The sequence below is a fragment of the Pecten maximus genome, chromosome 1 (assembly GCF_902652985.1).
Source record: "Pecten maximus chromosome 1, xPecMax1.1, whole genome shotgun sequence".
Taxonomy (NCBI): Eukaryota; Metazoa; Mollusca; class Bivalvia; order Pectinida; family Pectinidae; genus Pecten; species Pecten maximus.
In genome coordinates, this window is record NC_047015.1 from 21,464,950 (window position 1) to 21,688,903 (window position 223,954).

At 36.0% G+C, this 223,954-nt stretch overlaps 6 protein-coding genes and 1 long non-coding RNA gene across 11 annotated transcripts; 3 read left to right on the plus strand and 4 right to left on the minus strand.

Annotated features, from left to right (window-relative positions):
- Positions 1-5,063: 5,063 nt before the first annotated feature.
- Positions 5,064-6,327, minus strand: LOC117333886. The gene is made up of 2 exons (XM_033893338.1): positions 6,306-6,327; positions 5,064-5,890 (listed from the first exon to the last, which is right to left on the minus strand). Exons 1-2 carry the CDS (start codon positions 6,325-6,327, stop codon positions 5,064-5,066), a joined length of 849 nt encoding a protein of 282 aa, XP_033749229.1.
- Positions 6,328-16,029: 9,702 nt separating this feature from the next.
- LOC117333981 (transient receptor potential cation channel subfamily M member 6-like) lies at positions 16,030-45,898 on the minus strand. The gene is made up of 22 exons (XM_033893435.1): positions 45,743-45,898; positions 44,940-45,160; positions 43,524-43,710; positions 43,155-43,299; positions 42,112-42,226; positions 41,717-41,873; positions 39,055-39,284; positions 35,198-35,353; positions 34,861-34,896; positions 33,858-33,892; positions 32,844-32,941; positions 32,565-32,687; positions 32,187-32,286; positions 31,801-32,044; positions 30,484-30,585; positions 27,156-27,323; positions 23,457-23,708; positions 23,109-23,289; positions 21,473-21,635; positions 20,894-21,069; positions 17,665-17,724; positions 16,030-16,907 (listed from the first exon to the last, which is right to left on the minus strand). The coding sequence occupies exons 1-22, from the start codon at positions 45,870-45,872 to the stop codon at positions 16,876-16,878; spliced, it is 3,111 nt and encodes a 1,036-aa protein (XP_033749326.1). The 5' UTR covers positions 45,873-45,898; the 3' UTR covers positions 16,030-16,875.
- A 9,204-nt stretch (positions 45,899-55,102) lies between these two features.
- LOC117327586 lies at positions 55,103-56,430 on the plus strand. The gene is made up of 2 exons (XR_004532688.1): positions 55,103-55,363; positions 55,717-56,430. It is a non-coding gene; the product is annotated as an uncharacterized LOC117327586 (long non-coding RNA).
- A 4,825-nt stretch (positions 56,431-61,255) lies between these two features.
- Positions 61,256-99,726, minus strand: LOC117334068 (transient receptor potential cation channel subfamily M member 1-like). Its single transcript, XM_033893546.1, has 24 exons — positions 99,591-99,726; positions 89,342-89,396; positions 88,996-89,127; positions 88,503-88,720; positions 87,457-87,643; positions 87,117-87,261; positions 85,935-86,049; positions 83,786-83,942; positions 83,181-83,391; positions 82,824-83,034; positions 82,421-82,456; positions 81,491-81,520; positions 81,212-81,287; positions 80,821-80,943; positions 78,957-79,056; positions 78,582-78,825; positions 75,281-75,385; positions 74,654-74,821; positions 69,549-69,800; positions 69,234-69,426; positions 67,142-67,304; positions 66,394-66,569; positions 66,000-66,065; positions 61,256-65,441 (listed from the first exon to the last, which is right to left on the minus strand). The coding sequence occupies exons 3-24, from the start codon at positions 89,123-89,125 to the stop codon at positions 65,410-65,412; spliced, it is 3,138 nt and encodes a 1,045-aa protein (XP_033749437.1). The 5' UTR covers positions 89,126-89,127; positions 89,342-89,396; positions 99,591-99,726; the 3' UTR covers positions 61,256-65,409.
- An 11,804-nt stretch (positions 99,727-111,530) lies between these two features.
- On the minus strand, positions 111,531-186,956 carry LOC117327593 (dynein heavy chain 3, axonemal-like). 3 transcript variants are annotated; one of them, XM_033884649.1, is made up of 73 exons: positions 186,719-186,945; positions 184,811-184,909; positions 184,099-184,282; positions 183,128-183,236; positions 182,527-182,686; positions 177,175-177,364; positions 176,876-176,951; positions 176,483-176,602; positions 176,120-176,245; positions 175,103-175,298; positions 174,626-174,805; positions 174,283-174,419; positions 173,343-173,448; positions 172,403-172,581; positions 170,539-170,632; positions 165,379-165,469; positions 164,903-165,093; positions 164,372-164,603; positions 162,439-162,650; positions 160,739-160,830; positions 160,388-160,502; positions 159,485-159,655; positions 158,172-158,434; positions 157,571-157,772; positions 156,782-156,988; positions 155,187-155,301; positions 153,656-153,854; positions 153,351-153,459; positions 152,929-153,219; positions 152,566-152,657; positions 151,854-152,055; positions 150,892-151,044; positions 148,356-148,578; positions 147,899-148,029; positions 147,327-147,743; positions 147,027-147,188; positions 146,785-146,910; positions 145,874-146,031; positions 145,506-145,586; positions 145,138-145,321; positions 144,786-144,971; positions 144,333-144,559; positions 143,142-143,345; positions 141,360-141,487; positions 140,690-140,814; positions 139,057-139,242; positions 138,673-138,840; positions 137,964-138,097; positions 135,991-136,276; positions 135,671-135,838; positions 135,079-135,296; positions 134,448-134,655; positions 134,048-134,308; positions 133,692-133,893; positions 133,221-133,528; positions 131,674-131,859; positions 131,206-131,448; positions 130,116-130,276; positions 128,661-128,675; positions 123,928-124,085; positions 123,262-123,629; positions 122,807-122,923; positions 122,387-122,477; positions 121,883-121,989; positions 121,503-121,646; positions 121,086-121,249; positions 120,337-120,490; positions 120,081-120,209; positions 119,592-119,857; positions 119,310-119,398; positions 114,677-114,798; positions 114,442-114,531; positions 111,531-113,459 (listed from the first exon to the last, which is right to left on the minus strand). In XM_033884649.1, exons 1-73 carry the CDS (start codon positions 186,737-186,739, stop codon positions 113,253-113,255), a joined length of 12,216 nt encoding a protein of 4,071 aa, XP_033740540.1. In that variant the 5' UTR covers positions 186,740-186,945; the 3' UTR covers positions 111,531-113,252. The 3 variants fall into 3 exon arrangements, with proteins under 3 accessions (XP_033740540.1, XP_033740548.1, XP_033740552.1); XM_033884657.1 differs by lacking the exon at positions 128,661-128,675; XM_033884661.1 differs by lacking the exons at positions 114,442-114,531; positions 114,677-114,798; positions 119,310-119,398; ... (6 more) ...; positions 122,387-122,477; positions 122,807-122,923 and adding an exon at positions 113,733-113,737 and having other exon boundaries at positions 111,531-111,935; positions 123,523-123,629; positions 186,719-186,956.
- A 6,455-nt stretch (positions 186,957-193,411) lies between these two features.
- LOC117327613 (prefoldin subunit 1-like) lies at positions 193,412-206,168 on the plus strand. Of its 2 annotated transcripts, none has more exons than XM_033884678.1 (4): positions 193,412-193,680; positions 202,713-202,879; positions 203,919-204,003; positions 205,860-206,168. In XM_033884678.1, exons 1-4 carry the CDS (start codon positions 193,639-193,641, stop codon positions 205,944-205,946), a joined length of 381 nt encoding a protein of 126 aa, XP_033740569.1. In that variant the 5' UTR covers positions 193,412-193,638; the 3' UTR covers positions 205,947-206,168. The 2 variants fall into 2 exon arrangements, with proteins under 2 accessions (XP_033740569.1, XP_033740562.1); XM_033884671.1 differs by lacking the exon at positions 193,412-193,680 and adding an exon at positions 198,382-198,429.
- A 2,883-nt stretch (positions 206,169-209,051) lies between these two features.
- LOC117327626 lies at positions 209,052-215,686 on the plus strand. 2 transcript variants are annotated; one of them, XM_033884698.1, is made up of 3 exons: positions 209,052-211,096; positions 215,311-215,436; positions 215,500-215,686. In XM_033884698.1, exons 1-3 carry the CDS (start codon positions 210,596-210,598, stop codon positions 215,593-215,595), a joined length of 723 nt encoding a protein of 240 aa, XP_033740589.1. In that variant the 5' UTR covers positions 209,052-210,595; the 3' UTR covers positions 215,596-215,686. The 2 variants fall into 2 exon arrangements, with proteins under 2 accessions (XP_033740589.1, XP_033740581.1); XM_033884690.1 differs by having other exon boundaries at positions 215,311-215,686.
- The last annotated feature ends 8,268 nt before the right edge of the window (positions 215,687-223,954 follow it).

A 223,954-nucleotide genomic window follows, 5' to 3' on the forward strand; every position in this document is an offset into this window, starting at 1 on the left:
ACACACAGTTATAAAGAGGAGACACATTCAGTTATAAAGAGGAGAGACACACAGTTATAAAGAGGAGACGCATACACTTATAAAGAGGAGACACATACAGTTATAAAAAGGAGACACATAGTCATAAAGAGGAGACACATACAGCTATAAAGAGGAGACACACACAGTTATAAAGAGGAGACACATACAGTTATAAAGAGGAGACACATACACTTATAAAGAGGAGACACATTCAGTTATAAAGAGGAGAGACACACAGTTATAAAGAGGAGACGCATACACTTATAAAGAGGAGACACACACAGTTATAAAGAGGAGAGACACACAGTTATAAAGAGGAGACACACACAGTTATAAAGAGGAGACACACACAGTTATAAAGAGGAGACACACACAGTTATAAAGAGGAGACACACACAGTTATAAAGAGGAGACACATTCAGTTATAAAGAGGAGACACATACACTTATAAAGAGGAGACACATTCAGTTATAAAGAGGAGAGACACACAGTTATAAAGAGGAGACGCATACACTTATAAAGAGGAGACACACACAGTTATAAAGAGGAGACACACACAGTTATAAAGAGGAGACACACACAGTTATAAAGAGGAGACACACACAGTTATAAAGAGGAGAGACACACAGTTATAAAGAGGAGACACACACAGTTATAAAGAGGAGACACATTCAGTTATCAAGAGGAGAGACACACAGTTATAAAGAGGAGACGCATACACTTATAAAGAGGAGACACATACAGTTATAAAAAGGAGACACATAGTCATAAAGAGAAGACACATACAGCTATAAAGAGGAGACACACACAGTTATAAAGAGGAGACACATACAGTTATAAAGAGGAGACACATACAGTTATAAAGAGGAGACACATACAGCTATAAAGAGGAGACACACACAGTTATAAAGAGGAGACACACACAGTTATAAAGAGGAGACACATACAGCTATAAAGAGGAGACACACACAGTTATAAAAAGGAGACACAAACAGTTATAAAGAGGAGACACAAACAGTTATAAAAAGGAGACACAAACAGTTATAAAGAGGAGACGCATACAGTTATAAAGAGGAGACACACACAGTTATAAAGAGGAGACACATACAGTTATAAAGAGGAGACACACACAGTTATAAAGAGGAGACACATACAGTTATAAAGAGGAGACACACACAGTTATAAAGAGGAGACACACACAGTTATGAAGAGGAAACACATACAGTTATGAAGAGGAGACACACACAGTTATAAAGAGGAGACACACACAGTTATGAAGAGGAGACGCATACAGTTATAAAGAGGAGACACACACAGTAATAAAGAGGAGACACACACAGTTATAAAGAGGAGACACACACAGTTATAAAGAGGAGAGACACACAGTTATAAAGAGGAGACACACACAGTTATAAAGAGGAGACACATTCAGTTATAAAGAGGAGAGACACACAGTTATAAAGAGGAGACGCATACACTTATAAAGAGGAGACACATACAGTTATAAAAAGGAGACACATAGTCATAAAGAGGAGACACATACAGCTATAAAGAGGAGACACACACAGTTATAAAGAGGAGACACATACAGTTATAAAGAGGAGACACATACACTTATAAAGAGGAGACACATTCAGTTATAAAGAGGAGACACATACACTTATAAAGAGGAGACACATTCAGTTATAAAGAGGAGAGACACACAGTTATAAAGAGGAGACGCATACACTTATAAAGAGGAGACACACACAGTTATAAAGAGGAGAGACACACAGTTATAAAGAGGAGACACACACAGTTATAAAGAGGAGACACACACAGTTATAAAGAGGAGAGACACACAGTTATAAAGAGGAGACACACACAGTTATAAAGAGGAGACACATTCAGTTATAAAGAGGAGACACATACACTTATAAAGAGGAGACACATTCAGTTATAAAGAGGAGAGACACACAGTTATAAAGAGGAGACGCATACACTTATAAAGAGGAGACACACACAGTTATAAAGAGGAGAGACACACAGTTATAAAGAGGAGACACACACAGTTATAAAGAGGAGACACACACAGTTATAAAGAGGAGAGACACACAGTTATAAAGAGGAGACACACACAGTTATAAAGAGGAGACACATTCAGTTATAAAGAGGAGAGACACACAGTTATAAAGAGGAGACGCATACACTTATAAAGAGGAGACACATACAGTTATAAAAAGGAGACACATAGTCATAAAGAGAAGACACATACAGCTATAAAGAGGAGACACACACAGTTATAAAGAGGAGACACATACAGTTATAAAGAGGAGACACATACAGTTATAAAGAGGAGACACATACAGCTATAAAGAGGAGACACACACAGTTATAAAGAGGAGACACACACAGTTATAAAGAGGAGACACATACAGCTATAAAGAGGAGACACACACAGTTATAAAAAGGAGACACAAACAGTTATAAAGAGGAGACACAAACAGTTATAAAGAGGAGACACAAACAGTTATAAAGAGGAGACGCATACAGTTATAAAGAGGAGACACACACAGTTATAAAGAGGAGACACATACAGTTATAAAGAGGAGACACACACAGTTATAAAGAGGAGACACATACAGTTATAAAGAGGAGACACACACAGTTATAAAGAGGAGACACACACAGTTATGAAGAGGAAACACATACAGTTATGAAGAGGAGACACACACAGTTATAAAGAGGAGACACACACAGTTATGAAGAGGAGACGCATACAGTTATAAAGAGGAGACACATACAGTTATAAAGAGGAGACACACACAGTTATAAAGAGGAGACACACACAGTTATAAAGGAGACACGAACAGTTATAAAGAGGAGACACACACAGTTATAAAGAGGAGACACATACAGTTATAAAGAGGAGACACACACAGCTATAAAGATAAGACACACACAGTTATAAAGGAGACACGAACAGTTATAAAGAGGAGACACACACAGTTATAAAGAGGAGACATATACAGTTATAAAGACACAAACAGCTATCTCCTTTGACAGTTTAGACGGTACATCTATCTCCCTTGACAGTTTAGACGTTTATCTATCTCCCTTGACAGTTTAGACGGTATATCTATCTCCCTTGCTAATTTAGACGATATATATCTCCCTTGACAGTTTAGACTGTATATCTATCTCCCTTGACAGTTTAGACTGTATATCTAACTCCCTTGACAGTTTAAACGGTATATCTATCTCCCTTGACAGTTTAGACTGTATATCTATCTCCCTTGACGGTTTAGACGGTATATCTATCTCCCTTGACAGTTTAGACGGTATATCTATCTCCCTTGACAGTTGAGACGGTATATCTATCTCCCTTGACAGTTTAGACGGTATATCTATCTCCCTTGACAGTTTAGACGGTATATCTATCTCCCTTGCAGATTTAGACGATATATATCTCCCTTGACAGTTTAGACGGTATATCTATCTCCCTTGACAGTTTAGACGGTATATCTATCTCCCTTGACAGTTTAGACGGTAGATCTATCTCCCTTGACAGTTTAGACGGTTATCTACCTCCCTTGCCAGTTTAGAAGGTATATCTATCTCCCTTGACAGTTTAGACGATATATCTGTCTCCCTTGACAGTTTAGACGATATATCTATCTCCCTTGACAGTTTAGACGGTATATCTATCTCCCTTGACAGTTTAGACGATATATCTATCTCCCTTGACAGTTTAGACGGTATATCTATCTCCCTTGACAGTTTAGACGGTATATCTATCTCCCTTGCCAGTTTAGACGTTATATCTATCTCCCTTGACAGTTTAGACTGTATATCTATCTCCCTTGACAGTTTAGACGATGTATCTATCTCCCTTGACAGTTTAGACGGTATATCTAACTCCCTTGACAGTTTAGACTGTATATCTATCTCCCTTGACAGTTTAGACTGTATATCTATCTCCCATGACAGTTTAGACTGTATATCTATCTCCCTTGACAGTTTAGACGATATATCTAACTCCCTTGACAGTTTAGACGGTTATCTACCTCCCTTGACAGTTTAGACGATATATCTATCTCCCTTGACAGTTTAGACGGTTATCTACCTCCCTTGACAGTTTAGACGGTATATCTATCTCCCTTGACAGTTTAAACGGTATATCTATCTCCCTTGACAGTTTAGACTGTATATCTATCTCCCATGACAGTTTAGACTGTATATCTATCTCCCTTGACAGTTTAGACGATATATCTATCTCCCTTGACAGTTTAGACGGTTATCTACCTCCCTTGACAGTTTAGACGGTATATCTATCTCCCTTGACAGTTTAGACGATATATCTATCTCCCTTGACAGTTTAGACGGTTATCTATCTCCCTTGACAGTTTAGACGATATATCTATCTCCCTTGACAGTTTAGACGATATATATCTCCCTTGACAGTTTAGACGATATATCTATCTCCCTTAACAGTTTAGACGGTATATCTATCTCCCTTGCCAGTTTAGAAGGTATATCTATCTCCCTTGACAGTTTAGACGATATATCTATCTCCCTTGACAGTTTAGACGATATATCTATCTCCCTTGACAGTTTAGACGGTATATCTATCTCCCTTGCCAGTTTAGAAGGTATATCTATCTCCCTTGACAGTTTAGACGATATATCTATCTCCCTTGACAGTTTAGACGGTATATCTATCTCCCTTGCCAGTTTAGAAGGTATATCTATCTCCCTTGACAGTTTAGACGATATATATCTCCCTTGACAGTTTAGACGATATATCTATCTCCCTTGACAGTTTAGACGGTATATCTATCTCCCTTGCCAGTTTAGAAGGTATATCTATCTCCCTTGACAGTTTAGACGATATATCTATCTCCCTTGACAGTTTAGACGATATATCTATCTCCATTGACAGTTTAGACGGTATATCTATCTCCCTTGACAGTTTAGACGGTACATATATCTCCTTTGCCAGTTTAGACGGTATAGCTATCTCCCTTGCCAGTTTAGACGGTATATCTATCTCCCTTGCCAGTTTAGACGATATATATCTCCCATGACAGTTTAGACTGTATATCTAACTCCCTTGACAGTTTAGACGGTACATCTATCTCCCATGACAGTTTAGACTGTATATCTATCCCTCTTGACAGTTTAGACGGTATATCTATCTCCCTTGCCAGTTTAGACGATATATCTAACTCCCTTGACAGTTTAGACTGTATATCTATCTCCCTTGCCAGTTTAGACGGTACATCTATCTCCCATGACAGTTTAGACTGTATATCTATCCCTCTTGACAGTTTAGACGGTATATCTATCTCCCTTGCCAGTTTAGACGATATATCTAACTCCCTTGACAGTTTAGACTGTATATCTATCTCCTTTGCCAGTTTAGACGGTACATCTATCTCCCATGACAGTTTAGACTGTATATCTATCCCTCTTGACAGTTTAGACGGTATATCTATCTCCCTTGCCAGTTTAGACGATATATCTATCTCCATTGACAGTTTAGACTGTATATATATCTCCCTTGACAGTTTAGACGGTATATCTATCTCCCTTGACAGTTTAGACGTTATATCTATCTCCCTTGCCAGTTTAGACGGTATATCTATCTCCCTTGACAGTTTAGACGGTATATCTATCTCCCTTGACAGTTTAGACGATATATCTATCTCCCTTGACAGTTTAGACGGTATATCTATCTCCCTTGACAGTTTAGACGATATATGTATCTCCCTTGACAGTTTAGACGGTATATCTATCTCCCTTGACAGTTTCGACGGTATATCTATCTCCCTTGCCAGTTTAGACGGTATATCTATCTCCCTTGACAGCTCTCCATTTCCATTTAACCCTGTAAATGATAGTATTTATTCTTGTAAAAGAGGCATGCAATGTATGCAATGTCACCATATTTCAGAAGGAAGATACAATTAATTCAGTTCGTGATACAGCTGATATCAATAAAAAGAATATCTATATTATGATTGAGTTTAAGAATATGGGCATTTGTTGTCATATACATTATCATAGTTAAAGGTTTCAGATTGACTTTTAATATTTCACAGCAATTTTCTTTTAAATATAATTTTTTTTTAAATATTAATAAACTGTAAAAATATAAAGGTTGAATACCAAAAAATGAGACAGACAATTTAGGTCTAGCGTATGACCGTATATATTGTATTGATCTATATAGGTAACGTAATAGAAATGGTGTGCGCCATTTACCTGGGATTTCCTATCAGGCCACACAATGGCTTAATTACTTCCACGGGGTCCTTTTAACATGGAGGAAGAATTAAAAAACAAAATAACAACAGATTGATCCGATAACGGTTCAGACAGCACAAATAGGTATGAGTGTGCATCATAATATCTATAGCAATCATTAAAGTAGACGCATCTGTAAATACAGGCGCGGATCCAGGATTTTCGAAAGGGGGGAAGGGGCTTCAGTAAGTTAGTGATAATGCGAGCGCCGTGGGCGCGAGCCGATTTTTTTTTTGGCGAGGGGTCTGGGGCCGTCAAGGCATTTTATGGATATAAATGGAATGACCAACCGATGTTTATTTTGATAAATATAGGTCCCCCATTATAGACATTTGCTTAGACAGTTCGTCACACTTGAGTCAACTGTTTCCGGTAGCCTAAATGGCTTCTCTCATACTACACGTGTGTTCGTTTTGGCATCATTTTCGCTAGTAATAGGAAAGTCGAACATGTTTTTTTCGTTCTGTTCTGATCCCTTTCCAATTTGTTTCAAGAACAACAGTGATATTTTATTTTCCGACCTGTACACTTATCCCAACATCACAGCACGGCGTGTTAACAAATGATCTTTTTTACTCCGACCTTTGGCACAGCAGGTGAATTCACGGTATAAATATTTCAACAGTAAACAATGACAAAATTTTATTCTCATAAACACATAAAATGTAGAGAATTACATGTACATGTATATACATACAAAATTGTACAGGACATATGATATAATACATGGATACATTTGTTAAGCAAGAGATTATCTTAAATATTGTTGAGTCGTATACTTATTTGTTTAAGTAATTTCACAAGTGATTTCAATTCATCGTCTACTACAAAATTAAAAAGGGTATTAAATTTGAATGTACTAGGCCTTTCATAATAGTATCTAGATATATATTTTTCTGTTTAATGCTACATGTATACACCACAAAATTCTCACATCTGTAAACAGAACCGTTATATAATTGTAGATATACTATAGTTTATCGGCGGCTTACCGATAGAATCGTACAGGCAGTAATCAGTCTGAGTCTGTATTTTAAAAAGAAGTCACACTTTGAGTATGAACTAGATTTATATATATATGTGTGTTACACGGTAGTGACGCTACTACATTATAATTAATCAATAATATAATCGATATTTTAATACTATGCCGTTAATACAAAAGACCGGTTAAGAATACAAGATTTTTTCTTTTCCTTTTCGTTCTATCATTACTATTATTTTAGTCCATTTCTTTTTCAATCATATAAAGCGTTATCAAGACTCCGCGAGCTTGAATGAGTATCTGTCTTGTGTTTTGGTGCACAAAGGGGATTAACTCTAACAGTTCCTTGTCACGAATTTGAGATACACACATCTGACGCCATCCTCCGAGACGGAAAGAAACAAGTGCAGTGTGTGGTTGCGTATTTAAGAATTAATAGTGATTAAAAGGAGGGACGAATAAGTTGAAAAAAAAGTTACCAGAGACAATCAGTGAGCCAGTTTAAATAATAAAACTAATCACATCGAATATCTGAATTGGCAAGAAAACTGAATTTCAAATGTCTTCGTCTGTAATACACGTAGTCCTCCTGTCGGCAGGTCGTAGTAACCGTTTTGACCTTTAGTTAAGCGTTTGCCCCTGTTATGTCCCCGGACAGAAAGAAGCCCAAGTCCATCTATCGCGGTAACCCGTTATACAGCATTTGAAGTCCCTGGGACTTTCTTGGAGTAAGTATTGAGATTTCTTACTGGGTCGTCTAGATATATGTGTGTATATTTATAGCAGGCTAAGCCTGAATTATCCTAATGATATTCAATTGATACACTATATAGTAGTAAGTTACATTTAAGAGCACCACGCGAAGATTTCTCAACTAGATGATTATAAATACGTTAGATAATCAATTTTATCACAGTACTATTCTGTTTTGTCATATTCAATTATTGTAAGACACGTGTGTAACAACACCTTTATGACGTCACCATTACTTCATGACGTCACAATGAAACCGAGACGTTGCATGATTTTCTCCAGAGAGAAAAATGCACCGCTCGAGTCGAGATTTGCCTGTTCTATTAGAAATACATTTGACTTTGCTTTTTACTTCTATTCTTTTAAATACAAGTTATGTGATAAAAAGAATCTACACGTGTGGCTATATTGTATGGAGTGTATTAAACTCGATATATTATACCTGCACAATTTTAAAATCACTATAATTAACCCTTAAACCTAATCATCCACGCTTAAGTCGTTCTCTGATGATGTAAAGATAAAACCACTCATGTGAAATCCTCTCTATGTATCGTTATAGGCTTGTGTTCTTTACCGTCCTCGTTATATAACATTTTAAGTTTTCATCTCTGCCGCCTCTATTCCAACACTTATTTATATTTATCTACATGCATTTCCCGTTCTTTCCTCTCCGGTCGTTTCGCGCTTTCATTTATTCAAAGATTTTAATTTAACATACATACGATTTAAATCGCAATTACAGACGGTATTACAGTAGCCTAATAAACATCTAAAACATAGTGGCTTTAGGTGAGCCCTAAAAAACAGTACAATTAATAACAATTAAATAATATCTAAAATATACTGCTTTTAGGTGAGTTATAAAAGAAAACACAGTACAATCAAATAATATCTAAAACAAACTACCATTAGGTGAGACACAGAATAAGCGATACAATTAAATATCATCTAAAAAGACATTTTTCGAACATTAATCTTACTACACTCTAGGTGGAGAACTAAATTGTCACAGATGAACTGATAGAAGAAAGTAGGCATTTGCCATTAAACTACTAATTCATTTCTACAATAAGCAACCACTTTTTACTTTGATTTTTCTAAGAAGGACATCAATATCCAGATTGTGTCGTTTCCTTTCCAATGAAAGCAGATAAAAAAAAGTTTACACATAACAGAATGTAAATGACTATGAAAGTTAAAATTTGTCTTCAACCACAAACATTTAAAAACTGAACTGATCCTACCTGTTGTACCAATGTACTTATGAGCGGTGACCAGCTATCATTGCAGGACTCCCACTACCGTATCACAGATGCTTTTAAACAAATACAGGTACATTTTAAAATCCAAACAGAAGTAAAGATTGGTAGTCCATACTCCTCGCCTGACAACTCGGAAGTGTGTTTCCTATTTCCACTCTGGGTGTTCCTTTGACACCTGTCATCATAACACCAATGCTACAGGGACGTGGAACCCCGTAAAACTAAGTAAGCTGCGTAAACTATTCTAAACCATACAGCATAATGCAAATTAAATGTGTAAAATGATTTTAAAATCAAACTATTATAGAATAATCATCTAATTACACGTGCGTACTAACAGTAGACATACGAAAATCCCACTTGATCTTGTATTGAACAGACATTACAAATCTTTATAGGGTAAAAAACATTGAGCTGACAGATTTTATTGATTATACACGTACATAGCACAGACAGACATTTTATTTATGATACAGGTAACAGTGGACGGACAAAGCCTGGTTTTTTTTATCTTATTTAGGACAGACACATTTTATACCATTATACATGTACAGGTAATAGTCACGGCGATAATGAGCAAATGTTTTTTTATCCTATATTGGATAGACATGATTTTTATACCATTGTACAGATAGCAGCACACGGACAAACTATTTAGATTCTACATATGACTGTCAGATTTTTCGGCATAGCCGTCTAATTTTGTTTTGGCCCCGGATATGACGCGACAGGTGGCGTTACTGGTCAAGATGAAGTATGTGATTGATCAATGGTAGCGGTCAATGCAAAATGCAGATATGCAGTTAAAAACGAAACAAAATTAAGATTGAATGCAAGATAAATAAGTGGATGTATCTTTTCAAATGACACATTAATAAAATCATATTCCTGATTCAAATGCAGTCTTATTATTACCAAAAATGATTCAAACTGATATAATTTTGTTATCGGTGCTGAAACGCATTTGTTCGTTGATTTATTTCACCAGCAGTATTACATTATAACCACCAGCATTAAAACTATGCCGTTTATCTTTTTTAAAGATATTTCTTGTTTAATTGGTCTGACAAAATCTTTTGGTCCTACATTGATCAGACAGTTTTTATGTCATTATACAGATAACAGGGAGCGAACAAAGCTAACCTTTTAGGAGCGTAAACTTTCCCTTTGTTTGATTATATAAAGTTGGCCATGTTTAACTTTGCTACGTATTTAGTTAACACGTATTGATAGTTGTAGGAGACCAATTTGACAACGATATAAGGGTTCCATATACGACGTCCACATTAACACACTATAGTACAATACCCTATACATGTATATGAATTGGTAAAAACAATAGTTTTGAAAAAGGTATTATAAAAACTATTACAAATGCATAGATTTCAAAACATTGAAAAGCACTTTCTAATTTCCTAGTCTGTGTTTTCTATTTTATGATCTGTTTTACGGTCTGTGAACCAAAACCTTTGAATACATAACACTATGATGTGTCGTGAAATATAACGTGGTTGTTGATGTACATGACGTAACGCATCTGTGACGTCATATCCGACGGATTGGTCAGATTAAAAGATGGACTGAACGAAGCAGCCGTGTTTTAGTTTCCTTACGTTACATAATTCAGTTTATACCGTAATTTCTTAATTTTCTATCATTAACCATTATTCTATACCATTTCGTGCCCCGGAGAATGTCGCCAGATATAACGTGATTGTCGATGTACATGGCGTAACGTATCTGTAACGTCATATCCGACGGATTTGGTCGGATTAAAAGATGGACTGAATGAAGCAGCCGTCACGTCCGTTTAAATGTTCTCGTAGGAACTCATTCTTTCTGGTCCTATTGTTTGTCGTAGTGCATCAGAGCGTCGCTTTTTGTTTATGAAAGTGAGGAGCAGAATTTTTTTTGTATATATAAATCAAGTTATTGACGTGTGTATATGGTCTTAATTTCATCTGCATTATTGAGTTACTTTAAACTATTGCAGACTTTATGAAGGGATGATCGACGATTGTGAGGACAATAGGCAGTGCATTGTTTCGTGAGCTGTGATACTTTATGCATACATGTATCAATAAACACATCTGAACAATGGCGTGTCCATCAAAGATAATGGCTTCTGATGAGTCAATGGACGTCGACTACTTTCTTGGAAGTAGTTCCTATAGCTTATGCATGAACTGAGATTTCACTGCGCCAGGTCACACCATACTGACACCTCTACCGGTCCCATCGTACTGACACCTCACTCGGTCACATCATACTGACACCTCACCAGGTCACACCATACTGACACCTCACCCGGTCCCATCATACTGACACCTCACTCGGTCACATCATACTGACACCTCACCCGGTCACATCATACTGACACCTCGCCCGGTCACATCATACTGACATATCACCTGGTCTCATCATACTGACACCTCGCCCGGTCACATCATACTGACACCTCACACGGTCACATCATACTGACACCTCACCCGGTCACATCATACTGACACCTCACCCTGTCACATCATACCTACACATCACCCAGTCACATCATACTGACACCTCGCCCGGTCACATCATACTGACACCTCACCCGTTCACATCATACTGACACTACATCCGGCCATACTAATTCTAACACTCCACCCGGTCACATCATACTGACACACCACCCGGTCACATCATACTGACACACCACCTGGTCACATCATACTGACACCTCACCCGGTCACATCATACTGACACATCACCCAGTCACATCATACTGACACCTCACCCGGTCACATCATACTGACACCTCACCTGGTCACATCATACTGACACCTTACCCGGTCACATCATACTGACACCTCACCCGGTCACATCATACTGACACCTCACCCGGTCACATCATACTGACACCTCACCTACGGGGTCACATCATACTGACACCTCACCCGGTCACATCATACTGATACCTCACCCGGTCACGTCATACTGACACACCACCTGGTCAAGTTTTACTGACATATCACCTGGTCACATCATACTGACACTCCACCCGGTCACATCATACTGAAACCTCATCCGGTCACATCATACTGACACTCCACCCGCTCACATCATACTGACACCTCACCTGGTCACATCATACTGACACCTCGCCCGGTCACATCATACTGACACCTCACCTGGTCACATCATACTGACACTCCACCCGGTCACATCATACTGACACTCCACCCGGTCACATCATACTGATACCTCACCCGGTCACATCATACTGATACCTCACCCGGTCACGTCATACTGACACACCACCAGGTTTAAGTTTTACTGACATAACACCTGGTCACATTATTGTGACACTCTGCCCAGTCACATTATACTTATAGTCAACCCGGTCACATTGTAGTGACACATCAACCAGTGACATTACACTGGCATTTCACCTGGTCACATTATACAGATGATCCACCCGGTCACATTAGAGTGATAACGAGTTAAGCAGTCTTTATCTTCACCTTTTTATCGCTTATCTATGCATATTAATAGCCGTCCTCATATGGCAGTATCTAGACATCCGCCAGCCGCGTCACTGGTTGACATGGTCATTGAATTACCTTGTATTATAGAATATAAACTATAATAAACCAAAACAAACAAAATGAAAACGGAAACCGATACTATAAATGTGTTTATTTTGAAATCTTACGAGATGTAATAATCTCATGATGTTTGTTTTCCAATGCATAGAATATATCAACAAACTTGTTACAATTGTATCACAGTATTACTTCATTACATAGATATCGGACTATAATGTATTATAGGATTACATCATTATCTACATGTAGATATCGGTCTGTAATGTATAACAAGATTTCGTCATTATCTAGATATCAGCATGTAATGTATGACAGATTTACGTTATTATCTAGATATCGGCCTGTTATGTATAACACGATTACGTCATTATCTAGATATCGGCCTGTAATGTATAACACGATTACGTCATTATCTAGATATCGGCCTGTAATGTATAACACGATTACGTCATTATCTAGATATCGGCCTGTAATGTATAACACGATTACGTCATTATCTAGATATCGGCCTGTAATGTATAACACGATTACGTCATTATCTAGATATCGGCCTGTAATGTATAACACGATTACGTCATTATCTAGATATCGGCCTGTAATGTATAACACGATTACGTCATTATCTAGATATCGGCCTATTATATATTATAGGATTACGTCATTATCTAGATATCGGTTTATATTTACATTTGCCTGGCAATGCCACTAAATAAACTAACCAAAACAAAGTGTTGTCTATGAGAGTATAACTGACACCCAAAGCATGCCATGATTCCAGTGCGTAAGAATACATGTACAATGTAAAAAAAAAAATGGCGGCCAATGTGAATCGAACTCTGAACTCCTGAGTGACCAAACACAAGAAATTTGAAACAACTAAACTAAATGGTATGATATCAACAAAAACACATCAAATAAGGAAAATATGATAATAAATAAAACATTGTGAAAACCAATATCATTATTTTTATCGTTTATGTATGCACTATTTTGTGTGGCAATCTGCACGTGAGAAGAAAGGCTGTTCCAGTTTTGAAACGGTGATTTCGCGATTGACGATAAGGCGGGAAATTTAAATTATAAGTCGAAACCAACATATATTTTAAATAAAAACAATTCATCAAACGTAAATATAAGCATTAAACTGTCTTGATATGGCATCGCTGTTCGATATAAATGACAGAGCTTTGCAGACAAACATGTCATAATGCAGTTTGTCTGCAAAGCTCTGTCATTTATATCGAACATTTATATCAACATGTCATCATGCGCTAGCGCGCATTATGCAGTTTGTCTGCAAAGCTCTGTCATTTATATCGAACAGAGATGCCATATCAAGACAGTTTAATGCTTAAATAATATATTATATGATAACGTCATTATCTAGATATCGGGCTGTAATGTAGTACAGGATTACGTCATTATCTAGATATCGGTTTATAATATATTATATGATAACGTCATTATCTAGATATCGGCTGTAATGTAGTACAGGATTACGTCATTATCTAGATATCGGTTTATAACATATTATATGATAACGTCATTATCTAGATATCTGTTTATAATATATTATATGATAACGTCATTATCTAGATATCGGTTTATAATATATTATATGATAACGTCATTATCTAGATATCTGTTTATAATATATTATATGATAACGTCATTATCTAGATATCGGTTTATAATATATTATATGATAACGTCATTATCTAGATATCGGTTTATAATATATTATAAGATTAAGTCATTATCTAGATATCTGTTTATAATATATTATATGATAACGTCATTATCTAGATATCGGTTTATAATATATTATAAGATTAAGTCATTATCTAGATATCAAGATTTCTTACTGGGTCGTCTAGATATTAAGTACTCTGTGTATATGTATATTTATATCAGACTAAGTCTGAATAGTCATAATGGTATTAGTATATTTATCTGTAAACTGCATCAGAAGACTACAGGAAGATTTCTCAACTGGACGAATATGTATACGTTAAGTAATCAATTTTATCACATAACTGGCCTATGCCATTATATTTTAGGAAAATATAGTAAGACACATGTGAAGTTTCATTATTGTGACGTCACCATTTCTTTATGACCCCACGATGAATCTGTAACATTGCATGCGTTGTTTCTGCATGTCCTATTAAATTTATATTGGAAAGTTTTTACTTTTTTTCTAATAGATACAAGTTATGTGATCAATAGAATCGTTCACGTGTGACTATATGGAATTTATCAATACCGAACTGTATAAGCCACGTGCTCTCCTAAAGGCTCGTGGGATATCAAATAATTAAGTCCTTTTGATAAATTTCATATTATAATCTAGACAGTACTGCTACTAGTACAGATTTAGGTATCACACTACAACACAGCCCACAATATGAGTGTAACCATGGCCGAGCTAGACAGTGCAAGTGTGGTGTAGAATGAAACACAACACACTGTGGTTATACACACAACACACTGTGCTTATACACACAACACGCTGTGGTTATACACAAAACACGCTGTGGTTATACACACAACACACTGTGGTTATACACACAACACGCTGTGGTTATACACACAACACACTGTGCTTATACACACAACACACTGTGGTTATACACACAACACACTGTGGTTATACACACAACACACTGTGGTTATACACACAACACGCTGTGGTTATACACACAACACACTGTGGTTATACACACAACACGCTGTGGTTATACACACAACACACTGTGGTTATACACACAACACACTGTGGTTATACACACAACACACTGTGGTTATACACACAACACACTGTGCTTATACACACAATACACTGTGGTTATACACACAACACACTGTGCTTATACACACAACACGCTGTGGTTATACACACAACACGCTGTGGTTATACACACAACACACTGTGGTTATACATACAACACACTGTGGTTATACACACAACACACTGTGCTTATACACACAACACACTGTGCTTATACACACAACACACTGTGCTTATACACACAACACGCTGTGGTTATACACACAACACACTGTGGTTATACACACAACACGCTGTGGTTATACACACAACACACTGTGGTTATACACACAACACACTGTGGTTATACACACAACACACTGTGGTTATACACACAACACACTGTGGTTATACACACAACACACTGTGGTTAACATGTCACAACATTACAGCAAATTCAAACGGATCATTAAACTTTCCTAAACGCATTCTTAAGATAGATTCTCAATATAAATTTAATTTTCATATTATTATACAGGTAACAGTGGAAGAACAAACTATTTTTGACAATACATTAGACAGTCAGAAGTTTTATATCATTATACAGGTAACAAGGACGATAATGACCTATAGTTACAGTACACAAGTATATCAACAAAAGTAACACATTTAAATCTACACATAAACATATATACATGTGGTTTCTCTCACACGAAGTCCGGATGATAGTCTTAAATACACATATTAATAGGTTAGTTTTTATCTCCTTTGAGAAGGATAAATCACAATTCACACTTGATTAAAGGGGTAATCTGAAAAAAAGTAGTGACGTATCCTACGAGTTCATTCGACTGTGTCAAATGATTACACTTGTATACATATTAGATATTAACACACCGAAGTACAATATTTCTACCCTGTCTATAATTTGATAAAAACAATACATGTAAATTAAAAATAGTATTACAGATACATGCAATGAAGAACCACACCATAAGAACGTTTAAACGACAAGATATATTTAAATATTTCTTATTTTGAAAGCGTCTCTTTTTCGATTGATTGATTGAATGGTATGTGATCTAATGTCCATGAATACATCAGAAAGTCTTGTTTTATTACGGCCTGTGACCTAATCCCTAAATCTCAAAAGTTGCTCTAAAACCTTTCTATTCCTGTACAATCGGCCCAATCTTTCTGGTCCCTTTATTTGTCGAAGTACACCTGAGCGGCACTTTCTGTATATGAAAGTGAAAAATAGAAACACAAAAATAATATATAACATCATGATTAAACTATCAAGCTGTGTATTGTCATAATTTAGTTTTTTTTATTGAATTACTTTTAAGTAATTGCAGAATTTATTAAGTGGGTGATCGACGATTATGAGGACATTAATCTTTACATTTTTAGTGAGCAGTAATAATTTATACATAAAAATAAACCAAGCCGATACCTCATTTAACATATATTTTATGCCCGTGATCATATCATCTTTACAGTGACATCAATCGGGAATATGATTTTTCTTTAAATACAAATGTCAAAGTACATAAAAACACATTTAGATCATGGTTGGGTTTCGTATATTCAATATTGGTGATATAACTAGAATGTACGTAAAAATAATAATGTTACATTAGTTCTTCATGATTACATGTACATACCCCAAAAATATGTTATTAAGTAGAAACATAATTAGCGCGTCAAACAAGAGCGTGTTACCGGTACATTGTTTATAAGGAACAGATTAAAAAGGCGTTGATTGATGTCTGATCCATTTGTCGTATTCAATGACAATGCAGTTTGTTAAAATTGAATGATGGTATTAAAGTTTAAGACAAGTTGAAGTGAACTTTCTATATGTCTTCGCGAATTTGTTGGTGTATTCTAATATTGATCATTTATTTATTCTCTCTCAGTGGGGTTTTGTGAAGAAAGATATTTCCTTTGTATGCGAATGGCAAGGTAAACACGGAAGCTTATTTGACTTACCCGATAATATCGTTCGACGTGCCAATATCTGTTGTTTTGTGTCTAGTTCATCTCTCAAATCTAAGGTTAAAATGAAACAAACATCAATGCATTGCATTGTTTGAAAATAGGAACATATCGAAAAGTGACTTTTATTTTGTCTTTGGTAAGACTAAATTTGATATCAAATTGCCAAGCCTGTGATAATCAATAACAAGAGGCCCATTGGGCCTGTATCGCTCACCTGGTTGGATTTGACCAAATGTCAAAATAATGTTCATGTTCAATTTGTTAATACATATACAAAAATGTACTCTCTGAAAGACCATACCGATTATTTTTACACCATAATGGTTTTTAAAGAAACTAAGTCCCTTCGGGTGGGAAAAACCCTTTGGCCTATTTTTACATAAGAATTGTGTTTATCCCTTAATGCCAGGCGAAACTATACATAGTTATGGGATTGAGGGTCACAGTAACCATTTATGCAAAATCTGTTCCCCATCACCACGGATGTTTCTGACCAAATTGGGTTCAAATCCATTAAAACTCAAATCTCTATTTCCCCTATTTGGCCCCTCCCTTCAGGCCCCTTGGGGGTCAGAGTCAATATTTATATAAACTCTCTTTCCCCCTTCCCCTAAGGATATTCCAGACCAAATTTGGTTCAAAACCATTCATAACTTTACGAAAAATAGCGATTTAAAGGATAAACTCATATTTCCCTATTTGGCCCCGCCCCTCAGGCCCCTGAGGGTACAGAGTAAAATTTATCCAAACTCGGTTCCCCTTCTCCCAAGGATGTTCTTGACCAAATTTGGTTAAAATCCATTGAAAACTTTACGGCAAATAGCAATTTAAAGACTAATCTCTATTTCCCCTATTTGGCCCGTCCCTCAGGCCCCTCAATATTTATACAAAATCTTTCCTCCCTTCCTTTCTGGATGTACCTGACCAAATTTAGTTAAAATCCATTCGTAACTTAATAATTAATAGCGATTTAAAGGATTAACCTCTATTTTCCCTATCAGTCCCCACTCCTCAGTCCCCTAGGGATTTAGAGTAAAAATGTTTACCAACTCGGTTCCCCTTCTCAAATGAATATTTCTGACCAAATTTGGTTCAAATTCATTAATAACTTTATGACTAGTAGCGATTTAAAGGATTTAACCATATTTCCCCTACTTGACCCCGCCCCTTATGCCCCTAGGGGTACAGAGTAAAACTTCATATAAACTCTGTTCCCCCTCCCCTCAAGGATGTTCCTGACCAAATTTGGTGAAAAGCTATTCAATACTTTAGGACTAGTAGCGATTTAAAGGATTAACCCTATTTCCCCTATTTGACCCGCCCCTCAGGCCCCTGGGGGTTCAAAGTAAAAATTTATACAAACTCTGTTCCTCTTCTCCCAAGGATTTTCCTGACCAAATTTGGTTCAAATTCATTCATAACTTTATGACTAGTAGCGATTTAAAGGAGTAACCCTATTTCCCTTATTTGGCCTCGCCCCTCAGGCCCCTGGGGGTTCATAGTAAAAATTTATACAAACTCTGTTCCTCTTCTCCCAAGGATGTTCCTGACCAAATTTGGTTCAAATTCATTCATAACTTTATGACTAGTAGCGATTTAAAGGAGTAACCCTATTTCCCTTATTTGGCCTCGCCCCTCAGGCCCCTGGGGGTTCATAGTAAAAATTTATACAAACACTGTTCTTCTTCTGCCAAGGATGTTCCTGATCAAATTTGGTGCAAATTCATTCATAACTTTATGACTAGTAGCGATTTAAAGGATTAACCCTATTTCCCCTATTTGGCCCCGCCGCTCTTGCCCCTGGGTGTTCAGAGTAAAAATGTATACAAACTCTGTTCCCCTTCCCCCAAGGATGTTCCTGACCAAATTTTGTGAAAATCCATTCAATACTTTAGGACTAGTAGCAATTTAAAGAAAAAGTTGACGGACACCGGACGACGGACGATGGACGGACGACGGATGACGGACGCTGCACCATGGCATAAGCTCACCGGCCGTTCGGGCCAGGTGAGCTAAAAACCCTACCAATACGATCTGTATCAATATAAAAAGGATATTGAATGGTTTCCCTTTTAACATAACATATATTTCACGAGTATGACAGAATATCGATATTTTTACGAGTGCGAAGCACAACTGCAAAAAAAATCGAAATATTCTGGCATACGAGTACTTAAAATCAAAATTAAAAGCATAAAAAAATAATGGTGTCAAAAAATGCGGGAATAAGTAACATAATTCATGACATCATCTCTTTGACGTTAGCTATTCATGCACTGATTCTCCGATAACGGCAAAAAATGCTTACATTGCGCTGATCACTCCTTTTAAAACGGCGCCGTCATGTTGACGTGGAGTAACATCACAAAGAGATGACGTCATTACTGATTCCCGCCCTTTTTGACTATCAATTTTTCGATGTTTTAATTTTTTTTTTAAGTTTATGAAATGCAATAAACAGAAAATTGAATGGTTTCCCGTTAAATATAACATACATTTCACTCGTATGACAGAATATTTCGATATTTTTCACTCGTGCTTCGCACTCATGAAAATATCAATATTCTGTCATACTCGTGAAAACTATGTTATATTAAACGGGAAACCATTCAATATCCTCTATTTATTTCTTTTTTGCTAGTGAAATATAGAAATGTATCAAATTAATAAAACTTAGTGAAAAAATAAGATTTTGCAGTGAAAAAATAAGATTTTGCAGTGAAAATATAAGATTTTGCAGTGAAAAAATAAGATTTTGCAGTGAAAATATAAGATTTTGCAGTGAAAAGATTATCCGATAACAGCAGTAAACGCTTAAACTGCGTTGATCAGTCCTTTCAAAATAGCGCCGTCATGTTGACGTCGGTTAACGTCACAAAGTGATTACGTCTTGGATTATGTTACTGATTCCCACACATTTGACACTTTTTATTTTTCGAAGATTTTAATTTGTTTTTAAGTAGATAAAATGCAATATAAAAAAATGAATGGTTTCCCGTTTAATATACATGTAACATACAATCCACTCGTATGACAGAATATTTCGATATTTTTCACTCGTGAAAATATCCATATTCTGTCATACTCGTGAAATATATCTTGTATTAAACGGGAAATCATTCAATATCCTCAATAAAGTTCACTGGCAAAATGCAATAAACGGTAATTCGAAACACTACAGCACCCAAGATTAAGAGTTTAGTATCCCTTGAGCATGTACCTTCGTCATTCTTTCTGTCTTCGTCTCCACATTTTATCAATGAACAGGCAGACACAAACGGTCGAAACAGCAAGTTAAATGGTACAGGGAGTCTCTTCCGGAACTCCAAGATCACTTGGCTCCTGTGGAACCGCCACAACTGGTCTGAGTTTTTATGTATTTCTTCAAATCGAAAACTGTTGAAAAAAATATATTTACATAACACACGTTATTCAGCACGTAGATAGCGTTTACCATTGTAGTTGAGAGCAAGGCAGTCCCATTGTTAGTGTATAATTGTAGACGAGAGAGCGAGTTAACTCCATTGTTAAAGTTACTATATTATTAAGATCATTTTAAATCTAGTAGATTACCATAAAGCACTAAAACGTCGAAAAAGCCTTTATTTGTAATTAGCAGTCATTTCAATCATCCTACACGAACCAAAAATTTACATTCTGAAGCATTGTTACATTAAAATTTAGTTAAGTAATATGTTCTTAATCTCTAGTACACATTTAAAATTACAGTAAACGAATGTCTATGGTCATCATTTCAAAAATACATCCTGATATGTCATTAATGTAGACTGTTACTCACCTAAACATAGCAATGATTAGATTCACCAGTAACAGGTTAAGTATCAGGACGAAGAATCCAGACATAAGGGAAACCATCCAGTCTTTTTCAGGACACCTCTCCACTTCCGGGTCATTCATGTACACAGTTTGACTGCAACTGCAATTACCCGTGGAGTCGCCACCTGAATTTAACATGTATAATGACGGTCTTATAAATTTCAAAATCGTAAGTTCCTCGGAAGATCGTAATTCAGTGGACATAAGATATATGAATAGCAAGACAAACAGAAAAGCACTATACCTACCTTCATCAATTATATTTACTAGGGATAGTAAAGTGCATCGCCTCCATAGGATGTAGAAATGTGATACTCAACTAATTTTAAGGGTTGTTGACGTCTATAAAGCGACTTTTTGGTTTTTGGTACAATTTATGTTGTTTTATACTGACAATAGAAATCCGAAACAATTAATACCCGTTCATTACAAAGACAGGCTGTCACAATCAAATAGACGTTTTTGGAAGAACATAAATACATAATTAACTAACAACCAGAAATCACATTTTCAGTAACGTTGTTGTGACCGTTTAAAAAAATCATTGGATAAATCATATGGATAAAACAGCCGCCCCATCTACAACAAACAAAATGACACAAGCGTCACCAGTAAACCTGCTGATTTGATGAACAAGCAGTTCCTCAAAAACATCAAGCTATGGCAATGTCCAACTGGAATATTTCCAGATTCACTTAAAACAGAACAATTCAGACCAAGACAAAATGAACAACACATTGGACAAAAGAAAACTACAGACCAACCTTCCCTAGTTCTTTGAGAGATCCATACACTCCAAACTGGTTACTTGAACATTATAGCGGGATGGAACACTACAACCTAAACACTAGTAAACTATATTCTTATAACACACATAACCACAACAAGAGTACCTCGGGATGGAACATTATAGCCTAACACCAGTAAACTATTTCCTTATAACACGCATAACCAGTCGTATGCCATATTAAGTTACATCTTATCTCAAAATAAGATTTCCTTCATTTTACACTGCGTAACAGAATTGATTGCATGCTTCAACCCCACCTTTCATTACAAAGTCAATATATCCCAATTATAACGCCTTCAAAACTTCAAAAATCATTTTCATCCATTTTTACTTATATAATATATATATTGAATGTATCGTTTGGTTTTATCAGAAACCAACGTAAAATAAAACTTAATTTGATTTCGTTTTTCTAAAAATTCCAACTTTTATAAATCAGAACTTTTTCACTAAAGAATAGTCTCTAAGCCTTGTCAGTACAATGTCATCATTATGGCTTCGCTCTATTTATAGACGTTGCAATTCTAAAATGTTGAAAGAAACAATATTCCATGCATATCAATAACCAATATATATTATTGATAGACAATAAAAGTCTTATGATAAAATACAAAACAAAACAGCAATATTCAGTTAAAAATAAGTTGTGCGTCTATGAAAAAAAATCTCTGATGTATGAAGGTGCGTTTACCACCATCATTTATAGGAATATATTTAATAAAATCATACTTGTTGTAGCAGGAATAACCCTATTCTATAAACGCTAAGGTTTACCGCCATTCTATTTGTACACACCATCGATTTCATCTTTGAACTCGCCATATATCGACCAGTACGGGAAGTATATGACTTTTCCAAACACTCCAATACCGAACACCAAAAGTCGAGAACATGTCGTAGTGGTTCGGATACAGATTGGCATGGTAGAACACTCCAGCACTGATGATAAATACAGCCATGATCACAACAAATCGCATCAACTCTTTCAGCTGGAAAAAATGTAAGAAATTACGATAGAGAATATCCTATTAATGATTTACACGGATTTATAAATAGATATCAAACTGAGCAATAATTTATCTCAATAATTTTATCATTTAGTCATAATAAGCTCTGACATTGACACTAAGTATGTACGACATTAAGAGAAACTTACCCCCTCCTTCAACATGATAACTGTTGGGCCGATTCTCCTATTTATCAGCAAAACATGGAGAAACCGCATGTACATGAGGAATAAACCAATGGAGTAAAATCGTCTGGATATTCCGAAATCTGTAGTTTCGTGAAGGAATCGAACACAAATCGCTGTGATCAGAACTACGTAGGATAGAAAGTCCATGGCGTTCCAAAAATTGTTCATATGATTCCAAGCTCTTCGTTTCCATTGTGACGAATGCAAGCGTTCCTGATAAAAACAAACAAATTTGATGTTTCATCTTTACGCATTATCAACTGATTGATTAAATTATACAATTTATATACTGCTATAATGACGTTTTATTATAAATTAACATTGACAAGTCCTCTTTTGCAATTGTAACATTACATACCTATTTTACTAATAGTTTAATATTTAGACACATCGTCTACTGATAAATTAACACGCAAATGTACACACATCTTCTACTGCAAATGTAACATTACACACACAGTTTACTGCAGTTGTAACAGGTAAAGCAGAAGAATTGTACATGATGACCTTCCTCGTCGTATGACCGTAAGACGCGAGTAAATTTTGGATCTGATTTGTTCTCTTCGTTCTAAACAACCCCTGTTTCTTAATGTCTATCTTCACACTGCCTCACTTATGGAATTTTAATCAAAGGGTCGCTCCTGATAGGAATGCTTAGGGTTCGGTATCCATCAGGAGACAAACATATCACAACCTCCCAAAATCCCACACCCATAAATCACTCACGCAAGGGAAAGTCCTTAAATGAACTGAGCTGTTGATATAACGATACTAAACCAAACTTAATATTCAAACAAATAACTAACTTATAGTATTACATTGACACATCGTCTACTGATAGTTTAACATTGACACATCGTCTACTGTTAGTTTAACATTGACACATCGTCTACTGATAGTTTAACATACACACATCGTCTACTGATAGTTTAACATTGACACATCGTCTACTGATAGTTTAACATTGACACATCGTCTACGGATAGTTTAACATTGACACATCGTCTACTGATAGTTTAACATTGACACATCGTCTACTGATAGTTTAACATTGACACATCGTCTACTGATAGTTTAACATTGACACATCGTCTACTGATAGTTTAACATTGACACATCGTCTACTGATAGTTTAACATTGACACATCGTCTACTGATAGTTTAACATTGACACGTCGTCTACTGATAGTTTAACATTGATACACCCTCCACTAATACTTTAAACATTTATACACATCGGTTAATGATACTTTCACTATTTAACCCGTTTTCGTTGTCTATTGATTTATGGAAATATATTTCAATATTAATGGGTTAAAATAAGCGACCTTTTGCTATCAAGGCAAACATCCTACCACTAGACGTAATGGGAATTCATGCTACTCTAAGCTAATAGGGCGACCTTTTACTCTCCATTATTTTTTCAATTTTACCATCAATTTACTTTTAATGAATCTTAAAATTCCATTGAACATAGAGAAAAGAGGCAGTGTTGCAACTCTTAATGTTAAAGCAGCGCTTTTAATAACTTGACGTATATTTGTGTGATTGGCCGGATCATCTCTGGAAAAGTGATGTTAATGTTGCGATTGGTCATTAAATGGGATCACATCAACTGAGTAGTCACCAAGTGGTAAAATAAAACTGAATGCGTTCAAATTGTTGGCACAATTTCTCGACTGACATCGGACAAGAATAACTTATCTGTCGACGTGCCATCTAGAAATATTTGTATAAAAAATGACCGTCCATTTCCTGGGGATTCGAAAACTACCTATTATGACTCAATGTCATTGGATAAACAAACTATATTTTAATTGCTGAACTCTAAAACATTAAACGGGGAAAATATTACTAATCAAAGATAATGGAACATCGAATATTCTATTATTGCGATGATAACACTCCTCGCGACAACGTATGACTTCATTATGTACCAAAAAGTTTGCCAAGGACATTTATTGTTTAAAACTTTTAGAATAGTTTTCGCCATTAAGTTAAATGGTTTGTTTCTCGCCTTAGACTAGTAATAATATTGCCACCTTCATGTCTCATTACTCAATGTCTCTGGGTACAATACCCACATACACTATTGTATCTGGGTACAATACCCACATACACTATTGTCTCTGGGTACAATACCCACATACACTATTGTCTCTCGGTACAATACTCACATACACTATTGTCTCTGGGTACAATACTCACATACACTATAGTCTCTCGGTACAATACCCACATACACTATTGTCTCTCGGTACAATACTCACATACACTATTGTCTCTCGGTACAATACCCACATACACTATTGTCTCTGGGTACAATACTCACATACACTATTGTCTCTGGGTACAATACTCACATACACTATAGTCTCTCGGTACAATACCCACATACACTATTGTCTCTGGGTACAATACTCACATACACTATTGTCTCTGGGTACAATACTCACATACACTATTGTCTCTGGGTACAATACCCACATACACTATAGTCTCTCGGTACAATACCCACATACACTATTGTCTCTTGGTACAATACCCACATACACTATTGTCTCTCGGTACAATACCCACATACACTATTGTCTCTCGGTACAATACCCACATACACTATTGTCTCTCGGTACAATACCCACATACACTATTGTCTCTCGGTACAATACCCACATACACTATTGTCTCTCGGTACAATACCCACATACACTATTGTCTCTCGGTACAATACCCACATACACTATTGTCTCTGGGTACAATACCCACATACACTATTGTCTCTCGGTACAATACCCACATACACTATTGTCTCTCGGTACAATACCAACATACACTATTGTTTTTGGGTACAATGCCCACATACATTATTGTCTCTCGGTACAATACCAACATACACTATTGTCTCTCGGTACAATACTCACATACACGATTGTCTCTGGGTACAATACTCACATACACGATTGTCTCTGGGTACAATACCCACATACACTATTGTCTCTGGGTACAATACCCACATACACTATTGTCTCTCGGTACAATACCCACATACACTATAGTCTCTCGGTACAATACTCACATACACTATTGTCTCTCGGTACAATACCCACATACACTATTGTCTCTGGGTACAATACCCACATACACTATTGTCTCTGGGTACAATACCCATATACACTATAGTCTCTCGGTACAATACTCACATACACTATTGTCTCTCGGTACAATACCCACATACACTATTGTCTCTTGGTACCATACCCACATACACGATTGTCTCTGGGTACAATACTCACATACACGATTGTCTCTGGGTACAATACCCACATACACGATTGTCTCTGGGTACAATACCCACATACACTATTGTCTCTCGGTACAATACCCACATACACTATAGTCTCTCGGTACAATACCCACATACACTATTGTCTCTCGGTACAATACCCACATATACTATTGTCTCTCGGTACAATACCCACATACACTATTGTCTCTCGGTACAATACCCACATACACTATTGTCTCTCGGTACAATACCCACATACACTATTGTCTCTCGGTAAAATTCCAATATAAACTATTGTCTCTGGGTACAATACCTACATACACTATTATATCTGGGTCATTTTGAAACTTGGTATTGGTATAGAAGGAGCTTACCTTGATTGTGTAGACTGTCGGAGGACCATATTCTTCCACTATGTCGGCAAACAGCCAGATGTACGTGCAATACTCATAAATTGACTTTTCGTCAATGGGCCATTTTTCAGACGTGATGTTCGTCATGACAAATGCACTTAGGCATACCAGGAATAAGCTAAAGAAAATCTGAAAAAAATAAACATTACACGATTCAGTACTATAAGAATGAATTACGGCCTATGTATACTCTATTCTTCTAACAATATACGCCATGCTATCTACTCTGATACCATGACATTGATTGATAACTGTTGGATAAACATATCTATATGTTTAGTTCATAAAATTAATTCATTCAAGTTTGAAAGACTTCTAATAACCATTGGTTTCTGATATACTTATCCTCCATTAAGTAAATTATAAGATAATTACCAACTAAAAATTGCATTTCGATAAGATATTTAACTACTTATCGAAATCTGTTGGTTTTTTTCTTCTTCTTTTTATATTAATCAATGACTTTTTTATGTAATGATGTTTTTACTACGTCTGATATTAATTTTCCAACAAACGCACGTGTACTCAAGATAGGACACAATCTGCCCGCTTTCGACTAAAGTCATTCTAGTAGAAAAAAAGGCATATCGCGACTTATGTCATTCTAGTAGAAAAAAAGTCACGTCACGACTTATGTCATTCTAGTAGAAAAAAGTCACGTCACGACTTATGTCATTCTAGTAGAAAAAAGGCACGTCACGACTTATGTCATTCTAGTAGAAAAAGGCATATCACGACTTATGTCATTCTAGTAGAAAAAAAGGCATATCACGACTTGTGTCATTCTAGTAGAAAAAGGCATATCACGACTTATGTCATTCTAGTAGAAAAAGGCATATCACGACTTATGTCATTCTAGTAGAAAAAAAGGCATATCACGACTTATGTCATTCTAGTAGAAAAAGGCATATCACGACTTATGTCATTCTAGTAGAAAAAGGCATATCACGACTTATGTCATTCTAGTAGAAAAAGGCATATCACGACTTATGTCATTCTAGTAGAAAAAAGGCACGTCACGACTTATGTCATTCTAGTAGAAAAAAAGGCATATCACGACTTATGTCATTCTAGTAGAAAAAGGCATATCACGACTTATGTCATTCTAGTAGAAAAAGGCATATTTAACAAATATTGCATGGCACTGAGGGCAATATGGGAGTTTATGGACTGGTCAGTCACCCAAATATATGTATATGGACCGAAGCGAAGCTGAGGTCCATATACATATATTTGGGTGAATGACCAGTCCATAAACTCCCATATTGCCCGAAGTGACATGCAATATTTGTTATATTATACCGAATATGACCAACAAATCTATCACTGCCAGACGCCATTTCGCTCAGTGTCTGAAATGATGACGTCATAATATGACGACGTCAACTTGGTATTATGACGTCATTTTCATATAGCGTCGGCCCGGAGTCAAGGACTTCGGCCCTTGACTCCGGGCCATATACTATATATGGACCGGAGCAACTACTAGACTCAAATAGGCACTTAAATGAATGAGGTATAATATCACGACTTATGTCATTCTAGTAGAAAAAGGCATATCACGACTTATGTCATTCTAGTAGAAAAAGGCATATCACGACTTATGTCATTCTGGTAGAAAAAAGTCACGTCACAACTTATGTCATTCTAGTAGAAAAAGGCATATCACGACTTATGTCATTCTAGTAGAAAAAGGCATATCACGACTTATGTCATTCTAGTAGAAAAAAGTCACGTCACGACTTATGTCATTGTAGTAGAAATGCGGCACGTCACGACTTATGTCATTGTAGTAGAAATGCGGCACGTCACGACTTATGTCATTCTAGTAGAAAAAAGGCACGTCACGACTTATGTCATTCTAGTAGAAAAAGGCATATCACGACTTATGTCATTCTAGTAGAAAAAGGCATATCACGACTTATGTCATTCTAGTAGAAAAAAGGCACGTCACGACTTATGTCATTCTAGTAGAAAAAAAGGCATATCACGACTTATGTCATTCTAGTAGAAAAAGGCATATCACGACTTATGTCATTCTAGTAGAAAAAGGCATATTTAACAAATATTGCATGGCACTGAGGGCAATATGGGAGTTTATGGACTGGTCAGTCACCCAAATATATGTATATGGACCGAAGCGAAGCTGAGGTCCATATACATATATTTGGGTGAATGACCAGTCCATAAACTCCCATATTGCCCGAAGTGACATGCAATATTTGTTATATTATACCGAATATGACCAACAAATCTATCACTGCCAGACGCCATTTCGCTCAGTGTCTGAAATGATGACGTCATAATATGACGACGTCAACTTGGTATTATGACGTCATTTTCATATAGCGTCGGCCCGGAGTCAAGGACTTCGGCCCTTGACTCCGGGCCATATACTATATATGGACCGGAGCAACTACTAGACTCAAATAGGCACTTAAATGAATGAGGTATAATATCACGACTTATGTCATTCTAGTAGAAAAAGGCATATCACGACTTATGTCATTCTAGTAGAAAAAGGCATATCACGACTTATGTCATTCTGGTAGAAAAAAGTCACGTCACAACTTATGTCATTCTAGTAGAAAAAGGCATATCACGACTTATGTCATTCTAGTAGAAAAAGGCATATCACGACTTATGTCATTCTAGTAGAAAAAAGTCACGTCACGACTTATGTCATTGTAGTAGAAATGCGGCACGTCACGACTTATGTCATTGTAGTAGAAATGCGGCACGTCACGACTTATGTCATTCTAGTAGAAAAAAGTCACGTCACGACTTATGTCATTCTAGTAGAAAAAAGTCACGTCACGACTTATGTCATTCTAGTAGAAATGAGGCACGTCACGACTTATGTCATTCTAGTAGAAAAAAGGCACGTCACGACTTATGTCATTCTAGTAGAAAAAAGTCACGTCACGACTTATGTCATTCTAGTAGAAATGAGGCACGTCACGACTTATGTCATTCTAGTAGAAAAAAAGGCATGTCACGACTTATGTCATTCTAGTAGAAAAAAGGCACGTCACGACTTATGTCATTCTAGTAAAAAAAAAAAAGGAACGTCACTCGACTCCTGTATGGGATATGGGATCTATTTTTCTTTTATTAGAAAATGCTCTCTCAAAATTTATCGCAAAAAAATGGTGTCTTTAGTTACTTTGAAAAATGAGCTTGTCCGATAAAAATGAAACAAATTACGTGATCAAATAGAAATGCTTGATGCATTTAACTTAAAACGTTGTAAACACAGGGGAAATGGGATTTCGTAAGAAATACTTACATAGTGGATAGTGAATTTCGAAATCGGAGCGCACACTAAAGTAGCTAACAATGCTGCCGTATGAGGATACCGAAACTTCCAACAGGTATCCAACTTCTTATGCTATTGAAATCAACAGTAAGATATATCATTTTATCATATTTTCAGTTCTGTATCCAATGTTGATTGACTTACATCCGAACAACTTTATCATACAATTTAACATCGAATTCCACTCTGCGACAGTGATAAGATATCGCATTGCACACTCCTATGCTCTGTTACGTCGCATTATTTCAGCCAATCAGATTTAACAGACACATTACCCCTAAGAAAGTGTTCTACGTTGTTGTTTCAGGTACAGATTTTATGAAAAGGTAATGAATATAATGCAATGAGATATAAATAGCACGGGATCATACCTATAACATTCTATGCTCTGGTTTTGATACCAAAATGTAATAAAAGAAAATACTTCGTATTGATCGACACGACGATTTATTACATTATAAAGCTCAAGATAACGAGTATCAACCTCTACCTCAGAAATCGGCAGATATCTGTCATTATATGTATGGTCTGATTTTCTTTAGTTTTCATTAAGATAAAATTAAAATACATTAGTGTAAATTTCGTGTAAGAAAGATATAAGTAATGAAAATCTAGCCTACTGCAAATTAAGGACCTTTGATTCGATTAATATCTTGTTATACGGACCTGGCAGAATCTGAAATAAAGACTTCGATCTTGATATGATCTTTGGTTGTTCCGGTTCATTTATAAGTTGATGTTGATACATATCATTTTGGCGTGACTTTACGATTATCTGCCATATATAAAATAAGGGCGCTTGAAAGTGAAGTTTAATTGTTGACTTTTGAAACGTAAATTTTTGTAAATGATAACTGACACCGTGGCATCTCCATTTCATCTTCATAAGAGATTGTTGAACCAAGTAAGAGAAAGCAACCTAAACAAGTATGACATTTTAGATAGAATGTAGGGCGCATATGACAACTGACAAGTCAGAACTGTCCTCATACAGGATACTGGCAATGACTATTGGTCAAAGTTAACTGATAAATAACAACCCGAGATCCCAGACCAAACTTGTTGAGATATTTCAACGTTTTTTACATGTAAATGTTTATTGATGAAATAACGTAACAAAATATTCTACTCGTGTGAGTCAATGCTTGATCATTAACAGTAAAATCCAGAAGATGATCAAGAGGAAAGTGGTTTCAAAGCTTTATATGCCGTTTGAAGAAATAACATAATAATACGCATTTAAACATACATGTATATCTAAAAACAAATGTGAAATCACCAACTAACCTCATCCTTTTGTAAATCACGATGATGGAGGAAATCCCCGCCATAGAATATCCTGTCAAAGCTTCTTTGAGGAACGTGATGAGCAGCAAAAGCAAAAATGTTGTGTGTTTGGGAAAATTCAAGGGCGTTGTCCCGAATACCCCACACAGACTTCTTGTTTTCTAGTTCTAACGTAAAGATAGCTTCTTGCTCGTTTGCTTCGTAAAACCTTTGAGTGACATCGATGGCTCGCTGACAAAACACCCTGATGATTAACAATACAAATATTATATTGAACATACAAATGTAGGTATTAGCCGGCCATTCATGAAAAACATGTTTTAATCGACAATTTCATATAAATGCAGAGACTTGACCGCCTGTATTAATATAGTTTAATTAGTTACCGTGAGTGTAACAGCATTTTGTCTTCGATTTCCCTTTCCTTTAAATGATGTGCTTTCCTTGACATCTTCTTTAGTATAGCACACGCAACGAGAGCTGTGACTAAAAGAATTTAAAAATCGATAACAATGATGTGAGGCAAATATGTTTTGTCGTATTTGCGAGGTAATTCGCCCCTTTATAAAGACACAAGTAAATTACAAACGATGACATACAGTCTTAAAATTTGGAAACAGTTACAAATGTTTAGTAGATAAACAAAAGACACTTTGTCTGTGATAATATATGTATTGTGATAATTAATTTCCCCAAACTTCCAATGTTATACTTGTTTTATTTAATATACAATTAAACCCATAAAGACTAGAGTAGATTATCACGGATAGGCTCGTGGGAACGCTTCCAAAATATCTCCGCCATCTTCATATTGTTGGTCAAGACTGCCCACAAGAGTAAATCAGATGGCGTCATGATGTTAGTCTCCTTGGATTCTGGCTCGGTGCCTGAACGAAAAGGAATCTTGAGAAAGGGGCAAGTTTTAAAAAGGTAAATGTTGAGAGAAATTACTGTTTGTTTTGTACTTTGTGGAATACAAAAATGTATTCTTGTAATGAATTATACAATTGGAGTAAACAAAATCGAATCAAGAAAATAGTTACCGATTTCGTAGGATATCATCCTGCAGCCGACCTTCCATGCATCTTTTTTTTTTGAAAAGATATGGGTTTTTTTAAGCTGTAAAATAATATAGACATTACTAGAAGGTTTCGTAAAAACCATTGTTATATCAGCATCAGACGGTAGAATCACTGATGCAGTTTTAGTACAGGACAGATATAACGTTGTTTTTATCAAATTAAATTGGAGAGATTTTGTTTTGATAATTACAACGAATATAATTCCAAAAGATAACTAGAAACTGTTGGCTAACAATTTGACGGGCTTTTCACCTGCTTACCATCAATGACCTAAAGGCGTGGTTTTTCAAACTTAAAACACTATTTTAGAACACTTGACACTTTTAACAAAGGAGTTAGACGAGGGGAAGAAACTCGTACAGCACATTGTACGAGTTATCTCCCCTTGTCCAACTCCTTTGTTGAAACGTTATATCTCAGATGCCAGATTAATTCAAAATGGCATACCGCGTTAATGGCAAATGGTACCGAAACACAAAATTTTCTAAAAATACACTAATTTGTCGCCTTAGCGCGCTTTTTTATTTGACCTCTGACCTAAAACATTTTGTAAAAAAAAAAAGTTAGCCCAAGACATTATCTACAAATAATATAATTACATGACCTCTGTATAATCAAAACTTTTTGAGTTATGGACACATTTTAAATTTTTTACGTATGACGTCATGGCGGCCATATTGGATCTTCGAGCTACTTAATAATAGATCTACACCCCTTTGACATATGCTATGTAATGTAAGAGAAATGCCATTGTCCTAACCCTTACTTTTTTGGCCCAGATGTGTGGACAAAATAAAGTGTAGAATAATAATAATAAACAGAACAAAAACAATAGGTCTTTTCACCGTTTGGTGAAAACCCCTAATAAACAGAACAAAAACAATAGGTCTTTTCACCATTTGGTGAAAAGCCCTAATTAAAATAGCATCATTATCCATCCTTTACCTATTTATTGTCTTACACTATTAAAATCACCGTACCTGTATAATATCTGCAATACACGCACTCGCCTGCAAGAGAATGGATCTATAGATGAGCTTGTTTTCAGTTCAATCAATACATGTTCTACTTTTTTAACATTATTTTTCACTACGAAACCGGATAAAAAATAGAACTACAATAGTTTTTTTTTTACAATATTTGCAGTTAGAGGCTTAGATCTTAGATCTTACTTACAATACATCCTTCTTTATGTTAATACTTGACAGGTTAAATACCTGTTGAGTAGGTGCAATCAACCACGAAGTCGAAGGCTATTTGTACAATATATGAGAGTTGTGCAATCTAGCATACGTTAAATTGTGAATTAGAGCAGAATTTAGTCTCGTTTAAAAAAATGTCGCCTAATAGTGAAGGTATGTTCCCAACACATTCTATGTAAAATATAGCTTTCAGCATTCAGTATTGAAATGGAATAAGTAATGTGATCAATCTATTGAAGAGAATTATTACATTATATATCTGGGATTATATCTGTAAGAGAAATTACATAAACCGTACAATTACAATGTGTTACAGTTGTATTTCTGGGAGTATGCACAAATATCTGAAGGGATGATACGAAAGAATGTATGCCTCCAACTCAACAGTGTTATTGTTAAACTACGAATTCAAAGGAAATTAAATTAATGCAGGAAATGTATCTCTTAGTAAAGTTTTGGATATGTATACATCTATGTGAAATGTGTACCGTGGTTCAAACTTTCTTTAAGGGGAAAATGTTTTCTTTTTTATAATGCTAACTAATTAGTTACCCGTAGCTGTCCAATATGTACATTAGTTGTTGTATTTATTGGACGTCTACAGGTAACGTATTAGACGACTAAATGAAATGCATATCAATTATTTTTGATATAGCCCGTAAATAACAATTGATGACATCACAGCTGTGATCGAACTTAATCTATGTTACAAAGATTGAAAAATGATGAATAATACAGCGTTTATTTCATGTTTAAATAGATCAATTATGGTTTACCTGTTTTTTCGTACATCTCTCTTGTTCGTTGAGCATCTAAATAAAAAGATAAAGAGGTTCAACATGAACATAATAATATTGAAATATCAAAACTTGTTTACCAAAAACAAAAAGCGACATTGTTGACATTATTGCAGACTTGTAACAATGCAACATGGACATTTTGATTATAAGATTAGACATAAGAGATGATGACCACGTACGACCATTTCACGGATTTATCAGTTAAACGTCTGTAATAATTTCCTCTGCTATATTATATAGTATTACACAAATATGCATACTAATTATTGAATTAACAAAATTACTTCAATACACAAATGTAAACACAAGTTACCTCTATATATAGAGACTTCCCATCTTCATAGAGAGACTTGCTATTTTTGTTTCTTTTAGCCTCCTCCCATTCAAGTGTGATTCCCTTGTCAATGAGTAGCTCCGTTATATCGCTCAGGTCTTCTTTGAGCGCATATACAAAGAGACTTTTCCCAAGCTTAAATGATGAATTACAACGTGAAAGCCTACATTTTAAGACATCGACAACAGGAGTAGGCTATACTCTATCGTCCTTTGTCAACTGTTTGTAAATGATAAGACAACGACAATTAAACAATTAGTATATACGAAAAGGTTAAATATTATTAGTAACTGAGCAATGTATATAAAATCAAAGAAATAATTCAAGGAATGAATGAAACTCTATTGTTATAAAAACAAGAATGTTTACATAAATGATAATGTATACCCTTGAGGCTCTGGGCCACACTATAAAATGTAGTTAAAAGGTTTATGTGTACACAAGTACAAATTAAAGTGTTTACCTAAGAGGACGTTGAATGGGTATCTGTTGTAGTAGTGGTGAGTTTGTTTTTTGTTGTTGTTGTTGGGGTCTTTTTATGTTCGTACTCCCACGTTAGTATGAGAATACGTCGCAACATATGTACGTATATGTATGGTGTTTATTTTGTCGTTCATCAATCTGTCTGTGTTAATTTGTGGGTTTGTAAGTATATTTGCATCTTAACGTAGAAATGCATCCGTGTGTCTGCAGGTGGTTCTGTAAATGAGGTATAGTGTAAAGATTTCTGAGTACAAAAAGGGCGACTTTAGACAATATGAAGACGTTTTGAGTCAATACTGGATACATAAATAGAGGGTATGGAGAAGCCCTGATTGATCTTAAGATCGATATAGTGAAAGATACACAAAGCCGGACTGAAAACTGGAAGAGTACCTTGTGTGGTAACCTTTCATCCCGGCATGCCAGCACTTTCAACAACCTTCCAGAATGTCAGTGTTTCTGGAAGGTCGTTGTTGTTGTCCAGCAAACTCATGGTTGTTTTCACGGAACCCCCTATACTAGCTTACCGCAGACCAAACAACATCAAAGATTTTGTAGTCAGTGGTAAGCTACCTTCACCCTTTCATGCTACCTCCACTGGCTGTTTCGGGACATGTAACAGTAAGAGGTGTAAACTCTGTCCGTATAGTCACAGCACCAATTCATTCAATTGTGAGACTAATGGACATAAATACCACATCCTCCAATCGGTCTCCTACACATCGGCCAATGTAATAAACCTGATTACGTGTGTCAAGTGTAGCATTCAGTACTGTATGTTGAGGAGACAAAACACCACTCAACCTGAGGATCAACAACACCGTTGTTCCATCAAACAGAATTGCAAGGACTTGCCAGCAGCGAAACATTTCAACATGCCGAGCCATACATGGAATGGCATGTAGGTGGTCCCCATGGACCACTGCAGGAGTCGGGATGATCATCAGCAACGCCTGAATAGGGAACGACATAGAAACAACCAACTCCGAACCGGCTATCCAGTCGGCATGAATGATAGATAATCCTCCTCATGTTACATAGTTGAGGAACTGTCATCACGCATATATAGGAAGTACCCACTCCATATGTTTACTAATCAGACCAACCCCTCCAGACCACAGAAACACACTTTCTTTAGGGACTTGGTTCGTATGAAACAGCAGCTGATTGGCTGCAGCTGATTGGCTGAATGAGTTGTGTGAGTACATGTTGTCGGTTTGTGACGAGTCGTCCTGATACAGCCAACCGGTTATCATTACCCAAATAGGATTTTTCGACCACCATTCTGTTTGATTTTCAATCTGATTAAAATACAGATCCTAATACTATCGTGTTGAGGCTCAACACGATAGTATTAGGATCTGTATTTTAATCAGATTATTTGATTTTTTATGTTTAAATTATACATTTCTACATAAATACATTTATAGTATTTAGATATTTACTGAATTTCGTAAAAATAATATATTTTAGTCAGTAATATGGGCTTGTCCATTGCAACACTGCAATTGTCACTGGTGCCGCTGTGGGCCGAGTTTTCGGGACGAAATGAACCTACCGTCAAACAAAAACATCACTTCATATAGAACATGCTATCACATCGATTCAACTCGCGATGTTGTTTTGTTAACCTTTTAGCGATAATTATGTATTTATCTCTTTACTTTTACCATCAGTACACTACCTAAAATGTTTTCTAATCAATCATAATAGGCCCTCGGCGAATTCATTATCAACCGAGAAGATCGTTTTTACAACATTATATCATTACCAACTGTATTTGTGTAACTGTTCCATGTTCTATATAACCTATGGAAACTTAGAAATCAGTTTGTATAACATTAATGGATACATGTATTTGGGGTCTACTTTCCTTCTCCTTGGAATTGCTCAAAGTCTAAGGTATATGTTTAATAAGTTGTTATTGTGCATATACATTATGTATGTATATTTTCTCAAGGTCAAGAAGCATGCTACATTGTATGAGTATTAATATGATGAACGGATCTCTGAAAACAAACCACAAACACTTCTGCATATTACACTTAATAACGATGCTAAGATGCTTGAAAGTTGTTTCCCGACCATGGTTAACGAAAATTAATAGACTTGTCCAAAAATTAGAAACATTCAGTGTATCTCACAGATAAAAATACTGCTAAGTAGAAATCTATATGTAAAGTGCAAACCAACTGATGTTTTTAAATATTGTGGTAAATGTGATACAGATATTATATTATGACAGTTAGAAATACTACTAGTAATATAAACTATGATTTAATTGAATCTCCAATGGATGATTGCGACCGGTCTTTTGAAACTGCTTCAATTATATTTTAGAATGTAAAAGGAAATGATAATATTAACCAGACCTTTATACACTTTGAATCAATATTCTCAAAATCATTCAAGTATGAATGTTATATAACATAGTTGTGATAGTTGTAAAAATATAAACAATACATGTATCTTAAAGCATGCATTAAGCTTTATATTGAGATAGATATATTTGATTGATATCAGAATAAAGATATCAAAGATTCTTATTGATTCTTATCCATGTTAAACATATTAGTTATAAGTTAATGCTTTGCTACCTACCGAGTTAAGTCTCCTGGTGGGTTACAATGAAATACATGTAGCAGTATACATTAGACCTGATGTTATGTAATATGGAATTATTTAATGGATAGATACTTTTACTCTAGTAATTAAATACTTTCCTTGTTTTATACTTACTGAATGGAATTAGCTTTTAGTAGCTTAGATAATTGTCCCCTTTTCTCTTTTTCTCTTATATTATAACCCTTACTATGTTTTCTGATATTGGATTTTTATTCTCATCAGTGTATGGCAAAAGTGTCATGCACTGTATGGCCTGTATCTGTTAGGGGAATGAATCAAATACCACACAAAGTATGCTCAACTGTTTTGTCTATATGAATATCAATAGGTTGTTGTCTAGTATTATTCACTGATAATACAATACTCTTATAAGTATTTCAAAGTAAGTACATTTATTGGAAGGGTTACTATTTTATAGAGCATTCGTGGAGTTACTTTCCCTTAGCACAATCAAGCGTACCAATGTATATATACATGTATCTGTATTTCATGTGACGGTATCAAGGAGAAGACTGAGATAGGCTATGCCTGATTTCTAATCCTATTGATTTTTCAGTTCTTCTCAGTATGTCGATAATTTGCTGAAATTGGAATTGATAAATTAATTATTGTTCTTGTGAGATCCCTAGATATTATCCTACAAAAGATCTCTCTCTCTCTCTCTCTCTCTCTCTCTCTCTCTCTCTCTCTCTCTCTCTCTCCGATATAATCTATAAATGCTTACTTACTCCGTTATCATCGGCTACAGCAAAAAATGGGTTTTTAGTCTGAATTATCTGGTAGAGCATGTAGCGTGCAACTGGTGACGGCTTCATTTCTCTTTTGATATCTGATGATGAAGATGGCGATGAATGTGGTCCACTGGATTTAAGGCGAACAGCGTGTTCGGATATTGACTTGGTCGGCATGTGTTGATTGTGTCCACCGATATACGTTGCGGGTACTGGGACATTGGCAACTAAGTATCAAAAGTACATTAAGCACACACCAGTTAATAAAGGTTATCAAATTATAGATTAAAACTGATCTGGATTTTTTTGAAAGGATGTAAATTTTGCCATTGGATTTGCATAAATTGGGCAATGTATAGGTGAAATATACAGATAGTATGTCCTTGGATTGTAAAAGTGTAAGGTAACCTGGGGTCCATTGCGGGAACAGTATACATTTTCAATGGAATCTTAGTGTTTCAGTTGCGTTAAATTTCCAATGCAGTACCTCACCAGCAAACCTTCCTGTTTGGAAGTCGGAAAGGTGTCTGCGGTCAAGCATGACGGTGTTACAATAGGATTCACTGAGAGTGTTGTATCAATAGCACTGGGCATATACGACCAGGTGTGATTACCGTAGTCGCTTCGGAAGAAGCCCTGTGTTTACAGGTAAAATAAATCTGAACGGAGATTTTATGTCAGAAGTGTAGACATGTACCTTAATGTAATATCTCGATGACGAGAGCTTTGGCCCACCCTCCATCCCCAGCATTGTCCAATATGAAAAGAATGTTGCTGATGTTATTTGTCTAATTTAGGAGCAACGGGGTGTCGTATCCACTTTTATCAACAGTCTTGGTTCAGCTAAGGGAGTAGTCTCCCTTGGAAAGAAGATACAGGCCAGTTAGTGTTCAAGGTGATCCCGCACACTTCACAATCGATGTGGTAACTTATATGTAGGTAAAGTATGCCTGTTATGTGCCGATTTGGTGATTTTAGTAATGAATCATATGGACCATGTTTATTAAATATTAAATAAATTGTGTCAATGGGTGGAATACTCCCAATAGCTTCCGTACGAGATGTTCTGTCCTGGCCAAGGGCATTACTACTTTGTTGTCGAAAAGGACTGAACTGTTCAAGATACTGATACCTAAGTGAGGAAATGTGGATGCCTAAATGTGAATGACTCAATATGGACATTAAGTCACAATTGACAATTTGGAAAGTTTAATGAATGGAAAATCTGCTTGACTTGTTACATTGTTTGTAATATACGTTATGAGCTCAAGTTTGTTAATAAATGTGTCGTAGTTACTCATTACCTGGATTTAAGAATTTAGAACAAAGAAAATGTATGGGTGGAGGATTTCTGACAGGCTAATTTCATCCTCGGGGGGGGGGGGGGGGGGGGGTGGGAGGGGAGGCTGAATTGATACCGGAAACCAGACCAGGTGCTGGCGCTTAGGGATTGATCATGGTCATGTCGGTATAGGTTAACTCTATTACCAGAGTAACCGGCTCCCGTACTGGTACCCGTTTGGAGTTATCGCTCCCACATAAACCCTTGGTATGGCCGGACTGGTATGAATTAATGTGTTGATGACAATCTAGGTGGTATTGGACGGGCACTCGAACGTGGTTTCTCAATGGTTACCGTGTGAAACCAGGGGACTATGGTACCGTAGTTTCTGCTAGCAGGCCAGTCATTAGTGACATTATTCGGCGGCTAGTTATTAGTTTGTCGGATTCCATTTTCTGAGTACGATATCAATTATAATTGTGAAATTTTAAGAATTTGTCAAAAAGTAATTTCGGCCGTTGAACTCCAGATCTGTCTTTGCGTTATTTTTTCAAAAGATGAATCTTCAACTAATTGCTGCAGACCTAGAATATTTAATAAACCATTCATTAGCATTAACCATAACGGTTAAAAGTATGTTTTATGAATATCTGTATCAATAAACTTCCGATTAGACAACAAAAGTGGTGATTATATTTGAATTTTCAAAAGACAGAATGCCCAATTGAGTGACAAAGACCAAATTGTAGCTCCATACACTGATGACTGCATTGGGGGTTAGTAAATGTAAAATATTTGAAACAGAAAAAAAAAATAATGAAATAAATGTACATCGTGATTCCAACATTAATGCAATTGATCTGGCATACAGAGAGTTATATGTCCCCTTTACAAGTTTAAAAAGGAACTTAACATACAAAAATGAACAGCGTTAATACAGATACAGTTAAATATTTAGTGAACTAGGAAATAGACAAGTTTTTATGTAATTTGTTACCTAGATTAGAAAGCCTATGTTTGAGTTGCTTCCCTTAGATTAGTAGTTAATTAACCCGTTTAAGGTTAACGGCCTTCATTCGTTGTCAACGTAAATTATAACTAAACGGTAGCACCTGAAAGTTAGTTGTTATATGTAGCACACGTTCCGTGGGACCAGTGATCAGTGTGTGTGAAATGTTACGTGTGAATGTGCCGGCGATAGTATGGAAGATAGATGAAACTTCATAGAATTAGATTGAACCTTTGGGAGGATAAATAAATATAAGTAAATTTATATCCTGCGTTGAATTATATTTATCGCACCACAGCCACCCCAAAAAGAACTTTCACGTCCCGTGTTTATGGAGAGCGGATGTTACAAATAGATGTAGTAGTTACCATCGACATCAGCAGTAGGATTTGTTGGATTGTACCCGAAGTCGGCGGCCGTATCCTCTCCTTTAACATGAGCCAGGGCCCAGACCCGAATGACGCTTTCGGTTACTTTGTCCTTCAATGACGTCACACTATCAGTCAAAATGTTGAATTCAGTGACCTAGAAAAGAACGAGAAAACCAAGTATGTAACTAGCCTATGTCACTCAAAATAGATATCCAATATTAAGTGTACTGATGAGTAGAACATAATACATGTACACATGCTCTAAATCTAAGGGTACTTGTGTAAGTTGGCCCTTATGTTGCACTGTGTCATAATTATTTGCCTTTTTTTAAAGCCCATCTACAGAATAATCATTGAAACAATGAACAGAGCAGCACACCAAACAAACCTACCTTGCTTTTATGTTTTATAATAGTCTTTATATTTGTATCCAGCAATTCGAAGTCTTGTTTTGAGAAACATATTCCAAACAGCAATGGTGCACGAGTTTCTAGGGCGTCTTCCTCTCTATCAAATAAAATCCAAATGTGCGGAAACTCACATAGATCGCATGCCTTATTAATAAAATAACAGCAAAGCGAGCGTGGCTCACATAGATATACCGCCTCCTCATCAATAAAATAAACATCTCTTATAGATATACGCCGCCTCCTTATTAAAGAAATAAACGGCTCACTTAGATACACCCCACCCCCTTATCAATAAAGTAAAAGCGCGGCCCACATAGCCATACCCCAAATTCCTCATCAATGAAATTAATTTGTCTTGGATATCTTAATATTCTCTTGTACAACTTCGAACTTTACTTATATCTGATGATAACCAATATCTAATCAGATTGATGATGTGATGTAATATACTGATATACTGGTGCCTTTCACAATTGTCAATGTCCGCCATTGCCTAATTAGTTTTAGAAAGACTTGAGGCTAAGCTGATTTAGTGTTTCTTGCCATACGTTCATGTACATAAGTTTATCACGGATGGGCGCCATAAGGACCGACGTACGGACTCACACATATATTACTATACGATGTTTAACCAACTTCTTTACTAACTTTGAGTATAATCACCAGGAAACTTATTAACGATGAAACACTTACCATTACAACAGAGGGACCTGAACAGTTAGTAAACAACCGTTAGCGTTACTACATAACGTTAATACGTAATGTTGCCTGCGCCAATGCAGCCAATTATAATCACTATTATTATTACGTGATATTGTTAAAAGTAAACAGGAACGCCCTTTTCAAGTACCGACATAGCCGTCAGCTATGCCATCATCATGTCTTAAGCTTTCGTATTATAAATTTACTAATTTATACTAAAAAAAAGATACCGGCTTCAATTTTACTCCCCTTGCTGGAAAAATTCTCATTAATGTAAAATTAATATCCTACATGATTATTTTTAGAACAGGTAAAAATCTTACTTCAGGCAGTATCCAATCAGGTCAGCTGCCATGCCCGATCCACGTACCAATAGAACAGGAATGTCTTTCTGAACAGCTTCAGCCACATGTCTGATTGTGGCAAGGTCGCCCTCCACCACGATGACAAGTGTTGGTATTTTCATTTCTGATGGAATCGGGAAGAAATATATGGAAGGAAATTTTATAGATCATATTTCAACTATTAACATTATGCTTGTTTCTATGTTACAAAGTCGTGTACATGTATATTACTTGTTTATATTTCCGATTCATCCATACATCCATCCAAATATATCTTCATATAAGTAGTTATATGGAATGAAAAGCCATTCTTATTGTAATTACGCAGACATGGTCGTTTATACTTACTAAATTCTCTGCCTGCGTTTTCATTTAATTTCAGTGACGTCACCATTGTTTTCGATATCTTCTCCTCTAAGAACAACATTGTGTCATGTACTCCATGAAAACCTATCTTCTTCACTTCATCAGACAACTGATTAAACTGGTCTGGTAAGCCTCTTTCATTTGACAACACAGTCAGACATTTTTCTTCCTATACAATAAAACAAACATTGAACATTTAATTCAGGAAGTTGCTGTATATTAGTATATTTTCTAGGTTTGGGGTGATGGAATATAATTACATTTACTCCAATGACAATATGCTCTTACTCTACTCTCAACGGTCTTTGGTTTTTTATCGAATTCACCATGCTTGTATTTACGGTGATGATGTTAAATTACACAACTTATAGTAGTTATAATAGGGATCAATGAGATCAGTCTGAATGTGAGTAATATTCAAAGACTTACAGTTTACTTCCCTTTTTTAAATATAAAATTTTTTTTTTTTTTTTGTTATGCATTGATATATTTCCTATAAAAGCGAACATCAAACATATAGTAACCGGTGAGAAATACCCCTCTCACATTTACTTGCATTTTGTAAGGCCGACAAATTTCAACCTCCGCGCCTTCCCAATTGGTTTGTCTAATATCGTCTCTATAGCAATCTTTAAAAATACATGAATAAATGATGTGTATCACACTGCAGGTGATCGTCATCTTTAAAACAGGAATCTTTGCTATATATAACGTCTAAGGACATTGAAGGCTTCTACTTTAATGCAACCATGTATTCCTGTACGCCCGTCCTCATATAACCCTACCTGTGGAAGTCTAAAAACAGCCGACTTTATATGATTACGAATATTGATGTCCCCTAGACACCCGATATAGCCCTAACTGTTGATGTCCCCGAGATACCCGCCTTTTTTATCATGGCTGATGATTCACTCGTCTTCATATGACACTGGATGTCCTAACCACAATCCTCATTTGACCTTGGATGTTAATGTCCACTAGAAATCCGTCCTCATATAATCCTGTCTGTTGATGGCAGCCCCATAACACCCGCCCTTATTTGACCCTGGATGGATGTCCCCTAGACATACCCCTTTAGTTAATCCTGATTGTTGGTTGATGCTCCGATAGATACCTGACCTGTCCTTATATCGCCGTTCCTTCTGGTTTCAGTGTCAATTTCAACAAATTTTAACTCAAGAAAAAAAAAGAACCAAACAACATAGCCTATATAAGTTCTCCCCTAGATGTAACAACTAGTATATGAATAAATATATGTATGCATAAAATATAATGGGATTTAATTAGAAAATTAAGCATAAAGCATAAACCGATCAAACATGAAATAAGTGTTCGATAATATTGACAATATTTGACAATTCTGCTGGTTCAGCTATATACATCCTCGTACATCCTTACTGTGATTCCTATCAAGCAAAATGTTTCATTGATGTCTTCAGCTTTTGCCTTTTCCAACAAAATAGAATGGACGTCTTGAGGCCTTGTATCTCCATTTGGATTGGAACTTCTTGGTTTGCTGCATACCATTGTAATGTATTCACGTCTGGACTCCATGGCAATTTTAGTGACAGTGAGCCAGTCTTGTCCATGTTGTGTACATTCGCATATCACCCAGGGCTCTAATGGAAAGTCATTGAATATAAAAATGCTAAAATACTTAAATACTTTTTTCTTCCAGATAGCAATTAACAATTTACATTTGTTGAAAAATCCTTTGTTAAATAGTAATGGAAATCAGCTCTTTCGGTACCATTTGGCATTTTTTAATGTGAAATAATATCACAGAATGTGGACATAAGTATTCAACAGCTTTTTGAATACCAGCTCATGTATATTGTACGTAATTATCCTTCGTATACAGGTCGATTTACATGTAACTTGCCGATTTTTAGACATGTGCTGCCATCCATTACTTTTTATCTGATTAACATATTTGAAATTTAGAATATTTCTCTATCAAGACACGTTATAAAGTGTGTAAACGTGTAAGTATATAGTAGGCTGTGTTATACAAACACATTACGGTCCAGTGACATCATATCATGTTTGGACACTAGCAAGTAGCAACGAGGTAAATACTTTATAATACATAGATCAAAATAAAATAATTCCAGGTAAATTTTTCATTTAATCGTGATACATATGTAATGCATTTTTAAAATTTCAATAAAATTAAATGGTCTTATTGACTTGTAAAATACCTCCAAAAGCCTCGAGAGTGTCGACAAGGGCCTCCTTGAACTTATCTCTTGGCCATGGATTTGGAATGAATCTTATAGAATCTCCCACTAGAAAGGCAGCCAGGGTTGGGGGCCGATTGTCGCTCGTCATGGCGACAGTAAATATCACCGATTGATTAAACTCTGAAATGTTCACATATTTGTTAGAAACATATTTTATCAACATTATCTAATTGAAAAGCTTCCTTTTGATAATAGCTTAAATCTTAATCTGCAAATGAAATTTAAAAGTTCAAATTGAATTTTTTATGCAAAAAAGTTTAGGCTGGCATATCGATCATATTGATAATTTTATCATTCTCTGGTTACAATAATGTCATATTAAAATCAATTTGATTGCCTGCCAGTGATAAACCTTTAAAGGATACAACATTTCCTAACCTCACATAACACTAGAAATAATTATTCGACCATTAAACAGCTTGAATCTGAAACAAAGAAACACACTTTCATTAAGAGGAAAGTCCCATATTTATTCAATATTATTATATACCTGTTATTCTTATAGCATACACTATATCAAATAATGACAACGGAAGCAAGGTCTTTGTTCATTCTGAACCCTTTTTAAAACCGAGTAGAAATCATTCAATATTTTTTCTGATATGATAAGAATGTTCAATGCATAACAGCATTTGTGATACGAATGTATACAATATTGGTTATCACGGGAAGCCTAAAGCATTCGAATCAGTCGTAAGTGATTACCTAGGATCCAAACGTCATTTTCTACTGATACAGCCCTGCAGGTAGGGCATGAATTGTACCTGCTGCCCCCATTACATGATCGTAAGAGGCGACTAAACTTGGGATCTTATCTTTTCTCTTCTTTCTGAACAACTTTCTTCTTCCTAATGTCTCCCTTGACAATGCCTCACTTTTGGCCTTTATTTGAGCGTTCGCCCCTGTGAGGAAGGCTTTGGGTTCTGTCCCCCTGGTCGGGACATACCAGAGTCTTTAAAAATGGTAGTTGCTCCTCCTGCTTAGCGCTCAGGAAATAAGGAGTGGGACGACTGGTTCGCCCGTTGTCAGTATAATGTGACCGGGTGGGGTGTGCTGCTGGGTGTCTTCGGCAGTATACTTCAGTGAGGTAGCACTCTAAATCGGCAAAAGATCCGGCCTATCACAAGGAGACTTAACACGAACATACCGCAGCCTCCCAAAACACACATACGCACTCGCTACACGCATACATTTCGCACGCACGGGAGGCCGTCCTTAAATGACCTTAGCTCTTAATAGGACGTTCAACAAAATAAACCATAAACCATTCTACTGATAAATACATTGGCTTACAGAATATAAGCAGTGACAAGGTATATACAATAACAAACGTTGTATCTAAATAATCAGATGACAAAGAATGTTTGTAGATGCAACTTTTGTCTCGTGCACAAATGTCTTATTTTCCATCGCCATTTCTAAAATCCTTATCATTTTAGACTACTTCCACATGTTAATTAGAGAGGTTTTTTATTATTATTATTACTCCGATTAAATGTCTCATCAAAACTTAGACAGCTAGGGTTTGATTATCTGATCAGATATCTCCTCCAAATAAGACGGTCATGGTCATATTCCCTATTACGGGAATCCTCCAAACTTGACGGTCAGGGTCATATTCCCTATTACGGGAATCCTCCAAACTTGACGGTCAGGGTCATATTCCCTAATACGGGAATCCTCCAAACTTGACGGTCAGGGTCATATTCCCTATTACGGGAATCCTCCAAACTTGACGGCTAGGGTTTGACTATCCGATCAGATATCTCTTCCAAACTAGACGGCCAGTGTACGATTCTCTTATTAGTTCTGAACTCGGTATGCCTTTGTTATCCTGTCACGTATAATACCTGACTGACAGTGTACCACCTCTTTTAGTTAGACCCGTACAATATTTGTATCGTTCTGAAAAAATCTTATGTCAATATAAACTGATTATTTAAACTTAAGGAGTGATTTAAACAAAACCACCTGTCATGTATGGTCTATTCAAGTTTAAAACTAGTCGGAACTAGTCGAATCAGTCTGTATCGAACAAGGGACTCTATATTCTCCACAGGCTCAAGTGCTAAAAGATTTTTTATAGATATGAAAAATGAAACATAATTATAGATGGAATTCTTTTATCCTGAAAAATTTAAGATAAAGTACCTTTTCCCTGCAGTACTGACTTGTCTCTTTGTTTTAGCGTGTATGTACAGTGAGTATGATAATTCTACCACTGGAAAATAAATTATGATGTGTCATTAGACACTAACTAATCCTGACTCCGTCCACATCGGCGTTTTTAAAGAGAACGTTTCAATGGCGCAGTGATAGTTGGCCCTATATTCTGACATGATCATTGTTGAAGTCGTAAAGAAGATAACTTTATGACTCTAAAATATACAACACAGACATATGGACAACAATGTGTTTTACAGGTAACTACAACAAAAGAACATTGTAAATATTACATGATAAACAATTCAAAAACAATATCTAAATCGTTTCACGTCTCAGTTATTGGAAAACAGTAGAAACGAGAAACAGATAGCGACTAAACCAGTCACTCTACATAGGCAGTATTCCCAGAAAATGCAGGGAGCTCGATGTCCCAATAGTTTGTCCCGTCTTTTCGTCCCTTGCAAGTTTGCTCTTTCGTTACGAGCTCATTCGCTGTATGTTGCTAAGATGTGATTTATTTGTAACTCCGCTCCCCTATCCATTCCTATCCTCTCCCACCCAAAACACTTGTCAAGCTTTTGAACGTTGGCAGTTATAAACAAATAGACAACCATCTAGTACCTTCAACATAACAGTGATAGAAGCAATGCAAACAAATATATCCAATGGAAATAATATGACATCAACAGTTAACTTCAAATTAGATATGAAAAAGTATTTAGATGTATACAGTCGTCATAAAAAGCCACTATTCTCAATACTACGATGGCCGATATCGGACGGACAAAACAGTGTTACTAGTAGTACGTTTTTGTCAACGAAAAATGTACGTACATATTGTGTGTCAAAAATATCTACTGCTAGTAGTAGATAAATTTGTACACAAAAAGTGTACGTACAAATCCTGTGTCAAAAACCTGTTACTAGTAACACATTTTTGACACAAAATTTGTACGTACATATTTTGTGTACAAATTTATCTACTACTATAGCAGTAGATATTTTTGACACACAATATGTACGTACATTTTTCGTTGACAAAAACGTACTACTAGTAACACTGTTTTGCCCGTCCGATATCGGCCATCGTACAATACGCCTGTAAAATTATCCGAAAAAAGCAGATCTTGATTGAAAGAAACAAGTCAATGTTATATAACCAGAAATGTATTAATACTGATACAGACATTAACAAAGTATATGTACTTACAATGTATTTCTAATCAATGTTCTTTCTTTAAGTACAGAGTGAATACTTCAGGATTTGTGGTAGTTCATTCATTCTTGTATATATTCGATAGAAGTGCAGTCGACGTACATGCTGTACAGTCGCGTGGTTTTGTTAGTAACACATGATATATACCTGTTCAGCTATGTTTTCTGCTTAACTACATTCTGACGGTCACATGATTCTTAGAAGACTTTGCAAACGTTTGCATGTTATGCAAAATCAAAGCTTTAGTCCATAAATCACAACAAGTCTATGCACGTTTGTGTACCACTGAGATATCGTGTATAGTAGTCACACTCAGATTGAAAACGGGTATTTCCGGTTTGTTTTCTCGGAAGACGCTACTGAACAACCACATACGTAGTTCAGAAATCAGACGGCGGGTAATGAGTATGTACTTGGATTTACCTCAATGGATTCCAGTGACCTTGAATGTATTCAAGAACATTCATGAGAATAAACGTGGTAGTCCTGAACCCCAGCATGGTACGGACCAAATATCGGATAGCTAGGTATCTTGGTTGTCGAGGGAAGTCATTAAAATAATTTAGTCTATTTTACCCCTGTGACCGTGAATGTAGCATTAAACAAGCATGGCAGCTTTTCACCCCGGCGTGCTACAGGGCTCAATATTAGATATCTGAGCCTCTTGGTTATAGAGAATACGTTTACATAAAGAGTGGACGGTGGTCCTGAAGTTTTTCTGGCTGAGCCTGTTGTCTGATTCTTTTAACAATGCTGTATTTGCATGCATAAATATTTGTATGTATTACATATGTATGGTTAATTAAATATTTTGGAATTAAATTAAAACGATTTTAGCACTCGCTACACGCATACATTTCGCACGCACGGGAGGCCGTCCTTAAATGACCTTAGCTCTTAATAGGACGTTCAACAAAATAAACCATAAACCATTCTACTGATAAATACATTGGCTTACAGAATATAAGCAGTGACAAGGTATATACAATAACAAACGTTGTATCTAAATAATCAGATGACAAAGAATGTTTGTAGATGCAACTTTTGTCTCGTGCACAAATGTCTTATTTTCCATCGCCATTTCTAAAATCCTTATCATTTTAGACTACTTCCACATGTTAATTAGAGAGGTTTTTTATTATTATTATTACTCCGATTAAATGTCTCATCAAAACTTAGACAGCTAGGGTTTGATTATCTGATCAGATATCTCCTCCAAATAAGACGGTCAGGGTCATATTCCCTATTACGGGAATCCTCCAAACTTGACGGCTAGGGTTTGACTATCCGATCAGATATCTCTTCCAAACTAGACGGCCAGTGTACGATTCTCTTATTAGTTCTGAACTCGGTATGCCTTTGTTATCCTGTCACGTATAATACCTGACTGACAGTGTACCACCTCTTTTAGTTAGACCCGTACAATATTTGTATCGTTCTGAAAAAATCTTATGTCAATATAAACTGATTATTTAAACTAAAGGAGTGATTTAAACAAAACCACCTGTCATGTATGGTCTATTCAAGTTTAAAACTAGTCGGAACTAGTCGAATCAGTCTGTATCGAACAAGGGACTCTATATTCTCCACAGGCTCAAGTACTAAAAGATTTTTTATAGATATGAAAAATGAAACATAATTATAGATGGAATTCTTTTATCCTGAAAAATTTATGATAAAGTACCTTTTCCCTGCAGTACTGACTTGTCTCTTTGTTTTAGCGTGTATGTACAGTGAGTATGATAATTCTACCACTGGAAAATAAATTATGATGTGTCATTAAACACTAACTAATCCTGACTCCGTCCACATCGGCGTTTTTAAAGAGAACGTTTCAATGGCGCAGTGATAGTTGGCCCTATATTCTGACATGATCATTGTTGAAGTCGTAAGGAAGATAACTTTATGACTCTAAAATATACAACACAGACATATGGGCAACAATGTGTTTTACAGGTAACTACAACAAAAGAACATTGTAAATATTACATGATAAACTATTCAAAAACAGTATCTAAATCGTTTCACGTCTCAGTTATTGGAAAACAGTTGAAATGAGAAACAGATAGCGACTAAACCAGTCACTCTACATAGGCAGTATGCCCAGAAAATGCAGGGAGCTCGGTGTCCCAATAGTTTGTCCCGTCTTTTCGTCCCTTGCAAGTTTGCTCTTTCGTTACGAGCTCATTCGCTGTATATTGCTAAGATGTGATTTATTTGTAACTCCGCTCCCCTATCCATTCCTATCCTCTCCCACCCAAAACACTTGTCAAGCTTTTGAACGTTGGCAGTTATAAACAAATAGACAACCATCTAGTACTTTCAACATAACAGTGATAGAAGCAATGCAAACAAATATATTCAATGGAAATAATATGACAACAACAGTTAACTTCAAATTAGATATGAAAGAGTATTTAGATATATACAGTCGTCATAAAAAGCCACTATTCTCAATACGCCTGTAAAATCGTGTGTTTATCATCTTCGCTAGCCAAGGCTTCTGATTACGTTTCACTACACGAACCCTTGGCGGATATAGGCGTCAGTTCGTGTAGTGTAACGTAATCAGAAGCCTTGGCTAGCGAAGATGTATGTTTATATGCATATCTACAAATCAAGCATACACATGATTTACACAGGTAATTGCTAAACAACCACACCTATAACCCATAGACCATAAAGAAAATATACACATATAAACCGTTTACCAATAACGGCGTTGATCAGATTACTGTTGTGAACACTCCCGACAAGATACATGTATATGTAAACTGATTGAAGACTTATATGACAATATTCCCGACGTCATTTTGCTGAATTCATCAGCTACTGATACTCATATGTTAAAAAAATACAAGAAGAATTCCTACCATTATATAATCATTTATTAATCATCCTGGTTTTTAAAGTATCACTAGGTATGACTAGGGTCTTTAATGTATAAATTCTCCCTACTTTTCCATATAAAATCCCCCTACTTTTCCATATAAATTCTCCCTACTTTTTCATATAAATTCTGCCTACTTTTCCATATCAGTTCTCCCTACATTTCCATATAAATTCTGCCTACTTTCCCCTATGAATTCTCCTGACTTTCACACATAAATTCTCCCTACATTTCCATATAAATTCTGCCTACTTTCCCCTATGAATTCTCCTGACTTTCACACATAAATTCTCCCTTATTTTCTCATATAAATTCTCGTAACCTTCTGATCAATTTTCCCAATTTTAACCATTTATTTGTAAATGCTAGCGGATTATATATTGTTAGGCCATATCAATATCTGACAGGACCCGGTATTCTCCAATTAACAGCCCGTCAACCCATGGTAAACATGAATGAATCATTAATAGTTTCAATACCCAGTATCCCACTATACACCTGGATCTCCATCCCACTATAACAATTTATTTCTAGATGTATAATTAAACAGTATAATGATTTTGAAATTGAAGCAATTGGTATCCAAAACAATTTAATTCAATCAAGCAGATGACAAAGTAAATAACCGCTTTTGACCTTATCATTCAGCAAAAGCGAGTGAATACTGTAAACTACCTTTGTTAATCATAATCACTTCTCAGAAAAACTATCAATTAAATGCGTAATATGGAAAAGTGAGAGTACATGGCATTGTATGGTATTGGAACATCGAACAAGAAATCTTTCTTAACAACAATCGTCTACACGTTCCAAGTCACATTAACCAATATACCAACGATCTGTCCCTACGCAAAGGTTTAAGCATTGAACTGTTGCCAAATGGTAGTATACAGTCGATATGAATACAATTTAGGTGACAGATAAATAGAATGTCGCCTGTTAGTTATCGTCAAATTGTTAACATTTGTATATTTTCTGACTGTTTAAAATCGAAACCGTTTTTCTGCGCATTGATATACGGTTACGGTGATGCGGCGTTGAACGGGCGTTGCGTAGGACAGATTCGATTCCTCGAAAACACTTATGTTTCTATCGACTGGAATTATATTTTTTTCATAAGAATATCAGTTCCTAAATTCTAAATGAAAATGACAGTAGGTGAAAACGATTCCAAGGATATTTCCAACCGGTGACATCAGTGTCGCTAACTTGAACTTAGCAGACGATTTTCAACTTCACAGGGGCTCGATTTTGTAAGGTAGGCCGTTGACATCAGTGGGTAGCCACAAAACTAAAACCCAATATACATACACAACCGGAAACATTTTCAGCATAGCCGTCTAATTTTGTTTTGGCCCCGGATATGACGCGACAGGTGGCGTTCTGGTCAAGATGAAGTATGTGATTGGTCAATGTAGCGGTCAATGCAAAATGCAGATATACAGTTAAAAACGAAACAAAGTTTAAGGGACCTCACGGTAAACCAATATTTATTTTGTATTTTTTATCATATTATTGGGTATATCTTTTAAAAAATAACTTTCTGAACAATAACCATTCGAATTCGATGATGTAGGCCTATGTACATAAAAACATCAATTATCAATTATTAAAAGGTTATCAAACAATCTGAATATGCAAAAATTTTGTGACATATACCATAAACGCATGCGCAAAACAAACTAAAACACATGGAAACAAAAATGGCTTCCAATGTGAATCGACTGCGGTTGAAAACGATAACAGCTTCCGCAATGAAGAGAATAATAGGAAAATGGATCAAACACAATCCTAGAATTAAACTTGGGAAGCAGTACAATAGACTGTAACAGTTCAAACATGAAAACAGCAGTAATACGGACGCCGCTCGTATTCTGCTTGATTGTTTGATAGTAGGTCATGACAATCTCGGTAATATTTACACAAACTCGATAAGATTTCCACAAACTCTGTAATAGTTCCACAAACTCGGTAATATTTATACAGTTTGTACCAGTACATCGCTACTGTCACTATACTATATGAACAATGTTTACACTTATTTACACATAAATATGTGTGCCGTAATATATACAGAACGTGTTATTTAACATTTAAACCACTGTATAATATCGTTATCCAACTAACACAGATGGAATATATATATCGCCTTGTAAACTATCGTGTGTTTGTGTTGCCACGATTTCAAAACAGTCACGTAATGATTTAAAAATAATTTCCGCGCTAAATTTTAAAGGGGGATTCCCAACTAAATCGAGTGGTCAAGCTGGACATGGGGATTGACTGTGAACATTGGGACAGCACAGAAACATAACTGGAAAGGAACAAAACGCGTACATTCAGGTGAAAATTGCAACGTTTTTACCGTGATGTCCCTTTTAAATTGAATGCAAGCTGAATAAGTGGATGCATCTATTCAAATGACACATTTGCAGTCTTATTATCACCAAAAATGATTCAAACTGATACAATTTTGTTATCCGTGCTGAAACTGTGCATTTATTAATTACAATGTAGTTCGTTAACTTATTTCACCAGTAGTTTTACATTATAACCACCAGCATTAAAACTATGCCGTTTATCTTTTTTAAAGATATTTCTTGTTTATTATCTTTTTATTATAGCTACTTGACTTTTAATGTTGTCGTATCTTGCATTTTTGAAAATTCGTAAACGAGCCCCTGTTAGTGTGACGACATTGACAATTTGATAATTTCGTATAGATCAAGAATGACGCTTATAGTAATTTCGTGTTGACTACATTTGTTTTATGATTATAAAATCATACTCTCATAACTTGTGACGTTGAGGCTTCTGTAAATAAATGCTGGCATCCGAAAGCTCACTAGGCCAAACGTAACTGGTGGCATTGTTTAACCTACAACACCTGGAACTGTATTCCTACACTGACGAATCCGGAATCAGTGTAATTTGTAGTTGTCACGAAGTCGTGACATTTGTATATGTATACTATGTGACTTCTTTGGTTTGTGATTGTAAAACTGAAGGGGTAATTTTTTTAGTGATAGGTTATTTACGGTAATTCAGTATTGAGCCTAGACTGAGTGTGGAATAGATGTATTACAAGAGATATTACGGTATTTTATGGGGTTTAACTATAATACAGCATGGCCTGTTTACTCAGTTCTGATTGGCCTATGCTCAGAGTGTCAACCAATCGGAGCACGCCTTGCTCTGGGTTGGGTGAAGCACATGGAGAAAATGGCGAGGGACGGACGGCCACATTTTGGGCCATAGAAAATACGCATTATGATGAGATAAAAGGGAGTTCAGGACGTTCCCAGGGGTGAGTCCAAACCTGTAAAACTTGTATTTTCCATTGGTATTAATTGTATAAGCTGTCAAGTCCATATTTTTGTGTATTTTTACATAACATGACTTGGTGAAACAGCGGTGTAAAATTCACGTGAGGAAATCTATGGAATTGTGTTTTGAAGTAATATAATGACCACTGTGTGGCAATAGGAATAAATGTTAGCTCTAGAAACTGTTTATATAGCTAGACAAGATAGGTTAGAAGTTATTTTTGTAATATAAGTTGTAAAAGTAAGTTACGGTATTGATTGCAGATTTTGCCGAACTGCGGTATTGTTTGGTCACGGCACAGTAGTGAGAAATGTTATTGTTTGTTTTATATAGTTCAATTGATATGACCAGACTACAGTATGGGCTCGGGCTGAGTGAGTAGCCCGGACGCCTGGATATGGGTGCCATGTTTCCGTCCGGCGACAGGTAGTGTTCCGGAGGAGTGCCCACATGTGATGTCCTCGTCGCCCGTTTGTATGACCCACGGCTTTTCCTAGGACAGCTAATTCCAGCTTCGGGATGATCGTCGTTGCATACCAAACACGATACGGCCCAAGACAGGTGTTGTGGAGAGCACAGGATCGTGACAACCCAGTAGAACTCTGTTACATGTACAGTAATGTTAGTGCCGAACTATGAACAGTATGTGTGTACAAGTGTACCGGAAGTGATGGTGTTGCCGAACTGTTTCTATGTTTACATTATCAGCTGATTATTGTCTTTGTAGTGTTTGTACTGGTTAAAGTACTTGGATCATCTAGGATTAACTGTATTATCAATTAACATTCACAGTAATAACTAAGTGATTAATTTGGAGAGAAACATCCAGTGGTATAGGATATTTCGGTGATATTTGGTATTTGAATATACTCTGGATAGATTTTTGAGTATGAGAAAATTATCCTAGTCCTATATGTATTATGAAGTGTCGAGTGTGTGAGGGATCCCGTAGTATGATGAGAATTAGGGTTATTTGTTGTGATAGGTAGTACTTATATTGTATGTTATGTCATTATTTGTTCTTGTGTAAATAAATTGTTAAGTTTACATATTTGCTTTTAGTTATCTGTTGGTAGCTTCCAGGTCTGTAAAGGTATTGGCCCTCGGGTTCGTGACAGTAGTATATAGTCTCATGAATACAATTTGGTTTACTACCGACATATAGACAACCCAGAATATAAGTATAAGTAGTTAACACCCAAATTTGTTGTTTTGGGGGAAATTTGGGTTTCAAACTCCTGGGGTAAAAACTTGCGCTTACCTGTATGATTCAGTACATTCCTTTAAGTTGATCAGATTTAAAGTATTTTGTGTTCTCGGATTTCGTCATCAGCTTTCAGTCAGCTTATCTTTTTAACCGTTGGCATAATGTACTCAATCGTGGTGCTAGGCACGTGTTGTTTTAGTTTACCGCGTGTGTAGATGGTGGAACAATGGTGTCAGAGCCTGTTACATACTATCAGAAACAAATAGTCCACACGTAGGGCATGGACTGATTTATCGCCAATGCGATCTTCTTTGTCCGCGATCCTGAGACGGTTCGACGTACCCATCTGTCGATAAGGATGTCGTCTGGGTCGAAGCGATAGTTGATAATTCATACAGTTGCAATGTTCGACATAAGTTTCAGTCAGTGAGTTGCTTTGGTTTTTCTTCTGTCCATCAATTTTAACATTCAGTCGTTGTAACAGTTCATTAGCTCAAGCTTTGCCTGGTACACACCATAGCCACACAAACAGAGACAATGGGTCGAGATCGTTTGATAGCAAACTTCTGGTCTTTTTTTTTAAGAGGACAAATGTTATGACAATATTTGCTTTTTTAACATTGAGATAGAAGCTATGATTGGCAGATATCCATACCCTTAGTCTGCCTTATGTAAGAATACTAAAAAGTATAGGATTGTGTTTTTATTCTTGATGTCTCTTGGACATCCATCGTCATACCACCAAGGCTGTAGGATGCGAAAACCCGTAAAACTAAGTAAGTCGCCTAGATCAGTCCCAAGTTCACAATCATGAAACACAATTTTAAATCAAACCGGTAAAACCATTCCGAAATCAATGATTACAGGCTAGGACGTTGAAATATTCTTTGAATCTTGACTGACACCCTAAAAAAGATAACACATACATACCAAGAAATAAAAAGCTTCGTGACATAGGCCATGATAGTTATACCTGTACTAAAAGTGCACTGGTCAGACAAAAACCCTGCTTGATCCTACATTAGACGGACATAATTGTTAAAGGATTACATAAGTAACAGTGTGTGTGCACGGACGGAATTTGTTTTATTAATGTGTAGATAACATTGGACGGACACACTATTTTGATCAGACATTGGACGGTCAGAACTTTTAATAGATAACAATGGAAGGAAAAACTATTTTTGATACAATTTGTAATACATTAGACGGTCAGAGCTTTTAATCATTATACTGCAGGTAACAAGGACGAATAGAACCTGATCATATATTGATTTTGTTATTTTATGAGCATATACAGTAGAGACAAAATTATCATGCCTCGTCATAAGCGGGACATGAGCATTATGTCATCTTCAATATAACTGAAACGTTTTAAAATAATTTTAAAACAGATAAAATAGTTTTGATCCGGACGAACGTCATTCTCATTTTACCATACAATAGACGAACACTAATCTGAAGTGATCATACAGCGGACAAACACAATTTTATTTGATTATCGTTAACTAGATGGACACACATCTTATATTGCAATACACCGGACATACACAATTCGCATTTTCCATCCGATAGCATCTGAATAGAGATAATACAAAACAGACATAACTCTGATATAAGAATGCGGTGAAGGTGGGTTTTTATCAAATATAATTAAAATAGTACAAGTATAAAAAGTAAAATTTATAAGACGTTGGAAATTTGAGAATCTGGCTTGAGAATCGGGCATTGGTGATTAACAAACAAGCCACCTCTCCGCTAGAAACACGAGCTCATATTTCAAGCCTTGTCCCATTTTGGTCAACGGGAAATTAGTGAGCATGCATTAAAAGACCCTGTATATTGGAATAGTATAACCAGTTAATATCGTTTTGGATAATAAATAATTTGATTTTTTACTTTTATTTCCAAAATAATCAGTTTGTAATCAATAAATATTTGTTTCCATGCATGATTCACCAATTCTTAAATGTGGGCACCATCGAAGCAAATTCCAATTTTCTGATTAAATTGAATAAGTGCAAATCAAATATTTCTAAACCCTGACCGATCTTTTTCGTCGAGGCACAAGAAAACATCCAGAAAAGGCTCCCATTAAATGCTCTCATAATGCAGAGCAAACACTGATGTTTTGTTGAAAAACCAAAAAGGACAAATTTAACCGTGCTTGAAAATAAACATTAACAGAGTCCGCCACTAAACGAGAACAAGAAACGGAGAAACCTGCATCCTACTTTATAATGAACCTTTCTTGGTACAGGTGAGTAAAAGTCTACTTTGATGTACCTTATACGTTATGCCATGCCTCGTATCGCTTGTTTATACCTGCACTATGAACTTTTTTTTTTTTTTTTTTTTTTACAGTTTTGAAATCTTTTTTATTCATCCTTTTACATATAGTATACATACAGGTACATTATATTACATGGTATAATAATACAGACATATCATTACAGCAGTAAGATGTACAATAATACGTATTAAGTGATGAATAGAAGAAAAAAAAAGGATTGGTTTTTGTTTTTTTTTAATACAGAGACAAACAAACAAACAACCTTCCACTCACGCTTTCTCTCATTTTAATATATTGTGTTTAAAGGTATAAAAAAAGAAAAACTTTTGACTTACTTTTAAGTACATGTTATGATATGTGTGAAGAAGATCTGAAAAATTATTCACTTATATAGACCATTTTTTCACAAAACTATCATACTCCATGTTGTTTTTGTAAATTACCTCCTCTGTTTTTAGATACAAATCTAGTTCTTTTATGAATCCATTAATACAGGGGAGACAATTTTTAATTTTTTGTTTATAAATATGGAATTTTGCTATTAATACTAACGTATTGAGATATTTGACTTCTTGATCTTTATGTAACTTTCCCAAGATTACATCCGTAACATGTAATTGTAAATTAGTTAAAGTATCATCATATAGCCATACTTTGAAATCTTCCCAGATTGCTACTAGTCTGCATTCCCAAAAAATGTGGACTATAGTTTCTGTATGACGGTTACAAAAAGTACATAATGGAGAGTCCTTTAGGTTTATCATATGTAGATATTTGTTTGTACTTATAATCCTGTGTATTATTCTATATTGAAACCATCTTAATTTACAGTCTATAGTGGATTTGAAAGGGATTATGTTTATTTTTTTCCACCATACTGTACCTTCTACCAAATTCAGTTCTTCTGACCATTTTGTAATGTATTTATTGTTTGTTTTTAATAAATAAATTATAAACAGAACGACCTCTTTGCACTATGAACTTAATGGTTTTTTTTTATCTTAACAGGGATTTAATAAATGAAAATATATTCTATAAAAAAAAAATCAGTCCGCGTGCCGGAATATTCATTCACCCATGCCAATGTTTAGGCTTTCCCTGACCAAACTGGACACTAGATTGTCCAATAACGTCAATGAAAGAAGGAATGGACACCTATAGCAAAACTTTATACTAACACATCACCCAGTCACATTATACAGTACTGACATAGTACCCGGTCACATTATACTGACACATCAACCGACCACATTATACTGATACATCAACCGGTCACATTGCACTGACATAGTACCCGGTCACATTGTACTGACACATCAACCGGTCACATTGTACTGCCATAGTACCCGGTCACATTATACTGACACTTCAACCGGTCACATTATACTGACACCTCATCCGATCACGTTATATTGACACATCAACCGGTCACATTAAACTGACACTTCAACTGGTCACATTGTACTGACACGTCAACCGGTCACATTGCACTGACATAGTACCCGGTCACATTGTACTGACACATCAACCGGTCACATTATACTGACACCTCATCCGATCACGTTATATTGACACATCAACCGGTCACATTAAACTGACACTTCAACTGGTCACATTGTACTGACACGTCAACCGGTCACATGATACTGGCACATCAACTGGTCACATTACACTGACATAGTACCCGGTCACATTATACTGACATAGTACCCGGTCACATTATACTGACACTTCAACCGGTCACATTATACTGACACCTCATCCGATCACGTTATATTGACACATCAACCGGTCACATTATACTGACATAGTACCCGGTCACATTATACTGACATAGTACCCGGTCACATTATACTGACACTTCAACCGGTCACATTATACTGACACCTCATCCGATCACGTTATATTGACACATCAACCGGTCACATTAAACTGACACTTCAACTGGTCACATTGTACTGACACGTCAACCGGTCACATTAAACTGACACTTCAACTGGTCACATTGTACTGACACGTCAACCGGTCACATTACACTGACATAGTACCCGGTCACATTATACTGACGCATCATCCAGTCACATTATGCTGACATAGTACCCGGTCACATTATACTGACAGTCCATCCTGTCAAATAATACTGACACTTCCTCCGGTCACATTATGCTGACACTCAGCCCAGTAAAATTATAGTCTTTATTTCCGGTCTGCTCTGTCTTTCCGTGTTCTGTTACCTGTAGGTATCTCATTAATAGACGTCCTCATATGGCAGTACCCTAACATCCGCCCTCCCAATCACTTTTGGACACGGTCATTAAAAATTTGGTATTATTCACTGTACCAAACCAAAACAAATACAATAAAAACGGAAACAGATACTATAAATGTATTTTATTAGAAAACAGATTTATAGATTCACATGATATTCTTTTTCAAATATGTAGCATACAGTATTTGAATTTACTGCTCTTACGTCATTCTCTAGATATCAGAATGTAATATACAAATGTATTAGATGATAATGTCATTCTGTAGATATCGGCCTATATTATATCAAAGGGTTACGTCATTCTCTAGACATAGGGCTGTAATGTATTACAGTATTACATCATCCTTTAGATTTATAAATATAATATACTGTATCACAGGTTTACGTTGATCACAGGATTACGTCATAAGCTAGATATATGAATGTATTATGTCACAGAATTACGTCATTCGTTAGATATGTCAGTGTAATATATCACAAGATCACGACATTCTCTAGATATCACAGGATAACGTTATTAGTTATATATCACAGCAGTACGTAATTATCTAGCATGTATTATACAACTGTATTATCGGATTTAGTAATTCTGTTGATATCGGCCTGTAATATCACAAAATTACGTCATTCGTTAGATATCGGAATTTAACATATATTTAAGGATTGCGTCATTATCTAGATATCAACATGTATTATACAATTGTGTTATATGATAAAGTCATACTTTAGATATCGGCATGTAATATAAAGGATAAGACCATTCTCTAGATATCGGGTTGTACTGTATCACATAATTACGTCATTCGCTAAATATACAAGTGTAATATATCACAGGATTACGTCATTATCTAGATATCGGCCTGTAATGTATTACATTATTACGTCATTATCTAGATATCGGTTTGTAATGTATCACAGGATAACGTTATTCGTAGATTAGATCTCTGTACTGAATAAGTTGATGTATATTATGTAGTTTAGTGCGGTGATCATACCTTGGTACTGTATTTGTTGGTGTCTTTCGTTTAGTTTGGTGTGGTGATCGGATTTCAGTACTAGTTGCTGTATATATTATGTAGTTTGTAGCGGTGATCAGATCTCGGTAATGAATTAGTTGGTGTTATGTAATTGGATGTGGTGATCAGATCATGCTGCAATACTTCGATTAATCTTATCACAGATGAAATATTCGAGGAAGTTTTAAGAATCTTTTAATTTGCATGTTTTTTTTAAATCTATGATTGGCAAATATCCATACCCCTAGTCTGCCTTATATAAGGATACTAAAATGCATAGGGTTGTGTAACATGTTTCCACTCTTGATGTCTCCTTGACACCCGTCATCATACCACCAAGGCTGTGAGGACGCAAGAACCCGTAAAACTAAGTAAGTCGCCTAGATCAGTCCAAAGCTCACAATCATAAACACAATGTAAATCGAATGCGTAAAACCATTTCAAAATCGAATTACTAAGTATTGTAAAACATACCCTGCTTAAACCGACATTCACGACATGTAAGCAATCATAACGTCAGTGGATTGTATTATTGATTTAAAACAATCAGTGTAAAAGGAATACATGTTAATCATTTTATATGGTCATCAAGATAATATTAAAGTATCATAAAAAAACATCCAATTAAAATTAAATGAAGTAAAACAATCACAGTCTAAATACAATTTATACAGCAAACGTTAACGAGTTTTACTCAGACGTTAACGAGAGTGTTTAACTCAGACGTGTACGAGTGTGTTTAACTCGGACGTTAACGAGTGTGTATAACTCAGACGTTAACGAGAGTGTTTTAACTCAGACGTTAACGAGTGTGTTTAACTCGGACGTTGACGAGATTGTTTAACTCGGACATTAACGAGTTAAACTCGGACGTTAACGAGTGTGTATAACTCAGACGTTAACGAGAGTGTTTAACTCAGACGTTAACGAGAGTGTTTAACTCAGACGTTAACGAGTATTTAACTCAGACGTTATCGAGTGTTTAACTCAGCATTAACGAGTGTTAAAATAAGACGTTAACGAGTGTTTAACTCAGACGTTAACGAGTTAAACTCAGACGTTAACGAGAGTGTTTAACTCCGACGTTAACGAGTATTTAACTCAGACGTTAACGAGTGTGTTTAACTCAGACGTTAACGAGAGTGTAAACTGAGACGTTGAAATATTTTTGGAATCTTCATTGGCACCCTAAAAGGAAAACAAAATCATACCACGAAAGAAAAAGCTTCGTGACATAGGCCATGATAGTTATACCTGTACTAAAAGTGCACTGGTCAGACAAAAATCCTACTTGATCCTACATTAGACAGACATACTTTTTATATCATTATACAGGTAACAGTGAAAGGACAAACTATTTGTAATCATATATTGCACGGACGTACACACTATTTTGATCAGACATTGGACGGTCAGAATCTTTATATCACTATGTAGGTAACATTGGACGGTCAGAATCTTTATATCACTATGTAGGTAACATTGGACGGTCAGAATCTTTATATCACTATATGTAGGTAACATTGGACGGTCAGAATCTTTATATCACTATGTAGGTAACATTGGACGGTCAGAATCTTTATATCACTATGTAGGTAACATTGGACGGTCAGAATCTTTATATCACTATGTAGGTAACATTGGACGGTCAGAATCTTTATATCACTATGTAGGTAACATTGGACGGTCAGAATCTTTATATCACTATGTAGGTAACACTGGACGGTCAGAATCTTTATATCACTATGTAGGTAACATTGGACGGTCAGAATCTTTATATCACTATGTAGGTAACATTGGACGGTCAGAATCTTTATATCACTATGTAGGTAACATTGGACGGTCAGAATCTTTATAACATTATGTAGGTAACATTGGACGCACAGACTATTTTTGATAACACATAAGACGTTCAGAGCTTTGAGATCATTGTACAGGTACCAGTGAAATGACAAAGTATTATTGATATTACATTAGACGGTCAGAATTTGTATATCAATAATCAGGTAACAAGGACGGATACAACTTTATTTTATCATACATGTGACTGAAACATGTTTATACAATAAATAGAATAGTTTTGATCCGAACGAACGTCATTCTTATTTGACTATACAATAGACGGACACTTATCTGAAGAGATAATACAGCGGACAAGCAAAATTTTATTTGATTATCGTTAACTAGATGGCCACACATTTTATATAACAATACACCGGACATACAAAGGTTTTATTTTCCATCCGAGAGTATCTGAATAGTGATAATACAAAACAGACATAACTCTGATATTAGAATGTAAATACGGTGAAAGTGTATTGTTTATCAAATATAATTAAAGTAGTATAAGTAAACTTGTAAAATGTACAAGATGGTGGAAATTTGAGAATCTGGTTTGTGACCAGCTACCATCATTCTAACTGTTGAACAGTGAATAATTAAACAACACTATATAGGGTACTAAGCAACAGGAAACCTGTTATGCTCTACACATTACTTGTATAATAACCTAAATTTACAAAATGTACGCAAGTATATCAACAAAAGTAACACACTTAAATCTACACATAAACATACATGTGGTTGCTCTCACACGAAGTCCGGATGATAGTCCAAAATACATATATAAATAGGTTAATTTTTATCTCCTTTGAGAAGGATAAATCACAATCCACGCTTGACTAAGGGGGGTAATCTGAAAAAAGTAGTGAAGTATCCTACGAGCTTATGCGATTGTGTCAAATGACCAAAAACGTTTTCTCTTTTTTTTTTATTATTCAAAGTTGATCATATTTAGCTTTGCAACGTATTTAGTTAACAGGTATTATGAAAGATTACATTGTATAGAAAAGGTAGTTGTAGTAGAGCAGGTTGATGGCGATATAAAGGTTTCATATACGACGTCTATATTAACACACCATAGAACAATATGTCTACCCTCTCGATAATTTGATCAGAACAATGAATTAAAAAAAAAATCAAAATTAAAATTAAAAAATGTAAAACCGCACACTATTTTTTTTATACGCACATAATATATTTTAAACATTTCTATTTTTCTGAAAGTCTCTCTTTCTCGATTGATTCACTGGTCTGTGAACCAATGTCGATGAATACATCAGTCTTTATTTTTTCGGACTATATGTGACCATATGTTGCGCTTCGTCCTTTCTGTTCCTGTACTGTTGGCCCATCATATACGTTTGAATTTTCAAGTATGGAATCAATCTTCCTATTCTCATTATTTGTCAAAGAACATCTGAGCGTCGCTTTCTGTTTATGAAAGTGAAGAGCAGAAACACAAAAATAAATATTATGCTGAAAATATTGAATTACTTTTAAGTTATTGCAGACTTTATGAAGGCGACGATTGTGAGAACAATAACCATTTAATGGTTTTGTAAGCAAAAATAATTTGTTCACGTTAATAAACCTCCACAATAACACATACAACGTATATTTCATGTCCTTGATCATATCAGCTTCTCAGTGATATCAATTGGGAGTATGATTTGTCTTTAATTACAAATACACAAACACATTTAGGTCATGGTTTCGATTAGTGTGTTCAGTATTGGTTATAATATTAAAATGTACGCCATAATAATTACTTTTTTTCATGATTACATACCCAGACAAATTATGTAATAAAGTAATAACATAGTTATTGCATTCAAAATTAAGACAGGTCGTAGTGAATTGTCTCTACGTCTTCGCGAGGCTGTTGGGGATGCTTACATGATCACGTTTACTTTCTGTAGGGTTTTGTGAAGACAAACATTTCCTTTGTGTGCGAAAGGCAAGGTAAACAAGGACGCATATTTCACTTACCTGATAATACCCATCGACGTGCCAATATTTGCTGTTTTTTGTCTAGTTTAGCTCTGGCTTCCACATCTAGTATGAAAAAGAAACAAACATCAATACATTGCCATTTTCGGAGAGAAGGAAAGGAGGGGTGTCTCGAGTTTGGTCGAAACAAGTAACATACCCTCCATTCAGATCAAAAGGTTCTTCGTTACAAACTTATTATAGTGTACAATGTACATATATTACACGTGATTTCGTGCTGTACCCTTTATATTGACTTTGGTAAGACTAAATTTAATATCAAATTGCCAAATCAATAGAAACCTTATCAATATAATGTAGATCAATATTCGGTAATTCGGATCACTTTAAGTGCCACAGATTTTGACAAGTTTAGTATCCCTTCAGCATATACCTGCTTCATTCTGCTGCTCGCGTTCGCTTTTTGTTATACAAAACCACAGAATCGCAATCGGTCGAAGCAACAAGTTTAAAGGTACAGGAATTCTCCTTCGGAATTCCAAAATCACTTGGCTTCTGTGAAAACGCCAAAACTGGTCCGAGTTTTTGTTTATTTCTTCGAATCGGAAACTGTTGAATAAACACATATATATAATTTATCTAGGACATAGATAGTGTATACCATTGTAAAGAGCAAGGTTATTCATTTGTAATATGATATTAAGATCATATCAAATCTAGGACGTAGAAAGTGTATATCATTCTGGAGGAGACGATTCCATTATTAAGCAGAGCGTAATATTAAGATCATACTTTGACACTCTCCAAATGTTGATAGTCAACATCAGTTATTCTATCAATATCAATCTAATATAGTACAGCAGTGAAATGATTAACTATAAGCAAGATATTACCTCATAATGAGAACAACGATAGAGGTTTTTTTTTATATCAGCATTCACATGATTACTTCAAATGATTTTGTTAAATAAATCATTTAATTAGCCAATTATCTTATTGTTGAATGAGTATTTGATATCGATGTACAAATATCATACATGACATATTTAAAAAGGACATCTTTCATTTCATGATTAATATATTCTAAGTCACTAGTGCACGTTGAACATTTTACTAAACGAAAGTCAGTTTTAATTATTTTAGAAATATGTAACCTTTATAATATCAATGTTGAAACTCACCTAAACATAGCAATGATTAGATTCACCAGTAACAGGTTCAATATCAGGACGAAGAATCCAGACATAAGGGAAACCATCCAGTCTTTTTCAGGACACCTCACGATATCCGGGTCATTCATGTACACGGTTTGATTGTAGCTGCAATTATCCGTGGAGTCGTTACCTGAATTAAACGTGTGCAATGATTTTCTTATAACGTTTGAAGCCGTTAATTCCTCGAAATATCTTAATTGAGTTATAAAACCAGTTAATACACTCGTAGACCCCTCTAACACAAACATCAATGTTTCCAGAAACGAATATACAAAAGGAACAGCACACTGGACAAAGGAAACTACAAGCTTCCCAAGGGCTTTGAGAAATGCATACATTTCGAACTGGTGCCTTCTTTGATTATGTCTCCCCTCTCTACGTTCTTGATTTTTGAGCTGAATATGGGTGTCAGACAACATTATTGTGTCATTAAGGATGGAGGGGGTGGTAATATCTCAGTCTGATAGAACGCTGGCTTTGTAACCTCAGGTGAAGGTTCAAGGTGCTTTGTCCGACGCTCAATACTCGCAGCGGTTGGTTTTGTTTTGTTTTTTTTACATGGAGAAAGGACCGGTCAGTACCCTTGTTGTTGGGTCCTTGGATAAGACTCTTTACCCTAGTTGCTCTGTATAGCATGTGCGACGGACTTATCGTATGTTGTTCAGTAGAGAAGTCGCCTACTTCTGCAAGCAAGCAGACACTGCCTCAAAATTACCCTGGATTATCACTGGGCGTTAAACCTAACTCTGATTTGAAATGGCACTTGGCAAAACAAATATGTCGAATGCATACCGATTGCCGCACAAATCTCCCCATTCCAAAACCAGATAATTGTGGCTTATTTTATTCGGCCTGTACTGCTATTGTCAAACCATCTCACAACGAAATGTGAAATTAGAAATAAACACCGGTGAATCACGGGAACTTCAACAAAACTCAATTTTGGGCCGTATTCTCTTCAATATATTCATCAAAGACATATTCAAATTCATGCAACACTACAGCCTGTATACCTACTCTGATGACAACACAAACAGTAAACCACGCAGTTGATTCAGTTAAAATATCACTAAAAACAGACAGCACTTAACTCATTTAAAGACAACTTCCAAGCAATGACAGTAGGTAACAAAATACAACAGGAAAGTACTATTTTTCGAATAGACAACATTATAATCGAACATGAAGTATAGGTAAAATTTTGGGTCAAAATATATCAAAACATCTCAACCCACACAAACGTGAAGGAAATACATATTATTCATTAATTCTCTCAAACACTGTACGTATGGGGCAAAATAAATACAAGAGAGACGGGAATATATAATAACGTCGAATGTCATATCGTTTTTAAATACTAGCATACATTGCTTCAACTTACACTGCACGACATATTGAATAACCCTCACCTTTTACTATCCAAGCAATGTTTAATTTTTCTTACAATTTGAAAAATACAATCAGTAGTTAGTCTCCAACTTATTAAACACAGGTTGCTATCTTGATTAAACACCTTCCAAATTTTAAAGAAATCAGTATAATTTAATTTTGCTTGTAACAAGCATTTTCATTGGCTCAAAAAATTATGTTATCAAATTATGTTATGTTAAAAAAACGGAGTAATCGTTGTTCGCGGGATTTTGTATTTATCGATGTGTTTTTAAATATCTGGAGCAAAATAAACATGTTAAACTTAATTAAAATGTTTCTTATCGTTGTTAATTAAATTATAAGGGTTAACTGTAATATTTTTTACGTTATTGAGCAATAACACAAAAAATTGGGGTGTACTCTTTTCATAAACCGCTTCATTGCAGTTCTCCATTCATCGACACATTATTCATAAGACACAATATCCCATACAAAAAAATGTGAAAACGGGAGCATTAAACTTAAATTATTTTTACATTCATTTAGAAAAGTATCTAATGTATGGAGATATAGGCGCCAGTTTAGCACTATCCTGTAAAGGATAATACTAGTATGTAACAAAGCGAAATATGTTTTAAAGCAGGAATTACATGAACGCTAAGGTTTACCGCTAACAATTTGTACACACCTTCGATTTCATCTTTGAACTCGCCATATACCGACCAGTATGGGAGGTATATGACTTTCCAAACGCTCCAATACCGAACACCAAAAGTCGAGAACATGTCGTAGTGGTTCGGATACAGATTGGCATGGTAGAACACCCCAGCACTGATGATAAATACAGCCATGATCACAAAAAATCGCATCAACTCTTTCAGCTGGAAAAAAAAAATACTCGATCTGAAACTGAGCCATAGTTCCCCTCGATTATTTGATCGTGTATGTATCATAAGCTCTGATACTGACGTTAAATATGTACAGATATTAGAAAAAAACTTACCCCCTCCTTTAACATGATAATTGTTGGGCCAATTTTCCTTCTAATAAGTAAAACATGGAGAAACCGCATGTACATCAGAAATAGGCCAATGGTGAAAAAACGTCTGGATATTCCGAAATCTGTAGTTTCGTAGAGGAATCGCACAAATATCCCGGTTACCAGCACGACGTAGGATAAGAAGTCCATTGCGTTCCAGAAATTGTTCATGTGGTTCCAAGCTCTTCGTTTCCATTGTGACGAATGAAAGTGTTCCTGATAAATCGAACCAAATTTGTTTTTTTATATTCGCAAATCGTCAACTGATAGATCAACATATACAACCTATCTACTGATAGTTAACATAGTCTCCATTGTGGCGAATGTAACTATTGCTGATAACAACAAAGCAAAGTTGCTTCACCTTCACGCATCTTTAACTAATACCTGATATTTTAACATCGGCACACATAATCTACTGAGAGTTATCATTTACATACGTCATCTACTGATAGTAATCATTGCCATACATCATCTACTGATAGTAAGCATTGCCATACGTCATCTACTGATAGTAATCATTGCCATACATCATCTACTGATAGTAATCATTGCCATACGTCATCTACTGATAGTAATCATTGCCATACGTCATCTACTGATAGTTATCATTTACATACATCATCTACTGAGTTATCATATACATACATCATCTACTGATAGTAATCATTGCCATACATCATCTACTGATAGTAATCATTGCCATACGTCATCTACTGATAGTTATCATTTACATACATCATCTACTGAGTTATCATATACATACATCATCTACTGATAGTAATCATTGCCATACATCATCTACTGAGTTATCATATACATACATCATCTACTGATAGTAATCATTGCCATACATCATCTACTGAGTAATCCTTTACATACATCATCTACTGAGAGTTATCATTGCCATACATCATCTACTGATAGTAATCATTGCCATACATAATCTACTGATAGTTATCATTTACATACATAATCTACTGATAGTTATCATTTACATACCTCATCTACTGATAGTTATTATTTACATACGTCATCTACTGATAATTATCATTGACATACGTCATCTACTGAGTTATCATTTACATACATAATCTACTGAGAGTTATCATTTACATAAATAATCTACTGAGTTATCATTTACATACATAATCTACTGATAGTTATCATTGCCATACATCATCTACTGATAGTTATTATTTACATACGTCATCTTCTGATAGTTATCATTTACATACGTCATCTGCTGATAGTTATCATTGCCATACATCATCTACTGATAGTTATCATTGCCATACGTCATCTACTGATAGCTATCATTGCCATACATCATCTACTGAGTAATCCTTTACATACAGTTATCATTGACATACGTCATCTACTGAGTTATCATTTACATACATAATCTACTGATAGTTATCATTTACATACATCATCTACTGAGAGTTATGATTTACATACGTCATCTACTGATAATTATCATTGACATACGTCATCTACTGAGTTATCATTTACATACATAATCAACTGATAGTTATCATTTACATACGTCATCTACTGAGAGTTATTATTTACATACGTCATCTACTGATAATTATCATTGACATACGTCATCTACTGAGTTATCATTTACATACATAATCTACTGAGAGTTATCATTTACATACATAATCTACTGATAGTAATCATTGCCATACATCATCTACTGATAATTATCATTTACATACGTCATCTACTGAGTTATCATTTACATACGTCATCTGCTGATAGTTATTGACATACATCATCTGAAGATAGTTATCATTGAAACATCAGCTGCTGATAGTTTAACATTAAAACATCATCTGCTGAGAGTTTAACATTGATACATTGCCTACAGATAGTTAAGCATACACGCACAGTATCTGCATGGATTTCATGTATTAAAAAGCTATCGAATGGCAGGGGACTAAGCGCTGATAAAAAAAAAACAGGCAATGTTAGCAAGAGCTGCCTAAAGATTAGCTGAAAAAGACTTCGCATGACTAATTTATACAACAATGGCATACTAACATCAAGAATTCTTCCCGGGGCAAAATACACAATATTCAAAACTCGATTTGAAAAGCACCTTGTCAGGTTCAAGGAAAAAGACAGAATATCTATCTGTAAACTCTGAATTAGTAACTACTATAATACCTCGCGAGGAAAGAATCCGTCCTCTTCGTCTTACGGCCTCACATTGGGAAATATATCGAAAACATAGTAAAGGCATCTCCGTGTATAATAATGTCATTTCAAAGGAAAACGAGACAATTATCAGTCACCAGACGGAGGCCAGTAATGTTTTAACTATTTCTATGTAAATGTTGAATCTGATATTTGTACAAGAGTTTTATGATGAGAAAATGTATCCGGTATAAGGGAACAAACACCTATTAAAGACATCAGTGCACCTATGAGCGACATGATAAATTACTGTTTTGGTGCATCAGTGTTCCCTAGCCGATTAAAGAAAGCTCATGTAGTTCCCAAAACTACCAGCCAGAGATTTGTTTACCCTTCATTTCAAAGATTTTTGAAAGAAAGGTTTATGTTCCACTGACCGGGATTTTTACCAATAATGTTCACCCTTGCAGTCTTTCGACCAGGAATTGGATGTCAATCAACCCTGTTGCGACATGTTGAGGACTGGTGAAAGGCTATGGACATCCACGAAGTATATTGCTGCCATACAGATGGAACTGCCCAAGGCTTTCCATGGCCTACCTCATAACCTACTGGTCGGGAAGCTGGAGTCCTCCGGTCCGAGTAGAGGTTATGTTGACCTGTTGTTGGCTAATATTGGCACTAAATGTGTGACTTGTTGGAATAACTCCAGGGAGTAACCCGGGGATCTATAGCAGGCACTCTGCTTATTGAAAAATTAATATTCATTAAATATTCATTATTCAAGAGCAATAGGAAATTTTGAACCATAAACTTAATACCAAAATACTTAGTCAGTAAGAACACAGCCGATAATGTTTATTGTTTAAGCATTTTGTGAAAAATACGTCAAATGACATATTTGAATGTCTTCAATATTTAGCTCATTCAAAAATATTTAGCGAACAGAAAGCTTTATAACTTACCCTAATCCTGCCCAAAAATCAAAAGATTTATCCTTTGTGCAAAGTGTTGATTTTTGGCTTCGATGTGTGCTACCCCAATGACTTCTTAAACGATAGTGGACATGACAGACCACCATATATCAACTCAAAACCTTAATGCACACATGTGAAGTTCCTGATACATGAATAAAACAACTAGTACCACGCATTCAAGTAATGCCAACATGTGTAGGCAACATCCGTAAATGGCCATCGCTGTTAATTATAATTAGGGCGTTAAATACCATATATCACATGACCGATAGTGACTAAACGAATCTTGTAATTATGCCTTAATCTCATTATTCTTTTGACATTACTTTTACATTTTCTTCAAGCAAATAGCTTATGTCCCTGATTTGAAATATTGTATTAAAACGCTTCTATCCTATTTACAAAACCGTATCAGACATATACATTAAACACCTAATACAGTACCGTTCTCAAAATGCGAGATATGTGTGTAGATGCGGGTTGTGAAGTTGCCTTAAGGAGATAAAACAAGAAATATGCTAAAAACATAAGACTTCCCACCACGATTAATTGCTTGATGTTTTAAGCAGTTTTTTTTTTCTTAAGGACGTTCCAGGTTTAGAGGTGGAGGAAAGCCGGAGTACCCGGAGAAAAACCACCGGCCTACGGTCAGTACCTGGCAGCTGCCTCACGTAGGATTCGAACTCGCAACCCAGAGGTGGAGGGCTAGTGATAAAGTGTCGGGACACCTTAACCACTCGGCTACCGCCATAAAGGACTATTATAGCCAATGCCCTACTGGACAGAGAACAATAAGGGTATGTGCCCACGTAGCCAGTACCATAAACCATTTACGATACTACATGCATTTGGAAACCAATAAGCCTTTGCATTGAAAAGTCAAAATATTTACGACAAACCTCAAGTAATGTAGAATTTACTACCAAGCGTCATATTCCATGTATTAGGTATGGTCAACTTGCGCAATTAGAACTACAATATAGACCAACACTGACATATTGTCAATCAGATTCTAGACGAGGAAGCCATATTCGATTCCAGATTAGGTAGTTTAAAGTGTAAATCAACATTAATATAATTCTTGTCGGAAAGCTGATTCAGCAATTGTAAGAAAATTTCATATCTGTGGTTATAAGAGAACATGGCAGCCATTTTGAAAGCGGAAATTTAATGTTAGTTGGTTATTAGTGTAGGTGTTAGTGCCTGTGTATTAATGAAACCAAGAATTATTTTTATTTCAGTTCCCTTTACAATATTTCAATGCAAAACAGATTTTCCTCTATGCTTGTTTTTCTTGCATAGCATTATTTTCAATCAATTTTAATTATTTTGCACAAAACTCTCATTTTTGGGCAATTCATTTAAAACTGTTTGGAGATGTTTTTTCATAACATACTTACTAAAGAAATGCAAAAGGATGTATTTTTGACTTTCAGAAAATTTTATTTAATGTAAAAAGAGCATTTTCTTACCCAAAATCCATTACATTTTTATCTCCTGTTCCTAATGTATTCAAAGTTGTAACTTCTTGCTGCATATATGTTATCTAACATGTTATTATCAGCATGTTTATGTATAGTTTTCTAAAAAGAAAAATGAAGAATTGATATTGTATCATTTCCCCCAAAGCCATACATTTCATTTTCTTTTTGGCATAAAAGGGCCCGTAATTCTTCCGTATCTACATGTTTGGACTTTCATTCCTATTTGTAAACGTAGCACTAAGGAGGCTATCTATAGCACATACAAGCTATTGCATTTGTTATTATGTCATTTTGAAGAAAAGAAAAACACCTTTCAGGCCATTTGCATAGGGAAACGCAGAGTAGATGCCATAATCTTTTAAAGTTAGCGAGGCAAATATTACCTCCTGAGAGTGTGGTTAAACTCCTCGATGTATATTTCAAACGTTTTTCGATCTTAGTATTGGTATAAAGAGCTTACCATTAACATGTAGACGGCTGGTGGCACGTATTCTTCCAATATGTCAGCAAACAGCCAAACGTACGAGCAATACTCATAAACTGTTTTTTCGTTTATGGGCCATTTTTCAGACGTGATGTTCGTCATGACAAATGCACTTAGGCATACCAGGAATAAGCTAAAGAAAATCTGAAAAAAAATTAACATTACACGATTCAGTACTCAACAAGACTGGATATACTTCTTCCTGCTTTAATAAATTGAAGACAATAAACTGTTTATATAAAACTAGTTTTTGAGTTTTAATCAGTGACTTGTTATATATGATAATATCACTACGTCGTAATTGAATATGCCAACAAACTCACGAGACTCCTGTTTGTTGGATATGGTATTTATTTCTCGCTCTTGTTAGTTATTGCTCAAAGGCTTCCGCAAAAGCTTGGTAGCTTTGAAAAAGTGAAAAAGATACCAAACCAAACTGCTACTCGTTGACTTGTGTAAGTTCTTTATACATTATTTCCATTATCGCTAAGCTGATACGAGACAAAATGGAACAAATTATGTAGTCAAATAGAAATGTGTTATGCATTTCATTTAAAAGATTGTCAACGAAGGGAAATACGATATTTCGTAAGGAATACTTACATAGTGGATAGCGAATTTCGAAATCGGAGAAGCGACCAAAGCCTTGAAAAAGGTTAAGACATCATAAAACCGAAACTTCCAGCAGGTCCTCATCTTCTTAGAAGGCTATTGTAAATCAACAGTAAGATTTATCATTTTATTACATTTTCGGTTTTGTATCAGATGCTGATAGGTTAACATCTGATCACACGTTTTACACCAATTATCACCGAATTGCACTCTTCGGCAATGATAAGATATCGTATTGCATACTCGTGCGAGTATTCTGTGATGTGTAGTTTCTGATTTGACAGACACATTTCCGCTAAGAAAGATGTAATATTAAAGAAACGGGTTTGATGACGCTGAATTCAATATCATAGAATAAGGTGTGATTTAGATGGCACGGGATCAACTCTTAAGTATTCTATGCCTTGGTTTTGATACAGAACTGTAATAAAACAGTTATCACACTTTGTATCGATCTATATGATGATTTATGAAGGTCAGATAACGATTATCTACCTCTGCCTCCGGAATTGGTCGATAATTGTCATCTTCGCTCCATAAATCGACATAATATGTAATCTCAGAGTTCCCTTAGTTTTCATTGGCTAAAGCATGCTAGGGTAAATTTCTTGTAATCTAGATAAATATACAAATAACGAAAGTCCAGCCTTTTGCAAACTAGTTTCGTATCTAATATAAAATTAATGCCCTTTTATTCGGATATTATGGTGTTATACCGACCTCGCAGAATCTAATATAAAGGCCTCGGCCTTGACATGAACTTTGATATTCATGGTTTTAACAAATAAATTGACATGTTGACCTTTTAGGGAAGCAGTCTGTGGATATCTATTATAGTAATGACTATCTTTTATAGAATAGCAGCCCTTTAAGGTGAAGTCAAACTATTGATTTTTAGATATAATTTATTTTTATTTTTTGCATGTAAATGTTATGTAAATTATTATTGAATCCATTCCATCTTCGTAGGGCGTACGTAATCCTTAAGATTAGAGAAACCAGTCTGAGCAAATATACTATTATTGATAGAAAATGAAGAGCATTTATGTTGTCAATACGACAACTGACAAATCAGAGCTGCTTCCGAACAGGATACTATCAATGACTTTTGATTAAAGTTAGCTGATGTTTGAAGCACCTTCCATTATATTCACGAAACTTAAGAACGATTTGACGTCAAGCATTAGTTCTAAAAAATAACCCGATAATCCCTAGACCAGACCAAACTTTTTGCGAGCTTTCAATGATTTGTATATGTAATTTTAAGGTATTCTAACCCTGTTTTTCAATACGTGATCATTAACAGTAAAATTATTGGTAATTTGATCACACTAGCTTAACATATAAATAGAGGTTACACAACGAGTGGTTGTTGGATATGGAATTTATTTCACACGAGTAAGTTATTTTTTAAAAGTTACAAAAGACACGAGCTTTAGCGAGTGTTTTTGGAACTTTTGAAAAATAACTTACGAGTGTGAAATAAATTCCATATCCAACAATTTCGAGTCGTGTGACCTATTTCTACCACAATAATATCGGCTTGAATCAAAAGGAAACGTGGCCAAGTATAATTTCGCGTATGCAAATAAAGTGTACCGGTGACGTCCGGGACCCGGTGATGTGACGTCATTAGATTATTGATGACGTCAATAACAATTGCAGCTTGGGTCAAAGTTCACCGTGTTAGCCAATCGAAATGCGTACAGAGTTTATACCACGTGTGGTATAAACAGATTGTTAATCAACAGCTGTAATGATTAACTGATGGTCTGAGAGTTGAATAGCACAGGGTATTGTGGTAGAATATAATTTAACCGACAATAATTTGTGTCCTTTTTATAATGTGTCATCAAGCATTGTACTTTAGGTATAACATGATTAACAAGCGAGAATATTGCCTTCTAAGATAACATGTGAGGTTGTATTTTACTTATATGTTCACATTTCTAAAAGAATCATATACAGATTATAGTCCCAGCACTATCTTAAGGTAGCAGTGAACAGTATATATGTCCCATTCTAAAAAATAAGGCACATGATTTAGATATATAAACATATCTAATTAACCCTATATATATTACCTAAAACACAGTATATACGTTTGTAATCTATACAACATTTGCAGTCTTAATACAACTCTGAAGCATAAGTAAACTTATTTTTTCTATGTTTTCAGACTTGTGAATACCATGGTAACTATTTCAAAAAACCTTAATAATTGCAAAATTTCATATTTGAACCAAAATGATACGATTTTCTGCACCATTTGTTTTCTGAAACCTATTAAAAATTAAAAATATATCCCAAAGACAACAGTAATCTTGTTTTTACATATGTTGTGCAATAAGTTTTTTCTGAAATCCTACCTAAACTGTGAGACAACATTTTTCACTGCAGGTGAAACTTAATTTCCTATGTAAAGACAATTTCGGAAAATCCGGAACCATTTTATTTATTTTAGTTTAATCAAATGTGAAGCCTTTATGTACTACATTGTAAATCATAATGAGTATACCAAATACAGTGTTCATTTATCTTTCCATTTTTAAGCATATCATAATACAGGAGTTATTTGCTTAACGAAATTACCAATGGCCAGGCAGTTTTTCTTGGGTCTACTACCTAAGAGAAAAAGGCCATTCAATGTTACTTTAAAGAAATTATAGCAAGACTTTTGATTATCTAAGACTAATAAATCAGTCTGCTTTCCAAAACTCGATTGATAATAAGTAAGCATAATGAAATGTTGTCGATATTACTTTCATGTGACATATGAGTGTATAAAGTTTTTATTTGTTCTATTTTACAATTTTGACACAATTTCATCGTTTTGTATGAAAATAACATCATGTGATAACTATGTAGTTACCATTTGTAATTACATTTAAAGGACAACAATTTTTATCTCTCAGAAATGTGTCCACATGTACCTTGTTTAAATGGAAATGTATATTTTGAATTAAAGCTTTATTTGCTGTTTGTAGAAAAAAGCACATGATGATTCGCATTTCAAAGTATATTGGGAAAAAAAATGTGAAAACACATACTTACCTCAGGGTTTTGTGAAGTGGGAGAATTCTCCGGCTTCTAAATGATAACATAGCAGTTTTAAATTTGCCATTACCCTTTAAAAAGGAAAGCCATGTTATTTCAGTCAAAGATGTGATAACATTTACCGTATTTTAAAGGAAATACATATTTGGTTATTGAAGTTTTATTTGCCATTTTTTAGAAACACCACATTATATACACATATAATTGTAAAAATTGTAATAAAACATGAACTCGCCTTAGGGTTTTGTAAATCATTATCATGAAAGAAGTCCCCGCCATAAAATATTTTGTCAAAGCTTCTTTGAGGAACATGGTGGGCCACAAAATCGTAAATGTTGTGTGCTTGGGAAAATTCAAGGGCGTTCTCCCGAATACCCCATACAGGCGTCTTGTTTTCTAGTTCTAATGTAAATATAGCTTCTTGGTCGTTAGTTTCGTACAACCTTTGAGTGACATCGATGGCTCTCTGTCGAAACACCCTGATGATGAAAAATATACAAATATCATTTTGAACATAGGCATTAACTGGCCATTGATAAAGATGTTTCACTCTACTATTTCAAATAAATGCAGGGAATTGACTGCGTGTGTTTATAGTTTAATTAGTTACCGTGAGTGTAACAGCATTTTGTCTTCCATTTCCCTTTCCTTTAAATGATGTGCTTTCCTTGACATCTTCCTTAGTATGGTACACGCAATGAGAGCTGTAACTAAAAGGATTTAGAAATCGATGAAAATGATGCCAGTCAAATATTTATTGGACGAAACTTTTCTATGTATCTATGTAAATATATCTGAAATACTTAATTTTTATTGCATTTACGTTCCTTAAATGACCCTGGCTGTTAATAGGACGTTAAACAAAACAAAACCAAACCTTGCTACCCTCTGTCCCCAGTTTTGTGTGACGAAATGAGCAATCTGTTACCTATCCATCTGAACACCACTTAAGGATCTGCTCATCTGATGTTTAAGTCACATTGAAGTCTCAGTTCGATTTTTTTTATGTATGACAAAGAGACTGAATCTGAAAAATGTGTCAAAATTTCAGCGTTCTTATGTAAGTAGATTTGTATTTAGGAGATTTTAAAAATGGTCAATTTGGCGGTCATTTTGAAAACTGCTGTGTCTTGCATTTTGTGCAAGGCTAAAATTTCACATTTTTACACTTAACTGTTTTCACTTAAACCATCATTGCGTTGGCAATTTTGAATGCTTCTTATGCATTTTTGCTGTTTCGCTTACTTTGTCAAGTTCAGTACAATAAAAATTGTAAACAACAAAGTGGGAAATTACACATGTTTTCCATATCATTTTCACACTTTAGCGTAACTGGAGCACTTAAAAATAAATTCCAAAAACTGTGAAATAACAAATATTAGTTAAGGACAAAACTTAAGCGCACTGATCCAACATTGTTCTATCAGTTTAAGAAAGAAAATGATTTTACCATTCGATCTGCAAATAATCTTTAAAAGTTTGTCATCAGAACTTTTTATATTAAGCGTTAAATCTAGCAAAAAAGGCAAACATTGGGTATTTTATTATTCAAAATTTAGGGGGTAAATTGCTATTCTGATTAAAAATAACTGGCTAGATCAATTCAACTTCTCAATCTAAAACGAATTTGTAAATTCTAAGAACATTCATACATACATACATACACTTTTAAGATATTGCTCTGATTTGTTATGTGTATGATCAAAACAGCAGTAAAATTCTAACCTTCGATCAACTATAGCTCAAAAACAAGCCACCGACATATGATTTTCTTTTCATTGTTTATATCTCTGAATTCTCCCCCTTTGAAATAAGCTGTAACATTTTAAAAGTTAGTCATCCGAAATTTTGGACTTTTCACCATAGGAGATTCCAAAGATGAGCTCTTATTGATCGTCATAGGCCTTCGGTGCATTAATTTACAACCGAAGGGATCGTTAACACAGACATAACGATAATGTTCGTTGTTCATCTACTAAACCTACGAAACGCTTTCCAAATCAATGTCTGTATGTGATCGATTGTAATTTACTTATGTCTTGATAAGGGGTCAGATTGTTTTGAAAATAAGACAATTTACTTGTCTGAATTGTCTTTATTAATATATTACCATCCACCGAATGTCTGTTTGTTAGGATCCAATATATACATAGGATCTAGTAGTAGTAAAGGACGGTATGGTCTAATATACAAGTGTGTAGGTACTTAAACTGTATTACTTGAAACAGATAATTGGTCACTAACGACAGTAATGGCAAGTAAATTGTTGAATTTGCGAAGCAGCCTTCCCCTTTATCAAGCAACCAGTAAATTACAAACGATCACATACAGATATAGAACATTAGTAGATAAACAACGGACAATATCTCTATGTTTGTGGCAACGTATATCGTGCTCATTCCCCAAACTTCCAATGTTATACTTGTTTTATTGAATATACAATTAAACCCATAAAGGCTAGTGTAGATAATCACGGATAGGCTCGTGGGAACGCTTCCAAAATATTTCCGCCATCTTCATATTGTTGTTCAAGACTGCCCACAAGAGTAAATCAGATGGCGTCATGATGTTAGTCTCCTTGGATTCTGCATCGGTGCCTGAACGAAAAGGAATCTTAAGAAAGGGGCAAGTTTTAAAAAGGTAAATGTTGAGAGAAATTACCATTAGTTTTTACTTGACCTTCTTTTATGTAAAAAATACAGTAACCATGTGGTGTGAAATATATAAAAGTACTCTTGTATTTCATGATACAATTAGAGATAATGAATCAAATCAAGAAAAACTTTACCGTCAGATGGCGTCCTTAAGTTAGTTTTCTTGGAGTCTGCCTTGGTGTTAACGAAATCAAATCAAGAGAAAACTTACCGATTGTGTAGGATATAACGCTGCAGCCGATCTGCCATGCACCTGTCTTTTCACGTAAACCTTGTGCTTCTGGGAGCTGTAAAATAATATAGACATTACCAGCAGGTTTTGATATATCACCAATAGACGGATGAAGCACTGATACAGAAATGATATAACGTTTGTTTTATCAAATAAAATTGGAAATATTCCTATTTGTTAGTTACAACGATAGTAATTCCGAAGATTATTAAACCATCCTGTCTATAGTTGTTCTGATCCCGCTAAAAATCAACGTACCTCTATGATATCCGCAATACACGCCCTTGCCTGCAAGATAATGGATCTATAGATGAGATTCTTTCAATCAATACATATTCTACTTTTTTCACTACAAATGATGAAGGATAATGTACTAGGAAAGTTTGTTAAATAGAACTACAATAGTCTTATGGGTTATGCGGGAAACTGTATATCCTTTTTTTATTTAATAATCTGAAGGTCATAGCCCCGAGGACTGTTAATAATTTACAAAATTGTCGGTTTGAGGTGTATATCTTACTTAAAACAAATCTTTTTTTATTAATATTTTACATTTTTCGTACCTGTTGTCATGTAGCATAATAAGCGTTCTTTTGCAGAAAAATACAATATGCCTGATCAGAATTTAGTCTCATTTGTAAAATATGCCTGATCAGAATTTAGTCTCATTTGTAAAATATGCCTGATCAGAATTTAGTCTCATTTGTAAAATATGCCTGATCTGAATTTAGTCTCTTTATGCCTGATCAGAATTTAGTCTCATCCGGAAAATATCTTCAAACGGTGAAGGTAGGTTTCCAACACAGTCTATGTACAGTGTATTTGAGCATCAACATTCAGAATTGAAACGAAAGGATATCAAATAATGTGATAGCCTTATTTAAAGAATTAAGTGATTAAATGATTAAGTGATTAAAATGTAAAAAGGAAAGATTTTAACACCACCACAAAAACAAATTATCCACGATATTTTACAGATATATAAAAGTTATTCGTAGCTATCCAATAAGTGCATTCGTTTGTGTATTTATTGGACGTCTAGGTAAATTATTAGACGAATAAATGAAACGCATATCAATTATGTTTAATATAGTACGTAAATAACAATAACGTTAATCTATGTTACAAACACTTTGTACACAAATAAACCTTTCAGAAATTTATTTCATATCAAAATGAATATTTTACCTGGTTTGTCTGACACCTCTTTCGTTCTCTATACATCTAAATACAAGAATAAGAGGTTCGAAATGAACGTTTTAATATTCAAATATCAATATACATATATGCCAACTGGTGTTCATTTGTGCACTTCAAAAATAGTATTCATATACATGATTCAGTAGTTGTAAAGCTAGTATGTCAATCTTCATGTGATGTATACCTGTCTGTGTGACTATGATTTGATGTACTATGTTTATTTAAGGATGGAATATTGATTTGGTCGATTTCAAGGGGTCATGAATTGAGTTGCTCTTAAGACAAATTTAATGAACTGCTTCCCTATATTATAAAGCGGTAGATATGTATACATTTTAGCTAGCACATGTATTTATTAAATGAAGCAGTATATAACTGTTAGCACCCTTACCTCTTCATACAGAGATTTTCCATCTTCATACGGAGACTTCCTTTCTTCATCTAGATGGGTTTCTTTGCTTGGTCGTTCAGCATCCGCCCATTCAAGTTTGATTCCCTTGTCAATGAGTAGCTCTACTATATCGCCAAGGTCTTCTTTGAGTGCATATGCAAGGAGACTTTTCCCAAGCTTCAATGATAAAAGAGTTTCATGTTTCAGGCAAGTAAGTCATCACGTGATGGCCTACACTTTAAAACCCCAACGACATGATGGAGATTGTACTCCATAGTCGTTTATCAATAATCGCAAACTCTCTCTCTCTCTCTCTCTCTCTCTCTCTCTCTCTCTCTCTCACACACACACACTTACCCCAACAAGTGTTGTGGAGACTGAAGTATCTGGTAGAGCATGTAGCGTGCAATTGGTGACGGCTTCATGTCTTTGTTGCTAGTAACTTTTCTGTTGCTCTCCGTTGATTTAGGACGAACAGCTTTATCAGAAATTGGCACAATCTTACTCGTTCGTCGAGGGACACCGTTGTGTTGCTTGGGTAAATTGTACTGGGCGGCTGCTGGTACATCTGAGTATCAACAGTACTTTTAACACAATCCTGTTAATTGATGCAAGCCAAGAACATTTGATAAACCGTTCATTGGCATTAACCATAACGGTATATGTTTATATCAGTGTTTAATTTTGGATTAGACAGCAAAGATGGTGATCATATCTTAAAGTATTCCAAAACAATAACAAAATGCCCAATTTAGTGACAAAGACCAATTTTCCCCTAATGACAGTATTGGAGAGTTAATACATGTACATCAGGAGCTCATAACATGGTTCCAACATTAATGACATTGATCTGTCATAAAGAGTTATGCCCCCTATACAGGTTTAACAAGGAAGAAGGACTGTACAAAACACACACATGTGAATAGCTTCAATAGATACTGTAAAATAGATGTAGTAGTTACCATCGACATCAGCAGTTTGATTTGTTGGATTGTACCCGAAGTCGGCGGCCGTATCTTCTCCTTTAACATGAGCCAGGGCCCAGACCCGAATGATGCTTTCGGTTACTTTGTCCTTCAATGACGTCACACTATCAGTCAAAATGTTGAATTCAGTGACCTAGAGAAGAACGAGAAAATCACCCGAGTATATGGACAGGCAATTAAATGTTTGAAATGTTTTCTTACCATTTCTAAGTGTTGTGTACATATACAATCAAACCTATTTATAAAGAGCGCAGAGGTGAGGCAGAAAAACGGTCATTATTGACAGGTTGCCTTCATTCGCAGGTCAGGAATTCGGTGCCAACAAGTTTTCGTGAAACAGTCACAAATAACTTGTCATTGAACTGGGCATTCAGTAGACTAGTCAGCTTTAACATTTTCAGAAGTCAAACCAATGCATGTACTTTTATAAATATATAATAAAGAATTTTCCATTAGATATCCATGAGTAAAGCATAAATTTGTGGAGTCCGATTCAAAACATATTTCGAAATTGTTTTGTAGTTCTAAAATATTTCTCTCTTTTTCTTTCCTATTTCTACTGCACCACATCAATGTTAAAAAGAGATCGTTTCAATGCCACAGTGATGGTCTTCCCTACAACATGACATGATTCTAGTGTCAAATTCTTAATTACATCCATGTAGCTGATGCATACATGATAGCGAACTATACACATATTTACTCAACAAAGTACAACTACGACAGTCAATTTAAATCTTCGGATCAATAGTGCCCGGTCAGGGCACGAGTCATCAAATTGTGTTCCTTCGTCATTTGTGTTACTACATGCATGTAATATATATCTAATAATAATCACAATGTATTACATGTATATACACTGTGTTGTTGGTCCGAAGGTAAAAAAAATAGATATCTTTAGAAAACTTTCCGACATAAGTGTACTTGTATATCTTCTACATAAAGTGTACTGGTATAACTTCTACTACATAAAGTTTACTGGTATAACTTCTACTACATAAAGTGTACTGGTATAACTTCTACTACATAAAGTGTACTGGTATAACTTCTACTACATTAATGTACTGATATAACTTCTACTACATAAATGTACTGGTATAACTTCTACTACATAAAGTGTACTGGTATAACTTCTACATAAAGTGTACTGGTATAACTTCTACTACATTAATGTACTGGTATAGCTTCTACTACATAAAGTGTACTGGTATAACTTCTACGTTAATGTACTGGTATAACTTCTACTTCATAAAGTGTACTGGTATAACTTCTACTACATAAAGTGTACTGGTATAATTTCTACGTTAATGTACTGCTTTAACTTCTACTTCATAAAGTGTACTGGTATAACTTCTACTACATAAATTGTACTGGTATAACTTCTACTACATATAGTGTACTGGTATAACTTCTACTACATAAAGTATACTGATATGAAGTCTACTACGTTAATGTACTGGTATAACTTCTACGTTAATGTACTGGTGTAACTTCTACGTTAATGTACTGGTATAACTTCTACATTAATGTACTGGTATAACTTCTACTACATAAAGTTTACTGGTATAACTTCTACTACATAAATTGTACTGGTATGAAGTCTACTACATTAATGTATTGGTATAACTTCTACGTTAATGTACTGGTATAACTTCTACGTTAATGTACTGGTATAACTTCTACGTTAATGTACTGGTATAACTTCTACTACATAAAGTTTACTGGTATAACTTCTATTTCATAAAGTGTACTGGTATAACTTCTACTACGTTAATGTACTGGTGTAACTTCTACAACATAAAGTGTACTGGCATAACTTCTACTACATAAAGTATACTGGTTTACCTTTCCTACATTAGAAATAATGATATACCTTTCATTTAAGTGTATTGATGTAATTTTAACCATTAAATGTACTCATAAAACTTTCCAACATCATGTATACAAACTGTTATAGACATATACACGTACCTACATCTAAGGGTACAAGTGTAAGTTATCATTTGCGTTGCACTGTGTGATTATAGCATGTAAAAAATCTGTAGTATGTCAAACAAATAAAATTACAAAATCTACAGAATCAATCTTGAAACAATGAATCCAGCAGCATATCAGACAGACCTACCTTGCTTTTATGTTTCACTATAGTCTTTATATTTGTAACCAGCGATTCGAAGTTTTCTTTCGAGAAACATATTCCAAACAGCAATGGTGCACGAGTTTCTATGGCGCCTTCCTCCCTGTCAAAATCAAATTAAAATATGCGGGAGCTGACATGGATATACTCCAACCCGCATCAATACACTAAAAGCACAGTGAACAAGGGCTCTCATAGATATACCCGATCCCTTCATCAATAAAACAAAAACAAAGTGAGTGTGGCTCATATAGATATACATTTACTCCACCCCCTCGCAAATAAAATAAAATAAAAACAAAGAAAGTGTGGTTCATAGATATATACTCCATCCCTCGTCAATTAAATAAATCAAAGTGAACAAGGGCTCACATAGAATAACACACGTTCCCTCATCAATAAAATAATGCAAAATGACTGCGGCTCATATCGACATAGACTTGTCCCATATTGATAAGATAAAGGTATTGTGATAGCTGTCATAGGCATATCCCCATTCCCCACTCAATAAAATAAATCTGCCCAGAAGATCATCGTGTACACCTTCGATTTATACCTTTAACTGATGCTATCTAATATCTAAGTAGGCGTATGACTTTGAGTGATGATATGATGTAAAAACATGTATTGGCGCCTTTAACATTGGCCGATGGATACCATAATCTAATCAGATGTAGAAAGAAACTGAGGTGTTGTGGTGTAATTTGCCATGAGTTCGTGAAGGATCTTTTACACAAATTTATCCCGAAGTGGCGGCCGGACGGAAGGACAAAGTGATTACTATACAGTGAGTAACCAACCACTTTACTAAACTGTAGTATGATAATACGGCTACTGTTTTACTGTTTTACCCTGTATCATACAGGTTGGTAACAATATCGATTACTTATCGTTACAACAGAAGGAAGTGACTAGTTTGTAAACTACCGTTAGCGTTGGTACTTAGCGCCAAGGCATCGAGTCATAGCCACTTCTTTACAATTGCTAAAAATAATCAGAAACAGAGACCTTTTGTAGTCATCAGCTCTGCCATCATCATTACTAAAGTTTTCATACCAAAGAGGCTTTACTAATAATAGGTATCGGACTTCAATTTTACTCGCCTTGCTAGAACGTTCTCCAAGCTACAAAATAAATATGATTATTTCAAAACAGGTAAAAAAATCTTACTCCATACAGTATCCAATTAAGTCAGCTGCCATGCCCGATCCACGTACCAACAGCACAGGAATGTCTTTCTTAACAGCTTCGGCCACGTGACTGATCGTTTCAAGGTCGCCCTCAACCACGATGACAAGTGTTGGTACTTTCATTTCTAATGGAATCGGGAAGAAATATATGAGAGATGATTTTACAACAATTGCTTTATAATTAGGTGACCATGTATTGTATATTACGTTGTAAAATTCATTTGTTTAGTTTCGCCCATCTATCCGTACACCATCCAACCATCTCTTCATACAAACAAAATTATGATAATAACACATATAAGGTGGGCATTTTAACTTACTAAATGTTCTGCCTGCAATTTCATTTAAATTCGGTGACGTCACCATTGTTTTCGAAATCTTCTCCTCTAAGAACAACATTGTGTCATGTACTCCATGAAAACCTTTCTTCTTCAATTCATCAGGCAACTGATTAAACTGGTCTGGTAAGCCTCTTTCATTTGACAACACAGTCAGAATGTTTTCTTCCTATACAATAAAACAAACATTGAGTAATTTTCGGTTTTATTAATAACCATTACAATGAAACATTCGAATTGGAAATATTGGAAAAAAGGATCTGAAGTCAATGCTAGGCATGAATGTATTTCCTATAAAAGCAAACATTAAAATTGTTTTTCGATGACTTGATACTTAATCAGATACTAGTATATCGCACATGTGCATAAATGGGAAAATACTCCTATTTCCGTGCTTATTATAAAGACGACTTAATGTCAATCTCCAGCGTCTTCCCTCGGTTTCCCTGGTTAGTCTGATTCACAATCTTTATGAATCCATGAATAAAGGAGGTGTATCGCAGAATATAAATTTAATCATCTTTACCACGTGAGTGTGGAACAAATTGTTTCTTCTACTTATGCAACCATCGCGTTCTTTATCTCTCTCGTAGTCTTTTGGTGGTGATCTCTAAACACATGTCCTCTTAAAACCATGGCTGTCAATGTTCCCCTAAGTACTTCACCTTATTTACCCTGGCTGTCAATGTCCCCTAAACACCTAACCTTATTTCACCCTGGCTATCAATGTCCCCTAAGTACCTGACCTTATTTTACCCTGACTGTTAATGTCCCCCTAAATACCTTACCTTATTTCACCCTGACTGTTAATGTTCCCTAAATACCTATTTTTTTTTTATTTTTTTTTTTTTTACCCTGACTGTTAATGTCCCTTAAATACCTGACCTAATTTGAACCTGGCTGTTGATGTCACCTAGAAATACACCTAGCTGGCCCTCGAAGTTGGTGGGTGTCTCCCTAGTTACCCGACCTGTACTCATATAACACTTGCTACTGGTTAAACCTTAAATATACCAATACTCCCTTACCGTGATTCCTAGCAAGCAAAATGTATCATTGACATCTTCAGCCTTCGCCTTTTCCAATATCGAGTGTTTCAGCTGTGCATTTTCCTGTGTACAGGAACTTTCTGGTTTGGTGCATTTCATTTCAATATATTCACTTCTAGCTTCCATGGCAATTTTAGTGACAGTGAGCCAGTCTTGTCCATCATCATTTTGTTGACATTCACATATCACCCAGGGCTCTAAGGGAAAGCCATTAAATATAAACATGTTGTGCAGTAACAAAATATAAACTTCTTTCCAAATCACATCAGCGAGTATACATGTGCTTGTGTATTGTATTGTATTGTATTGTATTGTTTGAACTTTTTTGAAATGCCAAATACCACAGTTCATTCCTATTTTATCATATTTCGTTTAGACGCAAGCGAGTAAAACCAAAGAAAACATGTAAAAAAAGCCACTAAAGATCAATTTTCCATTTGACCATGATACAAATGTAACCGTCTTAAAATACCTCCAAAAGCCTCGAGAGTGTCGACAAGGGCCTCCTTGAACCTATCTCTTGGCCATGGCTTTGGAATGAATCCAACTGAATCTCCAACGAGAAACGCCACCAGAGTCGGCGGCCGATTGTCGCTCGTCATGGCTACAGTAAATATCACGGATTGATTAAACTGTGCAATGTTCACATATTCATAAATGGGAAACATAATTTTACAACATTATTTACTTACAAAGCTTCCATGTATTGATATGTTTAATATGAAAATGAAATGAAAAAGATCAATTTGATTTTTAAATGCAAATGATAAACTTTAGTGTGACAATTAACCGTTTCTCATAGTTAGCAAATAAATTACCTGTTTCCCTTCTTCAAATAACCAGATAATTATTCAATCATTGAAAAGCTGGAATCTGAAAACAAAGAAACACGTTTTAATTAACAGGAAAGTCACATATTTCTTCAATATCATTTTGTATCAGATAAATGACAACGGAAGCAAGATCTTTGAATATCAAGAAATACCCAACTTTTCACATGAACTTTTTCTCAAAATGCGAAAGAAGTAACTACTATATAATGTTCTGATGTGATAGGAATGCGAAATGTATACCATATCGGATGTCTATGGAAACCCAAACCAGTTATAACCAGTACACAGTTACCTCTGATTCAAACGTCATTTACTACTAGTGTATACCTTACAGGATACAAGCAGACAATACATTTACGTTATACAACAGCTTTACTAAAAAGTCAGAGTGTTTAAAAAACCAACATGGTTTTAATTGACCTGAGTGTATCATTTTCCTATTCAAGGAGAAAGAAGAATTCAACATATAAAAAGGAAAGTTCAAACAAACCACCTTCAAAGACTTTCATATACAAAGAGATCTGTTTCCAACATAATAACATGTGTGTAAATGAGTTATATAACCGAGCAGCTTAATGACATATAAACTTTCGAATACCGATTCATTTAAAAAAGGTTAACAAGCTAGTGTACAGACATAGCACCAGAAACATTAATACCAGATGTTAGTGGAATAGAAGACTTACTTGGGTAAACCTAGACATCCTGATATCCCACAATCAAAACATCACACAACCTTACAATTGTATCTAGTATAGTTTGTGAACTATTATTATGTAATTGTACCGTGTGCGATTTTTACCCCTTTGATTTTCTGCGATTTCAATATTTCGGATTAAAAAAAATACACATACATATGACTTATCAACACTTGATATTTATTTCGTTTCAAAATATGTACGGCCCTGTCTATTTACAAGTGCAATCGCGATTCACAAGCTTGATGATTCTCGATTGGCGCAATTAATTTCGATGCGTTCTCGTAAGGACCAAAATTAAATTTATATACTGAAAGATTTCATCAACAGAACTGTTTTCCACCTGAGTCTTACATTGTTATGTGTATACTGTGTAACCACGTGAGTAAGTATGTTATGTTGTTATATGTATACTGTGTAACCACCTGAGTAAGTATGTTACATTGTTATATGTATACTGTGTAACCACGTGAGTCTTACATTGTTATATGTATACTGTGTAACCACGTGAGTCTTACATTGTTATATGTATACTGTGTAACCACCTGAGTAAGTATGTTATGTTGTTATATGTATACTGTGTAACCACGTGAGTACGTATGTTATGTTGTGATATGTATACTGTGTAACCACGTGAGTATGAATCATAAAATGTGATATGTATATTGTGTAACCACGTGAGTATGTATCTTATATTGTGATATGTATATTGTGTAACCACGTGAGTATGAATCATAAAATGTGATATGTATATTGTGTAACCATGTGAGTATGTATCTTATATTGTGATATGTATATTGTGTAACCACGTGAGTATGAATCATAAAATGTGATATGTATATTGTGTATCCACGTGATTACGTATCTTATATTGATATGTATATTGTGGAACCACCTGAGTACGTATGTTATATTGTGATATGTATATTGTATAACCACCTGGGTACGTATCTTACATTGTGATATGTATATTGTGTAACCACGTGAGTATGTATGTTATATTGTGATATGTATATTGTGTAACCACGTGAGTATGTATCTTATATTGTGATATGTATATTGTGTAACCACGTGAGTACGTATCTTATATTGTGATATGTTTATTGTGTAACCACGTGAGTATGTATCTTATATTGTGATATGTATATTGTGTAACCACGTGAGTACGTATGTTATGTTGTGATATGTATACTGTGTAACCACGTGAGTACGTATCTTATATTGTGATATGTTTATTGTGTAACCACGTGAGTATGTATCTTATATTGTGATATGTGTATTGTGTAACCACGTGAGTATGTATCTTACATTGTGATATGTATATTGTGTAACCACGTGAGTATGTATCTTATAATGTGATATGTATATTGTGTATCCACGTGATTACGTATCTTACATTGTGATATGTATATTGTGTAACCACGTGAGTATGAATCATAAAATGTGATATGTATATTGTGTAACCACGTGAGTATGTATCTTATATTGTGATATGTATATTGTGTAACCACGCGAGTACGTATGTTATGTTGTGATATGTATACTGTGTAACTACCCGAGTACGTATCTTATATTGTTATATGTATATTGTATAACCACCTGAGGACGTATCTTATATTGTGATATATATTGTATAACCACCTGAGTACGTATCTTATATTGTGATATATATTGTGTAACCACCTGGGTACGTAGCATATTATGTTATATGATATGCGATCACAGATGCGTCTCATATTGATGTCGTTTTGAAATGCCCTGCATTTGAAATTATATACCAAGAGCCCCTTAAAGGACCTCAATTATTTTTTTTTCTTACTTTCATCATTTACTACTACTGCGTTCATCCTCTTGAAAATGTTCTCCTCGAACAGAAATGTACCGATTGCAAGGTTCATGGAGCAATGATAATAACAACAACACACATATGGCGTCCATATATGGATTGAATAGAATTTTTTAATTTTCATTGCGGCTATGAATACCAGTAGCTGGCTACATATCCCGTGGCGCGCGGTAGCGAAACGCCAAATTATTAGAACAGCCGGGAGATCCCGCCTATGCACCACGCCATTGTTTTAATGTCGTTCCGCATTTTCCGGTCTTTTTGTTTAATTTTGTATAATGTTTATTTATTATTTAATTCTTGAATTATGGTATAATTAATTAAAATGTATCAGAGAGACAATGTTTTCATACGGTTTTCAGTGTATTCATGGTCATATGTTTGTTGTTTTCACTTGGTATGTTCATATCAGCAAACCACATTAGGAATGTAAATATATTGTATTAACTTCAAAACGAGACCACTAACAACTACGTATACAAATTAACTCAAGAGCGATAACTCTGACGAGCTTAATAGATTATATGTATTTTCAAATCCAGTGTCTGCTATTTGATAATATACAGCAGATTGTTTCCTGTTAAAACAATATGTCTGGTCTGTCTCGAAATTCATTGTCGACACAAATGACAGTAGTGTGTGATTTAGTTATCAGAAATTTTGCCGGTGCAGGCTGCAGTTTTGGTATCATTTCTCATAAATACATCAATTGTCTTAATTTAGACATCAGAGCTCAGTAAGGTTCATTAAAAGTATACACAACGATTTCAAGTTATGACAATGGATAGTTGACTGTTTTAGTACACGCTATCAGAAATGTTAGTAACGGTACCGATTACCTTCCTATTTTAGACGTTAAGTACACGATCTTGCCTGTTCAAAAGGTCTAGACAGGCATACAGTTCACAAGTGACTCATTCAAATCAACGCCGTGATAATTACGTTATTACAGGTAGGGAGTATAGGTAGTAGAAGACCAGGGATTCACTTTATGGTACAACAGACACCAAACCTATGGTATGAAACGTACTTTCTTTAAATCAATATAGTAATAAGGTGTGCTTTCGGTTTCATTTTCTCGGAAGACGCCATTACATTTTCAGAAATCGTTAGTAGGGTTGTGGGTACGTATTGACATTTAAACCGATTGGATCTATTATCGGGTCAGTGATCATCTGATTGCCAAGCAGTGAGTATCAAATAACTGTGGGCAAAGTTTCCATACAATAAGTGTACATGTACTATAATTCTGGAATTGACAACAGATCATATTCTCGATATAAAGATAAAGAAGAGGCCAAACAAAAGGCGCAATAGGCCTGTATCTCTCACCTGTTTCAAATGCAACTTTCAAACTAACCTAGGTCATTCATAAGCATATCAAGCCGAATACCACATTATTCAAATACCGGAGTAGGCTACGTTAATTTATTCCAGTATACAACTGGTCCAATAGCACATCTTGTTTCCAGGTCTCTTGGCCTCTTTGTTATTGAGCAGAATTCGTTTAAGATTTCAGCTTATTTGGCCATTGTGATCTTTAATGTAGGTCAAAGTAATTCATTTGAATAAACGTGGTAGTCATTTACCCCAGCATGCTATAGGCTCAATATCTGGAATCTGGACCTCTTATTTATTGAGAGGAAGTTGTTGAAAAGAAAAGTTTACCGTCGGCAAAACGGCCCGAAGGACGACGAATGCCGCATCATGAAAAAGCTTACTTGACCTTCGGGCACGTGAGCTAAAATACGTTATATTTACAATAGCAATATAGTACGAGTATTATAAAAAAAAAAATACCTTACAGAAACAAACACAGACATCGAATACATACAACGTGTCTGCTATCAATATCATCTTCTGTGTGGGCTTTACTATAGACTGGATACGCTTGAATTCAAAGTTCAATAGGCTTATTCGTGTTGGTATTATATACAGAGTGCAGTCTACGTAAATGCTATACAATTCAGTGGTTGTGTCACTGAGACATGACATATACCTGTCCGGTTATGCTATCTACATATCTGCATCCAGCCAAACACATGATTCTGATAAGACTTTGTAAACTTTTTTGCAAGCTATGCAATCAAACCTTAAACACATATACCGTTAGAGAGAGAAGCATGTCTGTAATATCGGTGTACATGGTCCAAACTATTGATTTGTTTAACCAACGACTGGTAATTTATGAAATAAGCACCAAGCACGCACACGTACCTGGTTATTTTTTGTTGTTTTCAAATGAACCTTAACAAAGACTTTACAGAGACGTATCTCTGAACTTTTAATATACGGCAGTTTATTTGAAAGCCTTTTACTAAAACGAGTTACAAAACATCTGTATTAGCATATCTGTACTACAGGTCGTCTTAAGTTTTCATTTAAAAACATTTCCCTTATGATATTCAATCTATTCTATGAGTAGCATAGAACTGTATCTGTGATTATGAATATTTGTAATATGTGTACAATTTCCATCCTTGAGTGTAAATACATTGCGATCCAGGTATCCATATCGATCATGTCAGAATATCGGACCGACTATCAGCTTCGAGTATTTCTGGCTAGGCGACTGGGTGCCGTAGATCGTGAGTTCGAGGCCCGGGCAGGGCACGAGTCATAAAGTTGTCTTCCTTCATCATTTGTGTTACTATGTTATTTATCAAATATTTAGCACAATGTATCATATACACTATGTGTTGGTGATCCGCAGATAAAGATTTGAATTTATCAATATATACATAGAAGTATTGCCACCTACACCTTGTTTCTAAAACCAAAACTCATTTGTTAATTTTATCTCATTTTAATACAAACCATAACGGTGTATATAGCCTGTCAATTTTTACCCTGTGTAATATAAGCATGGTATATTTTAAGATCACAATGGAGCTGTAACCATGTCATTTACTAACACTTGTGTGATAGATAAGTGTCCGCTATTTAATAACATTTTCAGAATGGCTAAGTTTTAAGTAGCATTGGCTTTGATGATACTATATTTACTACAATATTATATTGTTTTCTCAAATCTTGTCATATTTGTATACATATTTGAGGCCCAAGACATTGTCTAGATATGGTAGCCAGGTTAAATAAAAGATATTTCTATTATCAATATTTCCCTTATTTGACGATAAACGTAATTATATTCATTTGTACTAAATACTTGTTTTCTCTTATTTTTTAAATAGGTTACTTGTAACGTTCATATGCCTTGAATTACAAACCAATGTATAATGTGAAGTGTCATATTGCAACAAAAAACAAAAAGACGAAATAGATGGAGAAAATCCAATACATTAGACATACATAAAGGTTGTCAGATGAACTTTAAATACATGTAGGAATCAAGTTAATACTTCGTTAACATCACATGTTCGCATTGAAAAGTACGTTATATGACGTCAGCGTTCCATTTTAACTGTGAACAAAAATGATCAATCTGGTGTAAGGTCTTGGCCATGGAAAATGTAAGTTTGCCCGAAATCATCGTATCCAAGTAAACAAGCCCAAAATTATTATTGATGTGAAGCTTGAGCACATGGCTCTACAACAGATCTGTCGTGTATTCTCACTGCTAAGCTTGCTTTTATGTATAAAAAAATAAAACGAATCTGTAGATCTACCGAGAGCTTTCGCTGTATTGGAAAAGCTGAGAAAGCGCTCGGGAGATCTGCAGATTCAATCAGGGAAAAGTGTATCTTCTGTGTAAACTGTTCCAGCTCAGTGTTCAGATCAAAGTCTGTTTGAAATCTTACTTTCGAGTTTTCCAAACGAGTTGATTAATATTTATCAATTTCAGGAAGATACTCTCCCATATGTCATCTAGAAAGATGAAAATAAAATAAAAAGTATCTTCCGACCAAATAGGGAACATTAAGTTTAAACTTTACTGCTACGTCGGTTATAAAAGCAACTATTTAGTGATATTTGTATTTGCACCTTAAATTGTACAAATGTTCTTTATATGCGTAATTCTAATTTATTTTCGCAAAATACAAGGAAAATTTTCTTCAGTGTTTTGAATGTGTTATTACAAAAATGAGCTATAAATGGCCAATTTAGACCAAATACTTACATGTATTTTACTTGAAGTTTGGCAATGTGCTGTGTAAAACTAAGTTGGATCCCGGGTGTTATACAGGTGAAGATATGGAACAGCACTCACTTGTTATTGTTTCCCCAAACAACACCTGCCTATTATTGAAACATGTGTTGGCATTTAGAGGACACCACCTTCCAAGGTCTTACACACATCGACAGGTCCGTCAAGATATATGCCCAAAATATTGCATTAAAAGTTACACGAATCGAGTTGACCGTAGAAACGGACAAACTGCTGGTCTAGTCACTGTGATCAAATCACTGATGTAATCCTCTCCATAGTCACGACTGTTTACTAGTACGTTTATTACATGTACTCATGTGTTTTGCGCATGAAATAGAATATAACAATATGTGTACAGCCCTCGCTGTCTACTTATAAGTACAGTCATTATTCGCAGGTTTGGCGATTCCTGTCAATAGTAATCAATTATGTCATTGTTTCTGACTTCTTCTTTTTTTCGAAGTTGACTGAACCAACCAACTTATGAGTTTTGATTTTTGAGATTTCGATATGATCGCGAAATTGGCAAACCTTTGTAGTTAATTTGGACGGGCCTATCGACATATTTAACATGACTCTGTTAAGTACATCACGAATAGTAGTCAAACCCCATCCGACATACAGTAAAACTATTTCATAACGTAAATAACATGTCGGAATCCGTCCTAACTGTTGGACAGTTAGTATTCTCCACACACATGTATAATGATTGGTATTGGATAAGTAGGCACAATAGACACCGCAGCTATAAAAACCTGTTACGGTTACCAAGGTTATTTAAATACACAGAGTAAAAATGTGTGTACTTTCGGTTTTGCTTTCTCGGAAGACGCCACTGTACACTTGTGTGTATACGGTCTTTCAGAAATCGTAAATGGGATTGTGGGTACAGTAGGAGAGGTGATCCCCTGATCGCCACACGAAGTGCATAAATGTGGGCAAAGTACTCATACAACATGAGCTAAACTACCCATACAACATGAACTAAAGTACTCATACAACATGAACTAAAGTACTCATACAACATGAGCTAAAGTATCCATACAACATGAACTAAACTACCCATACAACATGAACTAAAGTACTCATACAACATGAGCTAAACTACCAATACAACATGAACTAAACTACCCATACAACATGAACTAAACTACCAATACAACATGAGCTAAAGTATCCATACAACATGAGCTAAACTACCCATACAACATGAACTAAAGTACTCATACAACATGAGCTAAACTACCCATACAACATGAACTAAACTACCCATACAACATGAACTAAAGTACTCATACAACATGAGCTAAACTACCCATACAACATGAACTAAAGTACTCATACAACATGAGCTAAACTACCCATACAACATGAACTAAAGTACTCATACAACATGAACTAAAGTACTCATACAACATGAACTAAACTACCCATACAACATGCGCTAAAGTACCCATACAACATGAGCTAAAGTATCCATACAACATGCGCTAAAGTACTCATACAACATGCGCTAAAGTACCCATACAACATGAGATCAAGTATCCATACAACATGCGCTAAAGTATCCATACAGCATAGGTACTATAGTTCTAGAAAAAGGGACAGATGCCAAGCAAGAGGCACAATGGACATGTGTCTCTTATCTGCTTCTAATGCTACTTTGAAGTTGTTTTATGACATTTGTGCTGATATTGAGCTCAATTCATGTACCACTTTATTCAGATGTCAGAGTTGGTTAGGTTTATTCATTTAAATACATTCTGAAGCCCTTCACTCCTGCATACTATTGGCCCAAAGTAAGAAGTCCTCCTTGTTTAAACACTATAACACACTTGACCTATGTTACATTGAATGTAGGCCAAGGTCATTCATTTGAACAAACTTGGTAGTCCTTCACCCTAGCACAATACAGTGCCAATATCAGGTCTCTGGGCCTCTTGGTTATTGAGAAACTGTTTAAACGAAAACTTAACGTCAAACAGCCGGATGGCCGACGAACGCCGTACCACGACATTTATAAAAGCGTTTACGCCCTTCGGGCAGGTGAGCTAAAAACAGATTGTATCAACATTATCATGCCTGTAATATAAAGCACAAGCCATACTCGCACAACCAAAGATTTAACATAAAATTCATGACATATTCACGCAATAAATGTTGATATAAAATTCAGGACGTATTCAATCCGTCAGTGTAGATATAAAATTCAGGACGTATTCACACCGTCAGTGTAGATATAAAATTCAGGACATATTCACACATCAATTTTTATATAAAATTCAGGACGTATTCACACCGTCAGTGTAGACTTCAGGACATATTCACACAGTCAGTGTTGATATAAAATTCAGGATATATTCACACAATAAATGTTGATATAAAATTCAGGACATATTCACACCGTCATTGTAGATATAAAATTCAGGACATATCCAAACATCAATTTTGATATAAAATTCAGGATATAGTCCATTATGATATGACAGAGGACAGTATCGGGTTAATGGCAGTAACACCATATACATATAGTGTGTTAACCATGAATGTGATCTGTTTGGGTTATTGATCGGATAAGTCTGAATTCAAAGTGCATTCATTCGTAATTGTTTGCGATACAGGGTGCAGCCGTACATGTATTTGTTTGCATACAGTGTGTAGTCGACGTGAACGCTATACAATATTTTGTACAGTGCAGTGTTTTTTTCTCACATGATAGTTGACATATGCTGTACACATGTATGTACCTGTATCTTACATTCAGAAATGGCTCATGATTCTATCAAGACTTTGCAAACTTTTACCTAAACAATCACACCTATGATCCTGTACCATACAGAAAACAAAACCTGTTAACCAATAACGGCTGTGATCAGACTATTGTCGGGAACACTCGCTTGATTCAGCACGACTTTTTCCTTGTATACTGGTATTGATATTAATTTGTAACAATTAGTTTTCATACGGAAAAGAATCAACAATATAATTCCGTTGTTATGAAGATTTCATCAGCTACTGTTATGTTCATTCAACTTAAAATCCGACGATTACTCAGTTCGTCATTTCGTTCAGAAATACCCAAGCCTTTTTTAAAGACACGATACACATTGCGTGTTTATAAACCTTTTGTAAGCCAATGGCAACATGTTCACTTGTAAGGGGCCGCGGTGGCCGAGTGGTTAAGGTGTCCCGACACTTTAACACTAGCCCTCCACCTCTGGGTTGCGAGTTCGAAACCTACGTGGGGCAGTTGCCAGGTACTGACCGTAGGTCGGTGGTTTTTCTCCGGGTACTCCGGCTTTCCTCCACCTCCAAAACCTGGCACGTCCTTAAATGACCCTGGCTGTTAATATGACGTTAAACAAAAACAAACAAACAAACAATGTTCACTTGTAACATTCAATCTGATACAAAAACGGAAATGATTTGAAAATTTGTCCTCAAAAATGTTAATGAGTTGAATAACCTAGCAACTCAATGGCACATCAACCATTGAATACCTATACATTTAAAACAGGTTACCACTCTAGTGTACAGACATAGCACCAGGAACACATGTTAGTGAAATAGAAGACTTACTTTGGTTGATTAAGACATCCTGGTACAGTCGAAATTCCAGGTACCCAAGCAGACGAGATCTGTCGTTGTTCAGAAACGCCTCGCTTTGGAATCATATACACGACAGTGCCAGTCGATCGTACCTAGGCATAATGGGTGTCGTGTTTCAATGAGGGTTGTACATATTTGCTTTGTCAATTTAACCTTAGGTTAGCGGTTTCCTTTAGAAATGCTGTCACCAAACAAAACAGTCGATTTTTGTCATGTGTTGTTCAATTTTTCTCAATTTCTGCTCTGCTTTTAGTTTATTTTTTTTTGTCTGTTGGCCCGTAACAGGGGACACATTTCAAGCTATTAACATTCCTTTTGATACCCGACAGTCCGATGGCTCACATGTGGCATTTAAACGGCGTACTAAAATCATTGCCTGGTCTGGTCTCATCTGGACCCAAAGTTTGGAGCAATTGCATAAAATATTAACAAATACTAAAATATGTGTACACTGGCTGTGGTGCTTGGTTGTGTATGTAACATGTGTAATGACTTCAAAAATCATTAAGTAGGTAAAATACGGAAGGCTCTTGACTCATTTGCTCATGATCCTGGATTAAATGTAACAAAAATAAGCAAGAAAAACAGCTGCATTTAAATAATTTCCACTACTATCACTAGTCAATATTAAGAAACCCTCCAAATGAATATAGGTATTAAATAATGAATAATCTGGACATATAACGTGTCCAATCACTGAAAATGACTGGAGTGTAAAGATAGTCCTGGAAGAAAGTGGGTAAAAGTTCTGGCGGCGGGTAGACAAGTGTCTCTTAAATACCACTGTCGAAGCTAAAGTAAAAAAAACATCGCATCTTCTTCGATCAACAAGCAAGAAACTCAGAGCTCATGTGTACAGGGACAAACTAAAGATACAAATTATGTGGAGGGTTAAAAGGGACATAATTCTATGTTTAATTTTTCTTGTTTGTTTAACCATTTAACTTATTGTTTTGATTATTGTTCCTTTATCTTTTATTTTTTCATTTCTTTATTTTACATTGTGATAAGTGTTGATATTTAATTGACTTATATCCCTTTTAACCCTCCATAAAAGTATGTATACCTAAAGTTCGTGACAAGGTTTATTAGTGTACTGCAGGGTTCATATGCTACCACGCAATGTCAATGGAAGTGGAAAAACGTTGCAAATATAATAACCATGAAAAACGTTATCTAAAGACAAATAAATCACAGGAGAGACACATGATGATGGTTATAGAAAGCATGTGAGAACCAAGATGTGAGAACAATGGTGTGAGAACAAAGATGTGAGAACCAAGATGTGAGAACAATGGTGTGAGAACAAAGATGAGGGTATACTGTGGAGATTTACAGGATGGGTGCGATACCTAGCAGCACTTTTCCGGCCCAGACAACAAATGATGTATCACAAGACCAAGTCAACAAATGGGGTATCTACAGACAACAAATGATGTATCCCAAGACCAAGTCAACAAATGGGATATCTACAGACAACAAATGATGTATCCCAAGACCAAGTCAACAAATGGGATATCTACAGACAACAAATGATGTATCCCAAGACCAAGTCAACAAATGGGATATCTACAGACAACAAATGATGTATCCCAAGACCAAGTCAACAAATGGGATATCTACAGACAACAAATGATGTATCCCAAGACCAAGTCAACAAATGGGGTATCTACAGACAACAAATGATGTATCCCAAGACCAAGTCAACAAATGGGGTATCTACAGACAACAAATGATGTATCCCAAGACCAAGTCAACAAATGGGATATCTACAGACAACAAATGATGTATCCCAAGACCAAGTCAACAAATGGGATATCTACAGACAACAAATGATGTATCCCAAGACCAAGTCAACAAATGGGATATCTACAGACAACAAATGATGTATCCCAAGACCAAGTCAACAAATGGGATATCTACAGACAACAAATGATGTATCCCAAGACCAAGTCAACAAATTACAGAAACAAACACAGACATCGAATACATACAACGTGTCTGCTATCAATATCATCTTCTGTGTGGGCTTTACTATAGACTGGATACGCTTGAATTCAAAGTTCAATAGGCTTATTCGTGTTGGTATTATATACAGAGTGCAGTCTACGTAAATGCTATACAATTCAGTGGTTGTGTCACTGAGACATGACATATACCTGTCCGGTTATGCTATCTACATATCTGCATCCAGCCAAACACATGATTCTGATAAGACTTTGTAAACTTTTTTGCAAGCTATGCAATCAAACCTTAAACACATATACCGTTAGAGAGAGAAGCATGTCTGTAATATCGGTGTACATGGTCCAAACTATTGATTTGTTTAACCAACGACTGGTAATTTATGAAATAAGCACCAAGCACGCACACGTACCTGGTTATTTTTTGTTGTTTTCAAATGAACCTTAACAAAGACTTTACAGAGACGTATCTCTGAACTTTTAATATACGGCAGTTTATTTGAAAGCCTTTTACTAAAACGAGTTACAAAACATCTGTATTAGCATATCTGTACTACAGGTCGTCTTAAGTTTTCATTTAAAAACATTTCCCTTATGATATTCAATCTATTCTATGAGTAGCATAGAACTGTATCTGTGATTATGAATATTTGTAATATGTGTACAATTTCCATCCTTGAGTGTAAATACATTGCGATCCAGGTATCCATATCGATCATGTCAGAATATCGGACCGACTATCAGCTTCGAGTATTTCTGGCTAGGCGACTGGGTGCCGTAGATCGTGAGTTCGAGGCCCGGGCAGGGCACGAGTCATAAAGTTGTCTTCCTTCATCATTTGTGTTACTATGTTATTTATCAAATATTTAGCACAATGTATCATATACACTATGTGTTGGTGATCCGCAGATAAAGATTTGAATTTATCAATATATACATAGAAGTATTGCCACCTACACCTTGTTTCTAAAACCAAAACTCATTTGTTAATTTTATCTCATTTTAATACAAACCATAACGGTGTATATAGCCTGTCAATTTTTACCCTGTGTAATATAAGCATGGTATATTTTAAGATCACAATGGAGCTGTAACCATGTCATTTACTAACACTTGTGTGATAGATAAGTGTCCGCTATTTAATAACATTTTCAGAATGGCTAAGTTTTAAGTAGCATTGGCTTTGATGATACTATATTTACTACAATATTATATTGTTTTCTCAAATCTTGTCATATTTGTATACATATTTGAGGCCCAAGACATTGTCTAGATATGGTAGCCAGGTTAAATAAAAGATATTTCTATTATCAATATTTCCCTTATTTGACGATAAACGTAATTATATTCATTTGTACTAAATACTTGTTTTCTCTTATTTTTTAAATAGGTTACTTGTAACGTTCATATGCCTTGAATTACAAACCAATGTATAATGTGAAGTGTCATATTGCAACAAAAAACAAAAAGACGAAATAGATGGAGAAAATCCAATACATTAGACATACATAAAGGTTGTCAGATGAACTTTAAATACATGTAGGAATCAAGTTAATACTTCGTTAACATCACATGTTCGCATTGAAAAGTACGTTATATGACGTCAGCGTTCCATTTTAACTGTGAACAAAAATGATCAATCTGGTGTAAGGTCTTGGCCATGGAAAATGTAAGTTTGCCCGAAATCATCGTATCCAAGTAAACAAGCCCAAAATTATTATTGATGTGAAGCTTGAGCACATGGCTCTACAACAGATCTGTCGTGTATTCTCACTGCTAAGCTTGCTTTTATGTATAAAAAAATAAAACGAATCTGTAGATCTACCGAGAGCTTTCGCTGTATTGGAAAAGCTGAGAAAGCGCTCGGGAGATCTGCAGATTCAATCAGGGAAAAGTGTATCTTCTGTGTAAACTGTTCCAGCTCAGTGTTCAGATCAAAGTCTGTTTGAAATCTTACTTTCGAGTTTTCCAAACGAGTTGATTAATATTTATCAATTTCAGGAAGATACTCTCCCATATGTCATCTAGAAAGATGAAAATAAAATAAAAAGTATCTTCCGACCAAATAGGGAACATTAAGTTTAAACTTTACTGCTACGTCGGTTATAAAAGCAACTATTTAGTGATATTTGTATTTGCACCTTAAATTGTACAAATGTTCTTTATATGCGTAATTCTAATTTATTTTCGCAAAATACAAGGAAAATTTTCTTCAGTGTTTTGAATGTGTTATTACAAAAATGAGCTATAAATGGCCAATTTAGACCAAATACTTACATGTATTTTACTTGAAGTTTGGCAATGTGCTGTGTAAAACTAAGTTGGATCCCGGGTGTTATACAGGTGAAGATATGGAACAGCACTCACTTGTTATTGTTTCCCCAAACAACACCTGCCTATTATTGAAACGTGTGTTGGAATTTAGAGGACACCACCTTCCAAGGTCTTACACACATCGACAGGTCCGTCAAGATATATGCCCAAAATATTGCATTAAAAGTTACACGAATCGAGTTGACCGTAGAAACGGACAAACTGCTGGTCTAGTCACTGTGATCAAATCACTGATGTAATCCTCTCCATAGTCACGACTGTTTACTAGTACTTTTATTACATGTACTCAGGTGTTTTGCGCATGAAATAGAATATAACAATATGTGTACAGCCCTCGCTGTCTACTTATAAGTACAGTCATTATTCGCAGGTTTGGCGATTCCTGTCAATAGTAATTAATTATGTCATTGTTTCTGACTTCTTCTTTTTTTCGAAGTTGACTGAACCAACCAACTTATGAGTTTTGATTTTTGAGATTTCGATATGATCGCGAAATTGGCAAACCTTTGTAGTTAATTTGGACGGGCCTATCGACATATTTAACATGACTCTGTTAAGTACATCACGAATAGTAGTCAAACCCCATTCGACATACAGTAAAACTATTTCATAACGTAAATAACATGTCGGAATCCGTCCTAACTGTTGGACAGTTAGTATTCTCCACACACATGTATAATGATTGGTATTGGATAAGTAGGCACAATAGACACCGCAGCTACAAAAACCTGTTATGGTTACCAAGGTTATTTAAATACACAGAGTAAAAATGTGTGTACTTTCGGTTTTGCTTTCTCGGAAGACGCCACTGTACACTTGTGTGTATACGGTCTTTCAGAAATCGTAAATGGGATTGTGGGTACAGTAGGAGAGGTGATCCCCTGATCGCCACACGAAGTGCATAAATGTGGGCAAAGTACTCATACAACATGAGCTAAACTACCCATACAACATGAACTAAAGTACTCATACAACATGAACTAAAGTACTCATACAACATGAGCTAAAGTATCCATACAACATGAACTAAACTACCCATACAACATGAACTAAAGTACTCATACAACATGAGCTAAACTACCAATACAACATGAACTAAACTACCCATACAACATGAACTAAACTACCAATACAACATGAGCTAAAGTATCCATACAACATGAGCTAAACTACCCATACAACATGAACTAAAGTACTCATACAACATGAGCTAAACTACCCATACAACATGAACTAAACTACCCATACAACATGAACTAAAGTACTCATACAACATGAGCTAAACTACCCATACAACATGAACTAAAGTACTCATACAACATGAGCTAAACTACCCATACAACATGAACTAAAGTACTCATACAACATGAACTAAAGTACTCATACAACATGAACTAAACTACCCATACAACATGCGCTAAAGTACCCATACAACATGAGCTAAAGTATCCATACAACATGCGCTAAAGTACTCATACAACATGCGCTAAAGTACCCATACAACATGAGATCAAGTATCCATACAACATGCGCTAAAGTATCCATACAGCATAGGTACTATAGTTCTAGAAAAAGGGACAGATGCCAAGCAAGAGGCACAATGGACATGTGTCTCTTATCTGCTTCTAATGCTACTTTGAAGTTGTTTTATGACATTTGTGCTGATATTGAGCTCAATTCATGTACCACTTTATTCAGATGTCAGAGTTGGTTAGGTTTATTCATTTAAATACATTCTGAAGCCCTTCACTCCTGCATACTATTGGCCCAAAGTAAGAAGTCCTCCTTGTTTAAACACTATAACACACTTGACCTATGTTACATTGAATGTAGGCCAAGGTCATTCATTTGAACAAACTTGGTAGTCCTTCACCCTAGCACAATACAGTGCCAATATCAGGTCTCTGGGCCTCTTGGTTATTGAGAAACTGTTTAAACGAAAACTTAACGTCAAACAGCCGGATGGCCGACGAACGCCGTACCACGACATTTATAAAAGCGTTTACGCCCTTCGGGCAGGTGAGCTAAAAACAGATTGTATCAACATTATCATGCCTGTAATATAAAGCACAAGCCATACTCGCACAACCAAAGATTTAACATAAAATTCATGACATATTCACGCAATAAATGTTGATATAAAATTCAGGACGTATTCAATCCGTCAGTGTAGATATAAAATTCAGGACGTATTCACACCGTCAGTGTAGATATAAAATTCAGGACATATTCACACATCAATTTTTATATAAAATTCAGGACGTATTCACACCGTCAGTGTAGACTTCAGGACATATTCACACAGTCAGTGTTGATATAAAATTCAGGATATATTCACACAATAAATGTTGATATAAAATTCAGGACATATTCACACCGTCATTGTAGATATAAAATTCAGGACATATCCAAACATCAATTTTGATATAAAATTCAGGATATAGTCCATTATGATATGACAGAGGACAGTATCGGGTTAATGGCAGTAACACCATATACATATAGTGTGTTAACCATGAATGTGATCTGTTTGGGTTATTGATCGGATAAGTCTGAATTCAAAGTGCATTCATTCGTAATTGTTTGCGATACAGGGTGCAGCCGTACATGTATTTGTTTGCATACAGTGTGTAGTCGACGTGAACGCTATACAATATTTTGTACAGTGCAGTGTTTTTTTCTCACATGATAGTTGACATATGCTGTACACATGTATGTACCTGTATCTTACATTCAGAAATGGCTCATGATTCTATCAAGACTTTGCAAACTTTTACCTAAACAATCACACCTATGATCCTGTACCATACAGAAAACAAAACCTGTTAACCAATAACGGCTGTGATCAGACTATTGTCGGGAACACTCGCTTGATTCAGCACGACTTTTTCCTTGTATACTGGTATTGATATTAATTTGTAACAATTAGTTTTCATACGGAAAAGAATCAACAATATAATTCCGTTGTTATGAAGATTTCATCAGCTACTGTTATGTTCATTCAACTTAAAATCCGACGATTACTCAGTTCGTCATTTCGTTCAGAAATACCCAAGCCTTTTTTAAAGACACGATACACATTGCGTGTTTATAAACCTTTTGTAAGCCAATGGCAACATGTTCACTTGTAAGGGGCCGCGGTGGCCGAGTGGTTAAGGTGTCCCGACACTTTAACACTAGCCCTCCACCTCTGGGTTGCGAGTTCGAAACCTACGTGGGGCAGTTGCCAGGTACTGACCGTAGGTCGGTGGTTTTTCTCCGGGTACTCCGGCTTTCCTCCACCTCCAAAACCTGGCACGTCCTTAAATGACCCTGGCTGTTAATATGACGTTAAACAAAAACAAACAAACAAACAATGTTCACTTGTAACATTCAATCTGATACAAAAACGGAAATGATTTGAAAATTTGTCCTCAAAAATGTTAATGAGTTGAATAACCTAGCAACTCAATGGCACATCAACCATTGAATACCTATACATTTAAAACAGGTTACCACTCTAGTGTACAGACATAGCACCAGGAACACATGTTAGTGAAATAGAAGACTTACTTTGGTTGATTAAGACATCCTGGTACAGTCGAAATTCCAGGTACCCAAGCAGACGAGATCTGTCGTTGTTCAGAAACGCCTCGCTTTGGAATCATATACACGACAGTGCCAGTCGATCGTACCTAGGCATAATGGGTGTCGTGTTTCAATGAGGGTTGTACATATTTGCTTTGTCAATTTAACCTTAGGTTAGCGGTTTCCTTTAGAAATGCTGTCACCAAACAAAACAGTCGATTTTTGTCATGTGTTGTTCAATTTTTCTCAATTTCTGCTCTGCTTTTAGTTTATTTTTTTTGTCTGTTGGCCCGTAACAGGGGACACATTTCAAGCTATTAAAATTCCTTTTGATACCCGACAGTCCGATGGCTCACATGTGGCATTTAAACGGCGTACTAAAATCATTGCCTGGTCTGGTCTCATCTGGACCCAAAGTTTGGAGCAATTGCATAAAATATTAACAAATACTAAAATATGTGTACACTGGCTGTGGTGCTTGGTTGTGTATGTAACATGTGTAATGACTTCAAAAATCATTAAGTAGGTAAAATACGGAAGGCTCTTGACTCATTTGCTCATGATCCTGGATTAAATGTAACAAAAATAAGCAAGAAAAACAGCTGCATTTAAATAATTTCCACTACTATCACTAGTCAATATTAAGAAACCCTCCAAATGAATATAGGTATTAAATAATGAATAATCTGGACATATAACGTGTCCAATCACTGAAAATGACTGGAGTGTAAAGATAGTCCTGGAAGAAAGTGGGTAAAAGTTCTGGCGGCGGGTAGACAAGTGTCTCTTAAATACCACTGTCGAAGCTAAAGTAAAAAACACATCGCATCTTCTTCGATCAACAAGCAAGAAACTCAGAGCTCATGTGTACAGGGACAAACTAAAGATACAAATTATGTGGAGGGTTAAAAGGGACATAATTCTATGTTTAATTTTTCTTGTTTGTTTAACCATTTAACTTATTGTTTTGATTATTGTTCCTTTATCTTTTATTTTTTCATTTCTTTATTTTACATTGTGATAAGTGTTGATATTTAATTGACTTATATCCCTTTTAACCCTCCATAAAAGTATGTATACCTAAAGTTCGTGACAAGGTTTATTAGTGTACTGCAGGGTTCATATGCTACCACGCAATGTCAATGGAAGTGGAAAAACGTTGCAAATATAATAACCATGAAAAACGTTATCTAAAGACAAATAAATCACAGGAGAGACGCATGATGATGGTTATAGAAAGCATGTGAGAACCAAGATGTGAGAACAATGGTGTGAGAACAAAGATGTGAGAACCAAGATGTGAGAACAATGGTGTGAGAACAAAGATGAGGGTATACTGTGGAGATTTACAGGATGGGTGCAATACCTAGCAGCACTTTTCCGGCCCAGACAACAAATGATGTATCACAAGACCAAGTCAACAAATGGGGTATCTACAGACAACAAATGATGTATCCCAAGACCAAGTCAACAAATGGGATATCTACAGACAACAAATGATGTATCCCAAGACCAAGTCAACAAATGGGATATCTACAGACAACAAATGATGTATCCCAAGACCAAGTCAACAAATGGGATATCTACAGACAACAAATGATGTATCCCAAGACCAAGTCAACAAATGGGATATCTACAGACAACAAATGATGTATCCCAAGACCAAGTCAACAAATGGGGTATCTACAGACAACAAATGATGTATCCCAAGACCAAGTCAACAAATGGGGTATCTACAGACAACAAATGATGTATCCCAAGACCAAGTCAACAAATGGAATATATCCCCTAGGTACTCTCCTATATTGCAAATCCCAAGTCATGGATTACCCCAATAAACCAGTTAAGAATTAGTGTATCTTAGACAACAAATGAAATACATGCAGTAAACAAGTAGAGTATCAAGAGACAAAAAATGAAATATCTGAGTCAACAAATGGGGTATCTACAGACATCAAAAGAATTACCCCCAGTCAACAAAAAGAGAATCCCTAGTCAACAATACAGTATCTCCAGACAACAAATGAAATATCTCTGATCAACAAACAGTTTTTCCAATGAAAACAAATGGCCTATCACCAGGCAACAAATATAGTATCCTCAGTCAACAAATAGGGTATCCCCAGTCAACAAATACAGTATCTCCAGTCAACAAAAAGGGTATCCCCAGTCAACAAATAGGGTGTCCCCAGTCAACAAATAGGGTGTCCCCAGTCAACAAATAGGGTGTCCTCAGTCAACAAATAGGGTATCCTCAGTCAACAAATAGGGTATCCCCAGTCAACAAATAGGGTATCCCCAGTCAACAAATAGGGTATCCCCAGTCAACAAATAGGGTATCCCCAGTCAACAAATAGGGTGTCCCCAGTCAACAAATAGGGTGTCCCCAGTCAACAAATAGGGTGTCCTCAGTCAACAAATAGGGTATCCTCAGTCAACAAATAGGGTATCCCCAGTCAACAAATAGGGTATCCCCAGTCAACAAATAGGGTATCCCCAGTCAACAAATAGGGTATCCCCAGTCAACGAATAGGGTATCCCCAGTCAACAAATAGGGTATACCCAGTCAACGAATAGGGTATCCCCAGTCAACAAATACAGTATCTCCAGTCAACAAAAAGGGTATCCCCAGTCAACAAATAGGGTGTCCCCAGTCAACAAATATAGTATCCTCAGTCAACAAATAGGGTATCCTCAGTCAACAAATAGGGTATCCTCAGTCAACAAATAGGGTGTCCCCAGTCAACCAATAGGGTATCCCCAGTCAACAAATAGGGTATACCCAGTCAACAAATAGGGTATACCCAGTCAACAAATAGGGTATCCCCAGTCAACAAATAGGATATACCCAGTCAACAAATAGGGTATACCCAGTCAACGAATAGGGTATACCCAGTCAACGAATAGGGTATACCCAGTCAACAAATAGGGTATACCCAGTCAACGAATAGGGTATACCCAGTCAACAAATAGGGTATCCCCAGTCAACAAATAGGATATACCCAGTCAACAAATAGGGTATACCCAGTCAACAAATAGGGTGTCCCCAGTCAACAAATAGGGTATCCCCAGTCAACAAATAGGGTATACCTAGTCAACAAATAGGATATACCCAGTCAACAAATAGGGTATCCCCAGTCAACAAATAGGGTGTCCTCAGTCAACAAATAGGGTGTCCCCAGTCAACAAATAGAGTATCCCCAGTCAACAAATAGGGTATACCCAGTCAACAAATAGGGTGTCCCCAGTCAACAAAAAGGGTGTCCCCAGTCAACAAATAGAGTATACCCAGTCAACAAATAGGGTATCCCGTCAACAAATAGGGTATCCCCATGCAGTCAACAAATAGGGTATACCCAGTCAACAAATAGGGTGTCCCCAGTCAACAAATAGGGTGTCCCCAGTCAACAAATAGGGTATCCCCAGTCAACAAATAGGGTATCCCCAGTCAACGAATAGGGTATACCCAGTCAACAAATAGAGTAGAATAGAATACTTGAGGTATGGGATCACTTTGGTAAAGCGGTGTGTCATATACACCAATATGTACCAAAAGTAGGTCACTCTGACCTTGTACATCAAAGACAACATTTTGCCACTGAAACTTCATACTAATCACTGTTTGCATGGGTTCACATTATTGAGGCAGTGTGTCAAGCATCGAAAGTAGGTCATTGACCTACATTTCGACCTTTGACCTACATCAAAGAAAACGTTTGTCTGGATTCTTTCTCCCACACGACTTTACAAGTTTCTGGAGCTTCATAGTTGGGGAATCGGTCCATCTTGGTCACTCTGACTACACCAAGGGAAAGTTTGTCCTTGCTCCGTCTCCTACACTATTTCTCACTTGAATTTCATACTTTACATTTGAAAGTCATGTATCAAAAGTAGGTCACTCTGACCTTTATTTTCAATTTTTATCCACGAACTCATTATCTGCGCATTCTTGGCACATAATTCGCTGAATTGTCTTGTTTTCTGTGGACCTTCATTTAAGTGTCATGACTGGTCGGCAGGAGATGAAAAATAACCTCAGAGAAAATCAACGTTACAAAATAATTTATTGTGATACACAGCCAACAGTAGTATACACGAAGAAGTGTTGATAGACAATCACATAACCAGTCAGCAGCATCATGGTCTGGTTTGGCCACTTCCTGTATCATTATCATCATGGTATTAGGGGACAAAGATCCCTACGTTTGGCACACATGCAAACATATACAATGATTAATTCTTCAAAAACTTTTTATTATGATTTATGTATTTCATTCTGTTTTTATTTTCTTCAATTGTTTTATTTCATCAGCAATTTTTTAAAAAGATTCCAACAGAGTTTTTAGCAAGACCCTGTTATTTTACATTAATTCATCAGATTCATCATTATAGAATGGTTGAAATGATTTTTTCTGAAACTTTCAATTACCAAACCCTGCTTTCAAACTAAGGGCACAACTTTGTTGTGTTTATCTTAAATATTTAATATACAAGATAATATATGTATTTGATAACTGTTACCACTGACATACAAATTACACTATAAGTTGGTGTAAATATTCGTTCTGTATTAATCTGTATGAAAACTTATAGGACGGAGTTAAAAGTCTGTTATCACAAGATAAAATATACATAAAACAATATCTACACTACATACTGGCAAACTCAACACACAGCTGTATAACCCACCCTCCCCTTCATCATCGACAGGATAAAATCAGATGAATATACAAGATGAACTGACTGAGTGAAAACAATAACAGTGACAATTATAAAGGATATTGTCAAAAATATTCATTATCAAAATCACAGGATTGAGGTCAACTTGATTCTGTATTAATGGACGGATAAAACTCTCCATAAAATTATATACAAAAATTAACATTTATTAACATTAATTATGCTACATATATTTGATGAATGTGTAAATACACACAAACACTATGTTAACTAGATCAGCACATGAGAATATATGGCATGCTCAAAGAGCTATATATTATGGCATGCTACAAAAGAGACATCACAAAAATGTTTACAAAACAACTAAAATAAAATGCTTAAAAATTGGAATGCTTCAAGTCAAGGCACATATATCATTATTGGTGGTAGAAACAAATATCATGTCCTAATCATCTAAATGAAATAGGACAAGTGAGTTTTTATATTTCAAAATATGTACAAGTTCATTTCCAGTAAATAATAAAGCCAAAAATCAAGACATGATGTTCTGTAATAATGTGTCTGGTAATATTATCATTGGCCTTGTAATATATACGTTGACTTTAACAAAATGTAAAGTACAGTATCTTCATACGTCCCAGCATCTGCAGCCTCTCTTTGGCTCAGTTCACATAGACCCTCTCTCTGAGTTACATCATGGTTGACAGTCTTTTTCCAGGTTACATCACCGTTCACAAAGCCTCTCTCTAATTTACATCACAGTCCTCAAAGCTTCTCCAACTTTTATCACAGATCACAAGACTTTGTCAGATTAAACAGAGAGCCTCTCTCCATGTTTTATCACAGTACAGCTTCTTTCTTCACAGTCCATTATAAAAGCAGTACGCATTGCATACAAAATAAATAACGTCTAATAATACTTTGATGGAATGTTTGGTGTTAAACATAAATGGTAGACAATGTATATAAACAGCAGTATATTAACAGACAGCAGTATATTAACAGCAGTATTTTTTGTGTTCAGCAGTATATATCACACATACAAGGTCTTTATAGACCCTGCTAGGAGAATGGCATACACAATGCATTAGTCGTCCAGCTGACACAGTCCAGCTACACCACGGTTGATCCAGTGATCTGCAGTTTTGTCCGATGCTAGTTCTATAAACAGGACAAAGTTGGTGGAATGTCCAGTGGTTGATAGCACACCCCGCCTGGCACTCGTCTTGTACACAGGACATGAGTAAGTGTTCTTCTTAGCAAATTGGTCCATACGATTGGGCTTTAGCCAGATCTGAAAGTTTTGATTAAGGAAATACATTCTGACCGGAGTAGACGGCTGATGTTAACACTAATCCTAAGGATTGGCATTTTCCTTTGGTACCATTTGATACCCTCTACTCTTTTCAATGAACCATATGTTTTATCCATTTCTAAATTTCAATGACTGCTGTACTGTATTTATGTAAATCATACCTAGCTTTGTTAATATAAAGAAAATGTAAATATTATTATATCAAATGATTTTGCTTTGCAGTTTTTAAAAGGTGAGCATGGTTTGACACAGATATACTTTGGCTAAATAAAAATCTCACATTTTACAACCCAGCACCACATTATACCCCTGTAGTCCATTACAACCCAGCACCACATTATACCCCTGTAGTCCATTACAACCCAGAACCACATTATACCCCTGTAGTCCATTACAACCCAGCACCACATTATACCCCTGTAGTCCATTACAACCCAGAACCACATTATACCCCTGTAGTCCATTACAACCCAGCACCACATTATACCCCTGTAGTCCATTACAACCCAGCACCACATTATACCCCTGTAGTCCATTACAACCCAGCAACACATTATACCCCTGTAGTTCATTACAACCCAGCACCACATTATACCCCTGTAGTCCATTACAACCCTGCACCACATTATACCCCTGTAGTCCATTACAACCCAGAACCACATTATACCCCTGTAGTCCATTACAACCCAGCACCACATTATACCCCTGTAGTCCATTACAACCCAGAACCACATTATACCCCTGTAGTCCATTACAACCCAGCACCACATTATACCCCTGTAGTTCATTACAACCCAGCACCACATTATACCCCTGTAGTCCATTACAACCATTGACCTCATTATCCTCAAGGAGGACATCTCATCCATGATACCATTGTACCCTTACCCCTTACTTCACAGTGAAGTTATCAAAAATAACATAAAGTGCAGACAAAATAAGTTAAATTTCCAAAGGATACCACAGGCATGGTGTCGAAAAGGATCTTTGGTAGGGATTCTCCCAACACCATCTTTTCTCGATCCCAGCGAGATCCTTCCAAGAATAAGCCCTGAAATAAGAACAGAATATTTATTTCACCATATCCCTACAATGTAATTGTTACAAATGCTCGACTTCTATTATACAACTAAAAAAAAATTTAAAAAAAAAAGAATGTTCAGAAATTATTTAAGAATCATTTATTAATGCCTTACATAAACAAAAGCTCCATCCTCGGGTTTTTTTGTCATTTCCTTCTCTTCCTTTGTAACCTCAAACTCAAAACCAACAGCATCAATGGGAATTGTGTATTTTCTTGCATAGTTCTGGGACACACCTACAACAGACAATAACCAGTATTATAAGATGTCTAGTATAAAGGATAAGGGCACAATTACATGACACTGTCAGTCCAATATTAGGACAGGGGTAGTCACTGTCAGTCCAATATTAGGACAGGGTTAGTCACCGTCAGTCCAGTATTAGGACGGGAGGGGTAGTCACTTTCAGTCCAATATTAAGACAGGGGTAGTTACTGTCAGTCCAATGTTAGGACAGGGGTAGTCACTGTCAGTCCAATATTAGGACTAGGAGGGGTAATCACTGTCAGTCCAATATTAGGACAGGGGTAATCATCGTCAGTCCAGTAGTAGGACAGGGGTAGTCACTGTTATTCCAATATTAGGACAGGAGGGGAAGTCATTGTCAGTCCAATATTAGGACAGGGGTAGTTACTGTCAGTCCAATATTAGGACAGGAGTAGTTACTGTCAGTCCAATATTAGGACAGGAGGGGTAGTCACTGTCAGTCCAATATAGGACGGGAGGGGTAGTCACTGTCAGTCCAATATTAGGACAGGGGTAGTTACTGTCAGTCCAATATTAGGACAGGGGTAGTTACTGTCAGTCCAATATTAGGACTAGTAGGGGTAATCATCGTCAGTCCAATATTAGGACAGGGGAAGTTACTGCCAGTCCAATATTAGGACAGGGGTAGTTACTGTCAGTCCAATATTAGGACAGGGGTAGTTACTGTCAGTCCAATATTAGGACTAGGAGGGGTAATCACTGTCAGTCCAATATTAGGACAGGGGTAGTCACTGTCAGTCCAATATTAAGACAGGGGTAGTCACTGTCAGTCCAATATTAGGACAGGGGTAGTTACTGTCAGTCCAATATTAGGACTAGGAGGGGTAATCACTGTCAGTCCAATATTAGGACGGGAGGGGTAGTTACTGTCAGTCCAATATTAGGACAGGGGTAGTTACTGTCAGTCCAATATTAGGACAGGGGTAATCATCGTCAGTCCAATATTAGGACAGGGGAAGTTACTGTCAGTCCAATATTAGGACAGGGGTAGTTACTGTCAGTCCAATATTAGGACAGGGGTAATCATCGTCAGTCCAATATTAGGACAGGGGTAATCACTGTCAGTCCAGTATTAGGAAAGGGGTAGTCACTGTTAGTTCAATATTAGGACAGGGAGGGGTAGTCACTGTCAGTCCAATATTAGGACGGGGGTAGTTACTGTCAGTCCAGTATTAGGACAGGAGGGGAAGTCATTGTCAGTCCAATATTAGGACAGGGGTAGTCACTGTCAGTCCAATATTAGGACAGGGGTAGCCACTGTCAGTCCAGTATTAGGAGAGGGGTAGTCACTGTCAGTCCAATATTAGGACGGGAGGGGTAGTCACTGTCAGTCCAATATTAGGACGGGAGGGGTAGTCACTGTCAGTCCAATATTAGGACAGGGGTAGCCACTGTCAGTCCAATATTAGGACGGGAGGGGTAGTCACTGTCAGTCCAATATTAGGACAGGGGTAGTTACTGTCAGTCCAATATTAGGACAGGGGTAGTCACTGTCAGTCCAGTATTAGGACAGGGGTAGTCACTGTCAGTCCAGTATTAAGACAGGGGTAGTTACTGTCAGTCCAATATTAGGACAGGGGTAGTTACTGTCAGTCCAATATTAGGACGGGAGGGGTAGTTACTGTCAGTCCAATATTAGGACAGGGGTAGTTACTGTCAGTCCAATATTAGGACAGGGGTAATCATCGTCAGTCCAATATTAGGACAGGGGAAGTTACTGTCAGTCCAATATTAGGACAGGGGTAGTTACTGTCAGTCCAATATTAGGACAGGGGTAATCATCGTCAGTCCAATATTAGGACAGGGGTAATCACTGTCAGTCCAGTATTAGGAAAGGGGTAGTCACTGTTAGTTCAATATTAGGACAGGGAGGGGTAGTCACTGTCAGTCCAATATTAGGACGGGGGTAGTTACTGTCAGTCCAGTATTAGGACAGGAGGGGAAGTCATTGTCAGTCCAATATTAGGACAGGGGTAGTCACTGTCAGTCCAATATTAGGACAGGGGTAGCCACTGTCAGTCCAGTATTAGGAGAGGGGTAGTCACTGTCAGTCCAATATTAGGACGGGAGGGGTAGTCACTGTCAGTCCAATATTAGGACGGGAGGGGTAGTCACTGTCAGTCCAATATTAGGACAGGGGTAGCCACTGTCAGTCCAATATTAGGACGGGAGGGGTAGTCACTGTCAGTCCAATATTAGGACAGGGGTAGTTACTGTCAGTCCAATATTAGGACAGGGGTAGTCACTGTCAGTCCAGTATTAGGACAGGGGTAGTCACTGTCAGTCCAGTATTAAGACAGGGGTAGTTACTGTCAGTCCAATATTAGGACAGGGGTAGTTACTGTCAGTCCAATATTAGGACAGGGGTAGTTACTGTCAGTCCAATATTAGGACAGGGAGGGGTAGTCACTGTCAGTCCAATATTAGGACAGGGGTAGTCACTGTCAGTCCAATATTAGGACAGGGGTAGTCACTGTCAGTCCAATATTAGGACAGGGGTAGTTACTGTCAGTCCAATATTAGGACAGGGAGGGATAGCCACTGTCAGTCCAATATTAGGACGGGAGGGGTAGTCACTGTCAGTCCAATATTAGGACAGGGGTAGTTACTGTCAGTCCAATATTAGGACAGGGGTAGTTACTGTCAGTCCAATATTAGGAAAGGGAGGGGTAGTCACTGTCAGTCCAATATTAGGACGGGAGGGGTAGTCACTGTCAGTCCAATATTAGGACGGGGGTAGTTACTGTCAGTCCAATATTAGGACAGGGGTAGTTACTGTCAGTCCAATATTAGGACAGGGGTAGTTACTGTCAGTCCAATATTAGGACGGGAGGGGTAGTCACTGTCAGTCCAATATTAGGACAGGGGTAGTCACTGTCAGTCCAATATTAGGACAGGGGTAGTTACTGTCAGTCCAATATTAGGACAGGGGTAGTTACTGTCAGTCCAATATTAGGACAGGGAGGGGTAGTTACTGTCAGTCCAATATTAGGACGGGAGGGGTAGTCACTGTCAGTCCAATATTAGGACAGGGGTAGTTACTGTCAGTCCAATATTAGGACAGGTGTAGTCACTGTCAGTCCAATACTAGGAAAGGGAGGGGTAGTCACTGTCAGTCCAATATTAGGACGGGAGGGGTAGTCACTGTCAGTCCAATATTAGGACAGGGGTAGTCACTGTCAGTCCAATATTAGGACGGGAGGGGTAGTCACTGTCAGTCCAATATTAGGACGGGGACAGTTACTGTCAGTCCAATATTAGGACGGGAGAGGTAGTCACTGTCAGTCCAATATTAGGACAGGGGTAGTTACTGTCAGTCCAATATTAGGACAGGGGTAGTTACTGTCAGTCCAATATTAGGACAGGGGTAGTTACTGTCAGTCCAATATTAGGACAGGGAGGGGTAGTTACTGTCAGTCCAATATTAGGACGGGAGGGGTAGTCACTGTCAGTCCAATATTAGGACAGGGGTAGTTACTGTCAGTCCAATATTAGGACGGGAGGGGTAGTTACTGTCAGTCCAATATTAGGACAGGGTTAGTCACTGTTAGTCCAATATTAGGACAGGGAGGGGTAGTTACTGTCAGTCCAGTATTAGGACAGGGGTAGTCACTGTTAGTCCAATATTAGGACAGGAGGGGTAGTCACTGTCAGTCCAATATTAGGACGGGAGGGGTAGTCACTGTCAGTCCAATATTAGGACGGGAGGGGTAGTCACTGTCAGTCCAATATTAGGACAGGGGTAGTTACTGTCAGTCCAATATTAGGACAGGGGTAGTTACTGTCAGTCCAATATTAGGACAGGGGTAGTTATTGTCAGTCCAATATTAGGACAGGGGTAGTTACTGTCAGTCCAATATTAGGATGGGAGGGGTAGTCACTGTCAGTCCAATATTAGGACAGGGGTAGTCACTGTCAGTCCAATATTAGGACAGGGAGGGGTAGTCACTGTCAGTCCAATATTAGGACAGGGAGGGGTAGTCACTGTCAGTCCAGTATTAGGACGGGAGGGAGTAGTCACTGTCAGTCCAATATTAGGACAGGGGTAGTTACTGTCAGTCCAATATTAGGACGGGAGGGGTAGTCACTGTCAGTCCAATATTAGGACAGGGGTAGTCACTGTCAGTCCAATATTAGGACAGGGGTAGTCACTGTTAGTTCAATATTAGGACGGGAGGGGTAGTCACTGTCAGTCCAATATTAGGACAGGGGTAGTTACTGTCAGTCCAATATTAGGACGGGAGGGGTAGTCACTGTAAGTTCAATATTAGGACATGGGTAGTCACTGTCAGTCCAATATTAGGACAGGGTTGGTCACTGTCAGTTCAATATTAGGACATGGGTAGTCACTGTCAGTCCAATATTAGGACAGGGGTTGGTCACTGTCAGTCCAATATTTGTCATTATTAATCTTACTGACAATCAGATAATCCTGTTTTTGACAATGTTATTTCAGAACAACAGTACGGTTAACATTTACCTGTGAGGAAGGACTGTGTGAAGTAGAAACCAGAAAGCCAGAAAGTTGCTGGAATACCCACTTCTATCCAATCACTGAAGAATTTCAATCTGTAATACCAATAGGAATTTGTCACAAATAACATACAACTTATCAGTCAGGTGTGTTAAATTTTACAAGAAAGTTTCTAGACCTTGATTATATCTCTCTTTATTTTCATGAAAAGCAAAGCTCTTATAACTCAAAAGACCAGCTGAAATACAGGCTGATACTGTGTATACAAAAGAGGTGATAACTGTGTACCGAGCCAGAAGATCGTTGATGTAACTGCCCAAAGGTTTAAGTGAAGGGTATGACTTGGATGCCCACACTGCTGGGACCTTGCCATTGAGCATACTCTGGAACACTTCCTCCAGATCAGAGGACATGAGTACCAATCCCTTAATGGCTTTCTGTAAATTGATGAGTGAGATCCGCACCACCTTGGTCAGACGATTAAAGCGGATGAGTTCTTGTCTCAGTACAGTGTTCATTGACTCGTCGTACACAACAGGGTACTTTTTAATCACCTGTAGGACAAAGAGGTACATTTTACAATCATTTATTATGTATTCTACAAATTTAGCAGAAAAAAACTGAAGCAAATTCCACTATCATCACTTGTCTGCATAGCTTCATTTTCAGTAAAAAAAAAACCTTTAAACTTTTACCGAAATATTATACAAATTTATTTATCAAGGCAAATTACATTTTTGTCTTAAGATAACTGTGCAACATATTGAGTTCACTTACATGTTCCAAGTCAAAGTCTGCAGGTAACTTGCTGAGGATATCAACAGACAGGTCCTGGATAACTGACCCAGTGGATTTACCTCCCTTGCTTTGCTGCCTTGGCAGAGTAAGCAAGATGTTGTCAAATAACTGAAAGGATGCAAAAAGAGTGGAAATGAAAAGGAATTTCTTCACTGCTTTTCAAACTGTTCAAAGGAAAATTCCTGTTTAAACCAATAACATTATAAAATAGTATTGCCTGTATATGAACACCTACCAGCTGTGTTTCCTGGTTGTCCTTGCTAATGTCTGCGTTCTCATGTAGCCCAAATACCTCAGGATTGGGGTTAATTGGCAGGGTCCTAATATAGTCAATGTAGGTCTGGTGTTCACCTTCCTCTGGGGCATAATACAGTCCACTCGGGGAAAACCTAAAATTACAATTCTTAATTAGTCAGGTGACTGTCAAGTCATTACTACAATTTTCTAAGGTTACAGAATGCCTGCTCCGATTTCAAGTTATAAATACTTGGTTCTGAATCACAACTCATGAAAACAGAAAAGGTCTATAGGGCTAATAAAGCAGATAGAATATGTATTTTAAAGTTACAAAAGAAATTAACATTGAACATCTGTAACATACATGTATAAGAATTACATATTAAACAGACCAATCAGAACACAGGGAGAATGAACAACTGAAAAGAGTTCAATCACTCAGCACAATAAAGATGCCAAAGTATTGCATATGCTTGACGTCGTTTCCTTCATATCGCTTCCATAAATGAAATTATCTCTTTTTCTAGAAAGAAAAGAAAGTCCAATAGACCAGTAATTCTATAATATTCATGATGATAACAAGTGTTGCAACGAGAGAATAAAATAGACTGGCTACCAGCCCATAATTTTTGTAAAGAATTAACCAGCTGAATACTAATAGTTACAAGCTTATCTCTCCCTAGTTTGAAACTAAGCTTAGCAAGCTATGTTTGAGGTGAAAAGATGATAATCAAGTAACTAGCATGCCTGTAGTCCTTGTTTGTGATGATTTCCTTTGTGAAGAAGATGGAGAGGATGGAGACGAGAAGTCGTCTATCCTTGTCATCAGTCACACGCCCACCATAGTTACACTGACCAGTCAGATAGGTAAGAGCAGGCAGGGGCAGCTCCTCATAATCATTTAGGAACATCTAAAATAAAATGGCTCAATATCATCTACATGCAGTCTACGCATTTATCAATGGAATATTTGGATTAAGTGATCTTAACTTTAAACCAAAGAATGTTGAAACACACGCTGAAAACACAAAAAATTCTAATCTATTAATTATCTTTTTTTTTTCTCATGGACTAATTCTAACTTCTCTTACAACAGTTCGAACTTTTTCAATACCTATGTGATAATTTTTTGCTTACAAACATAGTTTACTACAAACTACATACCAACATCTGCCTGAGACTGATACGGAGATCAGATTCGTTGAATTCATATGGAATATTCCATCCTAGGGGACCAAACTTCCTGCGTTCCTGCACCATGGCATGGAAGAATGACAGTCCAAACAACATCTTATGGAATTTCACAGGCTGTAAGTAGCAACAAGTACCGTAAATATAGATTCAAAGATGAATTGATCAAGTTTTACAAGTTTATACCCATCAACTATTATATATAAATCCAGTGAACTTAATTTACAATTATATAAGGGTGATGTAGAATTCTTTTAAAATTTGATAAGTGTATAAGTATCATAGTAAATTCAAAACCAACCATTCATTCTGATATTCAGAAACAACAGTAAGATTTGTTAGCAAATACCAACCTTGTTACAACCTCCAAAGAAGGAGGGATCAGATATAGGATCATTGAGGTAGGACCGTAGAAGGTTGGCTCTCAGACCCTTAGGTGGTTCATTGGTCATCTTCACACCTACAAACAGTACAGAAAGGTAGTTAAAACATGTCTTAAAACAGTGACATTACTGTACAGAAAGGTAGTTAAAACATGTCTTAAAACAGTGACATTACTGTACAGAAAGGTAGTTAAAACATGTCTTAAAACAGTGACATTACTGTACAGAAAGGTAGTTAAACATGTCTTAAAACAGTGACATTGCTGTACAGAAAGGTAGTTAAAACATGTCTTAAAACAGTGACATTGCTGTACAGAAAGGTAGTTAAACATGTCTTAAAACAGTGACATTACTGTACAGAAAGGTAGTTAAAACATGTCTTAAAACAGTGACATTGCTGTACAGAAAGGTAGTTAAAACATGTCTTAAAACAGTGACATTGCTGTACAGTACGTGAGTGAAGGTTTAACCTACCATTCTGTAGGATAGACACTGGGAACTGTTCTGATGGATAGCTGGTAAGCCAGAGACGGAAGTCTTTGTTTGTCTCTTCTGGTATAATCACCTTAAAATTAAACATGGTGATACATATAAAAACGACATGTTTATAATTTCATATAGTGCATTTCTACTTGAAATATTTTTATCATAGAATTTATTTTAATGAAAAAGCAGATCCTTTTTGGCAATTATTGTTTTTGACAATGACAACCTGTCATTTCACTGTTATAAGTATTGTGAAACAGAAGATTATCAATATTATATAACAATATAATTGTACACTGATATGTAAACATTATCATAATTCAGGGCTTCCAATATTGATTGATGAGCTGTAAGTAGAAATTTCTGTAAACTTAATCCTCAGATCAGAAAACACTTTCCCTCACTTACCTCCTCGCAGATCTTCTCTAGCTTGGGCATCCAACTGGTGGCCAGATGACAGTTCTGTAGTACTACCCACGACCCATTCTTTATTGCCTTGTCTATCATACCTGCTGCTATTGGACCCTGTAATAGTCAATTCTTTTACTGAGTTTCATATAAAATTGTTGTGTGCACACAAAAATTATCTTCTTGGTCTGAAAATGATGATGAATGATCTATATGTTTTTACATCCTTTGTGAGAACAATTTTCCATAAACTCTTGGCTGAAATAACATGTATCATTTAATCAAAGAATTTTAAAACAAGGTGTCTATATCTGTATGCTTTCAATACCTTTTTAATAGGTGGTTTACAACAGACAAGATGCAATACAACATTGCTTACATCAAAGAGATCACTAGCATAATATTATGTATGGCATGTAAGAACAACATTTGAATATCTGAGTTATTTCTCTTACCTGACCCTGACCAAGAGAAATGGTCTGGATTGTACCAGCTGCTGTAGAGTAGCCTTTACTCTCACCAAACTTGAGCAGTGCCATCATAGGATCAGCGCCGGGTGACAAAACAAAGATCAGAGGGGCACAGCAATTGGAGTCTCTGAATGAACCTGCCAGGTCAAAGGTGGGAGGTTCAATGTAAGACTGACCTAGATTTTCCACTATGAAATTCTGTACAGCAGGGATGATTTTGTCTGGTCGTAGACATCTCAATACAACCATCTTGAACATGCCTCTAAGTGTGTCGAAAGGACTGGGGTACTTGTGGATCTGAGGAGTTGGGGAGTCATACATCTTTTTCCATTCCCCAATGTTCTCTTTCACATCTGTAAAGAGACATATATGTATCTGTATGTCAAATTTAGTTTTTATTAATAAGTAGTAAACGGCCATGTACTGTAAACATACTTAATTTGGAACATTCAAATTTTAGCATAACTATGATTTTTAACAGCTTATATAGCACATTGATGAATTGACATGCCTAAATGATTTTCTATAAAAATAATTAAACTGAAACCCTTAAAATATGTCCATTTACAGTAAATACACTAACACATCCACTATTGACCTAACATGTTTTACATAAAATCAAAGCAATATCATTACTAGTGAGATACTCACGCTGAAAGAGTCCTTTCATGTTAGGTAGGTTGCTGGCTCGTACAAGCTCTCCCCAGGACTTGTCTCCCAGCCACTCCGGAGCAGGGTTTGGATGGGGGTTTTCCAGGGCTACTCCTCCCGTCAACAGGAAACGCCACACATCTTCATCCACACGACCTCTGTTAGGGGAAGCAATCAATAAATATGCTTAGAATTCAAGTCTGACAATACAAATCGTAAAAATGATCTGCAGTATTTGAGGATAAATGTTATAGGCTACCAATTTATAGAAGCATTAAAAATATTGCAAAAAAGCAAACAATATACAAGGAAATATAGATATTTAAGCAAATTGATATGCACACACATTTTGTACATCCAAAAATATGAATTATTAAGGATGCTTCTAGAGGGACCATCTGACCTTTCAGTGACGATCGACTACATGCAGCAATATTCTTCATTTCAAAAACACCTATTAATGATATTGAGGCTGCTGCAAAAAAGTGTCTTTAATTTATAAGTACATTTCTGAACACTTAAAATGAAGTTGTCAGCAATATTGAGAATCAAAGGTGATTTAATAAAATTTTCAAAAGCATTACATTGTCTAGATATTTTTAGACATTTCCTGTCATTGGAAGCCTATGTCCCTTGACACCACAATCAATCTAGAACACTAAGCCAATGGCTAACTAATACCAGAACAAAATGGACTTACATTAATCAACCCAATTGTTTAAACAGTGAGAATAAAATTTGGGGAAAAAAAATTGCCCTAAATGTTAGATTCAGGGAGTTCCTCTGGCCACAAATGCCCAGGAGCATATATAGAGAGACGATCCTTGTTTTCTTATTGGTAATGGAAGTTTACCCTTATGGGCCCCATCCTCTACCCTTTTCTCCATAAGCCACCATTTAATAGCTCTACAATTTACTGTAAAGTTCTGTACTACAGGCCAAGGTTTTGACTTAACTGTCCATATTGGGCACCATTAGCCCTCTGATCATATCCTTATATAAGGTATAATATATAGACCTGCTACGTAAAAAGGGAAAATCATATTTACTATATACACATAATTTTTTTTCGTTGTACATTGTATATACTGACACAGAAAGTGCATGAAAATGACAATATCATAGTGAAGATGTTATACCTCTTATTGAGGACAAGAATGTTTAAATCATAAAACCAGAACAATAGTTCCTAGTACTACACACTATCTACACTATGAAAGGTAAGATTACTGTCTAGCATATGCAACACTGAATATTTGGTGTTTTTTGTTAAACAGAACTTATATGTCATAAAAACTACATATGTACTCTTATTACCATGTATATCTATGTAATATGATATGAATTGTCAGGGAAAATACACTACATGCTAGCATTTTGGTGGAATTTACATGTAGATATTGAAGATATTTTTTACAAGCATTCAGTATGTCAAGCCTCAGAAAAGGTAGTTTATAGACATCCTTTCAATAAACTAATACCTTAAAGCTACACATAATTACTATTCTGAGGTGGCCTTCCTGTTTTGCTAATTATGAATGATAACATTTAATGATTATAAATCTATGTCTATAACTGAAGAGTCAACAAGATTTTTTTCCCCTGAAAGTGAAAAATACTCTCATATAGCTTAAATTTACACTATATAAAAGGTAGACAATAGAAATGCTATTTGAAACACATCCTCCAAAAATGCTATTTACCAGGTTAATAGTCGAAAGTGCTATTTACCCGGAATGAGCGCATTCATATTTTCGCGGATTTTTTTGCTTTGTTCATTCTGATTGGACAATGCATTTGTCATATCTCTTCGGATCATCTCTACCGCCATCTCTTGTATAACGATAAATTCCGAAAACGTAAGCGTTTACTAAAATCGTTCGAGTGAATGTTACAGGAACATCATCTACAAGATTATATAATCTGGATGAAGAAGCGTTTTAGAGGACTGTTTCTGAAAATTCAAAGTAACCACTAACAGAAGAATATTTATTATAATAAACATGTACATGTATGTTGATAATCCTGTATATTGACAAGCTGTCTTCATACATGCAAGATTATTTGATGTGTATAAAGTCTCTGTCACTCAATCTGGTTTTCAAGTTTTGAGATTGTTAACAAAACATCCAAACAAATCCAATTCACAACTTTGAAAATTCACCAATTTTCTTGTAATAAATTCTAAATTTTAGAGAGAAAATACCATTATAGGTAACAAATAACTTTTTCAAAGTTTAATTTCAGTGTATATTACTCGAGGTGAAAATAATGAAAATCATCCAGATATCTTGTTCATAATCTCAAACTGGGAAACCAAATTAATCTGGACGGACTCATTCTACAGAAGATCTGAATGTAGCAAACACTTTCTACCTAAAGCAGTGTGACTAAGATTTATAGTAGTCATACCACTTTCTACCTATAGCAGTGTGACTAAGATTTATAGTAGTCATACCACTTTCTACCTATAGCAGTGTGACTAAGATTTATAGTAGTCATACCACTTTCTACCTATAGCAGTGTGACTAAGATTTAGAGTAGACACTGCCTCACTGTCTAACACTATCATCTCATTGCAATATCTCAGCAGGTAGAGCATTTTGTTAATTATTTGACAGATTCACAAAATCTGTAAAATGTTATGATAATGATTACATTTATAATTAATAGTTGGGTTTTATTCCATGCATGATTATATAAACGAAGCAAGCTTGTTCATGCAATGAGATATTTTGTAAATATTTTCTAAATAAAGTAGTTTCTATTCAAAGATAGAATGTAAGCCATTATAGGACAGAAAACTCTGTTAATAACATCCTCAACCAATTGTCTGTGGCCCAAAATGTAACCAATCATTTACAAAATAATGTAACATGGATCTTAATATGATCTAAATGCTGTAACAATATGTATACCGTGACAAATGTAACCATGATCACTCAGTGGCCACCATAAACAGCATCAGAGGTAAAGGGCAACTGGTCACTAAAGACAGAGACATGTAAACTATAGATCAGGTGACTGGTCACTAAAGGTAGTGATACACATGTATGTTAACTAAAGATCAGGTGACTGGTCACTAAAGACAGAGACATGTCAACTATAGATCGGGGAATGGTCACTAAAGACAGGGACATGTTAACTATAGATCAGGTGACTGGTCACTAAAGACAGGGACATGTAAACTATAGATCAGGGGGAATGGTCACTAAAGACAGGGACATGTTAACAAAAGATCAGGTGACTGGTCACTAAAGACAGGGACATGTTAACTATAGATCAGGTGACTGGTCACTAAAGACAGGGACATGTTAACTATAGATCAGGTGACTGGTCACTAAAGACAGGGACATGTAAACTATAGATCAGGGGGAATGGTCACTAAAGACAGGGACATGTTAACAAAAGATCAGGTGACTGGTCACTAAAGACAGGGACATGTTAACTATAGATCAGGGGGAATGGTCACTAAAGACAGGGACAGGTTAACTATAGATCAGGTGACTGGTCACTAAAGACAGGGACATGTTAACTATAGATCAGGTGACTGGTCACTAAAGACAGGGACATGTTAACTATAGATCTGGGAATGGTCACTAAAGACAGGGACATGTTAACTATAGATCAGGGGGAATGGTCACTAAAGACAGGGACATGTTAACTATAGATCAGGGAATGGTCACTAAAGACAGGGACATGTTAACTACAGATCAGGGAGTGGTCACTAAAGACAGGGACATGTTAACTATAGATCAGGGGGAATGGTCACTAAAGACAGGGACATGTTAACTATAGATCAGGGGGAATGGTCACTAAAGACAGGGACATGTTAACTATAGATCAGGGAATGGTCACTAAAGACAGGGACATGTTAACTACAGATCAGGGAGTGGTCACTAAAGACAGGGACATGTTAACTATAGATCAGGGGGAATGGTCACTAAAGACAGGGACATGTTAACTATAGATCAGGGGGAATGGTCACTAAAGACAGGGACATGTTAACTATAGATCAGGGGGAATGGTCACTAAAGACAGGGACATGTTAACTATAGATCAGGGGGAATGGTCACTAAAGACAGGGACATGTTAACTATAGATCAGGGGGAATGGTCACTAAAGACAGGGACATGTTAACTATAGATCTGGGAATGGTCACTGAAGACAGGGACATGTTAACTACAGATCAGGGAATGGTCACTGAAGACAGGGACATGTTAACTACAGATCAGGGAATGGTCACTGAAGACAGGGACATGTTAACTACAGATCTTGGACTGGTCACTAAAGACGGGCACATTACTACAGATCTGGGATCTTGTCATTAAAGAGACAGGGCCATCTTAACTACAGATCTGGGACTGAAGAAAGGGGCATCTGTAATTAAGTCCCTAATGGTCATTGCACAACAGGTATATACATACAGGCATGGATAATGCAGGTTACTTTAGCCAGGGACACTGAACCCTATGGATAGGGACATTTGTTTATGTTAACTATGGATAGAGACACTGGTAAATGTGGACAGGGACATCTGAAAATATAGAAAGGGACAATGTAACTAAGATTGGACAGTGGTCACTGTAGTGATCAGTTGATATAGTGTTGGTATGCCTATTGATCGCCTTGTTTTAAACAGACATTTGGTTGATGATATTCGGGGTGACAGCTCTGATACAAATAAGACTACAGAGTTGGGCCCATTATGGCTGTCTATACACAGTGCTTACACTCGGGCATTAAACCTGAAACAAGCATATCAACAACAAATGATAAGATAAATAATTACATTTATATACTTATTATAAGTAATACCATTCAATTTAGTTACTCTAAAAAAGATTTGATGACTAACATATGATATTGGAACTAAAACCTCCCAGGTGCATTGATTTGTATAGTAAAACCCCTCACTAGCTACTGCACTACCTGATACAGTAATTATACATGACTTGTATGTAACAAAATACAACTGGTCATAACTTATTATAAATAATAAGATAAAGAACTACAAATGTAGGTGTATTGTATGTATAGTGTTTGGTTATCTCTTTAGTTTGTAATCATGTCAGACAGTTCATTTAACAAATAATGATGCTTTCATTAATTTCATTTAAACATAGAATGACAGGTTTGAAATAATAATGCCACCTTAGTACAATTAAATCATACCATAAAAAAGTGATTTATTTTTATGTAATACAAATATATCTTTCATGACAATTTTCAGGTAATTAAAAGCTCCAATGTAATGTTTTGCTTCCGTTTCTTCAAACAAAATTTTAACAACAATCTAATGAATTCTCAACTAAAAGCAGAGAATTTACTGCATTAGGAAATAAAATTTGTCTAAAACATTCAATATTATAAATGATAATGCATTATTCATGTACCTCAAATATTCAATTTTTGCCAATTAAGACAAAAAAACCTGTTTCCTTGCAAGTTTGGCAACATTTTTTATTCACATTTACCATGATATTTGTGGTCATGTTTCGTGATCAATAATAGTTTAAAGAAGTCTCTAGGCTCAGTATTTGGCCAATCATATTGCGTTTCACCTGTGAAAGAATTGTCAATGTCTTCTCTATAACCCTGCCTTGATGTTTGTCAGCAGTTTCCAATCCTCATCAATATCAAAGCAAATAATGAAGAATTGTTTATTTTGTTACAATGAAGAATTTCTCCATCGTCTAATATGAACTACCTTTATCATAATCAGCACTTAGTGAAGTAAACAAGCACTTAGTGAAGTATACAAGCACTTAGTGAAGTAAACATACTGTATACATCATATCCTCAACCTTACCTAACCTGCACCCTTTTGATTATCACTTATGTATTTAACTTTCATCTTCACAGCTTTGTGTCAAAAATATTGGAAGTAATGACAAAACAGCCAATTAAAATTCTTAGTGTTGGAGTTTGAGTAGGTCTTGTGTAAGTGACTTGCCATATTTTTAAGAAATATACTACGTTGTGGGTAGCTGTGAGCTTGTTGTAGACAATCTATTAACTGGTAGTAGTCAAAGGGAAAAGCCTTCCCTTTCTCATAAATTACACTGATAATCACCGCCCACAAACATGGGATATTGTATAGGTGTGTAAACCATCAAGATCTCGAGAGTTAAACAATTTATTATAAAACAGACAAGAATGGTGAATGTTATTAACACAATACTTACTGGCCCTTCATGATGCCCACACACAGTACAAAGGAGAAGAGCAGTTTGTCCTTCTCAAACAGGGAACGACACACATTGCGATATATACTGTTGGTGAAGTGATCATTCAGATTGAAGATACGCTCATCCAGCTCATTGGATGGTGAACTGTTTATAATTGACTGAAAACAAACATTGAAAGACAAATCAGTAAATGTTATACCAAACAACATATCAACTTGACCTATAAAATATACATGACTGTATTATTGGCAACAAATTTACAACAATTCTTTACCACAAAGATTAGATTGGACACTTTCTTCTAAGTGCAATAAATAAAGAGGTAGAATGCTATGTAGGACAGGTTTAAATTCAGTAAAAGAAATGTCCTTAGCAAAAGATCGAAACTTGTTTTCAGTTTAACCACTGAAAGTAAACTTCAGAAGAAACAAATTTCAAACTAAAACAATGCTTATTCTATGTTGTACATTAAATGCTAAAATATTATGATGGATTTGTTTTATATCTGACACTTTGATGATCCCTTTCATTCCACATTACTTGTATATGTAATGTTACCTGTATATGTAATGTTACCTGTATATATCATGTTACCTGTGTAATGTTACCTGTATAATGTAATGTTACCTGTATAATGTAATGTTACCTGTATATGTAATGTTACCTGTATAATGTAATGTTACCTGTATATGTAATGTTACCTGTATATGTAATGTTACCTGTATATATAATGTTACCTGTATATATAATGTTACCTGTATATATCATGTTACCTGTGTAATGTTACCTGTATAATGTAATGTTACCTGTATATGTAATGTTACCTGTGTAATGTAATGTTACCTGTGTAATGTGATGTTACCGGTATATATAATGTTACCTGTATATGTAATGTTACCTGTATATATCATGTTACCTGTGTAATGTTACCTGTATAATGTAATGTTACCTGTATATATAATGTTACCTGTGTAATGTTACCTGTATAATGTAATGTTACCTGTATATATAATGTTACCTGTGTAATGTTACCTGTATAATGTAATGTTACCTGTATATGTAATGTTACCTGTATTTATCATGTTACCTGTATATAAAGGTTGATAAACCATGTAAGAGAGTACTGGTACATAGGCTCAATGTTGGCAAGGTCAGAGATACAGAAGAAGAGGATAGAGGAATGTACAGCCACCGGTTTGTAACCATTCCTGGTCTGATCAATCTCCAGTTCTGTCTTAGCTGCTATTTCCTGTTTGGCTGAGATCTCTTCTGACAAAACTTTGGATGAGGACAGAACCTTAATAGCTGTCTCATCTTCTAAAATGTTACCCTATAAAAGAAGCATACAAATATACGATCCAAACACATGAACAATTTCTGTCAACATTTATTAAACAAGATTCTAGGTTTTCTCCTGCCTTCCTTTCAATTTCCAAATAAAAGATCATAATATTTACCTTGTTATATCAGCAGGAATCTCATTATATTTACATTTTGAAGAAATCTACAAACTGTATGTACAGTAACTTTTGTAATTCAGTATTCTGCTATGTACCTGTGAGGATGACAGGACCTCCAGAATCTTGTCTTCAATCTCTTTGAGCTGTTTCTTATTCTGAGCACTCTCAAGGATAAGAACATTTTTCTTCTCCTCTAGCTGTGGTTTCTCCTTAGCTGCCACAATACCCAGCAGCTGGTCCTCAAGACCTTGTGGTGTGATCATAAAGTTAACCAGACACACCTGTAACAAAGATTTTAGACATCAAATGGGGAGGGAGGGGGAAATTCTTCACATTTATTATGAGACACCTCATGAGATAGCTGCTCAGCACATATAGACACAAGTGCTATTATAATAATTGAATTCCTACATTTGCAAACACTTCTGGCAAGGTAGTGAAACACCCAAGTACCTTTACAGACACCTCTGAGAGTTAGTGTCTCAACACCTTTACAGGCACCTCTGAGAGTTAGTGACTCAACACCTTTACAGAAACCTCTGAGAGTTATTGACTCAACACCTTTACAGACACCTCTAAGAGTTATTGACTCAACACCTTTATAGATACCTCTGAGAGTTAGTGACTCAACACCTTTACAGATATCTCTAAGAGTTATTGACTCAACACCTTTACAGAAACCTGAGAGTTAGTGACTCAATACCTTTTACAGACACCTCTGAGAGTTAGTGACTCAACACCTTTACAGACACCTCTGAGAGTTAGTGACTCAACACCTTTACAGACACCTCTAAGAGTTATTGACTCAACACCTTTACAGATATCTCTAAGAGTTATTGACTCAACACCTTTACAGATACCTCTAAGAGTTATTGACTCAACACCTTTACAGACACCTCTGAGTTATTGACTCAACACCTTTACAAACACCTACAAAAGGAAGTAACTCACCACATTTACAGACACCTCTAAGAGTTATTGACTCAACACTTTTACAGATACATCCGAGAATTAGTGACTCAACACCTTTACAGATACCTCTGAGAGTTATTGACTCAACACCTTTACAGATACCTCTAAGAGTTATTGACTCAACACCTTTACAGACACCTCTGAGAGTTAGTAACTCAACACCTTTACAGACACCTCTGAGAGTTAGTGACTCAACACCTTTACAGATACCTCTAAGAGTTATTGACTCAACACCTTTACAGATACCTCTGAGAGTTAGTGACTCAACACCTTTACAAACACCTCTGAGAGTTAGTGACTCAATACCTTTACAAACACCTCTGAGAGTTAGTGACTCAATACCTTTTACAGACACCTCTAAGAGTTAGTGACTCAATACCTTTACAAATATCTCTGAGAGTTAGTGACTCAACATGTTTACAGACACATCTGAGAGTTAGTGGCTCAATCAACACCTTTACAAACACCTACGGAAGGAAGTGACTCTGCACCTTTACAGACACAAGATCTTAATTTTCAATTTTTATTTATACAGACACTTCTGGGAGGTAGCGACATACTCCTTTTACAGACACCTCTAAGAGTTAGTGACTCAACACCCTTACAGATACCTCTGAGAGTTAGTGACTCAATACCATTACAGGCACATACACTATAAATTAAGTCTTACCTTTACAGACACCTCTGGGAGGTAGTGTGGGTTTCTCAATCTAGAGGTGATGTACAGTTTGAAGTCATTGGAGTATTCTATAACACTGTCTCCCAGACGTATGTACTCTACACCCTGTTGTTTAAACGTCAGTTTCTGTAAAATTGAGTCTAGGATTGGGTCAAGCTCCTCTGCAACATTCTCCAGTAGGATTGGTGTACCAAACTGGATAGCGTTCTCCAGGGTCCTCAGATAGTTGGTGTCAGACAATTTGATTATACCCAGCTTATTGTCCTTCTCCATTGCTTTCACCCATTTGTTTGCCTGACCTATTAGGAGGGAAAAACTTTGGATTTCAACAATAGTGGTAATAACAATACATCAATCCAATAGTACCATATACTGTCAAGGATCAGATATTACCTGATAGCTAGCATTGACAATGAAATGTATAATTGACAGTCAACTTAACACCAAACAACAAAGATTTACCTTGAGGATCAATCATCAGTGGCCACCTGCGTGAGTTGTTGACTACAATACCATTATCAACACTGAAGGAGTCGACTGGCAGACCAGCAATATTCCATGCTCGAATCTTCACAGGGTCCCCTAGTATTGCATTCAGTGAGAAAATCTCAGAACAAGGAATTTCATTAGTCTTTGATGCATCATGCCAGTCTTTGATGATCTCCTGAAGTTTAAAATAAAGTTATAGTGAAAAAGATTATCATTGAGACACTTCTAGACTGATACATGATAAAATGTTACAACCAATTTTGAATAAATAATGAACTCAGCTTTAGTATATAGTATCAATCTTGCTATAAAAACAAGTAGTATCTTACATTCCTGAAGGAGACTGTGAAGGCACCAAGATAGGCTACCACTCCCGAGGACAACAGCACATCACCAGTGATATTGATGAACTTCTCCCCCAACAGGCGAGCAGCCTCAGTCCATCTGTCTTTTTCTCCTCCGAGACCACCAATTAGTTTCTCAGCACGATCAAGCTTTTTCTCACAAATATCAATATTTGCCTCCAAGTCCTTTTTCTTTTGCGTCATCTCCTCAAACTCATCATTGAGAGCCTGTAGTTTGTCTGTCACCTGGAAGTCATATGTTATTGTTGTATTTACCAACATTTCACACGTAACTGAACTCAGTTCAATTAAAGTAACAATGTGTGTACTCAACCACTTAAAAACATATGTATGTCTGAACATATAAGGAAGAAAGTTAAATAACCTGTTTGAGTTGTGCACGCTTCTCATTCAGTTTGTCCATCTGGACAGCCAGTTCAGCTTCAGCACCTTTTAGCTTTATCTTCTTAGGAGCCACCACTTTTGCCACTCTGTCGTATATGTCCATGGCCTTCACCCATCTACACAGCCCTTCACAGGCAGTGGAGGCATTCTTAATCAGGTTAGGGTCAAAGTCAGGATTGGTCATGTACCTACACAATAACAATAGTCAAAGTCAGGATTGGTCATGTACATACACAATTACAATAGTTAAATTTAGGATTGGTCATGTACCTACAAAATAACAATAGTTAAATTTAGGATTGGTCATTTACCTAAACAATAACAATAGCAAAATTTAGGATTGGTAATGTGGTTGCACAATTAAGGATTAATCATATGACTCTGCAACAACAATAGTCAAATTAAGAATTATTCATATTTTGGTTGAATGCAGATCTGTGTTTTAATATAATTATATTAATTTATTTGAATATATTTTATAACATCTTTTGATTTGAATGTCCACAAACTACCAAAATATCCATATATCCAACTGACATGTAATGTGTGTATATGAAACATCTTCGTACAAATGTTACTTGTATGAAGGCTGGAACATGCTGGTAGCTTACTTTTCTCTAATCTTCTTGATAATAGCAGGTGGTATGTTATCTTTGTCATAGGTTTTAAGCCTGTCTAGGAACTTGAAGTCACTGAGCACTTTCTGAGATGGTCCCCAGTAGTCCTCAATCATTTTGCCTGATCCACTTGGGTCAGGCTTCCTCTCAGACTTCATACCCAGCATCACACATATCGACTCCATCACCAACTTTACGGGAGGCGGTGGGTTCTGTCAAAATGCAAGTGGAAAAAAATTCAATAAGTTCTCAGTTTAACTTTTAATTTCCTTGGAAAATTCTACCATTAGTGTCTATAAACAAGATCAGCTTAAACTAATAAAACTATCATTACATCCATGATACAAGAACTTTCAAGTACATAATATCTAAAGATATAATTTATCAAATTCAATTATAACCATTATGGTTACAAAAATGTAGGCATAGCTTAATTTCTCTTGATTACAAATATAGCATCACCTAAGATTTTAGAAAATGAATAAGTTATAATTAACAGATATATTATAGTAAACTTTGAACAGCTAACAGATATTTGCATATACAGCAAAGCATACTGGTACATGAGATCAATTTGTAGCTATACCTTCATAGACTTGACAAGTGTGATGTCTGAGGGTTTGAGTGTGTTGAGTGCAGCAATAGCAGCCTCCAGTGCTGGGATGGCTTCTGCCAGCTCACTCTCACACTCATCCTTGATGGCCTGAGCAGCAGCCGCAGCCTCATTAGCTACAGCCTCATCAGCAGCTACCACCTGCAACACAACACTAAATTAGGATTGGTTTTTCTTCTTTTAATTTCAAGGTTTTCTTCTTCATTTACTGTATATCTCATGAAATTTAAACAGTCAGGTTTTTATTACCGTTTTATAACTACAGTAGAAAAGTTCTTTAGATAATATCATACCTCTTTCTTGGCTTCCACTTCAACTGTATCCTGCTCAATTTTTATCATCAACTTTTCTGTTTCTGCTGATGTTTTGATAAGTTCTGGCTGTAGTTCTCGAAGTTCTTGTTGCATCACAGCTACCTGTGAGGCTGCAAAGTCAAGTTTCTCCAAGCCAACAAGATAGCGGTTACGTAGGGTGCTGATCTCATCACGCTTCAGGCCCAGCAGGGTTTTAAATGTCATTATCAACTCCAGGTACGATGTAGGTGTCACATAGTTATGTCTCCGCAACTGCTCAAAGAAACTGAAATCAAAATTGAAAATTAGCATAAGTTTTTTTTTTTTTTTTTAAATCTATATATACTTTGTCAGCATAGCCAGTTTTAAGAAAACTACAAAATTTACGAAAATTTCAGTAAAAACAAAAACAAATATCACAACAATTTCGTAGTATGGAAATACTGTATATGTTATAGACATGTGTCAATATTAATTAATATAGCAAAACAAACATCAAACTTTGCAAAATCAAGTTTTCAAAATTCAACTAAAAAACATATACCGTATAGCGGGAAATTTTAGCGGTCATAAAATTTGGCGATTTGGTCATGAAAACTGAAAGTTAAATTTTGGCGGGTTAAAATTTAGCGATTTCCCTTAAATCTAGGGTTTTAATTTGGCGTTGAGCATATATATCCCCTACCAGTATATATAGATAATTATGTTATGTCCATACATCCAATCCATGTTGATTAAGTGTGTATTATCGATCCTCTGTCTCGAAACCGGAAACTACTACCAAACAATTTCCGACGAACACATACATGTAGATTTGTAAAATTAGTGTTTATATGAGTATGACTGTACAAGCAAGAGACAAAGAGAATATAATCAACCCTATGATATCGCCGTGGTCATCTATTGTATGATGTGTATACGTACAGGTAAGTTAAACAATGAGTCTACAGTTAAAGTGTTAACATCAGATCATTGAATAGTATGGGTAGATGGCTTTGTTTTCACAAAAAATAATTATGATGCGATATGTCATACTTGTATTGTTATACATGTATCATGAGTAGTTGTTCATTAGCTATTCGTATTACATGTACCTATCGGCATTTTGGCCGACAGTTGCCAGGCAACAACCAACGTTACGCACCAGTCGTTACTCTCTTGAGTTATCAAAGGTAAATGGCTGTCGAAACGGAAACTATTGGCGAAATTGAAATTTTCGCGTCTTTTTACTTGGCGGTGTTAAAATTTGACGGGTTAAATTTTGGCGATCTTTATACGGACCCGCCAAATCGCCAAATTAAAGCCCCGCTAAAATTGCCCGCTATACGGTATCATTTTTACCCCAAAAATTACTCTTTCAGAAAAGTGAGAAAAAAATATACTTGATTTAGTATAGAATTCCAATTTCAATTAGCTATATATAAACTAAGTTGTAAATCAATAAGAAAAGCAATAAAGATTTTATATCAATTTCTCAAAATCTCAGGTTTTCATCCTAAAAATACAGCAAAAAACATAAAATTTGTGTAATCTGTAGGGAGTGTTGAGATGGTCATACTAATTACTACTGTAAGTCCACATTCCCAGCATACCTATTTTCCAGACTCACTGGACCATATAGAGATGTCCATTTTTACTATAGATATATATATACCAAGTTAGTTTAAAGTTGGACTTATACTTTCTGCACGAGCAATAGATCTAAAGACAAAACTTTAAATAAAATGTTGATGATGCTGCCACCGCTGTTGTGCCTGGAAAAGTAGCACGACCATAGTCTCACTTCATAACTTTGTCGGGGAGAGATATTTAAAGTCCCACGTAACTTTAAGAAGGTGAGATTAAAAGATATGACAACTTTTAATTTAATTTACAGACACTCTTTTAGCTCAGATGATTGGTTTGTCAAAAGGAGGTAGAAGTAAACAGTAGTCGTGTATTCCGATTGTTGTCTCTGATAATTGGTTCATTACCTGGTGGACAACTGGTGCACACTTTCATGGAAGTGTTTACACATGACTACACAGGACTTGCGCATATGGTCCTCCAGCTCCACCTCCTCCAGGAATTTATTAGCCACCATCTCAAGAGCATCAGAGGGCCAGGGCTGGAAAAAAACATCATTCAATAGACTATTCTGATCTCTGTATGGATCCAACACTCTACCCCTAGTCATTCAATGTTTTACATGGAGATCATCTATGCCAAATTAAGCGAAGTATTTCAGGTCTACAATGTAGACAAGCAGTGTTTTACAGGAAACCCTGATGGATAAATGATTGGTTAAAGCTGGACATACATGTATACTTTTTGAGCAACAGATATAAATGCAAATCTTTCGAGTGAAATATTAACTATCATCACCATCACCACCACGTTGCTGCCAGTGGAAAAGTTACACCATATTCTAGCTTACTTTTTGGATTTTTCTTAGCAAGCAAGACAAAATTCAATCTTTATTTCAGTTTTTAATAAATCTTTTTCCTGACATATTTATATCCATTATTAGATTATTAGTTACTAGATTTCTTTTATCTTTGTTGCTAACAGCATAATTTGACATATAATGGCATCATCTCTTTAAAAAAAGTATCACCTAATAACAACATTATATCTACATCACACTCATCTCATTAAAAAAAGTATCACCTAATAACAACATTATATCTACATCACACGTACCTGGAACCAATCTATGGTACAACAATTGATGAGTGAGGGGAACATCCTCAATCTGTTTCTGAAGGCATCACCTATAGGACTCATAGCCAGTACAATGTGTAGGTTCTGCATCACCTTCTCTATGAAGTAGTTATACATGGCCAGAGGGGTAGCATCCATTTTCTTTCCCTATACGAAAAACAGGCAAGGGGAACATGTAAAGGTGTTTTCAAAACAAAATTCTTGCATGACTGTGATTTTTGACATTTTCTGGAGACCTCTCAAATAGGTCATGAGAAAACTAATATTAACCTGAAACTGGCGAATTCCTCCTCACAAATTGTTAACCTTAGCTTTAAATAGCAACAGGGAATTTCCCGAGCCTTAAGATTTTTTACGCCTTACCTCAGCCCTAGCTACAGCCTGCATTTTCTCAATGAGTTCTGCCTTCTCGTCCGACGCAAACAGGTTAGGTACATCTCCCGTGTTAAGGATCATACTGATGTCTTCCATGAATGACTCGTCTTTGATTTGTGTGTCCGCAAATAGGAAAGTGATTGGCTTGTTCTCACAGCCTGCCTTCAACAGGAGCTGGTACAACATAAACATTAAACATGAGGACATAGTCTAGTAGTACCACAAAGGGAAGTGTAAGGGAGGAGTGGAGGAACAGAATATATACCAGTCCCGTGTCGTGTATGTTTAGACTCGTGTAACAAAGTGGTAATGTCAGAATGTCCGTCCCGTGTCGTGTATGTTTAAACTCGTGTAACAAAGTCGTAATCTCAGAATGTCCGTCCCGTGTCGTGTATGTTTAGACTTGTGTAACAAAGTCGTAATCTCAGAATGTCCGTCCCGTGTCGTGTATGTTTAGACTCGTGTAACAAAGTCGTAATCTCAGAATGTCCGTCCCGTGTCGTGTATGTTTAGACTTGTGTAACAAAGTCGTAATCTCAGAATGTCTGTCCCGTGTCGTGTATGTTTAGACTCGTGTAACAAAGTGGTAATCTCAGAATGTCCGTCCCGTGTCGTGTATGTTTAGACTCGTGTCGTGTATGTTTAGACTCGTGTAACAAAGTCGTAATCTCAGAATGTCCGTCCCGTGTCGTGTATGTTTAGACTTGTGTAACAAAGTCGTAATCTCAGAATGTCCGTCCCGTGTCGTGTATGTTTAGACTCGTGTAACAAAGTCGTAATCTCAGAATGTCCGTCCCGTGTCGTGTATGTTTAGACTTGTGTAACAAAGTCATAATCTCAGAATGTCCGTCCCGTGTCGTGTATGTTTAGACTCGTGTAACAAAGTCATAATCTCAGAATGTCCGTCCCGTGTCGTGTATGTTTAGACTCGTGTAACAAAGTCGTAATCTCAGAATGTCCGTCCCGTGTCGTGTATGTTTAGACTCGTGTAACAAAGTGGTAATGTCAGAATGTCCGTCCCGTGTCGTGTATGTTTAGACTCGTGTAACAAAGTGGTAATGTCAGAATGTCCGTCCCGTGTCGTGTATGTTTAGACTCGTGTAACAAAGTCGTAATCTCAGAATGTCTGTCCCGTGTCGTGTATGTTTAGACTCGTGTAACAAAGTGGTAATCTCAGAATGTCCGTCCCGTGTCGTGTATGTTTAGACTCGTGTAACAAAGTCGTAATCTCAGAATGTCTGTCCCGTGTCGTGTATGTTTAGACTCGTGTAACAAAGTGGTAATCTCAGAATGTCCGTCCCGTGTCGTGTATGTTTAGACTCGTGTCGTGTATGTTTAGACTCGTGTAACAAAGTCGTAATCTCAGAATGTCCGTCCCGTGTCGTGTATGTTTAGACTTGTGTAACAAAGTCGTAATCTCAGAATGTCCGTCCCGTGTCGTGTATGTTTAGACTCGTGTAACAAAGTCGTAATCTCAGAATGTCCGTCCCGTGTCGTGTATGTTTAGACTTGTGTAACAAAGTCGTAATCTCAGAATGTCCGTCCCGTGTCGTGTATGTTTAGACTCGTGTAACAAAGTCGTAATCTCAAAATCAAGCATGTCATTATCCTTTAATCTCACCCTTTTAAGGTCTTCCCTCCACTCATTATTTGAGTAGTTCTTGGTGATTTCAATCATAAAGATATCATAATCTGCCATGAAGGTTGCCAGTTTTGCTGCACTCTGTCTCCCACTGCCTCCAATACCTGTTAACCAACACATTAGCAATCAATCACACTATCTCCATATGTTCTGGTCTTATCTCATCAGGTATAGGTCACTAGATACAAAACTTCCTCCATGCTAACTGTTAAATGAACTGCAGAATTAGTCAACTCAGTGATTTTAAACTATTTGTTTACAAGGTAACATGCAAAATCTGAAAATGGAAAATTCAAGCCTAACAGCATCACTTAACCACAAGACTGATTCACAAGTTTCATCAACTGTAAGTGATCTTCATAGTTTTGTTGTTTCTTATTGCTTTTTTTTTTTTTGATAATCTTAACTCTCATCAGTCCGAAAATTGCCTTTGCACATCTAGTGTCAAAGGGATCAAGTTTTCAAAAGCTGGACAGACAAGCAGACAGACGACCTGATTACTATTAGGACAATCACACTAGATGGAGCCTTACACTATACATATATATTAAATAAGAAACAAAGGGTCACGAATACCTATTCAAATCAAAATATTCCACAAACATTGCTTTGCATGTTTTAGATGATGAATCCTGCTGTCCTCACTTACCAACAAGTAGAGCATTTCCACTGTCCTGTAGCAGGACCCGGCTCACACGGGAGATATGTTCAATGGCAAACTTGAACATCACAAGATGCATGGGTGCTTTACTGATCATGTTGTACTCTTCCAAATAACTACACAAAGTAAAGGTGATGGTGAGTGGTGGAACAAAAACAGTGAAACATACAGTGTAACATCCAATACAACAGGCAGCATTCGTCTATCATTGATCAAATCTACCAGAACATCTCTGTATTGAGCACTGTAATATTATATATAGCACATCTGTATTGAGTACTGTAATATTTTATATAGAACATATGTATTGAGTACTGTAATATTTTATACAGAACATCTCTGTATTGAGTACTGTAATATTATATATAGCACATCTGTATTGAGTACTGTAATATTTTATATAGAACATATGTATTGAGTACTGTAATATTATATATAGCACATCTGTATTGAGTACTTTAATATTTTATACAGAACATCTGTATTGAGTACTGTAATATTATATATAGCACATCTGTATCGAGTACTTTTATATTTTATACAGAACATCTGTATTGAGTATTTTAATATTTTATACAAAACATCTGTATTGAGTATTTTAATATTTTATACAGAACATCTCTGTATTGAGTATTTTAATATTTTATACAAAACATCTGTATTGAGTATTTTAATATTTTATACAGAACATCTCTGTATTGAGTATTTTAATATTTTATACAAAACATCTGTATTGAGTATTTTAATATTTTATACAGAACATCTCTGTATTGAGTATTTTAATATTTTATACAGAACATCTCTGTATTGAGTAGTTTAATATTTTATACAGAACATCTCTGTATTGAGTAGAGTATTATATCATACCTGAATATCTCTGTTTTGAGTACTGTTTTATTTCATACAAGTACAAGAAGCAAATTTACATTGTGTCTTCATTTCAGACCTGTCCAAAAGTTTGTCTTAACAGAAATTTCCATACTTTTCATTAATTATTCATTTTTTTTTTTTTATTTTACCAACTTAAAATGATGGTACTAGCCACAATCATAAGAACAGTCAAACCATATGCCAGTATATAATGTGTCACCTGTCTTAAACTATCTGTTGAAACAATTTCCCAACAACTTCATTTTTGACATTAACAACCTGTATGAGAGGCCAATTCCTTTCAAACTAATTCAACTATATTAAATTTAGAAAAATGCACCAATTTTAAACCTAGACTGAATATGAAATACAGTAAATTCTCCAATGGCCACATGACAAGTTTCGGTGCAGGACTTTGAAACATGAACTCGTCTACATATTTCTGTCGGAGAATGTTTCTGAAGTTTAAGTAAAATCAATGAGAAAAAAACAAATGGATAAAACTACATGTCCCCACCTGAGGGGCTTATAACATTATCTTCATTTTCTAACATACATGTAATGGGTGATCACTGTGGCACCACTGGGCTACAGAACTTAATCACTGAGATCTTGTCACTTTGTTGTAGGTTACAGGGACAACACAAATCACATGCCATGCAACACTATATAACATCTGACAACACAGATCACAGAAACGCATGCAGGAAAAAGATTCTAAAATAATTACCTGTATCTAGTAACTGAACTTGTCCACTTCTTCGTGGAGGATATCAAATTAATTTTCCATTTGCCAATTCAATGAGAACTATAATCTAGATATTTTTACTGAAGCAAAAACTATCACTTTCATTTAATAATTCCTAATATTTCATAGGTAAAAATTAAGTAAAAACTTACTATTCCATCATGGATGAAAGCTGTTTGAAATCTGAAATTTCATCATAAATTTTGTTTTCCTGTATCATGAAGTCCCCAAAGAACAAATTTCTGATGTTGTCATCCATCACAGATCCACTCTTTGATAAATGTCCCAGAAGTTTGTCAATGTTTGTCTTGAAATGGTTGGAACACTGCTCCTTCACAATATTGAAAAACATCTCGCTGTTGGCAAAAAACAAGCATATTTCTATGAACAATGTAATTTATTTGAAAAAACAGTCCAAGTGATTCACTAAATCAGATTAAATCACACTGGATGATAATTATGACCATGGTGTGAATGTGTCTATTACCATGGTAATCCTCTAGTCTCAAAGTTTACTATTAAAGTTTTGGGAGGTATTATTGGTGAAACACTTTAAATTTACTATTTCAAAATTAGTTATCCCATCAAAATAAAGTGAGTTTATTTGTGGGCAGGGCCTTATACAGTAAAAAAAAGAAATAAAATGACAAAGAATGTAAACCCTTCAATAGGGTGAAATAAAATGACAAAAAATATAACCCTTCACTATAAGCCTGTCCATGTTAATATGATATTAATATAATAGTCTATTTACTATTACTTACAGGTATTATGAAAGCCACATCCTTGCAAATGAGAATCATATTTATTGTAAATGATTTTCATCATCAAAAACCACATTCTTACTGTCAAAACATTTCAGCTGCATTTGTACCTGAACACCTTGAGCCTGTAGGTAACATGAATTCATAAAATGCCATTGATAGCAATAATTTGACATCTGTTGTGATGTTGACCTGGTGACCTTGACCTTTGATCACATGTCTTGTTCAACTTCAACAAGTGTTTCATTATGACAACAAAATATTCACCATTAAAAGAAAAACAATTGGACCACGGCGACTGGATGGCCTTGACCTTTGGTAACTGCTTTTTTGATTATGACCAACACGTTTCATCCAAATCACGGGGCTAATATTTTGCAGTTGTCCCAGTCGGACCTAGTTCATGGGAATTCAATTTCATTCAACCATGCATAGTAAACATTAAACATTTCTATACATTTCAGTGAAGATATAGACACTCACTGGGTATTTATTTTTGGCTCTGAAATTAAAACCTCTGTAAATATCACCAACTACACAGTATTATCATATATATCATGTTCCAGTAAGTCTACTAACCGATCCTCATTGTCAATCAGACGGTCGTAGAATACCCTGTACACTTCGTGTATCCACAGTCGAAACAGCTTGTCTGTCTCACTCATGTTTGTGTGAGGCACTAGCAACACTCCTCGAATCACACGAGCAAAATCACGCAGGTTGAACACGTAATGACTCTTTGAGGGTGTAGGGAGGAAACTCTGAATAGCAGTTTTATACACACCCATTGTTGCTGCGACAACCAGCTGTAAAATACAGAAATTGGCATTGTATCAGAGATTGGTTACATTTTAACACAGCACCAGAGATTGGTTTCTTTTTAACATGAAGCCAATTTTATTTTGTTAAGACTATTACAACAAGTTAAGTAGTTGATTAGCTATATACACATTATCATAACTACAAATGTTGCACCTAAAAACACGGTGTAAATGCTTATCAGTATAGACAGAAATGACTCAAAATACAAACCTTGCCATTTCTCACAAAAGCACTATCAAACCCTCTTCCAAAATGCCAGTCAGTAATATTGGTGAAAATTCTGGTCATAGTGTTGTCATCAAATTCATCTATTGATGTAATATTGAGGTGGCGTGTGAACCGACTGGTGATGTCATTACGGCCTCCTCCAGGGGGGCCCATGGCTGCCACAAACAGCTTTAAAGGTACAGAAAAGAAGCCTTAAGTCAAAGATTGTGTCGAATATAATGCTAACAAAATTAATATGTCTATAAACTATCAAACCAGACACTGAGAAAATTTCTACTTGATACGAAAATTTGAGAATGAAATTTGAGTACCAAAATTGCAGAAAGATTCTTACCACATCAGTAAGGAAAACTTTGGTTGTGTCCTTCCTGTCGTACCAGTGACCATGGTCAAGCCACTGTCGTAGTAACTCAATGGGAGGCTGTGCTCCATACTTCTCCTTGCCAGGCATATTTAAGTCATCTACAAACACCACTGATTTCTTCCCCATAGGGGGACCAAACACACCTTTCCTCCTCCTGTTCAATATACATTCAAATTATCTTTAAAAACTTAATCCATAAGAAATTCCTTTATGAAATAGGTTTTAAGGAGTTAGCCTTATCAATACACAAAACAAAATGTTTACACGAACTAGTGAATTTTACATATCATGAGTAATGCATTACACCAATAGACTAAAGAAATGACGATGAAACCTACCTGTCCAGCTTTGACATAACAATATCCTGTGTCTGATTGGCCGAAGTTCTGGCCGAGAAGTTGATGCAGTTAGCCACATACCTGGAAGTAAGAGGCAATATTCTCTTTCACAGTGATGAGAAACATTAATATATCCACACCAGAAACAGACATATTAAGCTGTCTATTTGTAATCTGATTGGTCCTGGTTTACACATAACTTCATACTTATTGTGACATCATTCTTTGTTATTCCTGTGACATCATCATATTATTTCTCTCTAAATCTATCACAGCCTAGGAAAGGACGGTAAAATATCACCCTTGTTGGTTAGGTAGCAGAAAGCTTAAAAATGAGAACTTTGTTAATGGTAACTTGTATTACTTACACATCCTTGGGCAAGCTGAGGAGGTAGTTGTTGGTGATGGCAGATTTACCAGTACCGGTGGGACCTATAAACAGCATGGACTGCTCGTGCTTGAGATAAGTCTCTAGGAAAAATGACTGCCTGGCTGTCTCAGCTGTTGGTACAGTGATCTCACTCACCTGGAAACAGGTCAACATGTAAATCTACATAGCCTCTAAATCAAGGATGTAGTGTGGTATAGCTCATATTTCTGAATTTTATTTTCAACAGCTTGAAGTTTGTCCTCTGTTAAGTGGTATTCAATATTGATCAAATATTATAAGATTATAAGATTATACTCCAGAAAATCAAAAGAGGTTCATATTTCTAGTAAGCAATTAAAATCCCATCATTTGATTATAAAGTATATAACAATCACTTATCTGTTACAGTAGGTAAAAAGGTATGATATTGTTGATTACATTTTTATGATTGATATCTCAGAAATTATCAAATAAACATTTTTAAAAAGCTTTGAAATCAGAACTGTGAATGAAGTTATGACATGCTTTGTTGCATCTTTGCCTCTGCATACACTGTTCAGATTTCAAATAACATGCATATTAAACGTTTCTGTTGATGTATAAATGAAGCGAAGGTATATAAAGATGGAGCTTTGCTGCACCTTTGATGCATACACTATCATAATGGTTTATAATCGAAGTTTTTTCATTATAGTTGTGTAAGCAACATTAACTAATAAAAAAACACTTTAAAATAGTATTGAGAAAATGATTCAAAGAGATGCTTGTGGAAAACATATTCTGTGATACTCACAATATAGATATGATATTGAGAGACGGTTAAATATTCTCTAGCTACCTAAGGGCAGTACGTTTTGTGAAAAGATTCAGAGTTCTAGAAATGTCCTGATACTATTAATAGAAAGCTACCTTGGCATCATTAGGAATGGTCATAGAAGCACGATCAATAGTATCCAACCAGTCTATCCAGTTTCCACCACCCTTCTTTTCAAAAGAGAAGTCATAGATGGTGGCCTTCTCTGGAATCATGTTACTCTGAAATCAGAATTGTTGAACAAATCACATATGATAATAGGATAATGTTATTTTCTCTGGATTACAAACCAATTTCCAAATTAATGTTAACAAGTTTAATTCAGTAATAGATTTACCTTTGTGATCTTGATGCTCTTAGGTTTGGGGTGTTCGGTATCAGTACCACTTAGGATATTGCGGAAGTATTGATCAAACTTCTTCCTGCTATCCCCAGTTATGGTGCCACCCACTGTCCAGATTAAGGAGAACACAAACAGACCTTGAAGCCACAGGGTAATCTGAAACACAGCTGACTAATGAGTACACATTCACAACTTTACAGAATTCCATCGCAATAAAGTCTGTTAAAGTTATAATCATGGTATTCTTTTTTATCTTTGACAAAACACTGTTTATGCCTGAAGGTAAGCCTATACCTGTTGATTGGAGAGAATATCTCGGGTAACCTCCTCTCCCTCTACTGGTGGGTTGTTGACAGAGTCTGCGACCTCATCCAATAGACATGTGTACAGTCTCATCAGGGACTGGACTAGATGCATGTCTGACGTCTGTAGAAACAGCTTACAATTTTTGTTAATGAAATACAGACAAGGCTCAATGAGCCATTCAAACAAGTCATTGACAAGGTCCTTGTTTTCTTGAGAGAGTTTTTGTGGCAGCTCATGCTGCATGTAGGAGTCTTTGAATGGCCGCCAGCCCATCTGGTGGGGTTCCAAGTAGATCATACCACATCTGCTCACGGTAGCAGGCGAGGCCTGCTCTAGGTCAGCAGGCTCAAATATCAGGTTCATCTTGTTACTCATCTGAATGATCTCACCACTCATCAGACACAACTGGTAAAAAATTCAACATCAACAATCAGAGATACATTGAATTATAAAAAAATTAAGCACCTTTAAAATATCTGTTGTCATATACCCTTTATTTGATAAATATAAAATGAACTTTACCACCCATTCAACATACTAACATATTCATTATATCTTACCTTTTTGTTATCGTCCAACACAGTGTTCATATTCTCGATCCAGACAGCATCCACAGGGCCATCAAAGAGAATCCACTTCCTGTCAGAGTTAGGGTTACTGGCATATTCTCTGAATGTGTTGGCCAGAACACCTGTAAATATTCAAATTTGTAGGTCGAAGTAGGCTGATAAATTTCTTCAAAGTGAGATCAAAACTTAAAACAGATACTGGGTAGTTAATCAATTATGAATAGGTTGACAATATATAGAATACTGCTCATATAGTTAGAAAGCAATACTAAACATTATTATGGGGAATTTTGATTTGTTTGAAATGCATATCCTTTTATTCTGGTTTTGGAAAAAAGAAAAAATGACTTAAAACGATTTGTTTCAAACTATTGCTCCTGTGAGACATATTCACCGATTCAGGTGCGTATTAAGATATTGGTAAACAATATTAAAACACGAGTTTTACCATCAGTCCATTCATGAGATACTGGATCAAAACATCCATACAGTTGACCCATAGTGATGGCCTTTGGGTTAATGATTCTGTAAACCGTCTTAAACTCATCAAAAGCCCCAATGGCTTGAAGGTCACTCAGGGCTGCCGCTAGGACCTGCCAGCCTTTAGTCTTTCCTCCCAGAGGTTCACCAACCACCATCAATCCGTGCCGTACCAGAATCATTTCATACACCTGGAAGCATATTTAGATGGTAAAAAGTACATCTAATTAACACTATGGAGCTGCATCATGGCAGAAATTCATTGTCCTGATGTTGTACATAGTGTTGGTAGTATAACATAGTATTACCACAGTCTTGGTAATATAACAGTATTACCACTGTCTTGGTAATATAACCGTATTACCACAGTCTTGGTAATAAAACAGTATTACCACAGTCTACGTAATATAACCGTATTACCACAGTCTTGGTAATATAACAGTATTGCCACTGTCTTGATAATATGACAGTATTACCACAGTCTTCGTAATATAACAGTATTACCACTGTCTTGGTAATATAACAGTATTACCACAGTCTTGGTAATATAACAGTATTACCACTGTCTTGGTAATATAACAGTATTACCACGATAATATAACAGTATTACATATGTCATGGTAATATAACAGTATTACCACGGTAATATAACAGTATTACCACAGTCTTGGTAATATAACAGTATTACCACTGTCTTGGTAATATAACAGTATTACCACTATTTTGGTAATATACCAGTATTACCACTGTCTTGGTAATATAACAGTATTACCACTGTCTTGGTAATATAACAGTATTACCACGGTAATATAACAGTATTACCACGGTAATATAACAGTATTACCACGGTAATATAACAGTATTACCACAGTCTTGGTAATAAAACCGTATTACCACTGTCTTGGTAATATAACAGTATTACCACGGTAATATAACAGTATTACCACGGTAATATAACAGCATTACCACAGTCTTGGTAATATAACAGTATTACCACAGTCATGGTAATATAACAGTATTACCACTATTTTGGTAATGTAACAGTATTACCACTATTTTGGTAATATAACAGTATTACCACAGTCTTGGTAATATAACCGTATTACCACTGTCTTGGTAATATAACAGTATTACCACAGTCTTGGTAATATAACCGTATTACCACTGTCTTGGTAATATAACAGTATTACCACGGTAATATAACAGTATTACCACTGTCTTGGTAATATAACAGTATTACATATGTCATGGTAATATAACAGTATTACATATGTCATGGTAATATAACAGTATTACCACGGTAATATAACAGTATTACCACTGTCTTGGTAATATAACAGTATTACCACGGTAATATAACAGTATTACATATGTCATGGTAATATAACAGTATTACCACCATTTTGGTAATATAACAGTATTACCACTATTTTGGTAATATAACAGTATTACCACTGTCTTGGTAATATAACAGTATTACCACGGTAATATAACAGTATTACCACAGTCTTGGTAATATAACAGTATTACCACAGTCATGGTAATATAACAGTATTACCACTATTTTGGTAATATAACAGTATTACCACAGTCTTGGTAATATAACCGTATTACCACGATAATATAACAGTATTACCACTGTCTTGGTAATATAACAGTATTACCACTGTCTTGGTAATATAACAGTATTACATATGTCATGGTAATATAACAGTATTACATATGTCATGGTAATATAACAGTATTACCACGGTAATATAACAGTATTACCACTGTCTTGGTAATATAACAGTATTACCACGGTAATATAACAGTATTACATATGTCATGGTAATATAACAGTATTACCACCATTTTGGTAATATAACAGTATTACCACTATTTTGGTAATATAACAGTATTACCACTGTCTTGGTAATATAACAGTATTACCACGGTAATATAACAGTATTACCACAGTCTTGGTAATATAACAGTATTACCACAGTCATGGTAATATAACAGTATTACCACTATTTTGGTAATATAACAGTATTACCACAGTCTTGGTAATATAACCGTATTACCACTGTCTTGGTAATATAACAGTATTACCACAGTCTTGGTAATATAACAGTATTACCACAGTCTTGGTAATATAACCGTATTACCACGATAATATAACAGTATTACCACTGTCTTGGTAATATAACAGTATTACCACTGTCTTGGTAATATAACAGTATTACATATGTCATGGTAATATAACAGTATTACATATGTCATGGTAATATAACAGTATTACCACGGTAATATAACAGTATAACCACAGTCATGGTAATATAACAGTATTACCACTGTCTTGGTAATATAACATTATTACCACTATTTTGGTAATATAATGTAGCATTATCACAGTCTTTGCAATATGGTATTATCAAAGTCTTGAGAAACACCTCAGTTTGGAAAATACTTTCTTGGAATGGATTAATCTTTCTCCTTCAAAAATAACAAATGTGTTTTACCTGTATGATCTTCTCCAGGAACCATGGTACGGTCTGTAGTTTCATTTTCTCTGTGTTCTCTTTCAAAGCATCCATAAAGGGGCCATAATCAGGCTTTGGACATTCAATTCCAGGAAACAAGTCAGAAATGATACCTTGAAACAGGGGCACATCCTAGAGACAAAATAATTCAGATATTAGAATTTCCTCCAAAGTAATAAAGGAGGACGACTCTGAGAAAGATCCCAATCCATCTAAGTAAGAAGGGAAGGTGAACAGTTTAACGGAGACAGGGGGAGGACACCAGCTTAGTCATCTTTATCACCCCATTTTAACATCCAATCGGCCCCTCAGGCTATCTTCAGTATTAACATTATTGGCACAAAAATGTTTCATGACAATTTGACAGCTGACTTAACACTTTGGTCTGATCTCCAAATAGTAAGCATTTGTCAAGTCTCAGTCATTTGCATGATTTTCTTAACAAAAGAAAAATATTCCTTTCAAAGTATTCAGTTTTCAATTACTGTTTGTGTGCTAAAGATAAACATCTTTCCAAAATATATTAATAACCAACAGGTACATTTCATTCCCAAAATCAATATAATGTTGACAATACTTTCTTGTATGTAAATGAAAGTTTGCAATAATCTATGGTAGTTACAATAAATTGGGATACATGTATTGTTGTTTTTTCATCTTAACAGTTTTTTTTACTTTAGTGTAGTTAAATTTGTTGTTTCCAATGGCATCAACTCTGTGTCAAATTTTGGCATATTTTGATGTTCATATTTATATTACTTCATACAAATTTCTGCCATCTGAGCAGGAAATAAAACATATTTTCTCCCAGGACACCATTGAAATTCTATCATCATCATCATGCATGGATTGCTGTTCAAATATAGTGTGAAACATACCACTGACATCGGCTTTTTGTTTGAAATAAACAAAATGAGAAAAGCCACTATATACAAACTGACCTGAGCCAAAAACTTTGGCAAGTTCACATCCATGATAGCCTTGAGAAGGAGAATTGCTTCATCTTGGTCGAGGTATTTGAGCTTGAGGTTGCCAGCTGCTGTAAGGACAGATTTGACCGCCCTCATCCCGTAATCATAATGGTGCTGAGATGACAGCTGCTCAGAGCACAGCTTGTATGTTGCCACAATTTTGTTGGCAAGACTGGGAGAAAAGTAGTAACGTAAAATTAAATATATACTATACAGCTTAATTTGTACAAGTATGAAAGTGGCAGATGTAATGTTATCAGAACAGGTGAATTAAATAGTCTAACAACAAATTGCTGACATGTGACCTGTTTTGTTCCTCTATGCAAAGTTTTAATTGATACACTATAATATTGTCCTTTTTCTTTATGAAGGTCTTACTGAATTCCACATTTCATATTAATCATATTTATACTCCAATATATACATACCGGTATATAAGCCTTTTCATTATTATAACCATAATCAAAACAATTAAGTCACATCAAAATGAAATACACTGATGTATTTATTTCAAATAACAGACATAATGCAACAAATTGATATAACTAAAACATCTTATCTATCAATGATATGTACCTTTGATATTTACCTCTACATCAATATAGAACAAGATTATTCCTTTATGTAAAATAGCCATTGCTTATATCACTGATATAATATATTGTATACAAGGCTTTGTTACCTTCTGGCATTTACAAAGCCCATGGAGTACAGTGAGATTTCTCCTATCATTCCGTAGTCTGGCACCATCATAGCTACTGTTCGGAACAACACCTGTCATACAAGTCAAAGGTAAGTGCAAATATATTGTCTACACGATGATCGCTATCTTCTCGAGGTAGGATCTTTCTATTGCCTCAAATAGTTCCACAATTGGACTACTCAATAAGTTTTGATAAAAATAACATGTAGATAAAAACATTTAGCATATTTCATGATCAATCAGTTCTTACTACAAAAAAGATGTGGAATTATATTACATGAGAGATAGGTACTATAAAATGTGTGTAGCATTTCTAGCTCTTTCATATTGCTTATAACTAACCTTCAGATTGTCTGGTAACTCCTGTCGGCCAGCATAGCCAGGGTTCATGGTGATAAACATGGTACAGGTGGGATTCAGTGACAGTTCAGTGCCCTCAAACATGAAACGTTTGAGTCGTGCAGCAATGGCATTCTGAATACTGGCAATCTGTTGTGCCACCACAGACAATACCTCCAGCTCAATACGGTTGAACTCATCAAAGCAAGCCCATGCCCCAGCTTGGGCCAAACCCTTGAAGAATTTTCCCATAGCCTTGAAGTCCAAGCCATCCGAGCAGTTGAACACGACACACTGGAAAATGTCAAATAAGTGTTCAGGTTACTATCTTTACCATTTTCATGTTTTAAAAGAAGTTTATCAGGATGTTTACACAAAATTCTACATGAACAAATAGAGTTGTTGTGGTGGAAAAGTGTACTGACCTGCTTTGCGACAGCCTTGGCCAGATCTTTGCAGGTTTCTGTTTTCCCTGTTCCAGCTGGTCCCTCTGGAGCACCTCCAAGGTTCAGTTTAAGTGCTCCCATCAATGTTCTGTAAATATATTGTTTGCATAGAATATATATTTACAAGCCATTTTATTTTTTCCAAAAACACTTTTTTTTTCTTTGTACAATTGGTACTTTTTAAAACAGAGATGAATGTCTGTATTTTCTTTGGACGTATTAGTGATTTAAATGCACTGTTACAGAAACTTGATGTTTTAGAATGAAGATCTAACATAACATACCTGTAGCATCTGTCTGTGAGGGGAGTAATGACCAGACGACCACTGTTGCCAAGGTACTCGTATCCATAGGCAGTATCTGTGGTGATCATACGTACAACCACATCGTCTTTGTCCCAGTAGTACCGCAACTGAGCCAGCCAATCAAAATCATTGGGACTGGACACATTGTCCTCAGCTAGCTTAGCCACAACATCACGAGCTAGAAGAGAACCAAGAAAACTTTACATTTATTCTGATTTAGGAAATTTATTCATGCGGAATGATCCTAAATCACAGATACGACCAGCAAAATATACCAAACACCATATTTTCATTTGATGTATTCTGCACAGATCTTCAATCAAGATGACATGTAATTACATGCTCTGTACCACACTTCTATTAGTTATTATTAGCATTCTTTACATACCTACTGCTGGTATTGTTGCATTTGATATGTTCCTTACATTCTATAAGTAATCCCAATCGCAATGGTTTCTAATGAGAGACAAGATTGTATCTCATCATTGTGTTAGTTAAAAACAAAAGAACACTTAGCAGGAAAACAATTACAAAATGCTTTCAAATGAGAACAGGTAACATTAGTCACCACTTTCTCTAGACCTACAGTAAACTCTGCCTAAACTTGTGTTGGTAGTGTAGGTGATGACTACAAAGGATTCAGTAAAATATGCCCCTCACCACTCTCAGTAAATTCAGGGTAAACACATATAAAACAGCTGTAAAGTTTTAAATAAATCAAACATGCTTAAATCAAATGGATTTTTCCTTTCTTTATCAAGTTTAAAGTAATTTTTTTGATCAAAAGCATGAAAGGACATGTAATTTGGTGTCCTCGCACAGGAGGAGATTCATTCAACATTTACCTTTTCATTCATATTCATACATTTTTTGATAAATATGTAATTTCGTATGTGCTTGATAAAAAAAGAATACAAAAGATTTCATCACAGGGAGTTCCCGATTTTTCTCACCACTTACAACCCCATTGTCTTGATAATTACATTCTGTTGTATCAAATTGGTAAATATTGTAAATTTAGTATATAACTGCAGTTAATTGTAATGGTTATAATAGCTTATTTAGACTAAATTGTCAAATGTACTGTATGCTTGTTTATTTCATTAGCCTCCATCCTTAGTTAATCGTCTAAAATGTATATATTATTTGTGATCATTGCAGTACATCGACAGTGTAAGGGGAGATAATTTACAATTTACCTGCTTCCAACAGTTTATCAAATAAAATGTTCTTAAACATTGTTATAGTAGAAGAGAGCATCAGTCTTTTATTTTGATATTTTACAATATTTCAAATTTTCCATATAGCCCATCTGATCGTAAAGATTATTGTGTTTGTTAAGGGAGTATCGTCCTGATCTAGTCCTTGGCCTTATAAAATATTCTCTTCACCGAGATCTATCTCTGGAAATAATGTCAATATATTATTTTTCAATATTTATCTATTTGTAGTGCCTATATATACACCTTGTACCAAAAATATTTAACAGAAGTCTTTTGTGAGAACTTACCATGCACATCTATGACAGTGAGAGCTCCCAGGGTAACTCTGTGTCCAGTCTCCAATTTGCCTCTCACGAGTTGTACAATATCAGCTATCTGATCATTACATTTTAGGTGATATTTCTGTAATAAAGCAATTATTTACAATAAACCAAACGATTAATTTTCACATAAATATATACACGTACTGACTATTTATGATATACTGTAAAAGTGGATATTTTCACGCGTTGAAATTTTCGCTTATTCAGCCTCCAAACTGTTCGCGATGTGGATATTTTCGCGCTGTCATGATGAAAATATTTTTTCGTGCTGCGATGTTAGTGGGCATGTACGTAAAGTAAGATTTTTCAGAAAACTCCATTGAAAGCTCGCATCGGTCAGCCCTGTAAAAATACCAATACTTTGATCAACAGGTTGATGGGTTGTATGTGTGATCTTTGCAGTACGCCTATGACAGAAAAATATATATATATGTCACACATTTTAGTGTTGATACAGTTTTTTTTTTGTGGTGAACAGTACACCGCACGAGGCAGTTGATTGCAACTTTAGGCCCCGACAATGTACATCACAATTAATGTACGATATTAGTACTTGTGTTGTATGGCAAACTAATTAGGAAATCATGCATGTATTGTCAAATACAGTGTTAACTTAGTATTTTGATTATTTCATTGCGACTGACCATCTCTTAATTACTGCCAATTATGGTATTACCTGTCAATATATAAACCTCCTCGCTTACACTAATTAGTAGGGACAGGCCACGCAAGGTGCCGCCCACGGTAAAAGGATCTGCTACCCGGTCATGCTGAGTGACATGATAAGCATTCATGTCAAGTCAAAACAAACACAGGTGTCTCAATTAGCGATGGTTAATTTTGCAGGTATCAAATATATAAACATATACCTGTTTCTACTGTAGCCCTTTCCTAAACGCAAAAGCCTAAGCATACAATGCTAAATTAAACAGGTTATTCATTGCAATAATGTATCAAAGTTTCAGATTCAGATAAAACATATTACCGTGCAATGACTTTACATTTCTATTACAAGTAAGTTTATATTTTGTGTAACAAATGAAACCTGTGCTGTTTCGGGGCCTATAGCTACAAAAGGCTGAGCTGCTCCGAGATTAATATGTACAGTAACGTTAACATAGTAACGACCATAGTTTCAGATTCAGAAATGAGGAAAATTTAATGATACATAAACATTGAATTAGAGGAAATACTATCATTTTACACAAATTACTTTATATCCATGCATGTCTCTTGGCCGACCATGACAACGTTACACATCACGGACAATATGACGCTTGAATGCATAAGGTATACCACTAGGAACTTGCATCTTGGAATTTATTTAGTTTATTTGGTGGAAATATTCGCGTGTCAATATTTTCATGTGTTATTATGTTTGCATGTGGATAATTTCGCGGAGATTTGATGGTCTCGAAATAAGCGAAAATTTCCACGCCGCAAACATTTCCATTTTTACAGTATAACCTTTTATTAATTGATGACTGCACTGACAAGGTTTCATTCACAATAAACTGTACATATACATGTAGTTTTAGAAAAAAAAATGATAACCCTACCTTCAGTCCTCCTTGCTCTGTCATGGCCTCTGATACCTCTGTTGTCCAGTAGATGGAGGATGCACAAATGACCACCTGTCCTGCCCACTCCAGTACCCAGTTATTTCTGTTGGTCACTTTGTAGGCTTCCAAAGACTCTATGATAACCTTTCTCAGACTACTGATCATCACATCTTCCACTTGCAGCAACCACTTCTCAACCATACCCTATATAATGTACAGGTCCAATAATAAAGGTACTTAAAACTCTTCAGTTTTTACAGAACTGTACCTACATACTTAAAACCCTTCAGTTTTTACAGAACTGTACCTACATACTTAAAACCCTTCAGTTTTTACAGAACTGTACCTACATGTGTTTAAATGTGACATAAACATGTTATTAAAAAAAAGGTGGAAAAGAAAATGTAAGAAATTTTCAAAATGCCTATATGCAAACCGCTATCTATGCTTAGATAGGTATCTATTAGCATCTTATACTCATTCAGCAACTATAGTCTATGCCTGAGGATAAGCTTGTATTTCCTTGATTACATATATAAAGGTTTCTTGCATGACCCTAGAATTTTGTTTGTAGTATTATTCACACATGACTTTTGTATTTTGGTCACAATTTCATTGAGAAATAATGATCCAACTATTGTAACAGTAAGAGTGAAAACATGTGGACTCAATCCAAGTATCTCTTATGATATCATTGATATACACTTATCACATTATACATAAACTAAAAACATTTTATTGTATGTGTTACAATGCTTGAGACACAAACATTGTCATGAATTATACCTTTGCTTTAGCTGGAATGATCTTGGTACTAAAGGGGACAGTTTCATTCTCTGAAGAGATCATGCCAAGGATTTCTTGTGTCTCTGAGAAGTCCAAACGACTGATGCCCTCAAAACATTTCTTCAAATGAGGTTGTACTCTCATTGGATCCTTGGTCTCTGACAGGATTTCTAATAGCTCGTCATTGGACAGGAAGAAAAACCTAGAGAGAAATAATGTAAATGCATTAGGTAATGATCCAAAAAGGGTAAACATTATTCTAGAGAAAATACTGGTCTATCTTAATTATCATATCAAATAAACCTAAGTGCTATTGTGACAATAGGAGTATTCCACAAACCTTGGAAAGCAAATTTTCCTTTTTATTTAACAGACCTTTGGGAAGCAAAGACATTTTTTTTTAAGAGACCTTTGGCAAGTAAAGACATTCTTAGTCAACAGACCTTGGCCTTGAGACGTCAATACATTTTAAGTCAACAGACCTTGGGCTTGGGCAGTAAATACATTTTTTAAGTCAACAGACCTTGGGCTTGGGAAGTAAATACATTTTAAGACAACAGACCTTGGGCTTGGGACGTAAATACATTTTAAGACAACAGACCTTGGGAAGTATAGACGTTTCTTCTCCAAGTAAGCATTCAGCCCCTTCTGGATTTCCTCAAGAAGACGATTGGATTCCCGCAGTCTGCCCAACATATTGTTCTGAGCAGTAGCAACCAAGCAGTGGTTGTCTTTGATAGCCTCTCCCATCACATCTCGCCAAATGTTATCCACAATGCCAAATTTACGGCCTTCCTCAGGCATTTGGGCCAGGATATCCTCAGAACTGAAGATGGGCTCCAAATACAGCCAGGTGGCTTGGCACTGTAAACCCAAATCCCAATTACTAACTGGACAATGAGATTACCATCATGTTTTGAATGACGTACATTACAGCAATGTGAATTAATTAAAATTTTGCACTTATTAAAGACTTTTAAGCCAATGCCAGAGGAATAAATATCTAATAGTGTATCTCATTTTTATTTGTAGAAGATATCATTGCACACAAGTATCTTATTGCTCCAGTTAACCTGAATGATCACACAAAAAATAATTATACTTCATGCAAAATCAATAAAAAAAAGAAAGAAATCTAACATCTCATTTCCTGAATGCCCCTACATCTGATATCCTGAAGGTCCCTACATCTGATATCCTGAAGGTCCCTACATCTGATATTCTGAACATCCCTACATCTGATATCCTGAACGTCCCTACATCTGATATCCTGATCGTCCCTACATCTGATATCCTGAACGTCCCTACATCTGATATCCTGAAGGTCCCTACATCTGATATCCTGATCGTCCCTACATCTGATATCCTGAACGTCCCTACATCTGATATCCTGAAGGTCCCTACATCTGATATCCTGAACGTCCCTACATCTGATATCCTGATCGTCCCTACATCTGATATCCTGATCGTCCCTACATCTGATATCCTGATCGTCCCTACATCTGATATCCTGAAGGTCCCTACATCTGATATCCTGAACGTCCCTACATCTGATATCCTGAAGGTCCCTACATCTGATATCCTGAACATCCCTACATCCGATATCCTGAAGGTCCCTACATCTGATATCCTGAACGTCCCTACATCTGATATCCTGAAGGTCACTTAATCTGATATCCTGAACGTCCCTACATCTGATATCCTGAAGGTCCCTACATCTGATATCCTGAACGTCCCTACATCTGATATCCTGAATGTCCCTACATCTGATATCCTGAACATCCCTACATCCGATATCCTGAACGTCCCTACATCTGATATCCTGAACGCCCCTTTATCTGATAATGGAAGGCTACAGATTTGAAGAAACTTTACATCTAGATTAATATAATAGATGATAAAAAAATGGCATACCTTCAGCCATTCATCAAGGATGTCTTGCATCATGACCAGCTTCTCCTCCCACTCTTTCATTTCAGTCTCAAATGGCTTGATGAATGGTGAGCCCCTCATTGTCTGAGATTTTACAATATGGTCATCCAGTAACACCTGGATTTCATCCGGAGCTGTGAGGATACACACACCCTGTAATGGGAAAGGAGATGTGTAACTGTTTGCTTCCGTTCAAACTTTTGTTAAAACTATATAAATTTATACAAGCAAAGAAAACAGATTTTTAACCTTCACATCTGTGACAAATCTTATTTTTTTTTTCAATGTTCAATTGTCCTGATGGTACCTAGACCTCTAACAATTATCCAAACAAAAAATGAAGTGTTTCAGGCAAATACTTATCAAATTATATTGATGTTCTCCCTCATCACATTCCTCCGAACATAAAATAATTAAATTAAAATGAATAACAAACACATAAATCGGATAACAGGTTGTTGCTCATTTATTCACATAAAACAACAATGTCAACACCCTCTTACACAGAACAAAAACAAACCTATAACCCTGCTAACCGGCATATTTCCTGCGGCTATAATTACTTTATTTTTTAGCAAAAATGACGGAATATCTTTTAAGAAGAAAATATCTACATAACAATAAATCAATGTACATGTTTATGTGGTGATCAACGAACTCTAAACAGAGCACTATCCACATGCATGCTTTATATAGCCTTACACCACGTGACATCCACCCAAATGTCCACCCAGGTGTGCTATGCATAAGAATACTTACGGAAACAACCATATTTAATTTCATATATTTCAAGCTCTTGAAAAGTTTTGGCTAAAAACTAACCAGTGCAAAAGCCATTGCTTGACATCAATTCAAGATACCTATAAACAATGTTGAAATACTTACTGTTTCTCTGTATGGAATGAGTTCAAAGCACTGATCCTTCCACTCAAACTTCATCTTCTCCAAAGCCTTTTCCAAGGAATGTTCCTTAGCTGCTGCAGCTCCAATCTCCTCCAGCCTGTAACAGACACACAGTTACATAGCTCTCTTCTTCATTCTCTGATATTCTGATCACAAGTTCCATATTACTAGACTATTAACTGTTTATCTGTATGAGCAGTAACCTTAGCTTCCTTATAAGTATCATGGAATAAATTTGTGAAAATACATGTATATTGGATTCTGATTTAGTCATGAAATGCATTTGGTATTGAGCTTGGCATTACTAAGTAATATGTGATAGTATGAACTTACTTCTGTAGATGTTTGCTGAGACCATATTCCAACATGTTACTGAGGGAAGTCTCTGGCTGGGGTTTCAGATCAAATCCAACAATCTTGCTCATCTGTATACAAAATAAAAAAAACACAGGCCACTTACTCCCAACTTATGAATTCAAGAAAAAAAAAACAAATGTAAATGTATCTTTAGTGTCATAGTATTCCATATTTATATACTAAAAAAAAATGATACACAATTTGAAATATGCACTTCTACAACAGCCTCACCCGACCACCATTGTTTACACTAGTTAGAGCTTGACCCCATCCCAACCACCACCACAATTTACACAACTTACAGCTTGACCCCACCCTAACCACCACAACAACTTACAACTTACAGCTTGACCCCACCCCAACCACCACAACAACTTACAACTTACAGCTTGACCCCACCCCAACCACCACAACAACTTACAACTTACAGCTTGACCCCACCCCAACCACCACAACTTACAAAACTTACAGCATGACCCCACCCCAACCACCAACCACAACTTACACTACTACAGCCTGACCCCCACTAACAAAAATACCACCACAACTTACACTACTTACAGCTTGACCCCACCTCAACCACCACAACAACTTACAACATACAGCTTGACCCCACTCCAACCACCACAACAACTTACAACTTACAGCTTGACCCCATCCCAACCACCACCACAACTTACAACTTACAGCTTGACCCCACCCCAACCACCACAACAACTTACAAAACTTACAGCTTGACCCCACCCCAACCACCTACCACAACTTACACTACTTACAGCTTGACCCCACCCCAACCACCACAACAACTTACAGCTTGACCCCACCCCAACCACCACAACTTACAAAACTTACAGCTTGACCCCACCCCAACCACCACAACAACTTACAGCTTGACCCCACCCCAACCACCACAACAACTTACAACTTACAGCTTGACCCCACCCCAACCACCACAACTTACAAAACTTACAGCATGACCCCACCCCAACCACCTACCACAACTTACACTACTTACAGCTTGACCCCACCCCAACCACCACAACAACTTACAGCTTGACCCCACCCCAACCACCACAACAACTTACAACTTACAGCTTGACCCCACCCCAACCACCACAACTTACAAAACTTACAGCATGACTCCACCCCAACCACCAACCACAACTTACACTACTACAGCCTGACCCCCACTAACAAAACTACCACCACAACTTACACTACTACAGCCTGACCCCCACTCACAAAACTACTACAACTTACACTACTACAGCCTGACCCCCTCTCACAAAACTACCACAACTTACACTACTACAGCCTGACCCCCTCTCACAAAACTACCACCACAACTTACACTACTACAGCCTGACCCCCTCTCACAAAACTACCACCACAACTTACACTACTACAGCCTGACCCCCTCTCACAAAACTACCACCACAACTTACACTACTACAGCCTGACCCCCTCTCACAAAACTACCACCACAACTTACACTACTACAGCCTGACCCCCTCTCACAAAACTACCACCACAACTTACACTACTACAGCCTGACCCCCTCTCACAAAACTACCACCACAACTTACACTACTCCAGCCTGAACCCGCCCCACCCCCCTTAACTACCACCACGACTTACACTACTACAGCCTGACACACCACACCACCACTACTTACAGACTCCCAATGACGATCCCTGATACCAGGATTACAGATGGTCTGTAGAATGGGAAGATGCTGCTTAAATTTATCGATCTTGTTCTTGGTGTTATCAGCAATTCTCCTTGGCCCTGCTTGGTCATTGAAGGATTTTGTCAGCTTGTACATGGTTCTCCACATGTCTGATACTTCTGTCTCAATCTCCTCGGCATTCAAGCCCTGGAAAGCACCTGTAAACACAGAGGATTGTTGCTGTTAAACAGGTTTGATAGATATGGCAGATGTATAGAAATATGCCTGTGCAACCCTAAGAACTTCATTGTCCTTATAAAGATCAGGGCCCATATTCATAAAAAAACTTAAGTTAAGTATTTCACTTAAATAAATACTTAAGTAGGACATTTGTACTTAAGTACTAAGATAAACTTAAGTATTTACTTAATTCAAGGTTTTATCTTAAGTTGTATTCATAAAACTACTTAAGCTTAAGTATTACTTAAGTTTTTACTTAAAGTTAAATAACGTCATGAGGATGTTTAACTTCCTTTAAAAATACTTAAGTAAATACTTAACAACACAGGTGAAAGATGACTTCACGAAATCAACAAAAATCAACTTGTTTTTAAGAAAAAAATCATTAACTTCAGATTTTGTTGTATTCAATCATTTAAAACAAGATGTAAAGGTTTGAATCGAAGATATAGGAGTCAATCTCACTGTCGTTAAGGCCCATTACGAAGTCAATACTACAACGACACGGAACAATTGTAGTTTATAATGAACATACACACATCCCAATCAAATTTTATTTAGATAAAACTTCATTTTTGTTTCTCTTGCTAACTTTGACAAACCAGAAATACTGCCTCCAAAGTTTTATTGTATCTTTTATTCATTATTAAAAAAAAATATGTACATTGTTTATCTATAGAGTTCGTACCTGTGTATTAAAAAAACATTGAGGTTACTTCTACTTTAACTTAAAACCTGTTCATGTGCATTCCGGCCCTGTCATGTATTTAGTACTCCCCTGCTTTGATAACGAAACGAAAGTTTTAAATAACAGTTGATTGTTGTGACAGTTCTATCATGTTTGGGGAGCGGGATTTTACAGATCGTACAATGTAACTAGGGGTTTGATATGTACATTTCAACTGATGTTTGGTTTAGTGGAAATCAACTAAAACATACTTGTTCTCCTTGACTCTACGATGGACACGCTATGTGCATTTTTAGCCTGAAAGACGAGGTTAGTCTAATTTTTGTTCTTTCTTCCGGCTCTCTCCTGATTAATGCATTTGAACTGTTCAATCTGCCGGCAACCTGAACCCACGCTTGCCTATTTGCAGATGCCGACATTCCGTCCTTAAATCGTCCACGTATGACATGTTTTCTTTCACTTGTAAACATGTACTAGCCTCACCATCGCCAGACATTCGTCCTTTGTCAAGTTTGGTCATCTCGTCTTTTTTGCTGTTGCCATTTCCGGATTCTGATTGTCTTGGAATGCCAGGAACGCCGGCGCCAAATTTCGCGTTTTACGAAAAACATCACGCAGCTACTTAACAACAACATAGCAACTACATGAAATACTTAAATACTTATACTTAGCTAAGTATGCACTAAGTAAATACTTAAGTCGTTTATGAATAGTACTTAAGTTCTAACTTAAGTTTTATTTAACTAAGTAAAATATTCATAGTTAAGTATAACTTAAGTCAAACTTAAGTATTAACTTAAGATTTTTTTATGAATATGGGCCCAGGTCCTTTAAGTAAACCGCAGCTAAAAATACCAACAAAACTAGAAGTTAAAACTGACTAAAACAGTGGAACTGAGTTGATATTACTGTGTTACATATAAAAATGAATGGTGAAATTACCAACTGATGATGCTATTAAATGATCTGATTAACATTCTTTAGTTTTAAACAAGGATAAGAAAACTTTACCAGTAAGCCACTTCTCGTGTTTCTGATGGAAAGTGTAAGCTGTTCCCCATAACTTTTCATATGGTTCCTTGGCGGTGAACATGGTTTTTAATTGAGGGAATTCACTGGTCTCCCACTCGAGCAGCCGTTCCTCCTCATTGATTCCCTCCAGTTCGTCCCGGGCACTTTCCAGGTTGGTGGTGAGAGTTGCCAGCTGTTCTGTGTTGGTCCTCATGGCCTCCTCACTTAGGAACTGTAAGTAACCATAACTCATGTACTTCAGATCATACCATCATCTATATTTATATATATCTGACAGGGCATAGCATTGCCTTCTGAGATACCATATTGGAACAGACATGACATAACCTAGCTCCTAACAGAGACTAACATTCTTCACCCAATACCAAAAGAAATATTCAATCTAACATGTACTGTAACCTAGGAGTGCTGATACAAATGATATAGGTACCTACATGCTGATTTAACAATTATTTACAATTTAATGGAAAGATATGATAATGTATTATGAAAATTTATAAAATGATATACCTCTTTCTTCCTGAATGACTCTACTTCCTTGACCATATCATTGAGTTTTTCCTCGTATGCTTGTGTCCTCCTCTTTAGCTCGTCCTCAATATGGTCCCGCTTGTTGACAATCCTTGATTGGGACAGCTCAAACACAGACTTGATGTGATCCGGCCACAGGAACACCAGACTGTTCAACTTGGTATCCTCCACTTTATTAACAAAGTAGTGCACTCATTCAGTAAAACAAATGTGATTTTATTTCCATTTTTTTAAGAAATCCATTTATTTAATGATTGATTAATATATACATGTATTTTAATCATTGATTTCCATTACTGTCACTAAATATAAGGAAACTGAAAAAATACAGAAACTTAGCAGAGAATTGACATCTAAAACTTGCTTATAAAAAGATGTTCTATCATTTTTGTAACTCTTCAAACGATATCATCATCTTTAATTTCAAGCTTTGAGTACATGAGGAGAATACATACATGGGAAGATAGCGTAGTCCAACAGGAACATGAGCCGACTCGTAGCATCCTCTATCTCATCCTTCAGTTTGTACACTGTTACATCCGACGACTAGATAACAAAATATTTCAAAGACTACTTAATTTAAGATAACAACAAAAAGTACATTAATTTTGTAATTCATTTTGTTTTCATTACAAACATTCTAAATAAGTAAACAATCAAGACTTGCATTTAAATATAGCATTAAAATCATATACATGTATATGCCAGAATTAATATTAAGATAATGCTATAAAATATGGATCACTAACATGTGAACAAATGTCATCCCTTGGGGTTCAGAATGTGAGTTTAAATTTGCTTGACACAGCTTCAAGAATGACAGAAAACAGAGTGAATGATATCAATGGGTTATTTTGTATTGTGTGTTGTAATTGGAGCAATTCATCCTCTGATGACACTAGCCATACTACTGACTGTATTACTATCTGATGACACTAGCCATACTACTGACTGTATAACTATCTGATGACACTAGCCATACTACTGACTGTATTACTATCTGATGACACTAGCCATACTACTGACTGTATTACTATCTGATGACACTAGCCATACTACTGACTGTATTACTATCTGATGACACTAGCCATACTACTGACTGTATTACAATCTGATGACACTAGCCATACTACTGACTGTATTACTATCTGATGACACTAGCCATACTACTGACTGTATAACTATCTGATGACACTAGCCATACTACTGTCTGTATTACTATCTGATGACACTAGCCATACTACTGACCGTATTACTATCAGATGACACTAGCCATACTACTGACTGTCTGTATTACTATCTGATGACACTAGCCATACTACTGTCTGTATTACTATCTGATATCACTAGCCATACTACTGACTGTATTACTATCTGATGACACTAGCCATACTACTGTCTGTATTACTATCTGATGACACTAGCCATACTACTGTCTGTATAACTATCTGATGACACTAGCCATACTACTGACTGTATAACTATCAGATGACACTAGCCATACTACTGACTGTATTACTATCTGATGACACTAGCCATACTACTGTCTGTATAACTATCTGATGACACTAGCCATACTACTGACTGTATTACTATCTGATGACACTAGCCATACTACTGACTGTATTACTATCAGATGACACTAGCCATACTACTGTCTGTATTACTATCTGATGACACTAGCCATACTACTGTCTGTATAACTATCTGATGACACTAGCCATACTACTGACTGTATTACTATCTGATGACACTAGCCATACTACTGACTGTATTACTATCAGACGACACTAGCCATACTACTGACTGTATTACTATCTGATGACACTAGCCATACTACTGTCTGTATTACTATCAGATGACACTAGCCATACTACTGTCTGTATTACTATCTGATGACACTAGCCATACTACTGACTGTATAACTATCTGATGACACTAGCCATACTACTGACTGTATTACTATCTGATCACACTAGCCATACTACTGACTGTATTCCTATCTGATGACACTAGCCATACTACTGTCTGTATTACTATCTGATGACACTAGCCATACTACTGTCTGTATTACTATCTGATGACACTAGCCATACTACTGACTGTATTACTATCAGATGACACTAGCCATACTACTGTCTGTATTACTATCTGATGACACTAGCCATACTACTGACCGTATTACTATCTGATGACACTAGCCATACTACTGACTGTATAACTATCAGATGACACTAGCCATACTACTGACCGTATTACTATCTGATGACACTAGCCATACTACTGACCGTATTACTATCTGATGACACTAGCCATACTACTGACTGTATTACTATCTGATGACACTAGCCATACTACTGACTGTATTACTATCTGATGACACTAGCCATACTACTGTCTGTATTACTATCTGATGACACTAGCCATACTACTGACTGTATTACTATCTGATGACACTAGCCATACTACTGACTGTATAACTACCTGATGACACTAGCCATACTACTGACTGTATTACTATCTGATGACACTAGCCATACTACTGACTGTATAACTATCAGATGACACTAGCCATACTACTGACTGTATTACTATCTGATGACACTAGCCATACTTCTGTCTGTATAACTATCTGATGACACTAGCCATACTACTGACTGTATAACTATCAGATGACACTAGCCATACTACTGACTGTATAACTATCTGATGACACTAGCCATACTACTGACTGTATTACTATCTGATGACACTAGCCATACTACTGTCTGTATTCCTATCTGATGACACTAGCCATACTACTGACTGTATTACTATCTGATGACACTAGCCATACTACTGTCTGTATTCCTATCTGATGACACTAGCCATACTACTGACTGTATAACTATCAGATGACACTAGCCATACTACTGACTGTATAACTATCTGATGACACTAGCCATACTACTGACTGTATTACTATCTGATGACACTAGCCATACTACTGACTGTATTCCTATCTGATGACACTAGCCATACTACTGACTGTATTACTATCTGATGACACTAGCCATACTACTGACTGTATTACTATCAGACGACACTAGCCATACTACTGACTGTATTACTATCTGATGACACTAGCCATACTACTGTCTGTATTACTATCAGATGACACTAGCCATACTACTGTCTGTATTACTATCTGATGACACTAGCCATACTACTGACTGTATAACTATCTGATGACACTAGCCATACTACTGACTGTATTACTATCTGATCACACTAGCCATACTACTGACTGTATTCCTATCTGATGACACTAGCCATACTACTGTCTGTATTACTATCTGATGACACTAGCCATACTACTGTCTGTATTACTATCTGATGACACTAGCCATACTACTGACTGTATTACTATCAGATGACACTAGCCATACTACTGACTGTATTACTATCTGATGACACTAGCCATACTACTGTCTGTATTACTATCTGATGACACTAGCCATACTACTGTCTGTATTACTATCTGATGACACTAGCCATACTACTGACTGTATTACTATCAGATGACACTAGCCATACTACTGATTGTATTACTATCTGATGACACTAGCCATACTACTGTCTGTATAACTATCTGATGACACTAGCCATACTACTGACTGTATTACTATCTGATGACACTAGCCATACTACTGACTGTAGTATACTACTGACCGTATTACTATCTGATGACACTAGCCATACTACTGTCTGTATAACTATCTGATGACACTAGCCATACTACTGACTGTATTACTATCTGATGACACTAGCCATACTACTGACTGTATTCCTATCTGATGACACTAGCCATACTACTGACTGTATTACTATCTGATGACACTAGCCATACTACTGACTGTATTACTATCAGACGACACTAGCCATACTACTGACTGTATTACTATCTGATGACACTAGCCATACTACTGTCTGTATTACTATCAGATGACACTAGCCATACTACTGTCTGTATTACTATCTGATGACACTAGCCATACTACTGACTGTATAACTATCAGATGACACTAGCCATACTACTGACCGTATTACTATCTGATGACACTAGCCATACTACTGACCGTATTACTATCTGATGACACTAGCCATACTACTGACTGTATTACTATCTGATGACACTAGCCATACTACTGACTGTATTACTATCTGATGACACTAGCCATACTACTGTCTGTATTACTATCTGATGACACTAGCCATACTACTGACTGTATTACTATCTGATGACACTAGCCATACTACTGACTGTATAACTACCTGATGACACTAGCCATACTACTGACTGTATTACTATCTGATGACACTAGCCATACTACTGACTGTATAACTATCAGATGACACTAGCCATACTACTGACTGTATTACTATCTGATGACACTAGCCATACTTCTGTCTGTATAACTATCTGATGACACTAGCCATACTACTGACTGTATAACTATCAGATGACACTAGCCATACTACTGACTGTATAACTATCTGATGACACTAGCCATACTACTGACTGTATTACTATCTGATGACACTAGCCATACTACTGTCTGTATTCCTATCTGATGACACTAGCCATACTACTGACTGTATTACTATCTGATGACACTAGCCATACTACTGTCTGTATTCCTATCTGATGACACTAGCCATACTACTGACTGTATAACTATCAGATGACACTAGCCATACTACTGACTGTATAACTATCTGATGACACTAGCCATACTACTGACTGTATTACTATCTGATGACACTAGCCATACTACTGACTGTATTCCTATCTGATGACACTAGCCATACTACTGACTGTATTACTATCTGATGACACTAGCCATACTACTGACTGTATTACTATCAGACGACACTAGCCATACTACTGACTGTATTACTATCTGATGACACTAGCCATACTACTGTCTGTATTACTATCAGATGACACTAGCCATACTACTGTCTGTATTACTATCTGATGACACTAGCCATACTACTGACTGTATAACTATCTGATGACACTAGCCATACTACTGACTGTATTACTATCTGATGACACTAGCCATACTACTGACTGTATTCCTATCTGATGACACTAGCCATACTACTGTCTGTATTACTATCTGATGACACTAGCCATACTACTGTCTGTATTACTATCTGATGACACTAGCCATACTACTGACTGTATTACTATCAGATGACACTAGCCATACTACTGACTGTATTACTATCTGATGACACTAGCCATACTACTGTCTGTATTACTATCTGATGACACTAGCCATACTACTGTCTGTATTACTATCTGATGACACTAGCCATACTACTGACTGTATTACTATCAGATGACACTAGCCATACTACTGATTGTATTACTATCTGATGACACTAGCCATACTACTGTCTGTATAACTATCTGATGACACTAGCCATACTACTGACTGTATTACTATCTGATGACACTAGCCATACTACTGACTGTAGTATACTACTGACCGTATTACTATCTGATGACACTAGCCATACTACTGACTGTATAACTATCTGATGACACTAGCCATACTACTGACCGTTTTTAGGTACTCCTGGGTATCTACTAGTTCTTTGGTTGTCTCTGGAATCTCGCTGACTTTGTCGGCCATCTCATCGTAACGCTTACAGATTCTGCAATCACATAAAAGCAGAGTGAGGATGAGATATGCAAAATAGCTTTTTATTATGAAAGTGGTCAAGTGCAACCATTGACCTTTAACCTTGACTGATGACCACCAAAATATCTAATAAGGTGTAGCATTTCATGATGGAAACAGAGGTTGAAGTGTGAATATGAACTAAATCTGTGCCGAGATTCAAGAAATATCTTGCTCACAAAAGCTTTTTTATTCCAAAAGAGATCAAGGGTGCCTTTATCTTTAATCAATGACCACAATGACCAAGGGTTCTTAAGATGTCTTGTACAAAAGGGTTATCACCAACACAAGTGTAAAAAAACATTTAAAAAAAATTAAAACCTACAAGGCAAGAATTCCACAGAAATGTCACCTGCATAGCAAATTGGGTTGATTACGAATATAATTGTCCAAATTTATTTGCAAAAAAATGACAGCATCACTCAAGTATTAATGGAATTCAGCAATATACAGCAGCTACTTTCGGTAGATTAGCACTGCCTGAAGTTTGAGTTTGATCATCCAAAGAGAACTAAAGTTTCTGCACAGAATATAGAAAATCTGTTCTATTTATAGTAGCAGTAACCTTGATCTTTGACCTTTAGATCAGTGAAAAAAAGCAATCTTGGTAAGAAATATAACTGCATGAATATACAATTTGATGGACCCAAAGGAACCTGAGTTATCACAAGGAAATAAATTTTCTATTTTTAGTGACAATAACTTTGATCTTCCAACCTAAAAAGCAATCCTTAGCAACACTTCTGGTAAGGAAGATCTGAATAAAGTTTGAGTTTGATTCAGGGAACTTGAGTTACTGCATGGAAACCTTCGTGTGGACGACAATGCAAACGCCTACATAGAGATACCTATATGTTGCCTGCTTTTTGCAGGCAACACTAAAAATAACTAGAACTGTCGCCAGGATGGCTGACTAATACCCCCGAAATCTACAGGAGTCAATGGTGAATTGGAACTCTTAATTAGAGGCTAACTAAGATAATCCAGTAATATAGTGACCAGTTGCCATAGCAACCATAATTTTGAGAAAAAGAAAGTGAGATGCACATCTGCATATGGTCCTCTATATTTGTGTGAAGTTTCATTGAAATCGGCCCTTCGATTTAGGAGGAGTTGTCTGGACAAACTTTAAAGTTATGGTTCTTATCGGAAAACCTGTTTATAGTGACCAGTTGCCAAAGCAACCATAATTTTGAGAAAAAGAAAGTGGCATGCACATCTACACATGGTCCTCTATATTTGTGTGAAGTTTCATTGAAATCGGCCTTCAGTTTAGGAAGAGTTGTCTGGACAAACTTAAAGTTATGGTTCTTATCGGAAAACCTGTTTATAGTGACCAGTTGCCATAGCAACCATAATTTTGAGAAAAAGAAAGTGGCATGCACATCTACACATAATCATTAATATGTGTGTTAAGTTTCATTGAAATTGGCTCAACGGTTTAGGAGGAGTTGTTCAGACAAAATGTGTCTACAGACAGACGGACGGACGGATGGACGGATGGACAACCCGATTCCAGTATACCCCCCTAACTTCGTTGCGAGGGTATAACTACTATCAATTGCCTCTAGCTGTTATTTAGAAATACTATTTCCCTTTTTTATGAAATTTCTTTAAAACAAATAGCCTGTATGCAAGTAACTGCTTATATGTTGACCAATGATATTGCCATTTCAAGAACTTGACATTTACTGTTGTCTGATCCACAAGGTCAGATGGAGAGACCACCAAACTAATAACTTACCCTCTGTTCAGCTCTCTGTTTTCATCCACTTGGTGTGTTACTAGCTTCTCTTTCAGCCTCATGGCCCGAGCACCCAGGTCATTGTTGAGGTTGACACAGTCCAAACAAAACATGCTCAGTGGTACTGTGATACGCAGCAGGCTGATCTCATCCTTCAAATCCTGGAAACTGATGATTTTCTGGAGGGAAAAACAAGTCGACGTGCTGCATCATCATTATATCACACATCCATTCTTACCACTGTATATTAGACAGCAATCCTAACAGTATCATTGGGTGGTCAAGGAACATAACAGTTGTATACCTGTATATATATAGCAATCCTAGTACTATCATTGGGTGGTCAAGGGACAAAGCAGTCGTATACCTGTATATATATAGCAAGCATAGTACTATCATTGGGTGGTCAAGGGACAAAGCAGTCGTATACCTGCATATATATAGCAAGCATAGTACTATCATTGGGTGGTCAAGGGACAAAGCAGTCGTATACCTGTATATATATAGCAAGCATAGTACTATCATTGGGTGGTCAAGGGACAAAGCAGTCGTATACCTGTATATATATAGCAATCCTAGTACTATCCTTGGGTGGTCAAGGGACAAAGCAGAGTCGTATATTGTACCTGTATATACATGTATAGCAATATTCTACCAGTATCATTGGGTGGTTGAGGAAACATAATAGATCCATTCACAAAGTTCACTGATACAGTGTTCCATTTGAAATTACATGTATTAATTCTAACTTGTTGGAAAATTCAAAAGAAATAGATATGATTCATATCAATATTCACTTCGATAGAAAACAGACAATGCCAAAATTTTACAAAAAGTGAAGGACAGACATAGCAGACAGGGATATTTGTGCCTAAGGATAGAAATAAAACTGAATGGTTTAATTGTGATGAGATCACCTCTGTTTTTAAATCAGTATTACCTTTTTGAAAGCCTCAATTGAGTGCTTTTCCCGTAGGAATGATGCTACATCCTGATCTGCCTTGTTGTCCAGAAGGTCAGAGTACTTTTTGTAGGTATTCAAGTATCTGAAAAAACATTATTATGAAAACATTAAATTCTCCATGTATTCAGTGTTCATATGAAAGGAACTTTCAAGAAATTATGTCAACACTAACTGTCTTAAGAACAGTGTCAATTGTAGAAGTTTACTCCTAAACAATCATGATATAATACACAAACATATAATATAAGCTAGTCATGGACACAATGCTTTCACCTAAGTAAATTATTATTATTGTATGTTGTATGTGTCAGGTCCCTATGTCTGGTATACTCAGTGAACAGTACTATGTATCATAAAGTGATGTTATATCTGTACCTGTTACCTGTCATGAACTGTTCCCATGTATTTTATTTTGGCTTTAACTATAATATGACCTCGGACATGCACCCTTTATCTGACAGATGACAGTGAACCAGGGCTGGTAACAAAACACCCCAGAGCCTACAGTGAACCAGGGCTGGTAACAAAACACCCCACAGCCTACAGTGGACCAGGGCTGGTAACAAAACACCCAAGAGCCTACAGTGAACCAGGGCTGGTAACAAAACACCTCAGAGCCTACAGTGAACCAGGGCTGGTAACAAAACACCCCAGTGCCTACAGTGGCCCTGGCTGGTAACAAAACACCCCAGAGCCTACAGCGGCCCAGGCTGGTGACCAAACACCCCAGAGCCTACAGTGAACCAGGGCTGGTGACCAAACACCACAGAGCCTACAGCGGCCCTGGCTGGTAACAAAACACCCCAGTGCCTACAGTGGACCAGGGCTGGTGACCAAACACCCCAGAACCTACAGTGAACCAGGGACTGGTGACAACAACAAACAGTTAAGAGTTTCGAAGTTAAGGATGACTTACTTCTGTGGTCCCGTGGTGTTAATTTTGAAGATGTCCATGGCCTTGTCAACATAGTCAGTGACAAGTGTTTCCTCAATCTTTACACTCCTCAAGAGCAGCCTCTGGGCACGCATGTCTGGGAACAACTCACATTCCACCTGTACATATTAAAGCTCAGATGAAGTCTACTTAGTATAACAATGATAAATATTAACAAAGGCAGCATCATTGTACCTATTATGACAATCACACCTATTAAAATTGTTCTATCAGCTGCATAAATACTTTCAATACAAATACACTTTGAAATATAGCATGAAAACTGAATACAAAATAATGTGGAAAAGTAAAACAATTAACCTACCCTTGTTAGCCCTTCTCCACTAGCGATGATTTCAGAGAAACATCTGAGAATAATATCTCTGATCTCCCTGAATGGAGGATCAAACTGAATCCTTGGTTCATCCACCCTGAGCTTGATGATCATCACTTGGTCCATTACATACTGGAGCTCATCAAATGTGTCACCAAAGTCATTGCCTCCCTACAAATCAACAACAATTTACAACAACTCATTACATTTACCAGTTCTTGGATCTCAAGCTACACGAGACATCCCACAAGACAGTAACTAGGTCTAGAACTTCCCAACCTTAGGTCACACCTGAGTTGAGACTGCATTACAAAATATTTGTCCTTAACTTACAAAAACTACCAAACTCAGTAACAGATAACAAAGCAATCAAACAGCTTTTCCTAGTAAAAAGCAATTATTAAGAAATGCAATATTTTAAGGATTATAATTCAATGAAAGCATGGTCAAACAAACATATATATGTACCTTGTGAGTTTCAAAGAACTCTAGGAAGTCTATCAGAGAGTTGATGACCATTGAGCGAAGCTGTATTGACATGAGTGCAGCTACACAAGCGAAGAATTCCTCCACAAGCTGGGTGGAGTCTGTGTCGTTGGGAGGCACTAGATCCTGCCAGAGCTCGTTCTTGTCCACAAATATCTTGGCACAAGTAGGTATCCAGCTACAAAAAATAACAGCTTATTATCAATTACAACAGATTACTATCAACAGATAGAATGATGGAGTACACATTGTATATAATATTAGAATAAATTAGAGGATGTAGCTTTCCCTGTCTGGTCTTTTAATATTTACTACCCGCCCTCACATGATTGCCATGGTAGCATTTCTAAGTTCCCGTGTGTCCGAGTTAAACTTGCAATTAGCATTTCTAAGTTCCCGTGTGTCCGAGTTAAACTTGCAATTTGATTGGCTGAGGTTTCAAGCTTCTACGGGACCTTGCACATAATGCTGAAGTCTGCCAGCTGGTTCCCGATTCTGGTGTTAACAAACATGAAAGGCTCAACCCGATCTGCTTCTTATGGTGAAGAACATTTGACAAAAATATTGAATGATAGAGACCACAAAAACACTGATAATGTAACCAAGATTGTTGTTAGCATCCTGGACAATTATTTGGCCAATTCCAATAGTCTACAACATTAACATTGGATGATCTGCAATCTTACCATGACTAAAACTTGAACACTTTCATTTTGGTGCTGTGTTCTCAACATTCCATCAGATAGAAGTAAGTCTACTATAACAAAACAATTATCGACCGGGGCTGAGAGCAACAGTCAGACTTAGCACCCAACGTATTGACTAATGCACGATGTGAAGCAGAGGTAGACAGGGTCAAGGGTCCTAAGTCAATAATTGTATACTGTTATTAATGTAGATTTAAATCAATAAAACAGTACAGAAGGTATATAACAGAATAAGACATCAGACACAGGAATTCATGTCAGGAGAGTGATGCGAGAAGCAGTGATAATTTACCTTTTACGGAGGACTTCATGAGCCTCCCAACATTGTTTCTTTACAAGAGACTCAAACTCGTTAGGGAGAAGGGGGAGGTCAGCTTCCCTCAGTTCCTTAAGGTTCACAAATCTCAGATGGTTAAACCTAGTAACAACAAAACATTACACATTATCAATGGGTCTCAAAAACCTAAAACATGATGCATGTATCCGATATTAAGATAAAACCTTCATGTGAAATACAGATCGACAATTATAGAAACTAAAACTGTTTATGATGATATATGTACAGGTATGTATATACAGATATTATTATTCAATTTCAATTTAGATTAAATGCTCTGATGTAAAACATTTAGCGATATATATTGTCAATACTCACTGATCAAACCAGATGTCCTGGAGCTCCAACATGATGGGGTTGGTGATGAACAGATGTTCCATGTTATAGGCCTTCAGATCACTGTAGGTAGAGTGCCAAGGAACTGGTGCCCGAATAATCCTAAAGATAATGATAATAACATCAGTTTTTCAATGATTTACCCTTGAAGTTTAATCATGACATCAGAGCTTAGGCAGGTTACCTAAGGCTTGCTATTATAATTAATCTTAAAGAAAGAAAATTTGACTTGTGCTTTATAAAAGATATGCTGCAATAAGAAAAATCTGAAATAAATCTTCTATTAATGAAAGCTGAATATATATATTTATCGTTTTATTTCAGGAATGTAAAGATTTGGTAATGAGATCGCTGCTACGATTAAAGAAAGAGTACCTTTTCTGAAATGGTTTTGGGGTCCATGCAATGTGGAGTCTGTCTTTCTCTGTGGGATCTTTTAGGATATAGTCAACTGTGAATTATATAAATTATTTGCATGTTTATAACCATTATATGATAATTGTATGTATACATGATCATAACTATTACATTTATTAATATAACACATATACATGTAAAAATATTATATGACAATAGCTTTTGCTCTATCAAATTTCTATCAGATTAAATATATATAGGCAAAATTTATGCTAGAAGTAAATAAAAACATTCAGTTTAATTCTCTTTTCACTGACCAATGGTTTTGCGAATGCTGAACTCATAGTCACTGTTGACTTCCTTTGTGAGGTCTTCCACCATGCCTTTCAGTTCAATACTGGACAGTAATGGACTGGGTACAAGCTGGCAGATATTCTTCATTGTGTCAGGGTGTGGCAGTGCTAGCATCTCACGCCGAATGCCCTTCTCTATGTAGTAGTAGTACCTCTGTCATAAACAATAAAGAATACATCAGTTTTGTTGTACAGGTAGATGGATGATAAACTGTACAGAATACATCAGCTTTGTTGTACAGGTAGATGGATGATAAACTGTACAGAATACATCAGCTTTGTTGTACAGGTAGGTGGATGATAAACTGTACAGAATACATCAGTTTTGTTGTACAGGTATGTGGATGATAAACTGTACAGAATACATCAGCTTTGTTGTACAGGTATGTGGATGATAAACTTTACAGAATACATCAGCTTTGTTGTACAGGTAGATGGATGATAAACTGTACAGAATACATCAGCTTTGTTGTACAGGTAGATGGATGATAAACTGTACAGAATACATCAGCTTTGTTGTACAGGTAGATGGATGATAAACTTTACAGAATACATCAGTTTTGTTGTACAGGTAGATGGATGATAAACTGTACAGAATACATCAGCTTTGTTGTACAGGTAGGTGGATGATAAACTGTACAGAGTACATCAGTTTTGTTGTACAGGTAGGTGGATGATAAACTGTACAGAATACATCAGTTTTGTTGTACAGGTAGGTGGATGATAAACTGTACAGAATACATCAGTTTTGTTGTACAGGTAGGTGGATGATAAACTATACAGAATACATCAGTTTTGTTGTACAGGTATGTGGATGATAAACTGTACAGAATACATCAGTTTTGTTGTACAGGTATGTGGATGATAAACTGTAGAGAAATATGTCATAAATTAAAATAACTCTACTAAAGATGAGATTGAACAGGGATGGTGGTAGGTGAACAGCATTGAATCTATTGTTTTACTTGCTTGATACATGTTTCCATCTTGAATTTGAATGAGACCTGATGCATAACTAGGAACAAACAGTATCATGCAGACTAAGTTTTATCATGAAACCTTGCATATTTGCTCAAACACAGTAGTAACTAGTAACATATACTAACAAAATGCAAAATCTGAGATGGTCTGTCTGGAATCCATCCTGATTTTTGTTCTGTTCCTAAATGAAGCTGATACTATAACTACATATGAACTAAGGAGATTACCCATACAAATTTTACCATGATCCCTTAAGTGATCATGATAAACTGAGAAAGTTTGGTGACTGTAATCGTTCATACTGACTGGCTGTGTGAATAATGATCGATGGACAAAGAAAGATTTGAGCAGTCAACCATATTTAACATGTATGTTAGTACCTGTTATCAAAAGTTTCAAAGAGAATATCTGGTAACTTTAGAAATAAGTTTTATAAAATGTTTTTTTATGAATGATTATCTTAGTCCTATAACGCTACTACATGTAACTCAATCTCTTATGGAAAATGTCATTTCCTTGAGGAATACAAAATATTTGAGTAATCACACTAGAAAGTTCTTTAAGTTGTTTGGTATTTATCATCTATTAACAGCCAGCATAAGTTTGAACTGCATTTTACTTAGTAACATTGCCACTAGTGGTAAGTTTATAACACTTTTAAATTGATGTCTTATGGAAAAGGAAGACATCATTCTGTTAATTATATAAAGATTGTTTACATTCAATTATATAAACTGAACAATACAATTATCAAATCACAAAAGACATTATAGGTAAATGTCCAAAACTGGTATTATCAATGGATTATCACCCTACAAGAATATTGTTCAATGTAAAACAAATGTCAGAATTTTCAATGGAAATTTTCTTTGGAAATTTTCATTGTGAATATACCGTCTGTACAGAAGCCAAGTCATGTATTACTTAAACATAATTTCATTCCAGACTAGTCTATACTTCTGTAATGACTTGAGACCTTGCCATTTATACATTCCGATAACAACTGACAATTTGGACAAGATCCAAAATGGTAAAAAGACATAACCAAAGTTCAATCAAAAGATTAAACCAAGTGATATGTTACTCTAATCTGCTTAAATGTCTCTCTGTTAGAGCACTATGTGGTACACATATCCCAGTTAACCCATACATTTACACACAGACAATTGTCTAAATAAAAACATTACAAGTCTAAGGAAACAAATTTCTATATCTTAATGATTAGGCAAAGTGTTTTGAATCACTTAAGTTACTGTTATCAGACAAATAATACTATTTATTTAACACTTATGACCTCAACTTACATATTCAATTAAAATTAAATTCATGACAAATCATTCCATGAAGTGATGTAATTTAATATGGCAAATCAGTGAAAACAAACACACCAAATAACACAATGCCTAAGAAAGTCTAGACACTTGTATGTATCATACATGCCTACACACCTGATATCCTAATACTATAACAGGCCTACACACCTGATATCCTAATACTGTAACAGGCCTACACACCTGATGTCATAATACTCTAACAGGCCTACACACCTGATATCCTAATACTATAACAGGCCTACACACCTGATATCCTTATACTCTAACAGGCCTACACACCTGATATCCTACTCTAACAGGCCTACACACCTGATATCATAATACTCTAACAGGTCTACACACCTGATATCATAATACTCTAACAGGCCTACACGTCTGATATCCTTATAATCTAACAGGCCTACACACCTGATATCCTACTCTAACAGGCCTATACACCTGATATCCTAATACTCTAACAGGCCTACACACCTGATATCCTACTCTAACAGACCTATACACCTGATATCCTAATACTCTAACAGGCCTACACACCTGATATCATAATACTCTAACAGGCCTACACACCTGATATCCTACTCTAACAGGCCTACACACCTGATATCCTACTCTAACAGGCCTACACACCTGATATCCTTATAATCTACCAGGCCTACACACCTTATATCCTTATATTCTAACAGGCCTACACACCTAATATCCTTATGCTATAACAGGCCTACACACCTGATATCCTTACACTCTAACAGGCCTACACACCTGATATCCTTATACTCTAACAGGCCTATTCACCTGACATCCTTACACTCAAACAGGCCTACACACCCGATATCCTTATATTCTAACAGGCCTACACACCTAATATCCTTATGCTATAACAGGCCTACACACCTGATATCCTTACACTCTAACAGGCCTACACACCTGATATCCTTACACTCTAACAGGCCTACACACCTGACATCCTTATACTATAACAGGCCTACACACCTGATATCCTTACACTCAAACAGGTCTACACACCTGATATATTTCTTTACTCAGGTCCATACATTTGATGTCCTTATACTCAAACAGATATCTAAAACTGATATCCTTGTTATATTCAAATAATATCATCTTTAATTCATTGTTATAATATACAGTGTATATGACAGAATAAAATTTAAAATAATACACTTATTTTGCAATACAAAACCTGACATTAATATTTGAACTCTGGTCAACATCCAATCTAGTTAGCTACAAGGAGAAATCATGCATAAAATTACATTATCTGTACAAAAATATCAGTCATGCAAATAATGTAAAAATCCCTAGGTGTTTGATAAAATGCCCAACCTGAACAAAGCTGATTTATTTTCAATGCAACTAAGATCTAGTTATATAAAATATCCATGTCTAAATTGGTCTCAATTGTTTTTCCATTCAAAGAGAACACTAGCAATTAGCCTGTAACAGGTTGGATTTGTGGTAGGCTGTAACAAGTTGGATTTGTGGTAGACTATAACAGGTCGGGTTTGTGGTAGACTGTAACAGGTCGGGTTTGTGGTAGACTGTAACAGGTCGGGTTTGTGGTAGACTGTAACAGGTCGGGTTTGTGGTAGACTATAACAGGTCCGGTTTGTGGTAGACTGTAACAGGTCTGGTTTGTGGTAGACTATAACAGGTCGGGTTTGTGGTAGACTGTAACAGGTCTGGTTTGTGGTAGACTGTAACAGGTCTGGTTTGTGGTAGACTGTAACAGGTCTGGTTTGTGGTAGACTATAACAGGTCTGGTTTGTGGTAGACTGTAACAAGTCTGGTTTGTGGTAGACTGTAACAGATCTGGTTTGTGGTAGACTGTAACAGGTCCGGTTTGTGGTAGACTATAACAGGTCTGGTTTGTGGTAGACTATAACAGGTCTGGTTTGTGGTAGACTGTAACAGGTCGGGTTTGTGGTAGACTGTAACAGGTCGGGTTTGTGGTAGACTGTAACAGGTCCGGTTTGTGGTAGACTGTAACAGGTCGGGTTTGTGGTAGACTATAACAGGTCCGGTTTGTGGTATTCTATAACAGGTCTGGTTTGTGGGAGACTATAACAGGTCCGGTTTGTGGTATTCTATAACAGGTCTGGTTTGTGGTATTCTATAACAGGTCTGGTTTGTGGGAGACTATAACAGGTCTGGTTTGTGGTAGACTATAACAGGTCTGGTTTGTGGTAGACTATAACAGGTCTGGTTTGTGGTTGACTGTAACAGGTCGGGTTTGTGGTAGACTATAACAGGTCCGGTTTGTGGTATTCTATAACAGGTCCGGTTTGTGGTAGACTATAACAGGTCCGGTTTGTGGTAGACTATACAATGTAACAGGTCGGGTTTGTGGTAGTCTATAACAGGTCCGGTTTGTGGTTGTCTATAACAGGTCCGGTTTGTGGTATTCTATAACAGGTCAGGTTTGTGATAGACTATAATAGGTCAAGTTTGTGGTATTCTATAACAGGTCCGGTTTGTGGGAGACTATAACAGGTCCGGTTTGTGGTAGTCTTTAACAGGTCTGGTTTGAGGTAGGCTGTAACAGGTTGGGTTTGTGGTTGTCTATAACAGGTCCGGTTTGTGGTTGTCTATAACAGGTCCGGTTTGTGGTTGTCTATAACAGGTCCGGTTTGTGGTAGGCTGTAACAGGTTGGGTTTGTGGTAGACTGTAACAGGTCCGGTTTGTGGTTGTCTATAACAGGTCCGGTTTGTGGTAGTCTATAACAGGTCCGGTTTGTGGTAGTCTATAACAGGTCCGGTTTGTGGTTGTCTATAACAGGTCCGGTTTGTGGTAGTCTATAACAGGTCCGGTTTGTGGTAGTCTATAACAGGTCAGGTTTGTGATAGACTATAATAGGTCGAGTTTGTGGTATTCTATAACAGGTCCGGTTTGTGGTAGTCTATAACAGGTCGGGTTTGAGCCTAACTCAGGATGTAAATCTCCTCTCTTACTGTTAAGTGATAAGCATTTGTCAGGATAACTTACTGCTTCGTCCCTTTCTGTTGGTTCTCCTGTCTGTTGTCTATTTTCCTCTTCTATAGCCAACATAATGTCCATTTGTTCCGTGGGTGTCATGGGGCGGCTTGGGGGCAGATCCTGGATGTCTGGTAGGACTTCGTATCCATTCATTCCATTTTTCTGTTCACTATAGATACCAAGATAAAATGTCATTTAAAAAAAATCATATTTTGAACTTGAAATCACTTACATCAGCTTTGAAATTTGAGGTATAATGGGTACTACAAAAAAAGTAACATGAAATATAAATATGTGACAAAGTCCATCAGTAAACTTTTGTAACTAAATTATGCTAACAAATGTCAACTTTTCTGACTTTCAGGAGTCTCCAAAATAGAACTGGACATAGGTAGATATCTTAACAGCTCTACATAACAGTAACATGTACAACAGTTCGAATATAAAAGGACTAAATCTTAAAGTGCTTAAATCTCTATAATATAATGTTTTATTTAAATGAAATGACATATAAACAATGTTATACATACATTTAATACTATTTGTTTATTGTTATATTTGCACATCTACACTAACAGAATATTCTGAGTGAAGATTTCATAAAACCTACCCATTTACTCCATTCACACCATTTTCTTCTTTGTCTTTACCATCTTCAATGATAGTTTTACATCTGGTAAAGCCATTTGTTCGAGGGCTTCCTGAAGGACCTTTTGATACTGCAACATAGTTTTTTTACATACCAGTATAAATACAGGTAATTTACACATTTAATCCTGTCAAGTGTTTCAGACGATAAAATGAAAACATTTAAGTTATTGTAATGCATGTATCTTGTAATATGCTTAACCAAACTCTATGAATACAACAATTAAAACAGTTATACACATTCAGTCGTCCCCTGGTATACCAACGGATATGGCAAAGTTGATTATGGATTCACTAAAAGCAAAAGGCAAATTCGAGAATATGCAATCCCTAAACGGAGATAACCATTTAAAATTATTTATTAATTCAAACTTCACTGGATATTCCTCTAAATCAAACAAACTATTCACAGAAAGTACCTTCTCAATCTGTGTGATCTAGCTGTTCCGCCCACCATTTTGATTTTAATAAACAAAGGAGAATGCCTGTCTTTCTTGCATGATATAATTTGCTGTATCTGTGCTCAGCTTTGATGCCATGTTACAAAATGGTTCATTTTACAAATATAATTCATGATGGTAATTTATAGCCCTTAAAAGATACAAATAATATCAACTAGTATGTACGGTATGTGTATATGCAGCATTGGTTTCATATTTACTTGCTCATAATCATTGCTGACATACTGCACAATTGTATGTCCGTCGTATTGAGTCTGTATTAATGTCACCCTGTTATACAAGCAAAATCGGCAGGGGGCAAAAGGTGGTGGTATAAAGTAGTTGAAAGTTTATGTGTTTTAGTTTCTAATTAATGACAACACCACTGATTGTATGTATGTGCATATTGTTCTTGCATTTTTAACATTGGAAAATGTATTAGCAATGAAATTTTGTTTTTGCAAAAGAAATCACCTCAAAACCAAAGACTTACTTCTAGTTTTTGATCTGGTAAGCTTTGGTAGATCTCTCAGTTTAAGGTCACTTGCTGTTGGAGTGTAATTATTTGCTATTGATTCACTCGGTGTTCTGTGGTATTTCTGTTCTTTATAAGGAGCAGCCAATGTCCAAGATGTTCCTTTCATGATTGGTGGATGTTCACTGTTGCGAAGGACAATCTGGTCAAAAAAAAAGTAATCTTTTACTACATGTTTATGTCTATTATCCCAAGATTCCTATTAATCTTTTACAACAGGTACATGTACATGTATATGTCTATGAAACTGAGATTCTTATTGATCCTTTACTACACTTGGGGGTCGAAAGTCTTCCTGCACAACCTAACTCTACTACAATTTCTTTGTATTTTCAACTTTTTTCAATCACTTACCCTGTTTTCGAAATTAGCCCTGTATATTTTTTTTGTATTGTCATCATATGATGTTATTATGCATGTTTATACAAAATTTGTTATGTTAATTATATTCATGATTACAATTAACTGACATTGATTCAATACATCAGATACTATCTTGTAACATTATTTATATCAAAGAAAATAACTTCATCTAGATGAGGAGAAACTTTGCTAACGACCAATTTTACCAAGGCAGACTAATTGTCATTGTAGATAAACTTATCGTAGAATATGTTATAAACAAATACTGTTGTTCCTTATAATTACAATTAAATAAGATAATGTATACCTTATATAGATCCGAAGGTTCCTTCATAGTGGATGGTAGAGGGGGCAATCCTGGAAGTCCCCTTGTTTTACTGCAACTCTGAACTGGAGTTTCAACATACTGAAAATACACAATGCAAGAATCATTATATATATGATAGCACAGAATAAAAAGCAAAAGTGAATTAATTTTTTTTAATCTGATCAGTTAGGATATATTTGTGCAATGACAATTTAAACTGCCACTACAATAGGTTTGTCAACTTACAGCTGATGCCAAACTATGATCAAATATCAAATAACTACTTAAAACTATATGTATTCCTGCAAAAGCCCATACCAACTAATTAGCACTACACATTGCATCCACATGTCTACTGCAGTCCAGTAAAAATATTATATATAATTAACAAGCCCATCCACTAATATGATTTTTTGCTTATGTTTGCTTATGTTTTAGATATTAGAATTACACAGGAAAATCTTTCATATAAGTAGAAGTAATATTACTGCAGTCAAACACGCTTATATTGAATCTTCGGGGAATGAAAAAATACTTCAAATTAACCAGTTTTCAATATATTCCGTTTCGGGTTCCAACCTATGGCAGACATATTTCAGTACCGTGTTACGTTAAACAACACACCATTGTAGTTAGTCAACATTTTATTTAGAATTTACAATTGGTTCAAGATGATCATATTATCACAGTATGGAAGATGTCTTCGACTCTTGTTTGTTTTTGTTTATTTCTTTTAACATTAGATATATATATATTAAGTACACTGACACACATGAAAACAGTTTCCGGTACATCCACGTACATTCCTAGAAACTCAGTACTGTCTGTAGCCTTTCCTGTGTGTTGGTGTAAGTTACCTTTTCACGAATCATTTGACGTTTGTCGTTAATATCACTGTCCTGGTTAACATTATTTTCATTGCCAATCAAATCCCTAAGAATGACCCAGTCATTTGTGATTGTCTCGCATGTAGTCAATTTTGTTACATGTGGAATGTCAATCAAAACTTGTAGAAGTAAAAAGTATAAACACATTCATCTCTCTCTAGGTATATACTCATAAACGTCTGCAGATTCATGTTATAATAAACACATTTAATGATTACAACTCACAATTCATCTGCATTGATTCAATCATAATTTTTTGGAGGAAAACTTTATTTTCTTCCAACTCAATTTTTTGTATACGAGTACCTTTTATCTATAATTTTATTACTCAACCAGAATAAGCAGTTTAAAACATGTCAAAACAATTTGACATTTTCATGATTTAATTATTAACTACATTTATAGTATATTTTCATGTTTTCATCACAAATAAAAAAAATATATGTGTGTATGCAATTGATCATTTCCCTGTGTTAAATAGAAATTGATGTTCATTTTTCGGTGTTTCATTAAAATTTTATTTACATGATTTTCTAATAACATATTTACACTTAAGATAGTTATATACAGTAATCATTATGTAATATAGTTTGGTCAAAATATATATTTTAGCATAAGATGAACATATAAGTACACAGATCATGCAAGGATACATCCATACATGTACAACGTTACTTCTTGTGTCTCCATACACAACTTTGAAATAAAAGGAACATATATACTTGCAGGGATCTTGCATTTGCCTGTATTCAGCCAAAATTGATAGTTCAGTCGCAATCATTTGTTAGGAAAAGTCAAACCGATCTTAAGAACAAAAATGTACATGTCGTTGTATCCAAATGCTGTTTGTTTACCTCTCTGTTTCTGAAATAGTTACGAAATAACGATACATGCTATACTGACCTAGAGAGCGCCGCTTTAATTTAATATATCCATTTCTCCAATGGAAAGTGATAATTGATATAAATCATGTATTTGGCAACGAAGCAAAAGACAAAAGATCAGGGTTTAAATTGAATACCTTTGCTCTTTCCATTGCCATTTTTGTCTGTGTTCCTCGTGACGGATTAAGAACTGCGAGTCTGAAAGCCAAAAACGCTATATATCTGGTATGCCAGTATCATAAAAATTCAAGACAGTTCAAACCTCCCAGGAATACTGTGGGAGGCTGTCGTTTACGACACTGGTTCAAACTGATATTTCCATTATGTCATTTTCACAGTGTAACCAGCTCTAGTCCTCCATTTTCATAAGCAGCATCCGGGCAATTTAGTTGCTAGGAAAATATCGCGATTTGATTGGCAGATATTCTATGTGTAGAAAACGCTTAAAGTATTTTCAGTCAAACGTTTGAATCAGACGTAGACTTCATCTACGGAAAGTGCCGATGGTTACCGATTGAACTCGGGTATATCGCGGTTCAACCGGTCCCCAGAGTTGTTCGTTTATGAAATAAGGACGGACCTGATATGTTGTTGTTTTCAGACGCGATTTGACAAAGAATTTGCAGGTCCGTCAAGATATATGCCTGAAAACACATTTAAAAGCAGACGATCCGGTTTGTCCGCATTGATTTAACTCACCGTTGTGCGGCCCCAAACGGTTTGACCAGTTGGACCGGTATTGTTGACAAGTTCGTTTATGATTTTATATTGTTTTCAGACGAGCCTTTACAGAGGGCCGGTATCAACATTGCATTGCAGGTTACATTTAAAAACTGACGAACCGGTTTGTCCGAATAAACGAACACCATATAGCAAAAATTGTACGGTAATGCTATTTTCCCCCTTTAAACAACAGAATACCGCCATACTCTTGATCGATTAAATTTTGACAGGATCTTTATGAAATAACAAAAAATATGCCTTTTGTTGGCACAGAGACCTATAGGTAGCAGTGTACAGTAAAAATGCCAAATTCTGAAAAATATGGCACATGCTTTAGATATGTAAACATTGCCAGTTAACCTTACATATAACCTCTAATAAAGTATATATATTTGAAATCTGTACAACATTTGCAATTTTAATAGAGCTCTGAAGGATAAGTAAACTGATATTTTCTGTGATTTTTAGAGCTGTGAATACCATGGTAACAGCTTAAAAAATTCTCAAAAATTGCAAAATATTATGATATTTGACCCAAAATGGCACAATTCTCTACACAATTTTTTTTCTGAAACCTATTTAAAATTAGATATCTCTATCCCAAAGACAGAATTAATCTTGTCTGGACATATGTTGTAAATTAAGTTTTTCCGTTATCTTACCTTTTCTGTGGGCTTCCATTTTGCGCTGTAGGCCAAACTAAATTTCCTGTGTAAACACACGTTCGGAAAATCCGGATATTTAAAATCCGGAACCAATTTATTGATTTTTGTTTTAATAAATGTGAAGCCTGTATGTACTACTTCATACTGGATATACCAATTATAGTGTACATTTATTTTTTCATTTTTTATACATATCATAATACAGGAGTTATTTGCTTAACAAAAAAATTGCCCATGGCCAGGCTGTCTTACTGTGGTGTGCTACCTTATACATCACTTTTGTTAATTCTAATTTTACTAAAAACCCCATGAATGTCTAGAATATGTTCCGACGAACAAAATGACATATCGGGTTACTGTGTATCTTTAATAGTCACCGAGTATTGCTGATTTCCCTGAGAGGTGTATTTTGACAACTTTTTCTCCCAATCCAGTAATAAGGGGAGGTAATTTTAAAGATGAAAACTCCCATAATTCTGTATATCTCTTGAATAAAGTTGTGTTTTGAGTTGAATGTGGTACTTTGAGTCTCTGTGCATGTAATCAAGCAAAAAATACTATACAACTATCAAATTTAGCCTTGTAATATGACGTCATATTTACCATGACGTCATCAGTAACTATGACGTCATCAGATGGTATCTATGACGTCATAAATACTCAATGGTGTCATAATAAATAACCAAATTCCTTTCCAAACCTCAGCTTAGCAACACATGCAATATTCTAACTGATAAATCATGACATGACATCCAAGATTTCAAAATGTCATGCCTATGACATCACAGTCATCTGTTTCCACCCCGGTAATTCAGATATGTACCAATGATCATATGAAAGTGTCCGCTGATCCCATTTTATGCGGAAAATGCTATTTTTTCTGCTTTACCGAAGGAAGTGACAATAATTGACAATATTGTATCAACCGTACACTCCATCAATTGAAATTACATGCTTACCAATGTATAAATAAATTGAAAATAATGGTTTCACCAAATATTTCAAAAAATAACACTTACTGTAATAGTTTCCATGGATACGGGGTAATAAATCAGGTAAAACAAACCAGAATTCAGTCTATATGGTTTGTTAGATACCCAATAAGTTATTTTGGGTTTGTTATAAAACATAGAATATCTTTTCAATTTACACTGACTCATTAACATTATGCTTAATTAACCCACCCTTAAAATGGGTAAATATGCGAGTTACCTCCCTTGATTCCTCTAATATGACAAGCCTGATAATAAACAAGTTTTAAATTGTTTTTATGCATTTTTGAGCAATAATGAACTAAAATGAAGCTTAATCAAGCATAATTAAGCACAATTTCCAAAAAATAACATTTTTCAGCCCTTATAAGGTAGCAGTGTACAGTAAAAATGCCAAATTCTGAAAAATATGGCACATGCTTTAGATATGTAAACATTGCCAGTTAACCTTACATATAACCTCTAATAAAGTATATATATTTGAAATCTGTACAACATTTGCAATTTTAATAGAGCTCTGAAGGATAAGTAAACTGATATTTTCTGTGATTTTTAGAGCTGTGAATACCATGGTAACAGCTTAAAAAATTCTCAAAAATTGCAAAATATTATGATATTTGACCCAAAATGGCACAATTCTCTACACAATTTTTTTTCTGAAACCTATTTAAAATTAGATATCTCTATCCCAAAGACAGAATTAATCTTGTCTGGACATATGTTGTAAATTAAGTTTTTCCGTTATCTTACCTTTTCTGTGGGCTTCCATTTTGCGCTGTAGGCCAAACTAAATTTCCTGTGTAAACACACGTTCGGAAAATCCGGATATTTAAAATCCGGAACCAATTTATTGATTTTTGTTTTAATAAATGTGAAGCCTGTATGTACTACTTCATACTGGATATACCAATTATAGTGTACATTTATTTTTTCATTTTTTATACATATCATAATACAGGAGTTATTTGCTTAACAAAAAAATTGCCCATGGCCAGGCTGTCTTACTGTGGTGTGCTACCTATATACTAAAGTATAGGTCTCTGGTTGGTACAAAGAAAGTTGGGGGGGGGGGGGGGGGGGGGGGGGGGGGGGGGGGGGGGGGGGGGGGGAGGAGGGCGAAGCTCAGTTGATTAAAAAAGTCAAAACTGAAAAAATAGGTAAACGTGACGATTGGTCTAACCAGAGACATGCATATCTAACTTGTTATCAAATACGTTTTAAGATATCAAAGAACTTCCATGGATTAAGCATCAATGAAAAAAAAAATTTCAACAATGATTGTGTGCATTATATGATAATGGCAAGTATCTGACCCTTCAGGGCTATGGGGATTTGTGGCAGGACCCTGCGATGTTTATTACCATTATCTCCTTCGAGTAATCACGAGTCTGACTTCGATTAAACAAGGTCCAATATTTGGCTTCCTGTACAGTCATTTTGAAAGCTATTTTTTAAACAAAAACAAAATAAGAAAAAGTCTAACAACTGATGATTCTGTATACAAGTATCTAATTTATGGCTAATAAATGGGTTTCCACATGTATGGATCAACATAAATTGTGCGCTGTGTCGTCGCTCCACAGCAACACGTTGGTCTCATTTCAGCAAGGATATAGCCTTCTGTAAGGGCAAGAAAAAAGTGGGTCTTCGAAAACAGGCGAGTACCTGGGATTTAGAGCCTATTTTGTGGCGGAATAGACCGACATTAAACGCAAGTCACACGTTTGATTTCTTGTTTGGTATAATTTAACAAATCGGTGTAAAGTTTGCGTTATTTCATTGATGTTATGAGAGGTGAATTTGTCTTCAAATTAAGGTCGATATCGTGCAGTGGGTCAAAATTACCCAAACGGTCCAGGATACTCCTTTTTTTCTAGTGAAGTAAAATTTAATTTGTTGAATGATATTTTTTATTTGACATTTTATACATTATTGTTCTTAATTTCAAATCGGTCAGACGTTTACAAAATACTTTATTTTATTCAGAGACTTGTATACCTTGTGATATACAAGTCTCTGTTTTATAACAGAAAATTCGGGTACTTTCACGTGACGAGGAAGACACAAATTAACACGCTACTAAGTGATCATGGATATTCTTCTTAATCTCTTTATTCTCAAAATGACCAAAACGAGATTTTATACAAGGATGCTCTTAATTTCAAACTGATTATTAGAAATACGCCATTTTATATATTTAAAAATGGACACTTTTAAAACAATACTTATTAATTTACCATAAAATTGATTCATTGTGAATGTGAAAAATGCGTCTACTTGTTGTGTCCTGTGCCACCCGGTATGTACGTTAATTGACCACCTCCAGCTAGCTGTCACCATATTGATACACGTAGGTAAAACCGTCCGATGATGGCCGGAGGGATCGAGTTGGGGTTGGGGTAGGACTGTGATCTAAAGTTCCCTGGCTGTAGTTCAAAGGAACCTTGCAGCTTACCTGAAATAAAATTCACAACTTACCTGGCTATGATCGGGTGACATGTTGACAAACGGTGATGAGTACACAAGCAAATTCACACATGTTCCTAATTATTTGATAGTTGTAATTGTCTGTAGCCAATTTCAGGAGGTATCAAACGCTATTTTTATCAGCGGTATTATCAAGCAGGGACATACATATCTTATATGTCCCTTTTTTCAAGTAATCATTAAGGAACATAAAATGTCAAACTTTTCAGGAAAATCAAAACCAGGAAAAATATGCACGGGAAAAAAATATTAGGAGAAACGGATATTACGGTCGGTTAATTTATGTACATGTCTGTGATAAGACACACTAAAATTCCTCTAAACTTTGTCATCGTAAAAATATTATCTGTTCGGAAACTGTTTCAACGTCTCAAACTATGACAGTCAAACATTGATTTTTTGTTTTGTTACACCCGGCGATTTAAGGTAAAATTTATCTGAACAAAACAGTAGTAATTTAATTGATATTATTTACGGTCCGTCACTGTGTCACTGGACGATCTGAGCATTGATCTAACACTAGGTTCAGTGTTAGGCGCATGCGCACAGCCAAATCTCGCGACATAAAGCTTCCACTCCAGTTAACAAACCAGGGACATGCGTGATGTTGCGAGATACGTCTCTGATAGTATCAATAACAAGAAATATCTTTAAAAAGATAAACGGCATAGTTTTAATGCTGGTGGTTATAATGTAAAACTACTGGTGAAATAAGTTAACGAACTACATTGTAATTAATAAATGCGCAGTTTCGGCATGGATAACAAAATTATATCAGTTTGAATCATTTTTGGTGATAATAAGACTGCAAATGTGTCATTTGAATAGATGCATCCACTTATTCAGCTTGCATTCAATTTAAAAGGGACATCACGGTAAAAACGTTGCAATTTTCCCTGAATGTACGCGTTTTGTTCCTTTCCAGTTATGTTTCTGTACTGTCCCAATGTTCACAGTCAATCCCTGTGTCCAACTTGACCACTCGATTTAGTTGGGAATCCTCCTCTAAATTTAGCGCGGAAATTATTTTTAAATCATTACGTGACTGTTTTGAAATCGTGGCAGCACAACAAGGCGATATCTATATTCCATCTGGGTTAGTTGGATAACGATATTATACAGTGGTTTAAATGTTAAATAACACGTTCTGTATATATTACGGCACACATATTTATGTGAAAATAAGTGTAAACATTGTTCATATAGTATAGTGACAGTAGCGATGTACTGGTACAGACTGTATAAATATTACCGAGTTTGTGGAACTATTACCGAGTTTGTGTAAATACTACCGAGATTGTGGAAATCTTACCGAGTTTGTGTAAATATTATCGAGATTGTCATGACCTACTATCAAACAATCAAGCAGAATACGAGCGGCGTCCGTATTACTGCTGTTTTCATGTTTGAACTGTTACAGTCTATTGTACTGCTTCCAAAATTTAATTCTAGGATTATGTTTGACTTATTTTCCTCAGTTTGTATTATAAACGTATATACGATAATGCACGTTCTCTGTTCAACACCTTTAAACAAATTCGAATCATAGTTTTAAGTTTCTTTTAACTCACTTTATTAGTGTACTTTATATCCTGGAAATTAGTATATATATATATATTACACTTTTGCTCTGATAGTATTTCAACTTAACCTCTAATAACACTGTGTCTGTGAAATGCAAATGTTCTTAGTGATATTGTCAGTCTTTGTTTCTTAACGTTAATTTTATATTTCCTAATGCTTTTCTGTGTCTATGTATTATCCATGTGCTTTGTATAATGTTATATGTCTTATATATACAGTATATAATTTTTTCAAGCACTTGAGAGCCTATTAGATTCTACATGATGTAGCATGTACTTGCATGTTAAAACGCCGAGTAGAAGTGCTCTAAGGATATACGAGTTACTTCCCTTCTCACATTAATGCTGTCCTTAGACTGTTATTATCAATATTTCAGTCTCTTAAATCTGTCACATGGTTCAGCCTTGTATAAAATCTATCAGTTTATCAAACTAACTGTTTTCACGATACATGAGAGATTGCTTAATGTATTTTTCAAGCTTGATAGAAAACATCCGGAACATTTATTTTGTTGTTTAGAAAATACTTCTTGATCACGCGTCTGTTTACATTCTATGGTTATGTTCAAAACCCGTTTTGACGCTGACTTATTAGAAAAAATTCAAGATGGCGAAAGGCACGCTGCCTGTTGATATGGAACTCCGAAAGGTTTGTTTCTTTTATTCGATTAACCGGGGAAACTACATTAAGTTGGATGGTTGGTGTCAAATACAATGCTAAACTGTCGGAAATTCAAACTATTCAACCAATTAGTACTAACGAAAGTTAAGTTATACATAAACGTGACTACTGACAGCTGAACTGAACACCACACATAAAATCAGTAGTGATAGAGAACGAGAGGTGCAAATTTAATCAAACTAAATAAAATATTCTCAAACAAAAAACTTTATCAACTCTTCTTCTTTTCTCGTACCATCGTCTATTAGAACTTTTTACCAGTATCTCTAGTGCAGGATAGCATAATAAATGAAAAACACATTTGATACTTTAAAACAAAAACAGTTAGGTACTAGTTCATTTGTGGTCATGATCAGGGTTAACTGGGGGGAAAAACAGATATTGATTAATCATTTGATCGAATTCAATTCATGTTTCCTTATATACATTCATGAGTGTACAAGTACGCTTCTTGTGTGTAGCTTGACCAGTATCTATAACAAGAAGTGTCTTTCACAGTATTCTGTACAAATGTAATTTATATAGACTCACCCGACCAGTGCCCGGACACAAAACATAGTTTTTTGTTGTTTTTTTTTTGTTGTTTTATTTTCAATAACTATTGAAAAGTTTAGTTGTGATTATTACAGGACAGACTTACCGTTAGTAATTTCAAGCCAATCACCGTGACTTTTGCACGTTGGTTTATTTTTGGCAGCAGGTCACATGACACCTGTGCAATGGCGGGTGTTTACGTAAGAACAGACCAGTGCTCGAACACCCCTATAAAACTTTTGTTTTCAGTTTTTTTTGTGGTAAAGTCGGTTATATTGTAATGTACATAATCCTTTCTTAAAAAAATATTGTTCAGATTATCAAACACCCTGTGAGATAAAAATAGATCGGAACACAGCGGAAGCTGACATTTTGAACCAGTGTGCACGCCTTCCGATTCAGATCATTGTAGCATTAACAAGTAAAAGAAGTCCATACCTATTATTTTTTGCTGGAAATGTCAAAACTTATTCCTCTTGTCTACATCTATTACACAGCCATTGGTACTCGTCGACAATCAAGCTAAGGTCAACCTCTGTTTGGACAGGTGACGGTAGACAATCGTAGTGGTACCTGCCGTCACACATGTAGCACCCAACCCAGAATCTGTCTTCGTCCGTCATTTTGATATTTTTTTCAAATCTGTGTCGGATCTACATTTGAATCATTACTTTTCTTTTAAATTATGTATTTTGCTATAATTCTTTCAAAATACAGATTTTTCCATGAATGCTAACCTTTCCGGAAACGATGTTTGTTTGATGATATTTGATTGTACACTATAAGATGACCATTGTCGTCTGCTCAAATTTAGATTATCACCCTTGATAGAGAGCTATCGCTACCGGAGGTAAGAACGTGCTGTTACACCCCATAATAATCATGTGGAAAGAACGGACGGAAAGTACGATTTAGGAAAGGAGAAGCAAAAATAAACAAAGTTCGAGCACTGGTCCCATTCAAGCACTAGTCAGTACAGTCTACATATATTCATTTCATTAAAAAATCATTGTTTTAGTATAAAATATAAAATGTTTGTTTTCATTTATTGCTTTGTCACACCATGTTATCAAACATTCATATATGGTAGCCAACAGATGCGGGTGGTATGATATGTATCATTGCCTAACTATTTTATATCAATACATATATATATATATATATGGAAATGGGGTTAAGTCAAACCACTAGATAAGTCATTAAAATGTTTTATTTAGTCCCCTTGACTTATCAATGTTTTACTGTAAGTGAAAAAAATGATAATAAATAAAAAGAAAGCAGATGAAACAAAAGTACACTCATGCAAGGGAAAAAAATTAAATCAGGACATCATAAGCAGTGACTGCACATGTTTGACTATCACGTATCTTGCCCTGGATGTTCACCATCCTGTGGGATGTTTTGTAGTTCTCAGCTTTTCCCAAAATATTTGTTAGACATTACTTGTCTTTGTTACCTTTAATTGTCTTGACACTGTTGTTAGCCATATATTCACTAATGTGTAGATATAGCTGGTTCCAGATCTTAAAGCACACAGTGAGACAGTGCATCAGTGCTCTCAGGAAACCCACTCTCTATATACTAGTTTATAATTAAATAGTTGAAATACTAGCCTGGGTAGGCACACTCTCCATTAATTGAATTGGCTGTAAAACAAACCAGATAGCTCTACATTACACCTGCTCCAGGTCTTTAGGCAGTGGGACTTGTTTGGGGTCCCATACTGATGAAACATACATGCGTACGATTGATGGTCTAATCAGGGTGCAGTATATATGTACCGGTATTTGCTTTTAGTGTTGGTCCAGGTTCTTTTGTAGGAATCCTAATTTTATAAGGTGTTGCCTTTATAATTCTAATGGTGTTGTAAATGTAGCACTTCCACTTAAGGTCTTGTCGTCTTGGTTGGTTGTAAACCAAAGGTACTTTCCTCTCTCTACTATATGTATGTAGTGAGTATAGATGGCATTTGCAGAAGTTGACACTTGTTGGTTATCCTGATGACTATATATATGTACATGTATATACTTCTTAGAATGAAAGCTCATCTGCCACCTACACTCCCAATCCTCCAGAGTTTGTCAACATCTCTCTGGTTTCTGATTTGTACAGACCAGACAGTCATCTGAAGACAAGGTGTCTGAAATGGTACAGTACGGGAGCTAGGTCATTGATGTAAGCTATCTGAAATGGTACAGTACGGGAGCTAGGTCATTGGTGTAAGCTATCTGAAATGGTACAGTACGGGAGCTAGGTCATTGATGTAAGCTATCTGAAATGGTACAGTACGGGAGCTAGGTCATTGATGTAAGCTATCTGAAATGGTACAGTATGGGAGCTAGGTCATTGATGTAAGCTAGGAACAGGAATCAGATTCAGATTCTTTATTTGCTTAAGTTTTTTAACTCATCACAATTACATAAGACATAATACAATATTAACATACACGAACACATTAACTTTTCATACAACAGTAAATCTAATTGAAATCATATCTAATCCCTTGGAATGGTCCTAGTACGTTGTAGTTCCCTGGAGTAAACCAGAAAGGTCATTAAAAGGTGATGATGTATGTATGTTTGGGTATGGATCTTGTGACTGAAAAAGTCTCTGGTCCTGCTCAAGGTGTTTAATTTGCTTTCACTCTAGATCTGTATTGTACCATTTTCAGTAGCAGTGAGCATGTGGCAGTACCTTGTGGAAAGTCTTTGCGATGTCCAACAGGATAATGTCTGTCAAATGTCTAGTACATGTACTAGTCCATATAGCAGGTTATCTGGTCTAGTTAACTAGTGAAGCAATCAGTTTTGTCTCACATTATCCTGGCATCGTTACAATGATCTGATCTGTACATCTTCACAATTATTTGGTGGGTTAAGGTGTCAGTTGACCTGATCAATAACTTCACAATGGACTATATATCTAGCTACATGTTACAGGATATGGAGATGAGTGATACATATATAATACTGGCCTTTAGTTGGCAGGTTGGTGTTTATCCCCATGTTCGTAAATGAAAATGATGATCTCCTTTTGTCATTCATCTGGTATCAAGGACATTTGGAACATACTAGCGAGATATGGTGAGATTGACCCTGCTGCTTATTGCGGTGGAGTTTGATTGGTCTCAGTAGTCTTAAAAAAACCACCTCTTTCATGAAGGGCCCTAGATGGTATCATCCATGTGCTGAGTCTGAGGTGTGGTAGTGCATTAAGATCCTTCATGAGTGCATGCACATACACTGAAAATGTCTGATTAGGAAGCTGCATGGCTTGCATTGGTTGGCTGTGGAGATCTATCGCCATCCATGAAGTTCAGGGTGACTTTAAAATGTATATGAGAAGTCCTGCTTCAGATCATCTTCTGAAGGTACTTGCTGACTTACATTGGCCAATTTAATCTCCCTCTGTAGCTTCTTCATTAATATTTCTATTTACAGTTTTTGCAGAATTGTCAGGCTGTCAATGTCTTCTGCCATGTCATTCCTCAGCTTTCTGTATTGTAATAGGAATAATCAACCGAATTAATCTGTCTGTCATAAAATCCTTTTATCACTACATTCTTTCAATTTCAAAATGTTGTACTCTTAACACAAGTATTGATGATACAAGTAGTATAACATTGACAATTTTACATTAATGTATTATTGATGATACAAGTAGTATAACATAGACAATTTTACATTAATGTATATTAACTAAAGAGATTTATCATTAGACAACAGGCGAAGCCTATATACTGTTAATCCCTTCTGAACTGTCATCATCCAGGCCTTCCTAGAGTTCACATTGTATGCTTTCAACTGCCATTTATCTTTCTACATTGTTTTAATTGACTGAAATTAATTCAAATTAAAGTAATATTTACAGTGAAATCTATCTAAGGAATAGTGCCTTCAATTCTCTATTCACTTCAATAGAAGAGAGTCATAATGGGGAAATAGTTGACTTTGGAAATCAATTTTGTTACTTTTGACAATCAACATTGCAAATTATCTATTTGAAACTACAAAAATGATTAACTTTTAGAATATGAAGTAAACTGAAAATGCCTTCTAGCTTGATATTGCCTACTGACTTTAAGATGGTCAAATGAACTCTGCGACTCAACTGTTTGGGCATAAGCTGGTATATATTACAATATTTTCTATGCTTTTTTTTCAGGCCACAAAATATCACCAGGTATATTTTTTTCATTAACAACAACAGAAAAAAGTTCAAACATTGTCCCATCTAGAAACAAATTTCTTCACTATATTTTGTCCAAGCCTGAAAAAGCTAAGTACTTGTGCCTGTATGCTCTCCTCAGTATAGCTATATATACTGGTATACATATTTGAATTACAATTGATACTACACTTAAACTTTTTTTAAAGAAAAACTTCTTTGACTCAGCCTTGTTTAAAAAAAATCCCATTCTCTTAAAACAGGTCAAAAGTTGTGTCCCAGCTTACTATATAGCTACTATACTAAATCACATAAGTTTTTAATTGAAGTTGTTTTCCTAATTACTGAGATAAAGAAATCATGTTATTTATATAATATTACGAAAGAAATTTAATGTGTGTGCTGCAAAGCATGTTCATAGTATACTTTTAATGAATTTAACCTAGTTTCAATACTGATGAGAGCTACTGGTTGTTATATTGATATGTTTTAAATTTGGTATTCTGTGGCCTGGCCATGGCCAGTTTTTACGGGAAATTAATCATTAAAACTCTTGAAATCAAAACCTGTCTCCTACGTAAAAAAAAATGTATATCATGGATAGGCCTGCCAAGGAAAAAAATGAGAACTGTCTTCTTAAAATAATAAGACTTTTGAACCTTATGCACCATCCAGACCCTTAGCACCTAATGGCAAGTGTTACTCACTGACATGCATATTTTAATATTGTTTATTTCTCTTTCTCTTGTTCAACTTATTAGACTGTAGATTGTTAAAAACTCATTTTTATATCATAATGGAATTATCCAAATTCATAAGTTGATATTGAGTAAACACTGCAAGGTTATTTGCTTACTGATGATCAGGTCGAAGTAGAGTTGTTTTGGGTCAATGTGATGAATCTGTTGTTTTTATCCATAATTACTGTTGCAAAATTAAAAGTCATTTGACTTTTTGTTTGTTTGCTGTTTGTTTGATTGTTATTTTTTCATCCTCTTTTTAACGTAATGGTGACAGTAGTGATGCCACCTGTGTGTTTGATCGTCACCATAATATCTGGCCATGGCCACTTAAATGTATTGTTCATCAAATTCAATACTGTAATAAAGTTTAATGTCAAGAAGGAATTTGGATGATCAAGTAATAAGTGTGGACAGTTAAATGATTTTTAAATGTTTTTGATCCTAGTACAATGTTCTCATTATAGTTTTAGAGGGTGGACCTGTGACAGCTGCCTGTATTTTCTCCTAGTGTGAGACTAGAAGATCTCCTTTAATTTCAACTTGAATGTCGTGTCAACATTCTTATAGAGCTATAGATCTTCATCAGATTGCAAAAATATTCAATTCAACACAAAGAGTGTACTTGTTGGAGTCATAAATCTACAGGATTTGTATTATCCCGATTAAACTCTGGCTTTGCATTTACAATTAGCAAATCTTAATAAATTTACCAAATTTTTGCTAGTGTATTTGCCATAATGGGAGAGATAATGCGAGATATTTTAGGGAAATATTAATAGCACTGAAAATTTAAACATCTACATGTTTTTTACCGTCTGTTTGTCCTTCGTCATGCGCTGTTCGTAAACATTTCACAATTTCAAACTTCTTCTCAAGTTCCACTAGTGGTATTTAGCTGAAAATTGCCTGGAATGATCCTGAGATAGTCCTGACCAAGTGTTGTAATTTTTAGGGTCGGTCGGAAATCCAAGATCTTGAGAAACACATTTTAAACTTCTTCTCCAGTTCCACTAGTACTGGTGCCATTGAACTGGAAATTAGTAAGGATGTTAAGGAAGGGGAGCTAACAAAATGTTGTTATTTTTCAGCATCGTAAACACTTTGACTTGGCAGCAACAGTGGCCATTTTGTAACATGATTCATTGATTGCGCAATCATGGTTTTCCTGAACACCCATTTCAAAATTCTTAAGTTCCATTAGTAGGATTCAGCACTAACTTACCTGAAATTTCCCTGAGGGTCGGTGCAAAATCCAAGATGGCTGCCATGGCATCCATTTTAAAAAAAAAACTATTTTAAAGTTCTTCTCCAGTTCCACTGGTGCCATCGAGCTGAAACTTGCCTGAAATGATCCTGAGAAGGTCCTGACCAAGTGTTATTATTTTTGGGGTCGGTCTGAAATCAAAGATGGCTGACATGGAAACACATTTTAAACTTGTTCTCCTGTTAACGTTTCACTGGTGCCATTGAACTGGGAATTGGTGAGGATGTTAATAAAGGAGAGCCAACAAAGTGTGGTTATTTTTCGGCCCCATAAACTATTTGACATGGCAGCCAAGTTCCACCACTGGGACTCGCGATCGATCAACACTAACTTACCTGAAATGATCCTGAGATAGTCCTTACCAAGTGTTTATTTCCTAGTTGGTCCAAAATCCACAATGGTCACCATGGCCAGCAGTGCCACTATACTTGCTGCTGAGTATGTATACTACAATAGTACAAGAGTTTTTAGAGACAGATGACCGTTAAGGCCCTTGGGCCTCTTGTTATCAAGTGTATGTACTGGAGCATAATTAGAAAATCACAAGGTAGGGTGGGACATCACAGTACTAGTGTAACCCCTGGGGACAGAGGGGTGGGGCATCCAAGTAGTCCATTGGAACCCAAGGGGGCAGAGGGATGGGACATCCCAGTAGTCAGTGTAACCCCTGGAAGCAAAGGGACATCCCAGTACCAAAAATAGAACTGAATCTTTTATTCCTTCCCTGTGAAGTGATTATTTTACTTAATGTATACGTAGAGCCTGCCAAATGCAAGTTGATTGTTTTTAAACCAAATTTGACTAATTATATAAGAATCAAATTTCAGTCAGGAATTCCGTGTCCTGAAGGGGGAAAGAAAATATATATACAAATTTAGATTATTTTTCCATTATCACTGAAATATCCAGGTGAGTGATACAGGTCCTCTGAGCCTCCTGCAATAATTGTTATTTGGCTTAATTGTCAATAAGCAAACATTACATGTAAATTTTGATAGATCTGGTTTATTTGAAGCCTTTCTATGTTTTTGTTTATAGATATAAAACGTTATCAAATCAAACTTCATAATTCCTTGTGGATTATCTTGATATAGTTTTCTTCAAAATTGCTCAGTTACCTCAACAAAAAAGTTAATTTCAAGTAAGGAATAAACATCTAAAAATAGAATCTGAACAAACCGTTAGTGTGCCAAGTTACATCCCTGCATGATAAACAGATGGTAGCCATCTTGGATTTTAACTGTTTAAGTTTGTTATTGCTATTTCTGTAGAAGTAATAAATGGAATGATATGTGCTTTAGATTCGCTATGGTTCCTAGTTGTGCCCATTTAGTTTTGAGTTAAATAGGGAAGAACAAAATATTGGATGAAGCCATCTTTGATGTTGACAGTTGAAGGTTGTTCCCAATACATTTGTATTTCTTGATAAGTACTGGAATAATATTTCTCATGATTAATACAGTAGTCCCTAACTGTGACTCTGCAACTTCGGAAAAAAATGGAATTAAAGCAAAATATTAACCACGCAGTCTGTCATCTTGGATTTTAACAGTTGATATTTGTACCCATACCTGTTAGATCTTAGATTGTTTATGTAGGTTGTCCTAGTGTTGTCCAGATGATCAGTGACATTAATCAATATCTAATCAAAAAGGAAACTGATTCTCCACATTTAATTATGAGATGTCAGTTTCATTGAATGTTTTTCAAAGTCAAAAGTGTGAGTTCTACTTTCATTTTCACTGTGACAAAACAGGAATTCTGTCATCTTACTTTTAACTATAAATTCTTGCCATATATGCTATCTAAACATATCTAAATAGAAAAATATAAATGATAATGTCGTCAATAAAGCATTTTATATTAAAATGGTATGATAAGGAATACAGATATGAAACTAATTTATGCAGAGTAGAACTCGTATAAAATCAAAATGGCCACTACATCTGATATGGAGGGAATTAGCCTATTCGTTTTTCAAGGATTATGTAACAGTATAGGCTAACTGATAAATAATTGAAAATTGATCCGTTGACACTAGCTTATTATCTACCAATGTTGAAATGCCAACCGATTTGATACTAGGTTGTATTGAGTTGTTTCCAAAAGACTAAGAGGAAAGAGGAAAAAGTAGAGAAAAGATAAGTCTTACATTGAACTCAATTCATTCATTGGTGGATGCGGCCATTATCCTTCTGAAATATCTCATTTGTGTATATCAGAAAATGACATAAATCAGTCAGTACACTTTGTATATTAATGCTAAAAGTTAGTATAAATCTGATTTAAAGGCATTCCAAGAGCTGCAGACTAAGATGATAACAACAACACAGCAAATCAAGCTGTCCAATGCACAGATAGACACCTTGAAGAGGACCGTGCAACATTCTAAGTTGGTGGACCAGGAAATTACATCACTCCCACCAAGTACACGTACATACGAGGGTGTAGGCAGAATGTAAGTGAATACCCATTTTTGAAAATTATTTTGTGTGTTTTCATGTAGGTTCTTTTTGTTTAGATATTACAGTATGAATTAAAAAAAAAGTATAGTATGCTAAGATTTCAATGTCTAATACATGTATATGTTTGTATACACGGTACATTGTATTTATTATATAACTTGCCCGAAGACCAAGTAAGTTTATATGCAATGCTGTGACATCTGTCTGGCATCAACTTGTCCCTTTGAATGATATATTAATTCTCCTTAAAAACTGAGAGACCTATGTCAGAAACCTGAAATTGGACCTGTAACATGCTGGAGGGAAGCTTATAAGGGCTACAGAGTTTTCAAATTAATTACTTAAACTTAGATTCAAGGTCATTGATCAAATTATCTAACAATCTTCAAATGACTTCTTCATAAACGACTGCCCAGTGACATGATATTTGGCCTGTGGCATGCTGGGGTGTAGGCCTATATATATATATAGGGCTTATCAGTTTTTCCAATGAATGACCTTGACTTACATTCAAGGTCACAGGGGTCAAATTTGCTTTAAAAGACAGATATTGGCATGTGCTTGTTACATGCTTGCAATTGGATGAGGGGCTACCAAGTTTGTTCAAATGAATGGAGTACTGGACCTACATTTCAAAATCACGTGTTTAAACAATGATTTCTCGATGACCAAGCTTAAGAGACCTATAGACATTTGCATTTTCATTGTTACTAGGGGTCATAAAATAGATGTTAACTAGGCCTAATTTACGTCTTATAGTATAAAGAAGAAAAAAATTAGGCTGTGTACATCTTGGATTTTATCTCTGGTTGATTGTAATTTCAGTTGATTTTTTTTTTCAAAGTTTACAAGCAGACACCGACGTTTCTCAGGGCCTTTGGCCCTTTGATTTAAAATAGCCACCGACATCTGATTGGTTGAGGCATTTTTTTACGCCCATGGGGGTATTAGTATTGCCTTGGTATCCAACTCTAGTTAATTCTGAAAACACAAAATGGAATATTTGTATTTAAAATCCTCTTTGATTTGCAGGTTCATATTGCAGCCAATTCCAGATATTCAAAAGAATTTGCAGCTCAAAGTGAAAGCTTCTGAGGAGAAAATGAAATCATTAGAGGTACAACAGTTTATCATCTGGAATGTTAGAAATCCATGCTAGAATTCATAAAATGTACTGGCAATTAATTCAAATTAATTAAAAGTAAGAACTTAACAATCCAACACCAGAATATCTGGGATTTTAAGTTTTTTTTCCACTATTTTTAGGTCACCTGAGACGAAGTCTCAGTTGACCTATTGCAATCGCCTTTTGTCCGGCGTTGTGCGTCGTCCGGCGTCCGGCGTGCGTCGTAAACAATTTACATTTTCAACTTCCTCTTAAAAACTGCTGAACTAAATTCAATGAAATTTTACAGGAAGCTTCCATGGCTGAGGGTGAACCAAAATTGTGAATTATATGGTCCCCACCCCCCAGGGGCCTGAGGGGCGGGGCCAAAAAGGGTCAAATTGACTAAAACTTCAAAAATCTTCTTCTCTACACTCAGATAAGGTGGAATCAAACACTCTTCATAGATGGAAGGATCTTAAGTGCTTTACCAAAATTGTGAATTTCATGACCCTGGGGTCTCACGTTTGCCCCTGGGGAGGGGGTAAACTTTACTATAGTTTATATAGGGAAATCACATTTTTGACTATTATTTGTTGGATTTGTATTGGAATTCATTCTAACTTGTATCAAATTATCAGCTTGGGATGACACTTTGATGGTATGTACATGTTAGCCCTAGTTGACCCCCAGGGGCTGAGGGGCGGGGCCAAAAAGGGTCAAATTGACTAAAATTTCAAAAATTTTCTTCTCTACTCTCAGATATGGTAGAATCAGATACTCTACATAGATGGAAGGTGCTTTACCAAAATTGTGAATTTCATGACCCTAGGGTCTCATGTTTGCCCCTGGGAAGGGGGTAAACTTTACTATAGTTTATATACGGAAATCACATTTTTGACTATTATTTGTTGGATTTGTATTGGAATTCATTCTAACTTGTATCAAATTATCAGCATGGAATGACACTTTGATGGTATGTACATGTTGGCCCTAGTTGACCCCCAGGGGCTGATGGGGAGGCCAAAAAGGGTCAAATTGACTAAAATTTCAAAAATCTTCTTCTCTACTCTCAGATATGGTAGAATCAAATACTCTACATAGATGGAAGGATCTTAAGGTGCTTTACCAAAATTGTGAATTTCATGACCCTAGGGTCTCATGTTTGCCCCTGGCAACATCCCTCCTTTATATAGGGAAATCACATTTTTGACTATTATTTGTTGAATTTTTATTGGAATTCATTCTAACTTCGTTAACATTATCAGCTTGGGATGACAGTTTGATGGTATGTACATGTTGGCCCTGACTGACCCCCAGGGGCTGATGGGCGGGGCCAAAAAGGGTCAAATTAACAGAAATTTTAAAAATCTTCTTCTTACAGCCCAAATAAGGTAGAATTAAATACTCTTCACAGATCGAAGGGTCTTAAGGTGCTTTACCATAATTGTGAATTTCCTAGCCCTGGGGTCTTGCGTTTGCCCCATGGGAGGGGATAAACTTTACTATAGTTATAGGGAAATCACATTTTTGACTATCATTTGTTTTATTTGTTTTGAAATTCATTCTTTCATTCAAATTTACTGAAATATTTCAAAAAACAGGTGACCGTTAAGGCCCATGGGCCTCTTGTTCTTTGATATAGTTAATAGAATTTTAAGATATGATTTGGTAAATTGTGGTTTTCTCCAAACATCAACATTAAAACAGACTTCTGAGAATTTAATGATAAAGGCAAATAAGAATATTTTCTAGTTGGGGTTTGTCTCTGTGACTGTCAAATTTGTGATTTTATTGTAAGTGTTGTACTAGTATATGAATATTATACAATGAGTATGTATGAAGAAGATCTGCTTATTTTGTTTCAGACTAACAAAGTTTACCTGGAGAGAAATTTAAAGGAGAGCCAGGACAACTTGAGGGAACTTATAGTGTCAAAACAACAATCAAGATAGACTTTGTGTATCCGTTTATAGACCATGTACTTTTATCATACTCTTCCCTTTTGGGAATCGTTTCTTAAATTATATTGTAAACAATTATAAAACATTGCATTTTAAAAACAATTAAAATGTAACCTAAATTGACTGTTTTCTGTGACCTTGTCACTCGCTGTTTCTGAAATATTCATGGTTACAACTCAAAAACAAATCTATTAAACTTTGCTAGTGAGCTTGTGTCTGTTGCTATAAGAATTCTATGGAGATTATATTTTGGATAATTGTCTAACCTGCGATGAAGTTGTGAAGCAAGGCTATGATGTTACTTTTTCCCCGCTGCATTATCTGCGACGGCATCAACACAGCCTTCGTTTAAAGAATATCATCCAGAATTTATGGTACAATGACTCTGGAAATAAGGGACCCTGAAATCTGGACTTCAAAGTTTTGTGTTTAGCTCGATTTTTTAAAAAGTGTCAATATCATTTCAACAAAATATAGACCATAGGTGCATCTCGACACACTTTACAGATTAATTTTTAGCTCACCTGTCCCTAGTGCAAGGGAGCTTATGCAGTGGCGCGACATTCAGCCACAATTTTTCTAATTAAACAATTTCTTCTCAATAACAAAGAGACCCAGAGACTTTCTATTGGGTCTGTGAAATGCTGGGGGAAAAGACTACCATGTTTGTTCAAATGAAAGACCTTGACTTACATTCAAGGTCACAGGTCAAATAGGCTTAAATCTTTTAAATAATTCTGAATAACAAAGAGGCCATGGACTTGATATTGTGTCTGTAGCATACTTCAATGAAGGTCTACCAAGTTTGTTCTAGTGAATGACCTTGACCTACATTCGAGGTCAAATGGGTCAAATAGGCTTAAATCTTTTAAATACTTCTTCTGAATAATCAAGAGGCACAGGAATTGATATTGAGTCTGTAGCATATATACTTCAATGAAAGTCTACCAAGGTTGTTCAAATGAATGACCTTGACCTACATTCAAGGTCAGAAGGATCAAAAAGGCTAAAATATTTAAACAAATTCTCAATAACCAAGAGACCTAGGGACTTTATTAACATCAGGATGCCTTTGGCACCTGCCATTATAGTCATGGTGGGTAAATGTTGTTAGTCACACTTTTGTTTCCGGCTAACAACTTCTCTATTCTGTACTGCAAATGATAAACATCCACAGCCTAATTATATAGTTTCTAGTTTAACAGCAATTATTGAAACAATTTAACTGCTGGTTCCGGTGTTTACTGCAATAATTTAAGATGAAATATGAATTTTTGGTGTTCTAGACTATTTTAGATTATAAATACAATCATTTTCCTCATCTGTATATACAATTTTGTTGGCGTAGGATTACGTAGTTCTGCCTTGAAAACAAAAGTGAAAAAAAAATCAGTTTGATCATCGTGGAAATTTACATGCGTCCACAGAGAAACTATCCACATGTCTTGGACTCATATGTTCATCCTGAGTTCATATGCAGCAACGTTTCATATAAGCCTAAAACCAACCGCATTTACGTAGTAAAGTTTATAATTCTATAAATAGCTTTGCAGCCAAACATTCCACAGGATAACTTCAGCTGCTACGTGACTAATCAAGTGATCATCACTTATTGGCCAAAATGGCGGTTATGTCTAATGTAACTAAACCAGCGACCGTTCGCAGTTTCATATTTATTTGTATGTCGCTAGAATACGCAAGAAATATCAACAGGAATTAAAGGCAAGTTGTAACAAGCTATATTACCGTTTTTCATGAAGATTTTATTAAATAAGATTATTATTTATTTATTTGAAAAGAATCTAAATGGTTATGATCCTTGACTGATGTACAGGCGTTTTGTTTGTCAAAACTGTAGGTCTATATATATATATATGTCTCACCGGACAGCGTGACCGACAGCGCAACCTCAGATTTCTATTGGAGGTAAAATATTTGCATTTTCGATGTTACTAGGGGTCATAAAATAGATGTTTGCTATGCCTAATCAACATCTTATAAACTTAGATGTGTACATCTTGGATTTTATCTCTAGTTGTACATGTAACTGTTAATAGACCGATTTGTCTTTCAGTTGTTTTTTTAGGTCATCTGACCCGAAGGGTCAGGATGACCTATAGTCATCATGCTTCGTCCGTCGCCGTCCGCCGTGCGTCGTGCGTAAACTTTTCACATTTCAAACTTCTTTTCAAGTTCCACCAGCGGGATTGAGCTGAAACTTGCCTGAAATGATCCTGAGATGGTCCTGACCAAGTGTTGTTATTTTTCGGGTAGGTCCGAAATCCAAGATGGCCGCCATAGCCGCCATTTTGAAAACACATTTTAAACTTCTTCTCATGTTCCACCAGTGCTATTGAGCTGAAACTTGCCTGAAATGATCCTGAGATGGTCCTGACCAAGTGTTGTTATTTTTCGGGTAGGTCCAAAATCCAAGATGGCTGCCATAGCCGCCATCTTGAAAAACACATTTTAAACTTCTTCTCAAGTTCCACCAGTGCTATTAAGCTGAAACTTGCCTGAAATGATCCTGACCAAGTGTTGTTTTTTTTTTTTTGGTTGGTCTGAAATCCAAGATGGTCGCCATGTCCGCCATCTTGAAAAACACATTTTAAACTTCTTCTCAAGTTCCACCAGTGTTATTGAGCTGAAACTTACCTGTAATGATTCTGATATGATGCAGACCAAGTGTTGTTATTTTTCGGGTTGGTCTGTTATACAAGATGGCCACCATGGCAGCCATCTTGAAAAACACATTTTAAACTTCTTCTCCAGTTCCATTGGTGCCATTGAGCTGGAAATGGGTGAGGATGTCAAGGAAGGCGAGCCAACAAAGTGTTGTTATTTTTTCGGCCTCGTAAAATCATTGACTTGGCAGCCATGGTGGCCATTTGTAACATGATTGTGCAATCATGGTTTTCCTGAACAATGCCTATTTTTAACTCTTCTCAAATTCCCCCAATGGAATTCAGCTGTAACTTACCAGAAATGATCCTGAGATGGTCCTTACCAAGTGTTGTTATTTATTGGGTCGGTCAGAAATCCAAGATGGCCACCATGGCAAACGGCGCCACTATATACTTGCTACAGAGAATACATACTACAATTATATAAGGTTTTTAATTTAGAGTCAGATGACCGTTAAGGCCCCTGGGCCTCTTATTTCAAAGTTTACAAGCAGCTTTACTCATTAAGAAGTATGTTATCAATAATCTTTCACAAACATTAAAGAAATAGGTCAGGGAAAGAACTATACTGAGCTGTGAGAAAGTTTTCAGCAGATAAATATGTTATACATGGTTTATTTTTAATATATATACTATAGAATAGGAATAACCAGATTAAGACATTTCATCTCATATAAATGTATCTGTCTGGTTATAAAATCCAATTTTATGATCTCAGACCCTGACGTTTCTCAGGGCCTTTAGCCCTTTGATATTGGGTCTGTAGAATGCTGAGGTGATTCGCTACCAAGATTATTCAAATGAATGACCTTGATCTACAGGGCCACATGGGTCGAATAGGCTAACATTTTTAAACAACTTTTCAATAACAAAGAGATCCAGGGACTTCATATTGGGCATATAGCATGCTGGGGTGAAGTGCTACTAAATTAGATCAAATGAATAACCTTGACCTATATTCAAGGTCACAGGGATCAAATATGCTAATATGTTTAACACGTTTTCTTCTCAATAACCAAGAGGCCCAAGGACTTGATATTGGGCCTGAAGTATGCTTGGGTTAAGGGCTACCAAGTTGGGTTTTTTTTCAAATGAACGAGACCTACATTCAAGGTCACAGGGGTCAAATAGGCTGAAATCTTTTAACATCTCAATATCAAAGAGTCCCCGAGGTTTGATATTGGGTCTGTAGCATGCTGGAGTGAAGGACTACCAATATCGTTTAAATGAATGTTCTTGCCCATACACTGATTTTGAACATTTTTACTACGTTTTAAAACTTCCTCAAATAGTATGCACACAGGTAAACAAGCTGATGAACATATGCATCCCTAGGTAGCACACTACAGTAGGACAGCCTGGCCATGGGCAGGGTAAGAGAAAATATTGTCTCCTTTCGCGAAGTATTTGTGATCAAATTCAAGCTTTTATATGTTTGAATACATTTGTTGAATTTAAATGAATTATAGAAAAACAGCTTAAATCCCCTTAGTATTACGAATTATTTTCTGTGCAAATTAAATTACACTTGCTTCCTGGTTTGTACGAGGGGAGGTAACTCTAGATCTTATACATTCAAGTTGATGCGACATTGGAAAGTCACGTCGAGCTCTTGGGTTGATAAAATAGCCCTTGGCGGTTTTTAGTCTCGGATTTTCCGATTAGAAATCGATAAGTGAAATCTCCGATTGTTTTTACATTCGTTACTTAAAGTGAAAGAAGAATACTTCCGATTAGTTCATTATTTCCGAGAAATAGGCCACACAAAAATGGCCTTGCTGGTTGAGTTGGTTCATACAATTCTCTACCAGCCATTTTTCACCCATCACTCCATAACTTATACCTTCTACTCATTTCCCAATTTTTCTCGTCAGCTGAAAGGCCTTTGTTTAGTAGATATAAACTGCAGTGGTCACTAAAAAGACAGACTGATGCCACAGTTCCTACAATGTTCCCATGCCAGAAGCTTGCCTCTACCAGCGCTTGTGTGTGATACCCTTTACTCATGCCCCTAACATGATACTGCCAGAAGCTTGCCTCTATAAGCGCTGTGTGACGCCCCTCACTCGTGCCCCTAACATGATACTGCCAAAAGCTTTCCTCTACAAGCGCTGTGTGACGCCCCTCACCCGTGCCCCTAACATGATACTGCCAGAAGCTTGCCTCTACAAGCGCTGTGTGACGCCCCTCACTCGTGCCCCTAACATGATACTGCCAGAAGCTTGCCTCTACAAGCGCTGTGTGACGCCCCTCACCCGTGCCCCTAACATGATACTGCCAGAAGCTTGCCTCTACAAGCGCTGTGTGACACCCCTCACTCGTGCCCCTTACATGATACTGCCAGAAGCTTGCCTCTACAAGCGCTGTGTGACACCCCTCACTCGTGCCCCTAACATGATACTGCCAGAAGCTTGCCTCTACAAGCGCTGTGTGACACCCCTCACTCGTGCCCCTAACATTTTTTTTTTTTTTTTTTTTTTTTTTTTTTTTTTTATATTTGTTTTATTTTTCCAAGGCATATTATACATAGGTACATATATATATTTTACTTCGGAAACATTTACATACTTACTCACTCACTCACTCTACATTCTATCTTTTTGACATTCAAATTAATGTATATTGCATCTATTTACTCAATTGTTCAGCTTTCACACTATATATTCTTCCAAAACCTTTCATATTTAACGTCATATGGTTTCACCCTCTCACCCTAACAAACATACACACCTAACATCAATGGTATAAGATAAAAACAAACACAGATACACGTGGACAGGATACAAATCATAACATTTATATTATTTAATCTTGAACAAAACGACAAAAATCCATATAGACATATACAGACATACATAAAGAAGAGGAAAGGAAGGAGAAGGAAGAGAAGAAGGATGAAAAGTGGAAGAAAGAAAGGAAGGAGAAGAAAAGGAAGGGAGTACTTTGTAATATTTTAAAGTATTTTTATTCAAAGATAGTACAAAAGAAAAAAAATAAATAAATAAATATCATACTTTACACAATTTATGCCAAAAGAGGAAAGGACTGGATGGTAGACTTGTTACTAAAAATGTAGATTAACTCAATTATATATATTTACTGCAATTGTCAGACACTGGGATTCCAGCAAAAGAAGAAGGTACCACATGTATGCGATTATTAATATTTAATACAAATAAATGTGTAATGTATAAGTCAATAAAACAGATTAAAAAAGTATTATTCCATAATCTGCAAAAGTTTATCCCATTTTCTCCATTCAGCCAAACATTTGTTTTTTTCTTTTTCCCCTTTTTTAGAGCTACAAAATTTTCTGACTTTATAATGATCATAGATACAATAGAGTAAAGAGTTGATATTTAAAGATTTATGCAGACATCTGTTTCTGTATATGTATTGTTTTATAATCAAAATAATTTGATTATCTACTTTAAAGGATGGATTTTTATAATCACCATCATATTTACCAAAAAGCATTGTTTTTTTATTTAGTCTAAAGGGAATAAATAATGCATCTAATAATATATCTAGACCTTCAAGAAGATTCTGAACTTGATCACATTCCCAAAAAAGGTGAACAATTGATTCAATTTCTGAGTTACAAAAGTTACAGAATGGATTGTTTGTTAGTTTGGCTTTGAAAAGAAATGAATTAGTTGTTAAGATATGATGTGATATTCTAAATTGCAACCAGTGTAATCGTGAGTTTTTACTTACTGTAAAAGGAAGTGTATATATACTACACCAATCATTTAAATTGAAATCAAGTACGTTAGACCATTTCTCTTTCCCTTTAGCAGTAATATCATTCTTTGAATTTAGAATATCATAAAATATCTTCGAGCCTTTATTAATATTAAGAAATATTGCAATATTGCTAGGTAAAACTGGATATACAAAGTTATAAGTAGTGGAATCAAATTCAAAGTGTTGTAAACATTTTTTTATTGCAGATATTACTCCATTATATTTCAAAAAGTTAGTGTTAATGCTATACTTTTGAATAAATTCATTAAAAGAGAAAAAAGTGTTGTTGTTTACATCTTTAAAGAAGTCACCAATGACATAAATACCCTTTTCATACCACTTAGAGTAGAAAATTGTTCCACCACCTATTGTAATATTTTTGTTATGCCAGACAGGTGTATGCAAGAGTGCTTTCCCTTTGACTATTTTCATATTAGTAGAGTTATCTAATCTTGACCAAGCCCTAAGTACATCTTTCCAAAAAGAATTGCTAATATTTTGTTGGCATAGATCTATATAGTTCCCTCCAATATTCATTAGTTTATCTAGGTCTAAATATTTTTCTAGTAGTGTTTTCCATTTTCCTGAAGATTGAAACAGTCGCTTAACCCAGCCAATTTTTAATGAATCAACAAAATTTTGAGTATTGAGCATTTTTAGTCCCCCATGAGAGTGATCTTGTACAATAATATCTCTTTTAATTTTATCCACTTTACTATGCCACAAAAATTCAAATAAAATAGAGTTTATTTTTTTAATTATCTTGTCACCTGGGTTTGGTAGAGCAATAAATAAATGATTAAATTGGGAGATCATTAATGATTTTATTAAATGAATTTTACCTATTGGAGTTAAGTTACGTCTGCTCCAAGCAGTAATAATATTTTTTAATTTTACTATTTTCTTATCAAAGTTCATTTTAATCATTTCATGTAGATCAACGCTGAAATCTATTCCTAATAGAGTGAATTTTTCTTTTCCCCATTTCAAGTTTAGTTCAGGTAGAAATTTATCTTGACTATATTTTTTACTGCCAATCCATACAATTTCTGTCTTATCAATATTAATTTTTAATCCTGAAATTGATGCAAAAATATTTAATTCATTCATTGTTTCTTTAAGAGATTCCTCAGATCCATCAAGAGTTAAGTATGTGTCATCTGCATATTGTGAAAGTAAAATATTTGTATTATCAACTTCTATCCCCTTAATATGTTTGTTATTTCTAAGCCTAATAGCAAGAATTTCGGCACAAAGAATGAAGATATATGGTGCGATCGGATCCCCTTGTCTACATCCCCTTTTTATTCTGAAAAATGATGAAAGATTCCCTCCCTGATTAATAGAAGCTCCTACATTACAGTTAAACAATTGTACCCAATTTTTTATATAATTTCCGAAACCAAAAAAATCTAACACTTTTGCTATGAAGTTAAAAGAAACAGAATCGAACGCCTTTTCAAAATCTATCATTAAAACCATCCCCGGAATATCATTTTCTTCAGTATAATTCATAATGTCATATAAAAGTCTAGTGTTTTCCCCAATGTATCGACCTGCTATAAAACCTGATTGATCTTTGTTAACAATTATGTCCAAAACTGATTTTATTCTATTCGCAATAACCCCTGATCCAATTTTATATATAATATTTAATAAAGTTATAGGTCTCCAGTTTTTGATATATTGACGTGGTTTATCTTTTTTTGGAATACAAATTATTACACCGTGGCGTTGTGTTACAGATAATTCTCCTTTCATGTACCCATAATTTAGTGAACGGACAATGAAATACCCAAGTTGTTCCCAAAAATATTTAAAAAATTCAACGGTATAGCCATCAGAGCCAGGACTTTTATTATTTTTCATATTGCTTAATGTCTTATATGCTTCCTCAATAGTTATAAGTCCTTCTAATTTATCAGATTCATGCATATTTAGTTTTGGGATGTTTTCGAAATCAATAAGAGAATCAAGAGTTATATCAGTTAAAGTATCATCTGAATTATATAAATTTTCATAAAAGCATTGGATTTTATCTAGAATTTCTTCTTGTTTTGTAATTAAGGTGCCATCTTCTAACTGAATTTTTGGAACTATTTTTGATGTAAAGTTTCTATTTTCCAAACTGAAAAAGTAATTAGTTGGTTTCTCCCCTTCTTCTTCCCACTTTGCCCTAGATCTAATAATGCTGCCTTTTATCTTTTTCGTTCTGATTTCTTCTAATTCTTTTTTCTTTTTATCAATTTCTATTGTATTTAAAACACTTTGACTTTCTAATTCTTCTATTGATTTTTGAAGATTAATTTCTGTTAAATTTTGTGATCTTTTCCTATAAGCAGCATGAGATATTGTTTTTCCCCTTATATTCATCAGAAGTGTCTCAAGAAATAGTTGGTCATCGATATTAAATTGTATTTCTGAATTTGGAATATTTTCTAAATTGTCTATATTATACATAGGTAAGCAATATTGTTTTTTAGTTTCTAGGATAATATTATCAACAACATCTATATATTCTACATCACTAAGTAACGAATTGTTAAATTTCCACAGTCCTTTACCTCTCTTAAATTCATGAAGTTGCATACAAATTTTGGGGAATGAATGGTCTGATCTATATCCTGTTTCTATGGAAGAATTTATTACTAACGACGAAATATTTTCTGAAATTAGGAAAAAGTCTAATCTAGACTGTTTTAATGGATTTGGCTTTCTCCATGTATATCTAATGCTATCAGGATGCTGTTCTCTATATATATCGACTAGGTTGTGGTTTTCAATTATTTCTAAGATCTTCTCTCTGGCTTTTGAATTGTTTATGTTTCTGTAACTCTTATCATAATCTTTATCAGGATTTAAAACTAGATTAAAATCACCACATATTATTATTCTATTAATTAATTAATTAATGTGCCCCTAACATGATACTGCCAGAAGCTTGCCTCTACAAGCGCTGTGTGACACCCCTTACTCGTGCCCCTTACATGATACTGCCAGAAGCTTGCCTCTACAAGCGCTGTGTGACACCCCTTACTCGTGCCCCTTACATGATACTGCCAGAAGCTTGCCTCTACAAGCGCTGTGTGACACCCCTTACTCGTGCCCCTTACATGATACTGGTTTATATTGGTTATCGGCCTTTTATAAGCGATATGTTTCTGGTCCTCCTTGATTTTGTTTCTCCACAATCCCGTGTATCTTCTTAATTCTTTTTCTTCTTAAACTTTTTAACATATTGGTTTTGTGCGCCATGTTTGTCATATCTTCAACTATAATAAATTTCCTAGTTGTATTGTGTAACGAATTTAGCCTATTTATATCAGATGTTATGTCATTGGCCCCCCCCCCCCCCTTGCCGTTAGACACTTGGTATTTACATTTGATAATTATCGACCAGTGTTGGAGAAGAACACAAATCATCACGCATGACTGCGCACTGTCCTGATTTTGCAGTGTACTGTAGATGAGAATCAATATACTGTTTGCAGTCCTTTGTAATACCAGTTTAACATTTTGAACGCAAGTGCCTGAATGACGTTTACCTCTGTGTCTCACAAAAAAATAACAACCTTATATTCCATGTCTAGCCAATCGTGAAACGCTATATGTTTGGTATGTGTGTGTAAACCTAAACTAGGATCCGGGTCTAATAGACAAAACAGAATTCATGATTTACTTAGAATTACATTTATATAATGTCTATACTGGTTATTATGATTTACTGGAGAACATTCCAGAAGGATGACTTCATTTCACTTTTTTTCCATTTATAAGATCGTGGTTTGTGAAGTCTAATGTTCGTGTTATGATCACGAGGATGCTAGGGGAACACCTATGTTACAAAACTCCACATATCCTAGGGGAACACTTCTGTTACAAAACGTCTACAGATCCTAGGGGAACACTTCTGTTACAAAACGTCTACAGATCCTAGGGGAACACTTCTGTTACAAAACGTCTACAGATCCTAGGGAAACACTTCTGTTACAAAACTCCACAGATCCTTGGAGAACACCTCTATTTTACCGAAAACTTCTACAGATCCTAGGGGAACATCTATGTTACAAAACGTCTACAGATCCTAGGGGAACCCTTCTGTTACAAAACTTCTACAGATCCTAGGGGAACACATATGTTACAAAACTTCTACAGATCCTAGGGGAACACTTCTGTTACAAAAGTCTACAGATCCTAGGGGAACCCTTCTGTTACAAAACGTCTACAGATCCTATGGGAACGCCTGTTACAAAACGTCTACAGATCCTAGGGGAACACTTCTGTTACAAAAGTCTACAGATCCTAGGGAAACACTTCTGTTACAAAACTTCTACAGATCCTAGGGAAACACTTCTGTTACAAAACTCCACAGATCCTAGGGAAACACTTCTGTTACAAAACTCCACAGATCCTAGGGAAACACTTCTGTTATAAAACTTCTACAGATCCTAGGGAAATACTTCTGTTACAAAACTTCTACAGATCCTAGGGGAACACCTATGTTACAAAACGTCTACAGATCCTAGGGGAACCCTTCTGTTATAAAACTTCTACAGATCCTAGGGGAATACATGTATTACAAGACTTCTACAGATCCTAGCCAGAGGAACACTGTTAAAAAACTCCACAGATCCTACGAGAACACCTCTATTTTACCGAAAACTTCTACAAATCCTAGGGGAACACTTCTGTTACAAAACGTCTACAGATCTTAGGGGAACACTTCTGTTACAAAACGTCTACAGATCTTAGGGGAACACTTCTGTTACAAAAGTCTACAGATCTTAGTGGAACACTTCTGTTACAAAACGTCTACAGATCCTAGGGGAACACCTGTGTTACAAAACGTCTACAGATCCTAGGGGAACATCTATGTTACTAAACTCCACAGATCCTAGGGGAACACATATGTTACAAAACTTCTACAGATCCTAGGGGAACACTTAATTACATGTTGGAAGGGACCTAGAATGTTCTGGGCCATAGGAAGGGACCTAGAATGTTATGGGCCATGGGAAGGGACCTAGAATGTCATGGGCCATTGGAAAGGACCTAGAATGTTCTGGGCCATGGGAAGGGACCTAGAATGTTCTGGGCCATGGGAAGGGACCTAGAATGTTCTGGGCCATTGGAAAGGACCTAGAATGTTATGGACCATGGGAAGGGACCTAGAATGTTATGGACCATGGGAAGGTACCTAGAATGTTATGGACCATGGGAAGGGACCTAGAATGTTATGGGCCATGGGAAGGGACCTAGAATGTTCTGGGCCATGGGAAGGGACCTAGAATGTTATGGACCATGGGAAGGTACCTAGAATGTTATGGACCATGGGAAGGTACCTAGAATGTTATGGACTATGGGAAGGGACCTAGAATGTTATGGACCATGGGAAGGGACCTTGAATGTTATGGACCATTGGAAAGGACCTAGAATGTTATGGACCATGGGAAGGGACCTAGAATGTTCTGGGCCATGGGAAGGGACCTAGAATGTTCTGGGCCATGGGAAGGGATCTAGAATGTTATGGGCCATGGGAAGGGACCTAGAATGTTCTGGGCCATGGGAAGGGATCTAGAATGTTCTGGGCCATGGGAAGGGACCTAGAATGTTCTGGGCCATTCGAAGGTACCTAGAATGTTATGGACCATGGGAAGGGACCTATAATGTTCTGGGCCATGGGAAGGGACCTAGAATGTTCTGGGCCATTGGAAGGGACCTAGAATGTTCTGGGCCATGGGAAGGGACCTAGAATGTCATGGGCCATGGGAAGGGACCTAGAATGTTCTGGGCTATTGGAAGGGACCTAGGATGTTCTGGGCCATGGGAAGGAACCTAGAATGTTTTGGGAACAGTATGGGAACGGACCTGGGATGTTATTAGCCGTGGGAAGGGACCTGCATGGGATGTTATTAGCCGTGAGAAGGGACCTGCATGGGATGTTATTAGCCGTGGGAAGGGACCTGCATGGGATGTTATTAGCCGTGGGAAGGGACCTGCATGGGATGTTATTAGCCGTTGGACGGGACCTGGAATGTTATTAGCCTTCGGAAGGGACCTCTATCTTCTCCATTACCTTTATAGTCCAGTCAAATTAACCGGTAAAATAGGCAAACATAGAAAAAAATGCAATAGAATTTATTCTTGCATTTTTCAAGCCTTGATTATATTGCGGAAAGCATGTAAAAAATATTAGGTTCTCCGTTGATTCGAAAGTGCTAAAAATTGCCATTATTTAAGACCCCAGACACACTAAATTATGGTTATAACTAATAATAGGGGGTAGGGGTATACTAGATGATATATATCATTCAGTTCATTATCGATTCTTTAATATGATGTCGGAAATGAAATGCAGTATATCCCTCATTAGCAAATTATGAAATTTTGTCTGATCTGTTGCACAAGGACGTCATTATTAGACAATGATTATCTCCCTTTGCAAATATAAAGACATTTCAGTGTATGTGTACAAAAAGAAGATGAAATTGAAAGAAAATTCTTAATATTATTATTTTTTATTGGTTTCTGTGTTGTTTCAGTAAATGTCACATTTTTAAAACAATTTTGAATGTTTTAGTGTTTTCTGTCTAGTTTTAAGTATCAAAGAGAACATCAGTGTCCCTGTGGTGATTGGTGCAGCTGACACCTCTGCATTCTCCACAACAACCTGAACATTCCAAACCGTGTTTGCGACACGTGCAGTGTTTTGTATCACAATTCAATCTACAATTGCAGCTTATTATCTTAAGCAGTTTCTTTGGAACAGGAGGTAGGGTCGATTTAGTTGCTTACAACTTCCCTTGGTAAGTGTACCATCCCCATTCTTGTGGATCTAAATCATCACATCACAGTCAGTCGTTATCCATTGAATGCATTGTAGAAATAATCGTTTGTTGCGGAAGGTAGCAGCATCTGAAGTAGGCGGTAAATTCTGCACATTCACGTATGTTGATAACGTAATTGTCTTAGGAGTTATAAGCATAAGTAGATCAAGACCCCCATGCATGATTCCTCCATAAAAAAACGCAACGAGTTCCTCACCAGCTTTTACCAATGTATGTGAATTGGAATCTCTGCGGATAAAGTGTTCGGCAAAGCATTTATAGTAAGGACATGCATTTGTTAATCTTTTTCAACGCGGCTCCTTTACCAATACAAAACAATCTTGACGTTGTATGGTATCCTGTCATGGCGTGGATGACTGGAAGTAACCGACAGACTATCTGCTCAAGTACGGAGTTTGTTTTCTGTATATCCCAGAACCTGACGTGTCGGGTCGTCATCTCAGAACGGAAGAACAGCTTGTTGGCAACCATGTCATAATGATAACACAATATCACAAGTAGGTCGGTATCCTCTCCGATCAGAACAACAGGATTGGTTGATGCACACGCAAATGTTGTTGTGACGATTGATCTGTCTGCATCTCCCTTAGCATGAACAGTTGTACATCCGTTGTCCTGAAGCTTCCTACTAAGAAGGTTGATAAATTTCTGCTTATTATCAACACATGCTAGGCATGTTTCCTTCTTTATTTTGCATGGCGGACTTTCTGTAAAATTGACCTTCTTATGCACTGATCCTTTCGTACGATGAATTAACGTGACATCTTTGGTTGTTGGCCCTTCAGGATAGCCATCAAAAGCAATGGTATCGCTATATCGCCGTTGTACGTAATCGACGCATGATCGGCAAATGGCTGAAAAGGAGTCCCCATTCGCCCAGTGAATACGTTGTAAGAAGGAACCGCGTCCAGAAAATGTGTAATGCTAACTTATTGAACCTCATTAACCCCACAATCACCCATGTTCCAAATGGCGTCGACAAGCACTGGTTTACTTGCCTCTCTTGGAAGACCCGACTTATCGAACAAGCTTGATGGAAAGCTGCATAGTCCATACTTGAAAACCTCTGATATGTCCTCGAATTGTCCATGAGCGGCTGTTGTAAGACGCTGAAACAATAGTTGTGGGTCGACACTTACTGGTCTTTGCGTTCACTGGTGGTAATTTAGTTGGACTTTTTGAAACTGAATCAAGGATTTTGTTCCAGCTAGGGATTGTATCACCTTAGTTCCAATGCCTTTAACACTGGCAGCATTTACACTTTGGTCAGCAATAAAGCCCGTTTCAATAACTCTCAGTGACGTATCTTCCTTATCGAAATACGTCACTGAGAGTTATGGAAGATGGTTTCTGTCGGTGAGGAATGCCAAAATAGATATTATGTCTTTTCTGTCTCTCTCCTTCAGGGCAGATGTTGATTCATTGTGCTGGTCACTTGTGTGAAAGCCTACGTTTGTTAACTCTTGGACAACATTGTTAATCTCAACACATGCTGGCAACGAAAGCAGCCATTTAGCTCGTTGATAAAAATAAGACAAATAAAACAAAATCAAAAAAGGAAAACTTAGCTTTAAAAATGTATTTGGTGAATTAGCATCCTTGGTGCAAACAGACTTTTTTCAGAATCCGATGTTCGTTGTACGTTGGGTTGGGGAAACAAAAAAGGCTGGTGGGGACGGGTTAAAACGAAAACAACAAAACAAACAATGCTAGAATATGAACGCATATTAAGCATATCAAAGTACAAGTATAACACAGTATATATATGCAATTTTTAATATGTTTCTGGAATTTTGCATGAAAAAAGAATATTCATTCATTATTATGTAGACTACATGTATATTATTTATAAAGTTTGAAAATATTTCAAATATTATATATTCGTGTTATAGATTCAATATTGCAAGAAATTTGATGCAAGCATTGACATGCTAACTAATTATAAGAACAGTGCTGGTATCTGGACTATTAATGTCGTCACCAATCCGTATTTTAAATGTTTACCTATGACCAATTTACAGGGCAACATTTCGAAAAATCTGGATTAAGCAGTGAACACTTTTAAGTTTTGACTTAACATATATAAACTGATATTGCATTAAAAAGAAAATGCAAAATATACATTTTTGAACGAAATTGATCGTGTTTTCCCCAAACGATCTACTGTATATGTCCTATATATACATAGATTTAAAAACCCGACAAAAATATGATACACTCTTTCGAAGCCTTTTGTTAATAATATCGTTTATTGCTTTGGCATACTGTAATCATATATGGCAATCTTTAGAATATATACAGTGATAGAGCTGAATTTTCAGAAAAAGAACAGCTTTGGTTGCGTACCAGTTGAAGCGATTCGAGGTAAACAAACAAGCAGACGACGATCAAAACAAATTTTTTCTATATTTTTATTTATCTTGTTTTCAGGAAATCTCGTTGTAGAGATAGCATCCAAATCATTCTTAGTAACTATTTGGGAACTTACCATAGAAAACACATCAGTAAATCAGCATTACGAAGATATAAAGGCATATACGTCGAGATGTGATGTGCTTCACAATAAGTATCTGGTTATCTCCCTTACTGTGTACGGCAGCCCTCAACGCCAAACCGCGCAATACACAAATGCGCTGTATTAAGATAGCAAAATTAAACATTTTCCCCAACCAATATTTTCCGATATTTTTGATATGTTGTTTGTACACGTTTTCTGAATAGTAAACAGCAGAAATAATTTCTATTGCAATTTTTTCGAAGATAAAACTTCTATAGTTCAATCTCATTACTGAAGATACCAGACAGGACACCACAACCGGCCACATCGCACAAACAACGGGCGAACCAGTCGTCTAACGTCGACAGAACACTATAATGAGTGAGACGAAACCAGGCATTGGACGAAGTCATGTAGACGATAAACCAGTAATTAACTAACCATAACTAACTAGTCGTCTAACGCCGACAGAACACTGACTATAAGGAGTGAGACGAATCCAAGCATTGGACGAAGTCATAAACCAGTAATTAACTAACCATAACTAACCAGTCGTCTAACGCCGACAGAACACTGCATGACTATAATGAGTGAGACAAAACCAAGCATTGGACGAAGTCATGTAGACGGCAAACCAGTAATTAACTAACCATAACTAACCAGTCCCGAGCACTTAACGGGAGTAGTGATTACCTATTTTACAGACTGTGGTAAGTCTCGGATAGGGGACATAGCCCTAAGCCGTCCTCTCATTGGCGAACGCTCATGCATATCAACCAAAGGCTAAAATTGTGCCAGTTTCAAGGGAGACACAAAGAAAGTTGAACAGAAAGGAGAGAAAAAAGTTAAGCTCCCAAACTAAGTCGCTTTCTACGAATTTCTTACGCCCTACTTACAGGGCATGTAAAGCGAAGACTATCGTATTGATAAAAACAACGTTAGATATCATAATCTCTCCTATAAAACCTGCCCTGGGTAGAAGGTGCTCGTTGAATACATGTTAAGTTGACTTGTGACAGATAGCCAGCAATGTGTTACTGGTAATCCACATACGGTATGAGCAAAAGCTTTCAGTTACTGGGCTTCCGTAGATATTGGCCAAATTCTTTGAAATCCGTGATCTGTGTTTACTGTAATGTCTGAGTTACATCAGACCGAAGCCTTGTTAGCTTGATAAGTCTGATCAAAAATTCTAAGCGTTAGAATTTGAAAAGTGTCCGAACATTTTTTAATGTTTATTTCTTCTCCTTGATGATTGCATATCAGGTTTTTAAAAATGTACTGATCGGTAGGTTGCCAGGTTTTCAATAATTGTTTCATATTACTTTTAGAAAAATCAGGTAAATTTTTAGTGAGTTTTGTTTGTTTATTGATGCGTGGCATATTGAAATGATACATGTACATGCATACCATCACGATATACGCACGCCTGTTATGACTGTAGAAAATACGTAACAGGACTACAAAATATATGCTGTGTGTATGTGACTCATGAAAACCCTATTTTAATAACTGAATTGAACCTCAAAGTGTATGATACAGTGTAATGTTAACAAAGTGTATGATACAGTGTGATGTTAACAAAGTGTATGATACAGTGTGATGTTAACAAAGTGTATGATACAGTGTAATGTTAACAAAGTGTATGATACAGTGTGATGTTAACAAAGTGTATGATACAGTGTGATGTTAACAAAGTGTATGATACAGTGTGATGTTAACAAAGTGTATGATACAGTGTGATGTTAACAAAGTGTATGATACAGTGTGATGTTAACAAAGTGTATGATACAGTGTGATGTTAACAAAGTGTATGATACAGTGTGATGTTAACAAAGTGTATGATACAGTGTGATGTTAAAGTGTATGATACAGTGTGATGTTAACAAAGTGTATGATACAGTGTGATGTTAAAGTGTATGATACAGTGTGATGTTAACAAAGTGTATGATACAGTGTGATGTTAAAGTGTATGATACAGTGTGATGTTAAAGTGTATGATACAGTGTAATGTTAAAGTGTATGATACAGTGTGATGTTAACAAAGTGTATGATACAGTGTGATGTTAACAAAGTGTATGATACAGTGTGATGTTAACAAAGTGTATGATACAGTGTGATGTTAACAAAGTGTATGATACAGTGTGATGTTAACAAAGTGTATGATACAGTGTGATGTTAACAAAGTGTATGATACAGTGTGATGTTAACAAAGTGTATGAT

Coding starts and splice junctions, on each gene's coding strand:
- LOC117333886 (XM_033893338.1), bottom strand. CDS start 6,327: ATGTTAAAAGGACCCCGTGGAA. Junction 5,891..6,305: donor GTTAAAAGGACCCCGTGGAA/GTAATTAAGCCA, acceptor TATCATTTACAG/GGTTAAATGGAAATGGAGAG.
- LOC117333981 (XM_033893435.1), bottom strand. CDS start 45,872: ATGACGAGCGACAATCGGCCCCCAACCCTGGCTGCCTTTCTAGTGGGA. Junction 27,324..30,483: donor CGAAATTCACTATCCACTAT/GTAAGTATTTCT, acceptor TATTTTTTTCAG/ATTTTCTTTAGCTTATTCCT. Junction 17,725..20,893: donor AGACAGAAAGAATGACGAAG/GTACATGCTCAA, acceptor TTTTAACCTTAG/ATTTGAGAGATGAACTAGAC.
- LOC117334068 (XM_033893546.1), bottom strand. CDS start 89,125: ATGACGAGCGACAATCGGCCGCCGACTCTGGTGGCGTTTCTCGTTGGA. Junction 88,721..88,995: donor CACTCTCGAGGCTTTTGGAG/GTATTTTAAGAC, acceptor GCTTTCCCTTAG/AGCCCTGGGTGATATGTGAA. Junction 80,944..81,211: donor CGTTATATCCTACACAATCG/GTAAGTTTTCTC, acceptor CTTTTCGTTCAG/GCACCGATGCAGAATCCAAG.
- LOC117327593 (XM_033884649.1), bottom strand. CDS start 186,739: ATGGCAATGGAAAGAGCAAAG. Junction 164,604..164,902: donor AGTCATTCAGGAAGAAAGAG/GTATATCATTTT, acceptor GGTTACTTACAG/TTCCTAAGTGAGGAGGCCAT. Junction 119,399..119,591: donor ATCAACGATCTTCTGGCTCG/GTACACAGTTAT, acceptor TTGGTATTACAG/ATTGAAATTCTTCAGTGATT.
- LOC117327613 (XM_033884678.1), top strand. CDS start 193,639: ATGGCGAAAGGCACGCTGCCTGTTGATATGGAACTCCGAAAG. Junction 193,681..202,712: donor TTGATATGGAACTCCGAAAG/GTTTGTTTCTTT, acceptor TCTGATTTAAAG/GCATTCCAAGAGCTGCAGAC. Junction 204,004..205,859: donor AGAAAATGAAATCATTAGAG/GTACAACAGTTT, acceptor ATTTTGTTTCAG/ACTAACAAAGTTTACCTGGA.
- LOC117327626 (XM_033884690.1), top strand. CDS start 210,596: ATGCCAGAAGCTTGCCTCTACCAGCGCTTGTGTGTGATACCCTTTACT. Junction 211,097..215,310: donor CCCTCACTCGTGCCCCTAAC/ATTTTTTTTTTT, acceptor TGTGCCCCTAAC/ATGATACTGCCAGAAGCTTG.